General features: G+C 38.0%; 3 protein-coding genes across 4 annotated transcripts in view; 1 reads left to right on the forward strand and 2 right to left on the reverse strand.

Annotated features, from left to right (window-relative positions):
* The window catches only part of LOC132772195 (collagenase 3-like), a 10,218-nt gene extending 1,406 nt beyond the window's left edge, over nt 1-8,812 (reverse strand). Inside the window, exons 1-10 of the mRNA XM_060771043.2 lie at nt 8,508-8,812; nt 8,051-8,292; nt 6,337-6,485; nt 6,114-6,239; nt 5,011-5,172; nt 4,487-4,607; nt 2,762-2,895; nt 2,361-2,520; nt 1,675-1,778; nt 1-148 (exon numbers count right to left, since the gene is read on the reverse strand). The exon at nt 1-148 is cut by the window's left edge and continues 1,406 nt beyond it. Of these exons, the coding sequence (XP_060627026.2) occupies nt 48-148; nt 1,675-1,778; nt 2,361-2,520; nt 2,762-2,895; nt 4,487-4,607; nt 5,011-5,172; nt 6,114-6,239; nt 6,337-6,485; nt 8,051-8,292; nt 8,508-8,630 (1,422 nt within the window). The 5' untranslated portion in view covers nt 8,631-8,812 and the 3' untranslated portion in view covers nt 1-47. The remainder of the gene's footprint in view (nt 149-1,674; nt 1,779-2,360; nt 2,521-2,761; nt 2,896-4,486; nt 4,608-5,010; nt 5,173-6,113; nt 6,240-6,336; nt 6,486-8,050; nt 8,293-8,507) is intronic.
* Nucleotides 8,813-37,377: 28,565 nt separating this feature from the next.
* Nucleotides 37,378-64,079, reverse strand: DCUN1D5 (defective in cullin neddylation 1 domain containing 5). The gene is made up of 8 exons (XM_060771042.2): nt 63,698-64,079; nt 49,062-49,153; nt 47,175-47,245; nt 46,222-46,313; nt 42,817-42,925; nt 42,623-42,727; nt 41,158-41,260; nt 37,378-40,133 (listed from the first exon to the last, which is right to left on the reverse strand). The coding sequence occupies exons 1-8, from the start codon at nt 63,772-63,774 to the stop codon at nt 40,078-40,080; spliced, it is 705 nt and encodes a 234-aa protein (XP_060627025.1). The 5' UTR covers nt 63,775-64,079; the 3' UTR covers nt 37,378-40,077.
* A 5,139-nt stretch (nt 64,080-69,218) lies between these two features.
* Nucleotides 69,219-236,133, forward strand: DYNC2H1 (dynein cytoplasmic 2 heavy chain 1). 2 transcript variants are annotated; one of them, XM_067466535.1, is made up of 90 exons: nt 69,219-69,318; nt 72,248-72,474; nt 73,331-73,501; nt 73,728-73,863; nt 75,388-75,506; nt 77,926-78,070; nt 79,316-79,548; nt 81,861-81,995; nt 82,087-82,200; nt 85,127-85,238; nt 86,425-86,549; nt 87,510-87,685; nt 90,248-90,443; nt 91,676-91,771; nt 93,171-93,311; nt 93,564-93,662; nt 94,056-94,195; nt 94,759-94,987; nt 95,346-95,473; nt 96,047-96,162; nt 97,186-97,313; nt 98,212-98,361; nt 98,803-99,008; nt 99,468-99,623; nt 100,176-100,290; nt 100,806-100,976; nt 101,552-101,934; nt 104,373-104,505; nt 104,988-105,105; nt 106,412-106,524; nt 106,617-106,736; nt 109,397-109,547; nt 110,679-110,881; nt 111,254-111,436; nt 112,140-112,322; nt 113,867-114,090; nt 115,874-115,989; nt 117,059-117,258; nt 117,827-118,091; nt 119,058-119,265; nt 120,170-120,299; nt 120,705-120,860; nt 121,654-121,913; nt 122,206-122,452; nt 123,095-123,246; nt 123,587-123,731; nt 125,225-125,327; nt 126,340-126,507; nt 126,833-126,963; nt 127,922-128,170; nt 129,022-129,130; nt 130,107-130,220; nt 131,521-131,663; nt 133,367-133,442; nt 134,316-134,470; nt 136,005-136,142; nt 136,448-136,561; nt 140,058-140,218; nt 140,550-140,673; nt 143,729-143,850; nt 145,786-145,872; nt 146,055-146,181; nt 146,768-146,909; nt 149,025-149,134; nt 149,765-149,863; nt 150,855-150,978; nt 155,719-155,882; nt 157,740-157,859; nt 159,790-159,924; nt 161,370-161,513; nt 164,315-164,404; nt 178,718-178,783; nt 181,132-181,182; nt 182,147-182,224; nt 184,732-184,863; nt 188,673-188,745; nt 190,356-190,516; nt 190,986-191,111; nt 191,693-191,803; nt 192,134-192,289; nt 194,593-194,668; nt 200,857-201,068; nt 201,877-201,981; nt 215,054-215,170; nt 219,297-219,506; nt 221,385-221,474; nt 226,912-227,021; nt 229,480-229,561; nt 232,642-232,758; nt 235,668-236,133. In XM_067466535.1, exons 2-90 carry the CDS (start codon nt 72,274-72,276, stop codon nt 235,824-235,826), a joined length of 12,909 nt encoding a protein of 4,302 aa, XP_067322636.1. In that variant the 5' UTR covers nt 69,219-69,318; nt 72,248-72,273; the 3' UTR covers nt 235,827-236,133. The 2 variants fall into 2 exon arrangements, with proteins under 2 accessions (XP_067322636.1, XP_067322637.1); XM_067466536.1 differs by having other exon boundaries at nt 126,361-126,507.
* The last annotated feature ends 52,225 nt before the right edge of the window (nt 236,134-288,358 follow it).

Below are 288,358 nucleotides of genomic sequence, written 5' to 3' on the forward strand. Positions count from 1 at the left end.
CATAGGTGACAAATTCACTCCACAGTGCAGAACTCAGCTCAATGTAATCAGCACCAGAAAATCGAGTTGGTTTTCATAACCCGAATAATTCTTTCACTCCAGATGTTGAATTCATACTGCAGTGCTCCATTGAAAAAGTATATATAACCTGCAGGAGAAGAAAAAATTGTGAGATTTTTTTTAAAAAAAACCCTCAGTTTATGATGCTATTATTCCATTGATAAAACTTACTACATGTTTTCAAAATACAGAGGCTAGGATCCTGAATGTTTTCAAAATACAGTGGCTAGGATTCTGAGTGATTTTCTTTAATAAATGAGATGTTCTTGCTAGCAAAGAGGGGGTGGCTCTTCCTGTTGGAGACCCTTGTTTTCACTGGGAGACCTGGGAAATCTTATTGAATCACAGGAAGGGCTGGAGTGGAAGGAAATCTGTGAAAATTTATTTCCTTTTGCCACTTAGGATCTCAGCCATCAGACAGGATAAATTGCCCGTCATATGGTGGTCCCACTCTAGTTGTGCCACGGAGCCCATTGGCTCCCATCCCACAATGACAAACTATTCTGGAGGTGGCAACACAGGAAGCTTTCTGTGTTGTATAGCTAACAATGGGAGGAAGCTGGGCTATGGACACTTCCCCCGTGGGATGTGGTAAAGGAGAAGCCAGGTGATGTGGGGCATGGGGCAATAGGTTCTCCACATCCCACACTGGATTTGCCCTGATGTGGGGCAAATCTTATAGCTAATGTGATGAGGTTGATAGTCTTGGATTCATCCTTAATGGAATCAGCTTTTCCATTATCTATAGCCAAGTTAAGTCTCAAGCTCATGTTGTTACTTTGGTATTTTAAGATATGTTTTCTCCAGCTTGCAAAATGATTTCTTGAGTATGATACTAGAGTAGACTTTCACAACTTCCTGGTATCATCAGGCAGAGATATCTGCACCCATCTTATTCATTAATTCATGTCATGTTAACTATTTTATAACACTTTCTTATTGGGGAATCCACATTACTCAGTTTGCAAGACCTGAACAGTCGATGATGAGAGATTCTGGAAATCTCTTATTGTTAGGGCTGCCATAAGTCAAAGTTGATGGCAAATAATAACAACAACAAAACCAGAAGGTGAGCCACTATCAGCATTGCCAGAATCAAAGACAAAAGAACACTTACACTTTTGTGCCTAGAGATATGTCACCCTTGCCTTCTTCTATCTATACCCTCCCCAGGCTCTTCCATCCACCACATTTTTCTATGTGCTATAAGGGAACAGGACTCCAATTATGACAAACATCTAGGAGAGAAAGGGGCCTTCTCATGAATATGGTCTGGCTCCTGGTTTGAGGAGATCCTGGGCAGACTGTTCCCTGGTCAATCCTTTCTATAAATGAGTTTGTGTAATTGCCTTGGCAGCTGAAAGGATAGGCAATAACATCAGCAACAGATGGCAATGTCAATCCAGCATTGTAACCTCCCATAGTAACTCAAAGGATAATTAAATCAGGGCATTGTGGGAAATTAAAATGGAGACTTGATCTAGCTGCCTGCCATTATTTAGACAACCAAATAAAACCAGCAACAATAAGCAAGGCCTCATGGGTCAATATCATTGCCTCAAACAGTAAGAATGTCAGGCACGAACTCTATCCCTGAGCAGAAGGAATATATACCATTTTTCTGATAGGCTGCATCCACTCGATTACCAATTCCTGGGAAATCATCTTCAATAAGTCTAGGGTAGTCTTTGTCCATGACTTGCTTGTTTTCATCATAACTATAATAAAGAAAATATTAAAATATAAATAAACTCATATCTATTTATTTTCCTGAATTATTTGGCTATTTTTCAAGCATTAGCAGTCAAGGCAATTCCCAACAAAACCCAACAAAATAAAATCCAGATGAATGAAAAAAATCACAAAACAACAATGCCGAAAAGCAGGATGTAAATGCAACAAAAATAGCGCAGTTCAGTAGTGAAGTCAACTCATACAACTACAGTTGGCAGATATACTTAGATCTCTTTTGGAAGGTGGTGAGGTGGTAAAAGATGTTTGGTGCATTATACTAAAGGTAAAGGTTGTCTCCTGACATTAAGTCCAGTCATGTCCGATTCTGGGGGTTGGTGCTCATCTCCATTTCTAAGCCGAAGAGCCAGCATTGTCCGTAGATACTTCCAAGGTCATGCGCCCGGCATGACTGCATGGAGTGCCATTACCTTCCCACCTGAACGATACCTACTGATCTACTCACATTTGCATGTTTTCGAACTGCTAGGTTGGCAGAAGCTGGGTACATTATACCAATGCTAATTTTGTATCACTGGAAAAGTGAGAAAGAAGAATCAACAACATACCTCCAGTATTTTTCACCAATGAAAAAGAACGTTTTGCCTGTTTCGCTGAAGTGGACAGCTGCATCTATTGCCTTCACAGATCTTGGCAAACCCAGTTCATAAATCTTCTTTGGGTAGCCTTCTACTATGTCATAACCATTCAAAGCCCAAAACTTCCGGCCTGTGAATGAATGGGAAAAAAGTGTTAGACTTAAATTGAGGTTTGTATTCATGTTCACATAAATGCTGATTATAATATAGCATCAGTTATATCAATGTCCCGGCATTAGTGCCTTATGTTAAATAGGACTGAAAATGATTTTGCTTTCTTCTCTTAGTTCACATTAACAATAATCAGAATTTCCTTCAGGCATTTTCATACAATGCTTGGAACAGGGATTCTGACCTCTGCAGAAACTTACCCCTAAAAAGCAACACATGATCATTCTCAGTGTTTTCATATGCTGCATCAATCTTGCTTGGCATTTCTGGCCAAAAGGACTTAATTTGTACCAAATCTGCATCAACCATCTGAGGATGTAGACGCCAGAAGAACCTGTGACAGGAACAAGAACATCAGAAATTAAGAAGTGGAACTGTTCTTTCAATTAGCTCATAAACTTGCTGGTTCTCATATCACACTACATAGTACAAATGAATATCATAGTTGTTAAATATTCTCAGTATAGACATTCAAGATACAAAGGCTATTCCTGTCTTAGAACATATTCAACAAATGTTTTTTGCATCATAGATAGACTATATAGGATGGCAGGGGCATGGGGGTTGGGTAAAATGGCCCATGTGGTCTCTTCCAAGTCTATGATTCTATGATTCCAAGGCATGACTTTCATTGAGGGATTGTGGGAATAGCAGTCTAAAGCATAAAGGTTGGACAGAAATGTTTCTTGATCTTTGAAGACCACAAGGAGCTGGCTTCCAAACTATATCCTCTTTAGCATTTCCTCTTTGAAAATGGGTATGAAATGGTCCATGGATAAGGAGATGACTGATCTGAAGGCCTTGAAACACACGAAGCAATTGGACCTGATTCATGACCCATGAATTATGTCCCTTGGGAAATGTCAAAGATCATGAGCTATCTGCATTATATTCACCTTTTGGGTGGCCAGAGGAACTATAAACTGATCAATAAGAGAAAAGAAGGTCAGTTCCCATTGTCAGGTCCCCTTGCACCAAGAGTCAGGTGTTGTGGTGGAATCTTTTCATGGTTTCATTAAATGAGCAAGTACATACATTTTTGAAGTAGTTGTTTGAAAATGAAGCCATAATGGCAATAAGGGAGCATACTATTGTACAATACTATTGGCAATAAGAGAGCATACTATTGTCTTACTGATTTTCCATTGACCAGTACAACTTATTTCGAATTTTTAGAACAGATTATAAGACAAATACATTTTATTATACATTCTCCTTGGCATTTCAAAGCTGTTAGACAATCAATAAATACTGTATAGTATTTTTTATCTTTTAATTTACTAATTGTTTATTTTAAATATTTATATTTTTATTCTAAGTTTTGGATTTTTTTCTCTTGTATTGTTTCAATATATTTTTAGCTACCTTGAGTCTCATTGTCAATAGAAAAACAGAATAATTAATTAAGTACAACTAATACTATTAATAATATACAACAAATGAATTAAAATCCTGCTTAACACTATGCAATATCATATCATTCTTCGTATGAGGACTTGGTTATTGTAAGCATATTCTTACTTGGCAAAAATGCATAGTAAGGATGCATAAGTTGGTTATACTTGGTTTGGGGATCTGAAGGTTTACCAAAGTAATTCAACTGTACAGCCAGCACTCCATATTGTGGGACAGTGGGTTTAACATTTGTAGATTTGATTAAAATGTTCTCTCTAGGAATCTCAAGCGCAATGTAGTTATGCTGGAGCACATAGAGAGGTGTTTTCTGAGATTAAATAAAAATGTTATTTTAATTGCATTTTTTACATTTTGTGGTGGTCCTGGGCCTTTAACCCCCGCTAAAGTGAAGGGTCTAATGTATAATTAGTCATAGTCCTCCTCAATGAACATATGCACACAGTGGATGTGGGTAAGATGGGGAATCCATGCGTATAGATGAAACACGTGATAGCTGACTTGGCTCTCACCTGTCCTTGAAGATCATCATTTCTCCTCTAAGTTCTGTGATGGCATCAAGTACCAGGTTTGGACTGCATTTCTCTGGAGTCTTGGGGTGATCATCAGGATGAGGATCATGATCTCCTTTACCTGTCCAAGAAAATGATATGTTAATATCAGTGCAAATTTTCTTCAATGTATTTTGGAACAAATGCAATTTAGCTATTGAACAGTAACCCCATTACCCCAATCTGCTCTGCAGAATTATGGCTGGTCCTAATAAAGTCCTTGTTTACCTGTTGAATCATGAACGTATTTGGTCCTACATATTAATATTTTAGGTGATAACAGCTTGTACTGTTTTGAACTGAATATTTTGGTCTAACATAGGGACTGATCATAAGAAGCTGTAATAATGCGCATGCAATGTGAAATCATTCAAAGACTGGAACATCAGGTTGGTAAACAGGATCCATTAAGGAAATTGATTACCCATAAATTCCAATACATATTAAAACTATGTAAAAATATATAAGACAAAAAGCAGGCATACCATAAAGAGTCTGGATTCCTTGTACATCATCGTCTGGAAGCAAGAAACCCGTGTTTCCTGTATATGTGTAAACTGGATACATCAATGCACCAGGGTCTGTGGAATGCTCAAGTCCCAGTGAATGACCCAACTCATGGGCTGCCACAATAAACAAGTTATATCCTAGAAAACACATTCCATATATTAAAAAGCAATAAAGTTTACAACACTCAACAGGATGAACCTTTTTTGCAGCATGATATAAAATATGAATGTTTCCTAGAATTATCATTTACTAATAACTTGATAGTAAAGGAACAGAAATGTGTCTTTCACTGAAATTCATTTCTTTAACTAGAGCTTAGAAAAGTTACTTTTGTCTAGAACTTCCCAAAATCCCTTGCTAGCATGGGCACTGGCTATACTGGCTAGGGATGTGAGGACTGGTAATACAGAAGGTAATGTTTCAAAGTTTTAAATAAAATTAAATTGAGACTCCAACTCAAATGTGGGACTAAGGACAATAATTTAAATGGAACAGACCCATAAGTTAAGTTTAACACCATCAAGGTGCTTAAGAAGACAAGTAAGGCTACATGAGCAAGGAGCAGCAAGTCAACCATAATCAAAGTTATATATTCCATTTACTATTCAATACATTATTAGTACAAGATGGGTACCCCCTATCCAAAATGCTTAAGACCAGAAATATTTTAGTTTTTGGATAATTTCAGATACTTATTTTTGCATACAAAACCATAATTTGATATCTTCGTTATATGACCCAAATATAAACACAAAAATGTTTATATTTCATATACATGTTATACACATCTGAATGCAATTTAATACAAAACTTTTAAATCCTTTGTGTATGAAACAAGGGCTGAACCATCAGGAAACTAAAGTGTCACTATCTCAACCACCTATGTGGACAATATTGAATTTTGCAGGGTTTTGGATCTCTGGATAAGGGATAGTCAACCCTTATCCAGATGAAAAGAGAAAGATGAAAAGCCCATCTTCTATAATTTACCAGTTAAGCATTATCCAGCATTGCATAAACATTTATTTAGAAAGAATAACCCCCGAAGAGATAAATGCTTTTTTATATTGCTTATTACCATTGGAATCAGTTGACCACAGTTCATCTTCATCAAAATGAGCATCTCCTCCAGTATTTGGTCCAGGGGGGAAAGCATGAGCCAGGAGTCCAGAAGGTCCATCAAAGGGATAGAAATCACCGTGTTCTGCAAACATTCAAAAAGTCATAAATAGTACTATGTGCATGATTAATTGATAACAAAATGTAGCAATGAACATACAAAGTCTTTTCTCTCTTATTACCTTTCCTTCCAAAGGAAATCATGATATCAGCAATACCACTGCGAATTCTAGTGAAGTTGAGTGGTGTCACATCAGACCAAACCTTGAAAGCTTTCCTGAATGCTCTGTCCACTTCAGACTTTTTCAGATCAGGGGTGTAATTTACAATCCTGTCAAACAAAAACAATCGGTTCACTGTGTGGTCAGAAAAGTTGCAAAACACTTCTGTGACCGTGCCAGTTTAGCAAACAGAAACATACACATTTATGTGTCAGAGTTTCCTCTTGGAAGTAGCTGTAAAGGATAAAGTCCACATGTAATAAAGGTAAGCTTGTTTCTTTCTATTCAATTTGACTAATGGCTTGATCCTAATCCTGCTTTTATGTGAACCTGCTTTCTAGTACCCTGGCATTTAAATGTGTAATGATCACACTATGTTAGCTATGTATATTTCAAAAATAGAGGTAAATAACTCAACCAAAGAATATTGTTGATAAAGATTACATCTTGGCACATTTGGCTTTGATATTACTCACTGTTTATAAGAGGGTGATTGATAAATAAAAATTCTGATGCTTCCCATAAAGAGATGCTCATTCTTTCTCAAGTCAGTCCTGAAGTTTGATTGTCTCATTTCCAAATCACATTTACACCCCATCAAGAATTCTGTGTTCCCAATGAAATTTTCCTTTAGTTAGATCTATATTGGTAACATAAAATGTTAGCTGAGTATTTAAAAATACAGTGTAGCTGTCCACATTATGATAGTAAAAGACAAATATAGAAGCCCAGGGACTGCAAACACAGCTAGATGTGAACTATTTTTAAGGTCTCATTCTTTGAAATCCTAAAAAGTTGGGGACTGGAGGAAAATTTAATTTGAGGGGGGAAGAATACTCATTGAGAAAAGCAGCTCATTTAGTACTCTCTGCATTAGCTACACGTTTGAAGACCAGTAACATATATAAAGATGTGATGTCCTTTGTAGGGAGAATGAAATAAAAGTTTCTAAAAGTAGCACAATATTATCTACATACTATTCACATGGATAGCGAGCACAGCCCTTGGATAAAGAAATGATGATGGTGCAATGATACAAAAACACACAAGTATCCCACATATATAGCCATGTAAAAGTTGACCTCACATATAAACTGAGGACAGATTTGGAGGCAAGAATTATGGTTTTTTATATGATACATAGATAAGTCAAAGGTCATTCCACAGGGAAGAGAAAGCACCAGCACCACCTTAGGAGGCTACCCACCCCTGGCCAACACTGAAGCTATTTTGCTGTCCAGTCATTCAAAAAAAAAAGTCAGAAGTGGTACCACCTTGGAGAGAGTAAAGTGGGCCATGGCTTCTTTTAGGTTCTCCCATGATGGACTAAGTTCTACTTCTACAACTCTACTCAGATAAGGGGATGGTTCCTTTTTTATATAAAGGTTTAAGATACCGTACTTACATTGACCTGTAGATACATTGACCACACTATTATGTGTCAATTTTTTAAACTAAGAGTTCTAGATCTATACATAAGTACTATATACAGTAGTTAAAAACATTTTTTTAAATGAGACGAGAATTAGCATATCCCAAAGGCCCTGGAGTATTGGTCTGCTTTCCTTTCAGCCATTTCTTTTTATCTTTTTTATAATTGAATATTGAATGTATCCACCTGTTTTGTGTTGTCATCCCACAAAGCTATATCAACACATACATCCTGTTTTCTTACCTGTATGTTAAATTATTCTGGGACCATTTCAGCTTTCGAGGGAAAAAGTTATATTCCCCCACATCAGGGACCCCGCAGCGTGGCTGTTTCATCAGCTCATACGTGTCTTCATCCAGTTTGCCAGTGACCTCCAGCCCAAAAAATGCTTGCATTTCTCGAAGTTTGGAAGCAAATGTGCTAGCTGATTTTCGCAGGAGGCCAGCAGGACTGGAGTGGAGATTGTAGTGTGTCTTTAGATAGCGCTGAACAGAGAGAAAACAACAGTTAGACTTCCAATTTTATATGGAACCATAGTTTCTGATAAAGTAAGAGGAGAAAATGAAGAGCTTCATCATTATGATAGAAAGTAACAAATGGAGAAAAGTAAGCCTCTGTTCTGCAAGAGAGGACAACAGAGACAAGTAGAAAAGACTGAAGTAATGGAGTAAGATTATTTATAAGGAAATTTGTACTCCACCTCTGCAAACTCAAAATCTTGGTTTGTGAATTCATCACTGTCATCTTCATCTGATATCGGTAGTCTAAAGCACCACGAGATGCCCAGCAACAGGAAAAAGGCAGCTGCAGAACTTGGATGCATTCTCCTGGATGGTGATGCTAAAGTTTCTGAAAGTCTGATGGTTTAGCTTCTAACCAGGTTGACTTTTATAGAGCTACTCAAGTGAGTCATCATCTCTCAGAGACAAATTTCAACTTCCGAGTGACTGTAAAGTAAACATGCTTACATTGCTCTTCCCTTCCCCACCTTTCACCCAAGGAGGCTTGGGGTTTGGGAAATCTGCTCTCCCACCAGTGGCTGAAAACATGGTCTCAGTCAGCATATTCCCAGGTGTTGTGGGAAAGCATTTTAGATTACTCTGCAGTAACTGATTTGACCTAGTTTTATTTGCTTTCTAAAACAATATGCTTTGTTTTGTTGAACGAGTGGGGTTTATGCAATCTGATCAGATAATTGACAAAAGTATTTTTGAATATTGTACTGAGGCAGCCAGGCTATAGAGAAGAAAGAGCATACATCTTTCTTTCTTTCTTTCTTTCTTTCTTTCTTTCTTTCTTTCTTTCTTTCTTTCTTTCTTCTTTCTTTCTCTTTCTTCTGACTTCCATATTTGAATGGGACTCTTTCTGTGACATCAGAAATGGCTTTGATTCTGGGATATCTCAAGGATTGTTTCCTCTCCTAACCATCCTGCTTGTGCTCCAATATTAGACTGGAATACCTTTCTGTGTTCCAGTTATGGTTAACAAACAGTTGATGAGGACAAGAAGTAGGGGCCAGAATCCTTTGTAGTTTTTATATTACAAGAACCAGTGGTCGTGCTAGTATAACTATGAGCCTCATCACACAAGCCTCCTCTCCTGCTACAACTTTGATGTCTGTAAAACTATATTCAAGCAGGATTGCTTTTTTCATAGTATCCTTCTGGAATGCCTTGTGGAAATGAGTTTTGGAGGTACTGTTTTGCAGTAGCTTCAGTCCTTCCTGGAGGACTGTTCCCAACAGGAGTTGTTGGGCGAGACCTGCTCAGCTCCGCAGCCATTGCCTTGTGGGATCCCACAGGGATCAGTACTGCCCCCCCCCCCAAATGTTATTTAACATTTACATGAAGTCATTGGGAGAGATCATCTGGAGTTATGGAGTTTAATGTTATCTGTACGCAGATGACGTACAATTCTATCACTCCTTTTCACCTGCAACTAAGGAGACTGTTCAGGTCCTGAATCGGTGCTTGGCAACTGTGACAGTCTGGATGACAGCGAACAAATTGTAAATGAATCCAGACAAGACGGAGGTACTCTGGGTCAGTCGAAAGGCCAAACAGGATATAGGGTTTCAACCTGAAGGTGTGGATTCGCAGCTTGGGAGTTTTCCTAGACTCATCACTGAGGTTTCAGTGATGGCCAGGGGAGCTTCCACACCATTAAAACTTGTGCACCAGTTGTGCACATACCTTGGGAAGTCAGACTTGGCCATGTAAGTCCATGCTTTGGTTACATTCTGAATAGACTACTACAGCACACTCTACATGTGGTCGTCTTTGAAGATTGATCAGAAACTTCAAGTGGTCCAACGGGCAGCAGCCAGATTGCTCACCGGAGCAGCCCCTGGACCACAATTTGGACAAGTCTGCTTTAAGCGAAGATGAAGGCTTCTAGATTAATCTCTGCCTCACTCCGAGCTACTAATTGGTGCTGTGTTTACTACATAGTCACACGGAGCCTTGGGGCATATCCATGGGTGTTCGATGACCATTATGGGAAAGTAGAGCTGCACCAAGGAGCCTTCAACTGTTTCATTCACCCAGGAGAGAACACTACACTCCCTGATCAATAACTTGAATAGGTTCAATGACGGTAGGGTAGGATGTTGCCCAACATTTCTAATTAAAGGCTGCACCTGCAGTGCATATCCGCTGCTCTGTGAAGGTTGCATCACAACATATAAAAATTTCGATTTGCCCATTTAGTCACTCATTGTTTTCTGCCTACTTCCAAGCATAATCTAGACTGTTGACAAAACTGTATAGTCAGACAGGAAACACTTCTGGTTAAAGTTCAACCAATTCTTTGGATTATAATAATATTATAGCAAGTGGTGCCAAAGCACAAAAACAATTGAAGGTGGGCAGAATTGCTCACTGGGCTAATTTCCCCTATTTCAAGGTGTGGCAATTTAAACTGAGAAATCACCCATGAAAGTATAGTGGGTGTGCTATTGACTGTATTGGAGTTTCCCCACTGTGTGAGTCTGGAGAGGAAGAATTTAAATAATATGTAACATTGATAGACTGATGGACTGTGTACTCACTCACTTCCTTTTAAATACTATGTATTTGCTTGAATCATACGTGTTACTGTTTATCCCTAGTCTATATCCACCTTGAACAGGGTTTGTCTTATCTCGAACAAACCAGAATGAGTTATATTAGGCAGGATATTTCAGAAGGAGTGCCATTTACCTTTCCTGTGTCCTATTTAAAAATATTTTCTCTACCTTTCATTAGGGCTGGTCAGCTGTAACTTTTCATATATTATTGAACTTTGGCTCCCTCAAACACTTTTGCTGATGCATGCTGCAGTTTTTGGGAATTATAGGCCAAATAATTATGGACCGCTTACAATAGCTTTGTATACTACTGGCAAAGTGGAGTATTAACTCAGGTGCCTGCCAACACTTATATCTCGTACTATCAACATTTCAGATGAAAACCAGGTCGTGTATGGCCAAGTAACATCAGAGTGTCGTCAAGAATAGCAAAAGTTGTTAATGATGAAGAAGCTAGGAGAAGGTGCAACAGTTTGCTCCATGCAGTAATGGAGGCCACATGACTTTGAAGGTGTCTATGGATGACGTCGGCTCTTCAGCTTAGAAATGGAGATGAGCATCAATCTTCATATACAGACTTTCTAAACTTAAGATGTTTTGTTGCTTGAGATGTACGAGTTGCCCCTGCCAGTCAGCAGACACCAATAGACTGGCCTTTAAATCTTACTTCAACATAGCTAATGGGGAGAATTCTACAGCCATAAAGTTTAACATTGTGCAAGACTGGAAGGCTGTAGAGCCTGTATAGACAAATTATGCATGCACACTTCACATTTGGGGGCATGTAGAAGATGAGGTAGATTGATGGGAATTCTTTGCAGACAGGACTGCAGTTTCTGAAGGGACAACAAGTTTACTGGTCTTCTCACATCCATTTTTTTTAACCAAAAGAAGTCAGTGAGGGGAAGGGGAAATAAGGTGAACACCAAGCCACTGTATGATCATTTGGAAGGACAACAAAAGAGAAGAATTCAAGAAGTAATTACAGAAAACACAAAAATGTCATATTTTGACCTATTCTAACTGGGACACATCACAACAACGTTGAAAATTACTTTTTTCTCAGGAAACTGGCTGGCATTGGTTCACATATAGACAAACCACTGACTATTGCATTGAGGGGAAATCAAGAGATGGACATATATTTTATGTGATTTCATTGTGACATGGCCTTTAATAGGCAATGAAGACATTATCACACCAGGGCTTTAAAGTAGGCAGTCCCTACCTGGAGAATTTTGGGAAATGTAGTTTAGAGCTGGACCTTTTGAATTCTTAGCTATAGAGGTCCTCACCTTCCCAAACCACATTTCCCAGAATTTTGCAGGTGGCAGAAATGTGGGACTGCCTGCTTTAAATCCCTGGTGTGATAACGTGGTTAGATAACAACTTGCCTCAGCTCCAGTGGACTGTATTAGAAATTGTTTGATTGATGGTAATGTCATTTCTAGAGCCACCTGCAATTTCCAGGACAATAGCTTTTGATATTGAAAAGGTATCTCTGGAATGAGCAAAGACATGCCCCACATATTTTGGATAAAGAAAAAGCAATGAAAATATGTTATATAGCAGCAATGGAAATCATTTTGTACCTGGTTGGGAAAAGGAATCACATTTATTTACTATTTATTTATTTATTTACTATATTTAGATACTGCCTTAATTAGCCCTTAGGTGACTTCTCAGCCCTTAGGTGATCATAGTTACTGATCTTATAAAATATCTTTTAGAAAGCTTTCAGGTATCTTTAAGGAATATATATATATATATATATATATATATTGTATGTGTGTGTGTGTGTGTTTAGACAATGGATATACTTACTTTCCCATTTCCCATTTTATCTCATTTAGTATGTGAGTAGGCTTCACATGCCTAGGACAAATTCACATAAGCAACAAGACTTTATGATACCTGTGCTGAAGTGTAAATTTTAATCTACTGTTATGTATAGTTATAGATAGGTGTTTAGAGAGGTAAGTATTTAGAGTAGCATAAATGGGGGGATGGTAGCCAGCTTAGCTCACTTTGAGCTGGGTTGCTATGGAAATAGGGGTGGAGCCAACTGCCAATTGGCAGGGCAGCCATTTTAAAACAGTCAGTCTGCAGGCAGCGAACTGCAGGGAGGCTGGTTCTGTGGTGTGTTGAGAACCAGAAAGTCAGTCTGTAGTCAGCGAACTACAGGAGTGGCTGGTTCTGTAGTAGTGAGATCCAGGAAGGTAATCTGTAGTTTAAAAACTACAGGGAAAGGCTGATTCTACTGTAGTGAGGATCAAGAAGGTTTCGGCTTTTAGCCTAGGTAGTTTGGATAAGTCGAGTTGACTTATTTATATTAGTATTTAGTGTATGAGTAGAAGGGGTGAGAGAAACCCAGTGAGAATCTTTATTGAAACAGAAATATTACAAAGAAAGAATAAGCTTGTATCTGAAGTAACCTAGTAAGGAAAGAAACACAGTTTGAAGAAAAATAACTTTGAAACCTGTTTAGTGGAAGGAAGAATCATTTCCAGAGTTGTTTTAAAGAATGTTATGAATGTAACCTCTGAAGATATGTGCCTCTAAGAGATAAGAAACATTGAAACCATCAAGCTTCTGCTACATTTCAATAAACTTGTTACCGTTTCTTTTAAAGCCTGGTCTCTGTTACAAATTCTTTCCAAGTTAAATCACGCTGCACCCTGAATAAAGACCAAATCAATATTACTAGCTATTAGCTACGCTTTCAAATTAATAAGTCCTTACAAAGTGGTGGCTCCTTTACAAAACCGTTACAATCTGGTGGCTTCTTCCTCGCAAATTGGTGACCATTGTTACAATACCATTGTGAACAAGCTGTATTTGCATATAATTTCTATAACTACTGTTGGGAAGGCCTGCTTTCGTTGGTAGCTGGTTGGAAAAAAATATAGTAATAATTACTTCTAGTATTCCCATGTTTGGACTCTGCGGTAACTACGCGGGCCTAACCAGCACGTATAGGGGATATAGTTTGTCAACATCATTTCTGAAAAGCTTAGTCAATACTTCAAAGTATATTGTCATAATTCAAAACTGCAGGAACGGATGTAAACTAGCCAAACTTTGAGCAATGGAAGTCTGGGATAGATTTATATTGCAAAAGATCCAGAGAAAGATCTGAGCTCCATGTTAACCACATGATTATGAGTAACAACATGACATGCTACATCACTGTAAACACAAATCACCATCATGATGGACAAAAAAAATATTTGATGGGTTTCTGCACTCTGCATTTTTAAGTGTTTCTGACAAAGGGTTATGTGGTTTTACTGCAATACAGGCTGTATTGTTGTATGAGCCACTTCCTTTTATCTCCTACGTATTTCTTACCTCCATATCTTGTCTCCTGTGTGCAGCTTTGTCCATCTATTATTCACATCATAAAATGTAGAATCTGTCTCCTGCATATTCACTGGGAATCTAAAATTATAATGCTTGCAGAGATAGTCATAAATTATCTTGTAGCCTTTGATGGCCCAATATCTCTTCCTAATAGAAAGAAAAAAGAGTTATCAAAATAAGAAATGGAAACATGTAATTATAATATATAACTGGCACAATGGGTTAAACCCTTGTGCTGGCAGGACTGAAGACAGACAGGTCAGAGCTTCGAATCTGTGGTGAGCAAGGGTGAGCTCCCTCTGTCAGTTCCAGCTCCCTATGTGGGGACACGAGAGAAGCCTCCCACAAGGATGATAAAACATCAAAACATCCGGGCATCCTCTGGGCAATGTCCTTGCAGGTGGCCGATTCTCTTACACCAGAAGTGATTTGCAGTTTCTCAAGTTGCTCCTGACACTACACACACATACACACACTCAGCCTCACTTTTGGGGGAAAGGAAATAATTCACCATATTATATGATTTTTGTAGTCAAGGCAAACTTACTATCATTTTCCTTCAGAGAAAATAGGACATATCTAAGAATTTCTCCCAAAGAACTTAATGGCAGAAATTAGGGACACTGTGATAAAAGTGCTTATAAATCAAACATCCATGGCATCTACGTCATGAATATGATTCCATGTATATTGATCCTGTCAATCTTTTGCAGTACTAAATATCACATTATCAGTCCATTTCTTATTGACTTGTGAATGTCAGACATGGTGATACAGGCATATTCAAGATCCATCTAAGCAGGATTATAGGACCTATTCTTTTGGTGGCATGGCATGGGGCTGGAATAGATGGCTCTTGTGATCTCTTCCAACTCTATTGCTAGGGAATATATCCTGCGTTTTGCTGTGGTTGTGGTTAATAATATCTAATCCCTTGTCAGCTGATAAGACACTTGTTCACAGCAATAAAAGTCATTGTAAAACATAAGGAAGTCAATGAAAACCTGAAACCTCCCCTTAAAGTGTGACCTCCTGCTGTGACCTCCATTTGGTCTTTTTCAGTGACTCATGACTGGATTTTCCAAAGCTGGTTAAAAATAATATCCTAGACATGCATGAGCACATACACTTTTGAACTGCTTTGTTGCTGGACGCCCACCTTTCTGTATTTCTGGCACATTTCCCAGTTTTCATCATCATCTAGTTAGTATTGCTTGTTATTCAGGAATCATATTAAATCACATTTTCTTAGTAATGGGAAACATTATGTAAAGAGTGTGCTGGTGTAGTGGTTTTAGCATTGAACTACAACTGTGGGGACCAAGGTTTGAATCCTCACTTGGCACTGAAAACTCATTAGGTGATCTTGAGCAAATCACACACTTTCAGGTTGTTTCTACACAAGCCAAAATCCACTGAAGTATTCTGCTCTGGAACTGCCTTGGATACAGCATGGGGGCATTTTGGAGCCCTTTTGGAGTCCAGGCAGCCAGACAAGCCAACAGCACATTTGGGCTACTACTGCTCTTTCACCCCCCAAAAGTCAAGCAATGGCAAAGCCTTGCTAGTGAAATCACTTCTGGTGATTCCATGGCAGTTGTGACCACACCAAAAATGGTGTCACCAGCTAGACTGCCAAGGATCTGTTTTTGGATCTTCTCCTGGCTGGTGACATGACAATGGGTCTTTTTGGTGTGTTGACACTGGATTGCCCCAGATCCAACCTGATCCAGCTGCCCACACATCGGAAACACAAGGGCCATTCCAAAATTTCCTGGAAGCTCCAGAGTAACCGGCCATACATCATGTGGTGTGCATACAGCATGTTCAAAGTAAGCTAATTTTATTTGATCCTTTTAAACGTAGCCCCTGGTGGTGCAGTGGGTTAAACCACAGAGCTGCTGAACTTGCTGATCGAAAGGTCACAGGACACGACTAGACTTTACCTTTACCTAGACATAGGACTTCATCACATAAAGGTCCATGATCTGGGTGATAGTGGCAGGATTCTCCACACATCACACATTACCCAGATTGCCCCATATCTTATCTCATGGGGGGAGGGGAGTCACCACCTGACTTATCCCCATTGTTTAAATGCAACACAGGAAACTTCCCATCATACCGCCACTATCTCCTGGGGTGATTGCACCTCTTTTCATGCATGGATGTCCTTCGGAAGTCGATCAACATCATGTGATGGATCCAGAAGGCTCCATGCCCCAAGAGAGGTGCAATCATCGCAGGACAGGCAATTTTGCCCTTTCTGATGAGGTCAACAGTTTCAACCTCAGAAGAAGGCATGCCAAATCTCCTCTGAATAAATCTTGACAAGAAATAAATAAATCTAATATCTGAACAAAATCTTTATTGCTTAGGAAATGAACTTTTTAAAGCACAAGACACAATGTTTATTTTCTGACTTGAACAATTGGCATTATTTATTTTGCATCCATGCAAAGTGAAATGATAAGAAACAAGTTCTTACATTACAGTTAATAGTCAGTGTTTATCATTTTCTTGGTATTCCCCTGAAGTCTTAATATTGCTTGGAGCAATGTGTGTAGAAATATTGTTTCTCTCCCACCTTTTTCAGTCTGAGTTTGGTGCCAAAATATGAATCATATTATATTTTGTTTATCAGTCATTATATATTATTCGGCTGGTGTAGTAACAATGACTTTGGAGAAATTTTTGAGTACAATGAATGTACCTTGTATCCTGCCAACGCCACCTTCTCCTCCTAAACTAAAATTCTGGGGCCTATTCTTTATCTCCTTCAAACCAATACTGTATTAGAAAAGATTTTCTATCTCTTGGCTGACACTAACCCTATGGTTACTCACAAGGTGTTTCTTTTTGCCCTGGCAGCACAGAAAATCTGTGCAAGAATAATTTCTGATATTGCAGTTAACTGTGCTGGGGATGCTTTTAACTAATGGTGGCTGTTTATATAGTTTTTAAAATGCTGTATCGATTTGGTTTTACCTGGTTTTTAATTATGCAGGTACTAGTCCATGCAGTATGTAGTATTTTAAGGGTGTATCTCACCATTGATAAATGTAGCATTTTAATGATTTATAAATTTCAATTCTGTATTTTATATTGTATTTAATAATATGGTTTTCATGTATTTATTTATTTGCCTTATATGTGAAAGATTTATAGTCTAAGCATCAAATAAACTTGAACACTATCTTCTACTTTTTAGATATGACGATATTCTTATCTCAAAAGTTATAATTCAACACATAGGCTTCCCATATTCTTCAAGTTTCTAGTCCACCTGCTGAACCAAGATAAAGATACTCTTCCCCTTGTAATGGTATTTGGGCTTTCTGCCATCAAAGGGTCTCTTTTTGGCATCAACAACCCTACTGAATTTAATGGGTAATAAGGGCACTACCTTGACATGTCAACAAGGACCATGTCTTGTGCTGGAGTACCTGGATACTTGGCGGAAAATGGGCTACAGGACTCAGGATCTCCACCAATTTAACATTGTCATCCACTCATTTAACAATTTTTGGTACAAAAACAAAATTCCTGATGTAGAATCACTACTTTCAAAGTGCACAATTAACACTTTCAAACTACAAACATATTTTCTTTATTATTAAAAAAATGTTGTTTATAAAAAAAACTTTGAAAATTCCCAAGAAATCTGTGAATAAGTGAAATGTTCTGAAATTTTGTGGGCTAAAAGTGGTGAATGTGTTCTACCATTGTAGAGAGTTTCACCCCAATAGGGGAGAAAGGAGCCCCTGAAGTTTCCCCAGTTATAGTAATTATTCCCAATTGCTACAATGAAATAATAACGAAGGTTCATTACTCTCATTATAGTAACAAATTTTTCACTAATTATACTTTAGAAACACTTTTGAAAAGAAACACCAGTGCCCCCCAGTTTTGTAATGACTTTTTAACCATTTTTAATGGATTGCACATCCCTAGTTTCTATAGCAAGAGGAGTTTCTCTCCTGATTTTGTTTCTCTCCTGATTTTGGTTTCTCTCCTGATTTTGTGTTGTTTTTTTTTTTTAGCAATAATTGCTGCATCTGAGATAATTTGAGCGATATTTCAGTTTGGATAGAAAGGCTAGGCCCCTCCTTCATGTATGCCATGGGGTCAGGTGCTATCACCTTATACTGCCTGATACTTAGTATTTCAAAAGCCAATAATACGACTGCTAGTGATGTTGATAGCATCATGTAAACTTTGGCCTGATATATACTATCTTATGTGTGAAGGTAAAGGTTATGCTAGAGATTGTTATGGAATGACTGATGGTTGGACAGTTGACGTCTGTATAGAAGTGTATTGTGTGGGCAGATGTGGAGTATTTTGTACTATTCTGGTCACTCTATCTCAGATAGGATACAGTATCTAATTTGTTTTGAAAACTATTGAGGTTCATTGCTTTCCTGAGTGATTGAGACCCAGACAGACTGTGGTATTCGAATAAAATGTCAAGAAAAACAGCAGAGGTTGTAATATCTGTTTACCATTGTAAATGTAAATAAGATTTATTGTTTTTGCCATAGGTCATGGCACTTGTCATCCATTTATTTTTGGGATTTGGGTTATTACCCTAACCAAAGAGCCACTGTGGTATAATGGTTTGACGCTTAGTTCATGACCAGAGACAAGAATTTGATTTTGTGCTCAGCCATGCAAAACTATCAGATGACCTTAGGCAAGTCATATCCTCCTCGTTCCTGAAAATCCAGGGTCAAAATAAATTGGAATTGACTTGAAGGCACACAACAACAAAAACTATATTAAAGCCATTAAAACAACTCATGATCTAAAAGGGTGGGGGAGAGATTTTACAGATAAAACAATTATTTTTTAACAGTGATGAAATCTGACCTAATATTTACAGATATCATAAGTATTAGTTATAGTTAAACTTCATTTTTTTCCTTCCAATGAACCCAAGCCCATGGATCTAGATCTTTTCCTCCTCACTTTTTCACAATGACCATGTCAGACTATTTTCAAAGTAGCAGCTATGCTAATCTATCGTAGCATAAAGATAAGGGAAAAGTGGGGGGATGAATCTTGTGTCACCTCTAAGACGAATGTATTATTTCAGCACAATCTTTCATAGATATCAAAACACGTTTTAGATATCCTGATAGACCGAAAATGTTGTACATTTCTGGGTGAGGGATACAATGAAATAGGATACCTGTCTCAATTAATATTTATTCTGCTGTCTTCTTCTTCTCTGTGGGTTTTCAACAATGGCTGATATTTGCTGAAATGTTTGACATTCTACTGAAAAATGGAGGTTGGTTTTTACCACCAAACCTAACCACATTTCCCTTAAGTAAGCCCCACTGAATCAAATCAACCAGACTTACATATAAATATGTAATTAGGGGTCACAGCTAGAAAACCCAGTCAGTTTCCCACAAGGTTGTGGTTGTGTGTCTTCAGATTGTTTCTGTCTTATAGTGACCCTAATGTCACTATCATGGCATTTTCTGGGGCTGAGAGTGATTTAACCAAGGTCACCTAGTGGGTTCCCATGGCCAAGTGGGAAACTGAATCCTGGTCTTGAGATTTATTTATTTTTTAAAAAAACAACTTTTTGAAATGATTTTGTTTTTCATTGGCATTTGTATTACTGTGCTATGTGTCTACTTGTTGCTAATAATAATAATAATAATAATAATAATAATAATAATATAAACAACAAGGTCCATTCCTTCTTGAAAAGTTGTTGTTGTTGTTGTTGTTGTTGTTACTATCATCATCATCAAATCCATACCCATTCTGCCATGCAGGATTATACAATCAAAGCAGTCCTGTCAGATAGCTGACAACCTCTGTTTAAAAACCTGCGGTGAAGGAGACCCCAGCACTCTTTGAAACAGCATATTCCATATTCCACTGTTGAACAGCATTTCACATCAGGAAGTTCTGACAAGAGCAACAAAACAAAATTTCTCCATAAGACTGCAGTTGTAGGAGTGAGATCTCACTTTTTGATTTCCTCCATATTTTTTGAACTTCAGTCTGTTATTCCAAATACAGGTAGTCCCTGAGTTACAAACATCCGACTTACAAATGATCCATGTTTAAGAATGCGGGTGAAACAACAGGAGATGAGAGAAATCTACTTCTAGGAAGGGAAATTCACTCCTGAAAGAGTTATTATGAGGAAAAGTTGTCTTTACTGAAGCGTTATCACAACCCTTATTTCCACAGTAAGCCAAATTTTTCAAAATCCAATTGTCTCAGGGACAGAAAGTGAGGTGAAATCTTCTGAACAGAGGCAAACAGCAGAACAATCATCACAAGGGTGTTAACCTTTCCCAAAGCTATCCAAAACTTATATAGATATAGATATCTGTAGTTACACTTAAGAATGTATCTGTTCCAACTTATAAACAAATTTGACTTAAGAAGAAATCTACAGAACCTACTTGTTCATAACTTGGGATACTCATATGTCTAGATATTTTAGTCAATATATTGACTCAAAATTCTTAGGTTGTTTTATCAGTACAGTACCTTAACTCTTATGGGGGAACAGAACCATGCCTTTCACTGAGTACAATGGTGAGAACACAGTCCCTCCCAGGACAACCTAAAAGAAGCACCAACTCTGTGGTACAATTCAGCTTTTTTGAATGTCTAGGCAGGGAAATGGCATAAGTGGTCAGGGGTGTCTGCATTGATCCCTTCTTCATAGACATATCCAGTGGTCATATCAAAATCAATAATTTTGGCCCCAAACCCAGTCCTCAGGACAATTTATGCATGAGGATATATAGTATGTTAATTTGGGGAAATTCTTCAAAAATGGGGTTCCCCCATTTTCCTCCACTGAGATGCAACAGGGATAGAGTTAGACTAAGCTGTATATACCTACCATGCGGGTTCTGTAACATCATGAGATTCCCTTAAGGGAAAAAAATAGGTGTCAACCTTAATTTAGTACCAACTTGGATGAAAATATAGGGAAAAAAGCCAGAAGTAAAAAAAATGGTGTACAAAGTTTTACACCTAGTTGGACAAGTTTTTCTTCTACTGTTTGCCCTCTCTACTGCAATAAAAATATTCAATAATGCTCTGTGATTAATAGTTTTATACTGCATTCATATCCATCTTTATCTCCTTCTCTTTACATATAACCATGGTCTCAGTCAAACTAAAAACTTACCCTCTAAAATACAGAGTTGAAAAATGGGACAGGTGTCAATTTGTTGTCAATTTGCAGCAATTGGAGTATGGGGGAAAGTGAGAGAAATAAGGACATTTCAAACCCTGACAAATGGGTCATTTTTCCATCTCTGCAAAAATATATATATATTAAGATGACTTTTTCTTTTTTAAAATTCAGATTTAAATTTCTATATTGGGTTTAATTTATCCAGATATTTTCTAATTCAAATATTTTAATGTTAATTTTGGTAGATTGATAGGGGAGAAAAGACCTGAAATATAATTCCCAGCCATCCTTTCTCATTTGTCAGCCTTCTTTCCAGGTGGCCATCTCTGATCTGTAGCATAGCTGTTACTTCCCAGCAGAGGTGGCATTTGCAGGTTGTAGGACACAGCCTATGTGCCAGGAAGCATACCAGAGATGGCTTTGCACAGGAGCTTCCTCAATAACAGTAGCCAAGGAGATGTGCAGAAAACAAGGTCAAGCTCTGAGGAAGAGGTGAATGCCAAACCTCAGCTACTTCAGTTTAACCCAAAAAAATCTGCCTTATGGTTTGTTTTCAGTTACACTACAAACTTTAAATAGATTGTCTAATAAAGCTGTCTCCTTGCTAAATAACCTGTCTCCTTACTGTTATTTATGAATCACATCTACTACTTACATCTAAATACAGTGCAACTCTCCTTGCTGTCCCATACTTTTTGAGCTATTCATTATTGATTACTAAGTATTACCTAAAATACTTTTACAGGTGTTTTGAGTTATTGATATTTTAACATGATAGTTTCATTCATTGTTTTTAAACTTACTGAATTTCAATTCATGTCTCTTATTTTAATTAATACTGTGAGTCCTATCTTGGAGAAAGGCAGGATATAAATTAAATATATATGCAGAACATTCTTGATATCCACTGGGATTTGGTTCTAAAACCCCCCATGGATATCAACATCCATGGATGCTCAAGTTCCCTAATATACAATGCCACAATAAAATGGTGTCCTTTATATACAGGTAGTCCCCGAGTTACAGACATCTGACTTACATACAACTCCTAGTTAAGAACAGGGAGTGAGACAACAGGAAGTGAGAGAAATCAATCCCCTGGAAGAGAAATTCATTCCTGAAAGAATTATCATGAGGAAAGCTTTAGTACCAATTTTTGCTTTCACATCAAACCATTTTTTTTTTCAAAATCCAATTGTGACAGGGACAGAAAGTGATTTGGAGACTGCCTGTATACACTCCACGTTTAGATGTTTGCAACTCGGGGACTGCCTGTAATGACATCAGAAGAGCTACAAGACCAAGAACAAGCCATGAGAGTAAAGACAATGATCTACCCAGAGGAAAGGACAGTTTGCTCACCTGTAACTGTGTTTCTTTGAATGGTCCTCTGTGAATTCACACATATGGGTTTACTGTGCCTGCATAGGCTCTAATAAAAAGCTTCACAAGCTCTAATTTTCAAATTTTGGTGGTAACCCTGTCCAGTGGCCCCATGCTCTCAGTTCCTGAGCTGTAAGGAGCAGCAAGAAAGAAGGAGGTTTGCACAGTAGAGGGGAGGAACTGGCGGGTTTGTGTGAATGCACAGAGGCCTACTTGAAGAAATGCACTCATAGGTGATCAACCTGTCCTTCCTCTTTGTGCTCTTTGTGGACTCTGCTGATGTATTCTGAAGGCTAGGAATCACCAGTGAGCATGACATACTGCAATGTGGAAGTACGCATTGCAGAGATTGATGATGGTGAACCCATCTCCTTCCTTGAGCAGGGGCAGGATGGTGGATAGTCACAGTTCAAAACTTTTTTGGGTGTCAGGAAAACATTTAATGCCCAGAGGTATTCTCTGATGGTATGGGCTGGATGGCTCTTTTGGACAGAAAAAGTTCACCTCTTCGAGCAGCCATGCATCTGGGGTTATATGGCCCAAGTGTTGGTGTAGCTACTCAATGCTATTCCAGCTTGGTAATTGCAAAATTGACACTTGCTTTAAACAGACAAGGGTTCTTTCTCCCACCCTGGATATTGTCAGTGTTTAGCATAAGTAGCCCACAGACTGACTCTAGCCCTTGTAACTATGTGTGATAAAGCAACTCATAAAAAAAAACACATGAGTCTTCCACTTCAAGTAGAAAAGAAATAAAGTTGTATTCACTGCATACAAAACAAAATAGAAGAATTGCTCTCACCAAAAACATAAAACAGTCTCTTTTGTGAGTCCTCTTTATTCCACGTTAATAAGCAGACTTGTAACAAAAACAATATACAGTCCCTCTTACTCAGTTCTCTGTAGAGTGACCTGGACTTGCCTTATCTTCAGCTCTGGACGCTTGCAGTAACTTCTCCCAGCATCAAACAAACAAACAAAGGTTTTTCAGCTCAAACCGAGCCCCAAGCAAAGCATACAAACACAATGCTCTAACACGGAGAACATAATACTCCAACACAGAGAATGCAAAACTCAAAATACAAACACACAGTGACTTATTATATACATGAGATAACAATACACTCAATTATACCATCAATTGACTGTGTCAGCTGCAACTGAAACAGCCCTGATCCTTTCCATAACTTAGGAAAAGTATGTTGCAAACCTTTAGTAGGAACAGATATTCCACACACACACACACTCCCCACTTGCCTCACCTCCAACAGACTTCTGTAGATGCCAGCCACAAATGGAGATGAAATGTCAGGAAAGAATGCTACTGGAACATGGCCATACAGCCAGAAAAATTCACAGCAACTCAGTGATTCTGGCCATGAAAGCCTTCGACAAATTGTTAATTTGATAGTTCTTTGCCTTCGGGATTACAATCTAAATAAGGCATGATACACAAGAAAAAGCAGTGGGTATTGTCTAGTAGATATTACTTATTCTTCTCTTCCTGCCAGGCCAGGGCAGTAGCAGTTTTGGTAGAAGGAGGCCTTTCATCTGCTTCTGAGCCTTGGTATGATGATGTGCTTGTTATTTCTTCTTTCCATTTGAGATCAGGATAGTAGAGACTAGAACAAAGGTGGGGGGAGTCATTTGCTTAAGGGTCTAGAAATGATGGACTTGTGTCTGTCTTGTTTATCCCCCCCCCCCAAAAGCCAGGGCAGCTGCAGTTGGGTTGGCACCTGCTTTTAGGTCTAAGTGCCTTCTTCTTATCTCTCTCCAAGGCCAGGGCAGTGGCAGCCATTTTTTAATATTAAAATGTGTAGGGGATTCCTCAAACCTATTGAAAAGGTAAACTTCCTTCTTGGAGGATTTCAGGAGTAGCAACTGACCATTTTTTAAAACAATATAAAAAGAGGGGCCTACTTGAAATAGTCAAGAGCCACAAAATATCCTTAGGGGGCCACATGCATCCACAGGCCAAACTCTTGATAAAGAGAAGCACAAGATGGAAAAACCTATGTATGTTGGGGTGGAAAGGAAAGGATTTAAAATAGAGTCCTTCATTCTTTTTTGCACCCAGAAATATCTTGCCCACCTAAGCCTCTAAACAACAACAAGAAATGATGATGACTGCATTACTTCAACTACATGGGAGGTCCAAAGTGTGCGTATGAATTGATATGTTAATCTTGACTGCTTTTTCTTGCTTTCATCTTTTAAGCAAGAGCCAATATGCAGGAACATGTCTTATGCAAAAGAAACAATACCACTTGGGAGTCAACTGCTACCAAGTAGAATCTTGTCAACCTGGCTGCACTTTTAGTTGGCAGGCATCTGTCCTCTAAATGAAGAAATACTGGAATCTTTCGCGTATACTGGAAACTCCCAGTGGGGAATATTTTCTGACATTGCATTTTTTTTTTTTGCCAGACACTAGAAATAATAACATAAACTCATGCAGAAATCTCCCCTGAACATTTTCTTTCTGCATGGCTGGGTTGTCTCCTATCCTTGCTGACCTCAGAGTTAGTGTCTTATTCATGGTTTGGAGACATCCTTGGGAAAACATGTTATGCCTCCAGAGAAAAATAAGAACTGGTTAAAAACCACAAAAAACAAACAGTATCATTTGAATTCTACATAGGGCACGCTGAACAGTGAACACCACCTAGAGTATATAGTTCAGAAAACAGCTGGCAAAAAGGACGATCAATCTTTAGAATAGAAAAAAAGCACAGCAACGCAAACTAAATATCTCAATGTTACAGGCACAAATACACCATAGAATCATAGAGTTGGAAGAGACCCCATGGACCATCAAGACCAACCCCCTGCCAAGAAGCAGGAACATTGCATTCAAAGCACCCCCGAAAGATGGCCATCCAGCCTCCATTTAAAAGCCTCCAAAGAGGCTTTAAAAACCATATATAGATTGAGTATCCATTATTCAGAATTTCAATTTTGAAATACTCCAAACTTGTCCCATATGAGAAAGGGACACTGTTGTAGCACAGCGTGATAGTAGCTTTGCTACTACTGGGAGAAGGGAGAAGAGGGTCGCTCAGGTGTTGGAGGAGGAACAACAGCGGAAGCGAATTAGGCACATCTTCATGGCTCCAACAGATTCTGAGGATTTCGAGGGTTTCTCAGAGTGTGAAATGGAGGAGGGTGAGGAAAGCAGGGGAGTCAAGCGGTCTACTCATTAACTAGATTCAGATGAAGAGCTTCAGAGGAAGCGTATCTGTGATATACTTAGCGCTCCAACATCTGATGATGAGTTTGTGGGTTTTAACAGGAGTGATGGGACTGGGAGTGATGTTGAGGAGGAGGATGGCTTAGATTGGACCAGTGTACAGGAAATTAGGGACATCTGTACTCAGCCTACCTCCAGTGATGACTTTGTGGGCTTTGCAGAAGAGTGGCAACCTGGGAACACTTGGGAGGACCTAAGTCTTGACAGACGCTGGCAAAGGTGGAGAGATGGGAGGCAGTGCTCAGCTGCAGGGAATGGGGCAGCTGAAAGTGATGATGAAAGGGTGGGGAGCAGTTCATCCTCTGAGGAGGAGTTATAGGATATAAGTTGGTTTGGTTTCAGTGGGTCTTTGCAGAAGGCAAAGTGTTTTTTTGGGTGTGAATCTTTGTTCCTGCCATTACTTTCAAGCTTGGGTCCTTGGACTACAGATCTTCGTGTTTTGGTGACTTCTGGCTGATACTTCGTAAGAGCTGACTTCAACTCTCCCTTTTTGACTCCAGACCGCCTTTTGCATGTGACTGGACTAAGGATTACTTTTGGACTCTGAGTTTGCTTGCTCCCACCTTTTGTGTGCCTTTTGGACATTCTGAATTACAAGCGGATTGCTGTATCTTTTTGTTATCCCAGATTATATCCTGGGATAATCTGGATTATATTTAAATTGGGTTTTTTGCTTAGCTGTTGCTATAGACTTTTAGTTTGTGCTAGAGACACTGAAGCAAGTGTCTCTAAGCCTTTTTTTGTGTTTAATAAACTTGTGTTTGGACTTTTTATATTGTGTTTGGCTTATTGAGGTTTCTGGGTCTTGACAGACACTTTTGCTTTCAGATGGTTCAATATATACAACTTTTGTTTTCATGCACAGAAGTATTAAAATATAGCATAACGCTTCATGTGCATAGGATAGAAACTGTATTAAGGGGTCATGGCATTTGAAAGGTGGAGAACCACTGTCCTATGATAACTTCTAAAGGAAGCACAACATAAAATCAATTTCCTAGAGGATATATATATATATATATATATATATGGATGGACGGACAGGTGAAACCTGCAGGTACTGATCCCATGGGTGTGGAAATTGCACTATATTTAGAACTGGGAAATCTAACAGATAAATCTGCAAAATACAGGTTACTGTGAATGGAAATAATAGCAATAATCTATAGTGTACCTAATTTTCTGCCACCAAAGCAGGACAGGGGGTTGGTTTCATCAGCCCTAGAACACATGATCAAGGATGATGGACTCCCTAGTTCCAGACTAAGAGTACCCACATCCCCAAAGACTTGCTGCTTCTTTTCTGTGGAGCCTGGTGCATAAACAGATATATGTTATTAAAGGTCTTTTAGTCTATGGTTATTTGTGGTTTATCCTTCTGACATATATTCAGATTTCACACATTTGGGCAATTCCATTATCCAAGTTCATGTTTAGTTCAGTTTTGCTCTCCTTCTCCCTCCCCTTCTTTTTTGCTGGGTTTGTAAGATAAAACCTACATCTGCCAGCTCAAACTGTGGTCTAGAAACCTTGACTTTGCCAGGAAAGGCAACCACAAAAATTGTCGCTCTCAGGACTTTGCAGCCAGTCAAGAGTAACAGAAGCCACAAATCACTTCCTTCCCAGAATGGGAAGTGGGAAGGAAAGGGCAGACCTGAGACATTTCAGCAGAGAGGTGATTTGAAATCTGTGTCACAGTACAGGTGGTGGTGGGTGGGAGAAACGTCCTCACAGGAAACAACTGTTTTCTCAGTTGCCAGGAAGGGGTGAATAGGGCATTACTTTATATGCAGGTAATAGAGACGAAAATGTGCACAGACAAGACATATGCTTTCCTTGGGTTGTGCCTGCATTCAAATCTTTACTTTAGAATAATAGATCTGGAAGAGCCCCCAAGGGCCATCCAGTCCAATCCCCGGCCACGCAGGAATACTCAAGCAAAGCATTTCTTACAAATCCATCCACTTTTACCATCCAGTCTATGTTTAAAAACCTCCAAAGAAGCAGACTCCATCACACCTGGAGGCAGCATATTCCACTGTTGAACATCTCTTTCCATTTTGTTGGAATTACCAATTGAATTTAGGCCACTGAGATCAACATGATCTATGCAAGCTTAAAACTGAACATAACATACTCATTGCTGATGGGCCATTGCTTTTCCAACTGAATGGCAGGGTAAGCAAATGTGGAAAGGAGACACTGGAGGGATGTATCCCTCCACAAAAATTGCCCCAAAGACCCTTTTGACGATGTGAGGGGCATTGCTGACTTGTTTATGGGCCATTTTAAAAAACAGGATGTGAGGAGAAGTACCTCTCTGTTCATACAAGGAATTCAGGACACATTGAGCCCTGGCGACCTCCCAGCAAATGTCTCCTGACCCAAAGGCTACACTCTATCTGCTTCTATTTTTTTGAGAGGAATATGAGGCAAAATCCAAGGACTGTTTTGTCCTTCTCTTCCTGCTCCAGCAGTAATAAAGCCCCAAGACTTGGTAGAGTGCCTCTTCCTATGTATGCATGGTCCATGGTTTGAGGTCTTGTATCCAAATCTACATGCATAGTTTTAAATATTTAAAACTGATTTTAACCAACTTGCTTTAATATGAGATACGGTTCAATATGTTTTCAGTCTATTCAGACTATTTCCTACAGTTCTATATTAATCAGATTTTTTTGTACATCATCTTGAGATCAGGCTAGTTATTTGTTATGTGTGTTTTTATAATTTTGTGTTTTTATAATTGTGTGTTTTTATAATTTTATGAGATGTAGTTTAATTGACTATGTTTTTTTAATGATTGTAATATTTTTGTTTACATGTTGTTTGCCACTTTTAATCCCAATTTGGGAGAAAATCAGGATGAAAGTTTATTATTATTAATAATATGATATTTTAAAAAGTAATATTTATATTTACCATCTTTTGCATTTATTTGGCTTGTCTGCTGGGACATAGGATGCCTTCCTCCACTGAACACACATAGATACACACACTTATTTATTTACAGGATTTATATACCACTTTTCTCATCCCTGGGGGCACTCAAAGCAGTTTACACAGAAATAATACATAAACCAAATCACAATCAACACCATATAAGCATAAAATCAACAGTACAATTCACCATAAGATAAAATGAAAGGTAAGATATATCTATACTAGCTGTCCCCTGCCACGCGTTGCTGTGGCCCACTCTGGTGGTCATGAGGGTTCTGTGTGGGAGATTTGGTCCAATTCTATCATTGGTGGGGTTCAGAATGCTCTGTGATTCTAGGTGAATTATAAATCCCAGCAACTGCAACTCCCAAATGTCAAGATTCTATTTTCCCCCAAAATCCACCAATGTTCACATTTGGGCATATTGAGTATTCATGTAGAGTTTGGTCCAGATCCATCATTGTTTGTGTCCACAGTGTTCTCTGTATGTAGGTGAACTACAACTCCCAAACTCAACATCAATGCCCATCAAACCCTTCTAGTGTTTTCTGTTGGTCATGGAAGTCCTGTGTACCAAGTTTGGTTCAATTCCATCACTGGTGAAGTTCAGAATGCTCTTTGATTGTAGGTGAACTATAAATCCCAAGAACTACAACTCCCAAATGACAAAATCAGAAAATTTTGAGTGAAGGACATACATTGGGTTGTTAGGTGTATGCCGTCCAAATTTGGTGTTAATTCGCCCACTGGTTTTTGAGTTCTGTTAATCCCACAAACGAACATTACATTTTTATTTATATAGATATATTTATCTCCTTTCTACACTTTTGTGATTAGTATATAATATTTGTGAATATTGTAAAAAGGGAATTGGGAATAAGAGGAATCATGGTCATTAGTGCCAACCTCTTTTTTTTTTTAATATAATTTACATTTCTTTTAAGGCTGAACACACCTTGGCTTCTAACAACAGATGGGAAAATAAGAGTCATCTACACCCACATAGGACAGACATTATGCAATTAATAGCATAGTCATGTAGCACTGTACAGTGGAAACATAATACAAACAAACTAAACAATGGAAGTAAATTAGAAGAACTACAGGCATCCAACTAACTAATTTCCTTGAAATTTTCATCAGGTATAGTCTAATGTATTTTATTTCAAACTATTTAAAACAATATGAATTGAATGAACGTAATGTTAAATAATTTTCCATTGTACTTTATTTATTTTTAACGTTTCTGGGTTTTTTAAAACATTTCTTCTATTGTATAGCATTTCATTATTATTCTAGCCATTGTGTAATATTGTAATGACTTTTCTATGTTTTTTTATGATGCCATTTAGTCAGGTGTTTACTTAAAGTGGTGCTCCATGGGCCGCAGCAGTTTCTTAAACCATTGCCTCTTGGTCCCAGACAAATTTCTAAGAAAGGAAGTAACAATTGCAGGCAGTATGCATATATGGTACCAGTCACTATCATATTGGGAGAAAACTAAATGATCAGTTCCCCACATCTGATAACTTGAGATGAACTGACTAACTAGTATGTTACAATATACAGTATACATTTCATAATGCAGAACATTTTATCCCATAGTGCAGGGGTCCACAAACTTTTTAAACAGAGGGCCAGGTCACAGGTCCTCAAACTGTTGGAGGGCCGGATTATAATTTTAAAAAAACATGAATGAATTCCTATGCATACCACATATCTTATTTGTAGTGCAAAAATCACTTTAAAAGAATACAATAATGAAAATGAAGAACAATTTTAACAAATATAAACTTATTAGTATCTCAATGGGAAGTGTGGGTCTGCTTTTGGCTCATGAGATAAGATTGTTGTCGTTGTTGTTGTGTGCTTTCAAGTCGTTTCAGACTTCATACCCTGAGTGAGGGCCGGGTAAATAATAGGGCTGGGCGGTTTTGTTTCGTTAATTCGTAATTCGTTAATAATTCGTTAATTTTTCCAATTACAAAACGATAACGAACCATTCTGGAGCAATCATAAAAAAAACGAATTTTTAAACACGTTTTGTAAATGCTTCGTATTTCGTTATTGCATTCGTTTCGTTATTATTCTGAGGTCGTTTCGTTATTATTTCTGCATGTCTGGGGCAAGTTTTTTGTTTAATTAGTGAAAAAAAATTATAATATCACACCAACAGTCAACAACAGAGGGAGAGGGAAGCTTCAGAAGTTTTTGGAGGTTTTTTAGCGTATTTCGCGGTCGCGTCCGCCATTAACAAATCGATTTGTTATTGTTTCGGAAATCGATTCGTTAATGTTTTGTAATTTTTTTCACATTTACGAAATTTCGTAAATATCGAACTTTTTAAAAGGAAAATTTTGTAATTATTTTAAATATCAAAACAACCCCCCCCCCCCAAATACAAATCGATTTTAGAAACAATTTTTTCCGTTGTTACCCAGGCCTAGTAAATAACCATGGAGGGCCGCATCTGGCTTCGGGGCCTTAGTTTGAGGACCCCTGCCATAGTGTGTGGTGTTCAAAATCACTGTAGGTGTATGTAAGCTCTATTTTACTCTCATCTCCAAATGCCATGTGGATTGTAACAATTTTCGCCTATGCGCACACATCATCCAGCTAGACCATAGGTCTCCATTACAGCACTTTGCATTAGAGTAAAATGCCTCTAACACAACTTGAAAAGATGCACTATAAGATCATGTTCCGTTATATGAAAGTAGCATTTATTTCTCACACATATGTCAAAGAAAAAGCTGAGGTGGCGGTGGTGGAGAGACTCAGCCAAAAAAAAAATAGGGCAATATCCTTTTGTGGCTTTGTGGAACTGAGTTGCTAAGGGTTTTGTTTTGTTTGGTTTGCACATGTTGGGAAAGTCAACCAGTAGGCATAAGGGTAAAATTTCTCCAATCCTGTCCATTGCAAGCCCTGTGACAGACAACTGCTGTGAGTCGATACCAAAGTTGGCAGAACATTGTGTGGCTTTATGCTCACTTGGTAAGCACAAAATGATGGCTGTTTTGGCATGGAGTGCTTACAGCATCTTGGCACTTCTGCACCAGTGAGGAATGAGAAGCGATCTGAACCAGGCCTATCCTAGAATTCAGAAGAGCTCTATGGCTGTTCAGTTTTTTGGTCTGGGGCCCAGATGACTCTTTGATGGGAAATAAATGACCTGCATATCAACCCTGGGCTCATCAAATGAGACTTTTCAGAAAGCAAATACTGGCTTCAAAAGGAAATGCTTGTAAACCAGGAATCCTACATTTACTTTCTTTGGCTTCTGATATTCTATAAAAAAAGGAAGAGGAAGGAAGGAATGATAGTTTGTGGCACCTTTTGCTCTAGCAGACTTATCTCATCATGAGATCTAGGGGATTACAGTCCACTTCCACAGACCATTGATGGAATACAGTATTCAGGCTTAATGTACATATGTAGTATGTTCCTAATTTCATTCTGGTCTCAGCTCAGAATTTTGTAACTGTAGATATCATGAATGAGGGCAAGCAATGGCCACCACCTCACTGCCCATACATAGAGCTGCATATACACCAGTCCTTCACATCCAATGGGGTTGCAGCACAGGACTTCTGCAAAAGTGGAAGAAAAAAAGAAGAAAAGTGGAACACACTATTTTGTAATTTGAGAGCACATTTCTCTAGGAATATCTCTAGGCCTTCAGTATGACTCTTTCCATACAATGATTCAAATGTCTAGAGCAGAGATTCTCAAACTGTGCTCCTCCAGATGTTTTGGACTTCAACTCCCACAATTCCTAACATCTGGTAAACTGGTTGGGATTTCTGGGAGCTGAAGTCCAAAACACCTGGAGAAGCAGTTTGAGAAACACTGGCCTAGAGAAAAGTTCTCTCTAGGGCAGTGGTTCTCAACCTGTGGGTTCCCATATGTTTTGCCTTTAACTCCCAGAAATCCTAATAGCTGGTAAACTTGCTCGGATTTTTGGGAGTTGTAGGCCAAAGCACTTGGGAACCCACAAGTTGAGAACCACTGCTCTAAGGTCTTCCAGCATTACACTACGGTCAACTTCTGGTGGAGGTAACCAGTCATACTGGAGGATCTAAAGATTCCTAGTGAGTATGTTACTAGTTTTCTTTGCTATGTATGGGAAATTTTGTTGGGTGCTACTATTGTATACTTGCAAGGATAAATCTTTATGTATTTTCTGTTTCACCTGACAAACTAACATGTCTGGTCTGAAATGGTATGCCTTCCAGGATAGGGTTTGGTAGACACATTTGGTGCTGCACACCAGGCACCAAAGTGTCTTAAGCTTGCCTGGAGCCAAGTAGGAATATGATCTCAATCCCCGATCTACTTTAGGGATAAATCTGATTCTTTAGCATTGTTAAAGTTACTTATATGTATGATTGATTATAGATAGAATTCATTGTTATATTTTGATATTTGTCTTCTTGATAATATTTCTAGCTGCAGTAGCGATACCTCACATATCTGAAAGCAAAAGAGAAATGTATCTTGGCCTTGATTTAGTTCACCCTGGTTGCTATTAAAAAAAAACACTGAACAGTTCTATCAGTCACGAACATATTATGGCAAATATGCAAGAAATCAGCCATAAATTCATATCCATAGGGTTTCTTTTACATAATACAGCCATTCTCATCTAGGTTTTGACATACATTTAATATAGGATACTTCAAATATTTGAAGGTATTAGGAGACCTCTAGTGGTAGCAGATTGCCACATACCTTAAAGTGGTTTTGCTTTTTCCTACAATGGACAGTAAATTGAACAACTGTTTAAACAGACATCTAGATGATGAGCAAAATTATTAATCCCCTCCAGAATTCTTTAAAAGTACCAATGAGTGTGTCTGTTTCTGTAGAAAATGTATCTAAAAAGCTACTTTCTAACCTGAGACTTATCTTTGGGGGAAATGCTTAGCAGATTATATATAGGTTGATATTTCATTATCATGTGTTAATGATGGAATTTAGCAGATTCTGCATTCAAGAAACTAGGCTCAATGAACCAGGTTTTATGATCAATACTTTCTCCCTCTTTTGGTTGGCCTCAATCACCCAATACCAATCCTGAGGCAAAACACATAAAGGACCAAAAAAACCCTGAAAGGAAATAAAAGAATGACCAATGGAAGGCAAACGGGGAGAAGATGGTGAAGAAGTTCACGGGATATAAATCAAATTGGTAATATCAATTTGATTTGATTTACGCCAAGTGATTTTATTGACGTTGATTTTTTTTTCATGTCAGGAGCAATTTGAGAAACTGCAAGTTGCTTCTGGTGCGAGAGAATTGGCTGTCTGCAAGGACGTTGCCCAGGGGACGCCCGAATGTTTTACCATCCTATGAGAGGCTTCTCTCATGTCCCTGAATGAGAATCTGGAGCTGACAGATGAGAGCTCACCCTGCTCCCTGGATTTGAACCTCATACCTTTCGGTCAGCAGTCCTGCTAGCATAAGGGTTTAACCCATTGCGCCAATGGTGGCTCCCTTGACATGGATCAGGGTAACACTAAAGAGATTATCACTTTTCATAGTGCAGACAGGACCATGTAGGAGGGTTCTAAGGCCAAAACAGAAAATTTTGTTTACAAGAGTGTGTTCTACTCCCCCCCCCCCCCAATTATACCTGGACATTTAAATTCTACTTCATATTAGTTGCAGAGACGCAAAACCAAAATGTAAGTTAATTGTGATGAATTAGTAGTGCTTTCATTTAACTACAGATTGAAATGGTCACTTCAAAAGGTTTTGGAAACCATTAGAAGATTTGATTTATGGGTTATGATCAAACTCTACAATTGCAAAATATGAAAAATGTTGACCAATTTCTCAATAAACCACAACCAGTTCTCTGATGAAAGTCAATGACTCATAACTCCCTAATCAAATTATGTGAGAGAATGTACAATAATAACAAGGGGAGATGATAACAAAGCTTATCACATCTGTGGTTTTCCAATTCAACAAAACCTCTGAGTAAATGTTTTCTGAAAATAGGCCTCTTCTTTCAATTACGTGTCTCTGAATGTTGAAGATGAGACATTTTCAACTGAAGGTTAAATTAAATATTTGTTTGCAACTTATGATATGTTTGAAATCTCTGATCATTCCGATTCTTAGCAGAAATTTCTCGGTTAATGTCAAAAACTAATAATACCTAATAATATAGCTGAAAGTTCAGAATATGAATTATACCTAAGCACAAACTTAATACGTTGTATATTTTTGGTGAAAATTTACAGTGAGTCATGCCCTTGATTTTAATTTTAAAAATGCAATTTTTGTCAATTATACCAAAAAAAAAAAAACCCAACACATAACACAAGGACAATTGAGACTAATGAATACAATTCTTTCAGGCAGCTAAAATACTGATTCTAGTTCTTGGCACAAACACCTGGTAGCTCATTCACAATGTGTCAGTGATTATTAACATCTCCATGGGAATGCCATTCTGCTTGGTACCATTCATTGTTTTCCATGGCTGGCTATGATTTCACAAATCCATTTGATAAATTAACCCATCACATCAAAAGGATATGTAAGCTGTTGAGGACCCAGGAAGAAATTCACCAGAATTTAAGATACTATATTTATAGGGATGTCAATAAATGTATTCTTTTCCTCCACGCTTTCCTATTTCAGTCACTCCAATAGCCTAAGTGGTGTTTAACATTTAAGAACTAAATCAGGCTAAAATGCTAGGAATTCTCTATTGGTGCTTTGGAATACATGTACCATAAAGAAGATATAGATTAGATTTCATCAGCAGTTAAACCAAAGGGAGGCCAAGTAAAATTTGTAATTGGGAGTATTTTTCTGCTGGGAGAGATCTCAATATGTATTCCCTTGTTTGCTCACTGTATTGTGTCTGCAAAAAAAATGGCCTTGGGAACTGGTGTAGGCAAAGACCCACAAAACTATAGCATGCATTTAATATTTTACTTACAACTCCCAACAACTCAAATAGGACACTTTAAAAAAACGAAACCCAGGTCATTCTTGAGGACATAAGCTTATTAAATTTTGCACAATTTATCGTGCCAGATAGTATCAGTGACTTCTACAACATACTTTTGGTTTCCAGTGCTACCTGGACCCAAAACGATTTCCATTCACATTACGTAGAACCAAGTTGGAAAGGTGCTTTTGAATATTTGAAATGATGATGATGATTATTATTTTGGACATTTATATCCCGTCCTATCTCGACCTTGGCAGAGGAACTCAGAGCAATTGACAACAAAAGCATAAATATACATCTTAGATTAAAAACAGTATAAAATATTATAAAAACATCATAAAAGCAGTAAAACATTAGAACAATCGCCAGAATTAAATCGTCGTCCTACACACAGTCCATTCGAGTCCATCAGATTCCATTCAACCATAGTTCTACCATCATGTCGGTCTAGTCAACAAAGGTCTGATCCCACAGCCAGGATTTCACCTTTTTCCAGAAAGGTCAGGAGGGAAGGAGTGGATCTGATTTAAATTGGGAGGGAATTCCATAGCCAAGGGGCCACAACAGAGAAGGCCCTGTCTCGTGTCCCCACCAACGATTATGATGATGGAGCGACAGTGAGCAGGGCTTCCCCTGACGATCTTAAGATTCTTGGTGGTTCATAGCAGGAGATACGTTTTGACAGGTAAACTGGGCCAGAACTGTTAAGGGATTTATAGGCCAATGAATTGTGCTCGGAAGCTAATGGGCAGCCAGTGGAGCTGACGTAGCAAGGACGTTGTGCGCTCTCGACATCCCACTCCTGTGAGCAATCTGGCTGCCGAGTGTTGGACTAGCTGAAGCTTCTGAACAGTCTTCAGAGGCAACCCTATGTAGAGTGCATTGCAGTAATCTATTTGGGATGTAACCAGAGCATGGACTACCATGGCCAGGTCCGACCTCCCAAAGTATGGGCACAGTTGGCGCACAAGTTTTAATTGTGCAAAAGTTCCCCTGGCCACCACTGAGACCTGGGGTTCCAGGCTCAGCGATGAATCTAGGATCACTCCCAACCTGTGAACCTGCGTCTTCAGGGGGAGTGTAACCCCATCCAGCACAGGCTGTAACCCTATGCCCTGTTCGGCCTTCCGATTGACCAGAACCTCTGTCTTGTCTGGATTTAGTTACAATTTGTTCAATCTCATCTAGTCCATTACAGCTGCTAAGCACTGGTTCAGGACCTCGACAGCCTCCTTAGTAGCAGGTGGGAAGGAGTGACAGAGCTGGACATCATTGCATATCCCCTCCACCCTTTTTATTTTTGTATCCTTGGGATGATGGCTTTTGCTTCAAAGGTTTTGAGTTTTTCCCTTTATATCCATTGTCATCCCTAACAGTATATTAGACCTTCAAAAATGACTCTGATAGGTTAAAACCCTGAAATATGGTTTTATTATAAGAATAGTGAGAAAACCTCAGATACAAGTCATACATGGCAATCTGATACTTTCACATTACACATTGGCATTGGTGGACACAACAATGCATTGATTACTATATTAAGATCAGAATTTTTAACTTGAAATAAAAGAGATTGTTAATCTACATTACTGGTACAGTTGGGTTTTCCTGATTTGTAACATGAAACTTTAAAAACCTGAGAGAAAGGTTTCCAAAAGCACAGGTAGGGCGTGTGGACTGACTGATGCCAATCTGGATGCCTAACTGTTCAATTATATGTATGTATGTTGAGAGGAGAATCCTATTTTCTCTAGATCTCTACTCCCAAATGGTTATGTACAGTACTGCTAATGTCATTGGAAGAAAAATATGGTACCGTGGACACACCACAATAAAAACTGAATGGAGGTCAGGCAAAAAAGGGAATGCATACAGCACCCACAAGGTCCATCACTAGCTATTTTTTCAACCTGGCATCTTCCTGTGTACATCAGAGCCTGAGTATGTGAAATAATTCAACTGGAAAAACTACATTATCAAAGGCCAACTCAGTGCAAACTGTGACAGAGCCACTAATGGCCACAGTATTTTTAAGGACAGCATTGTCCATTTCTGGGAAGAATGCCAGCCTATTCATAGGCAAGCTTGGGATATGCCAACAAGGCTCACTTCAAATATTTTGGTTTCGAACACTAAAGAACACTCAATCTTTTCATGAAAACACCTCATTCCTCATCTAGAATTACTACATCACTTTGCCACCTACATATCTCCCAGCTAGATGTGGATTTCCTTCTACCTGAATGCAGAATCTTGCATATTTACTGCACTTTACAAATTACGGAGTTGTTTCCATCCTGGTTACAATATTTCTTTGGCCGCCAACTTACAGCCTAGAGCTCTATATTTTCTGGAAGCATTTCTTAGCTAAGTTCAAGTAACTCTCAATTTTAATATGCTCAAAGACTACAGTCTTGAGAAAATGTCCAAAATGTAGCATTCATGGCTTTATGTCCATCCACAGGAAAAGCTCAAATAACAAATACTGTATTTTCTAATAAGGCTATGGAAGACATTACCTGAAACTATCTAAAGTGAAATGAGAAATTTATTAATACAAGCAATTAAGTAAGTGTACCACACAAGAATAGTGGAGATGCTCTCCACAATGTCAAACAGTTTTCATGTACAGAGCTGTGAGAGAGCTGAAATTCCCACAGTGCAATGTTATTCCTGTAGGAGTGTTGAAAGGAAACTGAATGGCTGACCTGGTCAATAACATCTCAACAATTAGTGGAGCTGAGGAAGACATAGCCCTTTTCTATTGAAGAACAAAACCAGATACTTAAGGACTCTGCAAGAGAAAAATGGGACCCTCCCTCCAAAATATACAAAACAGAGAAGATATCATTTTGTCCTACCTGAACCTGGTTAGCGTGCACAACACATTCCTAATTATCCTGAGGCAAAAGCTACTACCATGTTTTTAACTAACACAGTAAAGCAGGGGATAAGATCATATCATAAAGATGACATGGATTTACTTAAGGATGTTTTAAAAGAAGCAACATACCAAATAGAACGATTAATCTTTCATCCAGCCATGAACACTGCCATTTTTTTTAACTGAATTTAATATCTTCACATGTCACAAAGTTGATTTGAAAACTTCTATATATGGCTAATCCTGTGTATGGGCACATTTAAGACACATGAAAGTAGCATGTTGGGTTTTTTTAGTGTGTTGCAAGACTCAATACTTGATGATGCTAAAGTAACAAAATAAAACAATTGTTAAGCACCTCCTCGTTCTGTATCTGCCCTGATTCTTGATGCTTTTAGCAACAATTCCACCACTTCATGTTTTTGCTATATGGCAACAGATCATGTAAAAGTAGTATGACTTTTCTTTAGTTCCAGGGTGACATGCAGGGACCTGGAATTGGGGAATTAAAAAAAAAAAACAGCTCCTGAAATTTGGAGAGGAAGTGGGGAATAATACTCAAATGATCTCAGTCTAGGACACATTACAAACACTAAAATTACTTCCCTTTTAATATTTAGGCCACTTTTAAAAGTTCAAGAGTAGACAATTTTTTATATTCTACCAGAAAATAAAACATTGAATGGGAAGTGTAGCAAAATTAATATTAAGGCGAAGCCTCCACCTGAAGCTGCAAACTATGGCACAAATGATGGTAGGTATTAATAGAATACCAGCCAAGGCTTAATGTTAATCATTCTTCGTAAATACAATCATTCCATTAAAACTACCATACCAGATTCATATACTACTACAATTCTAATACATTTCCAGCATTCAGCCATTCAGATGCGGTACTTCTGATGCGCTCCACAATGTTTTGGTTTTTGTGTCTAGAGACCACCATCATATTCAAGGGATATCCTTCACTTTTAAGACTGTTACAAATCTGATTTTTTATTATTCTGAAATGATAGAATCTTAAGACAAAATCCGCAAATTTTCTGTCTTAGAAGAGATGTGGTTCAATGCCCATTTGATGTGTAATGAAACTTCCTTTAAAAATAAAAGGAAAAAAATTATTAAAGTTCATAACGATGTAAATGCAACCCTTGATTTTGACTCAGTTTTTGTAAGCATAGGCATCACAAGATCAAGTAGTTTCTTCAGAGCTGCTCTTGCTATGATGCTTGACGAACCTTTTGCCATTCCACAAATTCATCAAGAAGAACAGGCCCTGGAAATGGAAGAATGCCAGTTACAAAATGCACTTTAAACTTCTTGGCAACAACAAGACCAAACAGCATTAGCTCAAATCATGTTAACATTGAATAATCTCTCACTAATTTGAAACTGAATTCCACAACTCTGCAGGTGTTTTCTAAAACGGTTTACAGAAAGAATATACATTTTGAAGCAAATAAAAAATGTCACCACCATGTTTGAGAAGAATGAAGAGTAAAAATTAAGGAAATCTGGGTGACACCACATTTAATCTTTCCAAAAAATATGAGGTTTTTAAAAGTAAACCCGAGAGTTTGTTGCTGGTAAGTGATTTTTGTTTATTCTGCTGATGATAAAACACACCAGTATTTCTTAGGAAGAAGAAGGGGAGGAAATTAGCAGTCTTTGGAAAGAAGCAGAACAGGAAACCTTCCACTTTTCAAAGCGCAGTGCTTCTGGAACAACATTCTGCTCTGAATTGCATCTTATGTGTGCATTTTTGCTAGGCCTTTGTGGTCGTATACAGTTGGTTCTCCACATTACTGGGTTTAACTTTTGCAGATGTTATAATTGACATATCTGACTAATATGTGTTATCTGGGAATCTTAACCTCCAGCATGACTCCATAGTCAATTTCTGCTGAAGCCAACCACAGAATTGTACTGGAGGACCTAGCAATTCCTTCTCCAGGCATTTGTGGCAGAAGTTGACCACAAAGGACACAGAGATTCCTAGAAAGGTGTTCTCTCAGGTTAAAAAACTCTGTGTTTTTAATTCATTTTTTTCACCTTTTGCTGGAGTTATGTTTATGAAAGCTCAGGAATACAAAAGCTAAATTTGAATGAAGAGTAAATAGTTAAAAAGGGTTAATTGGGGGGAGGGTAAGCTTCAAGTATGAGTAAGACCAATCAGTAGGGCCTCTTCATAAAGCTCTTGTCCATGAAGAGACATGACAAGAGCAGTTCCCCGAGGGATCTGTTCTGGGCCTGATATTGTTTAAATACATTCAAACATAACAAAACTGAGTTATACTCACACGCCCCATCTTCATCGTAGTTGCTAAGATCTGCATGGACAGTTCTGCTGAATTCTAACACATTGTACCACTGATCTTTGTTAATTACTCTGTATTTTGACTGCTACAGAACAATAAGAGATTGGGTCTCAGTCAACAAAATGTAGTATAAGAAAACAATCACGCAGAAATCATGCATTTTTTCTTCTTCATACAGGCAAGAAATTATTGTGGTTTTTAGTGTAGCTATAAATGAGCCAATTTGACTGTTAAAAAAAGAGACTCTTTTGGGAAAGGTAACAAAGGGAACCATTGCATGGGGTATAAAGGCAGACATGAAAACATAGTGAAAGGCAGCTGGTATAATATAATGTAAATAGTAAATAAGACTAAAAAAGATACCACTTCTTTTAACAGAATAATATGGTTTATACATGAGTATATTTCCTTTTCAGGATTGAAAAGGAAATATCTGAATAGAGAAGTGTGCTAATTTCACAAAGGGAAATAATGATTTATCCTAGCAGCAGAGGTGAACAAAGCAGAAAGCATTCCATGCCAGAACCATCTACCATATATACTCATATATAGTCTCACTCTCATATATAAGTCAAGAACAGGTTTTGGTGCCAAAATCATGGATTCTTATTTGACCCATGGATAGGTCAAGGGTCATTCTGCAGAAAGGGAAAAGCACCACAGATGCTTTGAAGCTAGTCATCTCTGGTCACTAGCCACCACTTCCCTACCCAGGCATTCAAAAAGGCCAGAAGTTGGATTACGATGTAGACAGTAGAGGGGTTCAGTGATTCTTTTAGGTTCTTCCAGAAGAGATTAAGCTCTCGTTTTTACCACTCTACTCAGACAAAATAATTTCATTTTCTGATAAGAACTAAACGCAATATTTATACTGACCCAGTTTTTAAGGTCATTTTTTTTACTTTTTCTAGACTTATACATGAATATATACAGTAGCTCTGAAATCACGAAGTCTAATATTGTTTGTCCAATCTAAAGCACTTACAACCATTTATATTTATCTTTTGTTTCTAAAGAAAAATACAGGGGAGTAGGATGTATGCAAAACTACTTGTTTCTTTTGAAATTATATACAAGCAAAGAAGTAAATTTGTGAGGAGTGCTATGAGTGTGTTTTCCTGAATGGCAGGGGGGTTGGGCTCGATGGCCCTTATAGTTTCTTCCAACTTTATGATTCTATAAAATAAAAGCTCATCCTAATGACATTAAATATATTGTCACTCTTCTCTGTGCTTTTTAGACAGTATTCCAAGGCAAGTACACAGCACTCAAATTTAAAAACAACCAGTTACTCAGCTAGTTATCCTACGAGAAGTTTCAAGTGAGGAGTCAGTACATAAAGGGCAGGGCAAACAGTGTGAGGTGGTCTCATAGTTTCTATAAACTTAGATATATTACTGATCAAATATCCAGCACATTTAATTTTTTGAAATTTAGATAAACATACCTCCAAGTATTGGTAAAATACTGAAAACAATGGCCACGTTCTTCCAAGTAGAAGTGCTAACATAGATTTTGCAGTGTCAATATCAAGACTTCTCTGGTCTTTATCCTAAATTGGTTAAAGAAAACATAACTCAAAACACAAATGATATTAGGGACCTCAATTCATGTTGTTCTGAATAGGAGATGTGTACTTACCCTTGCAAAATCAAATGCATATCTGTAGATATTCTTAAACGTTGAAATGTCATTCAGTTGTGACCGCAAAAAATCAAATTTACTCTGCAGTTTTTCTGTACAGTCACATCTTAAATAAAGAAATATAAAGAAAGTTTTATGCTAAATTCATAACTGGGATGAGATAGGCACAAATGCTTCCCAGTTTCAATGGTTAGATAATCAAGGCTCGAAGCATTTCAAAGCTCTCAACACATGGTGGTGGCCTAAGGCATACCTCTGCATTATTGTATATAATTATTCTATTTACTGTCTTCTTTTACAACCTGCAGTCTTCCAAATGTTTTTGGGTGCAGCTTCTATGATCATTCAGAACTGGCCATGTCACCTGTGACCAAAGGAAGCTGCCATTAAAAAAAAATTGGAAGACAAGAGTCTGGGAAAGGCTACTATGATGGAAAAAGTGCACCCATGCTAATAATAAACTTGAGTCAGAACAGAGTGATGGATAAACATTACATGGTGTCAGGGTGTGTGGAGGCAGGAGTGTAAATCTTTGATTATTTAATCCCTACAAACACTGTAGAAGAAAGCAAATCCTAAGCACAGTTTTGGCCTGGAAGTTATTTTGCATAGAAATACATTCAGAGCTTTTGCTTTAATATCATGGTGCTGTTGGTTGGTTTGATTTTTGCAAACCCACATTTTTGAAAGTAAAGTGTATTTTCGTGCATGTGAAAAATATTGTTTCCAGAAATCCATGTTTTTTATGTGTGAACAAAAGTAGTGCTTTTTGTACTGAAAACATGGAAGTTTCACCCTATAAAATGTATTTTTGCATGAAAAATTATTTTTTCATGAAAGCATCCATTTTACACAAAAACACGTTTCAAAAAATGTGGATTTTGCACAAAATCTATTATTTCATACAAAAGGTCCCATGTATATTTCTGTGCAAAATCAATTCCTTAAATACTTTGGAGTCCATTAACACCAGGCAAAGACTGTGCAAAATTCTTGCCTCTGTGTTATTCTTCCTTATCAGGTTTCCTGCATTTCAGGGATCCCATTTTTCAGCTGATAAATTAGTAAGGGTAATTATTCTTTCCATCCATACTTGCAGAAATGATGGCTGAAATGAAAAATAAAACAAGAAAAAATAGTAGACAACCTGTTCCAAATAATATGGTAAGGTCTTCTCCATGTTCATAAGAGCCAAGAAAGCCAGGAATTTGTTGTTAATACCCCATCTTCTCCCAACTCAGAGAAATTTAAATTTTTAAAATAAACATAGCTAAACATTCACAGCATAGAAGAGTTAAAAATATAATTACAGCTACTTAAAAATGTAAAACCTCTTAAAAGCAAACCATTAAAACCAAAACAGCAAAAAAAGAAAACCCAGCACAATATGTAAGGTCTTTTCCCCCTGAGCAGCCAAAACAAACAAGTCCTGCAGAAAAAGAGCAAGGTGGGTGCCACTCTATCTACTCTCTCAGAAACAAGTTTCAGAGCCTGGAAGCAGCCACCAGATGTACCATTGAGTGTCGTATTATAGAGAGAACGGCCTCCCTAAAAGATCTCAAAACACAGGCAGAATCATACAGGGGACTATGGCCCATTAAATAACCTGAAGTTGAGCTGCACAGAGTCCAGAAACTCATCAGCAGCCCATAGATATATTTGTTGCTTTTGGTTAGTTCCAGTTAACAACCTGGCTGGGGCTCTTTAGATCAGCTGTTTACAAACTGCAAGTGTAACTAAGGGTGTTAAGAAATGTGCCATTCTGGCCAAATTTGATGTCTCAAGGAATGTGTGCAACTGATTCTCAAGCAATTAGTGTACAAATGTACTCCTGGTTACTGCTGAGACCTGAGCCATCAATTTCTGGGCTGAGAACCTGGGAGACATCTACAATCTACTGAGGAGGGCCTTCTTTGGTCCCACCACCCATTGAAGCACGCTTATTGGGAGAGGGAGAGGGCCTTTTCGGGGGCTGCTCCCAGGCTGTGGAACTCCCTCCCTAGAGAAACCTGAATGGCCTCATCCCTGCTGGCCTTTCGCAAGTAGGTCAAGACCTTCCTCTGCCAGGAGGCTTTTGAGGAATGGTAAGGGGAGGCTCTGAGAAGGGTGGGTGGGGTTGAGGGGATATGAGTTTTGAAGGCTATTTTAATGTATTTTCTGTATTTTAATTCTGTTTTTAATACGCTGTTATTATTTAATTATTTTTTTTACTTTTGTATTGCTCTTTTAAAACTGTTTAGTGTGGATAGATTTATTTTAAGACAAATTATAGAATTAAAACAAAACAGAGCACAAACATTCAGAAGAGTATGTGATGAAATTGCCTACACCACTAAAATCAGAAGATTATGTGAAGCAAAACGGCTTACAACACTAAAACCATCAAAACCTTTCTTCGAAATTAAACAAAGACTTTGTCTGCCACATGAAGGACAACAAGAAGAGGAATAATGAAGAATGCATGTACACAGTAGGTATAATGCAGTTTGACACCACTCTAAATGCCCTATCTCATTGCTATGGAATCACAGGAGTTGTAGTTTTGTGAGGCATCAGCATTCTTTGGCAAAGAATAATAATAACTTTATTTATATTAAACCAGAATAAATAATTATGTTATGCAACAATACAGTACTTCTCTTAGAGACATATATGCAATGGCTAAAATCAGCACATCACCGATGACACTGAGTGGACCAGACAAACTCATCAAGGATAAACATGGAAGAAAAATAAAAACATAACTCCTGTGATGTCTGAAGACAGTTCCAGAAACATGTGGCTATAGTGATAGGAAAGAAATCAGTATCAATATTATGTTGCATTTTCCCCAAACACTGTGATCTAAAATTGAGAAGAAAACCCGTTTTCCAATTCTCAATGTGGCCTTTGCATACCAAAAAGGCCGCAATACTAAGTTTTCCTACACCCTGGGCATATTTGGCAAGCTGTGAGTAAATGACAAATATGAAAGGACATGGTGCTCTCTGCAGCATTTTGCAAGCAATATATATTTCTTCATTCAAGGCTAAAGTTATGACATGTAATGGTAAACTAACAATAAATGAAATTATATGCACATGGTCCCCCTTTTGATTTTAGAACTAAAAGCAGCATGGAAACATATTTGGGGCTGGCTTCAAGTAGAAACACTGAGTGGAGAAGTAAAGATTTCAGCATTTGCCTTTTTGATCACCTCAGAACTGTTCCCGGTACAAGAATGGACAAAAGGAGAAGGATACATACAACATCCCTTCTGACAAAGTGAAGTCATACAGTCAATTATCAGACCATTTTGAAATAACCTGCATGCAAAGACTGTTTTTTTTATTTTCAACAGGTTTACTAACTGAAAGAATAACATTTCAGATCTATGCAAAGATTTTAAATATAAATTCTTACTGTAATGAGGTCATCCCCTTTAACCATTCTTCCTTTGTAAAGAATCCCATGCTTTCAGCCTCCAGTTTCCAGGCTAAAACTAGCATAATAATCTGTACAAGAAGACCAAAGAAAAATATGCAACAATTACAAGAAGTCAGTACCATCCACCCATCAACACTTGGTCTATTTAATGATTTTTGAATGACAATGGAAATTTATAATAATTCTAAATACAAATACAATTTTAAATTAGCAGAATTTCTGCTTTAACTTTATGAACAAGGTTTGGATGAGACACATGTCTGAAATGAAGATGCTCAATACAGAGGCATTTGGACAGTTTCCAAATCAGAAGTGCTTTGGATAAAAAGCAAAGTTATCAGTTTCCAAGGCTTTAGATACAAGATGGTGAGCGCTTTTTCGTCCTAATTTGTTATACTGTATTTGTGAAATTCACAGTCACCTGATATGTACTTAACAGAAGGTTGTAGAAGGATCAGGGAGAAGTATGTGAAGTTTTACTATCTGATATTTCCACGTTCTAATCAGGGAATGATTTTCTAAGAGTTCTAAGAATCAATCCAACTTTCAGTGTATTTTCTTTTTTGTAGGGTACTATAGATAATCTAAGTTCCCCGAGAGACCACAGAGAAAATAAAGGCATCTCTTTTAAAAATACTTCACCCCTTATGAACAGATGGCTCAAACTCCTCTGCCTCTACTTGCCTGAAATATGATAAACTGCATTTCCTGAGGCAACTATCATCACTGAATGTTTTATTAAATTAAGCAGAAAAAAATTGTTGCTGTGTTCAGATTTTCTAACTGTAGGCAAATGAGGAACACAGACCTCAAAAAAGACAAAGTGTTCATTCCAGATAAAAGGAAAGGGAACATATATAGGAAATAGATATTACAAGAATAATTTGAACATCTGATTTTACCTATTTTCAGAAAATAACCAAACTTACATTTTCAGGTTCGACTCCAATATCTTCACAGAATTTCTCCATTCCCTCAGGTCCAACTACTTCATCCTCACCTTCAAAACAAAGAAAGCAAATAATACATTTCTCACCAATGACTAGACCACATATTTGGCCTTAAAATATGTATTGAAAACATATACAAATACATAGAAGAAGGAATGGACTAAAGGTGGAAGACTACACTCAGGAAGTTTTCTTTTCTGGTGGTTTATTGCAAAAGCTACAATAACAGAAACAGAAAATCTCGATGTTATTGTGAATAGTTCTATCAGATACATTTGCATAAATAATATTAACTTCCAAATAAACACAAAAGAAAATGAAAGTTAGAAACAGTACTCATGTTTAGCTAAGGAGGAAATGAAGCATTTCTCCCAACTGGAGAATTATACATTTTACTCCACAAAAAGGAAATTGGATGTAAAGGCATGTCAACTTTTCTGAGCCACTACTTTACAGCTGGCTCCAGTTCATGGATCTTGGTATTCTTCTGAAAAATAAATAGACTAAAGTCCACTGAAGTTCTTGTTCTCTATTTGCACCCTTTTTTACACCATTCTTGAGATTTTGAGAACTGTTCTTATGCAATACAGGAGGTGAGTGCCACAAGACAAACATCCAGCAGTTAAACTTCACAGCACTATCTTCCACTGTCATAAGGGTAAAAAAAGTTTGCTTGATTTCAAGGAGAGCTTTCCAAACTGTCTGTCACAACATATCAATGTGTCAGCTGCAGTGTGTAGGTGCATCCCACAAATATAACAAGAAATGACCAAAATATTGGAAACATGTTATTATCTCACAGATCATGTTTTTAAAAATATAAATGAAAGGTTTTTATGAGATATGTTGTGCCCTTGAAATATCAGTATTGATTTTTCAAATGTAACTTCTGTAGTTTGATGTATAAATTGCATGTATAAGGAGGGGAGGGTGGGAGTGGGATAAAACAACAAAATAACAAGAAAAGGGGGGGGGGAAGAGATGTTGTGCCCACAAACATTTCATTATTACAATTTCTGTATGTGTCCATTTAACCTCTGGTTTGCTAGTAAAACCGAATTACTGTGTTGCAAAATTCATTTAAGTTAGGATCCCCCCCCCCCGCATTAAAGTGAAAAAACATGAATAAAGAAATTGCTTTTTTTAACCTGACGGAAGACTGCTCTAGGAATTTCTTCATTTTCCCGCATGACTTTATGGTCAACTTCCAGTGGAAGCTGGTCACAGAATCACACTGGAGGATTTAGAGCAGGTCTGGACAACCTGCCGGCCTCCAGTTCCCAGAAGCCCTAGACAGCTTGTCCAATGGCCAGGAATTCTAGGAGCTGAAGTACAAAACACCAGAGCCATGCTGACAAGACTTTAGTAACACAGTCCCTTTCTATTGACTGCTCATTCACTCCTTTTTCTTCTTTTGTGGGATAATGTATGTAAGTCCTTACAGTCAACTAAAAATACTTCATAACCTCAGCAGCTGGCACTTCAGCATCATCTCTTCCTCTTTGCTGTTCTTTATAAAAGCTTACTTGGAAGTTCAAGTACCTGGGCATTTACCTGATCCAACACAAGAAACATCAGGTGCTGAATAGACAAGCCAATATATTGGGGAATAAGTTATCATTCCATCAGTACTTGTTTGAGAAGTTATCTTTTGAGATTAAAAATAGTTTTAAAAACATTTTACACTGTAGGTGAGCATTCCCACAGTATACTTAAAACATCAGGCAAACTAGTTCTTAAGAAAAAACACAAAATACTATTTGTTATTAGTAAATTGAAAGAGTCGCCTCTGGCTGAGAAAGGCAGTCAACAAATGGGGTAAATAAATTAAAAAAACTAGAAGTTAATCTTGCATCAGTTGCATACCTGTATATTCATAAAACCACGCCAGGCACTTCTTCCTTGAAAAATGCTCCTCACCACTTATCACTTTACTAGAAGCTTGTGACCTGCAGTAGCTTGTGAAGACATAAGATAATTCTTATTACATTATCATCATTTTGAAAAAACCACCCCATAAAGAATTACCAAACAAGAGAATCCCCTTTCCTAAAAACTGAGAAGTTAAAATGAATTTGCAGAGTCCTAATCACCTGCCCTTTTCAAACACTCACAATGATTTATAAAAGTATTATTGTTGTAATGTTTCCACAATTAATCAACCAAAAAGGAACATAACAGACCCAGATTGTTTTTATTCTGACAGCCAAACTGAAAAAGTATGCAAGTCTGTAGAAAGTCTGCAAGCCTGTAGTTAAGGATGGCATTGTATGTTCTCATTCAGAAATTAAATCTGCAACAAATGCACTTCACAGAAAGACCAAGTATTTTACAAAGTCCAATTCTACAATCACGACAATTTAAACAAAGCCTTATTAGGTCAGATGTTTCCTATGAGCACCGAGTATCTGCATATAGGAATAACAACTGGTATGGCAGATGCTGATGTTCTTTTCATCTTTGTGGACCATGAGACACGCCTACTCACCTACACACACTTACCACTTATGCGCAAACCCAGCCTACAGCTAGAGCAGCATTAGACAAAATAATTTAATGGCATACCATAAAGAACAAATTATACATAACATGATAAGCAGGGAATAAAAGGAAATATTCAGTTCTTGAATAAGCCTTTTATCTCTTTTCTTTTCCTGATCTGGTAGCAAACACTTTTCTGTCAGAGAGAAAAGCCAGAATTGAATATTTGGCTGATGATGGGACTCTGCTCTAATGAGACAACAGGCTAGAATGTTATGATGGCACCCAGGAAGAAAACCATAACAATCCAAAATGGGGCATCTTAGATTATTGGAATGCTCTCATCTGTACTCTAAAATGTTATGTACATTGACAGTGCTATTAAATTAAGATGCAGTTGAGGTATCTATTAATCATAAAAGCTTATATCTACCGAAATGATTTATCAGTCATTTTTCAGCTGTACCTGTTTCACCACATATAATATTGTCAGTCCTGCTAGCGAAATATGTCCCTTGGAAAGCTAGAAGGCATGGGCAATGGAACTTGAGGAAGGTGGCTGCTCAATCCCCGGCCATAGAAGGTGATGGAGAGAGTGAGTGTGAGAGAGAAGGGTTCTCTGGAATGCAATTTAATCTCAATTGTATGTCATTACATCACAAAATTCCTGATCCTTAACATTCATCCCACTACTTCTGTGTGACCATTCTACAATGGAAGTACTGCTGTTATATCAAATGGGTGCTATGTCTCGTCTTTAGTTAAAAAAGATTTTATTTAACTGCCTGAAGCAAATTTTAACAACTCAATTCAAAAACAATAGGTAAACAGCAATCTACCTGTCCAGGCACATGTATTATTGATGTGTGAAAATGTTTAGACAGTTCTCAATGATGGTTTCTAATGGAAATTATGTTTTATTAACACCACTGCTCTTGATATCTGTGGAAGAGACAGGTTCTTACCTCATGTGAAGCAAAACATGCTTTTCCAAACTTGCTTAACATGCCAATGAGAAACTCATGTTCTAACATGCAAGTCTGTGCCAGCAATACCATTAAATACATATTTCTTACACTGAAGAAATTGACAAAAACTTATTTTGTCCAAAGGTGGGAAGGATAACCAGAATTACTGCCACAATTGATAAAATTAATAGTTGTTCATTTGTCTGACATAAAAAGCCATTTCATCAAGGTTTCCAGAACCACATGAAATAAATGTAGCATGAGAAGCAAGGTAGCTTGAAAGGTTACATAACCTCATTCTTCAGAGGATTTCAACAGAAGATAAGCCAATACCTGTTTATTAAATGCTGATTTGTTGAAGTAGTTGGACCTACAGAAATGTTACTCTTGTGAGAAATTACTTGTATATTTATTCAGAAGTATAAATATACTTCTGAATAAGTATATCTGTCTTGTATTCAATTGAACTGTATTCAATGGTCCTTGCATTGTAATGGTCAATAGTATTCAATGGTCCTTGCTCCCAAATAAATGGCTCAGTTTTACAGCCCTAAAGAACAGATGGAAAGAGAACCGGGTGTTCCTAACCTCAATGTAGTAACAAGGTAGATTAGTAGAACAGCAGTTGAGACTGATGACTGGTGCTTTTTTAATAGGACTTTTTTTGGAATGTGCTGAAAGCACAACGATCAACATGTATTTTGGTCTAAGAATTTGTTTTAAAGGAGATCATTTTTTAATTACAGACAAATATATGTAAAAGGTTGTCTTTCAAGTTATATATAACAAATGGTATTTGCATATAATGAAGCAGACAGACTATAATCGCTTATAAAGGAATGGCACGATTGCCAAAAGTCAACATGGTTTTTTCAAACACAAGTAATGCCAAACTAATCCACATTTTTGGGGGATAGAATTACAAGCTTGGTAGATGAAGGGAATGCTATGGATATAGCATATCTTGATTTTAGAAATATCTTTGATAATGTTCCCCATCACATTCTTGCAAGTAAACTAGTAAGGTGTGGGATAGAAAATACTATTGTTAGGTAGATTTCTAATTGGTTTATCAGCTGAACACAAAAGGTGTGCAAGAATGGCTCCTTTTCATCCCTGCAAATTTTAGTATCTCTGATCTGTACAGGAGAAATGTTATCCTCAACCTGCCAGCTACTTCTTCTCTCCAGTTAATTTTGTATACTGTAGAGGTTAAAGGATCAGTCCAGGAGTTCAGTTTACTTTCCGGGACTTTACTTTTGGCTTTTATAAGTCTTTCTCTTCTCAAGTGAACCCAAAGAACATACATCCAGTGGCACACATTGGGGTCACAGGTGGTTTGCACAGCTGTCAGATTCTGGGTCCATGCACTGACAGGTAGAATATGAATAAACTATTGCATGGTTTGACACGAATTTAGAGGGGAAAGGCCCAAGCTCAGTGGTAAAGCATATGATTTGCATACTAGAGGTTCTTAATGATCAGGGAAAGAACCTCTATCTGAAACTCTGGTGAGATAATAAGTTAGAGTACGTAGTAAAGTTGGCAAAGTGACTATGCAGAAATGTCTGTAATGAGACGAACGTGCTGCATTTGTATTGTTTTATGGTTTTAAAGTATGAGGGCTTTTCATATACTAATATATTTAATTATACTTTAATTTTAATTATTATTTTTTTAAAATTAGTAACTTTAATTTATATTATGAGCTGCCTAGGTTCTACTCATGAGGAAGGCAGAATAATAATAATAATAAAAATAAAATAAAACAGATGCATTTATACTCCAACTCCCCACAAGGCAATTCGTTTTCTATGAGGTCTCCAGATGTAATTCACATGGACATATATGGCTTTGATTATAAATTTCTCAAGTAACAAGGCACATTCCTTGGTATCACCATTAACAATCAACTGAATATCACATCTTTCACTTGGCACAAGAAAATGTAACAGTTGATCAGAAGGTATTGCAACATTATATATTTCTTATGCAGAACTATCTGAGTATTTACCATTTTGCAGAGGTCAAGTGAAGCTTGAGTGAGGAGAATTTATCTGACCTAAATAATTTATACCGTATATTCTGGTGTATAAGACTACTTTTTAACCCAAGAAAATATTTCAAAAGTCAGGGGTCGTCTTATACATGGGAGTCGTCTTATGCATAGGAGTCGTCTTATAAGCTGGGAGTAGTCTTATAGAGCGGGTGCTGAAACTTCCAATCCAGATTGGAGAATCTGTGGTTGCTGCATATTGTGGGGGGAGCTCAAAAATGGCAGTGGCTGCGTCCCTGCCGTATCCAGCGACTGTATGAAAGCATTAAGGGCGACGCTGTACAAGAATGGTAGAAGAAAATCCATTCATCAGGATTCGAGGACTTAATGCGGTTCCAATGGTGAGGTGAAGGAAGGTCTAAATGAAGGGTGGAGCAAGCTGCAGGCATCCAGGGTGCCCAGGGTATGGGAAAAAGAGATAGAGTGGCTCTGGGCCCAGAGCCACCCTTGTATCCTATTACCGTACCTCCTCCTCTGCCTCTCAGATCTCACTCCTGAAGACTGCAGTGAAGTGGTGCAGGTGCGCATGTGCGAGATCTGAGAGGCAGAGAAGGAGGTACAGTAATAGGAAAAGTACAACACTGAAATCAAATCTGATGCTTTTAACATTTTTATTTGGTGTGTGTTGGAAGAGGGGTAGTCTTATACGGCGAGTATATCCCAAACTCAATACTTTAACTGGAAAAGTTCGGGGTCGTCTTATACGCCCAATCGTCTTATATGCCAGAATATACGATAATCTAAGTAATCAGTGCACTGATTTTATTAATCCTAATAAGACTTTCTTCATACAATTCAGGCTAATCATATGTGCTTAATATGCTTTTCATTTTAACACACAGCAAGAGTAGGAAATTTGTGACAGCCCCTGTGTTGTTGGATTCCAACTCCCATCATTGGTTATGCTGTCTGAGTCAAACACAACAAAAAAAGTCAGTGATAAGTTCCGTCCTTAAACTATAGCTTGTAACAAGCATGACTAATATTTTATAACCTTGTATATTTTGGTTATATATATATGTATCTGTCAGTTTAACTTTACATTATATTACTTTTTATGTTTTGTTTGGATGATTAGCAATTGAATTGTATAGTTTGTATTTTGATTACTATTCCTTCCCTGCGAGTGCAGATATATTTTAAGTTGTACGCTTTTGATGAGGCCCACTTTTTTAAAAAAAATGCTGTTATTATTATAACATTTATTCCTATCCTGCCATTTCCTGTGACTGGGACTGAAAGCAGCCTTTGTGTATTTATAGGTGCCTTCAGGATGGCTACTGAATTATGGTGACACCATGAATTTCATAGGGCTTTCTTAGGCAAAGAACACCGAGAGTTACTTTTACCAGTTCCCTCCTCTCAAATCTACTTACAACATACATCATTAACACACATACACTAGCACAATTGGCAATATCCAGCACATTATGTGAAATTTGTCTTATTTAGTCACTCATCAAATGACTGCCAGAATAGAAAAGAAAACAGGGAGGATGCCACTCTAATTTCCTTGGGAAGGGAGTCCCAGAGCCTGAGGGTAGCAACTCAGAAGGCCCTCTCCCATTCTCCCATCAGCTGTATCTGTGAGAATGTACCTGTTTCACTTGTAAATTAGTGTTTACATTAATGTTGCTATACAGGTTATCCCTTCTCAAAATTGCTTGAAACCACAAGTGTTTTGGTTTCAGATTTTTTTTCCAGATTGCAGAATAACTGCATTTACATTTATGTATACTGAGGGTGAATCTCCATTGTAGTATTAGCACATTTGAGACAACTTTAACTGTGATGGCTCAAAGCTATGGGTCCTCAAATTTCTTGTTTGTAGACTGACCAGTATTCCTTCACAGAAAAGTTGAAAGATCTTACAAAACTATAGCATTGAGTCACCAAATGATGTTAACTTGCATTAGGTTCTTGTGGGTTTTTTCGGGCTATATGGCCATGTTATAGCCCGAAAAAACCCACAAGAACCTAGTGATTCCAGCCATGAAAGCCTTCAACAATACATTAACTTGCATTGATTTTACAGTGTGGGTGCATACAATGATATCTTGGAGAGGAATAGGACCTAAGTCTATATACCTGATACGTATAGCCTGAAGGTAATTTTAAATCATTTTGTGCATGAAGCTTATGGACATTGATCTATCATGAAGGAAAGGTGTTGCGATCCCCAATCATGTGAACAATTCTGGAGTATTTGAGATTCTGGAATTCTGGATAATGGATGCATAATCTGTATCTGTACAGCAATGAAGATAATAGTAATAATATGTTTCATGCAGACAATTCTGTAATTGGAATTCCTGATAAGAGATGCTGAACCTTTATAAATATACAATGATAATTTTGTTCCATTTGGACAATTCTGGAGTATTTTGGAATTCTGAATAAGGGAGGCTCAACTCATATAAATATATAATGATGATAATTTGTTCCATGTGAGTAAGTGTGGTGTGTTTTGGAATTTCTAATAAGGAATACTGAACCAATATAAATATATGATATAATAATAATAATTTGTTCCATATTCTGGAATATTTCAGATTTTGGAATTCTGGATAAGGGATATTCAATGTGTATAATTACATGCAGTCCCCAAGTTACAAACAAGATAGCTCTGTAGGCTTGTTCTTAAGTTGAATTTGTATGCAAGTTGGAACAGGTACATTTGTTAAGCGTAACTCCAGTCAAAATTATATAACTTTTAGCTTTGGATAGTATAGGGAAAGGTTCACAGCCACTTCTTTTGCTGTCTGTGCCCCTGTTCACAAGATTTCACTTAGTTTCTGACCCTGTGATGATTGGATTTTGAAAAAAATGGCTTGCTGTGGAAACAGGAATTGGAGATAAAGCTTCAGTGGAGACATGTTTTCTCCATGATAACTCTGGTGATAACCCCCATTCTTAACTATGAATCTATGAATCATAGAGTTGGATGAGATTGCATGGGTCATCTACCCCACCCCCCTGCCATGCACACAGTATCCCTGACAGATGGCTATCCATCCTCTGTTTAAAAGCCTCCAAAGAAGGAGTTGTTTGTAAGCTGGATGTTTGTAACTCGGGGACTGCCTGTATATGATGATGATGATTTCAACAACAACAGTAAGTTGTTACTATAAAGGGATTAGAAAGAATGTTCAGATAAATAGGAGAGTTAGATAATACACTATTATGGTATTACATAAGCTTAAGTTCAGCAGAAAATAAAAAAGGCCATGATGACAACAGATGGCACCTTACCAACTCTCCACGTCAGCCAGCCCTGATATGTGTTACTGCAGGGATTTGTCTGTCACAAGACACTTTTGGTGTCTCTACACAGCAGAATGAATGCAGCTTGACACCACTTGAACTGCCATAGCTCAATGCTGTGGAATCATGGAAGATATAATTTTATAGAAACCTTTCAGTTCCCTGTCAAATGGAACAGGTATCTCATCACATCCTATGATTTCATAATCTCGAAGCATGACAGTTAAAGCTGTTGTCACACTGCATTCATTCTACAGTGTCGATGCACCCAAGTGTTGCTGGCAGACTTCATAGGATCTGATGCAGTAATATGAGAAGAGCCAGATGCTTTGAGTACTGCCTGATCACCAAAATATACAACTAGGATGTGATCCACTCCCTAGTTCAGATGTCATGGGAAACCAGTTAAGCAAACTATGATATATTCCTCAAAGCCTATATATTCCTCCAATTCTACAGTGTAAATCAGGCATGGGCAAACTTCGGCCCTCCAGGTTTTTTGGACTTCAACTCTCACAATTCCTAACAGCCTATATCTTATATACATCCTGCATATCAGATATTTACATTATGATTCATAACAGTAGCAAAATTACAAATACAAAGTAGCACCAAAAATAATTTTATGATTGGGGTCACCACAACATGAGGAACTGTATTAAGGGGTCAAGGCATTAGGAAGGTTGAGAGCCACTGCCCTAAAAGGTTCAGGCCCAACTTACCTATCTGACTGCATCATCTCTTACCAACCTGCCTGATCATTAAGATCTTCTGGAGAGACTTTCTCTCGTTGCCACCATCATAAATATGGTTGGTGGCGACGAGAGAGGGCCTTCTTGGTAGCCACCCCGGCCGTTTGGAACTCCCTCTCCATTAAATGGCCACTTCCCTGTTATCCTTCAAGAACCAGTTGAGGACCTACTTGTTCATGCAAGGTTTTTCATGAATGAATTCAATTGCTAATGACAGCAAGATCGATTTGCACTGAGCTTAGCGATATATACTATTTAATTGATAAGTCTCCACAATAGTTTTAATTGGTTTTTAATGTTTGTAATGCTCAATATTTATTTATATCTTATTTCTGGATGTTATTATGCTTTGTGTGATTTTTGTCTTGCATTTTATGTTAAATGTGTTTTGACTTGTATTGTATTACGTTGTGAACTGCTTTGGGTCCTGCTAGGGAGAACAGAAGGATAAAAATCAAGATTTATTATTATTATATGTAATATATATTATTATATGTAATAATATGATGTAATCTGTATTACATTATGCAGATTACATCATATTATATATAAAATATATGTATAATGCTTTAAAATGCTCAAAAGGTTTTCATATACATATTTTATGTATTATAAATATAACATTTATTTATACCTTATTTCTGGATGTCATTATGCTGTGTGTGATTTTTGTCTTGTATTTGATGTTAAATGTGCTTTGACTTGTATTATGTTGTGAACCACTTTGGGTCCAGCGAGGAAGAAAAGTGGGATATAAATAAAGATTTATTTTTATCATATATATATAATATTATACATCTTAAAATATATGTAAAATGCTTTAAAATGCTCATAAGGTTTTCATACACATTTTATATAACATGATATTTTATGTATAATACTATATGTATTATATATTACACAATATATATATATGTGTGTGTGTGTTATGTATATAATATATATGTTATGTATAAAAACATGTATAACACTTTAAAAACTGCATAAGGTTTTTAGACACATATTTTATATATAAAACCTACAACTCAACGTCCATGCCAACCAAACCCTTCTAGTGTTCTCTGTTGGTCATAGGAGTCCTGTGTGCCAAGTTTGGATCAATTCCATCGTTGGTGGAGTTCAGAATGTTCTTTGATTGCAGGTGAATTATAAATCCCAGCAACTATAACTCCCAAATGACAAAATCATTTTGTTTTGAGTAATGGTCTCTCCTTGGGTCTTGTGGCCAAATTTGGCGGCAATTCGTCCAGCGGATTTTGAGTTATGATGTCACTCAAAACAAACAGAGCATTTATATATATATAAGACGTGAAGGGGAACTGTCACAAAAGCAAAGGAGTAGTGCACAGCTTTGTCAAACTACAAACTAAATGTGTGTGTGTATGTATGTGTATATATATATATATATATATATATATATATATATATATATATATATATATGATATGATTTAATTATATAATACTAGGTGTCCCCTGCCACGCATTGTTGTGGCCCAGTCTGTGTATATGTGTTTTGTCTGTGTATATGTGTGTGTATATATATATGTGTGTATATGTGTGTGTGTGTGTGTGTGTATGTGTGTGGTTTTGTGCATGTGTTGTAATGTATTATTTTTGGCTTTTTAAATCTCTTCTGCTGTTTTTTCCAGTGTTTTTATGAGTGATGGTCACTCGTTGGCGTCAATTCTTCCAGTGGGTTTTGAGTTATGCTGATCCCACAAATGAACATTACATTTTTATTTATAGACTAGCCGTCCCCTGCCACGGATTGCTGTGGCCCAGTCTGTGTATATGTATTTTGTGTGTGTATATGTGTGTATACGTGATTGCATATATATATGTGTGTGTGTGTGTATGTGTGTGTGTTTGTGAATGTGCTGTAATGTAATTTTTGGGTGTTTCTTTGGCTTTTTAAGTCCCTCCTGTTGTGTTTTTCAGAGTGATGGACACTCACTGGCCTGATAGGTGTATTGTGTCCAAATTTGGTGTCAATTCGTCCAGTGGTTTTTGGGTTATGTTAATCCCACAAATGAGCATTACATTTATATATATATATATACTAGCTGTCCCCTGCCACGCATTGCTGTGGCCCAGTCTGTGTATATGTGTTTTGTGTGTGCATATGTGTGTGTATATGTGTATTTATGTGGTTATGTGCATGCGTTGTAATGTGTTTTGTATTTTTTGGCTTTTTAAGTCTCTTCTGCTGTGTTTTTCAGTGTTTTTATGAGCGATGGTCACTTGTTGGCCTGATAGGTGTATTGTGTCCAAATTTGGTGTCAATTTGTCCAGTGGTTTTTGAGTTCTGTTAATCCCACAAACGAACATTAAATTTATATATATATATATATATATACACACACACACACACACTAGTTGTCCCCTTGCTACACATTGCTGTGGCCCAGTCTGTGTATATGTATTTTGTGTATGTGTGTGTGTGTGTATATATTTGTGTATATGTGTGGTTGCATATATATATGTGGGTTTGCGCATGCATTGTAATGTAATTTTTGGGTTTCTTTGCTTTTTAAGTCACTTTTGTTGTGTTTTTATGAGTGATGGACACTCATTGGCCTGATAGGTGTATTGTGTCCAAATTTGGTGTCAATTTGTCCAGTGGTTTTTGAGTTCTGTTAATCCCACAAACGAACACTATATTTATATATATAGACTAGCTGTCCCCTGCCAGGCATTGCTATGGCTCAGTGTGTGTATATGTGTTTTGTGTGTGTATATGTGTGCGTTTATGTGGTTATGTTCATGTGTTGTAATGTGTTTTGTATTTTTTGGCTTTTTAAGTCTCTTCTGCTGTGTTTTTCAGTGTTTTTATAAGCGATGGTCACTCGTAGGCCTGATAGGTGTATTGTGCCAATTTGGTGTCAATTTGTCCAGTGGTTTTTGAGTTCTGTTAATCCCACAAACAAACATTACATATATATATATATATGTATATGTGTGTGTGTGTGTGTGTGAGTGAGAGAGAGAGAGAGAGAGAGAGAATACATAATTATATATTATTATTATTAGGCATGAAGGGGAATTGTCACAAAAGCAAAGGAGTAGTGAACAGTTTTGTCAAACTAAATACCAATGAAAACCCATACAAAACTACCATTCACAGTCATTGTCTAGCACAATATATATACTAGCTGCCCCCTGCCATGTGTTGCTGTGGCCCAGTCTGTTGATCTGGAAAATAAAGTAATGAGAAAGTGTTGGTTGCTAATATATGTAATTTATTTATGCTTGTACGTCAACAGTATGTCTTGCTGTTTCTTTGTCAGTGTTGATGTGGAGAGTGTCTGGTTTGCCCACCTTGGAACATGCAACATATCGTTGTCCGTCTTTAGGGGTCCCTTTCAAATCTAGGATACTATATCTCTCTGTGTGTGAATCATATCTATCTATCTATCTATCTATCTATCTATCTATCTAAATCTATGGCTGGATGGCTCTTTGTCAGGAGGACTTTGATTACGTTTTCTTGCCCTGGTGAAGGGAGTTGGACTGGATGGCCTTAAGTATTTTCTGTTGGTCGTGGGGATTCTGTGTGGGAAGTTTGCCCCTATTCTGTCGTTCGTGGGGTTCAGAATGCTCTTTGATTTATTTATTTATTTATTTATTTAGTACACTTGTATACCGCTAATATCTCAGCCTGTGCGGCGACTCATTGCGGTTTACAACATATTTAAAAATACAATATTCACTTTAAAAATATAAAATAAAATATAAAAATACATACATATACATACATAGTATTGGGCCACCAATACAGACCGGAACATCTCATAGTTAAAGTCGTAATCCAATTCGTTATCCTTGATTGCTAGTCCATGATCAAAACATCATCACATCGGAATTAGTTGAAAACTTGCTCGAACATCCAAGTTTTCAGTTTTTTCCGAAATGCCATTAGCGAGGTGGCTGATCTTATTTCAGTAGGGAGGGCATTCCAAAGCCGGGGGGCCACCACAGAAAAGGCCCTATCTCTCGTTCCCGCAAGCCGCACTTGTGAAGCAGGCGGGATGGAGAGAAGGGCTTCTCCTGAAGATCTTAGGGTCCTGGTGGGCTGATAGGCCGAGATACGTTCGGATAGGTATGTAGGGCCAGAACCGTTTAGGGCTTTAAAGGTCAAAGCCAGCACTTTGAATTGGGCTCGGTAGCTAATCGGTAGCCAGTGGAGTTGGTACAGCAGAGGAGTTGTATGCTCCCTGCGCCCTGCTCCTGTTAATACCATGGCTGCCGCCCGTTGGACTAATTGGAGCTTCCGGGCCGTCTTCAAAGGCAACCCCACGTAGAGAGCGTTGCAGTAGTCAAGGCGGGATGTAACCAGAGCGTGGACTACCGTGGCCAAGTCAGACTTCCCAAGGTACGGTCGCAGTTGGCGCACGAGTCTTAACTGTGCGAATGCTCCCCTGGTCACCGCCGAAACCTGGGGATCCAGGCTCAGCGATGAGTCCAGGATCACACCCAAACTGCGAACCTGTGTCTTCAGGGGGAGTGCGACCCCGTCTAACACAGGCTGTAACCCTATACCCTGTTCGGCCCTGCGACTGACCAGGAGTACCTCTGTCTTGTCTGGATTCAATTTCAATTTGTTCGCCCCCATCCAGACCGTCACAGCGGCCAAGCACCGCTGTGATTGCAGGTGAACTGTGAATCCTAGCAACTACAACTCCCAAAAGTCAAGGTCTATTTCCCCCAAACTCCATCTGTGTTCATATTTGGGCATATTGAGTGCTTGTGCCAAGTTTTGTCCAGATCCATCATTGTTTGAGTCCACAGTGCTCTCTGGACGTAGGTGAACTACAACTGCCAAACTCAAGGTCAATGCCCACCAAACTCAGTATTTTCTGTTGGTCATGGGAGTTATGGCCGGGGTGGTCCATGCCTTGGTCACCTCTAGATTGGATTACTGTAATGCGCTCTACGTGGGGCTGCCCTTGAAAACGGCTCGGAAATTCCAACTGGTCCAACGGGCAGCGGCCAGGATGTTAACCGGGGCTTCTTACAGAGAGAGGTCGACCCTCCTGTTCAAGGAGCTCCACTGGTTGCCGTTTATCTTCCGAGCCCAATTTAAGGTGCAGGTGTTTACCTACAAAGCCCTGAACGGTTTGGGACCACCCTACCTGACTGACCGCATCTCCGTCTACAAACCCACGCGCTCACTTCGGTAATCTGGAGAGGCCCTGCTCGTGATCCCACCTGCGTCGCAAGCGTGCTTGATGGGGACTCGAGACAGGGCCTTTTCTGAGGTGGCCCCCTGACTCTGGAACGCCCTCCCAAAAGATCTAAGACAGGCCCCCACATTGGCAGTCTTCAGAAAGAACTTGAAGACCTGGCTGTTCCGATGTGCCTTCCCAGATTAGGAATCTCCAATACCAAGTCCCAGAAGCACTTTAGTAGAACTAAGACTGCTGCACACTGCACTTACTTTATAATCCTACATACCTCCTGCCATATCAGCACTTTTAATCTTGTACCCATTACTCTGGCTCGGCCCAGTTTTATAGTGTCTCGATTTTATTGTTTATATTGCTTAATCTGTTTTTAATTTTGCTTTAGGGTTGCATTGTTGTGTTGTGTTTTGAGGCCTTGGCCTATATAAGCTGCATCGAGTCCTTCGGGAGATGCTAGCGGGGTACAAATAAAGTAATAATAATAATAATAATAATAATAATTCTGTGTGCCAAGTTTGGTTCAATTCCATCGTTGATGCTGTTCAGAATGCTCTTTGATTGTAGGTGAACTATAAATCCCAGCAACTACAACTCCCAAATGACAAAATCATAATTTTTTGAGTGATGGTCACTCCTTGTGTTGCGAGACGTTTTATTGCCAAATTTGGTATGATTTCGTTCATTGGATCTTTTGTTTTTAAGGTACTCATTATGCACAGAGCATTTTTATATATAGAGATATTCGCTGTCCCCTGCCACACATTGCTGTGGCCCAGTCTGTGTATATGTGTTTTGTGTGTGCATATGTGTATCTATGTGGTTATGCGCATGCGTTGTAATGTATTTTTTGGGTTTTTTTTCCCTTTTTAAGTCTCTTCTGCTGTGTTTTTCAGTGGTTTAATGAGTGATGGTCACTCGTTGGCCTGATAGGTGTATTGTGTCCAAATTTGGTGTCAATTTGTCTAGTGGTTTTTGAATTAATCCCACAAATGAACATTACATACACACACACACACACATATATGACATAATATATAATTATATATTATTATTAGACATTAAGGGCAATTGTCACAAAAGCAAAGGAGTAGTGCAGTTTTGTCAACCTAAATACTAACATTTTAACCCATACACAACTACCATTCCCAGTCAGTGTCTAGCGTATGTATATATCTATATATCTATAATAGGTGATATAATTAATACATATATATATATATAATATGTGTGTGAGCATATATATATGTGTTTTGTGTGTGCATATGTGTATCTATGTGGTTATGCGCATGCGTTGTAATGTATTTTTTGGGTTTGTTTTTTTTGCTTTTTAAGTCTCTTCTGCTGTGTTTTTCAGTGTTTTAATGAGTGATGGTCACTCGTTGGCCTGATAGGTGTATTGTGTCCAAATTTGGTGTCAATTTGTCTAGTGGTTTTTGAATTATGTTAATTCCACAAATGAACATTACATATACACACACACACACACACATATATACATACATATATATGACATAATATATAATTATATATTATTATTAGACATTAAGGGGAATTATCACAAAAGCAAAGGAGTAGTGCAGTTTTGTCAAACTAAATACCAACATTTTAACCCATACGAAACTACCATTCTCAGTCAGTGTCTAGCATATGTATAATATATCTATATATCTATAATAGGTGATATAATTATATATATTATATATGTGTGTGAGCATGTATATTGCATAATATACCATGCTATACATAAAATATGCGTGTAGTGTTTTCAAAGGCTCCCAAGGTTCTGCTTCCCCTACCTGGTGATTTTACATTTCTTGAGGCCGGCCTCGTCGCCCGCCTGCCCCGAAGATTTGCGCTTCTTCTTCACGGGCATCGCTTCGATCACCGCAGAGCGGAGGAGGGAGGAGAAGGAGGAGGAGGAGGCCCACTTCTCTCTGAGAAGAAGGAGGAGGCCCAGTTCTCTCTGAGTTCTCTCGTGAGGAGAAGCTGCTGAGGGCCTCACCCGCTTCGCCGGGCCCGGCTTCTCCCCTCAGGCCTCCGTCCCTTTTCCGAGGCGACTCCGAGGCTGAGGGACGCCGGCAATGAATCCAAGAAGGCGAAGAGGAGGAGGAGGAGACGACGCCAGCGCGCCGCAGGAAGTGACAGAGCGGCGCGCCTCTCCTGGCTCGAAGCTTAGGCCCGCCTCCGCCAAAGGGAGCCAACAGTGGGAGCCAAGCGGGGAGCCACGCCCACTGTAAGGCCATTGGACGCCACGCCGTGACGTAAGCACCGGGAGGGCGAAACAAGGGCGGAGCAACATGACAGACAAGTCTTGTGAGCCTATAATGGCGAGGCGGCCTTTAAATAGCCTTGAACTTCCCTTCCCGTCAGCCTCTGTCAGCGAGAATAGCGGAGAGGGAGGCTGGGAAATGGAGTCCCAAAGCGACAATGGGGTTCCTGGCGTTGTATACCTCTGCTAGAATGGATGAATGTCTGTGCTATACTCTGTTTAAAAGCTTCCAAACAAGGAGCCTCCACCACACTCCGGGGCAGAGAGTTCCACTGCTGAATCATAGAACCAAAGATTTGGAAGAGACCTCATGGGCCATCCAGTCCAACCCCCTGCCAAGAAGCAGGAATATTGCATTCAAAGCACCCCCGACAGATGGCCATCCAGCCTCTGTTTAAAAGCTTCCAAAGAAGGAGCCTCCACCACACTCCAGGGCAGAGAGTTCCACTGCTGAACGGCTCTCACAGTCAGGAAGTTCTTCCTCATGTTCAGGTGGAATCTCCTCTCTTGTAGTTTGAAGCCATTGTTTCTCACACACACACACATATATACACATATCTTCATATGGCTGCCAATTAGCTTCCGAGCACAATTCAAAGTGCTGGTGTTAACCTATAAAGCCCTGAACGGGGACGAGAGATAGGGCCTTCTCGGTGGTGGCCCCTCGGCTGTGGAACGCCCTTCCCACGGACATTAGATTGGCCCCATCACTAATGGTATTCCGAAGAAAAGTGAAAACCTGGTTTTTCGAACAGGCGTTTGAATAGACAGTGCAATGAGTGTAATGATCATAGGAATGGAACAATAGATGACGAATTTGGATCATGTTTTTAGTTATGAGACGCCACTGAATGGTTATTGCTGTTAACTGTTCAATGTGTTTAATGTGTTTATGATGTCAATTGTTTTTAAATATTGTGTCCTTATAGCATTGAATTTTTGCTGCTCCTGTTGTTAACCGCTGTGAGTCGCCTAAGGGCTGAGAACAGCGGTATACAAATAAAGTAAATAAATAAATAAATAAACGACTCCGGCCCAGTTTACCAGTCCGGACGTATTCTCCCCTATGAACCATCTAGGTTGTTAAGATTGTCTGGAGGGGCCCTGCTCTCGGTCCCACCGGCCTCTCAAGCGTGTTTGGTGGGGACGAGGGACAGGGCCTTCTCGGTGGTGGCCCCTCGACTCTGGAACTCTCTCCCACTGGAGATCAGAACTGCCCCCTCCATTCTGTCGTTCAGAAAACGGGTGAAAACCTGGCTATGGGGTTTGGCTTTCGACGAGTGAATCAATATTTCTGTGATCGGATAGATGACGATGAATGATGGACAACGAATTCACTATGACGACTGAGCATTGTTATTATGTGATTGCATTTTGCTGTTATAGCGTTTTAATTGAATATGTTATATGATGTTTTTAATTATTGTTTTATGATTTTATTGTTGGTAACCGGCCTGAGTCCCCCGATAGAGGGGAGAAGACCGGTATACAAAATTGCTAAATAAATAAATAAAAATGTAATTTTCGTTTGTGGGATTAACTGATCCCAAAAAAACCCCTGGACGAATTGTCACCAAATTTGGCCACACGACACATACTAACCCAAGGAGTGTCTATCACTCAAAAAAATTGATTTTGCCATTTGGGAGTTGTAGTTGCTGGGATTTGTAGTTCACCTACAATCAAAAAGCATTCTAAACTCCACCAATGATGACATTGAACCAAATGTGGCACACAGGACTCCCATGACCAAGAGAAAACACTAGAAGGGTTTGGTGGGCTTTGATCTTGTGTTTGGGAATTGTAGTTCACCTACATCCAGAGAGCACAGTGGACTCAAATAATGATGGATCTGGACCAAACTTGGCACGAATATTCCATATGGCCAAATATGAACACAAATGGAGTTTGGGGAAAATAGATGTTGACATTTGGGAGTTGTAGTTACTGGGATTTATAGTTCACCTGCAATCAAAGAGCATTCAGAACCCCATGAAAGACAGAATTGGGCCAAACTTCCCACACAGAACCCTCATGACCAACAGAAAATACTTAAAGCCACTCAGTTAACTGCCTTAAATCCATCCAATCCAACTCCCTTCACCAGGGGAAGAAAACGTAATCAAAGCCCTTCTGACAAAGAGCCATCCAGCCATAGATATAGATCGAAATATATGATTCACACACAAAGAGATACAGTACTTTACTTAGGCAATCCCTTGTTGGCCGAGTAGGATAGTCTTCCAGGATCAGTTTTCTGGTGGATCCGTATGTGACTGTGGAGCCCTATTCTTGATCTCCATCTTCTCCCGCAGTGAGGGCATTGGTTTCCAGGTGGAAGACGGTCTCGGTCGGGGTTGGCTTGACGTGCCTTCCTCTTGGCACGTTTCTTTCACCCTCCATTTATGCCTCTTCAAATTCTGCAGCACTGCTGGTCACAGCTGACCTCCAGCTGGAGCTCTCAAGGGCCAGGGCTTCCCAGTTCTCAGTGTCTATGCCAGAGTTTTTAAGGTTGGCTTTGAGCCCATTTTTAAATCTCTTTTCCTGACCACCAACATTCTGTTTTCCGTTCTTGAGTTCGGAGTAGAGCAGCTGCTTTGGGAGATGGTGGTAGGGCATCCAGACAGCGTGGCCAGTCCAGCGGAGTTGATGGCGGAGGACCATCGCTTCAGTGCTGGTGATCTTTGCTTCTTCCAGCACACTAACGTTTGTCCGCTTGTCTTCCCAAGGGATTTGCAGGATTTTTCCGAGGCAACGCTGATGGAATTGTTCCAGGAGTTGCATGTGATGTCTGTAGACAGTCCATGTTTCGCAGGCATATAGAAGGGTTGGGAGGACAATGGCTTTATAGACAAGCACCTTGGTATCCTTATGGATGTCCCTGTCCTCAAACACTCTCTGCTTCATTCGGAAAAAATGCTGCACTCGCAAAGCTCAGGCAGTGTTGCATTTCGGTGTCGATATTGACTTTGGTGGAGAGGTGGCTGCCAAGGTAGCGGAAATGGTCAACATTTTCTAATGTTACCCCATTAAGCTGTATCTCTGGCATTGGAGAGGGGATGGCTGGTGACTGCACTTTGGTTTTCTCGATGTTCAATGACAGGCCAAGCTTAGAGATATAGTATCATAGATTTGAAAGGGACTCCTAAAGAAGGACAAGTAGCTATTGCATGTCATAGAGTAGGCAAACCAGACAATCTCTACATCAACACTGACAAAGAAACAGCAAGAAATACTGTTTACCCACAAGCATAAAGATATTATATATATTAGAAACCAACATTTTCTCATTGCTTTATTTTCAAGATCACCAGACTGGGCCATGGGAACGCGTGGCAGGGGACGGCTAGTAATATAATATAATATAATATAATATAATATAATGTATTTATCGTGTCAGTGCAACCAGTCAATTATATTACATTTCTAACAGAACAAAGCAAAGAAAAAAAGAAAAAAAAACATAGACAAATTACGAAAATTGTGAGTTTGGTAGTTGATTAAATGTCCTTTGACCAGTATCTGGCTGCTTGGAGTGTTGCTGCAAGAAGGTCCTCCATGGTGCATGTGGCAGGGCTCAGGTTTGCATTGCAGCAGGTGGTCAGTGGTTTGCTCCTCTCCACACTCGCACTTTGTAGCCCCATTTCTGAAGGTTGGCTCTCCATCTCGTGGTGCCAGAGAGCAGTCTGTTCAGCGCCTTCCAAGTCGCCCAGTCCTCTGTGTGCCCAGCGGGGAGTCACCAAATGGTTGAGGTTCTGGGGTTGAGCCTGCCACTTGGTTGAGGTTCTGGGGTTGAGCCTGCCACTTTTGGACTCTCGCTTGCTGAGGTGTTCCGGCGAGAGTCTCTGTAGATCTTAGAAAACTATGTCTTGATTTAAGTCATCGACGTGCTGGCTGATACCCAAACAGGGGATGAGCTGGAGATGTCTCTGCCTTGGTCCTTTCACTATTGGCTGCCACTTCCCGGCGGATGTCAGGTGGTGCAATGCCGGCTAAGCAGTGTAATTTCTCCAGTGGTGTAGGGCACAGACACCCCATGATAATGCAGCATGTCTCATTAAGAGCCACATCCACTGTTTTAGTGTGCTGAGATGTGTTCCACACTGGGCATGCATACTCAGCAGCAGAGTAGCACAGCGCAAGGGCAGATGTCTTCACTGTATCTGGTTGTGATCCCCAGGTTGTGCCAGTCAGCTTTTGTATGATATTGTTTCTAGCACCCACTTTTTGCTTGATGTTCAGGCAATGCTTCTTGTAGGTAAGAGCACGGTCCAGAGTGACTCCCAGGTATCTGGGTGCGCTGCAATGCTCCAGTGGGATTCCTTCCCAGGTGATCTTCAGAGGTTGGGATGCTTGTCTGTTCTTGAGATGAAAGGCACATGTCTGTGTTTTAGATGGGTTGGGGTTCAGCTGGTTTTCCCTGTAGTAGGCAGTAAGAGCACCTAGAGCTTCGGAAAGCTTCTGTTCAACCATCTCAAAGCTCCCTGCTTGAGCAGTAATGGCACGATCAACAGCATAGATGAAACTTTCTGTCCCTTCTGGCAGTGGATGGTCATTTGTGTAGATGTTGAACATGGATGGAGCGAGCACGCTCCCCTGAGGCAAACCGTTCTTCTGTTTCCGTCATTTGCTTCTCTGGCCCTGGAACTCAACAAATAAGCTCCTGTTTTGTAGCAGGTTTCCTATGAGGTGGGTGAGGTGGTAGTCCTTTGTGATATTGTACATTTTTCTCAGGAGGAGGCGGTGGTTCACAGTATCATAGGCTGCTGACAAGTCTATGAGGACAGCTCCTGTGATCTGCTGCCTTTCAAAGCCATCTTCTATGTGCTGAGTCAGGTTCAGCACTTGTGATGTGAGCTGAACTGAAGGCTTTCCTAATTCGCTCCCAACTGATGCTGGGCGCTCCTGACGATTGCCTAGCTCAGGTTTTGGACTTCAATTCCCAGAAGCCTCAGCTGCCTCGTCCAATGATCAGGCTTTCTGGGAGCTGAAGTCCAACAGCTACACTTAAGAGTGTTTCTCCGATCGAACGTGCCGCTTTCGTTTGCTTCCGCCTTTCGGTTTCCATAGCAACCGGGCCTAGCGACGCGTCGTGGGGATCCCTTTGCGGCGCTGCTTCTGAGCCTGGGAGGCCTTGGCTGCCATGCGGTAAGCTTTCCTTCTCTTTCCGCTCTTTGTGGGCGGACACCCTTCCCTCTTCTTTCCACGACTTCATTCATCCCGGTTTCAGCTCACAGCCGCGCCATGAAGGGATGCTCCGCGGAAGATGGGGCGAGTTTCTTTACCGCTGCTGTGTTAGGCGTCATTCTGGAGCTGTAGTTTTCCTTCAAGTGCTCGAGCTTCATCCCGTGGAATCCTGGGAGTAAAATGGATCCACCCTCGCACTTAAAGTCCTAGTTCAGCAATCAGCAAACGAGATTCCACTCAAACATGAAGAAGAATTCTGGGCACCACAATTCAAGAGAGATATTGACAAGCTGAAAATTGCTGGAAGAAACATTAACAACCTCAGATATGCAGATGACACCACTCTGATGGCTGAAAGCGAGGAGGAGCTGAGGAGCCTTCTAATCAAGGTGAAAGAAGAAAGCGCAAAAGCCGGGTTGCAGCTAAACGTAAAAAAAAAACAAGATTATGGCAACAAGAATGATTGACAACTGGAAAATAGAGGGAGAAACCGTGGAGGCCGTGACAGACTTTGTATTTCTAGGTGCAAAGATTACTGCAGATGCAGACTGTGGCCAGGAAATCAGAAGACGCTTCCTTCTTGGGAGGAGAGCAATGTCCAGTCTCGATAAAATAGTGAAGAGTAGAGACATCATACTGGTAACAAAGATCCGCCTAGTCAAAGCCATGGTATTCCCTGTAGTAACCTACGGATGTGAGAGCTGGACCTTAGGGAAGGCTGAGCGAAGGAAGATTGATGCTTTTGAGTTGTGGTGTTGGAGGAAAGTTCTGAGAGTGCCTTGGACTGCGAGAAGATCCAACCAGTCCATCCTCCAGGAAATAAAACCCGACTGCTCATTGGAGGGAAGGATACTAGAGACAAAGTTGAAGTACTTTGGCCACATCATGAGACAGGAAAGCCTAGAGAAGACAATTATGCTGGGGAAAGTGGAAGGTAAAAGGAAGAGGGGCCGACCAAGGGCAAGATGGATGGATGGCATCCTTGAAGTGACTGGACTGACCTTGAAGGTGCTGGGGGTGGTAACGGCCGACAGGGAGCTCTGGCGTGGGCTGGTCCATGAGGTCACGAAGAGTCGGAGACGACTGAACGAATGAACAACAACATTGACAAGCTGGAATGTGTCCAGAGGAGGGCGACTAAAATGATCAAGGGTCTGGAGAACAAACCCTATGAGGAGCGGCTTAAGGAGCTGGGCATGTTTAGCCTGAAGAAGAGAAGGCTGAGAGGAGATATGATAGCCATGTATAAATATGTGAGAGGAAGCCACAGGGAGGAGGGAGCAAGCTTGTTTTCTGCTTCCTTGCAGACTAGGATGCGGAACAATGGCTTCAAACTACAAGAGAGGAGATTCCATCTGAATATGAGGAAGAACTTCCTGACTGTGAGAGCCATTCAGCAGTGGAACTCTCTGCCCCGGAGTGTGGTGGAGGCTCCTTTTTTGGAAGCTTTTAAGCAGAGGCTGGATGGCCATCTGTCAGGGGTGATTTGAATGCAATATTCCTGCTTCTTGGCAGGGGGTTGGACTGGATGGCCCATGAGGTCTCTTCCAACTCTAGGATTCTATGATTCTATGATTCTAAGAACAGGAATGGGAAACTTGTGGCTCTTAGGCAGTGACCAGCCACATAACCCAGGGCCCTTCCACACAGCCCAGTATCCCAGAAGATGAAGGCAGAAAAATCTGCTTTGAACTGGGCTATATGGCAGTGTGGACTCAGATAACCCAGTTCAAAGCACTCAAGCAGATATTGTGGGATTGTCTGCCTCTAGGATGTGTTCAGAGCAGGGCGACTAAAATGATCAAGGGTCTGGAGAACAAGCCCTATGAGGAGCAACTTAAAGAGGTGGGAATGTTTAGCTTGCAGAAGAAAAGGCTGAGAGGAGACATGATGTTGTTGTTCAATGTATTGTCAAAGGCTTTCATGGCCGAAATCACTGGGTTTTTGTAGGTTTTTTCGGGCTATAGGGCCATGGTCTAGAGGCATTCTCTCCTGACGTTTTGCCTGCATCTATGGCAAGCATCCTCAGAGGTAGTGAGGTCTGTTGGAACTAGGAAAAAGGGTTTATGTATCTGTGGAATGACCAGGGTGAGACAAAGGACTCTTGTCTGCTGGAGCTAGGTGTGAATGTTTCAACTTGACCACCTTGATTAGCATATAATGGCCTGACAGTGCCTGGAGCAAACTTTTGTTGAGAGGTGATTAGATGTCCTTGTTTGTTTCCTCTCTGTTGTTGTGCTGTTGTAATTTTAGAGCTTTTTAAAATACTGGTAGCCAGATTTTGTTCACAGACTGCACAGAGAAGCCATTGAAATACACAAGCATGTGGACAATTTCAACAGAAAGGAGGAAACCATGAAAATGAACAAAATCTGGAAGGAGAGAGATAGTGTACATATGGAGAGTGGCAGATTTGCACGGGAGCAGTCTGGTCTCTTTGGGGCTTCTTTCTCAAGGGACGAGGAAGAAGTGTGATTTTGGAGTCCTAGATTTTGTGCAGGAAGTCAGGTTCTGCTGTATGGAAAACAGAGATCTGGTCCTTGGCATTGTGCTTAGGGAAGAAGTTTTGGGAAGGAGAGACATGGTGTATGTCTCTTATGTCCAATGTCATTCTGTATGTCTAAATGTTTTTCTGTAATCTGATATATTCTATATTGGAAATTGCAATAAAAAGAACCTATGCTTCAGAGTCATTGAAAAGTCATTCCTGACACATGGACCAGCCCACATCAGAGTTCCCTGTCACCACCTCCAGCTCCTTCAAGGTCAATCCAGTCATATTCGGCTACTCACCTGTATAAATATTTTTCTTTCCTTAGTCTCTTTCCCTTTGGGAAGATCAGTTTTCCATCTCCTTTTGTTACAAATGTGCTTCTCTTTGTTCTCCCAGGTTGAACCCAAGGTTCTATTGACATCATGCCTCTGGATGGAGATGGAGATGGAGATAAAAGGAGGATCTTTATTTCAGCCACTGTAGCAAACTATTTTGGGCTTTCGTCATATACCAGCCTTGCCCCTCTTTCTTCAAGTCTTGAACTGGGCAACTTCTTGGATGATGGCAATGAATTTCTTTTATGTGTGCAGCACTCACACGATCAGATTCTTGTCTCCAACAAGGTATCTTCTTATTCTCAAGATAATTTTCTGACAGACTAGACCTTTCTGAATATATTTAAAGCACTGTAGCGAATTATTGGGGTTTATGTTTTTAAAAAAGAAATCATAAAAAATTGGAGCGATTTCATCTCTGGTATAAAATGTACCATCTGCAAAATGCCATTGGTTTTACGCTTTTAACTCAAAGTAATTATTAAGTCATTAGTGAATATAAAAGTGTTTATTTCCATGCCATAATAGGTCAAGTTTGTTGTGTATAATATAAAAGCTGACAAGTGTATTTGGAAGAGAAATCACAATGGAGGAATATTTAGGATATCCTACTAGAACTAGGAAAGAATCCGTTTTTGAAATCCTTTGGAGTTTCTGCCAGCTAGAACAATATTGGACTAAATTTCTTAAATTGCTTCCAGTTATATCTCCTGTTTTATTATATTGCATCATATAATAGTTTCCCCTTTCTTTCCTCAGGTTATCCAATCTTAATATCCTTATCAAGGCATTTTTCCTTGTGACTTCTTTAACTGCTTGGTTTATATGGAGTGTTTTGCCGTTCCATATTATTTTAGTCTTTACTTTTAAGTATAGTTTTAAAAAGCGATAATTCCCTATGATTTCTTTGATAATGACACAATAATGATGAGATATTGTATCATCTAGTAGCAGACTTCCTTTCTTCCTAGTAGTGATTTCCTCTTCCAGTTGTATCATGTTGAAAATGAACACCTGAGACACATGGTCAGTTTAATCTTGGTGCACTATCTCCTGTAGTTTAGGTAATTTATAAATATTTTCACCTTGGTAATCTGTTTGTTTTACAGTTAATGTCAGCATTTGCATTTCTTTCATCATACAGGTTGAAGCTGGTAATTCAGAAGATAAGATGTTGGTATTCTTCAAGCTACGGCCAGATATTATCACAGAGGAAAATCTTCATAGCAATATCCTTGTATCATCTATGTTAGATTCTCCTGTCAATATGCTTTATCAAGCATTGCGACAGGTATTTGCACCAGTGTTGTTGAAGGTGAGAATGCATGCTTTCTCAATACATTTGTGGGATTTTCTCCAAATTCCTAACAACTGAATTCTCTTATTTCACGATTTGTTGTGAACAAAGTAAGGATGGAGCTTTTTGATATTTGGTGTCGATATAAAATTTTGATATTTGATGTAGATATAAAATTGTACTTTGAAGAAGTTTGCATTTGGTTGCAATATGAGAGTCATAACTTTTGACATCTTGGTTACAGGATGAGAAATGGAGCAAAGATTTTGATCCTAAACTCCAGAATCTTTTACGGGAGTTGGAGGCTGGCTTAGGTTCTGTTTTGAGGAGGACGGATGCTTCTTATACAGGCAACAAATACAAGGAAGATGATGTTCAAGGTATTTACATCCTACTATTTAGGCAAAAATTATAAGATACAGCAATCTGTAATTCTGAGCATCATTGGTAAGTATGTTTGCTTCATTTCACTTCATTTGCTTTGAAATGAGTCTAACTATATCTGCTGAAGGGGGCTACAGTACAGAAAATTGTATGCAACTGTGTTTAACGTACCAAGACTTTTTATTATTTTTCCTGCAAAAGAGTAACATAGCTATAGAAGTATCATGTAATCCTTGCCTCCTATGCTATCTAATTCTCTGTGAGTTTTCACATTATTTAGTAGAGAAAGTGTCCCTTTTTTGTACAAGTTGACACTGTTCTTTGTTTGATACTAGTCATGTGCATTTGGGCCAAAAGGCATACCATTTTCGAGTCCATTTTTGTCTGACCCCTTATTTCATTTACCAGAAAGTTACCCGAAAGGGGAGGGGTGTTTTCTGTTTCAATTGGCAGAGATTTGGCCCATTGGCTACAATGGGAAATTTTAAAGTCTCAATCCTCAGTTATTTTAAAGCCTGTGTACATGAAACCTACTTCAGTTGTAGACCCCATTTACAACTGCAGGCCTACCAAGTTTCAAAGCAATTCACCAAGCTACTGATTTTTTTAACGAATTATTTTAAATTTTAAAATAAGAGAAATCGCAAGAGAGAATTCTGGGAATTGTGGTCACCAGTTGTGTCCTTTCTCAGCCAATCAGAGTATGGACACCACCAGGCTTTTTATTGGCTGAGAGACACAGATAGAGAAAACTTCTACTTCCATTATGTTCCAAGAGGAACTTTCAATGGCCACCTTATGCTCGTGCCACTTGGAAAGCGAGTTCAAAGGGTCCTCTCTGGAGGAGGAGGTAACTTTCCAAGGAAAAATGGAGGAGGCTTCTTTTGTCGGGGAGAGAAAAAGTTGCCACAGATCACCCTGCCTTGGGTATTTTATGGACTTAACTCTTTCTGAAAATATCATCTCTCTGAATTAGTTTCACTGGTCTTTTCGTCTCTCTCTTCCCCTTTCTGTTTTTGGAAATTACACAAAAATAGCCCTCTGAAAACTATAAAATTTCATTAACTCTATTTGATACACTGAAGCCTTTAAGCAAGATTATGCTGCTGTCAGCATTGTACATACTATGTCTGTCTCAAAAAATGACAGCAGTTGAGCCTCTAAAGCACAGGTCTGTTCTTCAATGCATAAGCTGTATAAGCAGCACTTATTCCCAGGGAGTGAGGTCCAGTCCCACCATGCATGCATCTGGGTTAAGCCACTCTGGCCATACAGGTACTTTTTTGTGAATGTTAAATAAAGTTTGGGAGTGCCTAGAGATATTCACAGTTTTTTCCCCATTTTTGTTGGGGTCCTGCACCCTATGCTCAGCAAAAGTCGAGGGCTGACTGCATGAGCTTATTGAAAATATATAGAAATAAATGTTGCTAGAAGTTCTTTGATCTATTTGATAATTATTTGAAACAAAATCAGAAAATCCTAAATGACTTTAAAATGTGTCTTCTGGATTTTTTTTACAGCAATACTTTCTCCCAATGATGAGTTTCAATTTTGGACAGAGCGTGCTCAACGTGGAAGCAAGTCATCTAGCAAGGAGAGAGCCTTGCATTTTAAAGATCTCTTTGAAGCCATCACATATGTGTGTAGTATCTTCATTCGTTCATTTGGTTTTTGTATTAAAAAAACATTAGACTTATTATGCAGCAAACACCCTTATATGCTTTCTGGTTGACTCTAGCTTATGGTGACTCTATCAGGGTTTTCTTGCCAAAGAGGAGATTTTCCATCACTCTTCTTCTGAGCATAACAGAGTGTACTTTGCCCAGTATGGATTTCAGTGATTAAGGAGGGAGTTTCCCTCTAGTTTTCCAGAGTTTTAGTTGGGCATTCAACCCATAATATTACCTTGAAAAATGTATTACAAGATATAGAAACAGGGATTAGGCTTTCATGGCTGGAATCACCAGGTTGCTGTGAGTTTTCTGGGCTGTATGACCATGTTCTAGAAGCATTCTCTCCTGACGTTTTGCCCACATCTATGCAGGCATCCTCAGAGGTTGTGCGGTCTGTCTGAAACTAGGCAAGTGAGGTTTATATATCTGTGGAATGTCCAGGATGGGATAAAGAACTCTTGTCAGCTTGAGGCAAGTGTGAATGTTGCAAGGCCAATCAATGCTAAACAAGGTGGCCAGTTGCAACATTTACATTTGCCTGAAGCTGACAAGAGTTCTTTCTCCCACCTTGGACATTCCACAGATATATAAACCTTACTTGCCTAGTTTTCAACAGACCCCTCAACCTCTGAGGATGCCTGCCATAGATGTGGGTGAAATGTCATGAGAGAATGCTACTGGAACATTGCCATACAGCCCGAAAAACTCACAGCAACCCAGGGAATATGCTGTTTTTCTGTTTATATTTTTATGCCTCACTACTGAATTTAATTGTTCCACTGTGTTTATTGAAGGCGCTTATGTTCAGTGAAGACCAAATACAGTGGGCCCTCTGGATCCACAACCTCTGCTGATGATAGATTATCATGCCCACCATTATTAAATGACAGTGCCATGAATGTGGGCTACAGCCTAGTAGTCATATATCTGGCTATGATAAACTGGGCTGTGCAAGTGAACAGGGGAAAACTTGTGTGGGAGCATTGTCTGATGATTCCATAAAGCCATACCAAAGGCCATACGTTTACATATTGTCTCCTTGAATACTTTATTTTGATCTTTTAAATATTTAACTTACTATTGAAACCATTAGGTGGTGTCATATATAGAATGGTATCATAAACTGTATGTACATTAAATTACATCGGTGAGATTATTAAAATAGTTGCTGCTTCAGGTTGACAATGGTCAGTTGAGTTGTTTTATTGTAGCTTGACACCATTAGCTGTTGTAGCTCCATTAAATGGAATGCTGGGATTTGTAGTTTATTGAGATGTCTGAAGCTCTTTGATGGAGAAGGGTAAATGCATATTTCAGGAAACTACACATCCTAAAATTTCATAGCATTGAGCCATAGTAGTTAATGTGTGAAACTGCATTAATTCTGCAGTGTAGACACAGCCTTAGTTGTTCTAATAGAAATAATGGCAGATAAAATAGAATCCCAGGAGGTAAAAGATTTCAATTTCTGAACAACCTCCTCACTCATTTCCTTACCAAGTGGTTTTCAAGACAGAGAAATGAACATGGTAGATTAGCCAAAAGTAGTGTGTATGTGGTGCTGTCTTGCAGCATCTGCTCTAAGGGCCCTTCCGGACAAGCCCTATTTCCCAGGATTTTATCCCAGGTTTTCTTAATGACTTTTGCCCAAAGTTTAATTCCTTAGGTACCAGTAATTGCTGGCCCCCTGGTGGTGTAGAGTTTTAAACCACAGAGCTGCTGAACTTGCTGTCTGAAAGGTTTGTGGTTTGAATCCAGGGAGTGGGGTAAGCTCCCACTGTTAGGCCCAGCTTCTGCCAACCTAACAGTTCAGATCAATAGGTACCGTTTGTGCAGGAAAGTAACGACGCTCCATGCAGTCATGCTGGCCACATGACCTTGGAGGTGTCTATAGACAACACCGGCTCTTTGGCTTAGAAATGGAGATGAGCACCACTCTCCAAAGGCAGACACAACTAGACTTAATGTCATGGGAAACCATTACTTTTCCTTGATTAGTAATTGCTACAGGTTTTGTAATGTAAATTACTTGGAAAATTCTTTAAAGAAATGAGTAAGAATTATTTGAACTAAAATAGATAAGGGAAAGCAAACACTGAAATTTCATAAAACGTTATAGAGTTTTAGTAGTGAAGGCATAATACATTGTTGTTATTTCAGCAAATGTTGCTAGTTTTCAACCATATCTCCAGGGGATTCCAGCTACATGTAAATAATCAGTAATTAATTGCAAAGAATAAATAATTAAATGAGAAAGTCCCAAAGGATTTGCATTTAAGTGTCAAAATTGCACAGGGATATTCTCGAGTAAGTTATTTATGTAGTAAAGCATTTGTATACATGTAGAAAAATACGTTTTTTAAAAACTTTGATTTCTACTTTCAGGATTATTGCAATTTGGACAGTCTATCTTTATTTGAGGTGGTGGATTTAGTGGAGACGACACGAGATACTGTTGATGATGTATGGAGACAAACTGAGCATGAACCTTTTCCACAGCAGCGCATGCAAAATCTTTTAGATGTCATAGGTAAAGCTGTGAGCATAAAAATCCCTCTGCCATAAATAAATGGTTATAGTTTAACTTCTTGTTTATTGAGTGTGTCTAAAATGAACCTTCCATCATTTTATCTTTTATTTTTGTACTCTAGTGCTTTACCAGATTTTTAAAAAGGGGAAGGTATATCACTGAGTATTATTTATTTATTTATTTATTTACAGTATTTATATTCCGCCCTTCTTACCCCGGAAGGGACTCAGGGCGGATTACAATGTACCTATACATGGCAAACATTCAGTGCCACAGACACACAACATATATAAACAGACACTCAGAGGCTATTTAACATTCCAGGTTCTGGCCACCAGGGGAGCTGTTGCATCACCATCTGTTCGTGACACTGATGAAATACTTTCCTCATTCTTTGCATACATCCTGGAGATTTTTATGGCCTTGTAAATCAGTTAAATTAGCCTCCCCACATAAATGGTACCTCAATTTCCTACTTGACAGATGCAACTGTCTTTCGTGCTGCAAAGGTCGACAACAAGCTACACAATTTTGGTCAGGAGCTCACTCTGACCCGGGCTGGCTTCGAACTCATGACCTTTTGGTCAGTAGTGATCTTAATGCAGCTGACTCCCAGCCAGCTGTGCCACAGTCCCAGTATATTATATGCGATCTTCATCTCCACTGCCAATCAATGCAGGATCTGGTTGGAACATGAATAGATGCTGTGTGGCAAGAATGGGCAGCTGTGGCAAGTTGTCAAGAAATTTGGTGGTTCGAATATGTGGGACGGGGTGAGCTTTTGCTGTTAGCCCTAGCTCCTGCCTACCTAGCAGTTTGAAAACATGCAGATGTGAATAGATCAATAGGTATTGCCTTGGTGGGAAGGTAAATGGCACCCCACGCAGTCATACCAGCCACATGATCTAGGAGTTGAATATGGACAACGCCGGCTTTTTGGCTTAGAAATGGAAATGAGCACCACCCCCCAGAGCTGGAGATGAAGAGGAAGCCTTTACCTTTATCTGTGTATCTGTATCTGTGTTTCATTGTTTCGAGGCATTGAATGTTTGCCTTTTGTCTGTATATGCTAGAATCCGCTCTGAGTCCCCTCAGGGAGATAGGGCAGAATACAAATAAAGTGCTGTTGTTATTATTTTTCTGTAGACCTGTTGGAAGTAATAATTTGAAGGTTGTGTTCTTATTCCCACTTCTGCCATTTTGTAAAGCGCTGTTAATTTGTTCAATGTGTGTATGTGGTTTCAGCTGGATCTCTCGGAAGGTTTGTCCAGAAGAAGCTGGGAACCTTTAATCTTTGGGAGGATTCCTTTCACATTGTGAAAGAAAACCTGAAAGCTGGTATCACAATTTGTGAACAGTGGATATCAGCCTGTGACCATCTTACAGGACAGCTGTGGCAGCGTTACACTCCACATTTGTGGCAAGCTGAAAAATACATTCCTGAAGCTCTAGGCAAGCTCAGTAAACGCCTCGAAGAGGTAACACTTCGCTTCATTTTGTTCTTTATATGCTGGGAAGGAAGAGATGATAGCATAAGCTTTTCAAAGTGTTGTGCCTCAGAATAGATTCACCTTGCTTTCTCTGACAAAACCAGCCAATCTTGAAAGGTAAAAAGTTTATTGAAACAATCAAAGTAAAAGCAGTAAAAAATTCAGTGGTTACAAAGTAAAGAGTCCAATATTTTCCTTGGAAGTTTAAGCGGAAGACATGAAGCAAAACAAGAAGCCCCAAACCAGGAAGCAGCTTAAGGTTACACGAAGCAGGCCGTTGCTAAATCCCTAGCCCCGAACTGGGCTACTGCAAGCCATATTGCAGGATCTCTGTCCAGGCAGATTACTTATATGTTTCACAGCAAAACAGCAAATATCAAACAAGCCTTAACGAGCAGTTTTCCCACAGATGAGGTCAACACTTCTCTGCCAGCCGCGCACTCCTTCGCACCACCTGTCCTGCGCGGCCTTGCATCCCACCGACCGTCTGACCTTGCTTCCCAGCAACTGTCTTATCACCCACATTCCGATCTTGTGAAGACATTGAAGACACAGGCCTGTCTCTAAATTGCCTGTCTCTAAATTCATGGGAAGAAAGCTGAGAGCCCACATCTGCACTATTCTCAATCCCATCTGCAGGCTCCTCACTCCCATTCCCATCATTCCCATCAAGTTGGTGCTGAACCACAACACAAAGTAATTTTTAAAATGACTTGGTGACAGAGCATTTTTTGCATTTACAAGATCAAAAGCTCAGTCTGAAGCTAAAGGCGCTCAGCTGCAAAGAATAAGCTATACTTCGATGGTTAAATTGAGTAGGGTGACAGAGATGTCAATGTGGCCATTATGAATATTTGGAAAAGTAGTCACAAGGGACATAATTCAGACTAAAACATAGATTTGGGAATGGAATCATAAGCCCTTTGTAATCATTTTGAGTTTAAAAAACCAACCAAAACAGTACTAACATCCCTTCCCCAGCTGCTGTTTGTACCATTAAAGAAAACGTATCAAGAAAATAAGATGCTGGAAAGACCTAGCACAATATTTCACTTTGCAAAATATAGTGCAGTCTATTTTAATTGAGATCCTGTTATCTTACTTAGTGAAGCCCTGAAGCCAAGGAGAGTTATGTTTAGGACCCTTCTACACTGCCTTATGTTCTTTCAGATGGATTATATGGCAGTGTAGACTCATATAATCCAGTTCAGGGCAGATAATGTGGAGAGAGGAGGGAGCAAGCTTGTTTTCTGCTGCCCTGGAGACTAGGATGCAGAACAATAGCTTCAAACTACAAGAAAGGAGATTCCATCTGAACATTAGGAAGAACTTCTTGACTGTGAGAGCTGTTCAGCAGTGGAACTCTTCTCCTCAGAGTGTGATGGAGGCTCCTTTTTTTGGAGGCTTTTAAATAGAGGCTGGATGGTCATCTGTCGGGGATGCTTTGAATGCAAGCGGCCCACTGTAATACTTTCTGGATATATAATACTACTTAAACATCTATTACTTGAACATCTATCATATCTTTGAACAGGTAGTTCCTGTGCTTATGAAGATTGAAATTATTATGTGCATCATTGTTAAGGCATCCAGCCTTCTGCGGATTAGCTTTTGATATTTATGTCCTTGGATGCCAGATACAAAATTGACCTCTAGGGCAGTTCTTGAAGTTTTCTTACAAGCCTTGTAGTATCTGCCAAAGCTAACAGTTTTGAGAATGTCCACTCACCTTTTTGTCATGATGAAGTAATAGGGTATGAATGTATTGTCGAAGGCTTTCATGGCTGGAATCACTAGGTTCTTGTGGGTTTTTTCGGGCTATAGAGCCATGTTCTAGAGGCATTTCTCCTGACGTTTCGCCTGCATCTGTGGCAAGCATCCTCAGAGGTAGAGGTCTGTTGGAATTAGGACAATGGGTTTATATATAAACCCATTGTCCTAATTCCAACAGACCTCTACCTCTGAGGATGCTTGCCACAGATGCAGGCGAAACGTCAGGAGAAATGCCTCTAGAACATGGCTCTATAGCCCGAAAAAACCCACAAGAACCTAATAGGGTATGGTTTTGCAGGGGCTTCAATATTATAACTGTAGAAATTAAGAAATCCACATGTTAATGTAGTGAAACTAGAGTAATATAATTTTCATTAAATCTTATTATTGATTTTTTAAAAACTATATATTTTAATGAAACGGTTTAGAAAGTTCTTCCCTGTGGGTTTCTATCCAGGTATTTGGCAAACTACTATTGAGGATGGGTTCGTAACTTCAGTTAACCTATTCTCTTTTTTGGTCTGTAGGTGCTATCCATTAGAACACTTCATGAGAAACTGACCTATTTTTTGCCAACTGGTGAACAGCAGGCACTGCACCTCGCCCAAGTGTTTGAGCCTTTTGCTGGTTTGAATCCTGTGCATTATAATCCCTACACAGAGGTATAACATATACATATACATGTTTTCTTTCTTGCATTTGATAGAATTTTGATGGAAATGAACCAAATTAATACATATTCTTTGTCTGTAGCCATTGTGGAAAGCAGCTGTGCGTCAGTATGAACGAATTATTGCTCCGGCTGAACAAAAAATAGCAAGCAAAATGAAAATATTTATTTCAGAAATTCAAGATAGCCCACAGCAGGTAAACTTAAAGAAAAATCAGTGGCATTAGTTGGCAATTGTAAACACAGCTCCTATTATTAATATGTATATCCAGATTCTAGCTTGAATCTTTGTTATGTATGCCATAGGAGAAGCATAAGTATACCTTCAAAAGTCATGTTGTCTTTTAGCTACTGTGTTGGAGTCAACATTCTTTATCTACCCAAGAGAGAAAATATTGTGAAACTTCTGGAAAATGCCATTTATAACCTTTTGGAAAACACTTTTTGGAGAAGAGCCAAAAACCCTTTAGAGTAAAATCTTCTCTTGTGGTATACAACCAGATATAATTATTCAAGGCAATGGTCTCAGTTGTTAGACTGAATAACCCGTTATCTCTGATCTGTTAGGGAAACAGAGATTTGCCAGTGCGTAAAAACAGCAGAGCTTTAGATATGTTTTTCAGTGGCCAAAGTATATATACTCTCCTATAAAACAATTTGTTTTATATCATTCACTCAAGAGACAAAAATGAAGTAGACTTTGAGAAAAATAACATATTTGGTTTATTCACAACCTTCATGAGTTCATCATACACAGGTACAAAAATGTATTCGTCCAATTTCGAATATCTTTGAGGTGGTTCCCTGTGCCAGCCAGCCAGGGCATCTCTCTTGTAACAAAACAGTTATCAACAGGTCACATAGTCAAAAGGAGAGAGATAAAGAACATTTGGTCTGCAGCCCCTTTTATAACTTCTCAGGAACCATAGAGTAAAGGAAACTATACTAGAACATACATACAGGAAACAGTAAGCAACAGGATCATAGATAAGCATTATTAGAGAAGGCTTGAAGAAGGTTGTCATTTCCAACAGAAACATTGTTCCTTGTCTTCTCTTTTCCAGTATGTGAGCAGTGGCATTATCTTGAGTGAGGTAATAAAGATATATTGGGTCTCTCTAATCCAGCTCATGCTGCTGATGATGAGTGAGAGAGAATCCAAGAGGCATTACTAGTGACCTGAAAGATCAGTCCCAGTCCTTAGCCCTAATTTAGGGAGAATAAGAAACAAAGTGACAATATTTAAGTGGGCTATCAGGTCGCAGAAGGATAGACTGCTCATTGTTGTGGGAGCTTTTTAATTAGATTGTACAACTCTTAGCTCTATTTTGTAAATGGAAAAAATTGCAAAAAGCAATTTCCCAACTCCTTTAGGAATATAAGCCTTTGGGGAAATGATTTTTTCTGCCACAACTGCATGCTTTAAGATGAATCTGAGAAAAAAATTAAGATGGCTAATTGAAGAACTCCCTTTATTGTCTTTGTTGCTATTTACTGATTTTAGCTGCTTTTAAATGTTGCAATTGATCACCATGGTTGCCATGATTTTTGTTTAGTTCTAATGCGTTACTCTCTGTTAATTGCTTTGAGGTCTCTGTTGTGCCAAAATATAAGCAGGGAAAAAGAAATAAACCCCTTGCTGCTTTTATAATGCATTTTGCTAAAGCTGTTGCTCTAGCATTGAAATCTATATCTATAAATTTCCTACTGGTGTCCAACGGGGAAGCAAAACTCTAAAACCCCTCCACAAAACTCCACCAAAATTGCCATGCCCCAAGGACAACCCACTAGGTACAAACTAATCCAGTCAGAAATCAAAACAACACAACCACACACAGAAAAAACGGCAAAACAACTGAGCATGCGCACTGGCGCAAAGTCCCCAGCGCGCGCACACACATGGCCGAACGGCCAATGCACTTCCCTCCCTCCCTCACCCCGCCCAGCGCGAACACGTCACTGCACTTCCCCACGGCACACACACACACACACAAACAACGCAACTTCCCCCCGCCCCCTTCCCTCCACCCCCTCCTTCATCTTACTCCTCCCACACTGCCTCCAAGCCCCGCTCCACACACTCCAAGCCTTGCCGCACAGCATCCCCACTGGAAAGACACTCCCTCCCTTTCACCCCACCCCTTCCCTCCCTGAGACACTCCTGGAAGGAAAGGGGTGGGGCGAAGGGAGGGGGCGTGTCTTCAAAGTCGCCCCCTCCCTTCTCCCCACCCCTTCCCTCCCTGAGTCACTCCTTCCCTCCTCCCACCCCCTCCGGAAAGAAACGCCCCCTCCCTTCGCCCCACCCCTTTCCTTTCAGGAGTCAATCAGGGAGGGAAGGGGTGGGGCGAAGGGAGGGGGTGTGTCTTTCCAGAGGGGGTGGGAGGAGGGAAGGAGTGACTCAGGGAGGGAAGGGGTGGGGAGAAGGGAGGGGGCGACTTTGAAGACACAATGATGGATCCGGACCAAAGCATTCAATACGCCCAAATATCCACACAGATGGAGTTTGAGGGAAACAGACCTTGACATTTGGGAGTTGTAGTCACTGGGATTCAGAGTTCACCAACACTCAAAGAGCATCCTGAACCCCACCAACGACAGAATTGGGGCAAACATGCCACACTGAACCCCCATGACCAACAGAAGATACTCAAGTTTACACACAAGCATAAAGAAGGGGGAGGAAGGAGGGATGCCAGAGAGAGAGAGAGAGAGAGAGAGAGAGAGAAAGAGGGGAAAGAGGGCGAGTGAAGGAAGGAAGAGAGGCCAGGCAGAGACTTCAAAACTCTTACTAAAGGCCACAGCAACGCGTGGCAGGGCACAGCTAGTACTGTATAAAAGTGCACTTTACTTTGTTAGATCAAACAAGCATTTCAATTGCATACATTGTAGAGCTGTTCAGCAGTGGAACTCTCTGCCACATAGTGTGGTGGAGGTTCCTTCTTTTAAACAGATACTGGATGGCCATCTGTTGGGGGTGCTTTGAATGCAGTTTTCCTGCTTCTTGGCAGGACTGGATGGCCCACAAGGTCTCTTCCAACTTTATGATTCTATGACATAATTGTTTTGAACACTAGTCTCATTTGCTGGTGTTTTTTGTTTTGTGACCCTTTTATATATGTTTAGCTACTTCAGGCATTTCAGAAATATAAGGAGTTAGTAAGACGTCCAAGCATTAGCAAAGAATTGCTTTTAGAAAGAGAAACATTACTGGCAAAACTTCAAGACTCAATCAAAGGTAGGTATATATGACATTTTTCCTAATATAATTTCAATTACTTTGGCCCCATCTACACTACCATATGATCCGTGTAGACTCGTATAATGTAGTTCAGTGTAGTTAAACTGCATTATATGAGTGTACACTGACCATACAATGCACTTTGAAACTGCATTATAAGGCTGTGTAGATGGGATCTTTGCTTTTCTTAAAAATATGCAAGCCTTAGTTGACTCATTCATGGGTCATTGGGGTTATAGTACCTTCACTCTTATCAAAACATTCTTTTCTCTAAACAGAGTGGCAAAAAGCGATAGTTTAGTCTGTCCAGGGAGAACCTAAAAGCAACACCAACTCTTTGTGTTCTTTTTGCTGTGGTATGGCTCCTGGCCTTTTTGAATGTGAAGGTGGGAAAACTGTTGCAGCAAATGCTCTTTTGTGCTTTTTTTCAAAGGAATGCCAGGAGAGTAGCGGAGTCTGGTGCTTCTTTTATGTCCTGGAAGTTCATACTATGCTCCTACCTTTTGCTAGTCTATTTAGAGAAGGAGATGGTTCATTTTTTGATAATATTGTAGCTGAACCTTTATTAAAAAAGAAATCATTCCCTTCTCAGAAATTGGCAGATGCACTTTTTCTGAATGCCTGGATGGAAAAATGGTGGTGGTGATGGAGACCAGAGGTGACCCTTAGGCAGTACCGGCACTTTCTCCTCTCTGTGGGATGACTCTCGATTTATCCATAGGTCATATCAAAAGAGATAATTTTGGACTCAAAACATTCCCTTGGCACACAAGTTTGACATATGTACAAGGATATTTATGGAGGCTCTTGCAGTTTCTTGCACTATTAAATATTCTGTTAAATATTTCTTGCACTATTAAATATTCTGTTCTTTGAATGCGATTTCCTGCTTCTTGGCAGGGGGTTGGACTGGATGGCCCATGAGGTCTCTTCCAAGTATGATTTGATGATTCTTTTGCTCCAGGTGTATTTGGATTATAGAGACTCTAAAAGTTTGACAATCTAAGCATGTTAGAGGGTATCAAAGTATGTTTTTCATTCAAATAAAATTCTGTAGAACACATACTACTGTAGAACATGTCAAATTCAACCACATACTGTGCTAAATATTATAATGAAATGTCAGTGCTTTCTAGAGCTGTTTAAAGTATTCCTTAATGTTTTGCTTAATACTCTTCTGCAGATTATCAGGCAGACTTCGAGACACGTTGTCATGGCACTCCGGGGGATGCATCAGGGCCACTTTCTGGCAAAAATCTTTCTGAAGTGGTAAACAATATTGTTTGGGTGCGACAGCTACAATTGAAGGTGCCATTTTGAATTTATAATCTGATTAATGTTTTATGATCATTAACTGCTAAAAGAAAGAACATATTGTATATTTTAAAGAGATGATTGACTTTTCAGGCTGTCATGAGTTGCCTTCTAAAGTTGTAGTCTGTGACTGAAATTCTTCTCTCCAGTAAAATGTTTCAAATTGATTGATTTAAAATTTAGGTGTGCAGTTAATGAGGAAAGATTGCACCATGGCTTTCCCAGACTTCTCTGAAATTTCTTTGTTTGCGTATCAGCTGTGTTGTACTGTAACTCTGTGGGGCTGATCATTATAATACAGTGGTTCTCAACCTGGGAATCCCCAGATGTTTTGACCTTCAATTCCTAGATATCCTAACAACTGGTAAATTGGCTGGGATTCTGGGATTTGTAGACCAAAACACCAGGGGACCTACAGATTGAGAAACTATGATATAATCTAAAACTCTTTTCTATCTTATTGATAGCATATTGTTTCTGCATTTCCTTAGGGCTTGTTTCTTAAATCAATTTCTGCTTGTACAGGGAGCAGTCTGCAAACACATCATAAAGAAAAGCTGGTACCAGGGTCCCTTCATTAAGATGGAACAGAGTTCCAGAAAGTAGTGAATGGTCTGTTGAACAATTATGTGCTTGGAAGAATGTGTATTGAAATAGGCATTAGAGTTTTCAGGAAAAGCTGTGGATGTTCCACAGGACTCAGGATAGCACCTAGTAGGAGTTTGGCATCCTAACTATGCACATAATTCATCGGTACATTATATGCTTTTGCGGTCTGCACCTTAACTGTATGTTTCTTGATATTCTATCGTTCAAGGTGGGCTGATCAGATTTCAGTCTCTTCTCCCTGCATGAAAGTACAATACCCTGCAAGTAATACAGTCTATATCTTTGATGTTTTGTGGTACTTGGTTTTGTTACTGAAAGTGACAGTTGGTTGTTTCTCTTTCTAAGGTTGATGATGCCATTAAGATTGCAGAGGCCCTTCTTTCAGATCTGTCTGGATTTCAGAATTTCCGACGAACTGCCGATGAGCTTCTAGAGCAATTTAAAGTATATGAGCAAGAACAATTTGATGACTGGTCGAGGGAAATTCAGTCAAGTTTATCAAACCCAAAGTCTGGCATTTGGTAAGTATAAAATGTTGCTTTTGGCAAACACCTTGCTTCTTTTGGAGTGTGTTATCAAAGTTATATTCCGCTATGGAGATATGTGGTAAGGCCCCAGAAGAGGGAAGGTTCTGTTACTGATGTCATTTTATGAGCTAAACCAAGAATTTGCTGCAATTCATATATATGATGACTTGGAAGGCCTTCCAGAAATGGTGTGAGCAAAGTTCAGTGTGAATAGAACAGAAACAGACAGATGATGTTTTATCCTTTCTATATAGTGGAATAGATAAAGGACCCAGCCCTAATACTTTGATTAGGCAGAGTGTAGTTCTGCCATTCATATCAAACCTTTTTGATTCAGTCTCATGTCAATCAACTTGACAAGCTCACCCAACCATTTACAGATTCTGTCTGGAATTTGAATTTGGTATTGAATACTTTAATGGCGCAGTGGGTTAAAGCACTGAGCTGCTGAGCTTGTTGATCGAAAGGTCGCAGGTTCGATTCCGGGGAGCGGCGTGAGCTTCCGCTGTCAGCCCTAGCTTCTGCTAACCTAGCAGTTCGAAAACATGCAAATGTGAGTAGATCAATAGTACCGCTCCGGCAGGAAGGTAAGGGCGCTCCATGCAGTCATGCCGGCCACATGACCTTGGAGGTGTCTATGGACAACGCTGGCTCTTCACCTTAGAAATGGAGATGAACACCACACCCCAGAGTCAGACATGACGACTTAATGTCAGGGGACTACCTTTACCTTTTTTTTACTTTAATGAGATCTCATTTTGAGCCACTTTGTAAAACATTAGAGCTATGACTTTAAGTGTAAGATTTCTATCCAGTACATTGCATATTTAAAAAGTGGTTGTCAGAAATGGCTGATAGAAGGAGTGACAGGTATGACCAGCGAAGGCCAGGAGGGATAAGAGAAACACACACTCCCTCACACACAAAGCAGGACAGTGAGATGCCACTGTATATTACATTTTTCTTTGCTGCCACCATTTATTTTATTAGGCCACCTCCTCCAATAGAATGCTCAAGAAGCCCACAAACTCTTCAGGTGAAATAAAACAACAATATGTTGTTTATTTTGTTCTATAACAGTACAGATACGTAGTGATTTCAAAAAATTGTCAGGCTTTACTTTTACAGAGAATGGTTTTATAGCTTAAATTTCTTAAAAGCAATGTTCCACACACAGGAATACAAACAGGATATTTTGAACCTTTTGAATCCTCTTTCCACACCAGCTAACACTATAGAGGCCTACTATATTTCTTACTCCTTCTCCCTGAAGATTTTAACTATTTTTTTCAGTGGTATCTTTTAACAACAGTTCCTAAAACTCTTTTTCTTTTCTTTCCCTTCAAAACTCCTAACGAACTCTTTAACACCCAACTCCCAACTCACAATTACGGCTGCCTTAGCTCCTTCCTTTCCCTTTGGCTTTGTGCATCTCGAGTTGGTAAGCAACTCCCTCCAATTTCATCAGCCAATCAGACTGCACTTCCAGCTATGAAGCTGCCTGATTGCCCCACCCCTCTGCTCTCCTTAGCTTTTCCAAGCCAGGCCCGTTTACTGCTTTTACACCAACTCTGTAAGGTAGGCCAATCCGTTACATCATCACTTTCAGTAAGCACTAACCTGCATTAGCCTGTACCAACCATTAACTCCTCCTTTCTTGCAGAAATAGTACTGCATTTAGTTGTGGATCAGACATAGAACCACTGTACTGACATTTTTGTCATAATCTGATGCATCCTTTAGGAAGAAGGTCACACTCCTTGGATTTTAGGAGGACTGTCAAGATCTATATTGAAAAAGCAAGAGCAGTTAGAGGTGTTATTTATTTAAATTTCAAGACAACCAAACACTGATTTCAAGATGTGCTGTGACTTATCTGAGCTGTGGAAAAACCACAGTGGTTGTGAACTCATTTGACAAGCTCATTGGAAGACATGTACAAGGCAGCAGGATGGAAAGAGCCGTCAACATTTATCAAACATGATAAAGTTAACAAATTTAAATTGGGACTGGTAGGCTTTGTGTGAATTGTTTTACAGGTGGCATTTCGGATATCAAGTAGACACTCCCACCCATGGACAATTAGGTCTGTATATATCCCAGTGATGGTGAAGAGAGGATGCTATCTACTTTCAGTTATTCTAAAAAGGCTGAATGAACAATCTAGCCTCTCATTGGCTCTGTTAAAAAAAGTCTGTCAATTTTTTTTGTGTATATCTGAGTGATTTTCAAAACTGGCAGCATACAAGGATATGCAGTGAAACTAGAGGGGTGAGAGAAATGGGTGATGAAAGAAGCAGTTTGGAATTTTGGTCTCTTCTCTTGATCGTCCCTGTGCGTTGCTCCTCCAGCCTTCCTAGAATGCTCATTCCTGCTAGGTATCAGACTTCCACTTTATGCATATGTTAGTGCTATGATCAAGAATGAAAGAAATCACTCTTTCAGTGGTCAATTCAAGTGTTTTGAAAATAATTTATATATTTTTTTAAAATGGATGTTAAGAAAATATAACTTTTAGAATGAAATAATAGCTAATAATGTAATTCCCTGGTTTAGCATACAGGCCAGCAGTCCCGTTATGGAACTTGACCATTCTGATGGAGCATTAAAAATACATTATTCAGATCGCTTGGTGACCCTCCTGAGAGAAGTGCGTCAGCTATCTGCCCTTGGCTTTGTTATTCCTGCAAAAATACAGCAAGCTACAAATACTGCACAAAAATTCTGCAAACAAGCAGTGATTCTTAAACAGGTATATCTGTCTTGAATGACAAGTTTTGACTGTACTGGATGCTGTCAAAGTGATGGATGAATTCCATAATGCTGTTATGCATTCTTTTGATAATGTAGAATTCAAAGACATATGGCTTTACTAGTCTGGAACATGAGTATGCAAAGGGAACTTTTAGCACTTTTTAAGACTGGGAGAAAGAAGTTGGTAGTATTAGCTTTTATGGATTGAAGTCTGCAAAAGCTTCTGCTACCATTTATTCATCTCAGTTCAAAATGTGTTACAAGATCCTTTTGTTTTATAAGGTAATTTGTGATACATTTCTTTGCATTTCTACTTAATTTACATTTTAATTATTTATTTAAGAGCCTTATATGCTTCAAAGTTGGTTTATCATTGCCAGTTACATTGAATCATGTGAAATTATAGCTAAGGAATTATCCAGTTCTCAAAAAGTGAGGACAATTTTAAAGTATCCAAATTACTTATTACAACTTTACTACATACTGAGGAATTTGAAGTAAAATGTGTACATAGTACCAAGATCTCAAATCATGTATGTGATGGCCTAATTCTATTAATAATTTGCATCACAAGGCATATCCTTGCCATAAAATGCCATAGAACAAATAGGTCTTTGTTTAAGTTGCTTATTGTTGTTTGCATTGACTTCAACTGAGACACTATGACCAATACATGATATCAAGAAAGACTTCTAGAAATTTAAGAGTTTCCCTGTGCTCAGCAATTTTAAAATGGTTTTACTTTTAACAGCAGCCTCCAACACTGCATGACAGATTGCTTTCAAATATATATAAATAACCAAAAATAAAGTCCCCATTTCTGCATGGACATAAGTTTTTTTTTTTGTTCATCCCTGCTGTTTTTAAAAGTAGTGTATTTATAAGCCATGGCAAATAGTTAAGTAACAAATAGTGACAGCATGTTTTGAAGGTTTTTGAGGCTGATATTGTTTGGATATTCATTTTGTTATTGCCTTTCTTTGGTAGTTTTTGCCACTTGATCATATTATTAACTTCCTAATGATTAGATTCAGCCTGTAAATATCAAGCTCCAATGAAGTCAGTCTCACTTTCTTCAGAGCAAGCGTGCACAGGCTTGCATTTGAATTGTTTCTTTGATATATAATTGAAAAGCTAAGTAATCTGTAAAATAACAACCAGAGAAAAGTATGTTTAATTTAAGCATGGTGGTTATGCATAAATAACTTCATGTCCCATTTCTTTTCATAGGTTGCACATTTTTACAACAGTATTGATCAGCAAATGATTCCAAGCCAGAAGCCAATGATGCTACAGTCTGCTTTAGCGTTTGAGCAGATAATTAAAGTAATTCCTTTTCTTAAACTGATTCAGCATTTTATTACTTTTATGTTCCAGATGATTCAAGAGTTTCATTGTTTTATATATTTTCTCAGTTTTGTCTCTTTATAATGATGTTCTTGACCATGTCACATGTTACTTTCAGAAGACATGTGATGAAATGATTGCCTTTGGTGTATGAACCATGGCATATGAGAAAGAAGCATGCACAACTGTTGTTTTCTGAAAATAATATCTCTTTTTAGTTACCCTTGCTTGCTCCTTAAGGGAAATGTGTTAATATAGAGTTTTAAACTTCCATTGGGGAATGCATATTCACCCAGTTCTGTAGACACTGTTCCTAGGACAATTCAGTTGACTACTCAATCACATTTTTGTGTCTAGTCACACTGAGGATAATCATTGTTGACTTTGTATTATAATATATGGGGGAAAGGCTTCTTTTGAAAATAAAGGTGTGGCAGGGAGTCTATTTGATTTGGAAAATTTAAATACAGACAGTCTCTGAGTTACAAACATCCGACTTAAAAGTGACTCCTAGTTAAGAATGGGGGTTAGACAATAGGAAGTGAGAGAAATGTATCCCTAGGAAGGGAAATTCACTCCTGAAACAGTTATGGGGAAAAGGTGTCTCGGCTGAAGCTTTATCACCAGTCTTTGTTTCCACAACAATCCAAATTTTTCAAAATCCAATTATCACAGGGAAAGAAAGTGAGTTGAAATCTTCTGAACAGGTGCACAGACAGCAAAACAAATACCTATTATATCCAGAACTTAAATATAAATATATTTGGCTGGAGTTACACTTTATAAGTGTACCTGTTCTGACTTACAAACAAATTCAATTGAAGAACATACCTACAGAACCCATTGTGTTCGCAACTCGGAGACTGCCTGTAATGGTAATATTGGAACGTTTCCTTCAGTCTTGACTGTATTCACTTTGACCCTTCTGCTATAGCCTTTTTTTCAGAAATGTGATAGTACAGGTTGTTTCAAAAAGATGGAGCCAACTTGAAATCACTATATCTCTGCCACCACAAACTACCCGTGAATGAAACTCTTACCACTTGAAAGGGCAGGGGCATAGAGTTCCGATGATTACTATGAGATGTAGAGTAGTTATCACTTCTGAAGAAACTAATCCATAATCTGGGGACCATATATTGTATAATTAGCATTAAATGCATTTAGAGATTTGTATAAACCCATTTTTTCTCTGTCTTTTTGTCAGTTCAGATGTACAAGATTTTTTTAAAAAAAATTGAACCCTGGTTTGGGCGGAAATATTGGGGTATAAATCAAGTTACTAATTGTGTGGGATCCATGGGATCTTACTCTCTTTTATGAACTTCAGAGAATCCTACATTTGTGACTTCTCCATGCATTTTCTTTCCCTTGGCAGCATTCAAAAGCTGAAGGACAGATAACATGGGACAACCCTAAAGAGCTAGAAGCATATATCAAGAAGCTTCAAAATGCAGCAGAACGGCTTGCCACAGAAAATAGAAAGTTGAGGAAATGGCACACTAATTTTACAGAAAAGGTGTGTTTGACTGATTTACATCAATGAGCTCCATTCATTCTCTGGAGCAATCAAAAAATCATGTGGGGAAATCCTACTCCTAGCCTCAGTGGAAGGCAAAAGCAACCCCTCTCTGAACAAATCTCTCTAAGAAGACCTCGTTATATAACCTTAGGGTCATCATAAGTCAAAAAAAGGAACGAACCCCCAGTGACTCATTCTTTATATTTTGTTAGTGACAACCTTTAAAATTCTTTGTATTCTGCTCAATAGGTGGTTGGCCTGATGAATATTGATCTGCTTCGGCAACAGCAGCGCTGGAAAGATGGCTTGCAGGAACTCCGAGGAGTTTTTTCCACCCTTGAGACACAGGTATTATTTTATTACTACCTCCACTTTTAATAAAATACCACAGGACATTGATCTATAAATATTTTAAAAATGAAGATACAGAGCTTTTGTTTCATATTGCATAAAAGAGCCAAGTATGTTAAGTATTTCCTGTTTGCTGAAGGGCGAGCTGCCTCATGTTCCACTATCTGGAGCACTATGGCATTTGGAGGCACATTGGAGAGCTTTCTTGGCTGTATTGCACCACTTATGGACTGCCTTCTCCCTTGCGACCTGACAAACATCAACACAATCATTACTTTGATTGATTGGCATAGGCGGGGTTAGAATTATTTTAATAAGACTGTCTTTCTAAAGTGTGTTCCTATGACAAATTGTATTTACAGTTAACATGTTTTCATGGTCAAATTATAGGGCTTCCATTCACATGATATGAAGGCATGGAGACAACACTGGAACCATCAACTGTACAAAGCTCTGGAACATCAGTATCAAATGGGATTGGAGGCACTGAATGAAAATTTGCCAGAAATAAACATTGATCTAACTTACAAGTAAGACATTCCTCCTAATTGGTATAACAAAGAATAATGCATATATTTACTTACACAGAGTCATGGAATCAGAGAGACGGGAGAGGTCACAAGAGTTATCCAATGCAGCCTACTGCAGGAATACACTTCTTAAAGGACTAATTGCAATCAAACAATTCCAGAGTGTGTGATTTAAAGATCAAAAGTTTTAATATGTTTATTGAAAATGTATCACTTTTCTCTTTGTTATGGAGGTTATATATGAACTTTTAAATAATTCAGGTAATGTAAATAAGTGTAATGGAAGCAAAGAATTAAATGTAATAACCATAGTTATGTACAGTGCCTTTTTGCCTATAGTTATGTACATTGCCTTTTGGCCTACCTCTGCACCCCCCCCCCCCCGGGAAAATATTAGATATTGGTCAAGACTTAATTTAATTTATCCCTACCTTCCTTCTTTCTTTCTTTCTTTCCTGACTTTTATACTTCCCCCTCCCCCTTGTATGTTTGTGAAAAAATGGAAATATCTATATATATGAAAGTCAGAAATAAAGAAATGCATTTTTAAAATGATTTTTCAGGCAAGGGAGACTACAATTTAAGCCTCCTTTTGAAGAAGTACGAGCAAGATATTACAGAGAAATGAAGAGATTCATCTCTATTCCTAACCAGTTTAAAGGTGTGAGTGAGACAGATGAAGAGTCCATTTTTTGTGTCATGACTGAACAAAATGCAAGTGGATTTCTCACCACTTTCAGTAAAGCAGAGGACCTATTCCGAAGACTGGCAGAGGTTGCAGACCAATTCAAGGTGCACAAATGTTTATTTCAGCATTCACTTAGATTAATTTGGGCTCATGTTAAGATGATTTTACTTAATGTCAGAGTCTTGTTGCACTTCATATAGCAATTGCATTTACTTTATGACTGCTGACAATGTATTTGCAATTCTGCAGCATTTTCTTAATGGACAAGACAAGATTTACTTCAGTTTATAATGATATGAGTTTATGTAGGCAAGAACAAGATTGTTCAGATACAAGTGTGTTAGTAAAGAGTTCATAATTTTTTACTTCTCTATTTGAAAGGGGAGGATGCAGCAAAGAGAGTATGTTGACTAATGTAAACGATGTTTCTATTGTTTCTGTTACAAAACATGAATGTCAAAGGATTGGGTTATAATCGGACAAGTGGATATGGAAGCTCTAGTGGAGAATCATCTTTTCAATGAACAAGACTGGGAAAAAAATTTCAAAGCCCTAAAAGTGAGAGGAAAAGAAGTGGAACGCCTTCCAAGGTAATAGAAATATTATGAATGAGTAGAAGAATTGTAAATTGAGAAGTATAAAGTGCTAATAAAGAATCTAAAGGTCCTTGTATATATTATTAGAGAGCTTAAACATGGTCTTTAATTGTGTGTGGAAGGTTTAGAGGGTGGATGCTAGCCTGATCTCCCTTGGATGGGTATCCCAAAGCTAGGGGGCCACCACTGAGAGGGCCGTTTTTCTTGTCCCCTCCAATCGCACTTGAGATGGAGGTGGGACTGAGAGGAGGGCTTCCCCGGTAGATTTTAAAGTCTGTGTTGGTTCATAGAAGGAAATGTGGTCTCAAAGATAGGTTGGACCCGAAGTGTATAGAGCTTTATAGGTAATAACCTGCACTTTGAATTAGGTCCAGAAACTCACTGGCAGCTAGTGGAGCTGCTTTAATAAGGGCATGGTGTGCTCCCTATAACCAGCTCCAGTTAGTAATCTGATTGTCACAACAAAATCATGATTTATTACTGAGTATGAAACATGTTCAAAGTTAATCTTAAACATTGGACATTGAATGTGAAATATAATTAATTTGTGGTTTTATTTCTTTTAAGCACTGTGAAAGTAGATTGCATAATAGTAAACTGCAACCCTGTGAAGTCTGTGATCGACGATCTTATCCAGAAGTTATATGATACTCTTGTGATGTCTCTAAGAAAGTCCATACAAGGTAAAGTTCAAATGAGAGCAGCTTCTTAAGCTGTAGAGCATAGTAATAAACACTTTACTCATGTTCCCTCCTTGAAGATCTGTTATTTTGTCTAGCATGTTGTTTTAGTTTTTTGGTTCAAGAATGTGAGGTTTCAGAATACAGGCCAAGACCCTGTTTGGGCCTACATTAAAATGACTGGATTCACTTTCTTTTTGATCACGCAGTAGTAGAAATTGGATAGGAAACAATTCAAGCTTGCCTCTTTTACTGAGTAGCTCAGGTTTTAAAGCAAAGGGCAATATGGAATCGGCAGCCTTCTTCTCGCTTTTCTGTCACGTCTTCTTTTGTTTTCCTGCACCTTTCTCCTTTTGCTGCTGTGTTAATCTCTGCTGGTATAAATTATGCTGCCAGCAGAGCTCAGAAGAACATGGCTATAAACACTTCTTAATTCTTATAGGGTAACTCATCACATTTTTTTTATGATTATGCACAGTATAACATCAATTATACTTTAAAAATTAGAGAATTTCTTTCAACCCAAGGATTGAGTTTAATTTCAGAAGATTTGTTGATGTCTCATTCTGTTGGTGAATTTTTTACAGAATGGGGAGGTAGTAGAAAAGCTAGAATCAGAAAAATCTCCCCCAGTCCTTGTTCTTGGTTGTTCATTAATTCTTAATAATATCCCTACACTAGGAAAATAGTTATATATTCTATATATGTTGTCTTTTGTAGATGCTTACACTCAACCCCAAAGGGGACTCAAACCTTGCTTTGTAACTGCTAAAAGTGTAAGCAATTATTATCTATAGATCCTTCACCAGCCTGGGTCCCTCTAGATGTGTTGAGCTGCAGTTCATATCAATCTCAATTGGCCCGTTCATTAGTCAGAGATGGTGGACGTCACAAGCCAAAATAACTGAAGGAGTATTGTTTGGGGAAGGTTGCTACATAAGTTATTAATAATTCCCTGTTACTGTGTTTTGTTTTTTTTTTGAAAAACACATTTAATGAGTTTGTTTCTTGTTTATTTCTGTATAGCTCATTTACATGATATTAATTCATTTCTTAATGATGCCATGAAAATTTTGGTAACAAGACCCCAAACTGTGGATGAAATCACAGAAGATAATTTGAAATATAAAAACCTGAAAGAAAAAAAAGGAGAGGTAATATTTTTCTGTATAACGAAGACAATATTATTCTTCCAAACGCTTTAGCTGGAAGCCTGGCTTTCTTGCTCTCTTCACACATGAGGCAGTGACAGTCACGGACTTTTGTAAACTGAGAGTCCCCTGCTCTCTACTTGTGCTGGATTGCTGTATTTGTCTTTGCATTTATTTTTTATTTCTTTTTGCTGTACATTAAAATGACAATTGGTTTCAGAAATATAATATTGTGATATTTCCAGGGGTTATTTATTGGATGGTCAGACTTTTTATTGCTGTATGCATAGGATTATATATAGGGTTTCCAAAAGGTAGTTTTGCTGTAAAGGTGATACTAGGTGATTATGAGTTACCGTAAGCATCCATTTCTACTTTTCTGACTGGCATACCATGCTATTGAAATTTATTAGCTCAGCAGTGCTGAAAACTCTGAAGTAAATTATGTAGTGCTTTTGTGAGCTGCCCCAAGTCCCTTTGGGGTGATGGTGGCAGGGTATACATAAAGTTTTATTGTTATTTTAATATTATATGTTATAGTGGTGCATTTTTAATATTGATACTTTTTGTATCAAATTATAATTGGTCAGCTGTTTTGAGTTTTGTCCAACAGCATGTTGTACTTTTGAATATATATTAGAAATGATTGACATGTGCTAATTTTTCTACAAGTAAGTTTAATTAAATAGATGGATCATAAATGATTCCACTTTTTATTCAAAATATTTTTCTTTTGACAGTTGGAAGATGTTCTGTATAAGGATATAGGTTTTTTCCTATAAACACATCCTTCATCTATCTATCTATCTATCTATCTATGGATGAAGGATGTGTTTATAGAGAAAAACAAATTTCTTGCATTTCCTTTATAGCTATATTTACATAAAATGTCTTTGTTTAGGTTTTTTCCTTCTTTCAAGAAGCAGAAGGTAAAAACAAGCTTCTGAGGACTGTAGCTGGTGGGGGCATTGAAACAATCGGCAATCTAAGAGCTACATGGGATAAATTTGAATTAATGATGGAGAGTCATCAGCTTATGGTTAAAGAGCAGGTAATTCGATTTAAATTGCAAATAGTGAAGGTAAAGGTTTCTCCTGACATTAAGTCTAATCATGTCTGACTCTGGGAGGTGGTGCTCATCTCCATTTCTAAGCTGAAGAGCAAGCGTTGTCCGTAGATACTTCCTAGGTCATGTGGGCAGCATGACTGCATGGAGTGCTGTTACTTTTCCGCAGAATCAGTACCTATTGATCTACTCACATTTGCATGTTTTCGAACTGCTAGGTTGGCAGAAGCTGGGCCTAGCAGTGGGAGCTCACCCCGCTCCCTGGATTCGAACTGCTGACCAGCTCATTGGTTTAACCTGCTGCACCACTAGGGGGCCCCTGATGGTGCAAATAGTTTTCCCCATATACTCTGCCTTTTAAAAATGTCAATGAACAACTTTTGAATCTTTAATGGGATGGTGTAAAATACATTCTTTGTTTTTTAGATTGAAGTGATGAAAGGTAATGTGATGTCACGTGTGAATACCTACCTTCAAGAACTGGAGAAATTTAAAGCTCGTTGGGACCAGTTAAAACCTAGTGATGATATCATTGAAAGTGGACATCATGATCTGCTGCAGAAAAGTGCTGAGACTATAAAGGAAAAGAAAATTGAGTTTGATGAACTTGAAGATACAAAACAAAAATTAATGTATGTTTGTTTTGAGTTGTACATATTAGTGAATATAGGAAAGGAAAGTTTGCCTCAGAGGCTACATTTGGACCTCAGGACCCTTTTTGAGGTTTCACTTCTGAATCTTATTGAAGACTAAAAAGGAAAGGCATGAGCCAACTCCCTTCTGAGCCATTAGTTATAAAAAAGGAAAGCTCTAGAATTATCGTTGGTTTTTTTATCCATTCATAGTAACCACATTGTTAAAACTTTGAATTGTTCCCTGACCAAAAACTTAAGGGTACTTCAAAAATGCATAGCTTCCAGTTCCACCAATTGATTGGAGTGGAACTAATATTTTTTAAAAAAAACTTGAATGGATTATTTAGTGACTGGAATGGAAATCCATGTTATCTCGACTCTATATACCAAATGAACAGTGGGATGTAAATTGTAATTGGCATGCAATGATCACATTCTTGTGCTCTTTCCCCTCAGAAATGACTGCCGCCACTTTGAATTGGAAGAGCCTGATTTCACTTTAGCCAATGAAATCCACAGAGACATTGATTCTTGTTCAGAAGTCTGGGCTCTATATGAAGAATTTCAGGAAGGTTTTCAAGAAAAGGCCAATGAAGACTGGATTACATTTAGGTGTGGTTTTATTATATTATTTATTTATTTACGGTATTTATATTCTGCTCTTCTCACCCTGAAGGAGGACTCTGATCGGATTACAGAACACAACAGTCAATGCCGATTATACAATGACAAGACAGACAACAGACAAAAGCATATTTAGCCTTTCTCCATCATTTGCCATCTTTGGAGGCTGTGCTCAGTTCTAACCACAGGGGGGATGCTGCTGCTCCATTTCCTTGCTGAAAAGTTTTCTGTGTTGATAAACATTTCCTCCAAACGCAATGCTTAAAATACTTCCCCTCTTAATGCGGTTCCTATTCATCTACTCACATTGCTGTTTTCTATCTGCTAGGTGGGTGGGGAGCTGGGCTGAAGGTAGGGAGGTCACCCTGACCCGGTTTCGAACTGTCAGCCTTTTGGTTGACAAGATTTACTGCAGCTGCAGCTGGTAATTAACCTGCTGTGTTAAAGACAGCCCTTGCTGTGCTAAAGCCAGATTGTTGTTTATCCTTTCTGATTATAACAGTTCTTAACCTTTAACTCTTTCATATGTCACCAACACAGGAGCAAGACCTACCTCTTTGAAGAATTCCTGTTGAACTGGCATGACAAATTAAGGAAGATAGAGGAACACACAATTATGACTGCGAAACTGCAAAAAGAAGTTGACAAATATAAGGTAAGATGCTGAAAGAGAAATATAATAAGTAATGAGTATTGAGATATATTGTAAAACAGATAATCTGTCTTATTTTAGAAATACCTAGAGCTGGGAGGCTACCACACACTTGTCCAAGGAAGGGATATGGGAGAGAACCAAGCAATTAACCAGTACAGTGGATTTGGAGAGGATTATTTTTTTCCAATAATGTCTTCATGGTATCAGAATGTAGCTGTTTGAAATTGTAACTCAAAATATTGATCTCTCTTCAACACTCATGCCCACTGCTTCAAAGTGAGGCAAATATATTCCTCATAGGAGGAAAAATCTTCTAAAGTCCATGCTGCTAGTTCTCTTTACTAATGAGGGGGTACTCTATGTCCTCAAGGATAGAGTCTTATAGTAGATTTTCTTGGGAGTAAGCATCTCTGACTACATTGGAACCTGGATTTTTGTTACAGTAGAAAGCTTGTCCTGTGGATTATTATAATTTTAAAATAATGTTTTAATGTGTGTGCATTTTTCTGCTTCAGATGACACTTCCTGTTTTGAAATATGTCAGAGGTGAACATTTGTCACCAGATCATTGGCTGGACCTCTTTCGTATTCTTGGTCTTCCTAGAGGTACTAGTCTAGAGCGACTTGTGTTTGGAGACCTCCTCAAAGTAGCAGATATCATTGTGGAAAAAGCAGCAGAACTTAAGGTATGAATGATATTTTAATCATGTATTATGATAAAAAAATTGGAAAAGTGTTTCACTTGGAGTATAAGATTTTAACAACTCTATTTTAGATCACAGGAAAACGATCTTTGAAAACACGATCTTCTACAATGAATTTGGTCTGGGAACTTTTTTCTTCTTAATTTATCTAAACAATGGCACTTGATGGGTTTCACATCAGTGGAGTAGAGAATTTGCTCAAGGTTTTTGTCTGAACTTTAAAGGAACTACCCCCAGTTCAAAACCGAGGAAAGTTCTTTTAAATTTTCAAATTAAATCTAAGAAGAACCATAATAGTACAGAAGAAGATGAAAGACACTCATTCCACCCCAGCTGCCTCAGAAGAGAAGAAGCTGAATCAACTGTTATGTGGATGAAAAAACTGTACTAGAATTATGTGTTGCAATGTGTAATTAATACCTTTAATAACAATGTGTAGATTTAATAACTTTTGGTTCTTAAATGACAATTAGTTGAGGGTTTTTTTTTGTTCTATCTATAGTAGAGATGAAATTCACAAATTTTATAAATAAAATGTGATTTCTATCTGAACAAAGGATTTGAACAGTCGTGCCCATGGTGAGGTTACCATCAGAGAGGCCTTACGTGAGCTTGAGCTTTGGGGAGTTGGAGCAGTCTTCATGTTGACAGATTATGAAGATAGCCATGGCCGAATGATCAAATTGATCAAGGACTGGAAAGACATAGTCAACCAGGTTGGCGACAATCGCTGCCTCCTTCAGTCACTAAAAGACTCTCCATATTACAAAGGATTTCAAGATAAAGTTTCTGTGTGGGAGAGAAAACTTGCTGAACTGGATGAGTATCTACAGAATTTAAACCAAATTCAGAGGAAATGGGTCTATCTGGAACCCATTTTTGGCCGTGGAGCTTTACCTAAGGAACAAGCACGCTTCAACAGAGTAGATGAAGATTTCAGGTCAGTTTTAATTTATTTTCGATCCAGCTATCTCAGGATATTAATAAGGGTGGGTGGGAGTGGCACAAAAGTATTCAGTTTATGCAATTCTGAATTTAATTTCAAATATTTTCACATTAATTGACATAATTAGCAATTCTTTTTTGTGGTCTTTGGGCCTCACACAAATGGGTCTTCTACCTGTATAAAGCCTTCATCAGAATGTTATAGAGCTAAGAAACCTCACCCAGCCCTTCATACTGAGCATGTTCTAGCACAGGCTTGTTAAATTTTTCCACTCACAACTCCTTTCAGCCTTAAAAAATGTTTATGTGACTATGCAAAACAGGTATAAAAATCAAACATTTACTGATAACAGATCAGCATTTTCAAGACTTGCTAAACACGCTGATTTTTCTTTTTATGAAGTATAGCTAAAGCATCTTTTACAGAGTCCACTGTAAACACTGCACAGCAGATTCATGGAAATACCTGAAACAGCCACTACATGACATTTAGACATTTTTTTCTGTTGCCTAATTTATTGGAATCCCAGCATTTAGTTAGAGCGACCCCATTTGGAGTTAGCATTTACAGTTAAAAAGCAGTGCTGTATATCACCAAAACTATTCCCTCCTCAATTTCTCTGTGTCCACTTCACGAGCAACATCTAGATCCTAAACATTTGGAGGGTTGGGGAGGGGGGGGGGGGGGAATCACTATACAAACCTTGAAAGTTCAGAATGATCACCTTATGGTAAATTCTTCTATTTCTTCATTGAGATTGATTTATCCTGATAGACTTGAAAGGTGCCTATTCTCACCTTTTCTTGTTGTTGTTGCCGCTTCTCCCTTCTCCATCATATTTTTCATTCCTGCCCTACCAACCTGACATTGTTTACATTTTTGCATATTTTCATATATCTTAGTACTTAACAGTGATGAATTAATTGTAAATTATGGATGGGGGAGGGGGAGGAGTGAAGAAGACAGAATTGAAAAATAAAGATTCAGTCCCCAAACTGACTGAACAATAGATCAGGAATCATGAAAAATTACAAGAATACTGGAACCTAGATGACTGTTGCTCAGTGTGTCTCTGGGAGAAAAAGGAGAAACTGAGAAATATACAACCTCCAGCAAGAATGAGGATAAATTTAAATAAATGTGGCAAAAAAGGAAAATACAGTTAAGAAAGAAGGTGAACAACAAACCTGCTTATTCACAGAAGACAAACAAAAGTGACCAGGGAAAGCAGAATCTCCAGTAAGAATTACTAACCACCATTCTTATGTGAGTGAATTGTAAGCAGAACAAGTGAGGAGCACAATAGAGAAGCTTCATTCGACAGGTTATAAAATATTTAATGGAAATAAATTGAGATACAGTAAATAAGATTGGAGAGTAAACTGTTTCTTATCAATATGAAGTTTTGCCTAATAGGAATTCAAATTTACAACATGACACAGTAGCAGTGACAAGTGATTTAGAATTGCTACCTAGTGTGGTATTTAGAATATATTTCCAAGGCTACAATATATTTAATAAAAGAGGCAGTAAGTAATGAATTTAAACATTTGATGGACAAAGCATAAGAATGCATAAAATACTTTCAGACAACAATTTGTGTAGAACTCATGAATTACACACTACCATAATGAATTTATTCAGAACGAGAAATGGAAACGACAGACAAATAGAACACATAAGAAAAAAAAGTAAACAAAAGGCATACACAGATGGACCAGTCTAGCAATAAAAAGAGGAATTATACAAATAAATATAATGGCTTCGGAGGAAGGAAGGGAAGCGGCGGGATTAGGGTTAGGGTTAGGGTAAAAGAGGAAGAACATATCTAGAAAGCATGTAAGAAGGTCTAAATATCTGGGACGTTTTGAGTGAGGACAGAGTTTATGATTGGTAGGAGAAAATGAGGGAGTAATGAATTTTGGAAGAGGAAGATGGGTTAGATATTGGAAATGAGCTAGGTATTGGAAATGTTTTATAGTAACTCTTAAAAATATTTAAAAGAGTTTTAAATATATTCAGCTTAGGGAATAAGGAAGAAAGTTTGTAATGCTAAAATTATAATTTAAAGGTTGATTAAATTGCTTCAATCCTTAGAAAATAAGTGGCCCTGGATCAGATACACCAATGCCATTCAAGCAGAGGCTCTGTGAAGGCGTAGCGCCCACTTCTGTGAAAATACGATCACTGGATGAAATAATTACATTTTTTTTATTCCAGCGTTCCCCAATGTGGTATTTTCACAGTGGTTTGGGTGCACTTCAACCATATCAATAAGAATTTAATATAGGGATGATGAGGAATGTAGTCCAGCACATTTGGAGGGTATTCGGTTAGCCAAGACTGTTTTATCCTTGCTAAATGATTAGTTAGATTTAACCTAAAGAATATGTGATGGCATTTTGTCATACCTTGCCATTTCTTTTTTCAAGATCAATATTGATGGACATCAAGCTAGACAACCGCATAATATCATTGAATCTTCGAGCAGGAATAAGAAATGCCTTGATAACTATTCTCGACCAGCTTCAGAGGTGTCAAAAATCCTTAAATGAATTCTTGGAGGTAAATATTAAAAATCACAAATTGTGAATTCAACAATTCAAAGGCAAGAGATATTTAACTATCACTGTGTTGCAATTTTTGTGGAAGTATCCAGAAAAAAATTGTCAACCCAGGAGGACAAATTTTTACTCCCTGATCCTTTCTAAGGAAGATCAGTTGTACTCAGTAGCCTTGGAATTTTGTGCCATGGTTGGAAAAACAGAAACTGAAACGCCTTGTGGAGAAAGGCATGGCTGGTTGATTTCTGTGTATAAGAGTCCTCCTAATAGGAGATGAGGATGTTTTGTTACATTTATATTACCCATTTCCCATTTGACTGCTCACAAAGACATTATTTTCTGATACCTGCCCTTGCAAAAACAGGGAATATGGATGTTGCAAGTATTTATAAAATGCTGTTCTACAATATTGGTATAGCACTGTCTAAAATGAATTAATTTAATGACTTGGAAATGTAGAGTAAATTATATATTTTCAAACAGGAAAAACGTTCTGCGTTCCCTCGATTCTATTTCATTGGGGATGATGATCTTTTGGAAATCTTGGGGCAGTCCACTAATCCATTAGTTATTCAGTCTCACTTGAAGAAGCTTTTTGCCGGTAAGCTATAAAACCTTTCATTGGGGCTTCTGGGCTTTCATTCTTCCTTTTCTTTTTAATCTGTGTAGGAATGAAGAGTTTTGTTCACACCTTGCAGGTCTAGAAAACTATGTGTTCCTGATACATTTACTCATCTCCTTCCATTCAGATGCTGAACTGAAAAAAGGAATCAATAAGAATATATCTTGAAATAAATAAATTTCTTTTTATATATTCTAGGAAATTGACTTTTTGAGGCTTGTCTTGGGGCACAACACAGTTAAAAACTCATCATTATAAAGCATTATAAACATTCACATATTAAAACATATTTCTATAAAATACCTACCGTATATATTTGAGTATAAGCCAAGTTTTTCAGCCCTTTTTAGGCTGAAAAAGCCTACGGCTTATACTCAAGTTAAAGTTATTTATTATTTAACGTTGTTATTATTATTTTATTACATTTATTATTGTACTCTGTTATTGTTATTATAACATTTCCATTATTTTACTCTATTATTATTATTATTATTATTACATTTATTATTTTACTCTATTGTTATTGAAAGAATACGTAAGCACATTTACACTGAAGAAGGTTAGAATAATGGTTTAGACAGTCTTATCTTAAATTACAGTTTTATGTAAATATTAAAAAACATTTAAGATACCCCAATTAATGTCATTTTATTGGTATCTGTTTTTATTTTGAAATTTAACAGTAGCTGCTGCATTTCCCACCCTCGGCTTATACTCTATACGTTTTCCCAGGTTTTTGTGGTAAAGTCAGTTGTCTCAGTTTATATTTGGGCCGGCTTATATTTGAATATGTACTAAAATGCACAGAACAAATATTAAAATACAGTAAACTCTGGAAATGCTTTCAATATGGTAGTTCTGCAAAAACACATACAAAGCCATTTAATTATTCATTTCATTTAAAACTCACCATTTCCCCAGGAAAAGGCTTTTAATGTCTACTTGTGTTTGGACAGTTACATGAACAGTTTTGAGACACATTTCGATAATGTCATAGAGTTATAAAGAACTTAGGATCTGCTGGATGAGATGGTTCATGTGTGTCTTATTTCATGTAGTGATGTTGAACCAGTTCAATTTTTAATAAAAAATGCAAAATGTTCAGCCTTTGCTATGTGGGTGCGGAATCTGTAATATTTTTACCACAAATATACTGCTTTTGGGTGGATTCTGTCTGTGACATGTATATCTTACAAAAATAAATGTTGTAGTGAAAAGACTTTATAATAGTACAATGACTCAGTATAATCTATACTTAATAGGAAATGATGTTGTCAATTAACAGGAATCCACAGTGTGAGCTTTGATGAAGATTTTAAACACATCATTGCAATGAAATCTTTAGAAGGTGAAATTGTACCTTTTAAAAATAAAATCCTTCTGTCCAATGATGTTGAGGTAAGAAAATAAACTCCAAGCATAACATCACAATTTAAGAAAGATGAATATTTTAGAGTGTTTCTGATATTTCCTGATAACTTGTTTGCCAGGTTTGGCTACACAAACTGTCATTAGAAATGAAAGAGACATTGAAACAACTATTGATTGACTGTGTAACTGTTGGAAAAAAATCACAAGGGTCAATTGATCCGTCACTTTTTCCTTCTCAGGTAAGATTTCTTTCTATCTTTGCTGGATAATAGTTATAGAAATAATGTAAGGCAAAGCTTTATTAGAAATGTGAACCGTGTATTAAAGATAATGGGTTGACTTCAAACATCAAGTAGATTTTTTGAAATAAATGAATGTTCTATTTATTTAAAAATATTTATGTTTTGCCTTATAGCACAGTCTCTCAAGGTAGCATGTAGATAACAATGTAAAATGATTTAGAGCAAGTAACATCTAAACTAAAGGAGAAAAATGTTAAAGCAGTGGTTCTCAACCTGTGGGTCCCCAGGTGTTTTGGCCTACAACTCCCAGTTTACCACATTATTTATAAATATAACAGACAAGTTCTCAGAATTGCATAGTTTCCGTATTTGTAAAAAATGTGTGAGGCCAGACAAATGACCAGACTATACATTTATTTATTTATCGTGTCATAAGCAAATTGACAATATAGTTATATGGTATAGAAAAACAACAACAAACTTAAAAACTTGGCATTATACTAAATTTCCTTTGCCCAGAATTTGGCCACTTCGAATGCCTCTGTTGTCGCTGTCAGAAGGTTGTTCATTTGTGCACAGGGCAGGGCTCAGACTGCATGGTTTGCTCTTCTGCATACTCGCAGGTCTGTGGTTTGCTCTTCTCCATACTCACAGGTCATGAACTCCATTTTATAGCCCCATTTCTTAAGGTTGGCCCTGCATCTTGTAGTGCCAGAGGACAGTCTGTTTAGTGCCTTCCAAGTCACCCAGTCTTCTGTGTGCCTAGGGTGGAATTTCCCATCTGGAATCAGCCACTGATTGAGGTTCTAGGTTTTAGCCTGCCAGTTTTGGACTCTTGCTTGCTGAGGTGTTCCTGAAAGTAACGGTAGATCTTAGGAAGGTATTTTTTGATTTAAGGTGTTGGTTGGCTGGCTGATATCCAAACACATAATTGGATATCAGCCACCAACTATAAATGCCACCAATAAGAATGCTTTACATAGGACAAGTATCTGTCTGTCTGTCTAGAGCTGTAATAAACAACCAGTTCTACAGAAGCCTGAAACACAGATTTTTGGGAAAGAAAACTGGTCTCTGCTTTGGTTCTCTAAGGATATCAAAGTTTGGATGCCCCCCTCTTTTCATACTATTTAGTTAAGCTGATAATTGCTAACATCAGTTAATAAACAAAGAACTATGATTTAATATGTTTCTACTCCTTACAATGTTTTTGAAGCCTAGTGTACATGATGTGTCTTTGAACTCTCATAGATATGACCAAGCTTCTGCTGTTTTTGCTGTCAGCTGATGTTTTTGATGGACTACAGCTGGCCTCCTTGTTAACTTGTTGGCAAAGAAAGTCCGCAGTACAATGCTAGAACTATTGCCAACTTGTTTTACTTTTTATCTCCTAATAATATTACTTCCACACCCTTTTGTGTTATCTTAAGCAGACTTTGGTGCACCACATGTAAACATGATGTTGTCCTAGCTGCTCTTAGGGCCCTTGCAGGTATTCTGATTGGGCCGTATCTGCCACAGCACCTAACACAGAGTTCCTAATGAGTTCCCCCGTTGATTTCATAGAGATATTAAATAACATAAGATGGAGTCCTGTAGCAGTCCAGAGTTGGGGTGACATGTTTCAGACTATTCCTCTTTTATTTTAATAACTCTGAATCAAATCAAATAGATTTAACTGAAATCAATATGTAACTAAAAGGAATTGTACACAAATTATGCCCTAGTACAATACATCTTTGAAGGTCATACGTACATTGGACAAAAAATCAAATAAGAATATGAATATTGTATTGTTAAACAGTACATTAATTTTAGTGTTATTTGGAATGGCTTTATATAGCATTCGATCAGTTTGTGATGTATAAGCAGATAACTGTTCCCCTGTTTCAGGAATCCCAATAAACCTGAGTCCTGTATACCTTACTGGCTATGTAAATTCCCTCTACTCTGTTTGAGAAGCTGCTGCAGCTTTCAGCAGAAAATGAAGAATTCCAGGGTTCATCCACATTGTAGAATGAATACCACACTTGACACCACTTTAACTTCCATGGGTCAATCCTGGTGGTTTGTAGTTTGGCAGAGAAGGCTTGAGACCTTGTAAACATACAGTTCCTTGTAAAACTAGAACTCCCAGGATTCCATTGCATTAACCATAATGGTTAAAGTTGTGTTAAACTGCATTAATTCTACAGTGTAGATCAGGCGTCCTCAATCTGCGGCCCTCCAGCTGTTTGGAGCTCCAACTCCCAGAAGCCCTGGCCAGCTTGTTCAGAGGTCAAGAATTCTGGAGATAGTGGCTTGAACAGCTGGAGGGTCGCAGTTTGAGGATGTCTGGTGTAGATGCACCACCAATTAAGCTATACATGCTGAAATTGTGACTCCTTGTACTGTTATATGGCTTTGGATGATCCATGTATGGGATTGCCAGGAGGAACTGTCAACCACATATTTCCCCTAAATATTCTTGTATCACAGGTATGTGTCATTAGTAGCTGAATCGACTTTATAAGCTTTCATTTTCTCCTTAGCTTTGAATATTCAGATATTGACCTTTATTTAATTTAACTAAAATGGAAGATCTGTTAAAATAGCTCTCTCTGCATACATCCAAGTGAATAAACATGTTTCTATACTAATACTATTTTTTCCAATAGATTCTTTGTTTAGCTGAACAAATTCAGTTCACAGAAGATGTTGAATATGCAATCAAGGAATGCAATTTGCAACAGATAGAATTAGAACTAATGGCTAAATTGGAGCATTATACCAGCATAGACACCAATACAGAAGATTCAAGTAATGCAGGTATGGAAAAGATTAACAGGTCTATTTTTCAAACTGATTGGAAAAGAAACTGCATATATGAAACACACCTTGTTGTTATTCATTACATTAATAATTTTGTTACTTTAATTATATGGGTATAATGTAATATCGGATTACTGTGATTTGTCCAACCTCTATCCTTTTCGATAATATACTTGTCATTGCATATCATTTCCTGTACCTGGTAATTTAGAACAAAAGGTTTGCCATTGTATCTTAAGACTGCAAATTTCACTGAATGAGGGAGATGTGAAATTCCTATACAGTCTAGAGAATGGAGATTTTAATTGCTGATAATAAGAAAGGGAGTGGCAGGAATATTTAAGTTGGCAAAATGGGTATGGCAGGTTGTGGTCTATTGATATTTGAAAGGATTTGGAAGGACATCCAGTGGCATGTGGTAAGAAGTTGAAATAATTGTATTCTTTCCTCAGAGTCTGGAAGTTATTCAAGCCTAGAATGTAGGGAAGTTTTATTTGTTTTGTGTCAAAAGCATTGCATAAATAAGTATAAAACTGATAAAAGTAGAGGGAACACAAGCAGTTAAATAATTTTTGACTAAAAAGGGGAAACAGCAACCACATTGTCTGTAGCCTTAAACAGTTCTTCTTCTATACATGAGACAGGACATTGTGGATAAGCATACATACTCCACAGTTGCAACTGCTCCACAGTTGCACAAGGTGGAGGATTCTTCTAGGTAGTGCCTTTTTGCCAGGTTGTCTTTTGATCAGCCCACTCCTTAGTCTGTTCAGGAACTTCCAAGTTGTCCATTCTTGGTTTGCTCCTGGTGGCAGGCCCTCATGGGAGGCCATCCATTTGGGATTTCCTGGTTTAGCTGCCCAGAGGGATACTCTTGCTGTTGCTGGGGGAACATTACGAGGAAGTAGGGAAGTAGTGCTAGTGAAGTGATCCTTTGGCAGATAGATGTGAAATTGCACATTGGAAGTAGATGGCTAAAAGGATTTTAAAAACATGATTACAGTTTTAATGTTTTAATTTTTTTATTATCCTTTATCCTTAATCATAAATTATAAGGATATAATGGGAAAAAATAAAGATAGTCTATTTGTTAAAGATTACTATGATATAATTTTACTTTTTCCTCAGAGTCTGGAATTCTTGAGCTGAAGCTTAAAGCTCTTATTCTTGATGTTATTCATAACATTGATATCGTACAACAACTAAATGAGGCCCAGACCAACAGTGTAGATGACTGGGCTTGGAAGAAACAACTCAGATTTTATCTTAAAGATAAAAAATGTTACATTCAAATGGTGGATGCTGAACTGCAGTACACATATGAATATCAGGTACTGATTTTACATTTCGAAGACCCTTTTCCAATGGCCTAAATAGTTTCCTTCATGTGTAAATAACATGTGTGTGCGTGTAGAAACTCTGCTATTCCACCTGAATGTCTTGGGGGGAAAAAAACCTTTAAAAGAAATCTGCTTTGTTTTCATGCTTTACTTTTGCCTTCCTTAATTGTGTAACAACTTAACACTTTTGCAAGATAAATTTGTTCAAATATGGACATTGCACATTTCCATAATTTTAAGCACATTTTGTATTTATTAATTAGAGGTTGGTTATTTTATTGCCTGTGTTGCATGCCAATGTTTAGCTTGCCATATAATTTAAATCACATTTTATTTAATATTGTTCGTATTTTATGTATATAGGGTAATTCTCCAAAGCTTGTTTACACACCACTGACTGACAAATGTTACCTCACGCTTACACAAGCTATGAAGATGGGCCTTGGAGGAAATCCTTATGGTCCTGCTGGTACTGGGAAAACAGAATCTGTAAAGGCTCTTGGAGGTTTGCTTGGAAGACAAGTTTTGGTTTTTAATTGCGATGAAGTAAGTAATACATACTACTAACAATATTCATCCTTCGGGATGTAGCCTTTATGAAGCCCTAAATGGCCTGAGTTGCCTAACATAAATCTCACTGTTTGAGATGTTCTTCAAACATACCTTTTTATGGACTCTCACTTTTGGAGTTCAGAAGAAAAAAAAAGCTTTCTGAGGCTTGGATACCTAAACTCTGCAAATTCTCCCTGGAGACATTTGCCAGTGTTTTAGCACTGTGCAAATGCTGTCCTGTTCTCTCACTGTAATTTTTATTTTAAAAAGATATATGTGCTTTTAATTGCTTTTTCTTGCTTTTATCTAAATGCTTGATTTTGCTTTCATATTATGTTTTTCATTTTCTATGTTTTTGTGTCCTTATCACTTTTTCATATTTTACTAATTTATCAGTTTACTCAGATATTCTATTTGCTGATTGCTTTGCAAGACTCTTTGAAACCATGTTGTGAAAGGCACGATCTTAAATCAATAAAGTTCTTAAATTAATAAAGTTTAAAAAAATATGCAAATATATGGGGGGGTTATGTCAGGAGCAACTTGAGAAACCGAAACAAGTATATGGTGCCATTGTGGATATTATTTCATCCTGCCCCACAAGTGTGTCATGAGAATAAAAGTGGGTTGTGGACTCACCTGTTATCTTCATTGAAGTTTTCCTACCTGAACTAACAGCTTTCACTTACTTTATAAGGGCATTGATGTGAAATCAATGGGGAGAATCTTTGTTGGTTTGGTGAAATGTGGAGCCTGGGGCTGTTTTGATGAGTTTAATCGCCTGGAGGAAGCTGTGCTCTCTGCTGTATCTATGCAAATCCAGACGATTCAGCATGCTCTGAAGAAACACCGACCTGTGTGTGAATTGCTTGGAAAGGAGGTATAGTATCTCAAGTCCTCTTTTGCTGTGTTGTAAGACTGTAAAAGAGACAATATATTTCATTGGCAAATACCTTTGTCCAGCCTAGGAAAATGAAAAAAGTCTCACAATGAGACTACTTTGCTGAAAGGGTGGAGAGCTCAGATGTCTGCTTTTTGGGAGAGCCTTATGTAAGAGGAGTCCCCTGCACACATGGGTACATGGTTAGCAAGGCTATCAATTCACCTAATTTGTTCAATTTAATTGTGACAGTCTCACATTAACAGTTGGTCAAACTTTTACACTAAAGACTTGGTATGTTGTCTCCACAAATTCTATAAGTACCAGTCTTTTGTCCCAAACTATCACACATGTTGGATGACACACATCACATGCTGGAAGAGCAGAAGAAATGTATTTAAGTAGCATAGGAGAATCTACACAGAGATCGTTTTTATTTGTTTTCATCTTACAAAACAGATTAAAGGATGTGCTTTTTCATGTTATGATTTATATCATGCTTGGAGGCTCAGGGTGTTTGGCTATATTCTGCAAACAAGAATAATACTTGCAAAGGAGTATAACATTTCAGTATCCTTATAGCATATGTCCTGAGTTGTAAGATGGAAAGTGCTTGCCACCTTTATCAGATATTAGATTAAGTGCTATTCATCCATCCATTCATCCATCCACCCACTCATGCATGCACTCACTCACTCACTCACTCATTCACTCACTTGCATGTCCTTCCAGGAACACCTCTTTATGAGAGAGTGGATAGATGGGCGTGCAAGTGCATGAGTGAGTGTGTAGCTGGGTGGATGGATGTGAGGGCAAGGGGGTGAGCGGATGGGAGGGTGAGGGAGCAAGCAAGCAAGCAAGCAGGCAAGAGAGCGAGTAAGTGAAATGGTGGGCAGATGGGCAGGTGAGAAGATAGGTGAGCATGCAGATAGGTAAGCTAGGCCTTTTACATCTTCTCTCTCATTCATCCATCCACCCATCTATCTACCTATCCATCCACCCACTCAAGCATACACTCACTCACTTGTATGTCCTTACAGGAGCACCTCTTTATGAGCGAGTGGATGGATGAACATGTGAGTGCATGAGTGAGTAGGTGGGATGGATGTGTGGGCAAGGGGAGGTGTGTGTGGGCAAGGGGTGGGCAGATGGGCGAAAGCAAGCAAGAGTGTGAGTACATGAAGGGAGCAGATGGATAAGTGAGTGAATATGTGAGCGTACAGATTGGCAAGCTAGGCCTTTTACAGTGGTGAGGTGGTCTAAATAATGGGTGTGACTATTATGCGAGTAATCATAAAATACCAAAAACGGGACCCTGATAAGGGGATGCAACTATTATGCGATGGTGACTATTATGCAATGAAATATGGTATCTGGAATGTAGAGTATCTCTTGAGAAAATGTCTAGTTTATCTAATAGTTCTAAGGATGTATAATTGTTTCATAAGTATCTCAAATGCTTACAAGTACTTAGCTGGTGTTCTCATAAGTTGAATACAACTCTTGTTAAATCTTGTTAAAATGCATTGCTTTTTTAATGCCAGATTGATATGGATCATAACTCCGGAATTTTTATCACCATGAACCCTGCTGGAAAGGGCTATGGAGGCAGACAGAAATTGCCTGACAATCTCAAACAACTTTTTAGGCCTGTTGCTATGACCCGTCCTGATAATGAGCTCATTGCAGAAGTTATTTTGTATTCAGAAGGTTTTAAAGATGCTAAACCTCTGGGAAGAAAATTAGTAGACATTTTTAATTTAGCAAGGTAAGTGGTCATAAATACATCTTTTTCATTTGCATGTCTCTATTCCGTCTCATCTTTCTTTTAGGAAATAGACATTCTCTGGATAATGCCAAGAATTATATGAATTGTGTCCTATCTCTTTGCGGTGCTATGCTTAATACTAAAACGGTAAAAATCATGCCTGCATAACATTTTACTGTGGTTTTAACTAATGTATGGTATCATTAAGAACAAGAATGGTAACATCCTGATTCAAATGTTAGACTGGACACTATCTTCACTTCACTTCACTTTATTTCTTAATTAGTCGCTCTCCACCAAGGTGCTCCAAGCAACTTAAAATAGCATTTACACAATATAAAAACATTCAGCATAAAAACATACAACAGTGACTATTTGGCAAATTAGATCTGATCACTTTGCTTAAATGCACAACCAAACAGCCAAGTCTTGAGCGCCTTTACAAAAGGTCACAACTCCGACATTGCTCTAATGTATGGAGGCAATGAGTTCCACAGAATTGGAGCATAGATCAAAAAAGCTCTATGCCATGTAGCTTCCAGGTGTACCTCCCTAGGGCCTGGTATGTATAGGAGATTTTCTTGGGTGGATCGAGGTAACCACTGATGGGAAAAAAGGAATGAGGCGGTCTCTAAGATATTATGCGATGTCGGGTGTTCCAAGCAAGCTACTATCTGTAGGGTAGCTTGGAACACCCTATCTGTCGGATGTTCCAAGCAAGCTACTCTCCCTCAGTCTTATTTTCCTTCTTACCTATAAGGATCGAAATGGAAGCATGTCTATGAACTTCTGTTAGAATACTGGGAGTAAATGTATGAAGGAAAAGATTTTATATATTCTCAGTGGAATCCTAGAATGAAGAATCAAATCTTGTTGATCTGTTGCTATGGATCCCCATGCTCCACATTTCACCAGTTATTATTTGAAATTTCATGATATCCTGATTAATTTGACATTGTTATTTGATGATATTGTTTATCTAATTTAGATCTATTCAAGAGCCCCTTACATATTTAGTTGCTTTATTCCAAACGATATTTTCTGTAAGATCTATCCAGATTCTAAATCAATAGCAGAGAGGTGAACCAAGAAAAGAACAAAGGCCATGGGTGAAAATGCCAAAGTAAGATGGGTGACGGATGAGATTCCATCAGAAATGAAAATATTGCTCACTATCTTATATGACACAGTCTACAGATCTATTTGACACACTAGTATGGCTCTAAAGTTTAAATAGCCATGGTTTTGGAGAATGTGTAGGTAAAGGAACCACACATTTTCAAAATCTCTCTTCCTTCAGAGATGTTTAAAAAGTGTTTAGATGTGCTAATAATAAATAAAGGAGGTGGTTTTAGATGTAACAAGATTAAAATGAATCATATAGTAGGATGCCTATTTTGGTCTGTTCTGATGAAATTATATATGGAACAATAGAGTGGAATCACAAATGCTTATGAAACTATTGGAAAATGCTACCATTTGGTTTGAACTGCAGCAGCCAGGTGACAAGCTTCCACAAAAGCGTTTGAAAGAAAGCGTTTCTGGCTTGTGTAGTCACCATCCAGGACTCAAATGGGTTCCAGGATTTTCTTTGTAAGCTTCTGCACAGTAAAACTACTTTCTTCAATACGGCTTTGAAACTTCATTCAATAGTCAGTGTAGATGGGGCCTGAGTCAGTATGATAATAGGATTTATTGAATCATCATAAGTACTAGAACAAATTATTCTAATACCAAAAATGTAATAGAAGAAACATTTAAAATAACTATTTTAAAAATTCAGGGAGCTCATGACACCTCAACAGCATTATGATTGGGGCTTGCGTGCGCTGAAGACTGTTCTGAGAGGATGCGGTAATCTTCTTCGTCAGCTGAAAAAAAATGGAATAAAAGAGAAAGGTAATTATACAAACACACACACATACACACAAACATGCTTTTCGGTCACCATAGTTTGAACTAGTATGTAAAATCTACAATTATGATGATGACGACAACAATTTTGTGAGAATCATTTGAAAAGCAAATATAACATGAATGGTTCTCATAGTTAGTATCTTCTTAAGAAGAGTGGGCAGTTCATCTGACACTAAACTTTTGTGATTGTCATAAAGTAAAAATGCACCTTATGAATTAAAACTGCAATATTGCCACATAAACAATTCTTTTTTATACTGTGCATTTCTGAATAGTGTTCTTGTTGCACAGTAGATGCAATTACCTTCAAGTTATGTTCTAGCAAACAGTCAAGCTATTCAACAAAAGACTATTTCTGTACTTCATCATCTATTAAATGTACAAAGCATACTCATTCTCAGTTCCTAAGCTCTCAAAATTGATGCTGATTTTTCAGAATATCCTCTCATCAAAAATAGTTGCAGAACCCTTTCTTTTACATTTTTAGGGAATTTGCAAAAATAAAAGTCTCAGGTGGTTTTCCAGTCATGGCTGGTGGGCCAGACATGACTGGTGGATTGTATTTTGCTTGGTAAGCAGCAGATGTCTAAGGTTACCTTAGTTAACCTTTTCTGTTCCTTTGAGCATACTGTTAGTAAGATCACAGGATTCTCTTAATCAGGTTTCTGTGAGTTTTCTGGGTTCTATGGTCATGTTGTAGAAGCATTCTCTCCTATGCTTCTGGAACATGGCAATACAGCTTGGAAAGCACACAGAAACTCACTGATTCTGGCCATGAAAGCCTTCAATAACACATTCTCTTCATCGATTTATCACTTTGGCAGTGGTTATGAGCTTAAGTATTCATTTTGTGGCCATTGCAATTGCGGGTTCATCTTCTCCACTTAATCTGCTTCTTATCCATTATCATGTTTCCATTGCATTTGAAATTTAGGACAGTACAAACCATATTCCTGTTGCGTTTGTGCTTCTTTTGTGATCATGGATGTGCTTACCTTACTTCTTCAAGGCAGCATCAACTAAATTTTATCATTTCTGTTCTCCCATGCAGTTAATGAAAGTCATATTGTGGTCCAAGCTTTGCGACTTAATACCATGTCAAAACTGACATTTGCAGATTGTGCACGATTTGATGCATTGGTAAAAGATGTCTTCCCTGGTATTGATTTTAAGGATGTAGATTATGCTGAGCTAAACAGTGCTTTAGAAGAAGCTTTTGAAGAGGCTAATTTAGAAATCATATCTTCCCAGGTAAATATCAAATACAACTATATTCAAAATCCAGAATTCCATTGGCCTTAATCTTAATGATTACTTCCAGCTAGAATCAGTTGTTGAAATGTGAATCAGCAAATGCAGAAATCCTATTGTTTCAATGGGTCTACTCTAGTCAGGACTATGAATAAGAGTCTTGCTTCCATTATTGAGAGATGTTGTTATGCCCATTAATTTATGCAAGAGTAACATGGACTGAGACAAAAACTGAAATTTCATTCAGATTTATCTAATTTATGTAAAAGTAACATGAATTCAGACAAAAACTGAAATCTCATTCAGATTTATCCATTTTATTAAATCTCATTGCTTATTGTGGCATTTTTTTTGTTTTGCAAAATAGTAAAATTAGAGAGAAGAATAAAGGCCAAAGGAGAGATAAAGGGGGAATTATACTTGTCAGATAGAAATTATTCAAATCAATAAGATTTTTTTTGTTATTTATTTGCAACTAATTCTGAATATTGTATTTGCTGCTTATTCAGGTGAAGGAAGTAGTCTAAACATGTAACTATTTTTAATCTTTCTGGTTTTTTTTTCAAAGGTTAAGAAGGTTTTGGAATTGTATGAACAACTACGTCAGAGAATGGGAGTAGTTATTGTAGGCCCAAGTGGGGCAGGTAAATCAACTCTCTGGCGTATGTTAAGGGCTGCACTTGGAAAAATTGGGAAAGTAGTGAAACAATATACCATGAATCCGAAAGCTATGCCTCGCCGTCAGTTGCTGGGTCATATTGATATGGATACCAGAGAGTGGTCAGATGGTGTACTGACAAACAGTGCTCGGCAAGTAGTACGAGAACCTCCAGGTACGTATTCTTTCTCCATTCCTATATATGTTTTAGCAGAAGCAAGTCCCATTGTGTTTGTAATAGTAATAATAGTAATTCTACTACTACTACTACTACTACTAATAATAATAATAATAAAATCTTTATTTATACCCTGCACTATCTCCCTGAAGGGACTCAGGGCGGCTAACAAAGGACTCAAGGTGCCACACATAAGATAGAATTACATATCATCAAAACAATATACAATTTGACTGAATACAAACAGTGAACAATGTCAATTGATAAAATACTTTTTTTAAAAAAAATCTAAAACACAATCATACCTGTGGGTCGTTGGGTTTCTTCAAACACAAACTAAACTAACAATGATTGATGTCATCAAATGACCATAGTACATTACTCCAGGTCAAAGGCCCATGTAAATAGCCATGTTTTTAGACTCGAATGGAAGGTTCAGAGATTTGGAGCTAATCTAATCTTTCTAGGTAGGGCATTCCAGAGCTGAGGAGCCATCACTGTGAAGGCCCTCTCTCTCATCCTGACCAACTGTGTCTGTGATGGTGGTGGGACCGAGAGAAGGGCTTCCCAGCAGATCTCAAGGGCCACACTGGTTCATAGAAGGAGATGCAGTCTAAAAGCACTAATATAGTAAGTGATACAAATGATTGTTGTTATAATGAGAAGTGCTGGATTCCCTGAATGGCTGAAGGTGTAATCCACAGCTAGTGTGTTAATTCCTTTGTACCAGCAGATCAAGACAAGAATCCACATTTCTTTTTCAATTTGTGACTTCTCTCTTTTCCAGACAACTTTTATTTTCATTTTTCTTTGTTTTTCACATTATACTTGTACACTGTGCTAATAAATGGATGCTTTTGTCCCTGTTTCCATCTAAGATTGAGCAAACTAAATCTAATCTGAATTTCTACTGAAAAGCAGCTAGTATATGAAAAATAATGTTTTACTATTTATTGTGAACAGATGTTACTTCGTGGATAATCTGTGATGGTGATATTGATCCTGAGTGGATCGAATCTTTGAATTCTGTCCTTGATGACAACCGTTTGCTTACTATGCCCAGTGGTGAAAGAATTCAGTTTGGCCCAAATGTCAATTTTATCTTTGAAACACATGACTTGAGTTGTGCTTCTCCTGCCACAATATCTCGAATGGGAATGATTTTTCTAAGGTAATTTTACATTTTATAGGTTTTTGTGCTTTCCAGTATTGTTGAGGCACAGTGCCCACATATTTCTAGTCCCTATTTCCAATTAGAGACTAGAAACGAATAACTAATTTTGCAGAAGAACTAAGGGGTGGTTACAATCAAGCCAAGCCAAGAAAGCATCAAGATAGTACCACATTTGACTGTTCCTGCATCATGGGTTTATAGTCTCAAATTGACACAAACAATCAAACTTTCCTTCTTTCCTGTCTCACTTTTTCTCTCTCAACTTCATCCTTCAAATCAGTGTCTTTCAGTTCCTAAACAACTTGTTCCTCTTTGTTCCAAAGCAAAACAATCTTTTTCAAAACAATTTTCCATGCAATTTTCCCTCCTCCCATTATTGTCAGGTTAATTTGATCTTTCCCTTTACCTCTCATCCAGATTTTTTGTCCAGGTGCTTGGCAACACTATCTCTTTCCCAAATTCCTTGACTCTTCGCTCTTTTTTGCTCCCTCGTCCTCTTTCTTTGACCCATTCTTAGAGCTCTCTTTCTTGTAAAATTCACTTTGCATACCCTTGCTCTAACAATATTGTACATGCTAAGACAGGTTAAAATTTAAATCTAGTTCAAACCTAAATATTATTACTACTACTACTACGGGCCACTTAATTTTACTGACTATTTTTGACTCCAGCCTGCTTTCATTGATTTCACTTGTTTCAATTAGAAAACAATATTTCCAAGGTTAGTTATATTTTCAGCCACTTTGCACACTCAGACCTGTTTTGAGACAATAATGATCACTATTATAAGGAGAATTGTTGAAGATACTATCATGTAAACCTACATAGTGCTGTGTTTAACGTGTGGCCCTATTGAAATAGGATATTGAAAACATATTCTTGTTTTGTTTTCTCATTCTAGTGATGAAGATACCGATCTGAATTCCCTGATAAAATCTTGGCTTAGAAATCAAAATGAAGAATGCAGACAGAATCTTGAAAACTGGATTGGAGATTATTTCGAAAAAGCTTTGAACTGGGTCCTCAAACAGGTCAGTAACACAGAATTAAAGTTTTTGTTGTGTATAATCTGACAATGTTAGGTTTTATTCTAGTCATATATTCCATTTGACAGCTCTATTTAGAGTCATAGGAAGCTCTTGTTATGAATCCATGAATCTCCCAAAGGCCTCCGACACTGGGAAAGATCTCTGTTTATATGGAATATTTCATCATCATGATTATCAATATTGGGCAGATTCTCTTTTCACTTCTATCTCCTATATTGATAGATGAAATTGTGAAGATCTTTGGAGATATGGTATGGCTTCTTTTGATTGTTCACTCTCAGTACTGAGATTGCTCCAGCTCTTCATTTGCCAAGATTTTAAAAGAAGACTTTGTCATGTTGTTGGAAACTATTTTACAGCTTGCTAACTGTGTTCTCTATTTTACAGAATGACTATGTGATAGAAACAAGTTTGGTTGGAACAGTGATGAACGGACTGTCTCATCTCCACGGATGCACAGAACGTGGGCAGTTCATAATTAGTCTGATAAGAGGGCTTGGTGGAAATCTCAACATGAAATCACGGCAGGAATTTACAAAAGAGGTATTGTTTATACAATGAATTGTCCAAATTCTTAATTATTTCAGGAGAATTTTCTGAAAAAATGAAATTCCTGAAAAATGTTTTATGCATTAAAAAAAGATAATTTAAAAACTTTCCTAAATGTTCAATCCATATACCACCTGCAGCAAAGTTTTTTGTGTGACTAATTAGCATGGAAAAATACTATTAGTACGGGAAAATTGTAAATGGCTTTTATATGGTGTATGAAGTGTTATTTGTTTATTTACTATAGTTATACTCCACTGTTCTCACCCTGAAGGAGACTCAGAGTAGCTTAGAGATTATAGCATTTTAAGTGGCTTAAAGATCATAGCATCTTAATTTGTATTTTGTAAATGTAGTTTGTTTTTAAACCCTTATTCAATTAAAATATCATTTTAGTTTTATGAATGCAAAAAGGAATTCATTTGTGAAAGGTTTCAGCATGCCTAACTAGAAAAAGTACATGCTATATTCCAGCAAAAACATTTTTTTTTTACAAAATTCAGATAGAAGGATGAGAAATTACAGAAAGGTTGGGTAGGAGAAACTGTCACCTATGGTGTGTTTTATCAAATTACTGTCAATATCACTGTTAGAATTCATTTTTTCTTTTGCAAAAAAATTGTTGGATCCAACTAAACAGGAGACAGTAGTGGTACAAGTTAATACTCCCTGCTGTCTTTAGTTGCATTGATTTCCGTAGAACTAGACTTTGGTTAGATTTCAACAAGTGGAGTTGTGCACGGTTTGCGTGTCCTAAACATGTTTTTAATTTATTTTTTTAAATAAGGTTTTTACTTGGGCACGAGAGTCTCCACCAAATCCAAATAAACCACTGGACACCTATTTTGATCCAGATACTCAGCGTCTGATGTCATACTTGCTCAAGAAGCCTGAAAACCTGACTGCTGATGATTTCAGCAATATTCAGACTCTTCCAGTCATCCAAACACCTGATATGCAAAGAGGCTTAGATTACTTTAAACCATGGCTAGGCTTTGATAGTAAACAGCCATTTCTTCTTGTTGGGCCTGAAGGATGTGGAAAAGGGTAAGAATTTTCATTTTCATGTCACGTGATATTTCTGCGGTAGATTATGTGGTTGACAGTCTTAGCTGAAACTCAAGTTTTCTTCGTAAGTTTGCTTCTGGGTTAATTTGCCCCCTCTTCTGTATTTTTATTTATGCTAATACATTGTTCACCTCCTTAACTCCCGTTATTAGCAGAATGGTGGGATACAAAACAACAACAACAACATTGTCTCAATGGATGTAACAGATTGTATCTGTTTATCTTCAACTTGCTATATACAATTTTAAGTGCTCACTGTTTCTTTGTTTAGAATGCTTCTTCGATATGCCTTTTCTCAGCTTCGGTCTACTCAGATTGCCACAGTTCACTGCAGTGCGCAGACAACATCCCGGCATCTTCTGCAAAAATTAAGCCAAACCTGCTTAGTGATCAGCACCAATGTGGGGCGAGTGTACAGGCCGAAGGATTGTGAAAGGCTGGTTTTATACTTAAAGGATATCAATTTACCCAAGCCTGATAAATGGGGAACTAGCACACTTGTGGCTTTCCTGCAACAGGTAAATAGAATTCAGTTTTGATGATAACCGAATATGATTTAAAGTTTCTTGTTTCGGTCCTCTATGATGCTCACAAGTGGGCTCAGTGTATCTTGGAAGCTTGTAGACCAGATGCATTTTGGTATTATCCCTTCCTATTCCCCACTTGTTTAATGTTCACACTTCCTACATAAAGCCTTGGTTCCTTTTTGTCTTCTGAAGTAGCATCATCAGTAGGTACTTTTTTTTGGGAGCTTTGAACAATCCTTTTTGGCTTTGACTCCAGTTGGTTTGACTTCAGCTTGAATTCTCCCTTTTGGTTGAAGCTTTGGATTGGCTATTTCAGATATTTTAGGCTTAGATTCGGATGTTGACAGTTGTTGACTCAGTGCAACACGAGTCTCAGTAGTAGCAGGAGGAGGTGGAGGTAAGACCACCAAATACATGGGAAAGACACAAGTCTCAGGAGTAGCAGGAGGAGGTGGGAGTAGGGCCACCAAATACGTGGGAAACCTTCATGGATGCATCGTGTGTAAAAGGAATAATAAAATTACATGTACAAATACTGTAAATAAATAAATAAAATACATACATACATTTTAGAAATTATGCCTTTGGCAGGATTCCATATTTTTGGTTGTTCTTTTATCTCACCCCCACTAGGTGCTTACATATCAGGGATTTTATGATGAAAATCTTGAATGGGTTGGATTAGAAAACATCCAGATTGTGGCTTCTATGTCTGCTGGAGGAACTTTGGGAAAGCATAAACTCACCTCCAGGTTTACCTCTATTGTTCGTCTTTGTGCAATTGAGTAAGTATCTTCTTGGTCATTCTTATTCTTACACTTTAATTTTGCATTGAGCTTCAAGGCAGTTTATAAAGTAGAAACAGATACAGCAGAAAGTACGCATTTGTTGTGCAATGAGTGTTTGGTTCCAGAATCCATACTAATAATCTGGCAAACTTTGTTATTCTTAAAGCAAGTATTAGACCATTCTTTGAAATAAAAATTTACTCAGATAAGCCAAACGCTGTTTTAGCTTTGATCTGTTTAGCTCAGATAGTACTTCTTGTATGTATAAGTAAATGTAGCAAACGAAGTTTAAATGATTGTGAAAGAATAACTGATATTAAATATATCTGTTTTCTAGTTACCCAGAGAGAGATCAACTACAAACAATTTATAGTGCGTATTTAGAACCTGTTCTGCACAAGAACTTAAAGGATCATCCTGCTTGGGGTTCCTTAGCAAAAATTCATCAGTTGGCAGGATCTATGGTGCAAGTATATGAACAGGTATAAATGATTTTGATCTAAAACATTGCTATTCAAAGTGTAGTCCATGGACCACTGTTGCCTCCAAGCCAGTGACTGCACATTCTTGTTTGGTTTTAAGGAAAGATCTTGCCCTTCTGTCATTGATCCTGCTCCTGAAGCTTTCTATTCTGCATAGATTAAGGTGGTGATCAGTCAATTATAGATCATCACTCAGAAGTGTGAACAATTTAAATTCAAGCATTTTCTGTAGAGGGAAAGTTAATGCACGTTGGTCCTTTCTGGAAATCAGTGGTTCTTAAGGGTAATGATGATGCAAGGTTATGAGATTCTGCTTGCAAAGTCATCAAAGGGCAGATAACATTCATCATTGATTGTAGGAAACAAGAAGTAGTATGAGATAGTTTGCAGTGAGATTCAGCATCTTGTGCAAATTGGTCTTATAGGCGGTGTGTTACTCTATATAGTTGTGGTGCTCTAGACACAGGGCTGTTCCACACAGCTCATTAATGCAAGTGCAATCACGTTTTAAAAACTCAGTTAAACCCGCATTGAAGTCCACCTCCCTCCCTAGAAAGTGTGTGCTTTTCTAGGGGAGGGTGTCCATATGCCCTGCTGGGCTTTCCAGCAGGGCACCATGACATGAAAGAAAACCCCTATAAAAAGCCTTTTAAAAAGGAAAATAACTCACTCGGCTGCCATTTCTCCTTCTCTGGAGTTCTCCTGGGTTGTACCAATGACATGCCAATTAAATTTCCTCCCCCCCCCCCTTCTCTTGATACATCATTGGTACGACCCAGGAGGTGGACACCGGAAGTTGCGCAGTGCGTGCCCCGGTCCCATCTACACAGCTCTCGCACCTGGAAAAACACGGGTCTTTCCAGCAGACAAATTACCTCGGAACAAAGCAGGGCTTTCCCGCTTTGTGCCAAAAGCATTTGTTTTTCCCTGAAGCGTCATCTGGACACCCCAGTGGAAAACGTGGGAAGGCATGCACTATATGTGCTGTCTGGATGCACCCAAAGACTTCATTTTTACAAATGTTTTGTGAAGTACCAGTGTTTTAAATTGAAGATCCTTCAAACCACCAAGGACAATTTACAGAAAAAATTCTGCTAATAGGCAATATTAGACTTGCTTGAGAGTCCCCTTTGGGGTGAGAAGGGCAGCATAGAAATGTTGTAAATAAATAAATTAATAAATAAATCTTCATGTTCCAATATCAACAACTTGTTGAAAATATTTACGATTCTATTTTCAGGATAATAATTTCCAATTCAACAGGTTTCTTTCTAATCAATAACATTTACCAAAGTATCGGTCATGCCCAAAATTGATATAATCCCTGAAAGATTGAATAAGATTCCTTATCCTTATTGTAATGCCTACTTTTGAGTAAACATACAAAGCATTACACTACATGTAAGTTTTTGCACACATGTCTTGTAGGAGAATATATTGCTAAAATGAAAAGTTTGATTAAACCTGTAGTATTGACAGCCTCTGTTTTCTAGATTCGTGCCAAATTCACAGTTGATGACCACAGTCACTACCTCTTTACACCCTGCATTCTTACTCAGTGGGTTCTAGGCTTGTTCAGATATGATTTAGCAGGAGGTGAGTAATGCCAATTTACTATGTATGTTAAATCATCAAAGTATTCCTTCCTTCCTACCCTGCTGTCACAAATTACTGAGCTGCTTTTACAGTTTCTGTACCAGTTTGCTAAGTAGGTCTATTCAGAGTGGTGATTCGTTTGCTGCTCTTGTTCCATGCGCTGTATACTGCTGGTTTGTGGTGAATTTCTAAGAAACTGTAAACCTAGCACTGGTCCCTGACTCATTGAAAGGAGTGGCATAGTTTGTGATTAGAAAAAAAGATTAAATGCAATCAAATCACAAGAAAGGTTAGTCAGACTAAATATTAGACAGGGCATCCAGATGGTAAGAGCTGACAGTGGAATCAATTATCTGAGAAAGTGGTAAAATCTTAATTGGAAACTTTAAAATCAAAGTTCAACAACAGTCTCCTAGGGATGTTTATCTGTGGAATTCTGCACTAGGAATAGCTTGGATTAGATGTCCCTTAGAGTCTCTTCCAAATCCTTGATTCTGTATGACACCTGAAAAAATGCATAGTTTTATTTTAAAAAGACACAATGTATTGGGTTTTTTTTCATACATTGGTGTAGATTGCCCAAAACAGCTGCCCCTCTCCTTTAAATGTTATCTTAAAACTGCATATTCATTCTTTATTTTTTCTTGTCTCTGCTGCCTTTTGATGGCCTCCCTCTGGTATGTAGCTTTATTTATAATTTTGTCCATGTAGTTTGTTGTGTGCCTTCAAGTCATTTTTGACTGATGCAGTCCCAAGGCAAACCCATCACACTGTTTTTTTTAAAAGATCTGTTCAGACAAGATTTGCCTTTTTCTTCTTCTGAGGATGAGAAAGTGTGAGTTGCCTAAGGTCACCCAGTGGGTTTCTGTGAATGAGTGAAAATTTGAACCTAATCCTAGTCCAGTGTTCAAATCATATACAACATTGGCTCTTTTCTGTATGTAGAAATATAGATGTTTTGCATTTGAGTGCTATAACTTATAATTTCCTTTTATCAACATGTATTTTGCAGGGGCTTCAACAAACACTATAGATACTGTATTGGAAATTGTTGCTTATGAGGCGCGCCGTCTCTTCCGTGACAAAATTGTTGGAACCAAGGAACTTTATGCGTTCGATAATATTTTAATGAAAGTCTTCCAAGGAGATTGGGGATCTGATGTTTTGGACAATATGGCAGGTAATATAAAATTAAATGGTCTGGGTCAGTGGTAGTAGAGAACCTATGGCACGTGTGCCAGAAGAGACACTCAGCACCCTCTCTTCTGACATGCGAGTCATTACCCCTCAGTTTGCTCCTTCACTTGCATGCCCCCTTTACTCATTTGTTGCTCACCTGCTGTCACCTCCCCCTACGCTCACTAACCCCCCCCCCCAAGTGCCACCCCCCCCCCCCCTCTGTTTGGGCACTCTGTCTCTAAAAGGTTCACCATCACTAGCCTAGGTTTTGCTGTAGTTGTTTCAGAATATCAACAATTCTTCTCACTTTCATTGCATTTTCACAGATAGTTTTTATGTAACATGGGGAGCTCGTCATGAATTGGGAACTGTTATGGCACCAGGACAAACATTGCCACCCCATGGAAGGCCACTTGGTAAACTTCACTCAGCAGACTTGAAAGACGTCATCAGAAAGGTATGTCAAAACACTAGTATGTGTTCAGAACATATTTGCCATAGACTTAATGGCTAGAAAAAGATTCCATGATTGTTGTCTTGGAAAGAGAGCACATCTGTTAAAGAGGGATGAGAATCTTTGGGATATGAAGCATCAAGTGCAAGGAACAATCCTCACTTACTTTGGCTACTGGAAATTCAGATCTTGCTGAGTCTGTTTTAAGTCTTTTGTAGACACTACTCATATACTCACAAATTTCTTCATAAAAACTAAGGCAAAAACCTTTTTAAAAAAATACGCCTTTCCCCACTGTCTCATGGTGAACATTTCTTGACGAAGGATATCCAGATTACTGGTTCCCCCTTCAGCATACTAATCACTCTTTTAGGTTGAAAGTACTACTGCTGTTGTCTCTTAAAGATGCTCTACTAGTGTCTCCCTCCTTTATTGCTTCTACCCAGTAGCATATTTGGTACATTTAATCTGGCTCCTCAGCAAAAGTCTGACATAGGAGACTCAACCATCAGCAGTGCTGTCGTCAGCATATTCTCTATCTTGACAGAAGCACACAATTCCACTTTTTATGGACTACTAGTTCAGGTACCTGGCAATACCTGGGTTTGAGATTTTGTAAGGACAAATAGTAGAAATATTATTTGTATAGTTTTGGAATTTATGAATGGTCTCATTAGAAATTCATAAGGATGTACGCAAACTACAACTCCCATCATTCTGCCATTCCCCCCCCCCCACACAAAAAACCCCCACACTGGTAGTTAAAGATAGTCATGATGGATATGTGTGCGAAGATCCCTTGCTAGTGCAGTTCACAGTACTCTGAGGACTTTAACTTCCATCATCAACTTTAAAAGGCCACATGCATTAGAAGGGCACACATGTAAGAATGATTTCTAAATTGTTTCCTATTATTGTATTTCATTGCTATTTACATTTGTTAACTTATCACTTCCTTTAGGGCATTATTCACTATGGGCGAGATAACCGTGAAATAGAAATGTTGCTTTTCCCAGAGGTCCTTGATTATGTATCCAGAATCGACAGAGTCCTGAGTTTTCCTGGAGGGTCCCTTTTGTTAGCAGGGCATAGTGGAGTGGGCCGCCGAACTGTGACATCTTTAGTGAGCCACATGCACGGGGCAGTTCTGATAACTCCCAAGATTTCCAGAGGCTATGAAACGAAACAATTCAAAAATGATCTCAAACATGTAAGTTGTAGTACATAAATGATTTACACTATTTAGGATCCAAGAATATGCTATATTGGATTGTTTATAAATTTTATGTAGCTTCATACACTTGGTTGTGTTCATAAACATTTTTTAGCTTGATACTAAGGGGCTGGGCTTAGCACAGCAGGCTAAATCTCTGCAGAAAAATCCTGCAGATTGAAAGGTTGACAGTTCGAGCCCAGATCAGAGGGAACACCCAGCTCACCTTCCCACCTAGCAGGTCAAAGGCAGAAATGCAAGTAGATAGAATAGGTACCGCTTTTAGCAAGGAGGTAATAAAGGCACCCTTAAGGACATCAATTGGAGGAAAGCTCCTTGGCATGGAAGATAGACACCCCCCACCCCCCATGGCTGGAGGCGAGCACAGCCTCTGAGATGCCAGAAATAAGATAGGAAATTTGCCTTTACCTCTGTTTGTGTTGTCTGTCCTTGTTAATTGTATAATCAGCATTGAATGTTTGTCGTATGTGTATTCTATAAGCCGCTCTGAGTCCCCTTCAGGGTGGGAAGGGTGGGGTATAAATACCGTAAATAAATAAAAACTTGTTTCTGAACAAGAACCATGTGATTCAAACTTTGAAGAAAAGGCCTGATTTGAGATCTTTAACATTTCACATCGTTTAGTAATTAAGTTTCTGTTACATCAGTACAACCAGGTGAAGTATAAAACTTGGCAAAAATTGTATATTTCACAAGCGAGAGGTATGACTTTAATTAGAGATGAAAAATATGCATTTGTATACTGCATTATTTCTTAACTCAGAGCTGAAGGATGTGCATTTATACACTGTATTATGGAACCAAAAGAAATTGCTTTTCATTTCTAGGTAATGCAGCTCACAGGAATTGAAGCACAGCATGTTGTGTTGCTACTTGAGGACTATCAATTTGTCCAGCCCACATTTCTTGAGATGGTTAACAGCTTGCTCTCTTCAGGTGATATAAACATAATACTTGAATAGCATACATTTAGAACAAATTGGCTAATTCAGGGATGAACAGACTTCATGTTTGAAAGATCAGTGTCGGGTTTTTTTTTTTTACTAGATTGTCAAAATTGTCCAACCTGAAAATGATGCAAAAGATATGTACTAAAAAGCTAAAAAAAAAAAAAAAAAAATCTGAGCCTAGGAATTTGCTCTGAATACCAGAATGGAATGGAGCTCATAGCCCCATGCATCACTCGGGAATCATATCAGAGATGCTTTGTAATCGTTGAAGTCAACAATCTTTGCTGTTGTTTAATAGGTTGCTCAGGGATTATTTAGAATTCTGCTTCTGTAGTTTAGCTATGTATATCTGTTACAGCTATATGAAAACATCATGGATTTTCAAAATGTGGATTAACATGACTGCATTATTTGTTTTTAAGGTTAAAAGGAAAATAATGAATCGAATGCTGTCAATTCCAAAGACATTCTAAAGCATTTACTTTTATTTTTTTATCAAAAGCATAGCATACATAAGTATAAAACTGATAAAAAATAGAAGGAACACAAGCAGCTAAATAGTTTTGTGATGTCTCTGTGTGTTTCCTGTATACATAAAATGTCACACGAAATGTCCTCAGACATTTTGGCCAGTAGCTCTTCCTTAGCAAGTGATATTAATAGACATAATCATTAGCAATGGTCTAGATAAAGACCTTTGGTGTTCATCCATTTGTGGAGGAAAAAAAACACACCTCCAATTTAAAATGTTTAAACGCAATTATTTTGGGTTTGGAAAGATTAGCTGTTTACAAGAGACGTTGCCCAGGGACGTCTGACTCTATTTACTCAGTGTTCGAGGAGGCTCTTTCCATGTCCCTCAAAGCATTTACTGAGTCTTCCACAAAGCAGAATGATGAAATTATTGTAATAACTGTGTTTAAACCCTGCATATATAATATAGGCAACTGTTTCTGAAATAGGTGAGGTTCCTGGACTGTACACAACAGAAGAATTAGAGCCTCTCCTATCCCCTCTGAAAGATCAAGCATCACAAGATGGATTTACTGGACCTGTTTTCAACTATTTCACTTACAGTAAGTGAATCAGAATATGTATGTATGCATTTTTCCCTCTCTTCCACCCCCCCCCCACCCCCCAAGAGACTGGATATCTGATATGTGTTTTTTGGATTTTAAATCAGAAAAATATAAATTTTGTGTACTGTTTGAAAAGCAAAAAAAAAAAAAAAAAAAAAAAAAGCAAAAATTGTTAAACGTATTATTTTTTTTTGCCTTATTCAATAGTAATGTACTAACAGATTAAATTAAATTTTTAGATTTACCAGGTAATTATTAAAATTAGATCAAGGATTTAAAATAAAATAAAGAGGAAGAGGAGGTGTTTTGACCAATCAGAACCCAAGAAAACAGTGACGTTGCTAGGCTATATGTCTCTCCTGCAGATTCAAAGGAAAACATCTCAGAATCAGTGGTACCTTGGGCCCTGCCCTTAACCTCAGGGCTCCTCTGCATATCCAGAGGAAAACCTCTCAAAATCAGTCGTATTTTAAGCTCTGCCTTTAAACTCTGGTCTCCTCGGCAAATCCAGAGGAAAACCTCTCAGAATCAGACATCTTAAGCCCTGCCTTTAAAGCTGCTTCGCAGATCGAGAGGAAAGGAAAAAGGGAATGTTTTAAAGGAGATAGAAAGACAAAAAAAATCCCTAAAAATCGGGAATGACCCAAATGTTATAAAACTTGGTGGACTAAGAGTGATCGATGTGCCCTCCATGTATGGTGATTTCTACTTCTCTAGTCCTAAAACTGAGGGGAAGGGGAGCCTGGGAAGGCTGTCCATGTTGGCCAATGGTCCATTTTTTTGTTCATTTGGACAAAAGAATGAAACAGCTGATTTGGAAAGGCCCCGTTTTCGGAAGCAGCGCTCAAAAACAAAAATGGGGCAATACAAATGAAACAAACCGAAACGGATGCGATTCTATACAAATGCACAAGACTAATTAGCAATACTGGCTTATCATCATTATCAAGATAGCTATCAAAAATCTTGAAAAATCTTTGCTATAGTGAATTCAGAAATCCAGTTCAGAGCAGGAAATTCCTTAGGCAGACGCCAATAAATGGGGATCTGTCTGGGAGGCTCATTGCCAGGAGAAATATGTTCAAGGAGAATGACCTGTTCAAGAAAGTGAGCACAGCATAAACTGACTGAGATGAATTGACCAATTGTATAGAAATATGTAGTGGGATTTTTGGGTTTTTTAAAATATTACGATAGTTACAATATCAAATACATTAATTTGAATAATTTAATATACTACGTGGAGTAGTAATACAAAATTTACACTTTGTAATATTAACTGTTGCATAAATTTTAGGAATCCAGCAGAATCTTCATGTTGTTTTGATTATGGATTCTACTAACATGAATTTCACAATAAACTGTGAAAGTAATCCTGCACTTCATAAGAAATGCCAGGTGCTTTGGATGGAAAGTTGGTCTGAGAGCAGTATGAAAAAGGTAATACAATATGAAAATAAAGAGGCACTCAGTTTCTTTAATACCCTCCAATAATTGTATTTCAAGTCATTGTTCTGCTTCCCACTGGCATAATCCCACTACTAGATTAAAAAGGCGGGAACTCAGGCAATGAGTTTCCTTGTTAAATTTATAGTTTCTGTAAAAGTTTCTGGCGAAAGTCTTTTTTTCAAATTATTTTTATTAAACAAGTACTAGGAGAGTGCGACGTGGGGGGACAAGTGAAAGAAAAGGAAAAAATGGGGATAATAGATTAGTTATTGGTAGTTGTGTCTTTACAAATGTCTAATATGTTGCAAGGAAAAAAGAAAGAGGGTGAGGGTTGTTGAGATGTGGGGAATTCCCCCCCCCCCCCAAATTATCATTGTTACAACTCAGTCTTCGTCTCTATTTCTTTCACACATATTTCATAAAATATTGAGGATTCCGACAATTTCAATATTAAGTCCATTTGTTGTATCTTCTTATGTCTTCTCACATTGTCTCCTGGCCTTTATATATTATTTTCCAGTCCTTCTTAAAGGGAAATTGATCTTAATTTTTCATAACCGATTGCTTCTCATGAAATCTTTTCTTAAATTATTTATTATTTATTTATTTATTTGTCGTGTCATCAGCAACCATTGTATTACAATTCTAACAGAGCAAAACAAACACAGAGATTAAAAAGAAAAAGAAAAAAAAACCACACAGATTTTGTAAATTTGGTATTTGGTTAAATGTCCTTTGACCAGTATCTGGCCACTTGGAGTGCCTCTGGTGTTGCCGCAAGAAGGTCCTCCATCGTGCATGTGGCAGGGCTCAGGGTGCATTGCAGCAGGTGGTCAGTGGTTTGTTCTTCTCCGCACTCGCATGCCGAGGATTCCACCCTGTAGCCCCATTTCTTAAGATTGGCTCTGCATCTCGTGGTGCCAGAGCGCAATCTGTTCAGCGCCTTCCAAGTCGCCCAGTCTTCTGTGTGCCCAGGGGGGAGTCTCTCATCTGGTATCACCCATGAATTGAGGTGCTGGGTTTGGGCCTGCCACTTTTGGACTCTCGCTTGCTGGGGTGTTCCAGCGAGTGTCTCTGTAGATCTAAGAAAACTATGTCTTGATTTAAGTCGTTGACGTGCTGGCTGATACCCAAACAGGGGATGAGCTGGAGTTGTCTCTGCCTTGGTCCTTTCACTATTGGCTGCTACTTCCCGGCGGATGTCAGGTGGTGCAATACCGGCTAAGCAGTGTAATTTCTCCAGTGGTGTGGGGCGCAGACACCCCGTGATAATGCGGCATGTCTCATTAAGAGCCACATCCACTGTTTTAGTGTGATGAAATGTGTTCCACACTGGGCATGCATACTCAGCAGCAGAGTAGCATAGCGCAAGGGCAGATGTCTTCACTGTGTCTGGTTGTGATCCCCAGGTTGTGCCAGTCAGCTTTCATATGATGTTGTTTCTAGCGCCCACTTTTTGTTTGATGTTCAGGCAGTGCTATTTATTATTAATATGTACAAAAAAAGTTATACAATTTTCATTTAGATTGTTAGAATGTTAGTATTTATATATTTTTATCATTATCATGCCGTCTCTCTTTCCGTATTACATCAAAATATATTTTGCATCTACAACTTTTGGGTTCAAAAAAAACTTTTGATTTAACCATAATCTGGTGACAGTCTTTGTCCTTTTCTTATATTTTACATTTCAGATACCTGACATGTTATTTTCTGAATCAGATGAAAAAATAGGAAAAACACCAAAAGAGCGCACAAAGAGGAATTCAGGTAAGATTTTCTGTGATTCTGTTATGCAATCATATAATTATATGCAATTAAAAAGCTGAAACATAATTAAAGGTATATTATTATTTAAACGATGATGCATTATACAAAACTTTGTAATTTCTTTGTTGTCCATTTCAATTTTAATTGTAATTCATTTCAATTAAAAAAGCAGAAAATTTACTACATTTTCATATCGAAACAGATTATAGTAACCTATCTGTGGTTTCATTTCTCTGATGTGAGAAGCAATTCAAAAAACCCCACAACTCAATGAAAATATAACTGAAATAGAAAAAATATAGGCAAATACCTTGGTAGTAGCAAAATGGGACTCCTGTGCTGTACACATGAGCATTCAATGAATGATTGTGTGCTCCACACACTTTCTTTTTCACCTTGATGGAGATACAGTAAGATTCCCATACCTGCACAAAAGTTCCATTCTGCTACATCCACTGAGATTTTTGTATTTATTATTTCTATTTCTTCTGTATTTTTCACTTGCTCCTCACAGCAGATACCAAGGATCTTTCTGTAGTTAAATGATAGAGGATGCCTTTCCGTGAAACAATTTGATATTTAAGTTATTTTGAAACTTGCCACCCAAAAATCTGTGGATCAAGTAACACTAAAAACCTGATAATCTTTACAACTGAAAGTGTTAAAAAACTCAGAGTAATTTTTATATCTAGCAAAGAACATATATCTTTGTGTGCCTCACACTGAAAGAAAAAACAGAGAAAAAGAATGGGCCATATCTAGAATAAGACCCAACTTTGTGATTTCAATATATACATCATGATCTTTGTTTTAATAGCCATTTACAAATTCCTAGCCTATGCAGCAATTGTATATTTTTAATATGTGACTTAGGTGATTCTGAATTCTTAAAGTCATTTCTGACGATCCACGAGTCATGTAAACAACATGGAGCTACACCCAGAAGATACATGACTTTCCTACATATGTATCGTGCTATTCATAACAGCAAAAGGACAGAGTTAATAAAAAGGCAAAGTCATTTGCAAGTATGTAAAATTTATTTAATTTTGAGGGGGTCAGTGCCTCATTATGGTGCCTTTTATGTATGCTGAAAAAGTAAAATGATTCTTGAATTCCTTGACTAGAGAGTTCTTTTTCATTCTAGCATTTCCCTCACAACTATAGCCATATCTGAGCAGTATTTGAGATCGGTTGAACATCCCATTAACCTATTGGTGGTTTGATTGCTAATTTTACTGTGACTCTTAAACTGATAAAAACTGCAAAATATATGTTTTCATCTTAAGTCAGAACATGAACACATTGTTTGAAATTCTTACTTGTGCAGATACTTTAAATATTTTCTTGACTTAAATTGAAGAATTTCCTTATTAGTTTTGTAGTTTCTGTCCTGGAGTAAATAACTGGCAAAATTATGGTTTGGTTTTTACTGACTTTGTCTCAGGACATGAGTGAGAGCCTTCTCACTTCCAAAATGTAGAATTCATTCCAACTGCCTTCTTTCTGCCAGTTGATGAAAACTTTGGCATTTGCCCATGCCTTTGAGTGTTTTCTATTGCAGAAATTTGTGTTTGTTTTTTTTAAAGTCATGTTGTGGTTGTATTTTTATCAGTATTATTATATTTCAATTGCCTTTTAAATTTTGTTTTAAATTCATATTTTAATATAGTCAGAGCTTTTTTTTAATGCGTACTACCAATTCCTTCTACTTTATTTTGTTTTAACTCAAATTGTGAGTTGCCTTGAGTTCCATATTGGGAGAATTTGCTTTTCCCTTCTTGCAAGCCTGGGAGAGGAGGGCTATTTGCCTCCTCAGTGAATTGAGGCAAGTAACATAAAAGAAGTTGGGGGCGGACCCTGGTCAGGCAGATCCTGTTTTCCCTCCTCATTCCATCGTGGACGTTGGCCTACCCATCCCACCCTTTAACACTGTACCATGATAGTAGGGGATTGCTTCAAGGCCAGGTAGGAATCCCCCCATTTTAATATTTTTTTCCCCTCCTACCCTACACTGTTGAGGTTTTTTTGGGGAATTGACATTGGGCATTGCCTAAAATAGGTTTTCATGTGGGAAATGGGGATGGAATTAAACATGTCGGTGTGCACCAGTGTCACCCATTTTGTGAAGGCCAGGAATGAGAGCCCCCACCTGTAAGTTCGGTCAACTGAGGTGGGGGCGAACAGAAATGGCTTTGGAGCTGTGTTTAGAGTTCTAATCCTTGAAGTCGTACAACTGGGAATTTGAATTCTCTATACAGTTTCCCAAGAGTTACCCTGGTTACAACTCAGGTGAGTTATGCAGGGAACTCAGATGTCTTGCCCAAGTCAGCTGAGGAGGGATCAGAGATGGCCTCTGCCTTGGTTTACACAACATCAAGTTCAAACCCCCACTTTTAGCTGTTTGCAACTCATGAAGAAAGTTTAAATAGGTAACAATTCAATAAAAGTTGTCCATAGTTATCTCAATTCAGTTGCCCTTTCTCAATATTTTGTTGTGGGTGGGCAAAAGTAGGATGGGCTCTAAATCACCCCAAATCAACCTCCATTTGTTAATTTTAGGCTGGAGTGGCTAAACTGAATGAAGCCAAAGCTCTTGTGGATGAATTAAACAGGAAAGCTGAAGAACAAAGTGTATTGCTTAAAATGAAGCAAGATGAAGCTGATGCTGCTCTTCAAGAAATCACTGTTTCTATGCAGGTATTGTGTTTTAGCACAAAAGGTTGTGAAGGCAATAGATGAATGTGGTTTGTGGAAAAGCATATTGACAAAAGAGTTGAAATAGAAAGGAGATAAAACAATTAGTTTGGAAAAATGGAACAATGTGAGACTATGATGGTGAAAGCATGGAACAAATATAAATTTCTACAGTTGTTGTACACTCTTATACAATTTACCTTGAAAATTAATTATAATGGAAATTAATATTGTAAATAATGATGACTTTTTATTACCAAATAATTTATATGAGGTTATTCCCTTCAATAATATCTCCTTTCCTGTAGAATGCAAGTGAACAAAAATCTGAAATGGAAAAAATAAAGCAGAAAATTGCACAAGAAGTTGTAAAAATTGAAGAAAGAAAAGGAATAATAGAGGATGAGCTAAGGGAAGTTCAGGTAATCTGTGCAGAAAATTATTAATTCTTGTCTTTTATCTTGTGTCACAAAAAGTAAAGGGTGTATATGTGTGTGTTATGACTGGCCTGAAAATAAATAATTAAAAATGTATGCATCTTATTAATAGGGAGATGCAGCCCTTCTATGAAGCCGTTTTCCTTTCAATGATGCTGGATGATTTCTGCTAGGAATTTAGAAGGGTGAAGGAGTTAGGAGACTTCTCCCAGGCGTTTCTTCTTTGCTTATCACTTCTTTATTTTTTGAGTCTCATAATGTGCTATCTTAGTAACCTATGTAAATATTTATTTCATAATTGCACTTCCTGTGATGCCACCACGAATCCCTTTGGGGAGAGGAGGCAGGATGCAAATAAAGCTAATAATAATAATAATAACAATAACAACAATAATAACAACAACAATAATTTCCTGCTTATATTTCTTTGCCATGAATTCTCTTAGCTTCTACCTTATTTTATCGGATCTCCAGTCCAGCTTTTCAATGTTTCTGGTTTTCTGTGCCTGAAACTTGATTTTTTTTTTTTGGGGGGGGGGGGGGAACTTTTCAATTCATTTTCTTAGTTTCTGTGGTTTATACAATATGGAGTATTCTGAGCTTATGCAATTCTTATGACAATAGAAATCTGGGGTTTAACATTGGTATTTTATTATTATAGTTTTCACATTCTTAGGTAGGCTGAACTACATGTGGGTTAATTCCCTGGACCAATCACCAAAATTCCAAATGATGGTAGCCACCACCTCCTTAAATACACTCCCCTCAGGATTTAACATCCCATCTTGTCGACCTGTTTACCATTTTTTCTTCACTATAATTCTAATTTAAATCAAATCAAATAATAAATTACAGTAATTTGCATCAGGCTCTATAGAACAGTTGGATTGGTTATGGCTTCTGATTTACTAGATAGCAAAACAAAATGAAGTACACAGCCTTATAGACAAGACCTGTTTGCCTTTCAAGAAGCAGAATTAGCAAATGAATGATGAATTAATTTCAGTAAGCTCCCCTAAGCTGTAAGTCTACAAGTCACCAAGGATGAGAACTGTAATATGGCTAATATGAACATTCAAATGCCAAATGAACAACAGGTCTCCATGTCAGGTGCAGAGTCAGTATTAAAGGAAATATACATTACATCAAGTGGAAATGAAATAGGGAGCTGGTCTTTGCAGCAGTGGGCAGGACTGGAAGAAACAAAAGAAGCAGAGCAGTAAGGCTGAAAAAAAAAGGAACAATAGTCTAAATTAATGATTGAAACTGGACCCTGCAAGCTTATTAGGAGGGTCAAAGGGGCTGTGGGCATCATTAGCTTTGCTGTGACTCCTATATGCTACATTGGAAGGAAGGATTTCCCTCAGAGAGGAAGGACAGATTTAAGTAAGGTGAAGTTCCAATCAGAAAGAACTAAATAATCAAGCACTGTTATTGACCCACAGGATGCATCAACAATCCAATATGAGTGATGAAGAACTAAATGTGAATACTAGGGATCACGGAAAGGAATGTGTTACCATTGGTACTCCTACTAAAATATTGAAATGCAAAATTAAAAGCAGAGTATATGGTTGCAGCAGACAATCCAGTTAATGATAGTTTTTGAAAATTTAAATTTGTCAGAATTAGAATTAAATTTCGTAGATATTGGAGAGGAATTAGTGAAACTGGAGATGATTCTGATGAAACAGACAAAAAATGTTGTAGTTGTAGGTTATTTGAGGTAGGTTATTTAAGGGATTATTAGGAAAGGAATTAATTACATTAGACTTAGGCCCCTTCCATGCAGCTGTATAAAATCCACATTGAACTGGATTATATGGCAGTGTGGACTCAGATAACCCAGGTCAAAGCAGATATTGTGGATTATCTGCCTTGATATCCTGGGTTATATGGCTGTGTGGAAGCGCCCTTGAATAGAAGTGCGAATTCAGGATCAGGCAGTCCTCAAGGGAAAGCAAAGACCAGCAAGTTGTTTGTAATAATGGAGAATTCAATAACACAGGAAAATATAAAAGTGAAAAATATCTTGTATTTTTTGCAAGCAGAATTAGTGAAGCATTTGAAGCTTCAAACCTTAAGAGGGGGATGTCTGCAGCAATTTTGAATAAAGGGAGGTCATTATATTCACATATATAAGTTCAACAGAGGAACAATCTTGCAGGCTCTCCAAAAGTTCATAGGTTTCCCTTGTGAGACTTAAACTTGGTGATACATTTTTTAGAGTTATATTTTGAATTGTTAAAGAATTAAAAAAAAAAAAAAGAAGTCCTCACTAAGGTCCCTTCTTACACTGCCATATCAAATTCAGATTATCTGCTTTGAACTGGATTATATGTCAGTATAGATTCATATAATCCATATCAAAACAGATTATCCAGATAATGTGGATTATCTGATTTGATAATCTGGAAAACATGACAGTGCAGAAGGGGCCTAAATTTTCTTTCATCCAAAGTGTTCTTGGTGGCAATTACATTGCCTCTAAGGGCCTGTGAATTGGCATGTTTGTCTCAACCCAAATTTCTATAGTTTTGAAAAAGACAGGCGGTCTTTGATTATAGGTTCTACATTTATTCCAAAAATGTCAATACAGATAAGGACATCTATACAATTTCTCCTTTCTGCCCAAACCACTAGCAACTACTAGAAAAGAGATGGCATTCTTGGATGTCAGAAGTGCGGTAAAGGTGTATCTTCAGTGGACAAGAAGAGTCACATGGACAGAGGCTTTGCTTATCTCCTTTAATCTAAGATCTTTGAGGCATAAAGCAACCAAGTAGATGTTTTGTAGATGGATTATAAGTTATACTTATTTGTACCATGACTTGGCTAAAGTTCCAGGGCCACAATATATTTGGGCACACTCTACCACAAGCATCCTCAAACTGCGGCCGTCTAGCTGTTTGGGCCTCCAACTCTCAGAATTCCTGACTATTGAGTAAGCTGGCTAGGGCTTCTGGGAGGTAAAGGCCCAAACAGCTGGAGGACTGCACTTTGAGGATGCCTGCTCTACCAGATACAACAGCCTTTTGAGAGGTAGATTCAGTTGAAGATGTTTGCAAAACCGCTGAATGGAAAGTCATCCACTTTTGTCATACTTTTCAATCTGGACAAATTCAGATCAAGCAGCCTTTGGAGAGAATGGTGCTGCAAACAGTGTTACAAGAGAGTACTAGCTAGATCCACTCTTGAAGTAGTGGCTTGGTTATATTTCACAGAGAGTGGATTGTTCCATCACCCTTCTCTAAGAATGAGAGGTTGATACTTACCATGGACGATCATTAAAGTGATGCTGAATGAGCATCTACTTATATCTAGATATATTTTTTCCTACTGTTTTCTTAAGGTTTTCTTAAACATTCTAGTAAATATCGTGCCTCTTTCCAGTTGTGGAGACTTTGTAAAATTCCAGCTTCAGAAGTAGCTTTGTTAAAAGTGAATTACTTTAATAACCTTGTTACATTTCTCTTTTTAGCCACTTGTACATGAAGCTAAATTAGCTGTTGGAAATATCAAACCAGAATCTTTGTCAGAAATCCGCTCCTTACGTGTACCCCCTGACATAATTAGAGACATACTGGAAGGGGTCTTACGGCTTATGGGTATTTTTGATACATCATGGGTGAGCATGAAGAGGTATGACTTTTTTTTAGTTTTCTTTAGAACTAGTGTACTTGTATTTTTTTTCACAGTATTATGTATTTATTTCTAACTATTAAAGGTATGGCATTAACTATAGATATGAACCCAATGTGATGTGGTAAAAGAGTGTTGGAGTAGGTTTGGAAGACCAAGATATGAATCTCTACTCAGTCGGAATTGAGCTGAAGGCACACATAGATAGCAAATAATTGTAAATAGAATACATTTTGTGCAAAATGTTTTAACATAATCACCAGTTCAATTTTTTAAAAAATAAACAATTGTAATCCTTTTTTCTGTTTTTGAATTCTTTAATGTTTTGCAGTTTCCTTGCCAAAAGAGGTGTCAGAGAAGACATTGCAACTTTTGATGCTCGAAATATTCCGAAAGAAATTCGTGAGAGCGTAGAAGAACTTTTAGCTAAAAATAAAGCATCTTTTGATCCAAAGGTAAGTTTTAAAATGCATGTAAATCAGTTATTCCCAAAGTGGGCATTACCGCCCCCTGGTAGGCGCTGCAGTGATCCAGGTGGGGCAGTAATGGCCATAGGTGCATTTGGTGATGAATAACTGTAAGATGCAGTGAAAGCATAAAAGAAAGAAGAGAAGATTTAGACAAATTGATTTCCAGGGGGTAGGCCAAATAAATTTGGGAACCACTGATGTAAATACTATAGTTTGAATCTGTCTTACCTGGAAATCTGAAATACAGAATACTCCAAAAATCAAAACGTTCTGCCAGCCACCCCACACCTGCCTGTGGGGAAAGGAGTAAGTTACACGTCCAGTACCTAATCAATTTTCCTCAAGTATCTCTGATGGGAGAAGGATAAGAGCAGGATGGCTTCACTTACGCAAGTCTTTCCCAGACTGTCATCACACTTTCTGCTCATTTAGCAAAATAGCCAGGAAGGGAGGTGAAAATCCCCCCCTCCAAAAGAAAAGAAAAAAAAGAGAGAGAGTCATTTCCACATTCTCCGGATTCGATACAGTCAGCTGCCTCTTGGCACTTGTTCTTGTAGCACATTTCCAACTATTGGCTGGATGGAAGACAATCATGGAAGCATCCTCCCCCTCTTCCCTCAGTTCTCTTTCTCTCATCAAATTTCTAACAGTGTTGGAGCAAGGGCTGGACATGTTACCAAACTATGCACATAGCTATCAGAAAATTAGGAGAGGAGGGATTCCCAAAAAACTTCTGATCCCAAGCATTTCAGTTAAGGGCAATTTGAATTGATTAAATGGATTCTTGATTATGTGCTATTCAGAATGTCTGCATTTTACTGATTATTGTATTATTTTATTAATACAAACTGATTTGCTATAATAGGCATTTTGTGGAAAAGATGAGAATCCTGTATTTATTCATGTATTTTAATTATGCTGTTGGCTTTAAGGAATAATATAATTGCCATTGCTTTATATTGTCTGTCCCATACATCTTCAGAGGTAGAGCTGAATACAGACTATTGGGCTGAAGCACAGGCCCTTGTCAGCATAGTTCAGCTTTGTCTTTACCAACTCCCGTGGAAGATGCTTCTAGTCAACATTAAAAATAAAATATTAAATTGTGCAGTTATTTCTCCCTTCTGATCCACCCAGTAACCAGATATACTAAAATATTCTTTTATCTCATTCTCAGCTGCTAGCTGACTGTCCCTAGCTTCTGCTGATAGTGGTAGCATTCTGTTATTAAAATATTTTCTTGTCAACCCACATGAATAAATAGGCAATATAAAGAAAAAGAGATAGAAGGGAGGGAAGGGTTGAGATGAAGATATTTTTCTTTTTCTTCCCTTGAACTAATAGCCTCCAAGACTGAGTGTACATACAATTGTTTCATGGGCATAGAGAAATATATATAATTTTATGTACACTTACTTATGCATTAGCCCTTTCAGTTTTATTAGGAACATTTCTTGTTGGGGAATTCCATAGTTCAAAGCAGATTGCTGCTTATCTTTCCTGCCTGTGACTTCCTGCTGAAGCTCAGCTGTGCCATTACTTTATAGTGTTTTATAGTGATGGCGATGATGATTGCAATGGTGAAATGAGACTTTTGCTGGAAATCTGAATAACAATAACTTGTGGGGATGACCATATAGAGTCTAGGTTGCTTACTCCCTCCCAAACCCCCTTTTTAAGCTTCAGTATTTACTCTCATGGTTGATTAGAATAATAGAATCATAGATTTGGAAGAGACCTCATGGACCATCCAGTCCAACCTCCTGCCAAGGAGCAGGAAAATTGCATTCAGTGCACCTCTGACAGATAGCCATTCAGCCTCTGTTTAAAAGCCTCCAAAGAAGGAGCCTCCATCACACTCTTGGGCAGAGAGATCTTTTAGATCATGACAGGGAGATTTTTCAAATTCATATCTATAAAAGGGGAGTGGGAGGTCAGTGAAATTGTCTCATCTTATTTCTCCTTTTGTTTCTGAGGCTGTCTAGTTTTAGAATGCTGTCTGCACAAACTAACCCTTGGATGTCTCAGCAAGTCCACAATTGAACTATGAAGAACATCCTATAAGAAACCAGGATAAATGCAGCCTATTTCATTTCTGTTGGCATTCCATGGCTGTTAAAGTAGATGAGCAATTAGTAAAATTAATAAAACATCCAAAAAGATATTAGTGTCAGTAAGTTCGAGAGAAGGGGTATTAATTTTTTGGCTCCCTGAAGACTATAGAACCTTCATGTTATGGTTTTGAATGCTGGATTATCACTTGAGAACAGGGCTTCTTAAATTTTTCCACTTTTGATCCCATTCTGTCCTAGAAATTTTAGGTGACCCCAAGTATATAGGTATTTAAAATAGACAGGAAAGCCAAAAAATGCTGATAAGGCTTGCTAAACAGATTGATTTTCCTTTTAATGGAGTACAGCTGAAGCATATTCTCCAGTGTCCGCTGTAAACACTGCACGTTGTTGCTAACAGATTTGTGTAAATGGATAGTGTTCAGAAACCTTTTACTAATGCCAAATACTTTGTGACCCCAGCATTCAGCTAAGGGTACCACATTTGGGATTGGAACCCACAGTTTAAGAAGCAGCACTCTAGAAAACCTTTTTGCTCAGCCTCAGAAACCCACTGTGTGCAGATTCTCTTGCCTTAGAGGAAGAAAATGACAAACTTTATCTGAATACATAAACCCACTATATTTATTATGGAATGTATAGGTAGAAGTCCTCTTAATAGGAGACTCCCAAAAAACATTAGTACAGAAGTTGGAAATGATGCAGTATGAATAATGTTGTGTGTCTTTAGGACGCTAAGATCCTATCAGCACAGAAATATGGTAGCAGCCCCTGGTAAATAAAATGTTTGATCTCCTACATGAGATAGCCAGAGGAGGACTCCTCTCAGCATTGAGACTTAGTCTAGAGTTACTAGCTGCCCTGTAGGACACTATATGCCAGTTGCAATGTGTTATTTGTAAAAGTATATTTTATCTGTTAAGACCAGTAGATTTATTCTGAAGATAAAAGATCGTCATATGTTTCAGAATGCTAAAAGAGCCAGTGTTGCAGCTGCACCCTTAGCAGCATGGGTGAAAGCAAATGTTCAATACTCCTACGTCTTGGAGCGAATTCAGCCTTTGGAAACTGAACAAGCAGATCTAGAAGCGTGAGTACTGCACATTATTCTTTATTAGAGTTGGATAGGTTCGTTTGGAAAAACCTAAAAGTCGGAAGAAAACATACGAATTTGGACTTCCGATGCAGTTTTGAACCATGCAGGAAAGGTGGGGGAGGAAATCCAAATTTGAACCACTTAGCCTTTCCCCCCAGAAATAATATTCAGATGTCTCCCAAGGTTATTTTAATTTTCACAACCATTAAGTAATTTTAGTAAAGCCTAAAAACTTTTAAAATCTCATGCTTTCCCCCAGTGATGCAAGGAGGGATGAGGTGGGCATGGCTAATCACAGCCATCTTTAACTGTAGTTTGTGAAGGCCAGGCCCCCAATGGTAGAGATTGCAAAAGGCCCTGCTGTTAAACCACATTTCCCACATTGCCCTGCTGGTCATTAGCCAAAATGTTTGAAGGACCCCAAAATAGCTGTCTGTAGCAGTCTTGGTCTAAATATAAAATGAACTAATTGAATCTACAAAGGTGTCTAAAGAAGGCAGCAAAACAATAAGCAACTTTTGCAAAGCCAAGAGAACATAAACTGCTTAAAAACCAATCATTTTACTTTTGCCTGATTGCCATGAGCAAGGCACTGGGGTAGCCAGCCACAGCCAGCCCTTTACTGTCAGCAAGTCATGATAAAATAAAATGACTGATTGCATGTGCAAAAAGGAATAAACGGATGGATGTGGCTTGAGGGTCCCCTCCTACTCGGTAGAGGAAGCAAATGGATGTCAGGAGAGTTTGGATGGTGCCTTTCTGCCCAGAAGAAGGGGGTCATCCTAGATGTCCCTTGATGGGATCTGTACTATAATTTCTGTTCTCTACTAATTTAACACAGTTTGTGCCACACAAACAAAGTGTCTGGAGTAGAAAAACTACTCTCAAAGTAAAGACCACCCAATGAGACAGGAAACAATACTTTCAAACCAAGAACAGATTTACTTTATTATTAAAAAAAATGTTTTTTATAAAAACTTTGAAAATTCGCCAAAAATCCATGGAGAAATCAAAGGTTATGAAATTTGGTGAGCTAACAATGGTCCATGTGTTCTATCACTGTAGCAAAGTTCATCAGGATTGATGTAAAAATGAGGGAGGGGGAATACCCCGAAGTTTTCCCAGTGTCAGTGCTGTTTTTTTCCTACTGCGCATGCGTGTCCGCATTAACGAATCAATTCGGAAGTTTCTAATTTTTTTTAAAAAAAATCGGAAGTGACTTTAGAATTGAACCACCAGCGCCTCCTACATCCAAAACGAGTTTTGAACCATTTTTTAAATCAACCAAGCCTATTTTTATACCTGTTCCAGATTCCTTTATAGCCATCAGATATCAACTTAAAAGCTGGAAACATTCGCTGGATTGACTTAATGGTAGAAGAGTTGACTCAGATCTGAAGAATAAATATGTCATGTCTTTTAGACTACAGTTTTGAATTCAGTATTATATGGCTTCAATATTGAAATGCTTGATGGTTTCTAAATACACTGATGGATCTTTGTTCTAGAGAAATGTTTTATTACCTGACTTGTATATCTTAATGGGAACAGTATGAGTATTATTTATTATTTAAGTTGTGGCTATATGCATATTAAAAAATAAGTCCAGTTGTTGGTTGTTTTCCAGTAAGTCTGCATAGGAGAATATTACACATCCTTAAACATGCTGAGAATATGGATTTCCCTTCAGAAACAAAGTTTGAAATGCAATTTTTATGTGTTAGGTGCAAGCATCCAGTATATATCTGTTTCCTCACAGAATAGAAGATTTGAAGGTCGTGACAGAAATTAATATTTTCAATCCATAGATACGAACAATTTCTGTATTTGAAAAGTACTTTTGGCTGTTAATACACATTTGTACTATCACCCATTTTTGCATCCTGGTTGATAAAGATGTTCTCAGCGGATGTTCCATATATTTTTCAGTAACCTCAGGAAAACAGAAGAAAGAAAACAAAAGCTGGAAGATTTGGTTAATTCTGTTGGTCAAAAGGTGGCTGAATTAAAAGACAAGTATGTGTTCTTCCCTTCAAAATGCTTTTGATTTTCTCTTCCTTATATTTGACTTTAATAATCTATTACAACCTGGATTACTTTTTGGAGTAATGCTTTCTGTCTGAAATGAGAATTAAGCCTGACTACAGAGCATTTGTTTTTGTTACTGAAGATGTCTTAAAAGTGTATTTGATCTACAGGTTTCAGGCTAGAACAAGCGAGGCAGCTAAACTTGAAACAGAAGTTGCTAAAGCACAAGAAACTGTGAAAGCTGCGGAAATATTGATTAAACAACTTGATAGGGAGCATAAGAGATGGAATGCACAGGTTGGTGGTTAAATCTTTTATAAAAGTGTACAATTTTCATCTTTCTCGAAGTTGAGTGGTGCTTTGATTTCAAAAAATATTTTGTATCTGTTCTGTGTTTCTAAGTAGGTTTATGTTTGTGTAATTATCTTCTACTTTTAGATATTTTCTCTTAAAATATTTTATGCATTTCCATAACTCTAAAAGTAAGAGTGAGATTTCCTGCCTCCAGGCTGTAATGATGTTTCTTAGTTATAGGATGGCTCATATCCAGAAAAGAAGTTAATCAGATAGGTAAATATAGTCTTTCTTCTTAAAGTTAATCTTTGTAAATCCTTAGAGGCCATACCAAACTTGTATTTTTGCAGAATTTTCACAAAGTATCAATAAATGAAATTAAAGTTGCTGCATGTGGAAAGTGGATAAAAACTGGGCAGTATGTCTAGGATGCATTTCTGATTATTTCTGTCTGAACATATTCGGTGTTGGCCAGATAACCATCTTTATGGATAAGTGGATATCTTGCAATGCTTCCATACTCACACAAAAATGTATTGTAAACACAAACTAAATGTAAATAATCATGTCAGAAATCTATTCTTTTTAGGTTTCAGAGATAGCTGATGAATTAAGTACACTGCCAAGGAGAGCTCAGCTATCTGCTGCTTTTATTACTTACCTTTCTGCTGCTCCAGAAGATCAAAGAAAAACAAGTTTGGATTCATGGACAAAATCGGCTGGCCTAGAAAGTAAATGTTGTCATTTCTTTAACAATACAACAAGTAAACGAATTAGTACTGTATTCTTAAAATTCATAGTATATACTGTAGCACTGATTGACTAGTAAGTCTGAACAAGGAAGCATGGTGTATGTAACTCAATGTCCTCAGATTTGATTGCAGTGAGCCTCTTCTCAACCAGGGTGAAAGATCACTTTCTGAGCTCCGTCTGACTAAAATAATACTCAACTAAAAAGGTAAAGGTAGTCCCCTGACATTAAGTCCAGTCATGTCTGACTCTGGGGTGTGGTGCTCATCTCCATTTCTAAGCCGAAGAGCCTGCGTTGTCCGTAGACACCTCCAAGGTCATGTGGCCGGCATGACTGCATGGAGCACCGTTACCTTCCCGCTGGAGCGGTACCTATTGATCTACTCACATTTGCATGTTTTCGAACTGCTAGGTTGGCAGAAGCTAGGGCTGACAGCGGAAGCTCACACCGCTCCCCGGAATCGAACCTGCGACCTTTCGATCAACAAGCTCAGCAGCTCAGTGCTTTAACCCACTGCGCCACTGGGGGCAACTAGCAATGCTCATATTCTTCCTTTATCGAATAATGGCAAAAGTGGCAATTTGTTTATTTTTGGACTGCTGTAGCCAACTTGTTTTATCCTGGGATCCCAGCAAGAAAAACCTGTGGTTTAAATCCAAATGTTAGTTCCAACAAAAGTAGACTTATTAGATCAGTGGGACTTAACAAGTGTTGACTTAAGAGGTCCATTAATTCAGTGAGACCATTCTTCTTAGGCTGAATTGACTTAGATTCATCACTCTGTGATAAAGAGCAGTTCCTCTAACAAGCACCTTAGGGAACAGATTTCAAATTTTGGAACTAAAATGCTTCTTTAGAAAGGTAAATGCTCCAGAATTAAGAACCACTATGTGCCTTTGCTTGTAACTTTCTCTTTTTCGAGTCACATGTTAAATTCTGCAGGTTTTCCTGATGGTTGATCACACACAAATCTATTTTTATATCATTGGTGGCTGTTAAACCATCTGCTCTTGGAGATGTATGTAGTTCCTGCCACATAGGGTAAAATTCTTTTAATAGCTATGTGGAGGTAATGATACCACTCTAGGAAAGAGCTTTTATAATCCATATCTTCTACCTTTTTGCTTAGCATGGAACATATCCTTTAAAATAGATTTACGATAATAGACTGATGGAAGATAAAGATAACATCCCTGACATGAGTTAGAAATGGAAGGAATAAGTTTTTTCCCTACAGCTACTTGAGTCATGCCTAATAGATGGGTGACTCATTTTATTCAGGAAAAATCTGTTCAGTCTGCCAGTTTAAATAATATTTTTATAGCATCGAGAGTGTGACTGACCAGAAACTCTGTAAAACATATCTAGACATTACAAAAAATAGCAATTGGAATATTTTATTTATTATTAAGCCCCCTTCTATGCTGCCATATAAAATCCAGATTATTTGCTTTGAACTGGATTATATTTCAGTGTATACTCATATAATCCAGCTGAAAGCAGATAATGTGTATTATCTGATGTGATAATCTGAATTATATAAAAATGTAAAAAGGACCTTAGTTATCTTCTGTTTGGTTTAAACTGTATACAACAGTCTGTGTTCACATCAATAGCTTGTCCTAGATCATGATTGGCAAAGTGCAGCTCTGGGACTGTCTGAAATGCCCCAGCTGCTTTTGCAACCTTCAATCCCTGGTTTAAAAGGGAAAGAAAAGTGAATTGACTCTCCTAGAAGAGGAGCAGCATACCTTTTATATTGGTATTAGTGAACTCCTCCAGTGTTTAACATTTAAAAAGTACATGTTTTACAAATCCAGAAGCCATGTTTTTATTTTGCGTTTGTGTTGCATTTTTGGCAAACTATGGAGTCTCTGGAGCAGCATACAATTTGCCCTTGACCCACTACAGTTACCCATCCTTGTTCTAGATATACTTCTTCTCTGGATTTGTTTATTTACTTACTTGTTTGTTTTGCATGCCTCATAATCAGTAATATATTCTAGATACCTCTCAGAATGGGAGAAGCCTTGTAAATGTAGAATGCTCCAGTGCCTTCAAGTGAATTAAGAAATGTGTCTCCTTTTTTTCTTAGAGTTTGATCTTAGGCGGTTCCTATGTACAGAAAGTGAGCAGTTGATTTGGAAAGGTGAAGGTTTACCTTCTGATGATCTATCAATAGAAAATGCTCTTGTGATCTTGCAGGTAAATTGTATGACTGATTAGTATTTTGAGATGTGCCTATCTAATACGATGATGAATTGGCAACATCAACATGTTGCATCAATAGGAATGACCACTGCAGTGTTCAGTCCTTATAATCAACTCAATTTTCTTGAGTGTGAGTGAGAAAAAAACCCTTAAACCTTATATTTTCATTTGTGTATTCCTGCATGCCATAGAGTTGAACTGGATGGCCCTTTTTTTTAATTCTGTGATTCTTGGCACAAAGTTTAAAATCATTCTTTGCCTTTACTTGATGTCAGAGAAGTTTGGGTGAACTGAAGATCATATGTGTGTTGTGTCAAATTCACTTCAGGATAATTTTCCCCCCAGAGCATCATTAAAGAGTTAAAGCTTTTGTACTGTGATCAGTGGAGTCCACATCTAGGGGCAGAAATCACAATCCGTGGACTCCTTTCTCCCTTCCTGCTCTGTTAATGTTTTCATTCCTGTTCAAAGTATGGACCTTTGCAGTTGTCCTTATTTTGTTTTACAATTTTTGGGTGGTTGTGGGAGAGATAAAAAGTAAAATGTATGACTCTTGGTTACTTTCTAAAATAAAGGTGATTTAAACATACTTCATTTTTTCCCTCTCTCTCCTCTCATTGACAGAGTAAGGTTTGTCCATTTTTGATAGACCCTTCATCCAGAGCTACAGAATGGCTGAAGACACATTTGAAAGAATCACGTTTGGAAATCATCAACCAGCAGGTCCTGTTTTATGATGCTGGAGAAATAGTCTTTCCATTACCCTTCTTAATTGAAATGAATGAGGCAGACTTAGTATAACTCCTACATTTCAGTATTTGCTATACACCAATAACTTTTTGAAGCAACCCAGTTTTTCTTTACAAAGATTCCTCTGTTCATCTAACCTTCTTTGAAACTGTTTACACTACATTTTTCATTTTCTGTCAATCTTATGTGAAGAATATACCAAAGCAATGTTGTTGTCCCCCTTGAGGAAGAATAACACATTTTCTTTTGTTCACAGAAGCTGGTTCTGAGTCATTTAGATAAATATAAACCCATTCATATCTCCTATGTGTTGGCCTCATTTACAGCATTCCCAGAACCATTGAAAATCTCTACATAGTGATAGATTGGCTATATTCACCTCATCTTCTACAGATATGATGTTGGTTATAACCTAAACCAGAGTGGATCATACCTACCTCATCACCATGTTAAGTTCTCATCTTCTGGTGTTTGAATATGGTTGCTTTCCATTAGTAAGCCAAGGCTTTCCAGCTGTCCAATTACATCCTGTTTTAAGTCCGAACAGCGCTCAACCTTTTCCTTATATAACCCAAATTGTGCTGCACCTTAAATGTGTCTAGACTGCACTCAGCAAGTACCAGTTCTGTCTGTTAATAGAACATATTTATTAGCCAGTATTCTTCTAATATAACATATTTCTCCTTCTCCATATTGGAGTAACGCTGTGATGGATGTCCTCCACACTAACTAATTTGAGCACTCTGAGCTTGCCATTAGTTCTAAAATCTCACATCCAAGTGGCTGTTAGTATACTGTATCCTAGGAAAGAAATATTTGATAGAAACTTGTTTACATATTTGCTGACCCTGAAAATATCTTCTTTGTGTCTTCATCTGTCTTTATTCTGTGGATGACTTTGTAATAAAATTCGAGTTAATAGTGAAGTAGACCATTCAGTGATTATCAAATTTTATTTCTGCAGGATGCCAACTTCATTAATGCTCTTGAACTGAGTGTGAGATTTGGGAAAACCTTAATTGTACAGGAAATGGATGGAGTAGAGCCTGTTCTTTATCCATTGCTCAGGAAGGATCTTGTAGCACAAGGTAGATTTCCAACTCATAATATTTTGGTATATTTGATAATTTGTTCTGCATTTCTGATAAAAAGACCAATCAGTGGACTTTCAGAATAGTTCTGCTGGCTGTATCAAATGCATATTGAAGAATATTTTAAAAATGTATGCCAGTATCTGTCTGATACAGTAGGGAATGGATGCTGAATGCTGTGGATGCTGAATAATCCTTGAGTGAATGGATTGCTCTTGCCATCCAAGAATTGACTTTTTAGTAAGTCTCAATCCATCATTTTTATTAATGGGATTTGATTTAATCACATAGGGATGATGTATAGAAAGAAGCCAGAACCAATCTCATAAGTGGCGAATGGAAAAGCAGAAAATAATTTTCCTGTGTGAAAGCACTGAAAAACATCTATGTGGAAAGGGAATAGTTGATAATATACCCAATAGTAAAAAGAAAATGAGTCAAAAAAGAAAGAATGGTCAACTGTATTGGAATGACAGAGGGATAAAGATATACTCTCATTTACACCCCTCTGGTTTTGAACTGTATCAATGTTTGATATATTCATTGGTTACAAACATCTGCCACCTAATGATGGAAGCCTTCCAACACATGGGCACATTAAAATTAACACATATTAAGGGCCAGATGATATGTTGGTGTTCACATCCCAAGACTCTTTAGAATGCACACTGGCTTTTAATTGTCTTGGAACAATCATTCCAAAAGAAATCATTTACATTTTATTATTCAGAAGATTTTATTTGGCTTTATTTTATTTTAATACAAAGATATGCATTAAACTGAACAGTTAGAATTTTTGAAAACTAGTAGTGAAATTGGTTTTGGATTTTTGCAAGCAGAATTCAAAAAAAATTATTTCTGTTCTACAGGGAAAAAAAGAAGTTACAAGTAATTGGCTATTGTTGATATAGCTTTTTTATGTTGCCTGCTCAATTCAAGGCAGAGATTTCTTCTCTGAGAGAAGTGTGAAGTGTGAAGAAAATGCTTGTTGGTGGGTTACTGTGAGTTTTCCGGGATAAATTCTCTCCTGACGTTTCGCCCACATCTATGGCAGGCATCCAACAGACCTCACAACCTCTGAGGATGCCTGCCATTGATGTGGGCGAAACGTCAGGAGAGAATGCTTCTGGAACATGGCCATACAGCCCAGAAAACTCACAACAACCAAGTGATTCCTGCCATAAAAGCCTTTGACAACAAAATGCTTGTCCTTTTATATAGCCTTGAATTTTTTTGTTCCAACTAGAACCAACCATTAACAGATTTACTTATGTGTTGACACATCCATCAACATTTTACTCAGTAGTCAGGAGAAACTTGTAGAATTCAGGCCATTTTGTCCGAGGTGTAATACACTTTGTTTTTATTATTTTTGGCTTAATTCAGATGGCAAAAGACTGGCATGTTAACACTAGTATTGGAAGCAGACCTTTCTCCAAGAGTTGTTGTTTCATAAACCCTGATGGGCTGGCAGGCTATAGATAAATGCTTAAATTAAACAAACACTAAATAATAGATGCCAGGAGACAGACAAGTAGAAATGCTCATTAACTGTGCAACTGTGTGGTTTGGAGTAAAAATAATAATAACTGGATACAGCAGCAGGGGAAGCTCTGGGCCCTAGAAGCAAGTCATTTTCATGACACTTTTTGACAGCGTAAAACATTCCATTGAGTTTTCAATCAACAAGTTTTAACAGTTATATCAGCCAATTAGTGTGCACTTTCAGGTTTAGTTAGAACATCGCTAATTCAAGTGGAAAGCTTAATTTAAACCAGTGAACAAATTGATCTGTGCTTACTTAGATATCTGCTTTTTGTCCTGCAGTAATGGGAGGAAATAAGATCAAATTCCATCCAGCTCTGTTTTATTTCTGCTATTTGGGATATAAGTGGAAGATGTGCCACTAATAGCCCTGCTAGCTTTCTGGTCTGTGAAACACTAGTATCTGAGCTGGCTTCATTTAGGAAATAGGAACACTTTTACTGTGCAGAATTAACCTCTGTTCCTCATCTGCAGTTGTACTTTTCTTCAGTGTGCAATTATAGATACAGAACCTGGGTTCTTCATTTCTTGGCTTGTATTAGGAATGTTTCACAGCCTGACATAAAAATATGTGTGTGTGTGTGTGTTTCAGTGACTTATTACTTGCAAAGATTCTATTTATGAGTCATCAGTTTTACAATATAGGGTGAAATTTATGTGGCAAAGAAGTAGAACCCTAGCAATCAACCTGAAACTATTTGTTTGTTGATGGTTTAAACCAGTGCTTCTTAAACTTTTTCTACTCATTACACCTTTCCACATGATTTCTTTTATGTAACCCCAGGTATAATTATCTAAAATAGATAGAAAAATCAAACCTCTACTGATAATAAATCCACATTTGTAAGTCTTGCTAAACAGGCGGAATTTTCCTTTTGTGGAGTACAGCTGAAGCATTTTCTGCAGGGTGTGCTGTAAACAGGGTACATTGTTGCTAACATATTTGTGAAAATGGGTGGTGTTCAGAAACCCTTTACTGTTGCTAAATTTTTCATTACTCTGACATTGAGTAAAGGGGATCTCATTTTGAGTCAGGATCCACAGTTTAAGAAGAAGTGGTTTATATGGAAGGCTGTAAAGACTTCCTTTGTTCTTGGGACAACTTATCTGTGCAAACGCATCTCCCTTTACGAACCATCTAGAGCTTTAAGGTCTCCGGGGAGGCCCTGCTCTTGGTCCCACCCCCTTTGCAAGTGTGACTGATGGGGATGGGAGGCCGGGACTTTTTAGTGGTGGCCCCACAGCTGTGGAACTCCCTCCCCAGTGGCATTTGATTGGCCCTCTCCCCTCCTGGTGTTCAGGAAGAAACTAAAGACCTGGCTCTGTATGCAAGCGTTTGGGGAGTAAGGGTAACACAGAATCCTAGCAGATAATAACTGCAAGAAAACAAACAAATTGGAAATGATGACTTGGCACTTTGTATGTTTTTAATCTGTTTTACTGTTTTTAATCTGTTTTATTGTTTTATATGTTTTAATTATTTATATGTTTAAATGTTTTACAATTTGTTTGGCATTGTTATGTACACAGTAGGGCACTGAATTTTTGCCGTAGTTTATAAGGCTACTTTGAGTTCCCTACGGGGTGAGAAGGGCAGAATATAAATAAAGTTAGTTAGTTAGTTAATTAATTAGCTAAAAAGGTGGCTCCATGTGGTGAAATCTGTTTATTGTACCTTCTTCAATGAGGAAAATATTTTATGCCATCTTGACATTTTCATTTTGACAAGATTTGCCCATTGCCAATACAGCAAAGACCTATCTTTTATTTCATCCTGATCTATTTATTTTACTCTCAGTTAATAAATGATAAGATGATTTTTTGTTTCCTTCATATTTTAAGAAAGAATAGCCTTTAACATTTAATTGCTGTTTTGCTACTGAGTGAAAAATTGAGTTGGAAATGAGTTCCATCATGTAAAATTACTTATCCATTCTCCCAACCTGCTCTCCAGTATAATCAGCCAAGTTAAACCAAGAAGAGGGTAGCTCTTTGTTGCAATGTTTTGTTATGGGTTGCCATATAATGACCTGCTAAAAGGGGAAAAGGAAGAAATAGGATGTAGTGCCACTGTTTGCAAAGGTGGCTATGGTGTGGTACTGAAAATATTTGAGGATGCTTTTAGTAGGAACAAGATAAGTGTTAGCGTTAGCCTATCACACATGTGCACCATTTCCACCCATTAGTTATTAATTCAATGTGTCCATTAGTGTAGTATTCTTTGATATGACTAGGTAGATTAATTTATATTGCTTTCTGATTGATTATAAAACTAACTTGGTTGTCCTGGACCACAACTGGGGAAAACATGGCCTGTTAGAGATTTCTGTCCTGCCTTTCTCTTAAAACAGGGACTCAAGGTGTCTTGCAGGTTTTTTTTTAATAGCTTGAAGGAGAAAATGAGAAAAAAAAACAGGTATGGCCAAATGGAAGGGGTGGGGTGGGAAATTAGCCTCTGAGCCTATATAGTTACCCATCCCTATAATGCACCATGAGCATGCAATTTGGGTGTTTTTTTTTTTCTTCAGATGGTTTGGTCTACAATACATATCATTATATTTGGCAGTGTTGGCTGAAGCTGGAAGAGGGTCTGTTCCAAAACAATTCTGTAATTACTGGAGTTACCAAATCAGGAGAGAGTAATGAATCATTTTCTTATGTACCTTGTTTATATATGACCAAATAAGTAGCACTAATGATGACATCCACATGTTTTTAAAGAAGGTAGAACTTGTAATCACTAGTCTTGCATGGCAAGGCTGGACAAGCGCAAGATAAAATGAAATTAGTCCATCTGAATCTCTCTAATCCCAGGGATTTGGAAAATTACTGAAGGGAACTCAGGTCTAATTTTGTGCTATCACTGTAGCTGTGTCCCTGGGTTGGAAGAAGCTTGCATGTGGTGTAGTTCAGCTCCTCTCTCATCTGTCTTTAACCATTCTTTATTTTGGCTCTTTTGCTGGCAGATTAGCCAGAAAAAGCAGTTCTTTTGCCAGTTTTCTGAGATCAGATAGCATTAAAAGTGTTCCACTGGCAGAAGGGCATTTCAGTTTACAGAAAACGGTTGTGCATAATCCATTCATTTGCAGCTGGCACATTTTAAGTTTGAAATTAAAGCTCTAACATTTGGTCTCTCTGGTGTTCCACTGTATACTTGCAGTGTCCTAACACATTGTTTTCTCTCTTCTGCAGGACCACGATATGTTGTGCAAATAGGTGACAAAGTAATAGACTACAATGAAGAATTCCGGCTATTTCTGTCAACACGAAACCCAAATCCTTACATTCCACCTGATGCAGCTTCTATTGTTACGGAGGTTAACTTTACAATAACACGAAGTGGCTTAAGAGGACAGGTAGGCATTCTTAACTCTTTTAATATACTTTTCATGATAACAAAAAAGCCCTACGAGGCATATATAATTTTGGAAAGATCCTGATTTGTTTCCCTCAAATGGTCTTAAATGGCATAAATACTACTAGTATGGAAAATATATTAATTGTTTTTTACATTCTTTAATCTATTTGATATTTCCTGGTGCTTTTAAACTGATGAAAAACTAAAACTATTTTATTAACTTGTTCCCGATTAGATTAAGAAATCCTACTGCATTAAAGTAACTTGTCAAAAATATGCACTTAATGTTGAAGGACAGGATGCAAGAGTTCTTCTGAGTTACAAGCTGGGTAAATGCAGGGAGTGCCGTAGATGTAGCATTTCTGGATTTCAGTAAGGTCTTCGACAAGGTCCTCCATGACCTTCTGGCAAACAAACTAGTCAAATGTGGGCTAGGCAAAACTAAGGTTAACTTGTTAAGCAAATGAACTGGTTAAGCAAATGAACCTAACCAATGCTTCCTCTTCATCCTGGAAAGAAGTGACAAGCGGAGTGCTGCAGGGTTCTGTCCTGGTCCTGGTCCTGTTCAACATCTTTATTAATGACTTAGATGAAGGGTTAGAGGGCATGGTCATCAAGTTTGCAGACAACACCAAATTGGGAAGGATAGCCAATACCCCAAAAGATAGGAGCAGAATTCACAACAATCTTAACATATGAGAGAGATGGGCCAAAACTAACAAAATGAAGTTCAACAGGGACAAATGCAAGATACTCCACTTGGGCAGAAAAAGTGAAATGCAAAGATACAGAATGGGGGACGCGTGGCTCAACAGCAGTACGTGTGAAAAAGATCTTGGAGTCCTAATGGACATTAAGTTAAGCATGAGCCAACAATGTCATGTGGCGGCAAAAAAAGCCAATGGGATTTTGACTTGCATAAATAGGACTCTAGTGTCTAGATCCAGAGAAGTCATGCTACCTCTATATTCTACCTCGATTAGACCACATCTGAAATACTGTGTCCAATTCTGGGGACCACAATTCAAGGGAGATGTTGACAATCTGAAATGTGTCCAGAGGAGGGTGATTAAAATGATCAGCTTAAGTCTGGAGCAGCTTAAGGAGCTGGACATGTTTAGTCTGTAGAAGAGAAGGCTAAGAGGAGATAAGATGACCATGTATAAATATGTAAGGGGAAGTCATAGAGAGGAGAGAGCAGGCTTGTTTTTTGCTGCCCTGGAGACTAGGACGCAATAGAACAATGGCTTCAAACTACAGGAAGGGAGATTCCACCAGTACATGAGGAAGAACTGTAAGAGCTGTTAAGCAGTGGAACTCTTTGTCCCGGGATGTGGTAGAGGCTCCTTCTTTAGAGGCTTTTAAACAGAGGTTGGAGGACCATTTGTCAGGGGTGCTTTGAATGTGATTTTCCTGCTTCTTGGCAGATGGTTGGATTGGATGGCTCACAAGGTCTCTTCCAAGTTTATGATTCTCTGAATCTCTGGTCCGGAGAAAAGCTGCACAACATCTGTTTAGTCTAGTTGTTTTTTGTGTGGTTCTGATATGCATGCAGCATTTTCCATTCTGTGTGCAGTGCCTCATTCTTTCTCTTGTTAGTATTATTTTCCTTTGATACTGAAATTGTCACATAGAAAAATGTGAGCATTGGGGCCTTCTTGTATGAAGTAGCTTCTTTGTTCTACAATACTTTACGATTCTACCCCATATATTCTTAAGCTTCCGGAATGACATAAGATGAAGTATGAGAACAGTAAGGGATGGAGAAATTAGCAGCTGATCAAAAATAATTCCAAATGCTTTTAACACTGTAATTGTTCTCTTCTGGCATTTCACTGTTTGATTTGCCTTTCAGCTTTTAGCTTTGACAATCCAGCATGAAAAGCCAGATTTGGAAGAACAGAAAACAAAGCTATTACAACAAGAAGAAGATAAGAAGATACAATTGGCAAAACTTGAAGAATCACTTCTGGAGGTAATATCCACAGGTTTAACAATGATCATGTATTTAAAAACAGCAGGCTTAACACTGCATAACATTTGTATGTTTTTGTGTATTTAAAATAGTTTTAATGGTTTTAACTGATTATTTTTAATACTTCCAATATTTAATCCTATTTAAATATTGGTATGTGTTTGGATTTAATTCACACATTGTTATTGTTGTTTACTGTTAGCCATTTTGAGTCTCCTTTGGCAAAGAAAAGCAGGTATAAACAACAATAACAACAAGTCAGTTGAGAAGCAAGCCACACGAAGAGTAGTGAAACTTACTTGTGGATAAATGGATATAGGATTGAAGCATATCTGTCTTGTTTCTAGAGGTGGGGAATGTCCCACTCCAACATTTTGGCACCACAGTCTTGTTCTATTGAGATTCAGTGCATGTATTAATGGTCCTAATGAGCTTAAAACAATCCTTTGTTGGGAACATTTTGATTAGCTGATGAACAGAAAGAGTTTTTTTGACAAATAGCAATGCTTTCTGGAAATGGTATTTTGGGATTCCATTTCCAGAAGTCTCAGCCAGGTTGGCGGCAGTCAAGAATCCTGGAAGCTGAAGTCCAGGATATCTAAAAAACCAACATTTGGGAATCTCTGCTGTAAAGAATTGTTTAACTCATATTCACACAAAGCAATCTAAAAGGGATTATTATTGAACACACAAGAATCAAAATATGTCAAAAGTATGAACATATGCCTTCCTAGTTAACATGCAAATTCCTTCTAGCAACCCACTACTTCTCAGAAAGTGCAAGGAAATCTTTGCTTGGCATCTCTTCAGACAGCAGTGTAAACTTCCAGGATATATGGAGCAAGGACTTTGTAGCTGCAGCCTTTCTCCTTTCTCCATTTTTCAGTCCATCACTAAATAAATATTTAAGATGCCCTTTATTGAAGATGTACATAATGATAGTGCTCAGTGACTCTTCTTGGGTTTCATTAGTTTATTTGCAATGTGTTGCAGATATGTTTTTAGTTATCATAAAATACGTTGACGTTACATTGAGCAAGTAGAAAAATTGTACGATGAAGGTAGAAACTTCATTCTTTAAAATGATCTTGGAAGATCATTTTAAGAGTGACAGAGTAAAAACCATTATAAATGGCTTGCTGTGCCACAAAACAAGGAAATTGATGGACTAGTGTTTCAGCTTCTAGGCCTCTCGGAAAGTTCTGTGATGTCACACTGCTGGTCAGTATCAAAATAATACAAGTTTGAACTATAATTCTTTGGTTTGTATAACACATAGCAAATGTCAATCTCTCATTGCGATTACTGAAATTATTCATTGTTTTTTATTCTTTGCTAGATGTGTTTAGGATTGCTGGTACTAAGAATTCAAGGCTTAAAATTGCAATGGTGTTTAATAAAAGGAACTGCAATTTTCTATTGCATGTCAAATAGATAAAATATGTGAAGCCATGTAATGCAGGATCCAGTAATTGCTGGTTTTTAGGAGAGAATGCTATTGTGTTTGAAAATTATGCCTGCAAAAAGAAATGGGGACACAAAACACTTTTGAAGTCAGCAGTGATTCCCTTTCTTTTACTAATATTTTCCCTAACTGATATAGTTAAAAGGACATTATAAACTGCTGAGATAGAAAATGCAAACTTATTATTTCATCTTTGTATGTATTCCTCAGCTATACATCATTGCCATTATCTTGATAATACTATCTGAACAATATATTTTTCTTTAAAAATAAAAGTTTTCTTGATTGATCCAAAATAGTTCCAAAATATTGTAGAGGGGAAAAGAAGAATGTTCCACCCATAACATTTCTCAGTTCACTATTATATTTTCAAGGTTTAAAGTGTTACTGTTTTTCTCCATATACATTTCATTGTTTTCTTAAAATGTCCACATTAATGGAAAATTAAATTTTCCCCCATTACAGACTCTTGCAACTTCTCAGGGAAACATACTGGAAAATAAGGATTTGATTGAATCCTTAAATCAGACTAAAGCAAGTAGTGCGCTCATCCAGGAATCACTTGCTGAGTTTCACAGACTTCAGATTTCTCTTGATCAGGTAACTTGCTTCTCTTAAATGTTTTGTTTTTGGATGTATTTGCTGTGTAATGTTCTTCTGTTGCTGTACCTGACCCCCTAGCTGAATTCTGCAGTATTCATTTCAAATTGTGTTATCTTATTCTTAAAGTCTGTAATTATTGGGTTGCTGTGATTTTTGCGGGCTGTATGGCCATGTTCCAAAAGCATTATCTCCTGATGTTTCACCCACATCTATGACAGGCATCCTCAGAGGTTGGGAGGTCTGTTGGAAGCTAGGCAAGTGAGGTTTATATATCTGTGGAATGTCCAGGGTGAGAGAAAGAATTCGTATCTGCTTGAGCCAAATGTGAATGTTACAATTGGCCACCTTGATTAGTACTGAATGGCCTTGCAACTTCAAAAGACTGGTTGTTTCCTGCCTGGGGGATCCTTTGTTGGGAGGTGTTAGCTGGCCCTGATAGTTTCCTGTCTGGAATTCCCCTGTTGTTAGAGTGTTCCTCTTTATTTACTGTCCTGATTTTACAGTTTTTTAAATACTGTTAGCTAGATTTTTGGTCATTTTCATGGTTTTCTCCTTTCTGTTGAAATTGTCCACATGCTTGTGGATTTCAATCGCTTCTCTGTGTAGTTTGTTATTATGTTTGTTATTTCACAAACCTTAGGGCACATTTATCTAGAATGATACTTTATAAGTATATGATCCATTCAGAGTTAAGCTTTACCTTGGCTCCATTTTGTCTATATAAATCTGAGCAATTTCTGTTTAATCTAGATGTTTTGGGGGTGCCCTTAGGAAAATTAGAGGCTAGTGTGGCCATGAATTTCTGCAAAGGAACTGAAGGTCTACTATTGCTCTTTCTCTATCCCTCCATCAAACATAAAATATACAGCGAGGGAGTTGGTTGCGTCCAGGACCTCAAAATATATGGTTGAAGTGTCATATTTATAAAATGGCATAATAGATAATACAATATAACACATATTTTTAAGAATGGAATTAAAACAAATTCCAGATTTATCTCCATGCGATTGGCCTGTGGAATGCAGACTATCATGAACCTTGTCCCTATGGGCAGCTACTGAAAATAGGGTTTTCCATGGAGGACTGTAGGACTTTGTTGCAGGACACGGGCTATGATTTGAGGAAAAGAGGACATTCACCTAAATCAGACAGAGACACTTTTTATTCCTCTTCCTTTCTTCCATACCACAGTCTACCCAAGAGAAAGTGAGTTGTTGCTATAAGAAGGGGCAGAAAAATCTCCTATTCAGCCCAGTTGCATATGCCTACATCTAATGCTAAAGCTACATACACAGATAAGGAATCCTTTCTATCAAGTATATATGCAGGTTAATTTACTGGCAATATTTACTGTGGAGCTTTATCTGATTTGAAATTACTTTTTTTTGTGCCCAGTAGGTGGCAATAGTATTCTAATATTGAATGTTTTTTTTTATTTTCAGGAAAGGGATGCCTATCTCCCTCTGGCTGAAAGTGCCAGCAAGATGTACTTTATTATTTCTGACTTGTCCAAAATTAATAACATGTACCGTTTTAGTTTGGCTTCCTTCCTGAGACTTTTTCAAAGAGCTCTACAAAGTGAACTGGTATGTGTTATTATTCTGAAACAGATAATGTTATTTATTTTTTGAGTTTTATATATGCATTGGTTTTAAATTGTTATTTGCCTGAAGTAGTAGGAATTGGACTGACTTAAATAGGCTTGGAAAGGAAAAGGAAGAAATAAAGGGTACCAATTTATTAGTGGGATCACAAAATGTCTGAGTGCTCAGGATGTTTTAAATATGAACATAAAATTAATACTGACAGTACTGCCTAGCATACCTTGTGCTGCCAGTGTATGACTAAAGAGAATTTTCATCATAAATGAGGTATGGAATCTGCTTATAACTAAATAAAGAATGGTCAATCTTTTAAATATTCATGCCTTTAAAATGTAACATAAATTCTGAAAGGCAGGTTGATATGATGATATTGTAATGTTATTTATGTAAAAAAAAATAGCCTCACTAGTTATTAGCTAATTTGCAAATTAGGCAAATACTTCCTGTATGTATCAGAATAAGGAACAGTCTGGATTAATACCTGTACTAATGGTAACATGAGTCAGTATTTCAGTTTGTTCTTTTTCCAAAAGTACTTTTTAAAGGCCCCCTTGGCGGCGCAGAGGGTTAAACCACTGAGTTGCTGAACTTGATGACCGAAAGGTCGGTGGTTCGAATCCGGGGAGCGGGGTGAGCTCCTGCTATTAGGCCCAGCTTCTGCCAATCTAGCAGTTCAAAAACATGCAAATGTGAATAGATCAATAAGTATCTCAGGAAAGTAACAGTGCTCCATGCAGTCATGCTGGCCACATGACCTTGGAGGTGTCTAAGGACAACGCTGGCTCTTTGGCTTAGAAATGGAGATGAGCACCACCCTATAGAGTCGGACACAACCAGACTTAATGTCAGGGGAAACCTTTACCTTTAACTTTAAGGAAAGGAAATCGTTTTTCTAGCTAAGCAGTTTAAACCTGTTTCTCATTTACTACGGCAAAAATACTAAACTATGAACCCCCCTTGGTGGGGGGGACGGACATTCAATTACTACACAATATATACCTTGACTTAGAATTATAGAATCATAGAGTTGGAAGAGGCCATCCAGTCCAACCCCTGATCAAGAAGCAGGAAAATTGCATTCAAATCACCCCCAACAGATAATCATCCAGCCTCTGCTTAAAAACCTCCAAAGAAGGAGATAAATTCTTTTGAGATTTCTTTTTACATAACCAGACCTGAGTGTGCAATCCTGTGGTCTTTAGGAAGGCTTCTAAAGATGAATCTACTCTGTAGAATTAATGCAGCTTAACACCATAGCACTGACCCATGGCAATGTTGCCATGGGTCAGTGCTATGGAATCATGGGAGTTGTGGTTTGACAAGGTCTTTAACCTTCACGGCTGAAGAATGCTGGTGCTTCATTGGATTGTAAGTCCCATAGTCATAACAAAGGGTATAGTTTACTTGGGTTTTCCCTTAAAGGATCTACTAAATTGATATAGTTTGAAGCAGTAGATAAAATACTGTATTTTACTCAAGTCTAATGCAACATTGAATATGTGCACCTCAATTTCCAAAACCCTAACATCAAGTAAAGTATTTGCTACCAAATGTAATGCCCAGCAGCAAAATGCACACTTTTTTTGTTATTTGGCCATTACAGTTGCTGCCTGCTTAGAATTCCTTTCTTAAAAACAATAGTGTTAGAACACTAAAGCAGTGGAAAACAACACCTTGAACGCATCTGTGCTGTAGAATGAATACACTTTAATTGCCCTGGTTCAATGTTGTGGAGTTATTGGACTGTATTTTTACAAGGTCTTGAGTCAAAGAATGCTGATGCCTCAGCAAACTGCAAATCCCAGAATTGCATAGCATTGGGTTGTGACAATCAAATTAGAGATGGCTGCTCTCAAATAGGAGCTCCAGGGGCTCCTGAAGCAGCTTCCTCTTTTGCTTTGTCTCAGCACTAAGATTATTATATTATGCGAATCTAATGTGTACCTTCATTTTGGCAAGATAATTTAGCCCAAAAAAGGTGAGCATTAGATTTGAGTAAAAGTAATATGCAAAGACCATAGCTTGCAGGTGTAACACATGTTTAGCATTCATAGAATTCCCAGTCCAGCCCTCAATATCATCAAATAAGGCTAAAAAAATCATTCATCTAAAATCCTAGAGAGCTTTTGTCTACCATTCTCGGCTAGAATTATCTAATTCAGTATAAGGCATCTTCCAGGGTTCTTACTTTGGAATTGCACATGGAAAGCATCTTATCTTAGTTGGTATTACAAGCCCCCAGGGTGTCGTTATTGATTGCGGATAAAGCTTTCCAGTGTTCCATTATTTTTGTTTCCTATTAGGAGAATCATAATAGTTCTACTGTAAAAATTATTTTGTATGACACGAGCCAGTGGTTTGAGTATTCAAATCCTATTCAGCCATGGAAGCCAATTGAGTAATTCTGGGCAAGTCAAACTCTTTCAATCTCATGGTAAGACAAGGGTAAACCCCTTCTCAACAAATTCTGCCAAGGAAATCATGTGATAAGTTCACCGTAAGTCAGAAATGATTTAAAGACACGCAACAGCAACAACAGTATAAACTTATTATTTCTGTCCAATGGATATAACTCTTTTCTTCTCATATTGCTGGTGATTTCTGACTTCTATCTTGGATTAACGAATTGCCATTGAATATATACATTATTTTCTATCTGTACATATTCACAGAAAGCTCCTTGGCGACTCTTAAGATATTGTTAGGGTCATTTCAGAGATCTTTGATCCATAAAGTGATATTTAGTACTTAATATTTTAAAATCTCCAAATCCTCCTTTTCAGGACTTGGGAAATACTGAGGAAAGAATAAGATCTCTTATCAGCTCATTAAAACACATGGTATATGAATATGTCTGCCGCTGTCTGTTTAAGGTGAGATTTTATTTTCCTTTGCTCTGATTTACAGGGCTGAATGTAAAATTATATTCCCATAGTAGTCATAGTTTGGCTCTATTGAATATATGGATCAGTAGATATGCAGTAATGCTATATTTTGTTATTTGTTGGTGAGAGGTATTTTCTTTTTACTCATGAGAACTGTATGCACTACGCAGCAGCTTTTTGTCTTATTTGGCAGAACAAATGAGTCTCCAGCTTTGTGTGCAGCCTTTTTGCTCACCTTGGGACCATTGCCTTATTACAGCACTGAGGCAACATTAACTTCAGAAGCACCATTGCTTGAAATAAGGAAAGCAAGCTTGTCCAAAACAAACAACACTCCTTCAGGGTTCTCTAATTGTTTTCTTGATAATAATTCTTTACTAGGCACGGAATGCTTAGCTCATAAAATCATCAGAACTGTGTTTGTTCTGTTTTCTTAGAGAAACTCATATACTGGAGAGATCAGGCTCTTTAGCCGTGCCAAGGCTTTGACAATGCATCTACTTTCCTTTCTTTGTTCTAGTTAGGACAGCATGTACAGTATGGTTCTTCTTTGATAATGGCAGCTTGTATGAGAAAAGAGAAAGTGCAATAATATCTAGGTGAACAGATGCTTCATCACCAACAAGAGCTGGACTCCATTCATTCATTGTCTGCCAACAAGGGTTGTGTATTGATCACACCCCATTGCTGGTTTTAGTGATTATCTAATTTGCCTCAGGTCTGAGTTCAAACCCATATCTTCATGCCTTCCATTGACTTGTCATTGGAAATAAACAAACAGGTGCAATGCTTTTGTTCTTATTCAGTCATAGTAGTCATAGTAGCCCGAGGAGAAAGTTATGCTTGCCAAATGATTTGCATTACATAATTTAAAATTTGCTCAGTCTTTAAAAGAAGGAACTGGTGATAATTTTTCATTTTTGGTAGAATTCAAACTTGTTACGTATCTGGCAAATAGGTGCAGGGATTTGTGTGTAAGAAATAGTTTTTATTACCCCCATGTTTTCCCAGAATGGATGCATTTGTACTCTTTGTAGGCAGTTGTTATGACAGTAATATATTTTAGAGTGATATGTGCGGAGTACTGAATAAAAAAGAACTACTTATATTTTGATAAGGAGAAGACAAGTGAGTTATGTGATTTGATTATCCTCCTTCATGCAGTTTGTATGACTGAAAGACATATGACAGATATATTTCTAGGCACGAAACCTGCAGAATTACAGTTCAGTTAATTTACTTTAAAGTCAGATTCATTAAAAACAGAAAACAATGGAGTGGAAATGTAATAATTAAAACATACATTGTGATGCAGTTTTTTTTTATTAAAAAAACACACATACATAACAATGCAATTGTTACAAAAGAATCATCCTGTGAGACTTTGGAAAGAGAACAGAAATGTATCCACTAACTATAGTTAACTTGTTTGTTATCCAAGAAATATTTCAGGTACTACTGCAATGTCTTTAGGGATATTTACTCAAAATAGGACAAAATTATAGTAGTCTATTGAGACAAAGAAAAAAAGATATATGATCTAAGGTTTTCACTACATCTCAAATGATCTTCATAAGGAGTATGTTTATATCACCCTTCCAATATTGCTGAGATCTGGCCCTAGAAAACAATTGGTAAAACTTGGGGATTGTCAAATCTTCCAGATATCTATCATAGAAAACTGAAATTTATTGATAGAACTTTCTGTGGGAATTTGATAAACAATGCTGGAAATTAGTATCTTCAATATGTTGTTTAAAAATATATTTCACAGCACAATCTTATCTGTAAGACATACATAAACAGGTCCAGTCAATGCAGTTTAATAGTAAACATGAGTTGAAAGTATAGCTGATAATAACATATTTTTTGTAATACTGAAAGGCAAAGGACTCAGTTTTGCATTCTATAGATGCGAGGTCACTCTCCATCAGTGAACCAGCACTTGACACACACCTTGGCATGCAAAAAAAGAGAATGCAAAAATGTTTCAGCTGTATTCTGACATGAGATGAATGCATATAAGAGTACAATATAGCGACTGGGACAAGATTTTGGCTTTGTATACTTGTAAGACAGCAGGAATAAACTGCACCTCCTTAATACAGAAAAGTAGTGGCTTAAAATAATTCTGAGGCACCTGATCTGTGGGTGGTCTGGAAGAATTTGGGGAGAAATAGCATAATGTTTAACTTGTTCTGTATGCTGCGCTATATATGCTCTATATATCTGAAGAAATCATTTGTTTTTCTAAAATTTGCTGTCAGCAATGGATAATGTAAAAAAATGAAGCCTGTTCTAGGCAACAATACAGTCTGACATCCTAAATATAGAACAGCAGGACTTCAGTTCTGGGCAATTTAAGTGCATAGAAGAAAGGTGCTATACAGTTGAATTAAATCAGGCTGATTTAGATAAATACTGCAGGTGCTTAGCTTGAAGCAGATCTTGATATCTCTTATGCAGATCCAATTTGGAATGTGTCCAAATCTGAAACACTTCTTGTTCTGGCCATCCATAGTGGATATATGTGTTTTATGCCAGAACAAGAACACCTCTGTCTTTAAACACCACACCAGTGTAGTGAAATCAGTAAGCAATTTATAGAAGGATATATGTGAGCAAAACTGTGTATAGAGAACACTATCTTCCAACAACCTAAAAGACGGCTTTATACATGAACTTCACCAGATGTGAACGCAGAAATCAGATTGACTGTATTATTTGCAGCCAAAGGTGGCGGACATCCATCCAGTTGGTGCAAACAAGACCTGGAGCTGACTGTAGTTCAGATCACAAATTTCTTATTGCACAATTTAGAGTCCGACTAAAGAGATTAGGGAAAACACACAGAACAGTTAGATATAATCTCACTAACATTCCTAGTGAATATGCAGTGGAGGTGAAGACAAGATTTAAGGGGTTAGTGTTGGGGTTCAGCCTGAGTTTGAACTTGAACCTGATTCTCTGTTTGTTCCTCCTGATGCTAATGAAAGTATATTTACTGATGCTAGTGGAAATGTACCTTTTGATGCCAATGCTCCTGAAATTAGTGAGGAAGAAACTGCTGTAGGTTTGGAAAATGCCAATGTTCCTGAAATTAGTGAGGAAGGAACTTCTGTAGATTTGGAAAATGAAAGTACCAGTGTTCATGAGAATGTTTCAGAGGGAGACCTTGAACTTTCCCTCCCTTCTGCACCTGTTAACTGTAATGACAACAGAAGGGGCCAAATTTGGGAAGACAGAAGTAAAACACTCAGTTTGCGTCGATCCTCCCGAATTCAAGAATTAAAAACATTGGCTTCAAAACAGAAGGGCGGTTCACGGAACCGATTCTTGAGTTTTAATTGCAATACGCCAGGCTGATTGCCTCAGTTCAGGCATCGTTTCAGAATTGATGAAGACCTTGGCAGTTCTCCCGGTTCCCTGGCCATAGTTTGGGAAGATTTCTAGGATATCAAGATTTCTAGGATATCAAGTTAGTGGATTGCTAACAGATTCAAGTATTTTCCAGTGAGGCTTTTGGTTTTGCTTTGTCCATTTAAATTCATGTTTGCTGATTTTGCTGTGGCTTTTGACTTGCATTTTTCCTTTATTTTGTAACCATTTTCTTCAATAAAAAAGGATTGTTTTTCACAGCCAAGTGTGGTGGATAGTTATCTTAGGGCCTCGTTCCCTGCTCTGGATTGCAACAGTTAGATTTAAGAAATAGAGTACCAGAAGAACTATGGACAGAAGTCCACAACATTGTTCCAGAGGCTGCAACAAAGTATGTCCCAAAGAAAAAGAAAACTAAGAAGGCAAGATGATTGTCTGCTGAGACACTGGAAGTAGCCCAAAAAAAGAAGGAAAGCAAAAGGAAACAGTGATAGGGGGAGATATGCCCAATTAAAAGCACAATTCCAGAGGTTAGCCAGAAGAGATAAGGAACTATTTTTAAACAAGCAATGCATGGAAATGGAAGAAGACAATAGAATAAGAAGGTCAAGAGACCGCTTCCAAAAATTAGAAACATTGGAAGTAAATTTCAGGCAAAAATGGGTATGATCAAAAACAAAGATCACAGGGAACTAACAGAAGCTGAAGAGATCAAGAGAAGGTGGCAAGACTATACAGAAGATCTGTATAGGAAGGATAATATTGAGGATATCTTTGACATTGTGGTGAGTGAATTAGAGCCAGACGTCCAGAGGAGTGAGATTGAATGGGCATTAATAGCATTGCTAATAACAAGGCAGCAGGGGATGACAGTTTCCCAGCAGAACTGTTTAAAATCTTGAAAGATGGTACTATCAAGGTGTTGCATGCCATATGCCAGCAAATATGGAAAACATAAGAATGGCCATCAGATTGGAAAAAATAAACTTATACTCCCACACCAAAAAAGGGAAACACCAAAGAATTCTCAGACTTTCGTACAGTGACACTTATTTCACATTCAGTAAGATAATGCTCAAGATCGTGCAAGGAAGACTCAAAGAAAAAGAAAACCAGCAATACATGGAGCGAGAGTTGCCAGATGTACAAGCTGGGTTTAGAAAAGGCAGAGGAACGAGAGACCAAATTGCCAATATCCACTGGAAAATGGAGAATGGCAGGGAGTTTAAGAAGAACATCTATTTTTATTGACTATTCTAAAGCCTTTGACTGTGTGGATCATAATAAATTGTGGCAAGTTCTTGGTGTTATGGGGATACCAAGTCACCTTGTCTGTCTCCTGAGGAATCTGTATAATGACCAAGTAGCAACAGTAAGAACAGATCATGGAACAACAGACTTGTTCAAGATTGGGAAAGGAATATGACAGCTGTATACTCTCACCCAACCTATTCAACTTGCATGCAGAACACATCATGTGACGTGCAGGGCTTGACGAATGCAAGGCTGGAGTTAAAATTGCTGGAAGACAAATTAACAACCTTAGATATGTAGGAGGAGTTGAGGAGCCTTCTAACCAAGGTGAAAGAAGAAAGTGCAAAAGTTGGGTTGCAGTTAAACATAAAAAAACAAGATTCTGGCAACCAGACTGATTGCTAACTGGCAAATAGAGGGAGAAAAACATGGAGGCAGTGACAGACTTCGCATTTCTAGGTGCGAAGATTACTGCAGATGCAGATTGCAGCCAGGAAATCAAAATAAGTTTACTTCTTGGAAGGAGAGCAATGACCAATCTTGATAAAATACTCTACAGACATCACACTGGCAATGAAGACCTGCATAGTTAAAGCAGTGGTATTCCCCGTAGCAACATATGAATGTGAGAGCTGGACCATAAGGAAGTCTGAGTGAAGGAAGATAGACATTTTTGAACTGTGGTGCTGGAGGAAAATTCTGAGAGTGCCTTGGACCGCAAGAAGATCCAACTAGTCCATATTCCAGTAAATAAAGCCCAACTGCTCACTGGAGGGGATATTAGAGGCAAAGATGGAGTACTTTGGCCACATAATGAGAAGACAGGAAAGCTTGGAGAAGACAGTGATTCTGGGGAAAATGGAAGGGAAAGGGAAGAGGGGCCGACCAAAGGCAAGATGGATGGAGTTATCCTTGAAGTGACTGGCTTGACTTTGAAGGAGCTGGAGGGTGGCCACGGCTGACAAGGAGCTCTGGCATGGACTGATCCATAAGGTCATGAGGAGTCGGAAGCGACTGAACGAATAAACAACGTATGTGAGCAAAGCAAAACAGTGATAAAAGCAATATAGTTCAAAGCAATGTCATTCCAAGATAAAAGTTAGTCCATAAACTTTCAGGTAACAAGGTAAAAACACCAGGTCCAAGGTACAGAATCCATAGAACTAGACAGCATGAAAATCCAATGAACAGAATAGGAACTTGGCCAAATATTGAAACATGAAACTAGAAATCCACTTGGAGAAATAAGCTTGTCATGAAGTAACAACATTGACGATACTGAAATGAAACTTTCCCTGGTATCAATTTAAAGCCTTTCCTGGCCCCTGAAAAGAAAGGAAAGCATTTCACTTGCCCTTATAACCACATAAGGCTTTCTTAGTTCTTTTCTCCTGGAGACAAATTGAACTCCACTAAGCCTGAGAAAGGCCCTTGTTTACAAAAGTCTAGTTCATCCTCATTAAATTCTGCACCTGATAAATCATCCTCAGAGAAAGACTGCTGTAGCCCGTTCTCAGAAATTTGACCTTGTGCATCTGCAGGAGAAACACTTCAGTCATCAGACAGCTCAGGCCTCTCTTCTGAGCTTAATGCAGTCCCAGCAAAACCCTAATCCTCATTGCCAACAGACACAGGCCCAGAAGAACCCTTATCCCCATTGACATCAGGCACAATCACAGCATGAACTACAACAATATGGCTTTATTTTTGTATACATTACATCTCAATGTAATATGATGCACATATTGAAACTTACCCTTGTTTTCTTTTTTAAAAAATATTCAAGAAGCTGTGTTCCTAAATGTACTGTTATGCTATGTGTATCAATTGACCACAAGAGCTTGTTTTCAGATATACTCTTTGTTTTTACAAAGGTATTGTTTGGGAAGTTATTAAACAGCTTTTCAGTTCAGTTGTTTTGAGCTGTAATGGTTGAATGTAGAAATTTGCTTCAATGATCCTTCAGCCTGACACTGTCAATTTGGCAGGAAGTAAAATTACACTTTTGCTTTTTGTAGCCATTAAGTGATTCTGAATGTGCTGTGATGAATGCCTACCATTGTTAGAGCACATTTACTTAACAGTGCAATGCACTGTTACATTTATAAAATGTAATACATCTCTAAAACACTGGGCCTTAAAACCATATACAACAGCCCCTTCTTGCAGAAGCTCCACTGAATGCCAGTCTGTTTCTGGGCACAACTCAAAGTGCTGATTATGACCTTTAAAGCATAGATGGTTCAGGTCCAGGCTATTTGGCTGACCGCGTCACATTATACGAACCTGCCTGGCCCTGAGATCTTCAGGAAAGGCCCTTCTCTCGTTCCCATCTCCATCTCACTCTAGGTTGGTGGGAACGAGAGAAAGGGCCTTCCTTCTTGGTAGCTGCCCCTCAACTCTGGAAGTCCCTGCCCAGGGAAGCCAGAATGGTTCCCTCCCTGTTGTGCTTCCGTCTTATTCAGGCAGGCTTTAAAGATGAAGATATTTAAGATCTAGTCAGGGGGTGCTGTGATTTTTAACTTTGAAAATGTTTTGATGGATTTTAACAGTGATTTTTTTAAAGTTCTGTTTGTGTTTAATTCTATTTTATGTTTTCATATTTCTATATTTTAAATTGTATAGTAATGTATTGTCGAAGACTTTCATGGCCAGAATCACTGGGTTGTTGTAAGTTTTTCGAGCTGTATGGCCATGTTCCATAAGCATTTTCTCCTGAAGTTTTGCCTGCATCTTTGGCAGGCATCCTCAGACCTCGCAACCTCTGAGGATGCCTGCCATAGACGCAGGTGAAGCATCAGGAGAGAATGTTTCTGGAACACAGCCATACAGCACGAAAAACTTACAACAACCCAGTTCATACTAATGCTTTTATGTCAAGCTGCTTTGAGTCATCTTTGGGGAGATAAAGCAGGGTATAAACAAATATAATAATAATAATAATAATAATAATAATAATAATAATATCTCTCTGTGTGTGGATGTTGAAATAATTGTGGTTTAGCATGCCAGGAGTGTATGTTAGATCAATTATTAGACCTTCTATCCCCTTCAGTGCCTCCTCAGTATTTTACTTACCCTTGAGCTCAGCTGAGGCTGCTCCTCCTGTTGCTATTTTACTCCTTAACTGCTTAATATCCATTCCAAGCTAAGGTTTTGAAACTGCAGAATCACTTTAGTATCTATTATCTCTAATATCGGATCTTAGTTAATAAACAAATATTTTAAATCTTTATTTTAGATTTGTAATAAAGGCTTTAACTTAGAGTTAAAGCCTCTGTTCAATATAAGCATTGAACAGATGAATGAAAAAGGACTATATAAGTCTCACACTCATTCCCAATCTGATCAGCTGGAAGGAATGGTAAAGAATAATCATTTGTGCATGTAGGCATAGGAAAAGGCATTTATATACTTCTTTAGAGAACTGGAGATACTTCACAAACATTATGCTGTTGTAATGTTATTTGTCCTGCAAGGTATTACTATCCTTGTATTGCAGATATAGAGCTGACAAGTGGTTTGCCTAGTATCTCCCAAGCAAGATTAATCTCCTTTTTACTTTTTATCTTGAGTTTTTTCCATTTACTATGAGGTTGAATGGGCCTTAAGAAGCATTGCTAACAACAAGGCAGCAGGAGACGACGGGATCCCAGCTGAACTGTTTAAAATCTTAAAAGATGATGCTGTCAAGGTGATGCATGCCATATGCCAGCAAATATGGAAAACGCAAGAATGGCCATCAGACTGGAAAAAATCAACTTATATCCCCATACCAAAAAAGGGAAATGCGAAAGACTGCTCAAACTTCCGTACAGTGGCCCTTATTTCTCATGCCAGTAAGGTAATGCTCAAGATCCTGCAAGGAAGACTCCAGCAATACATGGAGCGAGAGCTGCCAGATGTTCAAGCTGGGTTTAGAAAAGGCAGAGGAACGAGAGACCAGATTGCCAATATCCGTTGGATAATGGAGAAAGGCAGGGAGTTTCAGAAAAACATCTACTTCTGCTTCATTGACTATTCTAAAGCCTTTGACTGTGTGGATCATAATAAATTGTGGCAAGTTCTTAGTGGGATGGGCATCCCAAGCCACCTTGTCTCTCTCCTGAGGAATCTGTACAAGGACCAAGTAGCAACAGTCAGAACTGACCACGGAACAACAGACTGGTTCAAGATTGGGAAAGGCGTACGGCAAGGCTGCATCCTCTCACCCAACCTTTTTAACTTGTATGCAGAACACATCATGCGATGTGCGGGGCTGGATGAATGCAAAGCTGGGGTGAAAATTGCTGGAAGAAACATTAACAACCTCAGATATGCAGATGACACCACTCTGATGGCCGAAAGCGAGGAGGAGCTGAGGAGCCTTCTAATCAAGGTGAAAGAAGAAAGCGCAAAAGCCGGGTTGCAGCTAAACGTCAAAAAAACCAAGATTATGGCAACAAGAATGATTGACAACTGGAAAATAGAGGGAGAAACCGTGGAGGCCGTGACAGATTTTGTATTTCTGGGTGCAAAGATTACTGCAGATGCAGACTGTAGCCAGGAAATCAGAAGACGCTTACTTCTTGGGAGGAGAGCAATGTCCAATCTCGATAAAATAGTAAAGAGTAGAGACATTAGACTGGCAACAAAGATCCGCCTAGTCAAAGCCATGGTATTCCCTGTAGTAACCTACGGATGTGAGAGCTGGACCTTAGGGAAGGCTGAGCGAAGGAAGATCGATGCTTTTGAGCTGTGGTGTTGGAGGAAAGTTCTGAGAGTGCCTTGGACTGCGAGAAGATCCAACCAGTCCATCCTCCAGGAAATAAAGCCCGACTGCTCACTGGAGGGAAAGATACTAGAGACAAAGTTGAAGTACTTTGGCCACATCATGAGGAGACAGGAAAGCCTAGAGAAGACAATTATGCTGGGGAAAGTGGAAGGCAAAAGGAAGAGGGGCCGACCAAGGGCAAGATGGATGGATGGCATCCTTGAAGTGACTGGACTGACCTTGAAGGAGCTGGGGGTGGTAACGGCCGACAGGGAGCTCTGGTGTGGGCTGGTCCATGAGGTCACGAAGAGTCGGAGACGACTGAACGAATGAACAACAACAACAACATGGCAAATGAAATAGAAAGCACCCCCCCCCCCCCCACCAGCTAGCATTTCTTCAACTATAGATCAGGGTTACTTTTCTTAACTGAGACAGTACTTATTCTAATCTTCTCCTAGGCTGGGTCTACACCGCCAAATAATGCAGTTTCATAATGCAGCTGAATTGCATTGAACTGGATTAAATTAATCTATACTGCGATATAGTCTAGTTCAATGCACCTGCATTATATGGCAGTGTAGACACAGCCCAAAATTCTGTAATGGTACAAACTAGTGGCGCAAAAGAAGATTTAAAAGATTGGATGCAACTTGTGTTCACAGCAGAGGCCACAGTGTACTTCATTTAATAGGAAGCCATAATTTCCTTACAGCAAGTCAAATGCTGGGTTCCCCAACCACGGTCCACCTATATGTCATCCAGGACCAACACAGTTTTCTTAAAATAACATGCATCTGATTCTTTTCCTAAGGCTTTTAATGCTGTTTTTTATATTTTGTTGTTTGTAATCGGTCCTTGGGGAGATGGTGGTGGGGTATAAAAATAAAATTATTATTATTATTATTATTATCATTATTATTATTATTATTTATTAAGGCAAAGTGCCATTTCCAGGTCTGTATATCTCTCTTCCTGTTGTGGCTCAGCTGGAATCACAGAGTGATGGTGTCAATGATTCTGATGGGGATGATGAGATTCAGATTCAGAGTCAGATGCAAAGCAGGGTTTGTGCCTGTGTTAGACGAGGAAGACCAGGATCAAGGGGCAGGAGTTCAGTTGTTTCCCACAGCAAGAGTTGACGATGGGGAAAGTGAAACTACTGAGACTGAATGCCAGGTGCCTGATGAAGGAATTACAGAGGATATAGTTCTCAGCCAGCTAACGAGGGATTTGATCTTGATGGGGCCGGTGAGTTAGATAGGGCTGATTGTTTGGAACTGAAAGTGCAAAGGAGTGTCAGGATCACTAGGAGGCAAGAGAGAGAGGCCTGTGAGGCCCAAGGCCATAGAAACGCCTTCATGCTGGCCCAAGGGTATTAAACAGTCTGGTTGGATGTGCCTCAGTGTCAGAGCAACTTCACACTTTAACCAAGAGCCTTTGAGATTTATTTTGTAGCTTTCCATGTTCATGTTTTAGGACTTTGCCTTGTACTTATGGGACTTTGCCTTGCCTGTGCTTTCATGGATCTTGTTTGCCTATGTTACCTTGGACTGATCTTTTTAAATATACTTTTGCTTTTTGAACTTTTTATCTTTTATTTTAATAAAACTACAAAGACAACTGCTGGTGTGGTCTTTGGTGTCTTAAGCAAGGTGATTCTACTCTGAGGTGCAACACTTCCCATGTTTTAGAAGCACAAGATGGAAAGGGAAGAGCTATTTCCAGAGACACATTTGTGTTGCAAAAGGCCACCTGTTCTCTTGGCAAGTGAAGCTTCACAGTGTAATGTCGGTGGATAGGCAGGCTTCTACCAGAAATATATACAATTGTGTCACATTATAAATAAGAAATATACTACGTGCATTTACTCAGAAGACTGAAGTTCTACTCTTAGAAGTTTTGACCCTCTGAATGCCCAGTTTAGTAGTGTTTATTGGTGCAGTTCTATGCCTATTGAAGCCTGGTCAGCACAATACTATGCTATGTACCCAGAGTCATTTGATCATTTGATACAACAGTGGCAAAGACAATTCCTATTTGCAACCCAAACTTAAGGTTAGTGGAAATCCAGATAATGGATTTCACAGTGTCCAAATGATGGATTTCACATGGTGTCTTGAGTTGCCCTACAATCACCTGCTCAAGCACCCTTCCCAGAAAGGAGATTTATCTTGCTTGGAAGATACTAGGCAAACCACTTGTCAGCTCCATATCTGCAGTACATGAATAGTAATACCTTGCAGGACAAATAACATTACAACAGCATAATGTTTGTGAAGTATTTCCAGTTCTTTAAATAAGTACATAAATGCCTTTTCCCTTTCCCTACATATTTAATCCCTGTTACAGATATTCAGCTAATCCTTAAACATTTTCCTTCAAGATACTTTATGCATATTCTACAAGTATTATATTCATATGTTCTACGGCACAAGAGAAAATCATTTAACTGTCCTTTCACTGAAAACAAACTTTCTTAAAGAGTTCAAACGGTTCAATTGAATTTGCTGTTGGTCACTCTGCCGCTATGCACATACTTTACAGTAAATGTTGTTGTTGTTCATTCGTTTAGTCATCTCCGACTCTTCGTGACCTCATGGACCAGCCCATTATAATGAATATAAATGAATAAAAAGTGTTCTTGAAAAGCTTGAACTTTCCACCACCATCCTAAAAAGGTTTGTGCTTTTTGGAGCTTGGAAAGTTGCTTTTTAAAAAGTTGTTCATTCATTTTATTCATTGCAAAGATAACTGAAATGAATGGGATAATTTGTTTTGCAACTGTATTGTATTGTTTTGCGATTTATCATTCCTTTCCCCTTTGTTTGTGAATGTGTATACAGAAATATTTAGATGGTACATATTTGGCAAAACCCATTGTTTTTGCTTGATTTATTGTAAAATGCCATCATCTATTATTCATTGCCATCATGGAGGTCTTCTGGGGAAGCTCTGCTCTCGGTCCCACCTGCTTTGCAAGTGTGGTTGATGGGGATGAGAGACAGGGCCTTCTCAGTGGTGGCTCCTCGGCTCTGGAACTCTCTCCCCAGTGAGATTAGATCAGCATCCTCCCTCCTGGCCTTTAGAAAGAGAACAAAGACATGGTTTTGAAATGCAGTAAAGTAACGCAGTACAAAAATCAAATATGGAACATGTGCAGTCGACATTGGAATGACTTGTTCTATGTGCTTTCTTCTGATCATGTTATTTTAATGTTTTATTAGGTGTTTCAATTCTTATGTTTCATGTTTTAAATGTCTTTCTATCTTATGATGAATTCTCCTGTTGATTTTCTGCTTAGTTGTATGGTGTTGATTGTGATTTGGTTTACATACATAAGGCATTGAGTTTTGTCACTATTTCTGTGTAAACCGCTTTAAGAGCCCCCCCCCCCCTTTCAGGGGTGAGAAAAGTGGTATATAAATACTGAAAATAAATAAATAGTTTTTGAAATGTGTCTGTGTTCTGTTAATCCCAAATAACATTTACTACATAAATGGGTTCCTATAATTTGTTATTCTTAGTTCTAGTATCTTCCATATTACACCAGTTTAATTTGAGATTTGAATTCTCACAGTACTTGGGTGAATTAGTGCATTCCAGCATTTTGTGGTTAGATATACATTTAAGAAGGGATGGGAGCAGGAAGACAGAGAGAGAGAGAGAGAGATTTCATTTTCACCTACTGTCCAAACTTTCCTCCAAAGAATGGAAGATAAATGGAAGGTGAAAGATATAATTTTGAGATATCAAAATGAATAATTACCATTTGCTTTTGTTATGATGGTGCTTTATATCATCAGCATTGCTGGACCTCACCTTTTGTTCCAGCTAGGCATTGCAGATGATTTTAAAATGCTGCTGGTTAGCTCTAGAAGTGAACTCATTGAAAAACTATAAATTAGTAGTTAGGGATTTATGTAGTTGCTCGGTACAGAAATGAGCTAGTTCAATTACCCGTTTACTTCAGCTGATATATGGCTTGAAATGTAACAGTGTCTGCTGCATTGACACTGTAGCCATTCTGCATTAAAAGGTTTTCATGCTAAAGTTATAAACGGTTGTGTATTACAGAATTAGTTGGACCTATTTTGAATCGTTTATATCACTTTAGAAGTCATTGGATTTTACATTAAAAATAAGATGATGTTAAATGCTTTTACTCTCTTGAAGAATTTTCTGGTAAATGTTGGAATGGATCAAAATGAGGGATGCAATCAAAATACAAATATCTGGAACTGGGAAGTCTTGAAATAAGAAAGTATTAGGCTGAGATAGAATTGTTGTGCTATATTATCCGCCATAATATTGACTTTGACTTATGATGGCTCTATGAATGAGAGATTTCCAAGTCACATTGTCATCAACAACCCTACTCGGGTCTTGCAGACTTGGACGTGGTTTCCTTGATTGAGCCTATACATCTATGATGGAGCCCCCCCACCCCCAATTGTCTTCTACCTTATCAAACATTATTGTCTTCTTTGAAGAGTCATGTATTTTCATGATACGTCCAGAGTGTAGCAGTCTCAGTGTATTCATCTTTGCTTCAAAATAGCATTTGAACTTGATATGCTCTAAGACCTTTCTCTGTTTATCTGTCTTTTAAAGCAATTGATGGTATCCATAGAACTCTTCTCAATCACTGCATTTCAAATGAGTTGATTTTATTTCTAATAGCCTTCTTCACTGTCCAGGTTTCACCACCATACATAGAAATTGGAGATATGATCGCATGAATAATCCTAATTTTAGAGGCATCTGCACCATCCCCCATTGAGTTTATACAATTTTAGAGGCAGTACCTGTCTTTTTTATGTGAACATGGAAAACTAGTTTATAAAGTGTGGATTTCTAAGGAGATTTGAGTACAGAATAACATTTTAATTTGTTTATCTTTTGTTCATTTATAGGCTGATCAAATAATGTTTGCACTGCATTTTGTGAAGGGAATGCATCCTGAACTTTTTCAAGATAATGTAAGTGAAATGGTAATGGCTCCTTTTTTAAATTTGGCACTAATGTTGAAAAGTATTTCTAGACGTATTGTATTTGCATGAGATTATCAGGAGAAAACTTTCTCTCTGATCCACCACCGTTACTCCACAGATGGTGGAGATGTGCAGGAGAGATTTATCAGCTTCCCATAGACTCTAGAGCAATGATAACAAACCTATGGCACGCATGCCAGAAGGGGCATGCAGCACCGTTTCTCCTGGCACATGTGTCGTTGCCTGCCTGCCATTTTACAGATCCTCGTGCTTTTTCTGGCAATTGCTCACCCACCCGCCAGCCTTCTCATCATCCCCTTGCCCTCTCATCCCCCACTTGCCCACTCGGCTTGCTCACTCTCCAGCTCATGTGGTCGCTCTCCCACCTACCTTACTTGCCCTCCTGCCCCCTGCTTGCCGTTTCCTCCACTCGCCACTCCCACCCCAATCTGGGCACTCCATCTGCAAAAGGTTCTCCATCACTGCTGTAGGGGAAGCCACCAAAGGGGGGGGGGGGAATCCAGAATGGCCCCCTGATGGATGTTCTTCCACCAACAGATTAAAATCTTTTTATTCACACATTGAAAACAGCCAAGAGTAGAACAAAATCTAGCTGCCAGTGTTAAAAAAAGCTCTAAATTCAGGACTGTAAAGAGAGAACTACACTCAGAAATGGTAATTCCAGGCAAAATGCAGCCAAGGTATATACTTATAAAGTATCACTCTAGATAAAAGTGCCTTAACATTTGTGAAATAACAAGCATAACAACAGACTACACAGAGAAGCCATTTAAATCCAGAAGCATGTGGACAATTTCAACAGAAAGGAGGAAACCATGAAAATGGACAATATCTGGCTACCAGTATTAAAAAAAACCCCTAAAATCAGGATAGTAAAGAAAGAACAACACTCAAAAATGGGTATTCCAGACAAGACTCAACCAGGGCCAGCTAATCACCTCCCAACAAAGGATTCCCCCAGGCAGGAAACAGCCAAGCATTGAAGCTGCAAGGCTATTCAGTGCTAATCAAGGCGATCAACTGCAGCATTCACACTTGCGTCAAACAGACAAGAGTTCTTTCTCCCACCATGGAAAATCCACAGATATATAAACCTCATTTGCCTCATTTCCAACAAACCTCACAATCTCTAAGGATGTCTGCCATAGATGTGGGCAAAACGCCAGGAGAGAATTCTTCTGGAACATGGCCATACAGCCTGGAAAACTCACAACAATCCAGTTAGAAGGATTGTTTTAAACAGCTTTTTATTTATTTTTAATTTTATTTCAAATGAATTGTTTTAATAATTGTAACTAGTTTAATTCTATTTTAACCCTTACTGGAACTTTTTGTGTTTTTAATTGTATAGTTTTTAAAGTTATGAGCTGCTATATGTCCTGATCTTAGGGGAAAAGAGGAATGATGATGTTTGATGATGATGATGATGATGATGATAGTGGGATATTCTACGTATGTAACCACATAAAACTATATCCAGGAGAGTTCATTTGTTGCAGCAAAAGTGACTCAAGAAGACTTAAAAGAGGAATCCTTTAACTATGATTTAGAAATTAGGAATGGGCCAAAGAACTGCACAGACTCTCTCAGCATTCCTTCTGTTCAAATGAGATGCTAGTTAAGTAAGAACTTTGGTTAACCTGCATTAATATTGATGTTGGTGCCATTGTAATGCACAGCTAGTTAAGACCATTGAGAGAAAGGGATCAGTGGGTGGAATTCATATCCTTTAGATTTTTCCCCAAAAATCTTAGAGAATAGTTGAGGTGTCAGAGAACTGAGAAGGGCAAATATTCTGTCTTCAAATAAAAGAGGGAAAAAATGTAGATCAAGGAAACTACAAGGCGGTCAGCCTGACCTCAATACCAGAAAGAATATTATAGAGATTATACAGGAGTCTGTCTGCAAGTATCTTAGTTATAATGCAGTGATCTGTAGGAGCCAGCATGGTTTTGTCAGGAACAAATCCTACAAACTAATTTTACATCTTTTTGCTATCAGGTCAGTACTGTAGTTTTCAAGTTTTTTACCATAGTGTTCAGAACTCAACTATTTCAGGGGTGATGTGGCATTTGCCAGTCCAGATTAACCCTGGGGTGTGGGTAGTGCCCTTAGTACTGACCAGAATAGATCTCCTCTGTCAACGAAACTTACACCAAGTTCTATTCCGTAATTGGATCTATTCTACAGAAGACTGAGAACAGAATTTGGCCATTTATCCCTTTGGTAATGTAATATGTAAGATAATTTATGTTTTCAAAATGTCCATGTGTACATTATGTTGCATCTTTTGTTTTTTCACAATCTTTCAACAGGAATGGGACACATTTACTGGTGTAATTATTGGTGACATGTTAAGAAAATCTGTGAGTAATCTTTTATATTACATATTTTATTATATCATGTACTGTCCTGAGCTCCCATAGATGAATGTGTGGTACAGTCAGCCTTCTGTGTTGCACAGAGAATCAACAAACTCAGCCAATCACTGCTTGAAAATATTTGGGTGAAAATCCCAAAACCACACCTGGATTTTGACATACACCGAGTTCTACACTGATGTGTAGACATACCCTATTGTAGCCACTCATTGTTTCATAGAGTCTTACACTTTTTTCTGGTAAACAGCCTTTTGCAATCTAGATAAATAAAAATGGAATGTTCATTTTTGGGAGTAACATAACTCAAAACCACTGGACGAATTGACATGAAATTTGGACACAATACACCTATCAGGCCAATGAGTGACCACCACTCATAAAAATGCTAAAAAAAACAGATGCAGGGAGCGGAGTGAGCTCCCCTGTTAGGCCCAGTTTCTGCCAGCCTAGCAGTTCAAAAACATGCATGAGTAGATCAATAGATACCACTCTGTGGGAAGGTAACTGCGCTCCATGCAGTCATGCTGGCCACATGACCTTGGGGGTGTCTACGTACAGTGCTGGCTCTTCAGCTTAGAAATGGATATGAGCACCACCCCCACAGAGTCGGACACGACTAGACTTAATGTCAGGGGAAAACCTTTACCTTTATACACACACACACATGTATATATATTTGGCTGGAGTTACACTTTTAAAAGTATTGTTCCGACTTGCATACAAATTCAACTTAAGAACAAACCTATTGAACCTATCTTGTTCATAACTTCGGGACTGCCAGTATTTCAGAATGGCAAAGTTATGTTTTCTCTCTCTCTCTCTTTAAAAGAAGCTGGACTTGAAATGTTTCAATATGACTAGATTATGTCATTATTAAATAATTTCTGTTATCTAGATTTGCAAAAGTATATGTAACATTCACAGTCCACTTTGTATTTATTTTATTAAGGATTCCCAGAAAAGCGTTAGAGACCAGATACCTTCTTGGATTGAACAGGAAAGAACCTGGGCAGTAGCAACACTGAAGGTACTATTACATTTGAATGTTTCTATATATACCAAAGTCTTCTAAGAAGAAGAAATGTAAAAGTGTTAATGCAATAGAAACTGAAATGAATATTACTAATTTGAATTTTATTTGTTCCAAAGTCCATTTTTCTCACTTCTTTTGTATTTAAACTACACCCACATAATCTGTTGGGTTTTTTTCAATGATGCAGAAATTGGTCTTACATTTTTCAGGCACAAGTTCACATTTCTGCATAATAAATAGTTAGGCATAGCCTTCAGAATGTCTGTATTCATTGCTTTTCCTTTCTTTTTCTTATTATGCATAAATAGGACAAATGGTTTGAATTAAATAGTATATGAATTAAATGAAATTTCAAATTTCAACAAGTAATATTTCAATAATAGTGTTACACAACATATGCATGCTTTATTTATTTTCTGTTGCATTTTATTTTAATTGTGTTAAAACATGTATTATTTAACTATACTTGTGAAATGAGTGTATTTCTTTTGTGTCAGAAACATTTATGGGTGTTTGTTTTGGATGGCAGCTAGATTTTGTTCTACTCTTGGCTGTTTTCAATGTGTGAATAAAAAGATTTTAATCTGTTGGTGGAAGAACATCCATCAGGGGGCCATTCTGGATTCCCCCCCCCCCTTTGGTGGCTTCCCCTACAGCAGTGATGGAGAACCTTTTGCAGATGGAGTGCCCAGATTGGGGTGGGAGTGGCGAGTGGAGGAAATGGCAAGCAGGGGGCAGGAGGGCAAGTAAGGTAGGTGGGAGAGCGACCACATGAGCTGGAGAGTGAGCAAGCCGAGTGGGCAAGTGGGGGATGAGAGGGCAAGGGGATGATGCAACAATATATCCCATCAATAGAAAAATATCTCATTCTTACACAATATTTTTGAAAATATGAACAGGACAAAACAGATAATATAATTTGACCATCCCTTATCCATATTGGGTTGCTTTGTGTTTTCCAAGCTGATTCCCTTATCCAAATTGTTTGAGACCAGAAGTGTTTTTGGATTTTAGATGGTTTTATATATATAATTAGATACCTTGGAGATCGGGCCAAGTCTAAATTCGTTTATGTGTCATATACACCTAACCTGAGGGCAACCTTATGCACAATATTTTAAATAATGTGCTTGAAACAAAGTTCATGTACATTGAACCATCAGAAGTCAAACGTGTCACTGTCATGTAGACAATTTTGGATTTTGAAGTATTTCAGATTTCTGGATAAGGAATAATCAACCTACAGTGGGCAGGGCTGAATGAATGACAGCATCAAAAGAAAACTAGCTTTTTGTCTAAAACTCCCAGAATTCGCAGGCAGGGGCACTGCTAGCTGGATTATGCTGAATGTTGTATTTCAAAAAAACTTTTTTTCTAGAATCTGTGAAGGGATTTGCAAGATTGGAACTGGATGTGTTATTTTAAATAGAGGAGAGTTGGAGCTGTGTTGCAAGAGAATCTTGCAGCAAAATTGATTATGAAGAAGGGTTTAAAGTTGGGAGACAAGTTGCTTTTTCTCATTGAAAGAAGGTCCAAAAGACATGAAGATGAAATATGTTGCCACAGAGTGTGTTGGAATCTGCTTCTCTGGAGGTTTTTAAGCAAAGGCTGAATGTCCATCTGTAGGAGTGCTTTGATTTCGTATTTCTGCATGGCAATGGGTTGGATTAGAAGGCCCATTCTCTGATCATCCTTCTGCATATGAACTGGATTCCAGAATGTCTTCTGATTTTGCTTAACCACAGATTAATAGCTTCAGTGTCAGTGACAGTTTGTATGTTCTATATCATGTTTTGAATTTTTTTGGTTGTGTCAGGAGCAACTTGAGGAACTGCAAGTCACTTCTGGTCTGAAAGAATTGGCCGTCTGCAAAGAAGTTGTCCAGGGGGACACCCAGATGTTTTTGGTTTTTTGCCATCCTTGTGGGAGGCTTCTCTCATGTCCCCGCATGGGAAGCTGGAGCTGACAGAGGGAGTTCATCCGCGGTCTCCCCGGATTTGAATCTGCAACCTGTTGGTTTTCAGCCCTGTCTCCTCAAGGGTTTAACCCACTGTGCCACCGGGGGCTTTGAATGTGTGTTTCATACCACTAGAGGAATATGTGAATAGGGTGTGGATCAATGAATACTTGCTCCCAGATTTTATTCATCTGTAAGTTTGAGGTATGATAGAAGCATGTTGGGAGACAGCTGAGTTGGGGCATGGACAGGATCAACTCTTTTTTTCTTGGTGTAATCCTAATTTTAGTCCTGATGAAGGTTTTTGGCTCCAGACCTGCTATTAATAATGGGGGGGAAGCACCCATTTCAACAATGGTCTTATAATGATCACATTGTTTTTGATCCATTTTGTAGGTTGGTTATGAAACTATGAGATCATACCCTTGGATATCAGTGAGAATAGTTACTTTAGCATGGTGCTTAAAGGCTAAGAACTGTGGTCATATGACTGCTTATTGAAAATTGTTCTGTGAAATCTAAAATATATGTGTTTGTTCTGTAGATCTCTCTCCCAACTCTGTATCAAACACTTTGCTTTCAAGATGCACCACTGTGGCAGACATTTTCACGGAGCTCAATGTGTGAACAAGATTTTCCCTCTATTATTGCAAACAGAATCTCACTCTTTCAACAGGTAAGTGTTCATATTTGAAGCTTAAATGGTAGCTACCGAATTAGTGGATAAAACTCTTCTGGTGGAATTTGTTGTTATTAGTTGTATAAACATTAATAAATGTAATTAGCTCAATCACATTGCTTTCAGTCAAATGTCTAGTTTATCATTTTCCCATTCATTTATATTACTGCTTGAAACTTTTTAATAGGTAATATAAGGCAAGAAAATATCTAGTGACTGCTGACATAAGAGACTACATACTTGTATCTATCTCTTTCTAGAACCACAGTCTCTGGCACGTATGATATAGTATGAGCCTCTGTAGAGATGGAAATAATATTCATAATTATTCATTCCTGGGACCAAAAATGGGTTTCTCAACTGTTGGGAATTCCCAGAAGGAAGAATAATAAACTACTCAAATTTTGCATTATTTTCTTCTGTTACTCAGTGTCCCAAAGTGTTGTAGAGTAATTATTCTTTGGAGAAAAGCATATGGGTTTTGTGCCAAGAAACTGTGTGCAGTGTTTGTGTGCAGAACTGCACGTTTTTTTCCCATAGAATTCCTTTGTGACACTTTGGAAAGAACAAATATGGGGAAAATGCTTTTGAGGAACAATTTCTTTTCTTTGCAAAAGGGAGAAAACTTCTCTATTTGTTGTCACATGCAAGTATGAAATAATCAAGAACTTTTATCCTTTAGCCTCTGGGATGGTTTGTGTGTATGTGTGTGTTTGTTTGTGTGTGTGCTTATAATTGTTCTGCCCCATTTTTCACATGGTGGGCTTCATTTAAAGTATGCTTATTCTAGCTTTATTATGTAATAAATAATGTATAGCACCTAAGACGATGTAACTCTTGTTCATTAAGTATGAGGCTTGTGCTTGCAAAGTGCTACTGAGTCTGTAAGGCCAAATCCTATGATGTTGTCTACTTAGTTATGTTTGGCTACATTAAATAATGTTCAAAAACTGGATGGCGGCATGTAGTTGCTTTGCATATTAACTTCCAGAACACAGCCATGTTTCAAGAAGTATTTCTAATTAAATCACCTTGTTAAATAAAGCAGCAAGCCTCTGTGTTATTCAGCTTAAGTAAAGAAGACGAACTCTGGAAAATGTAGGGTCAAATACTCTTCATATGTCCTGTGAAGCCTGTGCACCCAAGTACCTTTAGAGCAGAAAGTAAACTGATCAGAAACAATGAAAATGGTAATATTTTGTATTTCATAAACCCTAGAATTCTCAGGGGGCCATGATGGCACAGTGGGTTAAACCACTAAGCTGCAGAACTTGCTGACTGAAAGGTCAGCAGTTCGAATCTGCGAGATAGAGTGAGCTTCCATTGTTAGCCTCAGTTTCCCAGATTCTGCCAAACTAGCAGTTCGAAAACATGCAAATGTGAGTAGGTACTGCTTCAGCAGGAAGGTAACGGTGTTCCATGCAGTCATGCCAGCCACATGACCTACGAGGCATCTACGGGCAATGCTGGCTCTTAGGCTTAGAAATGGAGATGAGCATCACTCCTCAGTAAGACTTGACTGCACTTAATGTCAAGGGAAAACCTTTACCTTTACCTTTTAGAATTCTCTTGTGCTCTTTAACATACAGTACTATTTGAGATCACATTAAAGAAAAAGAACAAAGAAAACATGTGTTCACAGCATTTCCTAATACATTGGTGGAATTTCACCAATTAAAACGAAACAAAAGCCAGGGCTCACAAGCTACAAAGTAACTCCAGATTTAGTTAATTGCAGCTTGGCTGCGGGAAGCAAATTTCTCTAACCTTACCTCCATGGCAGCCACTGAAAATGGTACATGCAAGATTGAATGGAAGTGTGAGTTGACTGTGATGTGAAGGAAAAGGAGGTATTCCTCAAAATCAGACAGAGGCACCTGTTCTTCTTCCTCACATCCATTTTGTTGTGTGTTCCTGCATGGCAAGTGGTAAATTTCAAAAACTAGATGAGAAAGGTGGTCAGGAAGCTAAGAAATTGAATTGCACGCCAGCAGATTTTTGCATGTTTACAGCCTTGTTCATGTAGGAAATTCTACAAAAAAAAATCTGTGCACTGGCAAGTCATGTCTGTGAATTTGGTTCGGTATGTAGTATTTCTTGTGTCTGTTTTTCTAATTTGGGTAACGTGACTGTATGTAGGAAATATTTTCTCTCTCTTACAATCGTCCTTTTCCCTGATTCAGTGTAAAAGATTCACTGTACAAGTATCATTCAGATATATAAGAAGAATCCTGCTCTTATTACAGTGATACTAGTGATACTAATGCTGACAGCACTGAGGCAGAGTGAGAGGTGTGTAAACAGAAGAGGAGATGAGTTCTGTCTCTTTTTATAGCCTCGCAACTGCTATCTATACATTGGATGACAATTCCAGCTGAATAGCTCTTGAGCAAACTGGGCATCTTCTCAGTTTTAAAATGTCCCCTACCACTTCGCCTTGGCTGGCATTGTTACGTTGGTACATTGTCAATCCTTTCCAGCTAAATTGATTTGCTATATAATAAAGGGCTGGAACTAGGACTGACTAAGCAATGGCATTAATAAATTAATTTATTAGTCACAGATTGAAAACTGTCAATTTTAATCAGATTTTAATTGATCTGTCTCCTATGAATGGTAATAACACTCAATGGTTTAAATAATTTATGTGTATTTTCCTGTTATTTAGAAAGCAGGCAATTTTCATTAAAGGTTTTCAGATATTACCTGCACCACAGGACAGAAATTGATGTTTATTTTAACTACTTTGCATTGAGAGTTGTATTGAAATCCTATGCATCTTTACTCAAGCAGAAACTGCATTAACTTCAGTGGAATTAACTACTAGATTGATTGCAACCTGAATCAGTCACAAACCAATATTTAAATGGTGGTCTGTCCTAGAAATACAGCAGAGTTCATCTGGAATCAAAATGATGCCAAACATATCTCTTTATTTGAGCAAATGATATCTAGACTAGCTCCCTATTTCTGATTCTGTTGAATCGTATACAACTAGGAAGTCTCCCAGCATAATAATAATAATCTTATTATTTTCCCAGTAGCAGTCTGTTGTGGGAGTTTCATTTCTGGCTTGTGGCTAAACATAAAATAATATACTTATTATCTAGAAATTTGTTGAATACCATTATACACTGTTCAGGTACTAGACATAGCTGCATTCTGTTTCTTGAATTCCCAAATCTGTTGCCAGTTATGAATGAGCCTGAATTGGATTTTATGAGTGACGGTGAAAAAGTCTTACTACCCCCCCCCCCCGGCCCCACTGCCATTCCATATATATATAAGTATTTCCATATACTTACTTTTTAGAAGCATACACTCAGAAACACTTTAGATTTCCTTGTTAGAATGGTGCTTCAACTTCATGATCATTCTGATGACACTTACTAACAGTTTCTTTAGTTTTGTGATATCTATTTAGAGATGGGGGCCGTCAGAACTATACTCACTTTCCCAACTAGTAATGGTTTTCTCAGTGGATTTGTATGATGATTTATTTTAAAATATTAGATGAAAATATCGAGTTAAGACCTGTATGGCAACAGTTTGTTAATTGAATGGATGTATCAATAAATATAATAATAATAATAATAATAATAATAATAATAAGAAGAAGAAGAAAACATTTAATGTTTAAAAATAAAACCTCATAAAATAGTTTCTTTTATACTTGAACTCTTTAATATATTGTGACTTTGAAAGTAAAATTTTCTGTAAATCCTTTGTATCTGGCACGTGATACTAATTATCTACCAGTATTTGATAATGTGCTGGAATCTTAATGTGAATATATTTTGTTTAAGGTCCTTGTGGTCCAAGCTGTCAGACCAGATAGGCTGCAGAGTGCAATGGCTCTTTTTGCATGCAAAGCTCTAGGTAAGTTGGCATTTTAAAGAATATCATGCAGTAAGCAATATTTTAATTTTGATACAACTAATTGTACTGCATATACCAAGACATGGATGTTACATAGATAGTTTCTGTCTGTATTTCTGGATTGGGGAGGCTTTTCAGGGGTACCCTCCCACTCTGTCAGCTGTCACTCCTAATGCTATTTTTTTAATTAAAAAAATGCCCAAACAAATTGTGATTCTAGAACACCATCAATTCTAAGTCCCCCCCTCCTTTTTTGAACCTTGATTTGGGGGGTGGAGGGAGAGAGGATACATTTTAGAATGGGTTGCTGTGAGTTTTCTGGGCTGTATGGCCATGTTCCAGAAGCATTCTTTCCTGGTGTTTCACTCACATCTATGGCAGGCATCCTCAGAGGTTGAGAGGTCTGATGGAAACAAGGCAAGTGAGGTTTATATATCCATAGAATGTCCAGGGTGGGAGAAAGAACTCTTGCCTGCTTGAGGCAGGTGTGAATGTTGCAATTGGCCACCTTGATTAGCATTTAATGGCCTTGCAACTTTAAAGCCTGGCTGGTTGCTGCCTGGGGGAATCCTTTGTTGGGATGTGTTAACTGGCCCTGATTGATTCTTGTCTGGAATTCCCCTGTTTTTGATTGTTGCTGTTTCTTTACTGTCTTGAGTTTCAATTTTTTAAAATACTGGTAGCCAGGTTCATTTGTTCATTTTCATGGTTTCTTCCTTTCTTTTGAAATTGTCCACATGCTTCTGGATTTCATTGACTTCTCTGTGTAGTCTGACATGGTAGTTGTTAGAGTGGTCCAGCATTTCTGTGTTTTCAGATAATATGCTGTGTCCAGATTGGTTCATCAGGTGCTCTGCTGTGGCTGACTTCTCAGGTTGAAGTAGTCTGTAATGCCTTTCGTGTTCCTTGATTTGTATTTAGTCAATGCTGCATTTGGTGATCCCTATGTAGTCTTGTCCACAGCTGCATGGTATACGGTAGACTCCTGCAGAGGTGAGAGGTTCCCTCTTGTCCCTTGCTGAACATAACATTTGTTGGATTTTCTTAGTTGGTCTGTAGATTGTTTGTATGTTATGTTTCTTCATCAGCTTCTCTATGTGGTCAGTGGTTCCCTTGATGTATGGTAAGAATCCTTTTCCTCTGGGTGGGTCTTTGTCTTAACTCTTGTGGCTTGTTCTTGGTCATGCAGCTCTTCTGATGCCTGTGATGGCCTATCCATTGGCCTTTAGAGCCCAGTTTAGGTGGTTCAGTTCAGCTTGGAGGAAGTGGGGTTCGCAGTTTTCAAGTTGGAAACTTGCTTGGTTTCCAACAAGCCTCTCAATCTCTGAGGATCCCTGACATAGATGTGGGCAAAATGTCAGGAGAGAATGCTTCTGGAACATGGCCATACTGCCTGGAAAAATTACAGCAACCCAGTGATTCTGGCCATGAAAGCCTTGGACAACACATTTTAGAATTGAAATATGTTATATTTTAAATAGATCAGGCTGGGAAACTTCAGAGAGTGGCTTATGGTTAATCTATTTGGCCAAAAGGCTAGAATAGGTGACTAGTTAAAATACATTCTTAACTTTCCCACAATTTTATTTTATACATCTATCTATTTCTAGGGATTAAAGAGTTGTCCCCGCCACCGCTAAATCTGAAACGACTCTACAAAGAAACACTTGAAATTGAACCCATATTGATCATTATTTCTCCTGGGGCCGATCCTTCCCAGGAATTACAAGAACTTGCAAGTGTTGAAAGAAGTGGAGATTGCTACCACCAGGTGACTTTCTGATGTGCATTAAGTCCAAAAAAGGCCTCATATACTTTGGGTGATCAGGGCTCATTGGCTGAGCATCTCATTTTGTCTTTATTTACTATATTTGAACTTAAATACAATTGCTTTCATTCATATTTGTGTCATCATTATTCATGACATAATAATAATAATAATGATCATCATCATAATATTTAATTCCTTATTTATTTTCACGTTTAATTTTACTGCATGTTTTGATGTGACTCCCATTTTCTCCCTTAGCTGTTAGAATTCACATAATTGTATTTAGGACTTGCTTTTTGATACATGCTTGGGCAATCATCTTCGACTTCCCAAGTATTTTCTTTAAGGTCATTCAGATCAGACTTGATAATACTGTTATAATTCTGTATTTAGTCATAATGGCTTCATCTACAGGAGTCCTAAAATATATTTTCCACAATAACCTAATATATTTGACTGTCTTTTTTAGGTTGCTATGGGCCAGGGCCAAGCTGATCTAGCTATTCAGACTGTGAAAGAATGTGCAAAGACTGGAGAATGGCTTTGTTTGAAGAATTTGCACCTTGTTGTGTCATGGCTTCCCATATTGGAAAAAGTAAGAAGTCATACATTCAAAAGGCTTCAAGCTTTGTTTCATGGTAGAAGGTGATTGCTAGGAAATTCAAATGATCTACTATATATAGACTCAGGTGTAAATCTAAAAATTTGACACGTGCAAAAACTATCAAAAACTGGATTGAGAAGGAGCCTGGCAGTGTTTGTTTTCCATGTTTTACTAACCTCTGTTCCAGAACGCTGTAATGCTGCTAGAACATGGCCATACGGCCCGAAACCACACAACACTCCAATGATTCCAAGGAAGGCTTCAACAATACTCAAAACACTATAATTTGTCTAACTGTGGTTATTGAAGAAGAAGGGGTAGACTAAAGCATGAATTTCATATCTCAGTTTTTCCCCTCAAACCAGGCATAATATGATTGCCAATATGTCAGGAGTAGCCAACAGTTATTCTGAAATTGTTTGGAACAAATAATATTTGTAAAAATATAAAATTTTGTTCATGGTTTTCTGATAGGGGTTCTGCACTAAAATCACAGTATATCTTTAGTTTAATCCCCCCCCCCCCCCCCCCCGTGAAATATTGTATAAAGTTTCTGTTTTTATTGCCTGTAGGAACTTAACAATTTGCAACCTCAACCTGGGTTCCGTCTTTGGTTGACTGCTGAAGTCCATCCCAAATTTTCTCCCATTTTGCTTCAGTCAAGTCTCAAGATTACCTATGAGGTAAGATATAAGATTTTTTTATGATTATATGGGAGCCAGAGTTGTGTAGGCATATCAGTGTTAGTTGTCTCTCTCTTTCCCTTTTCTCCATTGTATTTTTGTATCAAGTTGGTTAATCTGTCCATTTTTCTTATGTCCATAATCTTTTAATTCCAATCTTCAATTTTAGTAATTTCACTTTTCTCCATAGTCTCGCATAGCAAATTCTTGCAGCTGTTGTTGATAGAAAAAGAAGTGTATATGTATTGCTGTCTATTTTTTGTTCATTAATTCCCAATAAAAATATTTCTGGTTTTAGTTTTTACATTAAACTGTTATTTTCTGCTTCAGGCACCTCCAGGTCTAAAAAAGAACTTAATGCGCACATATGAATCTTGGACGCCAGAGCAAATTAGCAAAAAGGGTAACTTGTCTCGTGCCCATGCTCTTTTTAGCTTGGCTTGGTTTCATGCAGCATGTCAAGAAAGAAGGAATTATATCCCACAGGTAATGAGCGTTGCTATGATTTCTTTTGTATGGATCATACGCTAATTACATTCCGTCCTATCATATTTATTCCTGTACACTGAAATTAAATTATTCCGAGACTATAGAATTTTTGTTTTGCTATCTAACACATTGTGCAAGGATATATTAATAACAGTTGTCCTATGTTTTCCTGTCTTCCCATGATCAATTTTATTAGCTCCAGCTATTTTCTTGTACCAAAATGAACAGTTAATATGTAATAATTGATGTTTGGTTTTTTTCCAAAACAATTTTTTAGTTGGAAGCTATTTTAAGTGTCTTAAAGACCTTGCAGCTGTCTTAAATACTTAAAGTTTGTTTGTTTGATTTGGATGTGTGCCTCAAGAAAGCTGCCTTGCGGGTTGTTCTATTTTTCCTAAATTTATGCTTGCTCTTGTTTTTGTTTTTCCTACGTTTGAAGGTCACAATGACTTACATGAGTTAGACTCTTCTCCATTTTCTAAAACCAGAGTTATTTGTGTTCTGCCTCTAAAAGTGATTCTCTGGATTAAGTTTGAGTTTTAGGAGTCTTAAATTGTCAATTAATGGTCAGCATTAATAAGACTCCACTGCCAAAAAAAAATTCAAACTGAATAACATTTTTAGATATTTCAAAATTTTAGAACTCTGCAGTTTAGAAACATTGGGAGGATGCAGACATTCTAATAAGTCAGAATTCTAGATTTCTAGTTTACAATGAATAGGTTATCATGCTGATGCATCCTGACTGATCTCTCTGCTTCACGGAAAAGCTGCTGAATAAACTATCAACATTATATTGAAGATTTCTTTAGAGTATTGGTTCTTAACCTGTGGGTCCCCAGATGTTTTGGGCTTCAACTCCCAGTAAACTGGCGGGGATTTCTGGGAGTTGTAGGCCAAAACACCTGGGGACCCATAGGTTGAGAACTACTGCTTTAGAGTGAAACATGTTTGTTTTTCAGTCATGTTTGTTTCTCATAATAAATCAGAAAAAATGCCCTATAATTTGGGGGGGGGGGCAGTGACCTTGTATGCTCTCCCCAAGATCATTTGGAGACCCTCATAGTAATCCACCCCCCATACAATTATATAAATACATCTTCCTCCCAAAATGACCCCCTACTACGGAAACTAGGGGTGGATGGTCCATAGTTTGTTTGGCCATGCCTATGTGAGGCTGCCCTGAGTCCCCCTTGTGGGGAGAAGGGTGGGATAGAAGGGTGTGAAATAAATAAAATAAATAAATGTTGCAAATGGGAGTGATCAACCATGATGGCCTGTTCTCTGAAACACTCTACTGAAATATGGCTTACGAGGATATGTGAACCAGGTTACGGAATTCCATAAAGTAGAAGCCAACAGAAATAGAGTTCAATGTGAATTTGTTAATAGAAGATGAGTTGTGAACTATGAGACTTTCTAGATCGGGGTGGGGAATGTCCATCCTGGAAGCTGTATGCAGCCCCCAAGTTCAATTAGCCTGCGCTTTGGTTTCCACTCAAATACTAACCAAGTACTGACTCAGATCTGGTGCCTTTAACAAGCCTTGAAAAACTGAATCTCAGATGAATTTAAGATGATTATAGTACACAGAAAAGACCTCAAGAGTTGATGATGGAAACACTGGATATGTTCCAAATCCAAGATGCAAGATTAGAGCAAAGCAAATAATTGGCATCCAAGACCACACAGCTGTGGCTGCTATGGATGAGGGAACATCTTTGATGGCCTCCTTAGATAGAGACTAGGGTTACATTGCTTGATGTGTGCACTTGCTGAGGTAGGTCACATGGGGATATAATTATAATTTATAATTATAATTATAATTAATAATAATATAACCATATAATTTTGTAATTATTTATAATTTTTAAAAAAGAAAGAAAGAATTGTGTGGCCTGCAACTGATAGTATACATATCCAAATAGCCCTTGGAAGAAAACAGTTTCCCCACCCTTGTTCTAGATGCTGTTGGTCTATAGCTCCCTGTCTTTGTCACTACACAATATGCTGGGAAGATTTCTAGATGTCCAATCCACTAGTATAGACAATATTGTATTGCTAAATGTTGTAATAGTCAATAGACCAGTAAACTTGGTTTCTTTTAACTAGACTGATATACTTCTCTGAGATTTAGAAAACCTTCTTTATTTCATTTGGGGCACTTGGGATAGTTGAATTCTTTGCATTTTTTTCTGCTGAAATTTGACATGGCACAAAGTTTTGAACATTTTCTTATCATTTGAGCACTCACACTTAATAATGCCAGTTGAATAAATTTTATTCTTTTTCTTTTGTAGGGTTGGACTAAATTCTATGAATTTTCTTTATCTGATCTTCGTGCAGGGTATGACATTATTGATAGACTTTTTGATGGTGAGTAATCATTTCCTCAAGGAATTTCTTTGAAACCATAAATCATTTAAACCGTCACTTGGTTATATCTTTTATCATTCAAATTCTAAATAAGATTGTCCTTGGGGAATGGTTTATATCCAATTATTAAATATAAATGTGTATATATACATTGATAATTAATGAAATCTCTTTATGTAAGAACATTTTTTTTGAAATAGTATGTCCGTTTTATGAAAATGTGATTAATGGGAGAATTATGAACAATAGCTGTTGACATAAGAACATTTCATATAACTATGAATAATAACAAATTATAGTTTTACGCATTCAAGCATAGAAAAGAAAATGTACTTAAACTCATCAGTATAAAGCCAGAGGATTTGATTTACACATGATTTTTAAAAAGTGTAACAGTATATGGCATGTTAGTCTGAAACATAACTGAAAATTTTATTCTACCAGATACATTTCACATTTCTTGTTTAGAGGATCTTTGTTATATACAAAGATCCTCTAAATACAAATATGATTTTTAGTAAATGAAAAGAGTCAGGTTTATGAAATAAATACATCCTTCAATAATGAAATATGTTGTTTATAATATAAGAAATAAAGTTTATTTCTTGATTTATTAAAATAGGCATACAATATAAATTCTTGTTGCATACAATGTTGTTTTCATGTTGTTGATAATTCATTAACATTTATCACATATTGTATTTGTTTAAGGACCTTCTGGGTAGAAATAAAGTTTTGGTGTATACCAACACTTTAATTATATACAAATGAGATGCTCACTAAATAGTGTAAAATCTATCCAAATATATAAAAGGAACAAGACAGTCAGTAGAAAAGTGCTAATGTAAATTAAACAGCTAAACAAAATATTTTATGTTCACTGTTTTAAGTTTAATCAGGGTTTTTTTACACACTATGAAATACATTTCAGACTTTTTTGCATTTGCATTACATTGCTACAATAAAAATCAAACCTGAATGAAGTTGAAAAATTCAATTCGTGATTTTATTATTTTATCTCATACCTGTTTTCAATTTAGAAACAATGAAAACAGATGCATGAAGTTTTGTAATCTACTGTCTTAACTCATCCACTTGCTGAAAGTTAATGCAGGAGTTTAAAAATAGAGAAAAGTGATGCAGGAAACAAAAACATAGCTGTATATAAATCATTTATTTATTTACTTTGTTTTATCATACCTTTCTCTGTATATAGGGACACAAGGTGATTAACGATAGATATTAAAATGCTTATAAAACAGTGTAAAAGTAGATATACGCACACACATATACATATGCAATTAAACAATTTATATTAAAACCATTACCATTAAAATATTATACTATATTTTCATTATAGCCCCATCTTAAAATCCCAATAACATCACCTTTAAATATTCAGACGTCATCAGTGTATAAACATTTGAGATAAATGTTTTTACTTGCCAATGAAAGGGAGCACGAACAGTGCCTTCTTGGCCTACAGAGGAAGTTCCATGGTCTGGAAGCAGCCATCGAAAAGGCCCTCTCCTTTCTTCCCACCAAACGAGCTTGAAAGAAAAGGCCCCCTTCAGATGATCGTAGTGTTCTAATAGGCTAATAAAGAAAGATACAATCCTTTAAATAACCTGGACACAAATCCACTCCTATCAACAACAAAAACAAAAAGATGATATGTTTAAGAAGTATACACTCCTTGAATTGTGCATCCAGTGGGAACAATTTTATCTTCTTAGCTTTTTCTTTCTTCCTGAAACTGTTTCCATGATTTTTTTCTATTTTTCTGTAAGTGGATTCTGAAAGACAAAAATGAAAGAAATCCAAAGACAACATTTTTTAATAAAGCATTTGACATCAACATCTCATTCAAAACACTTAGCACATTTATGTTCCAGCATCAAAGTAATAAGACACTGATCAATTCTTATTTTAAATGAACAAAGTTAAGATAACTGGATATTGGAGTACAAATCCCATTCAACAAGCATAGCCAATGATAGCAATCATAGCCAATGATGAGGAATGCTGATAGTTGCAGTCCAAGAAGATCAGGAGCATGTCAAATTGTAATTCGGCTTTAAAATGTTGCTCCACTTGAGGTGTGATGCTTAATTTGTTCTGTTGGCCAATATGATTGTATGGTAGCAACTGCTGTACTTAATCTGTATTTTTTGTCATTATTTGCTAGAAAGATTGCATCTATTTCGTACTTGTACCAGAGTACAGGCAGTCCCCAAGTTACAAACATCTGACTTACAAATAACACATAGTTAATAGGCTTGTACATGGATACATTTTCAAAAAAAGTCTCAGGTTGGTTCAGATGCCTGTAACAAAATGGGCTCTACCATGATTTTTTTTCCGGCCGCAATAGAACAGCAGTTGTCGCAACCCGTCTGCTTTTGGTTTCTTTGGAGTGTGGGGAGGGAGGCAGCCACTAGAAGGGAAAGGATCCCAGAAAGGATTGCAGGAAGTGGTGTTTCTTAAGCCCTTGGCTTAAATCTGAGTCTCCTCTAAATGGAGAAGAGAAAGGATAGCAGAAAGTGAGGAATCTTAAGCACTTGCCTTAAACCTGAGTCTCCTTTAAAGGGAAAGGATAGCAGGAAGGGGGGAATCTTGAAACCTTGCTTGAAACCTGGGTCTTATCCAAAGGGAGGAGGGAAAACAGGAAGGGGGTTTCTTAAGCTCTTACCTTAAAACCTGGGAACCCCCCCCCCCCCAAATTTCCACCAAGGGGCTGGATTGAAAACTAATCTTTCAGTTTTCCTGATCAAATTTGGATTTCAGTCCTCCTGAATTTGGAAGGCTCCTGAAAAATGGATCGAAGCCCCCACCGAAATTTGGGACACCAAAACAGATTAAGGTTTACCTGGTTTGTACAAGCTAAATAGTTAAGAATGGGAATGAGACAACAGGAAGTGAGAGAAATCTATCCCTTGGAAGGGAAATTCATTCCTGAAAGAGTTATCGTTGGGAAAATTCTCCCTGGGGAGATAGGGCAGCCTATAAATAAAGTTATTATTATTATTTTAATTATTATTTATTAAAAGGTATCGTAACTGAAACTTTATCACCCAACCTTGTTTCTACAAGCCATTTTTTTTCCAAAATCCAATATCATAGGGATGGAAAGTGAGGCAAAATCTTCTGAATTAGGCATAGACAGCAAAACAAGCACCATATATATGTATTTGACTGGAGTTACACTTCAAAAATATATCTGTTCCAACTTACATACAGATTCACCTTAAGACCAAACCTACAGAACCTAACTTGTTCATAACTTGTGTGCTGCCTGTTCTTAATTTTAAAACCCTAAAGTGAATACTGTTGCATCTTTTTTTCTCTTTAGATCTAGTATAACAGCTGTTGCAGCATCAGCACATAAAGATAAACTTCTTAATTACCCAATTTAAATAAATTTATTTGTAAACATTATGAATTATCCTGATCCTACCATATACTAAAATATTTTTAAAATCCAATATCTATTTGTACTTATTTAAATATATTGTACTCATTAAACATAATTTGACACACACGCATGCATGTATGGTTTCTAAAGTTCATCTACAGTATTTTAATCCACATTTGCTTGAAATGAAATGTATCTAAAATATCTGCACTGAGGTCCTTAACACTTGCCAAAAAACCCCTAGCTTAATTTAATAGTAGTGAATGGGTAACAGAAGTGATTTAATGGACTTTGAATGGGAATAGTTCTTTCCTTTAGAAATATATTACATTAATTAAAAATATTACTAGGAGTGATAAGGAAGAGGTTAGCAAATGAAAATGCTATTGTTTCTCATTGGGGGAGGGAATACATTAATATTACATGGAATGAAGTTTGGGGAAAAGATGCTGAAACATAAACACAATACCTAGTGCAGGGGTGTCAAGCTGATTTTCACCAAGTGCCATTTGTAATTGCAAGACTGTATAACTGTAACTGTTGCCCTGGTATTGAAAGCCTCATGGACCACATAAATGATGTGACAGGCCGGTTTTCACATATGGGCTTTGTATTTTTCATGTGTGCCCTAGTGGAATTAATATGTTTTTTTTTCCTTATCTCTGGTAATAAATATGTGAGATAAGTTCAAGTTGCCAGAGACAAAGTTTCCACACACCCACCCACCCCACTCATGTTGGTGTCACTGCAGCCAGTGCTGTGTAGATGGCAGTGGGAAAATATCCCTTCCTTCAAGTTTTTATCTAGGTCATTAGTTCTTTGTTTTTTAAGAAAACTGTAGGGAGAGGCTGGTTCAGAAATTAGACACAAATGTGTATACCAAATCTGTATTTTGAGCAAAAGTCTTAACACACTTCCGTTCATATGAACCCTGTCTGGAATTTTGGGTTAGGTCCATCAATATAATTCTGATCCTGTGTCACTTCTACTCTTTGCCTATCTGGTTCTCTACATAATTTAAAGCATTGGTGTTTGTTTGGTGAACACCCTCAAGCCAACCTCAAGTCACTTCTGACTGTGATAAGATACGAAAATAAATAAATAAATAAAATAAAGAAAGAGATGGAAGAACTAATAGGGCGAAAGGTAGAGCTGAATAAAAGGGATTGCTTTATTCAGAAAGTTAGTGGCAAGGGCAGCACCAACAAATGGGTAGATAGATATCATAAAACATGGTAAAAGCAACTCAAGCAACCATAGCTTTGGGCTGGATAGAGCAGGAAAAATAGGATTTTAAAAATGGTTTGACTATTTAGCAGACTGTATGATCCAGGGTTATATTTTTGAGAGGAGGATGAAATACACAACAGGTTGTTGTGAGAAGAGCTGGGGCTCGAAATGGGGAACTCTGATAGCTAGTGTAAAATGAAAAAGAAAATATAAAGAACTGAATCACACTCTCTTCATGATTGATCAAGTCAGATAATACTCAAGTGGCTGATAAGAGTGGATTTGGGATTAGTAAGGTTAAGTAAATAAGACACATTATATTGAGTGAAAATATAAGTGGAATTTAATTATTGATATTTATATTACTCGTGTTCACAGTTAATAAAATTTTATTCCACAAAAGTCATCCAGTGGGTTTCCATGTCCAAGTGGGGATTTGAACCCAATTTTTTAAAGCCTTGACAAATTCAGACTAGGACTATTTCTTCTATGTGACTTTGATCCTCAAAATAAACCTCAAAGTTTCTTTGCTGTCTCTTGACCTGTGGCTGACCAAAGGTATGGCTAAGACACAAATCCTTTTTGTTGGTATTTCCAGAGCTTTGGATGCTCATTCTTGGTTGACATCTCATTTTACTTCTCCTTTTGCATTAGGTGGATATTGAAAACTTAGCAAATAAAACATATTTGTAACTTTTGTGGATGCTATTTTAATGTGGTTTGCTAATTTTCACTCCCAAGACATGTCAGATGCAATTGCTTTAAAATGTTTGCTTCCTTATATGTTTACTGTATTTCGTTTGAGCTGCTTTGAGTATACATTATAGAAAATGAGAGTATAAACTGAAGTAACAACAGCAGCTGAAATTTCTATCTTATACTAATCACTCAAAATTTGGTAGTTAAGGAGTTGTCATTGATTTCAGTCCAGATCATCATGAGAGCTCTGATTCAGGCAGGAAAGCTTCTCTGCCCTTCATGTTGGACACAGAAACCCACATATATTATAGGGTGTCTTTTACATAAATATCTCAACAGCCTTTGAAAAATCTTTCTAAATAAATTCTGTGATAGGGTCACCATAAGTCAGAGTAGACTTGAAGGCACCTAACAGTTCCCATATGCCTAGGGAGCTGTTAGATTGTGATGCTAGGCTTTAAATTTACTGAACTTGTAGAAGAAGATGCTTCCAGCGCTTTTGGAAATGCTTCTAAAATTTGTCTTTATATTGATTTGCCATTCATCTTTGATGTATAGAGTGCACTTTCAGAAAAATACCCTTATTTGTTTGAAAGGATTGTGGCTGAACATAAGAGAAAAGGCATAGTCTAGAATCCTTCAAACCGAAGATGTTAGAGCTCTACAGAAATCTTGAATGGAGATAAAGCCACATGAAAACATTAGGTCATCAGAACAGGTGTGAATCACTACATGGCAGGAAAAGGTATTCTGCTTTCAAGATAGCTTTAATGATGGAATGAAGTATTCTGCAGCAAAGTCATTGTGCCATATTTTAACAAGCTTTTTATTTAATAATTTACAGGCGCCAAAGATTTTCAGTGGGAATTTGTGCATGGCTTATTGGAAAATGCCATTTATGGAGGTCGTATAGATAATTACTTTGATATGAGAGTCCTTCGATCCTACCTAGAACAATTTTTTAATTCCAGAGTCATTTCTGACTCAAATTTCCGGGGTAAGAAGATGAGCAGATTTCCATATTCCATCTCACTGCCCAGCTCCTGCAATATATTGGTGAGTATGTTTTCTTACTTATCAGATGCTCCAACAAAATTAATTTTCTTTGGCTTTATTACAGTGGTGAATGATTATACTTCTTACTGCTTAATTGCGCATCAACTTTGGTATTACTGGCATGTTTTATTATGGTCAGTAGCTCAGTGAAAACTTGGTGAGTGCTGCTTTCATGAAGATTGATCAGGCCTGTGACAGGATGAGTAACAGGATGAATAATATCATAAATCAGAATAGACTTGGAAAGCACACAACAAAATGGCAACAGTATATATATATTAAATCCCTTTACCTTATTTGAATGCAAGATAAAGTACACATTCTTTGTTATTTTGCTGTTAACCAGTGAAGTAAAAGTATGTTTTACAACAGTTATGTAGCTATCTTGGAATCTAGCCTAGGAGAAAGTTGAGATAGAAAAATAAATGAAAATTAATTAAAGTAGCATAATCTTAACTATGTTTATTCTGGATTTACAGTGATTTCAATGAGTCTTGTTTCCTATTACATTTCAAATTGTTTTCCATGCTAAAGATGCATGTTTCCATGCTAAAGATGCATGTTTTCCATGCTAAAGATGCATGTTCAATGTAACTGTATAGTAATAAATAGTAACCATGTCTTAGAACAAGGTTCACAAATATTTAATTATTCAGAAATCACTTTGCTATTACTATAAATTAAGAGATCAGATCTAAATTGAAATGTGTTTCCAAAGTATAGTATTCACATGCATACCCACTTTTCATTGAACCATAATAACTCAGGCTTTTGCATTATAGTCAATGTTATATTTCTTTTTTTTTAGGATTACCGTCATGTTATTGAAAGTCTTCCAGAAGATGATAAACCTGATTTCTTTGGCCTACCTGCTAACATTGCACGTTCCTCTCAACGGATGATCAGTTCTCAAGTAAGATTTACTGCTTTCTCTTTTTTTCCTGATGTGTTATTTGATCTGTTTACTAATACTCATTTTATTACTTGGAAAAAAGTCTTCCAGGATTCATTGTACTGGTGAGATTTTTTTTTTTAACTGCATGGTTCCAGATAATTTCATTTTAGTTAGAGCTGAAAAAGACAAAAACCAAAACAATTCATTAGAAGACACAGCAGGCAGGGATCATATGAGTGAAACATGATCCTGTCTATGAATATTAGAATTGTTGAGATGAGCCTGTGTTGTGGTGCCTATACTGATTGTATTAATGCAAGAAAGATTCTGCTTGTCTTTTATTTGGCTGTCTTTTATAAGATACTGAGAAGCCATAGCAGCAAGTTGATTTATAAACCTAATTATGTTGCCTCCTTTTCCATTACTGTCATATAGAGTTCATGTTAATTGGTGTATGAAAGAACTGTGTTGATAACAATGGCAATCGTAATGTGGACTTCTCAATTTTTAGTCTTCCATATGTGTTTATGTTAGGATGATATTTGCTTATTTAGTTCTTGCCAATTAATTTTAGTAATTTTGTTTCCTCTCTGAGATACTACCAGAGCTTTTGCACAGTTTTTGAGCATCGTTCACACATCTTGCTTCAGAAAAGTGTGTTTGTGTAAAAAGATACATGCATTTCCAGTGCAAAAAACCTGACAAGGGCCAGAAAGTTTTCTACATAAAAAAAACAATGTTTTTGTATGAATCCGCGTATGTTACACAAATTAGATTTGCCTTAAGCATAATTTTTATCCAAGTATAGAAAAAATAATTAATTTCAGTAATTCTTCTTCCACTCTGTAAGACCACAAAGATTCCTGAACAGTTTTTGCGTACTGTTCGTATTTCTTGTTTGGGGGAAATTTGTTTTGTGCGAAAAGACACAAGGACTTTCTGTGAAGAAAACATTATTTGGGACAAAATAAATTTTCTACACAAAAAGCAAACATAATACATAAAGCATAATTACACCTAGAGGAAAGCACATGAAAATTGGAGAAAGAAACATCAACTATTTGAGGCAAATGGTACCATTCTAACAAACCAGATTGGACATACTAGTGTCCTGAACTGAGATTTTGATTCTGTGGGAATGATGCTTGTTCTCTAACAGGGTTTGCAGATATCAGGTTGTTCCTTGCAGTGCCAGGCTCCTGTAAGAATTCACATAACAAAGCAGCAGGAGACAACAGGATCCCAGCTGAATTGTTTAAAATCTTGAATGATGTTGTTGTCAAGGTGATGCATGCCATATGCCAGCAAATATGGGAAGCACGAGAATGGCCATCAGACTTGAAAAAATCAACTTATATCCCCATACCAAAAAAAGGAAATGCTAAAGACTGCTCAAACTTTCGTACAGTGGCACTTTTTTCTCATGCCAGTAAGGTAATGCTCAAGATCCTGCAAGGAAGATTCCAGCAATACATGGAGAGAGAGTTGCCAGATGTACAAGCTGGCTTTAGAAAAGGCGAAGGAACAAGAGATCAAATTGCCAGTATCCGCTGGATAATGGAAAAAGGCAGGGAGTTTTAGAAAAACATCTATTACTGTTTTATTGAGTATTCTAAAGCCTTTGACTGTGTGGATCATAATCAGTTTTGGCAAATTCTTGGTAGTATGGGGATACCAAATGATCTTGTCTGTCTCCTGAGGAATCTGTATAATGACCAAGTAGCAACAGTAAGAACTGACCATGGAACAACAGACTGGTTCAAGATTGGGAAAGGCATATGGCAGGGTTGTATACTCTCACCCAACCTATTCAACTTGTATGCAGAACACATCGATGTGCAGGGCTTGACGAATGCAAGGCTGGGGTTAAAAATGCTGGAATAAACATTAAGAACCTTATATATATATAAATGATACCACTTTGATGGCCGAAAGCGAGGAGGAGCTGAGGAGCCTTCTAATCAAGGTGAAAGAAGAAAGTGCAAAAGCTGGATTGCAGTTAAACATGAAAAAAACAAGATTCTGGCAACCAAACTGATTGATAACTGGCAAATAGAGGGAGAAAAGGTGAAGGTAGTGATAGATCTTTTATTTCTAGATGAAAAGCTTACTGCAGACGCATGGGCTGATCCATGAGGTCACGAAGAGTCAGAAGCAACTGAATGAATAAACAACAACAACTAATCCCTTCTGTATCTATTCTGACAGGCATGTAAATAATTGATAGTGCTCAGTCTAGTATGAGTGCATACTCCAGTCTAGCTGAAATCGAGGGCTGGTGCACCGAGGTCACAGAAAGTTTCTAAAATTGTGTATATTTTGCTTATTACCCTACTAAAACACTCATCTCTGGATACAGGGATACTATGCCAATCAAGTAGAAATAATTAAGTAACTGGTTATTATAACAGAAAATAGTAAATACTTCAACTGACGAAGAAAGTCAAGGATGATCATTAAGAAGAAATTAACACTGATTAGTTGTATAACTTTAAATAAAAGAATAAAGACATTGAAATAGTTCAAGATTTCCCATACCTTATCTCAGTCATGAACTAGAATAGAGATTGCAGTAAAGAAATCAGGAGAAGACAAGGACCTGCAAGAGCACCTATGAGGGAACTAGACAATTAAGTTCATGTAGGAGGTCAGTTTATTAAAGGTACAATAGTTAGTAGACCTGATGTCTTGGGCTGCCACTTGGGCTGCCACTGATTTGCACCCAGAAGGCCAAATGCCTGTATTTCATTCTATTTGTGTCTTCCTATGGATGCGCAACACATAGCTTGTTCTACTAGGAAAGTAACAAATTCTGCATGTGTGTTCAGTCTCCTCTCTGAAATTGGCTTCACTCTGCATGGCTAACATTTCCACATTTACAGGTTTTATAAAATAGGACAATATCTCAATAAGTGACCAACATGCAGTTCTGATAATTGGTGGAAGATTTTGCTATTCATAGCATTAGTGAAGGCCTGTATAGAATCTTATTAAATTGAAAGATATCAGTTATTATGTAATATGTATTAAATATTTAATGATGCGATTTTTCAAAAAATACATTTAATAAACTTGTTTGTGACACTAACCTTGGGAATCCAAGTAGAAAAAACAGCTACAAGATAGTGGCATAAATGCTGTTGTTACTTCTGACTAAACAAGATTAATTGAATCAGTGGGATTTACCTGTGTGTTGGCAGACCATTCAACAATTGATTAAATGAGCTTACTCTAGTTGGAACTAACTAACAGGATTCTAGCTGTAGTTTCTCAGCCCAGACCTTAATTGTGCTGAACTGATTTTTCCCAAAACAAAGCTTTGTCATGCATTAGTTACTTAAACCCTGTCTGTGATAGATAATTAATACACAGTAATTGTGAACTAAGTGAATTGGAGGCATAATATTCAAAGTCTTACTTCAGTGATTGGACTGCAGTGTATAAAGTCAATTACTTAATGTATTCCTATTAGGAAGACAGTCCTCTTTTAGTAGTGAGCATTTTTTTTCATCAGACAGATGGAAGGCTGGGATCTGTTAGCTTTTTATCTGTGCTTGAACATCGAATATCCCAAATGCTACACATTGGAGATGGATATGTGCACCAGTTCCTTATGAGTTCCATTAAACAGGATTTTTACTTTACGTTTAACTCCTTATAGAACATTTGTTTCTTTTAGAAGGATATGAAACAATAAAAATAAGCACTGAAGATTGACTACATAATTTATAAACAAGGCAATGATATAGTAGGTCCACATATTATAGGGTCATTGAATATGGTTTCATTTAAACACAAAGAACTGAATACCATATAATTGCTCTGGAGGACCTAGCAATGCTTACAGAAATATTAGATCTCCAGTATGATTCTATGGCTGACTTTTCCTGGAGGTTCTGCTAGAAGTTCCACTGAAAGTTGAACCCCAGGGGAAAAAAATCCATCTGACCAGTTAGGGGCAGTCCCTCAACTTCCATCCACCCAGATCTAGGGCTACGCAATGGGAATTGGAGCTACTTGGAATCTCCTAGTGGAGAGAAAAAGCGGGGTATAAATAAACATAATAATACTTCTATATATGAAAATCCCATTATCTTCCTTCATTCATTCTTGAGTGAATAGTTATAAATCAGTTTCCAAAGGCTTGCTGAAGAAAAGGCAAGAAAGAAAGAGCCACTCTAGGCTTGTGAGATCAACCACAGAGAAGGCCTTCTTCCATGTTCCCACTATAAATGTGATGTGACACATTGAAGTACCTACCCTGTAGATCTTAAAGCTTAAGTACAGGAGGACATGGTCCTTCAAAAAGACACATGCATATGAATGTAGAATTCTATTAGAGCAAAAATGCTTTCTAAAATGGACATATGCCCCAACTGCAAGGTAGATGCATATTTTTCCCTAGGATATTGACTGCAATATTTTCCAGTTATTAATTTATATACTTAGAAATGGAATGTTTAGGGGCCTTGAATGTGAGCCATGCTTGTTAGGTAGGTGATGAGGTAGGATGCACACTGAATCTTTCTCTTTTTTTGGAATTGGAACAGTGGAAATAAATGTGTTGTTTCGGGTTATTTGTATACTGCGGTTTGTATAATGTGCTGTTATTTGTATGATTTACTGTATTTTTGTGTTGGGCTAGGTGAGGGTGATTCTTTGAAATAACTTACGGTTACATACAAATAAAGACTGGCTGATTGTATTGCTAATAAAATATTGCACATGTCCTCTTCAAAGGAACAAGTGGCACATAACTTTGAAAGTTGATTATATTCATATTCACAATATGGAAGAATGAATGGAAGGTTTTTGTTTTTTTTACTGTGACAGAGAGGTTTGCTCTTAGTTTGCTTAAGTTAAAATTGCATAAGCTAGCATGTCTCCTGTGATTTGTATTCAAGCTTTTAAGACCTAATTCCCTTGAAAAATATGCTGATGCAGTTCCTTGACATAGTATAAAGCCTGCACATTTTACTTTTGATACTTAGTAAAAACCTCATCTTGCAAATCACTGCCATAAATTATAGTTTGGACACGCGCAAGACGAGAATGCATATTTTAGAAATGTGCTGTCATAATGTTCACTGTCCTTCTAAAAGGGGTGGGAATCATATGGTTTTCTTGATGTTGTTGGACTGCAACCTGAAGCTTCCCTACCCAATGTATTCAATGTTGGAGAAAGTTGGAGGCTATCAATATTTAGATGGCCGTATGATTCTCACCTCACCCTAAGACAATGTCTCTCTATATAAAAGTCAAAGTATGTATGCCAGTCTGTACCTCAAAGGCTACTTCGAGTTCAAGCCCTCTGTGATGTCACTGGATTGGCTGTTGTTAGGAGAAGTGGCCCTCTGTGATGTCATTGGGTGGAAATGCGACATGTATATGAGAGGAAGGGAGAAAGAACGAAAAAGCCACAAAGAGAGTCCTGTTGCCATGAAAATATTGTGAGGTAGGCCTTCTCAGAGCTGGAGAAGGGAGAATGGGAATGAGAAGGGAGTGCGAAGAAAGGAAAAAGAGGCAAGAAAGAGAAAGGAATGGAGAAATCTTTGGAGAGAGGGAGGGAACAAAGAGAAAGGAGGGATGAAATGGGAGCAGCAGCTCCTCCGAGACCCGGGCAATGCTGGGTGTATATGTTAGTTGTAATTATAAATTGTTATTAGCACCTCTAACTAACATACCAGACAAACTAGTTAAGCTGCGTGGATGAAGAAATCCTACTTGTTTAAAAAATCGAGTGGCTATTGCAGATAATTTTTATATAGTATGACCCTGTATCCTCAGGACTGGCAGCTATGGTTTCATTTGCATGTGTCTGACAAAATATGCCTCTCTAGGCATTTTCTTGATCCTCCAGACAATTTTGTGATATGTTACTGCTGGAAGTATGGCCATTTAGTCTCACAGGAAGACCTAGAGATGACTAAGGAGGTATCCTCTGTGGTATTTTTTAGACTCATCAGTATGACTCTATAGCAGGGGTCCCCAAACCTTTTAAGGTAAGGGCTGGTTCAAACTGTTGTGGGGAGGCTGGACTGTAGATTGAAAAAAACATGAACAAATTCCTATGCACACTGCACATATCTTATTTGTAGTGCAAAAATATGAAAGAAAAATACAATATTTAAAATGGAAACCAATTTTAACTAACATAAACAGAGCAGTGGGAAGTGTGCCCCTGCTTTTAGCTGATGAGATAGTAAAGTTAATTAGGATTGTTGTTGTGTGCATTCAAGTCATTTCAGAGTTAGGGCAACTCTAAGGGCCCTTCCACACAGCCATGTAACCCAGAATATCAAGGCTGATAATCCACAATATCTGCTCTGAACTGGGTTATCTGAATCCACACTGCCATATAATCCAGTTATATGTGGATTTTGCACAGCTGTGTGAAAAGGGCCTCAGATAATTGAGTTCAAAGCAGATATTGTGGATTACCTGCCTTGATATTCTGGGTTATATAGCTGTGTGGAAGAACTCTAAATCTAAGGTTTAGGGTGCGGGGAGGTGAATGACCTTGGAGTTCCAGCCTACAGGCCTTAATTTGGGGATTGTCAACAAGGTTCACTATTACCTGTGGTTTTCACATCCACACAAAGTCCTGGGAGATCCTCCACAGCTACAGGGGTTGTCATATATCTGCATCTCAAGCACTATTTCACTACACTTTTACTGGAAGAACTCCAATTTTATTTTACTTTTTAAGATTTGCAAATATATTTGCGTTCAAAGCTTTAAAATGCAGCAGAATTAAATGCTTATTTGAACATTAAAATTATCTTTCAATAAGTATCTAGTATTTTTTTCTAACTGTGAGTCATACTTCTTTATACACATCAAATTGCAAAAAGGCAATTTTAGTATGAATGCAATCCCCAGCATGAAGTCTGGGAAATATGCCTATCAAAATATTGTTATTTCTAGGAAACAATATTTATATACAAATCATTCTCCTCTGCACACTTTAGGGGACGATATAGTTGTTAAAAAAAACTACATGTAAGTTATTTATTAAAATAAATACGGTAACCATAATGTCATTGCAAGCAAAGTAATATAAATAGAGGAAATAGCATTTCTGATATATTTTATACAGTAACTACATCTGATAGATGGCAGTAGAGTGCTTGTGTTGTTATTTTCATAGTGATAGGTAAAAAGATTGAAAAAAGTTGCATTGGTTAATTTTATAGGGAAAATAAACAAATCTATAGATTTTTATGTTTATAAATGTCTGCAAAGGAAATCTGAACACTCAGCTTTGTTATTTGTCCTCAGATATAATATTTTTCTATATACTCAATTCATTCAAAAGCTATATTCATAGAAAACTACTAGTAGACATGTTTAAATAGATGGTTTTTTCTTATTTCTATCTCAGTAATATTAAATCAATGTGGTGTTCTGCTTTGAGTTATGGACTGTGGCTCTAGAGACTGATGTTTGAATCCCTACTCAACCATGCAAATGACCCCCACTGGTTGACCTAGGCACATCACACTCTCTAAGCTTAAGACAAAGGTGAAAACAAAACCTCCAAGAGTGCGGACCTCTTCTTAATGCAAATCTAGTTTCAGATGTGTGGTTTTTGTTAGGACCACAAGAGAGTTTATATATTTTTTTTCTACATGCTAGCACTGATCCATTAATTGTCAATCCCCTGAGCTGAAACTGTTTGCATTTTTAAAAAATGTGCACAACACCTCCAAAGATTTAATTAAATCTAGATCTAATTTGGCAATTTGTGTCAATTTATCTTCTGAATATCATATTCAGATTTTTTTCCCCTCATATAAATGTTCTTGAAGCATTTCGTTGTTCTTTAGGTTTCATGAACTTGAATCATAAACTACAATTTTATTCTGCCTAAAAATGGGCTGTTGCCTTGTTTGACGTTTTTTCCCCTTTAAGGAAAAACATTGGATTTCTTTTCTTGCAAATCTTAAGCCATTTAGAACTAATAGGGAGCTATCCCGTTCACAGGTCTCATAACATACCCCCATCTCTATGAAATTATGTTTTTAATGACTGGGAGAAGTTTCTTTGTGTATATTCCCAGAGTTTCAGACCCAAACCCCTATTTATAACCTTAGAGAAGTCATTTTTCAGCACCCTAGTCTCTGGAAACTACTCTCCATAGTGCCCAGGTGAGGACTGGTGCTTAACTATGGCTGAAGCTACACTGCCATATATTTTAGCGTGGGAATTGCATTAGTCTTGTGCATCCACACAATGCACACAGACTAATGCAATGAACCCAGGGTAAGCCGTGTAGTGCGGCTTGACCTCAGACTAAAAAAACACTGGGAAAGGTCTGATTCCTGCAGTGTTGATATAGTGAGAAATGCCATCCAAGATCCTAATTCAGGATCCAGGATCATGTCTCCACAGCAATTTTCTCCCCCAGGCTCAGGCAACCAAGGATGCTGGGATGACAGTCCGTTCCTTCCCCCTCCCCAAAACACAACAAGAAATCCCCACTTATTGGCGCTGCCTGCTCTTTACTTCCTAGTTTTTTGTCATTCAGGGTGCGAAGCAGCCTTGAAGTAGCTAAAGTCCTCTGAACAAATTTATCTAAGAGAAGTCTATGCTAGGATCATTATAAGGTAGAATCAACTTGAAGGCACATAACAACTATTATAATGTACAATGAGCCTCTTTCAATGCGTTGAAGGAGTTAGATCTTTTGAAATGGCCTTATTTATGGTGACCTATTAAACAAAGTAACATTTAGCCAAGATTTAATCTCTGAAATTGCTAATCTGTATACAGGTCTTAAAAGATGGATTTAGCACTGTCAAATTTAGGAACTGATGTCTGTTATCCCTTCATTATTTGCAATCGTTATAGAACCACTAGACAGACTAATCAGCGATAACAAAATCATAAGTGGTCCTAAATTTAATAACAAAAATAAATCAAATGACATGTTATTTGACCTTTGCAGATAATGTGTTTTAAACTTTGTTAATTTGGAGGTCAGTATACCTGAATTTTAAAAATCTATGCAGATTTGAAATTACAATGAGTAATAAAATGTTCTTTTCTCAATACTTCTTTAGAGATGCTAAAATAATGGCAGTAATCCTCACAGCTTTTTGAGTTCTAACTATCTAGGGACTATACTCATGAAGAATCTTAAGAAGCTAATGCCTCGGAATTACAATCCAATCATGAAGTGGATCAAAGAGAGGCTAAAACTTGATCTTCACTCAAACTATTCCTTTTGGGAGAATTGCATTAATAAAAAAAGTTTATACTAACAAAGCTACTCTTTCTATTTCAGTTCATCCTATTACATTTATAACCTAAGACAGGCTTGTCAAAAAGTAAAAAGCAAACTATGGTATAATGTTCAGGGAAAACTTCACAAAAACATGGTCTTGTCTAGTGAAAGATTATACTACAGTCTAAGCCAATTAACTCATTGCATCAGTAATAATATTACAAACCAGTGAGTCAACATGAAAAAGTTCTTGAAATAATTATTAACCCCTTTGATTTGTCTAATCCCCCTCAAAAATGTGGTCATTTGTCATAGACTGTAGATTTTTTTGGACAAGATAAAATAAGACAATACAATAATTTATCTTCAAACAATGTATTAAGAATTAAAAAATTGTAGTGCATTGATATTAAGAGGACAATTTGAAGCAAACTTCTAGCTTTGACTGAATTGTTATTGGATTGGCTCTCATCACTTGTGAAAAAGGTGAGCCAAATCTTGAGAACCTTCACCCCTTTTGAGTCTGTGTTCATTGACCCCTCTTTTCAATTTGAAGTTCAAGTAGCATGGCTATACATGTGATTTATAAAAGGTGAAGAGAAACCAGTGTTGAATAAAGCTGAAGAATTGACATTTAAAGCTTGATTGTCAGTGGGGAAAATAGCAAAAGATAACTTTGTGAAATTATAAAATCTATTTATATCTTGCTCTTTAGGCTTAACATTATCTCAAGGTTCTTCATTAACTCAAAAGATACGTAGGTACAATAATGACTTTTTATTATTTTATTTCATTTTAAAAGGTTATATATTTGATTTGTGAAAAGCACACTGAAAATTAGTTTTGGTGCTAGAATGATGGAAGAGGTTCATATGTGGGTGGAGATTTTGGTTATCTTCCCTCCACTCTAAGTTTTCTCAAAGCAAAGAGAAGACATAATAATGGGCCGGGCTGTGGCACAGCTAGTTAGTAGCCAGCTGCATTAAATCACTACTGACCGAGAGGTCATGAGTTCGAAACCAGCCTGGGTTGGAGTAAGCTCCCGACCATTAATAGTCTAGCTTGCTAACCTATGCAGCCCGAAAGACAGTTGCATCTGTCAAGTAGGAAATTTAGGTACCACTTTATGTGGGGAGGCTAATTTAACTAATTTATGACAGCATAAAACCTTTTTAGCAGCGAGCAGAAGAATGAGGAAGTAGTCCATCAAGGGAGTCGGTGTCACATGTGAACATTGAAGCAGCTGTTTCCCCTGTGGCCAGAATCGAGCATACCCTCATGAAGCTGGAAAGCTAGATGTTAAATGCCTCTGTGTCTGTCTATATATGTTATATGTTTAAATGGCATTGAATGTTTGCCATTTATTTATTTATTTACAGTATTTATATTCTGCCCTTCTCATAAATAATAAATCAAGGTATCATGTTCACATCTAGTTGACAGACCAGCCATCCTATCTTGAATAGGCATTTGGGATGCTGTGTATTTTTGTTTTTATATGGGGTTGAGTGCCCTAAAATTAGAATTTGGGGCAGAATTATCACCAAAATGCAACAGGTCCCTTCTCAGACATTTTTGTCTGGTGGTTGCTTATTGCTCCTTTACAGTTAAAAAATGCTATATTTAGAGTTATATCTTTAGAGTTATAAAAAAAATCATAGCTCTTATGATTTACTCAGTGTCGTTAGTTGTGGCACATTTTATGATTGATAAAAGTTGGGAAACCCTGGATGGATTTATTGCAACAATTTGAATCATTTGGATATTGTATGTTGCATTAATGGAAAAAAATGTACACATTAAAGTTAAGCCTTGAAAGATTTAGAACCAGAAGATTATTTTATTTTAAGTGGGTTCTCATGACTCAAATCCAGGTCTTTGGAAAACACAAATATATGATTAATTTTCTAGAGTGTTTTGAAAGTCATTGTATATTATGATGATATGATATTATGATATCATGAGTTTTAAAAAATGCATTTTTAAAGGGAAAAGAAGAAAAGGAGATCAAGAAGGAAACAAACATGGGTGGGTGTATATATTTATATAGGCAGTCACGTTTCCAAAAATGTACTTTCTTGAAGTATTACTTCACCAGTGTGTATGTGAAATAGACTATTTCTTTTTTTTAAGGCATGATGGTTTCTAATACATCTGAAACATCAGTGTTTGCACACTATCATTTTATCCTTTGTAGTTGAAATGGATTTTACTATCTCAATCTACTGGCTGAAAAGTGTTTCTAACTAATAAAGGCTATTTGAATATTTGTAATAGATTGTATATAAGATGCTATATTTATTGCCTTGTAATTTGTTTAGGCTAGAGAACTTTAAAGAGAAAATGTCTCCAATATTTTGTCTTCAACACCAGCCATGAAACCATTTGCAAGTGAATAAGTTCCATTGAATTAACCAGAATATATATGTGAATAGACAAGCACAGGATTGGGATGTTAATGCTACTTATTATCCTTTAGCCATAACCAGTGTTCTAAATTAGAATTAGATTTTTCTTCTTCTTAACTTGTGAGGGAGCAAACCATTTCCACTATGTTAAAGTGATATGTTTCCGTTAAAATTCAAAATCTTTTATATGCAATTTATTAAAGGAAATATTAGAGTTCTTTTCCCCACTTTCTTTTCAAGGGGATAATGTTTTTTCGAAAGCTCTAATTTATTTTCCACAATGTTTAGAAAATTAATCGATAGTAGCAATTATAAAAGTTAAAAATAATACTTTTACTTACTACCAACTAGTGAGGTTTCATGTTCTAGCAACACTGATAAATTATATTAATTTGCTTTTGCTGAACCAAACAACAGCAAGTAATTTATCCGGCAAAGAAAATGAAACACTGCATCATCACACATTTTTCAAGATTAAAGAATCAATCAAAATTGGAGAAACAAGTGGACTTCAAGTGTATAATTCTGAGCGCTTAACAACTAAATAGTTCTGCCCTGTAGGAAGATTAATATGTGTTTATTACAAAACATATGCGCGACCAAGCAAAACAGGAATTACAATCTGTCAAAAACCTTAATAGATGAAATAGCTACCCTAAATATCACGTAGGCAGAAAATAAACATGATTTGGTTTTATTTTGCTTGGATTTAAAATTGTTTTATTTCCTGGTAAAAACTACTCGTTACCGCACCAAGGACTTTTACAAATGCATGTTGGTGGTCACGGCTGAAAAGAACTTAGTTATAGTATAGATAGTATAGTTTATAAATCCAGTATTCTTGATAAATAACATATCTGAATGAAAGAACAGCAGAATAGAAGAGAGCAGAACAATACAATGACAGATGTTTTCATTAAAATTAGATATTTACATCTATTTTATGATGTTTATAAAAACATAAATAAATATTTAGATAAATTTTGATCTTTGTGTTCTACCAAGATCGTAAATCCTAAATGGATTTGACTTTAATGTCCCATGCTAGAAGGAACTCATGAAGGTTCACTTGTTTATGCTATTAAGTCCACAATGGAGATAGAATGTGGAAGGCTCTGTTCCTCCATCTATGCTCAGACCCCCTAAATAAATCTCATTATCATGGTTTAATAATGATAAATGTTCTTACTATCTATATTTTTCCTTCCCCATAACAGGAGGATTGGCTTCCTAACAATGATAACTCATTTGTGCTTGTGATTCAATATATATGTATGATTCCTGTATTCCAAACAGGTACAGAAACTGCTCCAGCCCTGAACCCACACAAAGCTTTGTGTTATTTTGAAGGAGAGGGGTCTCTTCCTGGGAAATGTGTGTTTGGTCTGTGTAACTCTACTAGACAATTGTCTTCAATCGTCATACACGTTCATATCATTTTTTCATCATACAGGTAATTTCACAGCTTCGGATATTAAGCAGGTCTGTAACAGCTGGCTGCAAATTTGACAGAGAAATCTGGTCCAATGAACTTTCTCCAGTTCTCAATTTATGGAAGAAACTTAATCAGGTAAGACAATCAATAAGAAGAGGAATGATGACATAAGGAAGGCCATATACTGCAAACTTATTTATAAAAATATTTTTATATCCTGAACCATTGACAAATAATGACTTGAGCTTTTTTTGCAGCAATAATAATATAAAATTGTTTAATTTGTTTAATTTGTTTAATTAAACAATTTGTTAAATTAATCTTCGGGATACCTACTTTCATCTGTCAATCCGTTGAAGTCACAGGCGTTTCCTGCCCTTTTGGGTCAACGGCCAGACTTACAAGTTCAGTGACCTTCCTTTCAGTCTCGTTACCGCAGCAAGGACTTTTACAAATGCATGTTGGTGGTCACGGCTGAAAAGAAGCAGGGGAGCTGAGGGATGATTTATTGTTGCCACCAGTTTGAAAGGAACCAGTATTCAGAAGATTTTACCCCAGTTCCCAATTTTAAAAAGACTTAGCCGATTTGCAATGGAGGTTGCCGATTAGGAACCAAATTTACCATCAAGTTAGAAGGGGGGCTTTCAATTGCACCTCCTCCTTTATTAAGAAAGTAATAACTTAGTAGTAATTACACTGTATATACTGTAGCGTGACTGGAGAGAAGAATGTAGATTTATTTGGTTACTTTTCCCTACGTTTCTGCCACCATGTGAGGTAAGTTGTAATATTGTGAGAAATGGCACTTTGTACTCAGAATAGACGGAGCTGAGGCAATCTTCAATTAAAGTTAACAATTTTATTAAGTACACAGCATGTGGTTGCAAGATGTAACTTTTCCTTGTTGCACTTGGAATAATACTTATAACTTTAACAGTTCATTCTTTCAAGTAACACAGTATCTTTCTGACGTAGAGCACTTGTTTCAGACAAAGTTTCCATACAGGGATGTTTCCCTTAGTTGATCCTCCCTAGATCAAATACTAAGTAAACTATTCTTTAGCCTCTCCTTAGACTAAAAGAATACCAGCTATGTTTCACCATTTGGCTGCACTAGCCTGAGAAACTTCCAATAGCCAAACCCAGCTTTTCAAAGCCTCAAAGTTTTGCTTCACAAGTCACTCCGCCACCTTTCCTTCTCTCCCAACTCCTATCTCCTTACTCCTCTGAACCTAACTCCTGACTGCTCACTCCTCTAAACCTAAACCCTAACTGATTTTTAACTGTCGTTTTTTCAAATTCTCCTCTCTAAGCTCCTCCCACTTCCCTCTCTCCTGCATCGGTCTCCATGGCAACGCACATGGAGGACTCCTCTGACTTAGGCCGCTCCAGCATTACTGCAGCCAATCTAAACACAAATACAGTTAAAATCATACAATTTATAATCAACTCCTGTACAACGGCCTACTTCTGGAAGCAAAAGATCCGGGTGTTTCCATATCTGGATGACTGATTACTGGTATCACAGTCTCCCACCGTCCTGAGGTCGTAAATACGGACAACGCTGGTCCTCCTCGGCAGTCTCGGCCTTCAGCTAAAGGTTGAGAAGTCTCACTTGACCTCAATGACCACCATAAAGTTCATCGGCGCCCTGTATGGGGAAAGAAAGTTAGAAGTCAGAAAATTCCTCTTTTGGCCTGATCAATCTGCTTGAGAAGATAAATGTTGGTGGTATTTTGATTACAAAAAAGGGAAATAAGTTTTGAGCTCATCAGCTTTGCCTGAAAGGTGACCATTCTTGTCATTGTATCTGAAGCTCCCAATGTATAGTTGACCTGATCCATAAAGAGCCTTCTGTTTTGAAGTTCAGTAATTTAATTAGTATTATTGGAGCACTTCATGGTGATAGATAACACTATGTAACAAAATTTGAAAAAAAATCAGTTCCTGGTTTGCAAAAATTGTTTCCTGTTTAATTATGCAGTGTGTACATTGAAAGTAGTTTTTATACTCCACAAATTTTGTTATTGCGACTGCTACAAACTATTTTGTATTGGTTGAGATATTCATTGAAAAACAAAATGTGCTGCAGGATGTCCCACAAAAACAAAGTTTCTGCAGTTTAATAACTTTTTTCCATGTTTTTATGATAGAAACAATTAGGAATGACATCTATGTAAACATCGTGTTACATAGTATAATGGTGCTACATTGTTTCAAAAAAGTGTGCTAGATACAGGATAGGACTAGAAACCTTTTAGCTACCTATCTCTGTCCCAAGCTATAAGCAAAGAACTTCTATGAAAATGTACATAAATAAATACATACTCACAAGTGCCCAAAGTTGTTGGACAAATATGGTCATCTTGAGTTATAAGCCTCTAACTCCTATTGTAACTTGCAGATAGTTAAAGACTCGTTATAAAGTGATTTGCCCTGCCTTTGAAATACAGTTCATTAACAGGATATACAAAAAACTAAATGTGGATGTAAAAGTATGGCAGCATTTGGCTGTGACAGGACAGTTCCTATTTATGCATATCAGTTTTTAGCACTAGAAGTAAGATTGTGCTAATTGAACTGATCTGCTCTTTACCTTCACCATTATTTCCTTTGATTAATTTTTATATTATCTAAATGAATTCATTATGAAACTTGGAGCCATCACACAATACATTTTTCTACTTGTAAATGTAACTAAGATTGGCATGGCTTAGTGCTAAAGAACATAACAGTCCAAATTTAGGATGAATTCAGGCTGAAGGTAGGATGATTTGCAAACGACAACATAAATTCTGACAGTTTTCTTATTTACTCTTTCTCTTTTGACAATGCTCCCTCTCAGGAGAGTGATAAATGTGGGTCATGAAAAGCCACCTAAATCAGTTGCTGCAGTCAGGCCATTTTATGAAACAATTTTTGGTTGAAAAATGACAGATGGGGAAACTGTTGTCATTTGCTGCAACTGACAGTAAATGTGGTAATTTTGTTCTGCTTATTGAATTAAAATTCTAAACAAGCCATTCACTTGGCTTAAGCTTATAAAATTCAATTTAATACACTCATATGCATATAGCCCAAATTAGACCACTGTGAAATGATTTGACATGCCCATTTGTCATTTTGTTTCCTTAAAATAAGAAATATAAAATAGTTCTACAAATTAAATCACTTTAATTAAATCCAAACACAAAATAAAATATGTATAATCACTTTCTAGTTAAAATCAGAGCTTGTTCTTACATAAGTAATACCTGCCTTCCTCTTAGAATTTAAATGATATAGCATGATTTAGCTTTTTTATTCAATACTGAGTGTAAATTACTTGGAAACCTCACTTAAACATGAGAAAGACAATAACAAATCATGTAATAATCTGCTGGAAACACATTTGTGCCTTACAAATAGGTTTCAATCAGTTGAACATGCATACTAAAGTAGCAGTTAGGAAGGTAGGAGTTAGAAGATAGACATGGAGTAACTAGCATTCATCTGCCCTCTCCTATTTTTCCTAAAATTAAGCCCATGGAACTTCCATAACCAGAGAGGTGGAGTTTTGTGGTGTGAATGGTTGTTTATTCTGGACCTTTACTAATTCTCATGTTCTTTTTTCTGTGTGAAAATGCTTGTATTCTGAGTTTTATGCCAATATAAGAAGCAAAAGGCTCAGTGTGGATCAGTATCATATCTGTACAAAAACATATACAGAGAAGAAGAAACTGTTCAAAATACTTCAAATTTTAAAGTAGAAGGAGCCAGAGCTTCTTTTAGGTTCTCCTGGGATGGCCTTTCACCAGTCTACTCAGAGAAGGAGGGATGATTCCCTTTGTGATAAGAGCGAAGTACAGTACTCGTATTGACACGGATAAGTTGACCCAGGTTTTTGGGGGTTGATTTTTTAAACTAAAATTTCTAGACTTATACATAAATATATAAAGTATGCTCAGAATGCTCAATAACATTATGAGATTACAATTTTTTTTCTCCTTAAGCTGTTTTCTGGTGTGGATCTTTATGCAAATAGCTGTGTCTTCCTTCCTAACATCTGCAATGCTTTCACTGCAGTTATGCAGCTGACATCAAACCTGGGAAACAATCTTTTTCAGCTGAAGCCATACTATGAATGTTCCTAAAACTGTATCCCAGTAATTCTGGCATTAGCTTGTAGTTCTGCGATGTTTCTAAGAAAACATGCTTGGTTGTAAATATGCCATCTTCTATTAGTAGAGTAAGCAAATAACTTGAGTTTTATTCTCTTTAGAATTCCAACCTAATTCATCAGAAAGTGTCTCCTCCTTCTGAGCGCCAAGGGTCTCCAATCCTTTCATTCATTATTCTGGAACAGTTCAACGCAATTCGCTTAGTTCAGAGCATTCATCAGTCTCTAGCGGCTCTTAGTAAAGTCATCAGAGGAACTTCACTACTGAGTTCAGAAGTACAAAAACTAGCAAGTGCCTTATTAAACCAGAAGGTAAGCATTTTAAAACATTCTTAGCATACATAATGATTCTTTATCCACTAATAGGACAGTCTTGAACCAAAGCCCACTAATTTGGGAAAGTGCACTCTTTTATTCTTCAATTGATTTTTCTTTTGATTTAAGCAGATTTAAATCTAACCAGTAAATTATTAATAACCATACTCCCCCTGCCCTGTTTTCAACTTTGATTTATATGACCACCCATCGACAGTTGTTCTCTAGGGACTTTCAGAGCAGCAAGTCAAAGAAATATCATATTAATAATACATGTTACAATAATCGAAAGTCAAACAGTAAGAGTAAAACATAAAACGCTGTATATACGGTAATTTTTATTTCGAGCAGTCTGATAGATTTAAAATAGTGAAACAATGAGAGTAAAATATTAATTCAAAGTACAGGTATTACCTCAGTTGACAAAGTAGATATATACTTGGGCATAACTTCTTTAACATACGCTTTAAATCAAGCTTCTTTAACATAAGACTTAAATCAATGAAAAGTTTTATAAGAACCACCACTCTTCTAAATGTTCTCCCTGCAACAGCAAGAATATCCCTGTGGGCAGCAAAATCAGGCAATTCCAACTGTATGCTCCCCTATGAGGGTCTTTCTCCAGGGGCAGAACAAAAGACAACCTGGCAAAATGGCACTGTCTAGAAGAACAAACAACTCAGCAACTGTATGCTTGTCCACATTGCCTGCTTCATGCACAGAGGAAGAACTGTTTAAAGCTGCAGACAATACAGTCGCTGTTGCCCGTTTTTGGTCTAAAATTATTTAGCTGCTTATGCTACCTTTATTTTATCAGTTTTATACTTATTTATTTATGCAATGGTTTTGACACGAAATAAAAACATAAATAAACATAAGCTTTGGTACCATGAAAATAACATGGAAAGAGTAGGGATATATTTCCAAACCACAAAAAAAATTCAGTATGTTTCAGCAAACTTTTTCTCCCAAACTAATGATTCATACATGTGAAATGAAGCAACCAGCTCAAGCAGCCATTACATAAACACGTAAAAATATGTTTAGCCTTGAGTGATCTTTTTTTTTCTTTCACTAGCCTCCACTTTTCTTAATAGTTCTACTGTGATAATCAAACTCACACATCTATGTTCTTTTTCAACATTGGCTTCTCCTTTTGCATTGCATGTATCCATTTTGGATCTAGCTGCTATTTACATTGCCTAGTGGAGGCAGGCACAAACAGCTACAGTAGAATTGGCTAAAGTAGAATCCTACGTTTCCCCACCTTTAAGCTTTATTGCATTGTTTGCTGTAGATATGCTGTTATAACCTAACACTGAAAATGTTTCTCCAGTCCTTCTTCACTATGCTCCAGGTGCTGATACTGCTGAAAACCTTACAGCTAAATATTAGCTGAAAAAGAGGGAATCTGAGCAAGCATAAATAGATTGTTTAAAAATAACTTCTTTGTCAGAGGTTTCATTAACTGGGGAGTTGTTGTGTGATTTCAGGACATAGCCTTAAACAAAAAAACCCTGGCATTTTTCTTGAAGAAAGTCAGAAGAAAAGTGCACTGAATGGACTGGATGCATTTGGTGACCATTAATCAGTTTTGCTGGTTCAAACAATAGATAAATTCATCCACCACTGAATGCTTTGAAATTTTAGGCAGGAACCCTTTGAAATGGGAATTTCCCTGGACTCTGAAATAGTGTAAGCATGCAGTACAGCTTTAAACATAATACATATTAGGATAACCATTTTAAAAGAGAGGAGGGATAGACTGATGGATAGACATAAGTTAGTATTAATTAGGTCGAGAGTTGCATGTTGTGATAATATGCTTTTAGTAGTGGCTAAGTGTAAAGCTAATATTTTTTCCCCTCCACACAGTGCCCATTAACGTGGCAGAGCAAATGGGAAGGCCCAGAGGATCCTTTACAATATCTCAGAGCTGTTGTAGCAAGAGCACATGCTATTCAGGTACTATTTAATATTTCACTAAGTTTCAGTATTTTAATAACCTAAAGCAAAGTTCACAAGTTTTCTGTTTATTTTTCATTTTCATATCCCATCTTATCTTGAAAGAAATTTACAAGTCAGCAGCTCATATAAGTGTACTATTAGGCCTGTATGGTAATGAAGGTTGACACATCTGGTAGGAACCAGAGAAATCTCTTTGGACACATTGTACTAGTCATGCTGAGGGAATGCTTTCTTGTTTGATGGGCCAAGAAACCAAGCAAATAAGCTAAACGGTATACCCACATTTATACAAAATATTCAGTACACTGATAACACAGGATGTGTTACTTGGTAGTTTGTGAATTCTAAATTTTAATATTTCTCTTGTTAATTTATTGAACTGCCCGAGTCCCTTTGGGGAGATAAATAAAGTTATTATTATTATTAGTGAAGTAGGTATAGTGTTTTTTGTGCACCCATGCCATAGGGCAATGTAGCTTCAAACCAGTCTAGCTTGTTCATGGCAATATAACATTTTCCTTTCCACAGAGAAAGCTGGTTTGTCTGGAACACTCTTCCTTGTATACAGTTTCTTCTAATATCTGTTTCTGGTGGTTGATTTAAATTGAAACAGTCAATAACGTTTTAAGTTGTATTTAGACGGAACGCATATACTGGAAACACTGGTGCAGTTTGGTAAATAAATATGTTTTAAATATATAAATAAAGTTAAATATATAAAGAAGAGGGGATATAATTTTTTAAGAGAAAGAAAGAGAAATATGTGGTCTGTGAACATGGGCTAGGTATTTACATTAAAATAAGCTGGCAGTGAAACTAGGGAAGATGTTGAAAAGTAATTTCTCAATCCTGCTAAGTTTACTCTTACTCTTTTTCAAAAGCAGAAGAAAGCTTGTGTACAAACTATACCTTCTTACTACCAAATATACTGACAGTGTCTTTCCAAACCAATACAAAAATCCATTCAGAGTATATCCCATGACAAATATTGTAATCCAAAGGTTATTGTTGCCACCTCTAAATTCATTCTCTTAATATGCTCCCTACAATTGTCTGTGGATGATGCATAATGTATTAGAAAGTTCTATAATAAAGAGTGTTTTAATTTCATTCTTCCATATAAAATGGCTTTACCCTTGGGAACACACAATGAGATGAGGAATGCAGTAGCAAATTAACATTTCAACCTGTCATATTGCTGAGGATTATTAGATACATTAGGCCACTCCACAGGCATGAAACTTTATTAAATATCAGGAAAGCTTTCTGAAATAAATGCTTTGTATCTACTAGATTCTCATTGTTATTTTAGCCAAGTTTGGACTACTAAGTGAATTAGGTAGCTTACCTTTATGCTCCACGTAACTTCCTGCCTTAGTGGCACTCCATTCTTATGAACATCCTAAAAAGAACAATTGAATTTTACCTTAAAGGTGTGTGGCTGGTTGTCCTGGAATAAAGGATTATCCTGGAATAAAGGCATTTTAGGAAGCACAAGAAGCGAAGAAGCTTCTTGTGCTTCCTAAAATGCCTTTATTCCAGGATAATCCTTTTCCTGAATATTCTTAATGTGAAGTCATTAGCAGAGCAAACAAATGCCAGAGAAGGAGCAGAGCAAATCATGTACATCCAAACCTACCTCGGTGCAAGAACATAGGCAGCAGTGTGTTTGCACATGGTTAGGCCAGAGTGAGGATATTTTAAAGTTGTGTCCAGCCTAGACTTAGAGCGGAGATGTGTATTCTTTTGGCTTCCCTGGACCATATAGGAAGAAAAATGGTCTTGGCCACACATGCCATAAACTGAAGCCTGCATACAAATAGCAAGAGCATACAGATGCAGGAGCACCATTCCTAGTGCAGAATACAAACATGAATTCTTTTTCACAATTCATTTTATGTGACATTGTGACAGAATCCTCTTGCTCTTCATTTTGTTAGTTAATTTTAGCAGTTTTTCATTTCTTCTGACAGAACTGTTGGCAGTTATAATTCAAATAATGAATACTTCAATATTTGTGGACAATTCCATCGAGTTACAAAGAATCGAGTTACAAAGAAATAATCACCAAAAAATCATAATGTTTTAAGCAAGTTTACAATTTTGTGCTGTGTCTCATTTATAGCTATCCTGGGCTGTACGTGACCATGGGCTGGACAAGTCTGACTTTGAGGCATTTTGATTAAATATAACTTCAGTATATCAGCTGGTCCTTACCCATGTTACCTTATTATGAAGGCTAGGCAAAGCGAGCTGCTTTGGCTGGCTTTTGGGGAGGAAAGAAGGAGCCGCAGGGTGAATCCATTGCCCCATGTAGAGGTCCTTCTTGCGACTCTTTCTCCATCGTCTGAGGGAGGCCCTGTGCTGGTTCCATTGGAGCCAGCACAACATCGGATGCCTCCCATGTTGCCAGGGAAAGTGTCTAGTGACGCTTTTGCCCCCGATGGGGGAGGTTGGGGGTGGATCCACAGGTGACCTTGTCTGATGGATTCAGTAGGGCTCCAATCCCAGGAGCTGGCTCTAAGCATCTTAGGACACTTATTTGGAGCTGTATGACAAGGTGCTTAGTGAACTCTCATTTAACTGTATTTTCGGGTCCCATGACACTATAACATGTTTATGATTACTGGAACTACATGGGTGACATGCCCATTGTACTTCATTTTTCAGCCTCTTAATTTGGCAACACTAAGGTAGGAAGGATTCTGAAATTATCCGTCATGTGGGATTTCAGATCTTTATAATACCAATGTGGAAGATTACAGTTGCAATTTGTGCAACACTATTCTCTAACATTTTGATCTTAGTTCACAGTGAATACTGCCTTGTATTTAATTGCCCAATAGCTGAATGCCATTAGTGAGATTTAAGTATTAAAGTAGAATATAATTGTTTTATGATGCTTTTCTGAAAGTGCCTCCCAGCTAAACTTACAGATATTATTAATAAGAATTCCAAGTGATTGTTAAAAAGAAATTTCAAGGCCCCCCACGAGGGTCTGCTTCCAGGAGCAAACCAAGAATGGGCAACTTGGAAGTCCCTGAACAGACTCAGAAGTGGAGAGGACAGAACAAAAGACAACCTGGCAAAATGGCACTACCTAAAAGAATCCTCCACTTTGTGTGACTGTGGCACGGAACAAACAACTCCACATCTGTATGCTTGTCCACAATATCCTGCCACATGTACAGAGGAAGAATCGTTTAAAGCTATAGACAATGTGGTCCTTGTTGCATGCTTTTGGTCAAAAATATTTAGCAGCTTGTGCTCCTTCTATTTTTATCAGTTTTTACTTATTTATGTGATGCTTTTGATATGAAATAAATAAATAAAGTGATTACTTATAACTTGTATGAAAACAAAATACGTGTTGCAACCATTTCAGCCACTTAGAGTTTTATTGGGTATAACTGCTTGCTCATAATTTCCTCAAAGAGATGAAATAAATGTTTATTTGAAGATGCTACTAAAATAAATTACAAATTGCAGAGTTGATCTCATGACGGGGGGGGGGGGGGGTTGCTATAAGTGAAACTTGATGAATCTGTGAAAAAATTATGCAAAGATGGCCAATGTATTGCTAATGAATATAGAAAGAAATTTAAAAACTCAAATCAATCTTAATTGTGTGAGATGAACATTCATAATGTGTGTTGTGACACATTTAAAGGTCACTTGATTAAATAGCTGTGTTATAGGACTGAGAGAGAAAGACCACAGCAATGTGTTTGACACTATGACAGAAAAACAAATTACAATTTATTTAATGATGTTAAAGTTTTAGTAGCTCTTCCAAATAGAATTCAGTGCTATAACACAAGAGGTATTCCTGAAAAAGGGAAATATTTTCATATGAAATTAAGTGTATTGCAATCAGCTCCCAACAGGAGAAACATATATCTTTGTTAATTTTATGCCTGTAGGGAAAAATGAATAATTTCACAATATTTCTTCTTTCTTTAAAGAAAGACATCAAAAGTCACACATGTTGACACTGCTTATAAGTTAAACCTTATTCTGTGAAAAAAATGGATGTGAGTTTTACATGCTCACCTTTCCTGAAAAAAATAGTATTTTCTTCCAGAAAATAGTGTCCTTCATTGAAAGCACAGAGGATTTGTAAGTAAAACTATGCTGATTTCAGTTTAGAAAAAAAAGTTTTCTGCAACTGAAAATACTGTTTTCTGTCTAGAAAATTTGTTCTCTGTGCAGAAATGGTATTGCCTGTGCAAGACCGCTGATACCTGTGGTTTCACTTATCCACATCCAACAAAAAATGTCCCCTATAAGCATTTTCTAGCTCCTCCAGCACGAATCTGTGATGTTCTTGGGTTGTAAGGCTTACATTTTAATAGGGTTCACTGTTATCCTAGGTTGTAGTTGTATTTATTCATGTGCAAGGGGATGCAAATTCAGTGTTTCTCTTCTAGTCCCTCAGAAGACTTCCAAAAGTTCTTACCATTGTAGAGTTCTTTGAGTTCCACCATCTCCAACCAGATGGTGCTTTCATTGTGTGTCTTCAAATCAATTTATTTGTTTAGTGGAAGCTTGCTCTTGACTGTGACTAGATCACCCAGTAGATTTCTATGGGCTAGCAGGGATTCAAAGAGGGATAATATGTGTTTGACGGCAGCATTTCCCCTTTACAAGCTTAGGTCAGAGCTTTCTTTTTAAAAAGATGGCTAAATTGCCATACATCTCTGATTTCTTAAACATTTATTTTTCACAGTTGTCATTGTTTTAGTTTTGTGTTATATTTTGCAATTTATGTTTATCATAGAAAGTGACCTATGATTAATAATAATAAATTTATGATGATCAACAGATCAGATAAAAAGACCTATGATTGAATATAATTGTCATGTTTGGGGAATTGGTGGAATTGTTCTTTTTTATGGTGGCTATGTTTATTTTAATGAAAATGCATTCCAACTGGGGTCTCCCAGTTTCTGATGGAAAAGGACTTAAATCCCCATGTCATTCACTTGCATTATGATATATCGTAGAAACGGTATCTAAAGAAGAATTGCTTACAAAATCTAGTCTCTACATGATTATCCCACAACATTAACTCAGGCCCTCTGGAAGCTGTCATTTAAGGAAAAAGAATAGCAGCATTCTGCATCAAGTTCATTGCTATTGGCCATTTATCACAATCCAGACTTCCAAAGCAAACTATTAAATCATATTCAAATGAATTTAATCACTTGTCTCCAAGGTTGTATTACTATATATGATTACACATTTTAAATTTCCACTGAATTCAAGGAGACATTTATATTTAGGTGAATACAGGAATGGTGTTCCAATGTGACAGGCACCACTTGTTCAACATCTAAGATGTTTCACAGCAAGCCAGATGGCTGTCCAAGTCAATAAAATCAGGTCATTGTTTCACTGCCTCAATTAATATACCGCTCTATTATTTTTGCAGAATTGGGTAGGTAAAGCAGAAAAGCAGACATTGCTCTCTGATACTCTAGACCTTGCAGAACTCTTCCACCCAGACACATTTCTGAATGCTTTACGACAAGAAACTGCAAGGTATGTGAACCGAACCATTTTACGAACCTCTCAATATCATTCAGTAGCGATGTATTCCTTTTTTTTACTTCTAGTTGCCTTGCTTTCACTGTTTTAAGTGAAAACCAAATTGTAGATTACTCCTTTTAAAGGAAGCCATGCTTTTCTTCTGACATCTCAGGAAGGCCATTTTATTTCAGCATATGATTAATTTGCTGGCTATAGAACTTTTTAAACATTTATTAAAATGATCTGGTAAAATCACTATATTCCCATGTTCTGTTATACTCATTGTTAGAGCACTGATATACTTCTAGCCCATTATAATAGTTATTAGACCACTGAGCACTGCAGGCCTTAATCTTTATGATATGTTGTAAAAATATCTGTTTTATCTTGAATTTCTTTGACTGCAAAAAAATGGGTTTAGGGGAGTAGGATGGCAAACCATTATTGCTAGCAAGGTACATTGTGGGTGGTGGGTCTAATGTTGTACAAGTCATGCAGTACAATAGTCTGCAGTATTGTAAGGTCATCTTATTTAAGACATGGACTTCAGGCAGTAGTCCCATTATTGAATGCATTATTTTAAAACACAGTTTTAAGATTTAAATGTTTCTGTAGCTTTTAACTACTTATAACTTTCCTTATTTATCTGTGAACTCATAACTATTCAGGAGATATAAGCAACAGGTAGTATTATTTTAAAAAAGTTATTTCTGTATCAAGAAATGTTGGAGTAAGTAAAACGTATTTAAGAAATCTCATAGCAAATCAACAGTCCTCAGCATGCATACTTGAAAATACAGTGTACTCTCCATATTCAGGGGGGCTAGGGCTGTAGAAACCTCATTAAAGTGGAAAAAATATGAATATCTTCAGGGTGGGCCATGGTTTGGGGAATCATCAATCTCAGTCACCATCCACCCTCCTAAAGCCTGCAAACCAGCAAACTTCAGGGGGTGGCTGATGAATGAAATCATTTCTGTCCTGTCTCCTGAAACCATGGGAGCAGTACAGAAGTGATGTCTGTTGCAAGTCCCTAGCCAAAGTTTGTAGACTGGAAGCATAGACATATTGTTGCTCTCCCATCCCTGAAGACATAGAAAGTAGAGCAGCAATTATGGCAGTTACCAACTGCCTCCTGAAGACTTTGGGAGGTAATTGGTGAATGAGATTGTTTCTACTCTGCTCCTTACATTGGCAAGTTTCAGGAAGTGGGTTCTTAGGGAGATTGCTGTTGCTCCATCTGCCCCAAAGACCTAAATGGGGCAAAGGAGCAGTGATGGCTCATCAACTACCTGCCCATGCAGTGGCCAGCTTCTGAAGATGTTATCTGTTAGGCGATCCCTCGTAGCTCGAGGATGATGATCCTCCAAGGTGATGGTCTTCTTGGCGGTGGGTCTGTAGGTGGCTGTGGAGCCGTATTCTTGATCTACATGTTATTCCCCAGTGAGGACATTGGTTTCCAAGTGGCGGTCTTGTCAGGATTGACTTCACACTTCTTCTCTTGGCATGTTTCTCTCTTTTGCCCTCCATTCGTGCTTCTTTGAATTCTGCAGCGCTGCTGGTCACAGCTGACCTCCAGCTAGAGCACTCAAGGGGCAGGGCTTCCCTGTTCTCGGTGTCTATTCCTCAGTTTTTGAAGTTGGCTTTAAGCCCATCTTTAAATCTCATTTTTTGTTCACCAACATTACGTTGCCTATTCTTGAGCTAGAAGTATAGTAAGTGCTTTGAGAGACGGTGATTGGGCATTCGGACAATGTGGCCAGTCCAGCGGAGTTGATGGTGTAGGAGCATCGCTTCAGTGCTGGTGGTCTTTGCTTCTGAAGATGATTGTTGAAGGTAGTGCTGGTTTTCTATCCATGGAAATAATTGGTGCTCCCCTCCTCTGAATCACATGCAGTGGACAAATCTGCAAATAATCAAATCCATGAATACCAACCCCGTGAATGTGTTCTCTCTCTCTCTCTCTCTCTCTCTATATATATATATATATATATATATATTCAGGTGTTAGTATAGGAATTTTAGTCAAACAATCCATTAAAAAAGCTGGGACAACTTATACACAGATTTAATAACTACTGTACCTTAAATCTTATCTAAAAAGTAGAGTAGTGAACGCAGGTGAGGGCATAATTTTGACCTCAAAACTTGTCCTAAACTTATCCTTTGAGATTGCTTATACATTATTATATACTGTATATTCCATTCATTTTATTGACATTTTATTGATTAGTATAAAAAAGATAAAAAAACTCCTAAGCTTTTAAAGATATTTATATTTCATTCATTTATATTGGACAGGTACTAATTTCCTTTTTTCTCCAGATGGATGACTCTAGAGTTGTCCAGATTCATATGACAACATTGGGATGTAGCTAACAAAAACTTTGTAGAGTTTGCTCTGTTAGCACACCTAATTTTTTCTAGCCGGAAGCAGTATTTACACTTGCATTGTCATTTTGTCTTCCAGGGTAATGACTTCTTCAGTAGACAGCCTAAAGTTTACAGCATCTTGGAAGGGTCAGATAAAAGAAGCAAAACTCCAAGTTCAGGTACTATACACATTTCATATTTCTTTTCTGAAGCTTTTGTGCATCTACTAAAATCATTATTTGTCAGTTTGCTTGGTTGAATTTTCAAGTCATCCTCCCTAAGTATGAGTGCAACAATTTGATAATTATCCTAACCTGTCGATTTCTTTCTCTGGGATTCATAAGTCAGCTTGAGTAAAAATGTCTTGCGCTACTTCTGAAAGACAAACAAGCAAGGAATTCTGAACTTGAGCATAGAATTCATAAAAATGATGGCAAAATGTTTTGTTGTAACCAAGCAAAACTTTGCTTCTGACCAAATAGATGTTGCATGGTAACAAAATATTATTAAACACGGAGGTAAGCACATGAAACATTTCTTGTACTACTAATAGTAGGAGCCTGGAAGTAGCCACTCCCTTCTTTTAAAAATTTTGAGAAAAGTCATCTTAGAACAAGAAAGACCTATGTGTAAATCTATAGACAACATGTGACCGGTCTACTCGTATTTTGTGCCTTCCAGCAACTGCCTTTATCACCTGCTGTCCAAACCATGGAGGTTTTCACCATCCATTTCTCTTCTGGTTCTTTCAGAAAGGGAAGAGGATTCTCTACAGTCTTGCTGGGTCACTGTTGGGGCCCCCTAAACCATAGTAATCTGCCATTGTTTCCACATACTTTTGGAAGGGGTACAGTACTGGCAATTCATTCTGCTGAATTTTGGTGCTGGCAGAATGACCAGCAATAGTGTGACTCTGAAAGGGTTCAGTGCAAGCTGTGATGCCTTTAACTTGCCCATCAAAGTCAGAATGAATAAGTTGTGCCATTAAATCAGAACAGAAAGATATTTTATTGGATATATTTGAAAAACAACAATAGTCAAAGGAATGAAGGGATTTATTTGTACTTCACTGAAAACTTTTGTCCTTTAGACTGCAAATCTTTTGCAAAGATTGTCAAAAGTTTCACTTTTCTTTTCGACCATTCATACTTCTAATATGATTTTTGTTAGCGTATCTTTAAAGGTCACCTAATAAACTTTGAGATCATTTCTGGGAGACAACTTTGAGTGCAGATGCCCATTTAATCAGACATACTGAACCAAGTTTACAGCTTGGTCCAGAGGGATTGCTGAAATGGATGATTAATACAGCAGATAATACCGAGACATGATTAGACGAGCACTTCCTCTGTCGTAAGGCTGTGATGAATTTTTGATTCAGAATCAATTTGTACATAATTTCATCTTGCTTGATGACATCTGGAATTACTTATATAGATATTCTTATCTGACAATCTCATATTCACATGGAAAGGCATTGACTGGATCGTAATTTTCTATTCATGCCTCATATTTTTCTTTTTAAAATCACTGGACACCAAGGAGGAAGGGGTGAAGGACTTTTTACAGCACAGTGTATTCAGTGTATAAAGACATGGGAGAAAATACATCAAAGGAACATTGGAAGACAGATCCTAGGCTTTGTAGACATCCATTACACTGCTTATTCCTTATAATCTGGTTCACAAATATTAGGAATACTTATTTGGATCTGTGCAACCTAAGAATTAACATGCTGTTTGCTTCCTTCTGGTATGTTTGTTGATTTATGATAGTCCATAATTATCATATATATTCATAGATTTTTTTAAACAAAAACCTGAGTTGACATACACAGGCCAATGCTGAGTTTAGAATCTATTAGAGACACATTGTTTTCAACCCAGGTTTTTGACTAAAATTTCTAGACTATTATACATAACTATAGAGTAAGTTATATTATTTTACCAGTGTGCAAGAGTGGTTTGGGTATTGAACTATCTGGACACCAGTTTTCAAATCCCAGTTGGATGACCTTGGTCAAGACACATTTCTCTCCAACTTAGATGAAGGTGATGGCAGAAGTTCCTCTGAACAAATCATGCCACGAAAACTCTTTGATAGGTTTACCATAAGTCTAAAACTACTTGGAAGGAACACGGCAATCCTTCAGTAATACCATAGTAGGATTCTGAGCTCCAATCCTGTCTAAATAATGGGAATAAACTGCTATAAGAGGCAGAAACAGAAAAGGGAGACCTTACACTCTCCCATCTTCCTGGTAACCCTTGAGGTAGAAAGATATACATTTTTAGTTGACAAGTGAAAATCAGCAAGGTCCTACCATTCTCTGGGGCACCTCCCAGAAGCCAAGAACAAGATGTTGCTTCTCTTCAGTGACAGGAGAAGGCAGTCGGTTGACTTCTGCCCCAGGACAAATGCCCCAGAAATTGCCCAAAACTACAGTAGAAGTGCAAAGCACATTGCAATTAATGAAATGAAAGAGAAACTTCCCCAAAAGGTGGGAGATGGTCACAGATGCCATGTTCTTGAAAAGCATATTACAATCAATTCATCGTATTACCCGGTTTTAAGAAAGTGGGGTTGGTATTATCATAATTAGTTTTATCATTAAATTTTGTGGAATACAATTTCCACTATAAGCAGCAATAAACCATTTTCTTCAGAAACTACATGTATTCTTTTAATGGTCCATAATAAAATCAAGTCATCAAAATATTTCTCCTCCATTGACAGACTTGTTTTCCCAGTAGTTGAAATAAAAGTGAACAGTAGATCTTGTAGGTTTTTTTTAAGAAAGAAGAGCAGAAAATAATTCTTTTATTCATTCCCCTTGTGCATTATTTTTACATATGGTGCAGAGGGAAACACTTCAGTGACTTGCAGAAAACTTAGAGTAATTCAGTCTGTTCTTTGAAAGCCAACGTCAAACCTCACAACAGGAAGCCAAGCCTGTTCTGGGATTTGTTTTTTCCTCTTCCTTGGGCCTTGTTAAGAAATGTTTGCTTGGCTTTGCTGCTTTATTTCCATTAATCTAATGTCCTGACACCTGCCACAGACAGAAGTGCTGACATAGACTACTATTATTCTCTACCATGATTTTTAAAATCATTTTTCTCCTCTGTTCTTTAGCAATCTTTGCATATTTTGTTTGTTTTGTTTTTGCATGTGTGTTTCACCCTATGCTAAGATAAAATTCAGCCATTGTTAAAATTTTTGTCCCCAGCACATATTTTAATATTTTATGTTTCCATGACAGATCAGTGGCCTTCAACTGGAAGGCTGTAGTTTTGATGGAAATCGACTTTCAGAAAACCAGCATGACTCTCCCAGTGTGTCATCAGTGCTCCCTTGTTACATGGCCTGGATACCACAGGTATTGTATTATTAAGGACCCTATACTTATTGGTCTTATAATTGGCTTCCTTTTCTGTAATAGATTTACAGTAGGATGTCTGACCTGGTTTCTTAAAAGAAGCTAAATTCTTTGCAGTTTAATATCTTTGTTCATCAGAGCATTAAAGAACATTTTCATTTTCTCTAAAGTTTCACATCTAGCCATCCCCTGTTGATGTTTTAAAGCCTATGTAGAAAGACTTGTCGAGTTGGGCTTGTCCTTGTATCTTTTGCATCTCATATGTCCCTGCTTGAAATTTGTTGTGTCTATCTTTTAGAATCCCCTTGAAACACTGTTACACCTTTGACCATTGGAGTCTTTTTTTTTGTTTGTTTACAAGCCTGGTCTCAAAAATCCATGTTTGTCAAACACTACAGAATTAACAAGCTCAGACAGAAAGAATGTTTCATTTGGCTAATGATATTGAAAGGGCCTTAATACCATAAATGCACCAAATCTTGATCTTGGAAGCTAAGTAGGATCATTAATGGTTAGTACTTGGATAGAGACCACCAATGAATACCAGGTTTCAGAGCTATATTTCAGAGGAAGGAACTGGCATATTCCTTACATAAGAAAACCCTGTGAAATTAATGATGTTGCCATAGAGTTGGGAGAGACCTTGTGGGCCATCCAGTCCAACCCCCTGCCAAGAAGCAGAAAAATCACATTCAAAGCACCCCCGACAGATGGCCATCCAGCCTCTGTTTAAAAGCTTCCAAAGAAGGATCCCCCACCATATTTCTTTAGTTGTCCTTGTATCTTGAATAAAGGCACCTTGTGAAATCCCCTTCTAAATCAACGTTTGGTTCACGAGAGACAGGGCCTTCTCGGTGGTGGCTCCCCGGCTTTGGAACTCCCTCCTACTAGAGGTTAGATCTGCCCCCTCCCTCCTGACGTTCAGGAAATCACTAAAAACCTGGCTTTGGAATGTGGCATTCGAGGACTGAACCTAGAACCTTTCCCTGTGATGAATTATGATGAACTGTGACTACGAGCATGACTATGACTTTGACTGGATTGACAATTTGGCGTAGGAAACTGTAATGATGTAATGATGATGTTTTTATTGTACTGTGTTGTACTATTTTAATATGTAATGATTTGTACCTGTTGTTCTTTTATATGATTGTACTTTATATATGCTGTAAACCGACCTGAGTCCCTCGTTGAGGTTGAGAAGGCCGGTATAGAAAACCTCTAAATAAATAAATAAATATTTTTTTCATTCCAGGCTCTGGCCGCCTCTTTTAAACCATAAAGGCTCTTTTGTAGTTTGCACACAAGATGCTTGTTGATCTCATCCTCAAATCCTGGTGGCTGAGAATTCTCAAGCAACCAAAGGGGAGTTTTCTGATGGACAATTGCAAGGGTCATTGTATGATGAAAATACATGTATATCTATGACTCAATTCATTCCAGTCCACCCATCAAGTTAACAGGTGGATCTAGTACTTCCTAGTGGTCAAACAGCGCCACCATTCCAAAGGTTGGAAAGAAGCACAAAAGTGATTCTCCCAATTCATTGGCTTATGTGGCTAAAACAAGAGACTCATGAACCATCATCTTGGAATGAAGTGCAAAGGTTGCCAGTCAGGGAGAAAGAGAAATGGAAAAACTGCAACATTCAGAGGATTAAATGTGGAACATTTGGACATAAAGACAGTTTTTCTCCACGGAGACATAAAGGAAGACTTAAAGGAAGATATCTACATGGAACAACTACCGGTATTTGAGGATGAGATCAACCGGCACCTTTTGTGCAAACTAGAAAAGAGCCTTTATAGTTTGAAACAGGCAGCCAGATCTTGGAAAGAAAAACTGAACCAAATGTTAATTGAGAAGGGAAAAGCTGACAGTTGCTTTTATTCAAGATATAAGGACAATAGTTCTTACATTATAAAGTTCAATCTTGCTTTCATGGTTGAAGATTTGTGTGAGAGTTCTGGATTCGTGTCAGACTTTCTACAGTAATAAATATCAAATAGTGTGCAAGATGAGTCATCCCCTTGAGTTAGAAGAAAAGAAAAAACTAGATTTTTGTCAACATGTTAATATTAGCATCTCAAGATTAAGATTTTTATATATATACATTTCTTCATTCTTATTGTTTACTGGGTCTGCTGCAAGTATGATTAAATCTAGATCCCATTGACTGTTTTTATTCTGGTGCCTGGTGATGATGATGATAATAATAATAATAATAATAATAATAATAATAATAATAGATTTATCACCCGTCTCTCCTTGTGACTTGAGGCGGAGTGCAACATGGCTAAAACAAAGCATTAAAATTCATATACCAAACACACACAGGTAAAATACAACTTAAAATTTACCAATGAAATGCAGGTTAAAATTGACTGGATAAGCTTCTGGAAGAGATAGGTCTTCAAGTGTCTCTTAAATTCTGACAACTGATTTAACTGTCAGAGCTCGTCCGGCAGGTTATTCTACGGTCTTGGGACAGCCGATGAAAAGGTCCACTGGATGATAGTCACCAGTTGGGTTCTGGTTGGAGTAGCCAGCCCCCAGAGGACCTAAGTGTCCAGGGTTGATTGTACAGGAGAAGGCGATCAAAACCATATAGGACTTAAATGGTCAAAACCAACACTTTGCATTTTGCCCAGAAATTAATTGCCAACCAATGGTTGACTGTAGAGTAGGTGTAATATGCTCACTCCTGGATGTTCCTGTAACTAGTTGTGTACATTTACTCAATTCAGTGTCACAAACTGACAGTTCTAATGTACAATCCTCTGTATGTCTGCTCAGCAATAAGGATCATTCAGTTCAGTATGCTTGACTTTTACATAAGTATGTATAGAACTGTATCTCAAATATTGTCACATTTGAAGGGATTGTATGTGTATTTATTTTCTTGACAGAATGCTTACGGACCATATTCTCCTGAAGAATGCATTTCTTTGCCAGTTTACACCAGTGCAGAGAGGGACTGTGTGGTGACAAACATTGATGTTCCATGTGGAGGCAACCAAGATCGATGGATTCAATGTGGAGCTGGTTTATTTTTGAAAAATCAGTAAGAGGAAATTAGGTTGCGAATGTCCTTGCTGTTAATCACTGAGCTCAGGTATCTGCAGAGATAATTTAAAACCTGAATATGAGAAGTCCATAGATGATATAAATACCTGTACTTAAGGGCTCCTATGGATTTCTGGATCACATTGGGCATAAAATGTATTGGACACAATTCACTAGAAGTTCTCTGTGCAAGCTGAACTGAAGTGAATAGTTTGTGTTCTTGCATAGCTCTAGTTAGTCACAATGGAATATTAACTATAATATTCATTTTGCATACCTGCTATTAAACTGAATAAAGTTTGCACACCCCTTATGACTCCTGGATACTTTCAACTGGCATTACTCATTTATGACCAAAACTTTATTTATATGCTTTACCAAATGCCATCCAACTGTCTTTTGTTAAATGCCATACAAATTACTGTATTTCCAGGTATATGCTATCACAATCTTTTATTTAGGCTTTGGCTTTAAATTTCTTGCATCCTTTTTCTTCCTCCATCTTATATATTTTCCTCTTGCAATGAGCTGTCATAAAAGGACAGTTTTAGAACAGTGAGATAAGCCACTGTATCTAAACATCAGAAATATTCTGTATGTAAAAATTGAAAAAAGGTTGTGTTAAAATCTATTTGCTGCACACAAATGTATTGACATATACTGAATTATATTTATTATACAGTTCTTATTAAATTCAGGTTTTAACTTTGTTTGCCATGTTCTTTGTGCGTGAGTTGAGTAAGCTAAATATTCCTTTTCTTGTGTATTAAATGTTTAATCTCTTGTAATGTGAGTGTCACATTGAAAGAAAAAAGCATAACTGGAGTAGACCAAATTCCAGTAAGTATTAGAATATGTAGGTGACACAATTTAAGGAAAATATTAATGAATTGTACATTAGAATGAGATGTACCTGGTAGCTGCATGGCATATTTAGGAGGAAATGTTGCTTAAGGATAAAAACACAGTGAATTCTTTCTGATCAAAGAGTTTTGGCAGTGTGTGGCTATCATACTAGGGAGTGCTTAGAACTGATCCAATAAGCTATTGCACCAGCAAATGAATATTGGAACAGGCAGCAATCTTTGCAAAAGTATCAGGAGCTCATCAAGAATATGGTACCATCCTGGCTCACAACAGCTCTTAGCTAAACTTACCTACTTGACAATGAGAAACAAGGCTCAGTATAAAACAAGGATTTCCTCATGTTTAAATACAACTGTGGAGCTGGTTTTAATGATGCAAATTTACATGCCTCAGGTGGCTTCAGTTGATTCAGTGGGACTGAAAAATGGTAATCTAAGACAGCACTTTCATCAATGGTCATAGCTGTATTAACATTTCTAATTATAAATAATTGTGAAGTCAAACAGATAGAAGCTTTCGTTTTTTGAGTTGCAGAGTAAGGATCAGTGGAATGGTAATATTTCAAAAGCTTACAGTAAAAAAATCTGGAATGATCTCCTGAAATAGCGAAGAACATACAAAAGGAAAAGGTGCTGGAGTGACCCGGTAATATAAATACTGAAGACAAAGACAGACAAACATGGGTGTACTTTACGTTTGATTTACTAGCAGCACCCCTCTTGCCATAGTGTTTAATATGTTTCTCTAATACAAGTATATGGGCAGAATAGAAACAAAATACTATTTATAGAAGAGGCTCGTTCCATGTCTCTATCTGCAACCATGTACTAGGTGGAGCAAACGTGCTTTCTCTTGTTCCAGAGACAAGAGCCTTACTAATGGGTTCAGATTTCAACACAAGAGACTCCACCTAAAATTTTAAAATAACTTATTTATTCTAAGAGCTGTTTGACAATAGTATGGACTGGCTCAGGAGGAGTATTCTCCTTCATTGTAGATCTTCAAACAGAGGTTGGATGGGCATCTTTAGAAGTACTTCCTTTGTGTATTTCTACATACCAAGGGGCTGGACTAGATGACCTTTGTGATCCTTTCCAGCTCAGGTTCTATGATACTGTAAGTCAACTTTGCAATATATCACCTGAACCTCTGCTTCTGATCTCCAAGAGCTCCCCAGGTGTTTTGGCCTACAACTCCCAGAAATCCCAGCCTGTTTTCCAGCTGTCAGGATTTCTGGGCGTTGAAGGCCAAAACATCTGGGGACCCACTGGTTGAGAATCATTGTCCTAGAAAGTGGCACCATTGGTCCAAATGTCAGAATTACCACTTCTTACACATTTCAAGGAAAATTAAACACCGTGTAAATATATATATATATATATATATAGTATCGATGGATTATTTTGTAATGTAGACCCTATTTTGTAAACTTTAAGAAAGAAACATCAGAACTTTTTAGACTGACATTTTCAGATAAGCACTGGTACAAGTGAAGCAAAACACTGAAACTCATCAGCAGAAGAGTTTAAAATGTCATTCTGACCAGCCAAGTTAGTCATCCCCAGGGCTGTACTTTTCTAGCATTCTGTTGATAGTTCTGCCTTCAGTGAATGTAGCTCTTTCTAAAGATTGATTTAATGATAACTGAAGTATGATTGCTGGAAGTGTCTTTATTATAGTGACTCAGATAAGCAGGCTTTAACGACATCCTTTATCTAGCAGAACAAGCATTACAATAGGAATTATACAATTTGCAATGGAGAATATATTTTCATTTATATCCCACAATTCTTTACACATGCCCATGATGATCATAGAATCATAGAATCAAAGAGTTGGAAGAGACCTCATGGGCCATCCAGTCCAACCCCCTGCCAAGAAGCAGGAATATTGCATTCAAATCACCCCTGACAGATGGCCATCCAGTCTCTGTTTAAAAGCTTCCAAAGAAGGAGCCTCCACCACACTCCGGGGCAGAGAGTCCCACTGCTGAACGGCTCTCACCGTCAGGAAGTTCTTCCTCATGTTCAGATGGAATCTCCTCTCTTGTAGTTTGAAGCCATTGTTCCGCGTCCTAGTCTCCAAGGAAGCAGAAAACAAGCTTGCTCCCTCCTCCCTGTGGCTTCCTTTCACATATTTATACATGGCTATCTTATCATATCATCATCATCATCAACATAAATGTATTACCTTGTGACTTGAGTAGTAGTATAATGGGGTTAAAACCCAAGACTATTAAAATACATATAACAGGATGACAAATTATCCTTGTAGAACACAGTAAAGTATGAAAATGCCAAAAAGCCATATTTAAAAGGACAAACTACGTTAAAGGGAGAAGAGATGCATTTGTGTGTTTGATTGCAACTTTCCTAGCTCCAGAATTGTAAACTATAAACATATGAAACTTGCCATGCCTACAAAAGGTATGTGGGTTGTTCAACTTTAAGGGTCTTCTTAAATTGATTCACATTTTAAATTTAAGAGACTTTTTTTAAAAAATAGATTAATATTTTAAATAGCTATCTCTTGCTTACCATATCATTTTCAGTGACTAGGCAGCATGCGCCTCTAAACATCTGAAATAAAATTGAAGTCGGGCCTGAGATACTCATTTCTCTAGAGTGGCTCTAGGTAGTAATTAGTAGGCTTGTGCATTTTGTCTGAACCTCGATCCGTTTCTGTTGACCTATCTGTTTTCGCACACCTCCTGAAAATGGGCAGAAAGCACCCAAAACTACAGCTAGATTCGGCCCATTGGTGGCAGTTGGGAACTTACGCAGCTCCCCTTTCCGTTCCTGGAACCTTTCCTTTCTTCCCTTCAAGGGAGCCTGAGTTTCAGCAATGAGGTTAAGGAAGCAACCTGCCTAGGACCCTTTCCTTTCTTCCTTTCAAGGGATCCTGGGTTTCAGCAACAGAGTTAAGGAAGCAGACACAGCTTACATAAGACATATAAGAGAATTCTTCTTTTCTGATTGGCCCAACAGACAAGGGCTCACAGGGAAACCCCGTGTGAGGAGGAACATACCACAGCAGCCTCTTTTTGCACCACATGCTCCTGAAAAGGGGAGGAAGAGCCGTGATTGGCTGCCACGTGATCCCGTTACAGACAAGAAACCATGAGAACTTGGCCCTTGCTGTTACGGCCATCTAACCAAGCTGAAGAAGCTGGATTGGCTGAAGGAAAATGACTGAAATGAATCTGTGCACAAACCTAGTCACTGGGTCACAGATTGATTTTTTGTAAAAAAAATAAAAATAAAAAATGAAGTCATGCAGGCATTGTAAATTTCAAGCTGATAAACAATAGGATTGATGAACGGATTGGATTTTGCCAAATATTTTTTCATTTGTTGGTTTTGACTGATTATATTTCTAATATTGTAAAAGATTTGGCTCTACACCAAAATGTGCCTGATTGAATTCTGAAATTAACATAACATTCCTAGAAAACAGTCAAAATTTAAAAAGCCAATTGGAGTTACTTTTGCTTTCTTTTTTTTTTTTTTTTTTTTGATTTTTTTTATTGATTTATCACAATTATTACATACTGTTGCATTTTATACATCAACCTCTTTAACATGTTGTTTTGTTGTTTTGCTTTGACATTTCCTCCCCTTTTCTCTTTTTTTCCCCTTTTTTCACCTCTGTGCTCCCCTCCACCCGTCTCAAGCCACATTTTTTACATTTCATCTGTCCAAAATTTCATTTCTTCTTGTGACGGTAATTTTCCTTCCTTATTTTTTAATCCATTTACCACAAATTTACCCCATATAGCATCAAAATCACTTTGTTTCCATATACCTTTTTTAACCTTTAATATACATGTCAGTTTATCATTTAATGCCATTTTCCATGCTTCCTTGTACCACTCCTCTATTCGTATATTCATTTCTTTTTTCCAATTCCTTGCTATGAGCAGTCTTGCTATAGTTAGTAAGTTTGTTATCGCTTCTTTATCCTCCTTTTTCAGTTGCTTATTGGTATATAATGATAATAAGGCTATACTAGGACTTTTGTCTATTTTCATATTCATTATGCTTTCTATTTCTCTAAATACTTTCTCCCAAAAATTATTTACATATTTACATTGCCACCACATATGTATATATGTTCCTGGTTCTTTACATCCTCTCCAACAATTTGTTGAATTGTTTTTATTCATATATGCTATTCTTACCGGTGTTAAGTACCACTTCCATATTAACTTGTAATAATTTTCTTTAACACGTATCGATAGGTAAATTATGTAGAGCTATGAAAGAAAAATTGAAAGTATTTGAGGAATTTTATAAAAATCTATATCAAACTAAAGCATGTCCCATAGAGGCAATTAGGAAATACGTGGAAGAAAATTGGGAGAGTAAGCTGGAGGAGAAAGATAAAGAGCTATTGGACCAACCTATTAAGAAAAAAGAAATAGAGGAAGTCATTAATAAATTAAAAGTAGGGAAAGCCCCAGGCCTGGATGGTCTAGGGACAGAATATTATAAAAGCTTTAGAGAAGTTTTAACCCCAAAATTATTGGAATTGTATAATGGAATAATGAAGGGAGATAAAATACCCGATTCATGGAGGAGATCATTAATAATATTAATACCCAAACCTGACAAAGACTTAACAGACGCAGGGTCATACAGGCCCATATCATTAATAAACCAGGATGCAAAGATATTGTCCGCGATATTAGCTAACAGAATGAATAAATGTATGTATAAGTACATAAAAGAAGATCAGTGTGGGTTTATAAAAGGAAGACAAATGTCAAATTTGATAGGGAGAGCACTAAATAAAATTCATTGGGTTAAAGAGGGGAAGGGAAAAGCAGGGATACTATCATTAGACATTTTTAAAGCGTTCGATTGTGTGGAATGGGAGACACTAGGGGAAATAGTGAATAAATTTGGAATGGGAAATAAAATAAAAGGAGTACTAAAACAATTTTATTCAAAGAATTCAGCAGTGATAACTATAAATGATGGAGTGACAAACGAAATAAAAGTGACTAGAGGAACTAGACAAGGGTGCCCTTTGTCCCCGATATTATTTGCTATGGTGATAGAACTTTTTGCTAATAATATAAGGAACGATAAAAATTTAGAAGGATTAGGAAAAAAGGAGAAACAGAAGGTGAGCTTATTCGCTGACGATACATTGTTATTTATAGAAAATATAGCGGAGAAAATAGATAGAATAAAAGAACATTTGGAGATATTTGGGAAAGCAACGGGATTACAAGTTAATTGGAATAAGTCAGAAATGATGCTACTCAATTATACAAGAGAAGAAGAAAAAAAATTTATAGAGCAGAGAAAAATGGGAATAAGAATTAAGAATAAATTAAAATACTTGGGAGTAATAATAACTAAGGATTTAAAAGAGATAGAGGAAGTAAATGTAGTAACTTTAAGAAAAGAAGTTCAGAAAAAGTTAATAGAGTACGAAGGTATACATTTATCCTGGTTTGGAAGAATAGCATTAGTAAAAATGAAAATACTTCCAAAGATAAATTTTATATTTAGAATGTTACCACTTCAAATTACAGAAGAAGAGCTAATTAGATGGCAACAAATGATTAATAAGTACTGCAATGGAAGTAAAAGAAATAGGCTAAATAAACAGTTATGGTATAGATCGCAAAAGGAGGGTGGACTAGCACTACCTAATATAAAAAAATATTATGAAGCAAGTAGATTAAATTTGGTTATAGAAGGAATGGTTAAAAAAGAGGGAATAGATTGGCTTAGTAATGAATCAGGAAAAGTGGAAGATGAAACTTGGAATATATTTTTTAAACAACTTACTAGAAAAGAACTGAGGGAAATTAGAAACCCAATGCTGAGCAACATACTGAAAGTATGGAATAAATACAAGGGGAGGTTAATAAAGGAAGGATCAATTATAACCCCAATAGTGATGGAAAAGAAATTCCCCAAAAATTTAAAAAAAGCAATGGATAAAAAGGTAAGGGAAATAAATTTAGATAGAATAGGGGATTGGATGAAGGCGGAAATGAAGAGGGAAAGGATGTTGGAAGAGTTTAAAGAAATAAAATTATCATGGTTTCATTGTATACAACTAGAACAATGGTTAATAAACTGGAAAAAAAATAATAGAAACGGAAACCAACTCAATCAATTTGAACAAATAATACAGAAGGGAAGGGCAGTAGAAGAGCACGAAAACTTGATAGGTATAATTAGCAAAATCTATAAGATACTAATTGAAATGAAGGATGGGAAAACGAAAAAGAGTACCCTTAAGGAGATTTGGGAAGAGGATTTAGGGATAAAAATAAGTGAAATAGAGTGGCAACAGTTATGGGGACAAAGACATTTAAAAAGCCAATTGGAGTTACTTCCTTTTTCTTTCTGTAAGATATATTTCTCCTACAGCTGAGATGCAGACTATATGAAAAGGCAGTTTCTTCCCATAATGAATTTTCACAAATGTTGAGGAGGACCCTCTCCTTGGTTACACCACCCTCATAAACATAATCTGAGGACATGAGGGAGGGCTGTTGGTAGCTGCTCCTAAGTGTGGAACTCCTTCTGGTAGCAAACACCTTTCAATTCAAATAGGCTTTCCCTTTGCTGTTTAGGAGGCTTTGTGCTCTCCCTCCTTACCAAATAACCCTTTGAAAAATGGTAGTTCTGTGCTTGGTATTGATATAATAATGTAACAGCTTTAAATTCTTCAGTAATGTTGTTAAAGGTTTAATTCATATTGTAAACCATTGTGGACCTTGTTTTTGTTCATTCAGTCAATTGATCCTTGTAAACAAAAAAAGCATTATCATATATTCCCAAATTCTAAGTAGTCTTGTGGTCATGTAGGCTGCTGCCATGTGGAAAAATTGGATGTCAGTTTCAACAACTGCTTACTGGAAGAAGATGGGTTTTCCTGCTTATGGACTTCCTATAGATATTAAGTTGACCACTGACAACAGTAATAAGCAATCCCAGCAGAATTGACAAGAAGCAACTAGGGAAACTTAAATGATATAAAGATTTAAAGACAGAACTGCAAAGACTCTGGCACAAGCCAGTAAAGGTGGTCCCAGTGGTGCAGTGCCTAAAGACCGTGGCCTGCACTTGAAACTAATCAACGCTGACAAAAATTACCATCTTTCATCTGCAAAAGGCCACCCTACTTGGATCTGCATGCATTATTCACTGATAGATCACACAGTCCTAGACACTTGGGAAGTGTCCGACATGTGATCAAATACAACATTTAGAATAGTGATCTTGTTTGCTGTGTACTAATCTTGTTTTGTATCAAATAATAATAATAATAACAATTTATTTCTAGACTGCTCTCTCCACCCAAAGGACTCAAAATGAAATGAAAATGCCCCTTGCTGTCAGCACTGCTGTTAGAATAAAACTAGTAAACTAATTGCTAAATCTTTTTCTTACTAAGGCTGCTAAAAGTTTGCCCATTCTGTCCAACACATTAGTCCTTATATGTAGGTCTGCAGACCTCACTGATACTAGTTGTATCGGGCATTTCAGATGTCTTTGATGATGGAATAACAATGAAGCATGTTCATTTGGTTACAACATAGAGATTATTGAGGGTCTTGTAAGCTCTGTGTTAAGAGCATAAAATATAGGCCTCTTTGGCAGACCAGATTTGTGAAGAATCCTTTCCTTTTCTTTTTGCAGGATGAATATTTAGCATTCAGGGTCTGCTGACTTTCTAGCTGTGAATAAAATGCCAGTTGGTGACACAAGTTTTGGCACACAGCTTGCAGCAGTGAATCAAATTTCAAACTCCATCCAGAGTATTCTCACTCAAGTATTAGCCTGGTGTGATCTTTCAGCATCATTGCCTTGCGGTTTTGGTTGCTTGTTGTATTAACAGTTGAAATGAGGAAGTCAGCTAGATGTGTGTGCCTTCTTGAGGTGTGAAGAATAAATTGAGAAAACAAGAGGAAACACGAGTACTGAGGCAGAGGGTGGGGGCTGTACAACAGACATACTACATGTCTTGTAACCAAGAATAATCCATAACTGTTCTTCATTCAGTTATGGTCCATATTCACAATTGTGACACTATTGCTATGATTACAAGTAAGTCATTCACTCCGAAAAACTTTGATAGCAAGCAGCAACATCAAGTGACAGAAGTATGTTCTGGTGGTGATCAAAATGAAGTAAGATGCGGTAATCATAGGATCATAGAGTTGAAAGAGACCACAGGGGCCATCTAGTCCAACTCCTTCCATGCAGAAACACACAGTCTAAGCACCCACAACAGATGGCCATCCAGCCTGTGCATAAAAACCTCCAAAGAAGGAGACTCCACCATACTCAGAGGCAGCCCATTAGGAAAATAGGGTTTATATATCTGTGGAATGTCCAGGGTGGGAGAAAGAACTTTTGTCTGTTGGAGCTAGGTGTGAATGTTTCAACTGGCCACCTTGATTAGCATTTGATGGCCTGACAGTTTTTAAGTGTGGCTTGTTAGTGCCTGGGGAAATGCTTTGTTGTGAGGTGATTAGCCATCCCTGATTGTTTCTTGTCTGGAATTCCCCTGTGTTTAAGTGTTGTTCTTTATTTGCTGTTATACTTTTAAGAGTTTTTTTTAATAATGGGGGAACTCAAGACAATAAACAATCAGGGACAGCTAATCACCTCTTAACAAAGAATTCCCCCAGGCAGTAACAAGCCTCACCTAAAAACTGTCAGGCCATCAAATGCTAATCAAGGTGGCCAGTTGAAACACTCACACCTAGCTCCAACAGACAAGAGTTCTTTCTCCCACCCTGGACATTCCACAGATATATAAACCCAATTTTCCTAGTTTCCAACAGAGCTCACAACCTCTGAGGATGCCTGCCATAGATGCAGGTGAAACATCAAGAGAGAATGCTTCTGGAACATGGCCATGTAGCCTGAAAAACCTACAACAACCCAGTGATTCCGGCCATGAAAGCCTTCAACAATACATTGAAAACTACTACTAAGTCCCCCTTCCTTTCCCAAATTAGATCAATGGTATGACGCTTCACAGAAACAAGTTGCAGGCCATTTCAAGCAATATGTCTGCACTGCAGAATTCTGACCATGATCATTGTCACCTGTCATGAAGCAGGGGAAACAAAAGGGTGAACAACAAGTGGATTGGAAGGGAGAACTTTTCAGAGTTCCAGACATTTTAGAATTATGAGCCATTTTCATTCCTGAGATAGCTGTAAAGCGAAGGTTTGCTGTATTACTCCTGTCAAACTGTCAAGCCTTTGAAATAGAATAGTTAAAGAGTGAAGCCGAAGTTCTGCATAAAAATATTGGAAAGAGAGAAAAAAGACTTTATCTTGACACTTTGGCTGCCATTCAGAAGAAGTGGAAAAGACTGTACACTCTACAGTTGCCCACAGAAGAGCTAAGGTCATACAGGAATTAACATCCACTGTGGGATTTTGACTTCGCCTCTTGATAACCTCCAACTATTTCAGAGAGGAGGCGCTAAAGCTGAATGTTAGACACTTGCCATGAAAACAATCGGATGAGATGGGAAACTTTTTCACCTGCCGCATATTCTTATAACAAAATAATTAACCCAACTGTAGCTGTAATAATTCTGCAGTGCTTTGAAGTTTTATTCAATGGTATTGTTTAGTTTTTATTCCACAGCATGAAAAAAAATGCTGAAAATGAAGCAGCTTTTGGTTAAAACAGCAAAGACAGAAGATAAATCTAGCAATCACAGAAAACATGGATTGTCCTATCTACTTTCAGAGCAGCCCAACAAGGCTAGCGCAAGTCCAATAACCAAAAGAGAGAAAATAATCAGTTGATCTAATTGACTGCTGCATTAACTATCAAGGTTAGTCTGTGTCCTTTGGTATTATCTCCAATATAATCAGTTGACTTCATTCAAAATTGCAAACATATCAGGGAAAGTGGAATGACTTCAAACGCGATGTACACTGGAGAAAAATTCATTTAGCAGCCTGAGAAACAGCACAGTCCTATACAGCTAAATCCTCGATTTAAAGGCCTCTAACAGGGATGAACCTTGACATTTTATCAGTCTCAGCATTGGGAGAATTGAGGAGGAGGATTGGAGAAACAGGCTTGGTGTCAGGTTGCACCAGAGTGTCTGCAGCAAGATAAAGGTAAAGGTTTCCCCTTGACATTAAGTTGAGTTGTGTCTGATTCTGGGCAGTGGTATTCAACTCCATTTCTAAGCCGAAGAGCCAGCATTATCCGTAGATGCCTCCAAGGTCATGTGGCCGGCATGACTGCATGGAGTGCCATTACATTCCCGCCAAAGCAGTACCTAATAATCTACTTACATTTGCATGTTTTTGAACTGCAAGGTTAGAGGAGCTGGGGCTAGTAGTGGGGGTTCACCCCACTCCCTGGATTTAAATCACCAACCTTTTGGTCAGAAAATTCAGCAGCTCAGCGGTTTAACCCGCTGCACCACCAGGGGCTCCTGTCTGCAGTAAACAATGCAATAACAAAGCTTGAGCTGAGGAAGAATAAAATTCATCTCTGGTCAGTTCTACAATAGCTGCACATTCCCACCTACAACAGGCAAGGTAAACAGCAATACCTCCAACATATGTCAGTGGCAAAAACAGGAAAAAATACACATCCTAGAAAAGTGGAGATTGGTGAAACAGAAATCATTCTTGGAAGAATTTTAGAAGAAACCGTCAAGTGGTCTGTAGAAAGTTAAAAATATTGTTTCCTCATGCAAGGCTAATATTATCTGGTTATTTAAATTCACAGGCACATATGAATCATTTATATCTTATATTAAGGACCAGGTTGTGGCACAGCTAGCTGGGAACCAACTGCATTAAATTATTACTGACTTACTGACTGAGAGGTCATGAGTTCAAAGCCAGCCTGGGTCCGAGTGAGCCTCCGGCCATCAGTCTAGCTTGCTTGCCGACCTATGCAGCCCAAAAGACAGTTGCATCTGTCAAGTAGGAAATTTTGGTACCACTTTATGCAGGGAGGCTAATTTAACTAATTTACAACACCATAAAAAACCTCCCAGCAACGTGCAGAAGAATGAGGAAGTATTCCATCAAAAGACTTGGTGTCACAAATGGACAGTCAAGCGGCAGCTCCCCCTGTGGCCAGAATCAAGCTGGAATCGAGTATACCCTCATGAAGCCGGAAAAAGCTGGAATGTTAAAATTGCCTCTGTATCTGTCTATATATGTTGTATGTCTAATTGGCATTAAATGTTTGCCCTATCCATGTGTATTGTAATCCACTCTGAGTCCCCTGTGGGGTGAGAATATAAATACTGCAAATAAATAAATAAATAAATAAATAAATAATTGGAGAAACTTGTTCCCTTAACCTGCAAGTCTCCTAAGTCTATTGTGTAGGTACTGTTGTTGAGCAACTTCTCCCTTCTCGGCTCTTTTACCCATATTTCTAAAACAGGATGTTTTCAAATAGAAACTAGTCTTCTGTAAAGCAGGACATGTTATCTTCCTAGCTGCAAAAGTTCTTGAGTACAGATTTTTTTTTATTACCTTCATCTGTCCTTCTTTAAGGCAAACTCAGCAGTTGCTACAATAATAGCTACATAAAACATGCGCCTTTAAAGATAATGCAGGTGCTGACAATTATGTCTATCTTTATCAGGATAGAAATATGCATTAATTGCTATATGGCTCTTTCCAGCATAGGTTTGTGAGTCTTGCAATCATTCTGGTGTATTTCAATGGGATTGTAATCTGCTACCAAAGCTTTTGTGGGCTACTTTAATAAAACAGATGTTTAATGCTGTTAACTCTGATGAATACTTTTGCTGATACATTAATATTGTAGGGGATTATTATGTCTCATGATCTGTGAGTTAGTTTTATGAAAACCTTCCCTATGAATTGCCAAATGATGGGCTCTTAATGGAAACCAGACATTGTGGATTACACTCCTTCCCATGTTTCCTTCTACTTGTAGCCATATAAGCTGTCAACGGAGACACCGAATTAAAAATTGCACAACATAGCATTTAAAACACATCAGGTAAGAGTTGTTGCACACCATGTTTTTCATGCCTGGGTAGATCATGTGGTAAAAAAGACTAGCATTCACAAATTGCTTTATCATATGCGGCATTACTTCAGATTTTATGCTCTGTTAACTAAACTAAAGATTAGAGCATTTGCATTAATACCAGCAGAGTCAACTGGCACACTTGGATGAATAGACGAGGGCATCGGTGTTCATCTGATAAGCCAGAACCACAAGAATATGACTAGCTCTAAACAAGAATGTGAAGGAACCAAAGTTAGAAAAAGCAGGAGTACCCCCTTCCATTCGGCAAGGAGCAACGTGTATTGTGTCTTCTTGTTTATCTTTCTTAGTGCCTAATTTGGTAGAATGCAGAGGTGAGCTTACGCCAATGAAAGTAGACGATTTATAATGTGACCAAATATGGGAAACTTGACCTAAGATAGACCTGTGACCTGAGATGTTTACAAGGAGGTATAAAAACCCTCTGGAATGTGTTTTGCCTGTAGCGGTTCCATTTTTGAGCTGAGTTTTCTAAGGGATCTAGGGCTTGGGGAGGAGGGCCTCCCCAGGTTCTCTAGGGCTAGTTCCGAGAGAACATGTGGACAACACACTCCAGAAAGCACCCGCTTTCTGGGGTGGGTGCAGACAGCCCTTCCAAAACACCCGCATTTTTATAACACGGATTATTTTGGGATAAAGGGCTATCTAGATCCACCCTTAGTTTACCCAGGCTAGTTCCTGTTGTCTGTAGGTGAGCACCCGAGCATTTGCCTGCCTTCAACAAGACGTGAACATTAACTGCAAGATTTAGTAACCCAGCTCTGTACAAGAACAATGTTATCCACAAGGACCTGCTTGCTTTTCAAAAAATGCATTTTATTAGGAAAATTATATAAATGGGAGTATGAATTTAAAAAGATAATAAACATTAAAGGTAATCTGATTTCAAAGCTGCATAGAAAGGAAAATGTCACCCTGCCGAATTATACATGATTACATTTGAAATTCCAGACTGAAAGACAATCCAGCATTGTGTGTGTGTGTGTGTGTGTTTTAAGTGCTTTGATGAGAATTTAGCACACAAGAGACAGCTGGGCTGACAATATACAAGTGTGCTGAAGTTTAAGTATGCCCAGACTGACAGAGTTAATCAAAACCTCTGCTCATCTGCTAGCTCTTTATGCAGTCATCAAAGCCCAGTGGAGATTTCTCAGCCTCAATGATCAGTACATCAAGGCATCAATGCAAGCAGATTAGCCTGTAACAGATTTCTGGAGCCACCAAAGCATCCCAGTCTCCAATGGGAATAATAAATGAATTCAGCATGTCTGGTGTCAAGTCAACTTCTACCTTCAGAGCCAACAAGGCTGCCATGAAGGTGATTGGAATCTTACTCTACATATTCATCACGGCAAGATAGTAGAGCATCTGCTCGCATTTCCAGATTGCAAGGAATGGGCTTGGTGAGTTCTAGATACAGTACTTTTTAATATATCTAAATATTTCTCTCATAAGCAAATGCCTATTGTGTTGCCAAAAACAGAAGAGCAAAGGGTATGCTCCACAAGAGATAGTGTGTTATAGTTTGTGTTGGATTACATGAACCTGGAGAACAGAATTCAAATCTGCATGGATCTGTGGCACCCCCACTAGCATTCATGTTCTTTGCTATAGTGGACTTATGTTCAATTTATGACCAACAATATTCCCAAGGTAGGGCATACATGGTTAATACCTCAATGGGAGACTGCCAGTGAAAACGAGGTGCTATAGGCTATATTTTAGAGGAAGAACCTGGCAAAACTCCATCTATATCTTGCCTAAGAAAACCAGTTACTATATGTTGACAGGTGTTAAACATATATGCAAATACATACCTTTTCACATGTAGTACCATGTTTCTACAAGTGCATCTTTGGTGGCCTAAATGTGAAAATTTGCCATTCTCTAGTTGTCTGGCACCTCATCTGTTCTGCAGGATTTCACAAAAATAATATTAAGGGCTTCAGAGAGTACACCAGGAAGTATTTACACATAATGACCAGAAGGTCAGCATCAGGGGTACACATCCTCTGACCCATCCTTCCATTTCATGGGCTGCTCAACTAACACCTCTTCAATCTTTGGGCCCCAACCTCAAGCAAATGTAGAGAGTAAGCTCATCCCCTTGTTCACTGTTATGTTCAGATGAGGTGGCAATCAGGAACCCATGTTGCAAATCCCAAACAAATCCCCCCCTTCCCCCAGTTGTTGGATAGGTCTGAAATATCAACCCTACTTTATCTCCCAGGTGAATTATGGTGCTGGAATAAGCCCTGCAAGGGATCTAATAAGTCCCAGCACTACTTTCAGTCCAACCTTCTCACAACATCAGTATTTTATATAACTTAAAATGTATGCAGGCAATGGCACAGTACACATGAGTAATATCTAAAGGTCTCAGGAACCTCATAGATGCTAAAATCCATGGATACTCTAGTCCCTTTGCTATGTTATAAAAGTTTATTTTATAAGATGGCAACATCAAGGTGTGCTTTTTGGAATATATTTCAAGCCATAGATGATGGAATCTGTGGGTGCAGAATCCATGAGTATGGAGGGCCAACTGTAACATGTTTTTTTTTTCAAACTCTATAATATCCCAGTAAATAATAGTTGGAATGGTGTCAAACAGAGATTGGAAAGGTTACTTTCTGGACAATAGCTCCTAGCATCCTTAGGCCAGCATGGGGAATCTAGAGATTGCAGCCCTAAAAAATGTAATTATTCTATGGACTGCTCTTGAAACCCTCCCCATTCAAAAAGATCAATAAGTAGGAGGAACAGTTCAAACTAACACATCCTGAAATCAAAAGTGACAATTTAGAACATTCTATTGCAAACATTTTTAAGTGGATGTTGGTGTTATGGATTAGCCTCAGGTTGAGACCATGTGTTGTTTAAGAATTAAATCTGTGGCTCCAGACATTCTGCCTTATATCCAAAATACTTGAATGAGATGATACATCAGTTCCAAACACAGACAAATCAGAGAGGCTGTCATGTTTCAGTTAAGCTGTCCTCCTACATTAAAAAAATGCCCTAGGAACTGTAGTCAGCATTCACGTTTGTGGATAAAATTAAAATGTAAATGCAGTCCTCAAGTTACAAACATCTGACTTACAAATGACCTATAGTTAAGAACGAGGATGAGACAACAGGAACTGAGAGGAATCTGCCCATAGGAAGGGAAATTCACTCCTGAAAGTGTTATTGTGGGGAAAAGAGGTCTCAGCTGAAGCTTTCTCACCAATCCCTGTTTCCACAACAAGCCATTTTTTTCAAAATTCAATCATTGCTGGGACAGAAAGAGATGAAATCTTCTCAACAGGGGCACAGACAGTAAGTCAAACACCACAGGGGTGTTAACCCTTATATAGAAGCTTTGGCTCTATACACACATGAGAGTTATCCAGAAAGTTAGGTTACAAGATTTTTTTAAATACAAAGAACGAATATATTTTAATAAAACTTACATGGATTGTTTCATAGGTATGACATTATTTTTCCACATAATCACCATTCAGTTCAATACATTTTGTCATCTTGGGACGGGTTTTTTATGCCTGTGTCATAGAAGTTTCCTTCCCTCTTTTTCAGCCGGTTCATCACTTTGGTTTTCACCTTGTCATTGTCAGAAAAGTGTTTTCCACCCAGGTGTTCCTTCAATTTAGTGAACAGATGATAGTCACTGGATGCGAGATTGGGGCTGTGAGAGGCGTGTCTTAAAACATCCCAACCAAATGAAGTCAACAACTCTTGTGTATCATGAGTGGTGTGCAGATGCGCATTGTCATGATGGAGACAGACTCTCGCCATCAGTATCCCACAATGTTTGTTTTGGATGGTTTTGCAAAGTTTCTTCATGGTCTCACAGTATATTACATACCCATTTTGTCACATGCTGTCTTGACATTATGTCCACTCCATAAAGTGAAATGTTTTTATGATGAATTATAGCATCATGAATGCCCTTTGCATTTAGGTAGCATATTACAGCTCAAACTTTGCACTTGGAGAAAAACGGAATGAGGACACTCATCTCTTTCACCATGCCACCAGTCGATGAGCTACTTGATGACTGGCACTGGTCATTCGATTCCGCTGACTTCCTGCTACACGGCAGTGATACCAACTTCCGCTGTGAAAATTCCCTGTGAGAGCTACGTGCTTTGTAACCTTACTTTCCAGATAACCCTCATACAGATGCACACTTTGGATATATATATGGCTGGAGTTACACTTAGAAAATGTACCTGTTTTGACTTGCATACAAATTCAACTTAAGAACAACCTATAGAACCTATCTTGTTTGTAACTAGGGGACTGCTTGTATATCTAAAGAGCATATGACTAGAGTGGGAAACAAGTATATGCACCGTGGTTACCTTTTGAATTTCAAATGTAGCAGCTCCCTTTGTCCAGCAGAGTGTTCCAGATTATTTTCCATGTGTCACGTTCTTACAGAGGCCATTTTCAGTAAAGAATAATTGCTCACATGATGGTGGCAATTTGTAGAAGGTCAATGTATTTACAAGACACAGGCTGAAGTCAATGCAAAATCAACCCCCCCCCCCCCCCATGCTTTTATTACTTAGTAATGATGTGTACACATTTCTAAAAGAATCACAGGTGTTGGAACCACAGGCCAGGAGTCTTTTCACAGTGTATAACAAAACAATATCGTTTAACATGAGTGAAAAGAGAAACATATGTCATGATAAGCCCCCCGATTACTTCAAGCATCCACTGTGGGATGTCCAATTAGCTCGTGTCGTGTTTACATCTCAACCATCTGTTTTCGCTAATGCGGCCCCAGGTGTGCACTTTTGAATTGTAAGGCATGGGTCAGAGTCGTTTTGCCAAAGCCTGTGGCATCTGCTTCCCGCTAAGCAAAGAGCACTTAAGGGCTGTTCACAAGAACATAACCTGTGTTAACTGTAAGATTTAGACCAGACCAAAGAGCAATCTCAGCATTTCATTGTGGGGTGATTATTTTGCCTTACAGGAAAAGGCTAGCTAAATCAACCCTTTCAAAAATGTGAACAAAGGGTCAAATTATCCATTTGACAGTCTCACCTGTGCTACCTCTACCTGCTGTACTCCTCTAACTGCTTGTGAAGCAAAAAATTGAGGAAGCGTGGGTAGAACCAGCCAGTTGCAACCTAGGGATCATCTATATGGGCCCAATGAGCCAGTGTGTTGCGGGTAGGGAGATGAATAGACTCTATGGCATTCACCTTAATACGACCCTATCCTGTGTTGAAAAAGTCAAACAGTTGGTTCACATTCTATTCATCCACACTCTGTGCTTTTTAATTTTTAAAACTGAAAAAAATATCGTATTTGAACAGACAATAAATGTCTGTTGTAGGCTTACATTATAACATATTTCTATGTTATCTATTCACATTCTTTACAGATTCGTTCGTATTACATTTTTTTTTTCTTTCTCCTCCCACCACCCTTCCCTACCCCTCCCACCACTTTTCCTTCTATATCTTTATTTTTAACCACAAACACAACCTTTTTAATCTTTGTACAATACCTATGCTGGCTTCACCTTCTTCTACCCATTTCATATAAGTTGTCAATTTCTCTTTAATTTCTTCTGTTTTGTCCTCCTGTGAACCTTCTTGGGATATACATGCAATAATATCTGATTGGACTTGCTCAAATAAATAGTTATTCCAATTTTCCAGATTCCATTTTTTTATCTCTCCATCCCCAGGCTATTACCGCCTTTCCTGCTAAAATCATTGCTTTAAATAAGTCTTGGATCTTCGCAGCAATGTTTTTATTCCTTGTAATTGCCATTAACATAAATTCTATATTGACTTGGATTGTTATTTTAAAAAATTTCCCCATTTTTAAAATTATCTTATCCCAAGAAGTTATTGCAATTAAACAGTCCCACCACATATGTGCATACCAGCCTTTCTCTACTTTATAGTGCCAACACAATGGGCTTAGTCCTGTTCCCATATTTGCTAGCTGAGCTGGTGTCCTGTACCCTTTCCAGATAAATTTCCAGTCTAATTCTTTATATTTTTCCATTTTAATTTTCTTGACCCCCTTCTTTATTTGCTCTTTAGTTTGTTTTGTGAGTGGCCCGTCCTTCTGCCATTTATTTTGTAATGTTCTTACTACATATTCATTGTCTTTTAGCATTGTTTTATATAATTCTCCTACTAATTATTTCATTGTCTTCTGTCCTTTCATAAATATGTTTTCAAACTCACTTTCTTTGCCTGAACATTCTCCATATTGCGTCTGTTTAAGTTTGTTATATAAGCCTAATACTTTTATCCAATTTTTATTTCCCCATTTTTTCTATTATCCTGTCCATGGAAATCAGTTGACCATTTATACCGTACATGTCCTTAATGCAGTAATAGCCTTTCATGTCTTTCAACCATATAGGGCCAAGCACTTTTCCATATAAGCTTTCTAGGAGTGTTCACTTTACCATTTCAGGCATCTAGAATGGTTTCCATTTTACCTGCATTCTGTGCTGACATGAACAGTTGGGCTGCTTTCTATTCAGAAGTGTCTGCGGCTGTTCACATAACAATCCTACTTGCGGAAACTGGTGGACAGCTGTTGTGATGGATGATAGTTATCTTCTCCCTGTCGATCTGGCCTTAGCCACAATCACTTTGCAGGAAATCAGTAGTGGTCATCGCTTAGAACCTGTAGTGCTGCTAGCAAAAACAACGAAGTGATCAAAGATGGGAGAGGGAAAGGAGGATGCAATTACTTCTTTCCACCCTCCCCTCTCTTGTGACGCATTCATCTCTTCAGTTAGTGTCACTAGAAGCACTGAGTGAGGACCACCGCCAGTTTTGTGTCCGGTGGTCATAATGAAAGACAGATTGACAGGGGGGAGGTAAGTGTGTTGGCCCAACAGCATTAAAGAGGCTCTGGTGTCACTGGACTGTGTGGAAGACATGTAACCATTGGGCCGACTCGATGTTACACAGTGTGGACCCACCAGCCTCTGAACCATCTTAGTGATTGTCTGTACAGCCTTTAGCAGTGCTGAGTTGAAGTTTGCCACTCCAGATCAGCATCTCCATTTCTGGCACATGTACATGGCCCAATAGAGAGTTTTTGTGTTAAAGAGTTAGAGAATTGGAGCTGATAGGAAGAAAGAAACGGCATGACTGACAGCATGCTGTGGATGTTATTTCCCAGTGCTTTGGCTTCCAGCACCTTAGAAACACTTCAGTCAGTACACTGCCAGGCTGCAGAAGTAGATCTTTGAGGTCATGTTCAGTCATTCATGACCATAAACATGAATCCCCAGCAGCCAGAATATCATAAATCCCACTTACAATATTGTAACTGCTGAGAAGGATGTTAGTCATGGAATTATTTTCTACAGTCTTCCTTAGAGAGGACAGAAAGGAATCCTTGAAAAAAGTACTTCCAGGGCCTTCCAGCGGTCCCCGAGCTAAACAGTGACAGAATCTACAGTTCCTTCCTGTTTCTATAATACTAGACTAGTAGCTCTCAAATTTCAAGAGTAAGATTTAGAAAATTCTTCATTATTTTTTCAAAAGTTACTTCATCTGTACTAGACACTGATCAATATGTTCCAGTGTGGTTGAGATCTATTATGATGTGAAAGATTCTTGCCAATGTACTTTTGTTGCAACCTGGAAGGATGGAAGCACTGAATGGAAGAGTGAAGAGGCTGTAGTGTAATGCCATTTCAGGTACTACCATGTAGTGATTCCAGAGGCCTGAATAACTACGGTCCCTAGCAGGGCCGTAGCCAGAAAAAAATTTCGGGGAGGGTTGACAATTTTGGCGGGGGGGGGGGGGTTGAAAATTTCGGGGGGGGGGTTTGAAAATTTTGGGGAGGGTTGAAAATTTCGGGGGGGGGGGGTTGAAACATGCCTCCTTGCTCACGCTAAAGCAAAGAGCACAGCAGGGGGCAGAGCAACCTTCAATAGCCTGCAACTCCACCCCTGTCAACCACCTCCACCAAGTCTGGCCTCCTTAATGAGAGCATTCAACACACACACCCCCAACTTGGTTGCTTCACTACATCAGCTATTGCTGCAAGTAATGACAGTGTGAATAAATTGTCAATATTTGCTTGAGATAGTGCTTACAGTTCTGGAGGGAACTGTAATACATAAAGTCCAAAATATAAATACATAAAGTCCAGAAAAGCCAGAGCGTTGTCAAACCGGTCCTGAGGTCAATCCGAAGGAATCAAAGCTGGAAAACTGGAAAACTGGAAAGCTGGAAAGCTGGAAAGCTGGAACAACAGGAACTCACAAGGCTGGAACCCGGGACCCAAAGGTGAGAGTTTGGCAAGGCAAAGGGTAAGGTCCCATTTGGACACTTTGCTTCCTGTAACTAGATGTGCCAACAGAACTCCCTTATATCTTAAAGCTCATTGTCAGAGCTTGATGACAATCATCATCGCTATCACCTGCTTCCTTTCATCATCGCTATCACCTGCTTCCAAGTCTGCAGCTGAATGCCCATCTCTCCACCTTTGCCAATTACTATCAGGGGTCAGATTCTGCCAAGAATCACCTGGCTGCCAGTCCCCCATGAACCCCTCGAACTCCTTGCTGGAAGCGGGCTGGTTGCAGATGTCTCTTATATTCTGTACCTGAGTCCAATCCAATTCCTCCCCTTCCATGTCACTTCCAGACCCCAAATCCCCCTCAAAGCCCAAAAAGTCCTCCTCAGAAGTGGGTTCCCTAAGTAACTCCCGAATACGCTTCCTCTGTGCTTCTCCTTCAGATTCTAGCTCACAAACAGTCCTTTTAACACCTCTAGATGCTTCCCCATTCCCCATGTCGTAATCTGAGAAGCCCATAAACGTATCACTGTCACTTGGTGCCAGGAGGATTTCTCTAACATGTTGACGCTGCCTTTCACACTCTGACTCCCGAGGAGACCTTTCCCCACTGCTTCTAGGAGTAGCAGCTCTGTCAGGACGCTGAGCTACAACAGGGATAATCCAGGAGGAATAATCAATAATCCAGTCCAAAAGTCCCCACCAACACATCCAAACAATACATAATCCACGGTCCGAAGTCAAGGTCTAACACACAATAAGGCACACAAAGTCATCCAACAAAGCTGTAACAGATTCCAACACATTGCTCCCAGCAAATAACAAATCCAAACTGCTACTCTTTATGCTCCATAGCACAAGTACTCTCTCCTGTTGGCCCTTCTCTGGGGGGATCTATGCAGCTGAATAGCATAAGTCCTCAGTTGCAGTCTTTCTGGGATACTTAACTCTACCTCGTTGTTCTCCTGATCCTGAGTTAACTCAGGGCTCCCCCTTGCCTGAGGCACTTGATCCTGCACTGCAGGGGTAGCTTCCTCAGTGTTAGGCTGCAGCTGTTGTTGCTCCCTGCTTTCTACTGGCTCAGATGCTGGGCCTGGCAGCCCTTCATCTGTATTGCAGACCCTGAAACATTACACCCATGGATTGGTTTCTGGGCTAGACCATGGTCAAGTGTACCTCCTTGGAACAAGATTGATTGTCGGCTCCTTTCAAATATTTGTCTGTTCTAGAAAAGTCTACCATACCCCTCTAGGTTATTCAGAGATTATTAGAGAACAGAGCTGCACCCAACCAGGAGCAGAATGGGCCACGTTGGCACCTATGCCTCATTGTGTGAGAGTTCAAAAGGCCCAACTGCATAATGAACCATTGTATCTTGGCTTAGAAGTGTGAATAATCTGAGTACCCCAAGAGAAATGCAGTTGACACATAAGAGATTTAAAACCATTGCACAGCCTTTCCCTTAGGAACTGAACATAAATGGAAAAGGGCAATGATCATCTAAGTTTTATGGCACAGCGAAGGGAATGAAGCATAGATGCTGTAAACACAGTGCCAGCTTAAAGGAAAGGCACATTACACCATTCAAAATGTACTCAGGGGATTACTTGGTAAGGACTTCTTGGAATATTTATATGGAAGAGCAGAAGATGTCTACTTAGGACAGTATTCTTTTATAAAGCTTAAAGTGAAAAAAAAATAGATGCTGCCATCTGCCCAGTTAGCTTTAGAGTGTATATTTTCTGTACACAAATCAGAAAAGCACATCAAAGATCTTCCCATTTGCCAACCACTCACCATTTCATACGCTAACAATGAACTTATTTTACAAGCATGGATTGTTATGCAACCAAATTAGTACCATTCACGTGTAAGAGGAAGATATTAAAAGGCTCAGGGCAGCCCACAGTATACAGAAATACAAAGCAACTATTTAGAAAAAAATGCTTTAAAAGTATGAAGATAGGCAAAAGAATCTAATGAGGACACAAAATAGAATGTGAGTTTACTCTTGTAAGAGGGAGAATAGTAAACTCAAACCCAATGATACTACGCAGATGAAAACAGGAAGATGTGCCTTGTATCACACACTTTCCCCAAACAAAAGAGAGAGAATTTTAATGTGAACTCTGTTGCCCAGTTTTTTGATAGGATTGACAATTAATACATTTAAATATTAAAAATGTCTTTGTATCTTTTTCAGAAGGATGGTGAAGGAACTGCAAACGTCATAGGTTACTGGGTTGTTGTAGGTTTTTTGGGCTATATGGCCATGTTCTAGAAGCAGAACATGGCCATATAGCCCAATAAACCTACAACAACCCAGTGATTCCAGCTACGAAACTCTTCAACAATACATTATAGGTTACTGTTGTGTTTTGTTTGGTTATCAAGGCATAAAGTTTAAACTAATTAACAGCCAGCCAGAATCAGTTCATTAACAGAAAAGCTCAACTATAGAGTCCTTTCAACTTCTGCTGGTAAATATAAATGTAAGTCTCAAACAGAGTGGGATTAGCTAAAACCAAAGTCCAAAAGTCAATTACCAGAAATACTTTAAACTAGCATTCTTCAAAGTGTGTTCCGCGGAGCCCTTGGGGCTCTGTGAAGCATACTGAGGGGCTCCATGCTTCTTTCCTCTTTCTCCTCCAAGCTTCCTCTCTTTCCTGCTCCTCCCCATCACTCACCTCCCTCACCGCCAAAAGCCTTTTTTCCTCATCTCTCTCACCTCCCAGATACTTTCTTCCTCACCTCCCTTGGAAAACCATATTCCCCCCACCTCTCAGGGGGTGCTTTGATTGTGCATTTCTTGCATGGCAAAGGGAGTTGAACTGGATGTCCCCTGGATTTTTCTTCTGTTGCTGCTGCTGATAATAATCATATAATAATAATGTCAGAGCATCATCCCTCAAATTGGAATCAGAGTCCATCAATTCCATGCCAAGAAGAGAGTCCAGAAGTCAGAGACAGGGATTCAGGACACAAACAGGGGCCAAAACAAGATCTCAGGAACCAAATGTCAGGATCAGGAAGTCAGGAATACCAGGACTTCTTTGAGACAAAGCAAAGGGCAACAGAAACAGTCTTCTAAACAAGGATACAACTGAGCCAAGGTTAAATACCAGGAATCCTTGAAGTCAAATTGAGGGGCAGCAGAACCAGGATCTGAAGCCAGAATAAAATGGTTGTCTGCTACCAAGACCCATTCTTCTCCAAACTCTTTTATCATAAGGTCTCAGCTGCTGCTTGTTTCAGCAAGCCTTGGCAGGTAATCACAGAAATCCTTGATGAGGTCAGTTTAACTTTTTCCAAACTTGTTCCAAACACTGGAAAGTGCCCACTTCTGTTGAAGGCTTGTCTTCACAATATAAGTTTTCCTTCAACAGAAGCTGAGCCAGGCCAGACTGCAGGCTATAACAGTTACTATGCCTTAATGGATGTTGAGACATATGCTATCAGATAAATCCCTCAGTGTTTAAGTCTCAGATTTGAACAATATCCATTATCCAATACTTCTATGACAATGGTTCCCAACTCATGGGCCGTGACCCACAGGTGGGCCATGAGACCTAAAATAAGGTCTGTGAGACATGTAGGGAAAATTGTAACTGCACATGTGCTAGGGATGCACATGCCACTGTAGGAGGAGAGAGAAAGAGAGAAGGAGAGGGAGAGAAGGAAGGAGATGTGAGTGCATTGCCCTTGCCAGTGCTTTCTAGGCCTTGGGATGCTTCCCAAGCAAGGGTGGAAAAGATTCACCCAGCAGCATGAGCAAGGGAGCAAGAAAAAGAGAGGATTGTTCCCCAAAGTAATTATTAATATTAATATTAGCTCCCATTGCCAAACACAATAGTTGTAATGGAAAAGCATCCCTTTGTAAGATCCTGTTTAGTCCCGCAAAGTAATTTGTTGTTGTTGTTGTTGTTGTTAAAGCTGTTAGGGACAGTTTCTTTGGTCTCATGGTCCACTTTTTGTATTTTTTTCAACCTCAGCCCCCTCTCCTTTTTTTTTTAAACAAAAACATGAGCATTAACAAAATCCACAGATAATAACACAACCCAACCAAAACAAATTCTTGATGTCTTTGTTTATAGGTCTGTTCCTGGGGATATTTGGGGTGTTGATTCAGAAAATTGCATTGGATGGACCACATCAGCTCTAGATTATTAAATACAGTTTTCTGTGGGTGAGCAGATGGCAACTACTGGATGGCATATGTTCTGTATCAGAAACTAGAGCTGATGTGGTCCATCCGGTGCAATTTCTGAATCAGCACCCCAAATAACCAAACCAAATCTAAAGTTGACCAAAAACTGATTCGTAACCCTTTTGGTACTAATGTTGGAAAGTGGTCCCTGGTCAAAGTGGTCCCTGGTCAAGTGGTCCCTAGTCAAAAAAAGGTTGGGAACCACTGCTCTATGACAATGAGAGCCATTAAAAGTTCACAGGTACAGACAATATTTTTCCCCTTTAAGTACTGGTTGTCAGAGTACAAGTGTTTGAGTAGCAACACTTTTTTCTCCCCATGGCAAGAGATTTTGACTGAGATATATTTCTTCAAGACAAGTGGCGATGCAGAATTTGCTCCTTAATTAAATGATATAAAACTAGTGAACAGGGAAATTAAATTCTTACCCAAGCAATTTTGCAAAGGTGTTAAGTGCAGACTTGTGTCAGTGATGACAGAGGAAGAAAAAAGCTGCTTATGTTGAAAATCTGGTAAACACCATCTTTCTTTCTTTATAGTTTACTAAAGGCATTGATATTCCTATGATATTCTAACCCTTAAATGGGTCAGTTTACAGCCTGAAATCTCATATATTAAACTGAGTACCACAGAAGCAAAATATAGGAGCTATTGGTCCATTTGCGTGTTATAGGTTTAGGATGGCAGTTTTATGGCTGTTTCTTCTCTGCTATAAAGTATTGTTCCCCTCCCTTTTCAGTGCAATATAATGAATACATTTGATTTATTTTCACTGTTAAACATGGGGCAAAAAAGAGGAAACAATCTGAAAGACTGATATGAAAGGGCAATATTCCTGTGTAACACACCGTACTACTTATCTTAATAGACAAGCTATAGCCAGATATAGAATATATTTTGCTGAGATGAAGAGTAAGATGAAATCTCTTTTCATTCTGCATACAAAAGATGATGACTACCTTTACATCTAAAGACATTAGGCCATCATAGGGGGCTCAGTTCCATCTACATTTTGAAACTTCTTTATATGGTCACTGTAGACTCATATCATGTGTAGATGGATCATAGAATGGTTTATGGGGAGAACACAAACATGGTGGCTTCCATATCAGAATCTGTTCTGGGATCAAGTTCACCACCTGATTGATATTGGAGCCATAGGTGCCATTAGGTTAGAAAGAGAAAGAAGAAGAAAAGGTACAAGGATGAGGCAATCTTAACAGAGGGGTAAGAAAACCATGAGCCTACAGACGTTTGTGAACTCTTCAGGACCAACAAGCATAGTCAATGGTCAGGGTGTCACTGAGGTGTTGGCCTGAGGAAAGGGCAAAGAGAAATCCCCTCAGAATAAATTGTGCCAAGAAAATCCTGTGATAGGTTCATCTTATACTTGGAGGCACAAAACAACAAAACTCCAAAAGAGATTAAAAATACCTTAAAATATACCACTATTTTACTTCTGCTACCCTTAAGAAGAATATATACTAGGGCCAGGTTTGAACAACTTGGTATCATGATGCAAACCGGGTGTTACTGTAGTATCCCAAAAAGTGAGAGATACTGCATATGGGGAGAACAAACTGTGGAAGATATTGAACATTTCTTAATTTGACTGCCCAGCATATACTGAACTGCGATACAGATATTTACATCCAATATTATCCATCTGCAGGTCCCCCAACAGAAATGTTCTTCTGACATTCCTCTTGCAAAGACAGGGAAGATCCACCATAATCAGAGTAAGCCTTTTTATTCTTAAAGCTATCAAGAAAAGAGCACATTTCCTGAAAGAAGAACCAGGAAAATAAGATTCTGAGTGTAAATAGAACATTAGCTACTGAACTCTCCTTTTTGCCTTGTCTTTTACTCATGTTATATTTTGAAATGGTCATATGACTGGTCAAATAAATAAATAAATAAATAAATAAATAAATACATAAGTCACTCCAAGACTTTCCATCTGTAGATGGAAACAAACTGTACATGTGAAGAGTACAACTAAATGTATAGTCACTGAGCATGGGGCTAATGAGATGACTGTCATGTGTTAGCATGAGTAGCATGCAGATTGACTCTAGCCCAGTTAACTGTGTGTGTGATAAAATTACTCATAAAAGAAAAACACACAAGACTTCGCCTTAAAAGAGAAAAGAAAATATTGTAGTATTGGCAGCATACAAAAACAAAGTAGCAGGATTACTGTTTCCACAAAAGTAACATGAAACAATATCTTCTGAGAGATATCACTACTCAGCTGAGATAAGCAGGAATCCTTGTCCTCTTCTCATGGCTGTGTCTTCACAGGACATCTGCAGCATAGTCCCCGGCTTACACAAAGCAGAACGGCACAGAGGCATAGATGCACAATAGCATAAACACACAATGGCAAAGAACTAAACACACAGTAGCTATCTTTATACACATGAAAATAACACTCTCAATTTACTCTTCAATTAACTGAAACAGCTGTAGCACAAACAGCCTTGAACCTTACAGCAACTTAAAGTTATAGCACAAACAACATTGATCCTTACAACAACTTAGATAAAGTACGTTGCAACCTCTTAGTAGCAACAATGACCTCCTCAACCACTGAGAGATGCTCTGATTTCATGTAAATTCCAGCCTTAAAGTTTACCTTAAAGAGCTTGATATGTTTAGCCTACAGAAGAGAACATTGAGAGGATACATGATAGTCATATTTAAATATTTGAAAGAATGCTATAAGGAGGGTGGACCAGGTTTGTTTTCTGCTGCCCTGGAGACCAGGACTCAGAGCAATGGATTCAAATTACAGGAAAGGAGATTCCACCTGAACATTAGGAAGAACATCCTGACCGTACGAGTTGTTCAACAGTGTGGTGGAGGCTCCTTCTTTGAAGACTTTTAATCAGAGATCAGATGGCCATCTGTCAGGTGCTTTGATTGTGCTTTTCCTGCATGGCAGGGGGTTGGACTAGATGGCCCTTGTGTTCTCTTCCAACTCTATGATTTTATGATCCAAAGGACCACAGGTTGCCCAGTTCAACCTCAGTATGATGATGAATGAGAAAGCAACTCCATGTAAGAACAAGCAGCAGCTCTCAAATTGGCGATAAAAATATCACCAATACATCAGTGCTGGAGAACAATTTGGCCATAGAATGATTTATAGCTGGCCCAGAAAAATGTTCTCTTCCTCCAAAGCATCTTTGGCCAAATTAGGAGCAAAGGGAATGTGTTGCAGTGTAACTAATGCCAATTGAAGGTGTTGAACAGTTGGTGATATTTTAAAAATAAATATATGAGGACAGCTACAAACAAAGATGACCAGAATCAGATGAAGAGATGTAGGATGTCACAATGACCTTCACTCTACAGAAAAAGTGAGAAATCATTTTGGAACTTATTTCTCTTGTAGGAACACAATGGTTAGTTATTTTCTGGACATAAATGGGTCATCCTAATTGTACTTCAAATGTCTCCTTTAAAGTTCAAACTAAATTCCAGAGTGGATTCACCAACTCAGTAACATGCAAGCTGCTTGTCAAGAAAACAACATAATAGATATGCCTTAGGGCTCACATCAGTTGGGAACGACTTGAAGGCACACAACAACAACAACAACAATAACACAAAAGGCCCTCTGGTCAGAAAGTAATAAAAGCCTTGAGTAGATAAACTAAAGGAAGAAACCAAAAGAAAGAAAACAGTAGTCATCCCTCTTGACCTTCCGGAAACAAGGAAAATCCTGGCTATGGGATCAGGCCTTTGGAGAATAGGCTGACCTACTGATGTGTTGACTTATTTAGAACTGATGGACTGTCCTTGGATAATGATTTAAATTGGTGACCACTGACTATTTGTTGTCTGTTTTTATATTGTTTTTATATTGTTTATATGGTTTTAGATTGTTTATGCTGTTTTATATTGTTATTATTACATTGCTGTTAATTGTATATTTATGTTTTAATGTGGGTACCACTTTGTTAGCCATCCTGAGTCCCTCTGCAAAGGTTGAGAAAGGATGGAATATAAAAGCCCTAAATAAATAAATAAATAAATAATAAAAATAAAATTATCTAGATTTCCACATGTCTCCTCTCCCACCGATTTCTGTACATAAGTGCTGATGCCTCTTTGCTTCACAATTATTTTTTGGATTGTAAAATGCAAATATAAAAAGCTTCCACAATCTGGACTGGACATATATTCAGCAGCCTTTGTTAACTGCAAGGTTAGTTGGGAGATTCTCATTGTCAGTCAAGGACAGTAAGGAACAAGCATCACTATCCCAACCTGTCAATGCAGGAAGATGGAGATTTCAAGAAGATTTAGTAAGAGTGATATGTGGGGGGAAAGGAGCATGCTGTCAGACACTATCCTTTTGCAATTGCTGTTCATTTTTAGAAGCCATTTTTTAAAATAAAAAAACCCAATCTAAACACCTATCCCTGAACTGAAGATAGTAATATACCTTCTGTCTCATTAGAGAAGCTATGTCCCTGCACCTATATAAGTATAGTAAGAACCCTGTAAATACAATGCAGTAAATACAATGCAGATTCATGTCACTTTAACTGCCATGGCTTAATGCTGTGGAATTGTGGGAGTTGCAGTTTTACAATTTTTTTAGCCTTCTTTGCATAATAATGTTGGCGCCTTACCAGATTGCAGCTCCCATGATTCTATAGTATTGAGCAATGGCAGTTATAATGGTGTCAACATGCATTAATTCAATAGTGTAGATGCACCCTGTATCCTTGAGGGGTATGCTCCAGGCCAGACTATTGTTTTCTGAAACTGTGAATATGACTGCATGCTATATAATTACCCAACTTCCAATCAGAGCATACTGGAGGACCTAGAAATTTCTAGAGGAGCAACATGTCTAGGAATTTGCTAGATCCTTCTGGAAAACTCTATGGTATCTTCTGGGGGAAGTGTACCATAGAATCACCTAGAATGTTACAAGCTTGGTAGATGCAGGGAATGCTGTGGGTGTAGCATATCTTGATTTTAGTAAGGCCTTTGACAAGGTCCCCCATGACCTTTCAAACAAACCAGTAAAATGTGGGCATGACAATACTACTATTGGGTGTATTTGCAGTTGCTTTAGTGACCAAACCCAAAGAATGCTCACCAATGGCAAAGACCTGGCATTTCACTTCTTTTCAATTGATTTTACCATCAAATTTACTCTGTAAATATATCTCTCTCTCTATCTCTCTCTTTCAGATTTACCCTGGAAGTAGATAGATCTTTCCCCAAAATGAAGATTTAGACACTGGTCTGTAGTTATTAAGATCCAGGGATCCACAGAGTGTTTTGTTTTTTTAGCTGTGATCTAACTACTGCTTAAACATGAGGCACCAATGTGATGCAGTAGCTATGACTCTATTATTCTAATTATTTGTAAATAACATAGAGTTCAATCATAGAGAAAAAGTGGAATAATTACTTGTTTATAACAAGTTACTTTTATGATTTGGACATTATGACTTCCTAGGTCCTTGATGTTGCGTATAAGTCACTCTTGGAAAGGGGAACTCTGAAAAGATTTCACAAATACCTTAGTCCTTTGCCAATTCAGATCTGTAATAATAAAATCTTGTAATAGAAATTCATAGAGGTATTACTTTTTTGGACTGCAATTCCCCCACATCCCTCAAGAATGCTAAGAGTTGGAGCCCAAAAAAGAGACTTCCCCCCAACCCCCCTGAGCTTTGGGATCATCCTATAAAACAACAATGTTTTCAGTGTATTGTCGATGTTTTCTTTTTTCTCTTTGACTGCAGATTTGGAAAAGATTATTTGGAATTTCAGTAATGCCTTTCCTTTACACAACAGACAAAGAAGAATAAGTAACTGCCAAGTTTCTAGGAATCCTAAACACAATAGCAAAACAGGAAGCATATGGCAATTCTGCATGATTTGTGACAGCAGATATAATAGTACAAAAACACTACAATCCTCACCATGTTAAAGCCTCCTGGGAAATAAAAACAATTGACTTCACACTACCCAGATCTCAATTTTTCTGAAAGGACAGCGTGACTGACGTCAGCTAGTTTGAGGATGTTCTGTGCTAGAGATTAAGACAAAAATATATTTTAACCTGAACTGGCACATGATACAATATATTAATCCAACATCATTATTTAGGAAAATTCAGTTTGCTACTAATATTTGCTTTTGGACATTCCCACAATTCTGATTGTCTCCTATAAAGAGTAGAGTTTAATATGTTACTTCAAGATGCTATCTGATGCAAAGACCTGACATTATTTAGGGTGTCTTTGACTTCTTTTCAACCAATTTTACCATCGGATTTTCCCAGTAAATTACTGTATATCTATGTATCTCTATCTTTCAGATTTATCCTGTAGATAGATCTTTTCCAAAAAATGAAGATTAGACACTAGTCTGTAGTTATTAAGATCCAGGGATCCACTGAGTACTTTTTAGCTGTGGTCTAAGTACTGCTTCTTTTACACAGAATGGAAAAAAAATCCCTTCCTTGAGAAATGTATTGATAATTGGTTATATTGGAAATCAAATTGCATCTCCTCCCTGGACAACCACCCAAGAGGGGCAGGGATCAAGAAAGTAGATTGTCCTTTTACTTGCTTCAGAAGCTTGTCTGGATCACCAGTACGCACCAATTGAAACTAAAGGCAGGTTCACAGCCCGATGCTCTCCACTACTTCCAAAAAGCCAAATGAAGACATAAACTAAGTTTGAAGACAATAGATTTTTTTAATTCTTTCTGGCCAGAAAGGATGTCAGTGCAGAGTCTGTGGTCTCAAAAGAACTAACTTGAAGCTTACAGAGTGGTACAGAGCATTTTAGTAAACAGAGTCCCAGAAGAACTATGGACAGAGGTCCGCGACATTGTTCAGGAGGCGGCAACAAAGTACGTTCCAAAGAAAAAGAAAACCAAGAAGGCAAAATGGTTGTCTGCTGAGACACTGGAAGTAGCCCAAGAAAGGAGGAAAGCAAAAGGAAACAGGGATAATAAGGGGAGATATGCCCAGTTAAATGCGCAATTCCAGAGGTTAGCCAGAAGAGATAAGGAACTATTTTTAAATAAGCAATGCATGGAAGTGGAAGAAGACAACAGAATAGGAAGGACAAGAAACCTCTTCCAGAAAATTAGAAACATTGGAGGTAAATTTCAGGCAAAAATTGGTATGATAAGAAACAAAGATGGCAGGGACCTAACAGAAGCTGAAGAGATCAAGAGAAGGTGGCGAGACTATACAGAAGATCTATATAGGAAGGATAACAATATCGAGGATAGCTTTGACGGTGTGGTGAATGAATTAGAACCAGACATCCTGAGGAGTGAGGTTGAATGGGCCTTAAGAAGCATTGCTAACAACAAGGCAGCAGGAGACGACGGGATCCCAGCTGAACTGTTTAAAATCTTAAAAGATGATGGTGTCAAGGTGATGCATGCCATTTGCCAGCAAATATGGAAAACACAAGAATGGCCATCAGACTGGAAAAAATCAACTTATATCCCCATACCAAAAAAGGGAAATGCGAAAGACTGCTCAAACTTCCGTACAGTGGCCCTTATTTCTCATGCCAGTAAGGTAATGCTCAAGATCCTGCAAGGAAGACTCCAGCAATACATGGAGCGAGAGTTGCCAGATGTTCAGGCTGGGTTTAGAAAAGGCAGAGGAACGAGAGACCAGATTGCCAATATCCGCTGGATAATGGAGAAAGGCAGGGAGTTTCAGAAAAACATCTACTTCTGCTTCATTGACTACTCTAAAGCCTTTGACTGTGTGGATCATAATAAATTGTGGCAAGTTCTTGGTGGGATGGGCATACCAAGCCACCTTGTCTCTCTCCTGAGGAATCTGTACAAGGACCAAGTAGCAACAGTAAGAACTGACCACGGAACAACAGACTGATTCAAGATTGGGAAAGGCGTACGGCAAGGCTGCATCCTCTCACCCAACCTTTTTAACTTGTATGCAGAACACATCATGCGATGTGCGGGGCTGCATGAATGCAAATCTGGGGTGAAAATTGCTGGAAGAAACATTAACAACCTCAGATATGCAGATGACACCACTCTGATGGCCGAAAGCGAGGAGGAGCTGAGGAGCCTTCTAATCAAGGTGAAAGAAGAAAGCGCAAAAGCCGGGTTGCAGCTAAACGTCAAAAAAACCAAGATTATGGCAACAAGAATGATTGACAACTGGAAAATAGAGGGAGAAACCATGGAGGCCGTGACAGACTTTGTATTTCTAGGTGCAAAGATTACTGCAGATGCAGACTGTAGCCAGGAAATCAGAAGACGCTTACTTCTTGGGAGGAGAGCAATGTCCAGTCTCGATAAAATAGTGAAGAGTAGAGACATCAGACTGGCAACAAAGATCCGCCTAGTCAAAGCCATGGTATTCCCTGTAGTCACCTACGGATGTGAGAGCTGGACCTTAGGGAAGGCTGAGCGAAGGAAGATCGATGCTTTTGAGCTGTGGTGCTGGAGGAAAGTGCTGAGAGTGCCTTGGATTGCGAGAAGATCCAACCAGTCCATCCTCCAGGAAATAAAGCCCGACTGCTCACTGGAGGGAAAGATACTAGAGACAAAGTTGAAGTACTTTGGCCACATCATGAGGAGACAGGAAAGCCTAGAGAAGACAATTATGCTGGGGAAAGTGGAAGGCAAAAGGAAGAGGGGCCGACCAAGGGCAAGATGGATGGATGGCATCCTTGAAGTGACTGGACTGACCTTGAAGGAGCTGGGGGTGGTAACGGCCGACAGGGAGCTCTGGCGTAGGCTGGTCCATGAGGTCACGAAGAGTCGGAGACGACTGAACGAATGAACAATAACACAGAGCATTTTATCCACTTTGACAGCCATTCAAAACACCCGCTCCTTTCCCTGTTAGGCTGTGAAGTCGTCCAGTTTTAATCTGGGCTCCTGGCTGTAGGAGTTCCCCTGTCCCCCATCCTCATGTGGCAGGAAAAAGGAACAGCAGCAGTTGAAAAATTTAAAGTCCAAGTTCACTTAAAGGTCCACTTCCATGAGGAGTGCAAACCCAGAAAAGTGTTGATACTAAATGCAAATACACCCATGATTGACTTAATGTCTGGTCCAGCTAAACACAAAGGAATAGTTGAGAAAACACAAAACAGTGATTATGTGATGAACTTGGGCAGTTCCAGGCTAGCATACATTAGCCAGCTTAGCCTGCTTCCTGTCCCAAGGCATGAGATTAAGCAAAACAAGATTCACAGTTCCTGTTACAGTTTAAGAGTTTGATATTGTTTATACAATTTCATAAAAAATTAATTTCATACACAAGCTGGCTGGACTTTTCCAGAGTTGAAAAGAAGTGGCATTTGGACATTGTGGTTGCTTGTTTGTGTTTAATTAAGAGGGAGTCAATTTCTCAAGAAGAATTCCACTCCTTGTTATTGACTTCTGTTTCAACGATAGTGTAAGCTCTAATGCAAGAGATTTAAACTGCAAAATGGTTATTGAAAACATCACAGTGAGCTACTGAAAAGTTTACCAACAAAATTATCAGGTTAAGATGTTCAAAATTCTGTTTTCTGTTATTGAAAAGGCATCTGGTGTAAAATACAAGACAACTATCTGGATGTAAAAAAATGCCCTAACCTATTATTAATTTTCTTGATTTAAAATTTTAGTTAATTAATTTATAACCAATTTTTCTCCAGTACGTGGATGCAAGGCAGCAACCTTTTAGCCTTGGAACCAACTGAATCAGTATACTATAGTATAAATTTAAATGAAAATATGTGTTTTGGAACTTGTGCACAATGTAATTCCCCATGCCTGAGAGGCTAACAAAAAGCTCGTAGTAATTTTATAAAAATCAACAAGATCTAGGCTTTGCCTAAAGTAACATCTGGGAAAGGTAAAATTACTTGGCTCTTTAGCATGGACTTTCATTTAATTAATTAGAAATTTAATTAATTAATTTGAAATTAAACAAATGATAAAATTCCAATTTAGGTCAATCCATTGGGTTAAAATAAATTTAATCAAATTGCTTTTTAATCAATTAATTTAATCATCTTGTCTAGAAAAAATCCATCTTAAATTATAATTTACAGAAGTTGCATGTTCCCTATCTCTCAGCATCTGCATCCTCAGCTCATTTTGGATAGCCTATCCCCTCTCTCCCCTCAATTATGACATTTGCACCCAAATAAGCAGAGGGAGATGCCTTATCATGTATCTTGTCCCTCCCTTTCCAGTTCTGGGAAATCGGAATAAGAAATAAACTTTCTCTGCACCAAGCCCTTCCTTTGATCAAGAAGTACATTGGTGTACATAATAGTTGAGACTAAGGGCACATTTATACTGACAGCTTCTTGGGGAATGGGCCCAGCTCAACTTCAGGGCACCCAAATGCTGCATAGAGTTAATCCAGGGTAGCATGACCCGCATTAACCAAAATTAGGGGATAGACCAAATTCCTCCCCGAATTCAGAGTATCCTATGGCTTTGGGTCAGTGTAAACAGTTGGGTCAGATTTGGAATAGAATTGGAGTTTTCACTACCATTGTGTATTCCCCGGGTTCGGGTGGCTCAGAGACAAGGGATGCAACATCCCATCCTCTCTCATTCTCCAAGTCACTGCTTGGCTATCACCTGCAGTGATGTCAACCAGGGTGATAGGATGATCAAGGAAGAAAGAGGGGAAGAAAGGGAAATTCCTCCTCTCCCCTCTCCTGCATTCCCCTGTTTGCCAGCCATCTGACCAGTAAGGAACTTTCATCTCTGCAGGTGAAAGCTGACCAGTCTCTGTGCCATTGTGGCTGCCATGGCACAGAAACTGGGAAGGAATGGGAAGGGAAGGATGGGAAGGAAATTTATAGAGCTATCCAGTGGCACAAAACTCTGTTCAGTGCTGCTGATTGGTTGGAACTTCCTCCTACCTCCGTAACACCTGGGAGGTAGTTGTTTGATTGGACCAGGAAAGAGATAGTGGATCAGTGTAAACAGATACACAGCAAATCAAGAGTAATAGGAAACAATTGTAAGCAGAAATCTTTCTTTCTAAACACAGTATGATTCCCGTATCTGTGGGCATATACTTTTGACTGTAATTGGGCTGGAAATATATCATAGAATCACACTGGAGGACGTAGAGAAACCCATAAACATATCTGGGGGTTTGTGTTTGTTTGGGGACATGAACAGTTTTCAAAGGTATTCTGGCAACTTAGCACTAATGTCAAAAAGATATTCAGGTATTTGCTTTCCTTGCTGATCCCCACTGCTCCTCTTCTGTTGTAGGGATCCCTCCAGAGCAGTGGTTCTCAACCTGGGGTCCCCAGATGTTTTTGGTATTCAACTCCCAGAAATCCTAACAGCTGGTAAACTGGCTGGGATTTCTGGGAGTTTTAGGCCAAAACACCTGGGGACCCACAGGTTGAGAACCACTGCTCCAGAGCATTAAAAGGAATCAGAGTAGAATGGCTAGCTTAATGTGTTTTGAATATCGCATTTTTCCTTGAAATTATTCGTTTGTTTTGGTCTCAAACTATTAAGAATCCAGTACTTTGTAGCCAGAGCACAAAAAGGCAAGACGACAGTAACATGTGGAGAGAGAAGCTGACCTGCAGCCACTTCACCATCATACTAAACCAACTTTCTAGTTAATCAGGTAAGGCCTTCCTTAACAGTTAGCATTTTTATTGAATATATATAGATTGAGCAACTATTATCCAGAAATTTGAAATCAAAAATACTCTAAAATCCAAAATTGTCCACATGGGTGACTGAGATACTGACATCCTTGCTTTCTGATGGTTCAGTGTACACAAACTATTACACAAAATGACCTTCATGCTATGTGTATAGAGTGTATATGCAATATAAATGAATATTATGTTTAGACTTGGATTCTGCCTCTAAGTTATTTAATTATGTACACATATAAAAACATATTCAATCATCATCATCCAAAATTCAAAACACATCTAGTCCCAAGCATTTCAGTTAATTATTGCTATTCAGCCCTTTCATGAAATAGATTCTGAACTAAAATAGCTACTTGATTATGCTATTACTTTGTAGGGTCAAGCTACAGAATAAAAACAGAATAATGGCAAGTTATTATTGTCACTTCCCTGGATTCCTGCACTCATGTAAAGAGTAAACTTCCTCCCCAAAGTATCACTTTGTCTTTCCTCCTGCCTTTCTCGGAAAAGGAAGAAAGGAAAAGAAGCAAAAGAAGGTGATTGTGATCTTGTTTTGACTCACATTAGTTTGGCTTGTGTCCCAGTTGGTTGGAGATCCAAATCTGTCAGTTGAAACCAGCAGTCTAGCCAACTGTTAGGCACAGGGAGAGCAGTTGGACTTACCAGAAGATTATATATGCAACACACGTGCATCAAAAGCAAAGACGTTCTCTTCTTATTGAAGAGAAAGTTGATTGAGCTCATCGGCTTTTTAGAATGGGGAAAAAGTTGCAAAATTGTGCAAATTTACTTGATTTATATTTGTAATTAACCATGTACTACTATGGTCTGGTTCTATTGAGGTTGTAAATTTTCTTAGGCTAAATAAACAATGGCGACCTCACAACCTTTGAGGATGCTTGCCATAGATGCAGGTGAAACATCAGGAGAGAACGCTTATAGAACATGGCCATATAGCCCGAAAAACCTACAACAACCCAGTGATTCCAGCCATGAAAGCCGAACACAAATGGAAGATTGTCTAAAATGAATAAATTAGTATGTGTGTATAAAAGTTTTGGATAGCATAAGGAAAGGATGATAACGATAATCATAATTTATTTATTTATTTCTTACCCATCTCTTCTTGTGGCACGAGGTGGGTCACAGCACAGCCAAAGCACACAAATATATACTCTCTGTATATATTTCTGATTTCAATATTAATGTCAAAAATACATAGTATGATTTTACATAGGATTTTTGCTACATTAGAACAGTAAATTTAGATGTTGTGTATTAGTGATATGTTAGTTTCGTTGTCTTAGTTTCATTGTAAATTGTCTTTTATGTACTGTACACCGCCACGAGTCACCCTAGGGCTGAGAGCGGCGGTTAATAAATGCAATAAATAAATAAATAAATAAATAAAGACAAATATCACTTAAATAAAATAAACATTAAATATTAAATAACCAGAAAAAGAAAATAAGGTGTAAACACTAAACTAATCTGGAAATCTGCTATTTCAACTCATTTCACCAATGTTGCTCCTTGCTGATCACAGAGCTCCTTGCAAGTGCCTGGCCATCATCTCTCAAGTCTACCGAGGTCATAATGAGGGTGCCTGAATGGTCAGCAAGGAGAGAGTAGAGTGTCCCTCTCCTTCTTGCTGGTCATGCGGGCACCCCTTTCTGACATTAACAAATGTGACCGTGATGACCAAGTGACTGGTGTGGAGAGGCGCCAGTGACAAAAATATGAGCCATTCCTTCACCAGCAGTTATCAATGCAGGGAACCTGTAGTTGTGGACAGTGGATTAGGCCAAAATGGAAGCAATCCAGCTGCCAGACAGTCATGAAGTTATAGAAGGTTCGCAGTTTGGGTGTGATCCTGGACTCATCACTGAGCCTGGAACCCCAGGTTTCGGCGGTGACCAGGGGAGCATTCGCACAGTTAAAACTCATGCGCCAACTGCGCCCGTACCTTGGGAAGTCTGACTTGGCCACGGTAGTCCACGCTCTGGTTACATCCCGTTTAGACTACTGCAACGCTCTCTACGTGGGGTTGCCTTTGAAGACGGCTCGGAAGCTCCAATTAGTCCAACGGTCGGCAGCCATGATACTAACTGGAGCGGAGCGCAGGGAGCACACAACTCCTCTGCTGCACCAGCTCCACTGGCTGCCGATTTGCTACCGGGCTCAATTCAAAGTGCTGGCGTTGGCCTTTAAAGCCCTAAACGGTTCTGGCCCAACCTACCTATCCGAACGTATCTCGGCCTATCAGCCCACCAGGACCCTAAGATCTTCTGGGGAGGCCTTGCTCTCTATCCCGCCTGCTTCACAGGTGCGGCTGGCGGGGACGAGAGACAGGGCCTTTTCTGTGGTGGCCCCTCGGCTCTGGAATGCCCTTCCCGTGGAGGTAAGATCAGCCTCCTCACTGATGGTATTCCGAAGAAGACTAAAACTTGGATGTTCAAGCAGGCATTTGGTTAATTCGGTGCAATGAATGTGTTGATTACGGATTGGTAATATGGATGATGAAATTGGACCAGGATTTTAGTTAGGAGATGTATTGGATTGTGATTTACGTGTAATATTGTGTATTATGTTTTTATGGTTTTAATTGTATACTGTGCACTGTATATTTTGTTGTAAACCGCGTTGAGTCGCCAGTTAGGCTGAGAAACGGCGGTATACAAGGACAGTAAATAAATAAATAAATAAATAGTATACTCTAGAGTTTCCTTTAAACTTGGCCCGCAAGTCCCTGACTTTGTCTACATCAGAGCAAAATCAGGCCAGGGGCAAAAAATCCAGGATATCCAGAGCTAGCCATTGTACATCACATAGACAACCAACACTGGAATTGTGAGTACAGTTTTTTTTATCATGTCGATAAACCTTCTGTCACCTTCAAAGGAAGGCAAAGGCAACCTCCTTCTGAACAAGAAAACCCTATGATAGGGTCAGCATTAGTCGGAAATTAGGTGAAGGCACACAACAACATCATTACTGAATACAGATCTGTAACTCTAACTTACAAATCTGTAACAGCAATACAGAACGCCAGCCATCTTCTTTAAACATTTCACGCACTTTGCATTGGATGATGGGAATCAGTTGCAGGAAATTTCCTCTGCCTCAGAAATTACTTGAACTGTGGAAGAGTTTAGAAACTGTAATGAGTCCCCGGAGTCTGCTTCCTAGCATCTCTGAGTGTCTTTATTTGTTGTAGCCAGTGAAGTCTCAGGATTTTAATACATAGCAAAGAAATCCATTTCTACATAGTTAACTTCATGTGCAGGAAACATAACAAAGGTAGTGGTGCATGCAAAGGTAGCTGTAATCGGAATCTTATGGTAGACTCTCTTAATGTGGCAGTCATTAGCTTCAAGATTATTAACATAAAACAGAATACGTTTTTCACCTTTCCTTATTATAGAACAACAAGGGAAGATTGCAACAAACCCCAGCAGGACCAGATGTTCCCCTATGTCATGGCTGCAAGTTAGTCTAACAGATCATGATAAATGACTGAATAGCCCCTGCCTTCTGTTTCACCATTTGCAAGGGAAGGTTTTAAGCATGATAAATATTTGCCTAGGCTGTGCAGCTGAGCCATAAGTAAATTTGCATAATAGTCATCAAGGTGATGGGATGCATCATAATGACTTGTAACCAGATAGATCTGTCACATTTACAGCTATGCATATGAATATGCATAGGTGATGTTAAGAAGAACAACTAAACACGCTTCCTTGCTTTCAAGAATAACATAATGGCCAAGATCCTGCATTGTCAAAATAACTATGACAGAGCTTCCTATTTTATTCATAGTTATGTCTGACAATGCCATTCGCTCCTAAAATCTCTTTGCAGCATTCCTTATTACTTTGTGTTGCAGCATCACAGAAATGCTTTGAACTGCCATGCTACAGAGGTAGATTTTGGGGGTCTCATTTAATCATTCACAACTATAACTGTGAATAGATTGTAAATCCATTTATAATCTCATAACTGTTGTGCAAGATGGAAGCCTATGATTAGAATTAGGTTTGTCAATCTCATATCTTTATCTATATCTATCCAACTATTATTTAATCAGATGAGTAATCATCTCTACAATAATTTCTATATACTATGTTGAACTTGATTAATGCATTAAGGTTCCAAATAGATGGTGCATATTTGGGTTGAAAGCCCATATTTAATGAGTTTGAGTATGCATATTCATTATTCACATACAAACAGCATAGTGTAATAGTGTTAGCATTGGGCAATGACTCTGGAGAGCATGTCTCAATTTCCTGCTCAGCCATGGAAACCCACCGGTGACCTTGAGTGAGTCACATACTCTTAGCCCCAGAAAACCAAGTGACGGGTTCATCTTATAGTCACCATAAATTGGAAATGACTAAAAAGCACACAACAACAACAAATTTTAGAGATTGTTTCTAAAGAGGTAAATTTTTATCTTCTTTTCAACAATTTGAAATTGTTTCCAAATTTGAAGAACTGTAAAAGTCAGGACCTCAACTTCTATCACCTTGCTATGTTTCATTCTTGGTATATGTGGACAGTTTGTTTTTTGACCACATAAATAATAAATAATATTGATCTGAAGCCTTCCTTTTATCCCAAGGAATAAAAGGAAGGTTCATCTATCAATGTATGGATCACAGAATCATGGACCTGGAAATGAATTCAAAGGCCACCTAATGCACACATTGCTATGAAAAAAATACACAACTAAAAGTCCTAAGAGATGGTCAACCAACTTTTGCTTAAAACCCCCCAAAACAGGAGAGTCCATCGCACTCTGAGGCAATCTATCACACTTTCACATGTACAGTACAATTATGTACAGTACAATCCCCGTATTTGTAGGAGATATGTTCCTGAACTTGGAATGGGAACAGGAGACTATGGACAATAGTAAACTTTATTGGAATAATTGGCTTCTGCCAGAATTTTCTGCCAGAGTCTTGCTGGAGTACCTAGAAAATTGCTAGAAAATTAACACCGGGATTGTGGCGCAGCTGGCTGAGTGTCAGCTGCATTAAGATCACTCTGACCAAAAGGTCATGAGTTCGAAGCCAGCCCGGGCTGGAGTGGGTGTCCAGCCATTGTGTAGCCCATTGTCGACCTTTGCAACCCGAAAGACAGTTGCATCTGTCAAGTAGGAAAATAAGGTACCATCTTGTGTGGGAGGCTAAATTTAACTAATTTATGAGGCCATAAAGAAAGAAGACTCCGGGGAATGTGGAATGCGGAAGAACTTCATCGGTGTCGTTGATGGACGATGAAAAGCAGCAGCTCCCCTGGCGGCCAGAAAAAAAACAAAGTTAAATAGCCTTTGTCTGTTAAATGTTGTTTGTCAAACTGGCATTGAATGTTTGCCATATATGTGTTTACTGTAATCCACCCTGAGTCCCCTGCGGGGTGAGAAGGGCGGAATATAAGAACTGTAAATAAATAAATAAATAAATAATAGAGATAATACATTTTGTAAGATGTGGGTAGGTAAAATCACAGGTACTGGTTCTGTGGATGTGGAGTTATACTGCAAACAAAGGCCTGATTATACTGAGTTTCTACAGGATCTGGCAAGCCAAAAGTTCTGAAAGGAGGAAGTTCTCATGTTTAGGAATTGGATGTGTAGCCTGTTCAAGATAAAAACTGAATCCCATTGAAACAATCATCATATATCTTAGCTTTACTTCTTGAGCCTGTTTGCCCACTTGGAGCCTTAGTGGTTTAGGAGACTGGGATGTCTTTTACCATGATGATTGTCCCTCACACTAACACTCAGCTCGTTTTTCAATTGGTTGACTGTGATTCATTGCAAATGGAGCTGTAGTTGAAGAAGACTTGGGAGCTATAGCTAATGGGAATGCAGCTGCCTGAACTGTACAGCAAGAGGTAATGATATTTATGTTGATTTTACTTACTGTTCTGCTTGCTTCTGGGCTCATTCTAAAGCATGGAACCTCCTCTTCTTTAGTTCTTTAGGGGTGCATCTATATCCTAGAATTAATGCAATTTGACATCACTATACCATTGCTCAATGCTATGGAATCGCAAGGAGCTGTAGTTTCACAAAGTCTTCAGCTTTCTCTGCCAAAGAATGCTGGTTCTTCACCAAATTACAAATTTCATGCTTCCATGGCAGTTAAAATGGTCTCAAACAGCATTAATTCTACAGTGTAGATCCATTCTAGATTTCCAAATTGACACTTTTTTGCACATCATTCTATTTGTGTTCGACTATCAGGGAAGGCTACCTCTCCTGTATCTAATTTATGTTTTGTTATGCTCTCCATAATCCAATCAAATCAGAAACACTATCTAATATGTATCTGTCCTGTCTGCATAACTGCACAGCAATTAGAATGTCAGTAAAAATACTACACTTGAAAGAAGGCTTTTCAAATACAGAAATTATAAAACCCATGTCAATTAGACTGTCTGCTAGTCAGCCATGCATTTTATACCACAGTGTGCTGGACTCACTTGGCAGTGCTAGATTTTAGTTCTTTAAATTTGTCTCATTTGTTCTTCAGAATAGCAAACAAGCACATATGCAGAAGACGTCGAACTCTGCTCTTCCTTTTCACCTACTGTTAAGGAGGCTGTTCAGGTCCTGAACCAGTGCTTGGCAGCTGTGATAGTCTGGATGAGGGCGAACAAAATGAAATTGAATCCAGACAAAACAGAGGTACTCCTGGTCAGTCACAAGGCCAAACAGGGTATAGGGTTACAACCTGTTTTGAACAGGGTTACAGTCATCCTGAAATCATAGGTTTGCAGCTTGAGAGTTCTCCTGGACTCATCAGTGAGCCTGGGACCAAAGGTTTTGGTGGTGGCCAGGAGAGCTTTCAGACAATTAAAACTTGTGTGCCAATTGCACCCATAGCTTGGCTGGTCACATTCCGAATAGACTACTGCAATGTGCTCTATATGGGGTTGCCTTTGAAGACTGTTGAGAAGCTTCAAGTTGTCCAATGAGTGGCAGCCAGAATGCTTACTGGAGTGTACAACCCCCTGTTACGTCAGCTCCACTGGCTGCCAGTCTGCTACCAAGCACAAATATCAAAGTGATAGCTGTAGCCTACAAAGCCCTAAGTTGTTCTGGCCCAGTTTACCTGTCTGAACGTATCTCCCTCTATGAACCACCTCTAAGGTTAAGATCATCTGGGGATGCCCTGCTCTCAGTCCCACATCCTTCACAGTCGTGATTGGTGGGGATGAGAGACAGAGCCTTCTCGGTGGCATTACATCAGCCTCCTCCATCCTGGACTTCAGAAAGAAAGTGAAATTGTGGCTTTGGGATCAAGTCTTCAGAGAATAATTGTAGTGCAATAGATAAAAACAGAATACGTGCAGTGACTACAGGAACGATGGCATGGCTGGCATGGCATGGTTTTAATAGTAGTTGTAATGTTTTTCAAATGTATTAATTAATTAATTTTAATTAAATTAATTGAAATTAATTTTAATTTCAATTTAAATGTTTATTTTAATTGTATGTTGTTCTTGAGGCATTGAATAGTTGCCTATGTGTAAGCAACCCCTTTTGGGGTTGAGAAAGGTGGGATATAAATATAGTAAATAATAATAATAATGATAAATAATGCAGTACAAACCAAACAATCCACACTTCAGATAAAATAGCATTGCTTTTTTTCAGTAGATAAAAGGACATTTTTTAAAAAAGATTTCTGGATTTAGTGTCAGAGCTAAAGTTAAGGTCGGGTAGTAAATTAAATTCTTCCTCAATGTGGATTCTGGGGAGTCTATAGGAATCTTATCACTTGATATTTTAAACCTAACTAATGGCCTGCCTTCAATATGCATCACAGAAGAATTTAGCAGTTCAGGAAGAGCTAATGCATTTCTTCTTTTTGCAATTTGCTATAGTTGAAGAAAGGTGACATTTCAGCAACTGGATGTGAATCAGAGACGAAGAAGGAAATTGACATTCTGTGCTCATTTTGCCATTTTTGTAAGACTGAGGCATTTTCTTTGGTTCTCTTCTGAGACCTGGCTGCATCTCTTCTATGTTAAACAAGCAGACACACCATTTAAAGTATGGTTATAGCAAGTCTCTCAGCTGGAATACAGCATCATTTGCTGATCTGGTAATAAATGAATAAAAGGAAATGCCCAAACATGACTGTTAAGTAACACCCAACACAACAATACAGTCCATTGCTTCAACTTGTTGTTGTATTTATTTGGACAAACAATTGCTGCAGTCACTTCTTTTGTCTGAGAGATAGTTGTACACCACTCTATTTTCACAGCATGGATGTTTTTGGGCATCATGAGCAGAATAGGATTGGGGTCTATTCCAAAGTATAAGGTTCAATAGAATTTAAGGCTTACAACACTGTTTGTTTTTTAAGTCACTAGAGTGTAAACCAATGATCAGAATTCTCTTGTAAGAAAGAACAAACCGTGCAGAGCCTTGTGAAAGCGCCAGAGAAATGAAGCTTCACTGTAGAAAGTTTGCCATATACCTTTCTGTTATATAGTTTAACTCTTCAGATGCAAGAGAAAAGCATGGATCCAAGGAAGCAGGCAACTCTGTAGGAAGGTTTATGTGAGAAAAAACTGCCTAGACTGTTAAAGTACCTCTGATTCTTTATTATTTTTTCTATGACAGAGTAACATGACTATTCCTACATCCAATCCCAGAATTTAAAAAAACTTTGGGGTGTTGTGTGGTTTCCGGGTCGTTTGGCCTGGTTCTAACATTTTTTCCTGATGTTTCACCTGCATCTGTGGCTGGCATCTTTAGAGGATCTGAAGATAATTTGAAAGGTCATAGAAACACCATTTGTGTAGGGTGCTTTCCTGGTGCTAGGCCCTAGTCCTTCAGGCATTTAGCACTACCACAGCTTCTGTAGACCCCAAAACAGCTGTGGAAAGGCCAATGGTAAAATCAAGAGTGGTTTTAATGGCATGCAAATAGATCCAAAGGTATTTGAAGAGGGGTTTGTATAGCATCTTCTTACCAGGAAAGATTCTAGAGCAGATTGTTAGACATAGGGTCTTTAGTATTTAAAAAGGAATGCCATAATTCTTGAGTTTCTCAAAAACAAACCCAATTCTTTCATACTAGACATTCCACAGATATATAAACCCAATTTTCCTAGTTTCCAACAGACATCACAACCTCTGAGGATGCTTGCCACAGATGCAGGTGAAACGTCAAGACAGAATGCTTCTAGTACATGGCCATATTAGCCCGAAAAACCTACAACAACCCAATGATTCCAGCCATGAAAGCCTTTGACAATAAACAGTTTATTATGCTAATTATATTTTTTGATAGAGTTAAAAGTTTGGTAGAGAATCCTATAGACATAGGACATCTTGATTTCAGTAAAGCATGTGACCGAGTCTCCCATAATATTCTTATAAAATAAGCTAGTAAAATATGAGCTATACAGTGTTACTCTTAGATGGATTGATAATTGGTTGACTGACTGAACCCAAAGGATGTTTACCAAAAGCTTCTTTACATCCTGGAAAGAAGACAGAAGTACCACAAGATTCTATCATTACTATTCAACATATTTATCAATGACTTGTATGATATAAAAGAGAGATACCAAATTAGAAAGGGTTGTTAATATCCCAGAGGAGAGGATTAGAATTCTAAATGATCTTAGCAAACTGGAGAGCTGGACCAACACTAACAAAATGAATTTCAGTGAGGAGAAATGAAAGGAACTACAATTAGGTAGGGAAAATGCACAGATATATGATAGGTGATACTTGGCTTGACAAGAGCCCCCGGTGGTGAAATGGGTTAAACCCTTGTGCCAGCAGGACTGAAGACCAACAGGTTGGAGGTTTGAATCTGGGGAGAGCTCAGATGAGCTCCCTCTGTCAGCTCCAGTTCTCCATGCAGGGACATGAGAGAAGCCTCCCACAAAGATGGTAAAACATCAAAACATCCAAGCATCCCCTGGGCAATTTTCTTGCAGATGGCCAATTCTCTCACACCAGAAGCTACTTGCAGTTTCTCAAGTCACTCCTGACATGAAAAAAATAAAACAACAAAAAAGTACATATGAGAGGGATCTAGAAGCCTTAGATCGCAAGTTGAACATGAGTCAGAAGTGTGATGTGGGGCAACTAAAAAGTCAATCCTAGGCTGCATCAATAGGAGCATAGTGTCTAATAATAGTACCACTGTATTCTGCTTTGGTTAGACCTTACCTTCAATATTATATCCAGTTCTGAGGAGGATAACCAGAATGGTCAAAGATCTGAAAACCATATCCTATGAGAAGTGGCTTAGCGAGCTTAGCCATGTTTAAATATGTCAGTGAAGTTTGATGTGGATAGGTCACTTTCTTTTACCTAAAACATTCAGCAGCAGGAGCAATCGCTTTGAAATGTTGTTGTTTCCTATTTACTTCCTTTTGTTCCCTGTCCCCACATAGACAAGAAGAAATTGGTTTCTGATATTCCTCAAGATCGTCTTAACTGACAACAGAAGTAAAATCTGAGACCAAAGGTTGGCCTCTGACTCTAATGCCATCATTTTTCTCCTCCTGTATGATTTTAACAACTTTGCCTGATGAAGAAAGCAGTACAGCTTCAAATGTTTGCATATTTATCTTGTACAGTTTACTCAGAAAATAAAAGCATCACTGTTTTGTGGATTTTGTTGTATTTCTCTGCATGACCAACACAGCTATCTTTGAATATGTTTTACTTCACGATGTTGTTTCTGAATTCTTTGATTAATATAGTAACTGCTGAAATGTGCCATTCCCACATTTACCAAGATGATAATCCATTAGATCAGAACATTTATAAGGATTTTGCTCCTCTCCTCCTACCCTCACTTTCCATTAGTCATAATTATCACCAACATGGGTTCAGATTTATTTTAAATACTCAGAATGGCAAATGTAGTCATTCGCTCAATTATGATTAAGCCGACACACTGAGAAATCAGTCCCTTTCCCCTCACAGGTTAATTATTACCTCTAATAATTCTCATTCCAGAAACTCCTGCTTAGGCTAATTGTTCTCATAAATCTCCTTAGATAAGTGTAAAATTCCCATTACTTAAATGATTAGGCAAGTCATCTACAACCATTTTTTACATGCAAGATTTTACATCATTTGAAAGAATGCTAACTATGGCCATGCCATGTTGTGAGGTACGGTCTTTTAATGGTGGAGATGTTAGAAACTACTTCCATGTCTGGTAGCTATGTCCATCCTTCCATTCATCTGGTAATCCATCTACTACCTATTTCCAGCAAACATCAAAGGAGACTAATTAGATATAGCTGTGATATGAAAACAGCAATCCAGATAAAAAGCTGTGCTACCATCCAGAGCTCAGTCATTTTTTTCCAACAATAATTTTCCTAAGTTTAAGAAAGTGCCCCCCCCCCCCATAGCCACACCCATTCACTCATAGTGGAGAACTATGCATTATCCATATAATTCCACAGGTAACATGAAGAAAGAAGCCCATTTAAAAGGAGAAGAGAAGAAAGGAAAGTTTAGAGAAGATAATGATGCTGGGGAAAATGGAAGGAAAAAGAAAGAGGGTCCGACCAAGGGCAAGATAGATGGATGGTAACCTTGAAGTGATTGGCTTGACTTTGAAGGAATTGGGGTGGTGACGGGTGACAGGGACCTCTGGTGTGGGCTGGTCCGTGAGGTCACAACCTGTCGGTCTTCAGTCCTGCCAGTACAAGAGTTTAACCCACAGTGCCACCGGGGGCTCCTTGCCACACAGTGAGCACTATGGTGATGTGAAGGCATATCCTGCTTCAGCCTCCCACCATTTCATAGCTCCTTGGGCTCTCTCTGGAATTCATTTGAATTGTTCACCATTTTATATAAGTGATGCCATTTTAATTTACCATTGTGTATAATGAATCTTGAGACTCATTATACACAATGAGACTATTTTGGCATCCATTTTGTTGTTTATTCATTCAGTTGCTTCTGACTCTTTGTGACCTCATGGACCAGACCACGCCAGAGCTCCCTGTCACCCGTCACCACCCCCAGCTCCTTCATAGTCAAGCCAATCACTTCAAGGTTACCATCCATCCAGCTTGCCCTTGGTCGGACCCTCTTTCTTTTTCCTTCCATTTTCCCCAGCATCATTATCTTCTCTAAACTTTCCTTTCTTCTCATGATGTGGCCAAAGTACTTCATCTTTGCCTCTAATATCCTTCCCTCCAATGAGCAGTCAGGCTTTATTTCCTGAAGTATGAACTGGTTTGAATTCAGGGAGAGTGCGGATGAGCTCCCTCTGTCAGCTCCAGCTCCCCAGGCTGGGACATGAGAGAAGCCTCCAACAAGGATGGTAAAGCATTAAAACATCTGGGCGTCCCCTGGGCAAGGTCCTTGCAGATGGCCAATTCTCTCAAACCAGAAGTGACTTGCAGTTCCTCAAGTTCTTCCTGACACAAAAAAGTGTGTGACAAAATCCAGGTTTACTTTTGGGATTCCACCTCCACCCTCACAAATATTTGGTTGGTTTGTTGGATGTATCCACTATCCAGGCATACAGCATATGTGGATATGGGAGAATTACTGTAATAGAAAAACACATAAAATCTTTCCTTAGCAGACCCAAGAGGTACCATCCTTCGATTTATCACCACTTGGGAAAGAGGAGAGCTTTAACAATATTGTATATTACAGGAAGGTTTTTCATTATTCTCTCTAGGTGAAATCTGGTGATATACTATGTTTAAAAGGCTTAGTGTGCATATGTGAAAAAAGATACTGAATAGAAAACCAAAGATTTCTGAGTGAGCTGTATGAAGAGAGAATAAGATGGGCGAGGACATAGTTTTTCCCTGTATTTTTCAAAAGAAATGACCTAATTCACATTTCCTGAATTAATATGTGGGTCAGGACACAGTTATCCTTCAGATTGTGCATTTATCTTAGTTTTCATACAAGAATATGTGCATAAGGGAAATACACATACTTACAATATACATGTCGGGGAAAACTATAGACTAAAATAAATCCCAAGTCCTATACATTTTTTAAAAAAACAACAACGTAAACCGATATAGAAATGGGATGGAACTGATTTACAATGGGATACATGTGAATATGGTGCAGAATTGTTTTTCTCTATTGTATTTTCTTATTTTCCCCACACTGTTGAGCCTAAGGCAGCTTAGAATGTAGGCTGACAGAGTACAGCTAATAAACATTAAATTGTTTTTATTACAATGACTGGAATGCAATATGGAATGATGTTTACTAGGGCTGGGCGGTTTCGTTTCGTTAATTCGTAATTCGTTAATAATTCGTTAATTTTTTCAATTACAAAACGATAACGAACCATTCTGGAGCAATTATTAAAAAAACGAATTTTCAAAAACGTTTTGTAAATGCTTCGTATTTCGATATTGTATTCGTTTCGTTATTGTTTTGAGGTCGTTTCGTTATTATTTCCGCATGTCTGGGCCAGTTTTATGGTTTAATTAGTGAAAAAAAATTATAATATCACACCAACAGTCAACAACAGAGGGAGAGGGAAGCTTCAGAAGGTTTTGGAGGTTTTTTAGCGTATTTCGCGGTCGCGTCCGCCATTAACGAATCGATTCGTTATTGTTTCGGAAATCGATTCGTTAATTTTTTTACCATTTACGAAATTTCGTAAATATCGATCTTTTTAAAAGGAAAATTTTGTAATTATTTTAAATATCGTAACAAAAAAAAACCCCAAGTACAAATCGATTTTAGAAACAAATTTTTCCGTTGTTACCCAGGCCTAATGTTTACACAAGTGGACTTACAATGGCAGAAAATAAAAATAAGCAGTTTTGTGATGTTCATATTCTACAACAGACTACTGTGATCTACATTGGCCTTCCTTTGTCAGTGATCCTGAAACTGAAGCTGGTGCAAAATGCAGCGGCTCGTCTTCTCGCCGGGGTGCCGGCGAGGTGTCGTATCACCCCAATTCTACAACAGCTGCATTGGCTACCGATAGAGTACTGGATTACTTTCAAGGTGCTGGTATTAATCTTTAAGGCCTTATATGGTCTGGGGCTGGCGTACCTGAGGGCCCGCTTATCCCCCTACCAACCCTAGAGATTACTTCGGTCCGAAGACCAACATTTGCTTGAAGTCCCCAACATCCGGACTTATCATCTGTCCTCTACTAGACAGAGAGCCTTCTCAATTGTAGCCCCTTATTTATGGAATGTATCCAAAGTTGAAACCTGATCTATCTGAGAAAGCCTGTAAAACTTTTCTCTTCCGACAAGCTTTCGATGGGTGAATAACTCGGGATTATGTCTGTTCTTGTTTTTATTGTATTTTAAGGTTAATTGTATTGTTTTAATCTACTGCTGTAAACCACTCCGAGCCAAATTGGGAGTAGCGGTATACAAGTCAAAATAAATAAATAAATAAATAAATAAATAAATAAATAAATAAACGTTACCTGGTCTATGAAGACTGCAATAGGGAGCTGGGTATGATGTACTTTGGGTACATCTGATGTGCATCCAGACAATGGCTAGGGACTGCTGACATGCATTGGGAGAGTCTGATTCTCATTGGGATGCTCCTGCTGACGGTGTCATTCACTATCAGACTGTTTTGGCACCTTGGATATATAGCTACAAGAGTTGAATGAAAAGTAATTCCTCCACCTTCGTTACTTGGGTTTGGATAGTAAAATTTAAAAAAATCAAATGCAGAAATAATCCTTAGAATGTGTTCTTTTACTATCACTATTCACTTTTCCACATAATAACCAGACAATTGGATACATTTCTGCCAAGAATGAACAAGTTTTCTGAAGCAGTCATGGAAGAAGTCAACACTCTGTTTCCGCAACCAGCACCTCACAGTTCCCTCAATGTCTTCTTCAGCAGAAGCTTAATGATGTCTCCACAAATCTTTCATTATTGGAAACAGATGGAAGTCAGATAGTGCTAAATCTGGACTATATGGAGGATGTCATATGGTGGTGAGATCCAGTCTCTGAAGTTTCAAGTCTATGTGCTTTAATTTCAGGTGTCAGCATCCTGAGTATCCATCGTGCACAGATCTTCCAACAGCCAAGCAAAGCAATAATGTGACCCACACATTCTTGTGAAATGCTGATAATGCTTGAAATTTCTCTCTGATTGTCATGAATCAATCTGTCAACCTTTTGCTTGTGAAACTCGGCAGTTGCTGCCACAGGATGTCCAACTCTTTGTTTGTCACACAAGTCAGATGTTCCCACTTTAACATCTTTACATTTCCTTGCCCAATGACGCACAGTACTCACATCAACACAATCACCATAAACAGCTTGCATTCTCTGATGAATCTCCTTTGGGGTGACACCTTCTGCTGTCAAGAATTCAATGACTGCATGTTGCTTAAGTCGCATTGACTGACCGTCTGTACAGGGTTCCA

This window comes from Anolis sagrei, chromosome 3, assembly GCF_037176765.1.
Source record: "Anolis sagrei isolate rAnoSag1 chromosome 3, rAnoSag1.mat, whole genome shotgun sequence".
Classification (NCBI taxonomy): Eukaryota; Metazoa; Chordata; class Lepidosauria; order Squamata; family Dactyloidae; genus Anolis; species Anolis sagrei.

Excerpts from the sequence above, each read along its gene's own strand:
- DYNC2H1 (XM_067466535.1), top strand. The coding sequence starts at position 72,274 with ATGCCTCTGGATGGAGATGGAGATGGAGATAAAAGGAGGATCTTTATT. Across the intron at positions 136,143-136,447 it reads AAATCACTGTTTCTATGCAG|AATGCAAGTGAACAAAAATC; the intron begins GTATTGTGTTTT and ends CCTTTCCTGTAG. Across the intron at positions 190,517-190,985 it reads GTGGAGATTGCTACCACCAG|GTTGCTATGGGCCAGGGCCA; the intron begins GTGACTTTCTGA and ends TGTCTTTTTTAG.
- DCUN1D5 (XM_060771042.2), bottom strand. The coding sequence starts at position 63,774 with ATGCCCGTGAAGAAGAAGCGCAAATCTTCGGGGCAGGCGGGCGACGAG. Across the intron at positions 46,314-47,174 it reads TTGGAGTCGAACCTGAAAAT|ATTATTATGCTAGTTTTAGC; the intron begins GTAAGTTTGGTT and ends CTTCTTGTACAG. Across the intron at positions 41,261-42,622 it reads TATTTTACCAATACTTGGAG|CAGTCAAAATACAGAGTAAT; the intron begins GTATGTTTATCT and ends ATTGTTCTGTAG.